A 283,534-nucleotide genomic window follows, 5' to 3' on the forward strand; every position below is an offset into this window, starting at 1 on the left:
GGTGATGAGAGAAACCCATCTTTAGTTGCACAGGGTTGGTCTTGACCTCAGTTCTCCCAGGTGTTTCATGACATCATTGACTGAAAATCACTGAAAGATGCATGTTGATGAGCTAATGACTCTGCTATATTATCAATGTGTCTTCAGACTCATATTTACATGCAGCTTTACTACATGTAGGGAGTTGTTTCTTCATGAGCAAACTGTAGATATGTCTCTCCCAGTGGGCTGTGGTGGGGGACACATTCCCAGTGGGCTGCAGGTTCCAGAGCTCCATCGTCTTCAGAGACACCACATTTGTGGACAACCCTGATGACAAGAACCCGTGCTACAAGTACGGTCAAACTCCGCTACAATTATACATTTGTCTAATAGAAGAAAATCTGCCGGGTGCCAGTGAAAGGTGCAAAGAAAATGAAGTTCGCTTGTTTGTGAGGACTCACCCAATGAAATTGTCCTGTTTGATGAAGCGAGTTTTGTGGATTTAAAAAAAAAAAAAAAAAAAATTATATCTCAGTTTGCTCATTGGGGCATCTTCTAAAATTGATACTATTCTATAGACACCATACACACACACACACACACACACACACACACAAACTGCTTGTCCCAAGTTGCGACAAACTGGAGCCTAACCTGGCAACAGAGGGGGTGAGGGGACATGCCCCAGACGGGGCACCAGTCCACTGCAAGGGACCCCAGGGCAGGACTTGAACCCCAGATCCACCAGAGAGCAGGACCTGGCTAAACCCACTGCGCCACCACACTGTCTTTCTATACACTATTCATTATTTAAATAAACAAAGTCCCCTAATCTTAAATGCTGACAATTATGTCCATCAAGAATGTTTTTTGAGAGGAAACTCAAATCATGTTTTAAATGAAGACAGACTTACTTATATTCAGACACATGTATATAAAAATGGGAATATCGCACCTCCATATCTACATTGAACAGGTTAACCGGTAAACTCATTTTTCTGCCTTCTTCCAGCACAAAATATGGAATATACAAGGCCAAGTGTGGCCTGGACAACGTCTTCATGTCATGGGGCCATGACGGTAAGTCCCCCCCAACAGCAGAAGCCGACAGCTGAGAATTGGAGTGGTGGTGGATTCCATCCAAAAGCTTAATCGCACAAAAGCACTGCAGGTTTAGGTACTAAAAAAAGTTCAAGCTTCAACCCTTGATGAACACAGCTGGCAGAATCTAAGGTTCCAGGTTTTACTACTTCTCAACTTCCCTCCTAGAATACATGTACAGAGTGATGAAGTTCAATAACTGCCCCATTCCAGAGGAGGTGAGTAAAGTTTTCACCTATAGGTGCCCAGGATGGCCTTGCAGGGCACAGAGGCACTCAAACCGGTGCTCCTCTCCCATCCTCCCCATCACAGGGGCTTTACATGCTACGCTTCCACTCCTTCTACCCCTGGCACTGCCATGGAGACTACATGCACCTCTGCAATGACAAGGACTTGCAAATGCTGCCCTGGGTCAAGGAGTTCAAGTGCGTATCAAGTCCAAGCTGCCAAATGATCAGAACCCAGTATTTTATACCCAAAGCCCCACCGTAAGATTGACCTAGAGGTGTACTTGTGTGTTTACTTGAGCCCTAAATGCTCCTTTTTCTGACTTCTTTACAGCAAGTTTGACCTTTACACCAAAACCACACACCTCCCTGATGTGGAGGAACTGAAGCCCTACTACCAGTCTCTCATCGACAAATACTGTCCAGGGGAACTGTGCTGGTGACGAGCAGGGTGTCGAAAGAAATTTTTCAAGAATTCTTTCCCAAGCATCACCTCTTCATATCCATTTTGCACTAAAAGAAATAACATGGTCTAAATTTCAACATAATATAATCATTTGTAATGGTTGCTCAAGTGCAATCGCTTGTATGTACCAAGGATACATTATATCATCATACCTAAAGCCATTTTACTCAGCAAATCCACTGCCCACAGTACCTTCAGTCAGTTTGCTATGATGTTCTCTGAAGGAATTCTCTCAGGTATAATGGTATATTTGTATTTTTGTACATGTCTAAACATATTGTGAGAAAATAGTCAACTTTATTCCAATACCATTACCGTTTCATTTCAGAGAAAAGGGTATTGCTAGTATAAATTAAAAACAAAATTAAAATAACATCCTTGGTACAAAAGTAAAATGTCAGCATTAAGATTACCCAACAGGTTTCCTCCCCCGCAGTAATGAAAAGGTCATAGAATAGTATCAATGGTAATAGAAAAGGAAAAAAAAAAAAAAAAAAAAAAAAAAGTGACCTGTTGGACATGATATAGATTTACCATAAAACTCACCATCAGCAAAACAGAAGAGTTCCAGGGGTTAGACTTCAAGAAAAAGCAGACTATTTTTGCCATATCCCTCATTGGAACCCTCCTGAAAGGGTGATGAAGTGTGGTGCAGATTTGCTATAAACTGCTGCGCTCACCACTGCATAAAATCAGTGACAAAGAAGATCACAGGTGGCACATTCACAAATGTAACTTCTGTAAGCTCATGAATGTTTAACATTACTGGAGAAATGGATGTTACTATAACACAATGTGAAAAATACTTGAAAATCTTTATTATAATTTGAAAGCAAACATTAAAAAAAGCATTGTTATTTTGTTTTCTTTGATGTAAGGAGAATCTTTGGGTCAGACAAGCAGAAGACATTCCTTCTTTGCAAAAAGAGAATTGGAAAGCTTAAAAGAATCATTACCAAGCCACGAGATGTCAGGATAAAAATAACCTGGGCAGAAACTACACCACAGAAATCAATGACGGGACCACGATTAACCAGGCTACATTCTCTGTGAGTTTGTAACATGCCTTAAGACTCCACAAAACACATAAAACATTACAAGAAAAATCAGATGGTTTTTCGTTTGGGGACGTTCAACGTGTCTGTGGATGTGTGGTTGAATCCATCTGCAGTTACGCTTTCTACAGGTGAGTGAGCGAATAACCGAGAGGCACTCATACTATGATGGCCTGGAAAGAGGTCAGCTAAATCAAAGTGGTTAAACAAGCATTTCTAGGACATCCTGATAACCATTAAACACTGACCTGTTAAGGAACTCAGCAATATTTCAATATGCCACCTCCTAAAAGGAACATAATCATCAGGCAGCTTATGTTGAACAGGCATAGATCACAAAACAAGAAAGGCAGAAATAAGCTGCCCATCATAATTAAGACTGATGCTAATGGAAATGTCATTACATCATAAGAAATCCCAACCTGACATTTACAGTATTTTGTGGTGATTTCATAATATATATATATGCAATAGATATTAAACAGGCAAAGGAAAAAAAGGCATCAGTTCCCCAAAGCAGCATTAATACATTTCTCCCACTTAAGGAAAAACCACAGAGATTATACCTTTTAACCATTTTAAAATGGAACTACTGCAAAAAGCCTTCATACTTTCAGCAAATACATTCCCACTCTTTCAGTAGCTGCTTGTTTAGGTGCAGATATTGGTTATTGGTCAACAGCATATTTAACAGTTAGGACCATTTCTGGTTTCAAGTTTTAAATCTTTAGTTGCAGAGGATTTAAATAAACTTCAGACCTGCATTGCATCCTACGCAACTAAAACGTTGTTCAAGCCTTCACTCTGTTTTCCATTGACAATACACACAAAGCATGATACCAGTACTATTTTCTAGAGAAATCAAAACAACTACACCAAGTATGGTTGCTTCAATAGCAGTCACTTCCATTTTACCACAGTACAGTGCAACTAGGAACTGTTGTGTTTGGTGTACCCTGGTACCATTCTGTTACTAGTGTTGAAAAGGTACTGCAAGAGCTATAGGTACTTCTCCCAAAAAAAAAAAAAAAAAAAAAAAACACACACCACTTCCAGCTGAAAATCTTTTTCAAATACAAGGGGGTAAATTCTACTATTGTTCTGTGTCAGCACAAATTAAAATTATATTCACGTCATGCCTGATGGTATCCTGCTTGTCAGCCAACACATAAAACACACTCGACCTAAACAGTCAACGAATGATATCACTTCAGCACAGAAAGCCTGAAGCTTCCAAAAATCAGATGCACACGTTTACAGAAAGTTACATACTTCAAACGAATACAAAGATGAGAAAAGCTATTGAAGAGAAACTAGTTTGCTGTAAAAGCAAGGCAGTGATAGTTTATGTTGTGAATGTGTGAATTACCGCATGAGGTGACACTGCAAGCTGGATGTCACCGATAGTTTAAACCCCCCCCCCACACACCTTTAAGCCAAATCAAACGGCAAATGTCCAAAACTTTTTTAAAAGTATTAAAAAAAAAAAAAAAAAAAAAAAAAAAGTGTGACAGACTTCAACATGCACCACCACAAATATATACGAAACAGGCAGGATTTGCATGGACTGAACTTTCACACCAGGAAATGAGCCATGAAGGGAAAAACTACAAAAACTGGATGGAGGGCTGTTTTCATCTTTGAAAACTGAATTTAACCATGAGGCTTATCCCCTTTTCCCTGAATATAAAGTATACCACCAAATAAATAAGTGACTTAAATACAACTCAGCCACCAATTCACTTTAAGTGCTTTGGTTGCATTAACCTCACAAAAAATATAACCCAAGCATAGAATAGCAAAGGTTGCATGGTGCTTTCAGGAATGTTTAGCTGAGCTAACAAGAAGAACAGAAACAAAGGCAGGCACATTTCTGAGAAGGCAGAATTAGGCAGAGCGTAATGGCACTTGGGAACAGCGTATCTTCTGCTGTCAGGTGAAGGAGGGTGGGGATCAAATCACTTTCTTTTCCAGACTCTCCTGTCAGCATCAGTAGATCTCTCCTCAGAGACCTTGGACCCCCCTTGGATGGATGCAGGCTCTTCCCTCTTCTTCCCCTGGTCCTTCTTCTCCAAGCCAGTCCCTGGGGAGTCTTTGGCCTTCCTCTTGGTCTCAGCAGGGGCAGCCCTGGGCTTGCTGGCCCTAGGGGCCCTGGAGCAGAATGTTTTTAGCAGACAAATGGCAGCCCCTGTGCAGAAGAGGGTCCAAAGCACCAGGGGCCCAGAGAGAGGCTGGATGTAGGCACGCAGCAGCCTCAAGGCATCAGGGATTGGACCATCTGGACTTCGTTCTACTGGACTGTTGTCCTTTACAACCCAGGACAAACAGCACAACTCAATCCAATTGTTACCTTTCACATTTGACCCAACAACCCAAAGCCAAAAATCACACTGTCTTAAGAAAATAAAACATAAGAGCCTTGAGGCCCATTACCTTGATGCCATGTTGCCAGAGCAGACTTTCCAGGGTGGAGTCTCCCAGACTAACGGTGGGGAAGAACTCCTCAACATACTGCCTCCGCCACCATCGCTTGGGGTGGGACCTGCAACCAGTGCATTGTATCGCAAGTATAGAACAGCAGCATGACACCCTACTTTTTACATTTCAGTTCCTGGCTTTCACAATCATAAGGAATTTGTTAACACACATTTAACTTTGGTTCAGTGAAAGATTCAAGTTTGTCCAGGGAAGCTGCAACTTGACCCCTTAAAGTTGCCCGCCTTTACATGAAACATGGCGTGGTCCTCACCCATCTTTGTTGGCCTTAGTGAACCAGTACTTGTACAGGTGAGCCCTGATATATGCTGGAGGCTGCTGGCTGAAAGGATATTTAGATTTGTCCACCTGGATCAGGTCGATCACTGCGAGAAGGGAAGCCAGGCATCAGTATCCACAGGACACCCACATTCCCTGCTACACAAGCCCCAACCTCCCTCACTCTCCACCCCACTCACCATCCTTGCTGCCCTGCAACAGCCGATGCACCAGAGTAGAGAACCAGGGGCTTTGGGAGTGCGAGCCCAGGGCAGCAAACCACATCTGCCAGTCCAGCCTTGGCTGGTGGGGGACTACGACAGGTGGAGGGCCACTAACGTTGCCTGGTTTGTACATGAATTCAATCTCCTGCGAGAGGGACACCAAAGATGATCAAATCTTACTGTGGATTTTAGTCAAAAGGTAGCAAAGTATGCAGTGATCCATTCTGTGTCTGTCTCTCTCTCTCTCTCTCTCTCACACACACACACACACACACACACACACACACACCATGCTGGATAAAGCCTAACTATCCAGTGCTTCCCAAAACAAAATTAAGATCACTGTGCCCTGTGCTGTACAAGCAACTGTGTTTTACAAACCCTTATGAAAAGCTGCTCTCACCATCCAGTTGACCTTGTCCATGCTGCCCTCAATCACCACCTCTGGACGACCGCCCACCCCGGTCATCCGCCTGAAGAGACCGTAGGAGTTTACCACCTGGTAGCGGTCCACCATTTCGTATGCCTTCCGCACGCCAGGCCAGATGTTGCTGTGAGTATCATACTCAATGAAGGTGTAGGGAACCTAAAGATGAACATTTACATTTAATTTAGATTTACCACAATAAAAGAAAACTGTTGTAAACCTAAATTAAGAAATATAGTTTAATGCTAACACACAAGAGGAACAGTGTAAAGGATTTAGTACTACATGGGAAGTCAAAAATGCATAGTAATTGTGAGTGTGATGCAAATTTATGATGCTCTAGGATCATTTATTTAGCAGACTTTATTGAAAGTGACTTCCAATGGACTATTTAGTGTTATCAGTCCACACACATTCACCAAAGTAACTTACCCTGCTAAATATACTACTTACAATGGGTCGCTAATCCATACATCAGAGTAACGCACTCTGTCACTCAGAGTATGGGTGAACATGAACACCATGTCTTTGAAATATGGGAAGAAACCAGAGCACCCGGAGGAAACCGACACAGACATGGGGAGAACATGCAAACTCCACACAGACTTGAGTGGGGATCAAACCCATGTCCTCTTGCACCACCCAGATGCTGTGAGACAGCAGCGCTACTCACTGAGCCACCCATCATGAGGGAAGAAGATCAAAAAGAAATACATTTTGAGATTAATCTTGAAAAGGTTTTAGTTGTGTCGTGAGACAGGAGGAGTTCATTCCTCCACAGTGGACCTGAAAAAGGGCCTACAGACTTGTTGTTTTAGACCTCTTGTGTGTGGAGCCACCAAGAGGCCATGAGTCTAAGTGCATAGCAGTCTTGCTCAGGTATAAACTGATCAGGTCTTGAAGATATCAGGATGCAGATCCTTTAACCACCTTGTAGGCTGTAACCAGCCTACTATACGCATTACTATATGTAACCGCAGTAAGGGGAGAGGACTCACCAGGCTGATGGCAAAGATACCAGTGGCAGCTGTGACAAATACAGCCAACTGGACAATGGCCCAGAGTTTCCAGAAGAATCCACGCACACAAGCACACCTGAGAAAAACAAGGAGCAAGGACAATGACGTGTAATTACTAAAAGACGGTATACCACAAATAACACATTGATAGGGTATATGGCGTTACGACTTGCAATGAGAATTGTATGAGATTTTGGTGTAAACTAAGATTGATGCGGAGAAACTTGACCCAGATAAGACCGTACATACTTGAACATGGCTATGACGACCTCCCAGGTAAGAGAGAGAACTCCAATCCAAATGCTGGGCAATGTGACCATCTTCAGAAAGTGATTAAACTGATGGTAGGTGAATGCTTAAAAAAAAATAAAAAAAAAATTTTACCATTTTAAAAATCAGTAAAATACAAAGTGAATAAAAACAGGTTCTTTATGGTCAAAAAGGTCAGATGCTTCAAAAAGTCTAATGGAAAAAGAGTACTTCTCACTGCCCTGTACAAACCTGTTTTAGATGACATACTCTTTGTCTCCCAGTCAACTTCAAGTTCAAAATACAACCTGGTCCCATAGATAATGAGCACATACACTCCCAACTCAATTAGCAAGGCTGCCCACGAGATAATGGCTTGAGGCCAACCTGTTGAAAACAAGAAAACTAAGCACAAATTACAGAACAAGTCACAGAACAAAACCCTGGTGCAATTTAAAACATGTATACACCAAAACCACCAGAGACAATAACATTTTTATGAGACAATTCATATTTTATCAACGAGAGTAAATTTTCCTTCTGAACAGAACGATGAAATTATAAACTAACGCACTACCAACAATAACAACGTAATGACAAACACTTGTCTTACTTCCATGTGATGTGTTTGTTCATATTAAAAACATGCCCCCCTGAAAATAGCTGTGGGCCATATCTAACTCTCCTGATGCTGAAGTTTGTTGAGGGAGATGCGAGAGTTCATACTTTTGCCCTTTTTCTTCTTGCCGTGTCCAAACCAAGAGCCAACCTGGTCGTCATCCAACAAGGAGAAGCACAAGATGATCGTGATGAGGTTGAAGAAATTGTAGTTCCCCGTCAGTATAATAAGAACCTGCAGCAGAACCTATGGACATGGTGGCAAGTGTGCAGGTGAGTCAAACACTCCTGTCCAAGTGACACATTTACAACAAAGATCAGAAAGTTAAGCAGTTTTCTCACACCTGCAAGTAGAAGGCAGTGAGCCTCAAGCACCTGATGGGTGCGAAGAAGAGGAAGGGCACGGCTATCTCGATGACGAAGGTGCCTACGACACTAAGTTTCTGGAACCACTGGGGCAGCTGGTGAGCATACCAGGCCAAAGGTGTGGGGATGCACTGGGTCTCGTAGTGATAGGTCAGAGCTGCAGAGGCATGGGGGTTTTAGTCATATCAGTCAAAGTGTAATCACAGTAGCCAAAGCACTAGTGCCATAATGACAAGTAACCAGTCTCTGACTGTGAAACAGTGGAGGCACAGAGATGATTAATCCACCAATCTTTCCTTCACTATGGGACCTAAGACTACAGTGAGAACAACAGAAAAACTGGTGATGTAAAAGTAATTCCTTTACAGAAAATAAATGCATCATATTTAATGAAACATGAAGGTCACATTGGTAATTCCCACAGGAACCAAACTACAGAACCAAAAAAGGATTTGAAATTCTCACCAGTAAACACTGGCCAAAAGCACTGGCAAATAACCAGCGGCTTTGCAATCACTGCTGAAAAGCTTACATAGCTGATTCATGGCTAGCTCGTACCCGTGAGTCCCCACCAGGTGGGGCAGCGGCTCGTGAGCTTGACCACACCAGAGGCGAACATGAGGCGGAAGAGTAGCCAACGGACAAGCCAGAAGGTGATGTTATCGTGGTACTTGAAAGACGACTTCCACCGGAACAGGTTTAAAGGAGCAATCAGGATAGTCAGGAAGCCGGTTTCTAGCAGAAGGTTGTCCCTAAATATATAGCAAAGTAACTCACATCAAGCAATGTTTCAGAATGCAACAAACAAAAGAAAAAGAATATTTTCAACACGGTAAAGATCTGTCACTTACAAACATAAATAAGGCTCTGTCTTTTAAAGACCTTTAAAAGAGGGGAAAAAAAAATTCAGCTGGTCCAATCCCTGATGCCTTGAGGCTGCTGCGTGGCTACATCTAGCCCCTCTATAAAAATGGTGGTGCAGCAGGTTTGACCGGTGTCTGCTGTGTGGCAGGTTCAAGGTTCGAGTCCTGCTTGAGGTGCCTTGTAATGGATTGGTGTCCCGTCCAGGGTATATCCCCTTCGGCCTTGCACCCTGTGTTTCCGGGATAGGCTCCAGCTCACCGCGACCCCACTCGGGACGAGCGGCTGTTGACATTGGTTGTTTTGTTTGACACACTACTGACTACCCAAAAAAAAAAAAAAAAAAAAAAAAAAGATCCTCAGGCATCACATGCTACCCTACAGTGACACTACATGTCACCCGTGGACACGGCAGCTACACGCCAAAGTACTGACTATTGTGAACGTCGCAATATTTGACTTGCAGATATACCTGACCACAAACTCACTTGCAGACAGTTAAACTAAAGCAGCATCAACTGCGTCTCTGCCTGCAGCAAAACGCTTTTAATAGGATGGGACACTGCTCGATGCGCTCCAATGTGACCTGCTACAATATTCTGGAATTTTCCACAAAGGTCCTGCAGCTTACAGTTCACCGAATTCATCATTTCAGTTAAGTACTTACCACTGAAAGTAAAGAAAGACCTTTCCAACCTGAAAAAAAGAAATCATTTGAAAAACATAACAGAAATAAACAAAATGCTCATGAGCAGCTATGCAGTGATAGTAACAACATGTTACAGTGGACCCTGTTGAAGTTGAGGACAGCAGGCGGCGCAGTTGTTAGAGCCGCTGCCTTACAGGACCCAGTTTCGAATCCCCTGCTACAGCACCCTTGAGCAAGGTACATTTCAGCAGTAAATTACCCAGCTTTATAAATGGAAAAATCACTGTAAGCAGTTTAACAGCAAAAGCTACTTTAGAGGCAAGTCAGTTGAACACGATGTTACTGTTTGCTATCATTACTGACAAACCTGCTATTTATCCTCCTCTGAACAGGAACAGAGAGACTGGATTTCTCTGGAGTTTCAAATAAACGGAGTACCTGGTAGAGGGAAAGGTAGAGAACCCAGAGGCACAAGAACACCATGCTGTCTCGCAGTGGCTGCAGGACCATGGCCCCAAAGGACAGCAATATCCCCAGAAGGCAGATGAGCTCCAAGCCTTGCTGGATGTCCAGGCCCAGCTGTGGGCACAGCCACAGAAGCGTGGGGGTGTCCTGCAGCAGCTCTGCCAGGGGCTTCTCCGTAGGGGTTATGAGCCAGCGCGCCGGCAGGATCCCCTCATTTCCATAGAGACCTGGCGGACACACAGGGGCACAGCCAGAGAATCTCAACGGGGGACAAACAGGCTGGACTTAAAAATAACCCTTAATGAGACCAGTGCACACTTCAGTTTTTTAAAATGCATCAAAACGTACTAGATCACCTGAAGAAAACAATGAAGAAATAAGATAGCAAAGACATTTTGTAGAGATCAACTTCCTGCCATCAAGGTGGAATGAAAGCACGATCTTTTTCAGTTATCTGGCAACGCTTTGGGTCCCATGTGGCTGGGCATTGCTCTCGGTGCGTTTCCCAAAAGCAGTGGCGCCGCGCCCAGCTTCCCACCTTCAGCGGGCACTGATAACGTACCACTGGACAACAGAGACAGGAACACACACACACACACACACACACACACACACACACTGCCAGTTCCTGTCACAGAAACCATAGGTCAACTCAAAAGTGCTTCCTGACGGGGTTCTGCACTCGACAGCCCACTTTCACCAGCTGCCCCTCTCACACAAAAGTGATTTTTGGAGCCCACTTCACTGAAGAGACACAGCACTGTTGGGGTCATGGGAAACAGGCATCCAGTTCCACAAACTGAGGAAACTCAGTGAGATACAGAATATTAATACTCTGGGGAAAAAATAAAAATCGATCTTGACTTGAAACCTGAAGGTTGCTGGATCGATTCCCACTCCTGCTACTAACCTTGCCTTGAGGGACTCACACCAACGGATACAATAAGAATCATGTATACACGCGCGCGTTAATCACTGCAAAGCTAACTATCCGCTACTGTAAGTCCCTTCGGAAGAAGGCTACATAAAAAAAAATATGTTGTATAATATAAACGATGTTTCGGTTGTACACGTGACACTGTGTTCAGACACGACACAGAACAGTGGTACTGTCCTCTTCAGGTCTTGAAGCAGTTGCACACGTTATTTCCGAATAATTCTCTAACGTACATAAAATTCCCATGGATAAAAAAACTAATTAAAAAAAACAATAAGAAGAGAATTTTCACAAGCTCGAACCGAGGGCCATAACGAACGGCGCGCGTCGTCGGCAGGTCTCGCGCCGCCGATGGCCTCGGGCACCGCAGCGCGCGCTTCCCGCCACACGATCCACTGCAGGGCAAAGCTGAGAGCGCTTACTGAACTCTCGTGCCACAGTTACACCCATTTTCACGGGGAAACGGAAGAAGCGAGTTTTTCCCTCAAAGGACACGTTAGCTACACGTTCGCGTTAGCCGAGCGAGCGAGGAGGAACGGGGCGAAACGAGGGAGCCGAGTCAGTGCCACACGCAGACCACCTCAACCTAAGCGGTGCGCACCCTACAACGAAAGGGGATCCCTTACGCTAGCTTTGCTTTTTAAAATTCCAAACAGGAAGTGAAAACGCTGTTGACACAGCCACGACGGGTGGACAAGCATCGGTGGGGAAACGCACGCTTAGTCTAGACACACGGCGCTGCACCCTCCTACCTACCTGGAATCTGAACGTAGAGAGAGACGAAGGCAAACAAGTAAACGACAGACATGCTCCACAGAAACATGTGTCTGGGAAGCCTGATTTCGCCCATTTTTCCGTCAGTTGTAGTCTGTAGAGGTCCGAGACAGGCCGCTTTTGTGCGGGAACAGATGGGACACGTCGCTGGAAAAGGACGCTTCCCTGCATAAGAGACGGCGAGGAGGGAGGGGTGGGGGGCGTGGCTATTTTTAGCCGCTCTACGCATGCGCACACTGTCGTTTTGGCGCGCCGATGAGTTGCGGCGTGGATGGCGCTGCTGCGGCGACGGGGTTGGCGCAAGGCTTGTGTTTATGTTCAGCTGGCGTAAGAAAAAACCAGATGTATAAAAAACGCGGTCTCATGAGTTTTAACAGAAAACTTTGCAGTCATGAGTGCCCCCGTTTTATGTCAGTAAAGATGAACTTTGTTTCAGTTTGTGTGTGTCCCCCCCCCAGGGAAGGAAATTGAAAAACAGGAACACAGCATCAACTCTCTCGGCATCATGTTGCGTTTTTTGAACATCCACACATACACCGAATGGGCCGCTCAGTGTATCTCTATGATAAACGTTTAAACAGTCAATTTTCCTGAGTTTTGAACGGGCACATTTTACAAATACGGTTAATGAGTTTACAATCTTTTCTGCATCTTCTTCCTTGCTTGGGATTTAATTTTCTGTGCTGTCCTTGCGCAAAGAAAAAAGATAGATATTCTTTCTGCGCTCTCCAAACTAAGGGTTAATGATGCAATTATATTTTAACAATAGCGACTTAGAATATTCACGAAATTTGAAAAACTGAGCTCAGACCGCTTTGTGTTCATGTCAGTGTAATCACATTATAGCCACTAGATGGCGCGCAAGACTAATCTTTGTTTCACTAGGTGTCTTTGGGTCGTAACGTTTACTTCTTCAGCAGGCGCTTTTCTCCAAAGCGACTTCCAATGAACTCTATGTAGTGTAATCAGCCCACACACCTTATTTACCAAGGTGACTTACACTGCCACACTGGGTCACTCACCCATACATCAGTGGAACACACTCTCTCTGCCACTCACACACTATCGGGGAACCTGAACAGCATGTGTTTGGACTGTGAGAGGAAACCAGAGCACCCGAAGGAAACCCATGCAGACACGGGGAGAGCATGCGAACTTCACACAGACTGAGCGGGGATCGAACCCACATCCTCTCGCACCACCCAAGCGCTGTGCCACCGTGCCACCTGTATTACAGAGACAGATGAATACAGGAAAAAAGAAACTCTTTTGATGCTAATAACTTTCACAAAGTGCCCGAATACCAGGAGCTGCACTTTAGCAGTGTCAGATAGTTGGAACTTGCTTAATCATATCTTGGAACCGAGATGTAGGAATGGTTTAGAAGCAGAGCTCAACTTCAGCGCAATTCAGTTCAATTTATTTTTATAGAGCTGTTCTCACACAGTGTCACAGAGCAAAGGATTAAACACACACACACACACATTTTCTGAACCGCTTGTCCCATACGGGGTCGCGGGGAACCGGAGCCTACCCGGTAACACAGGGCGTAAGGCCAGAGGGGGAGGGGACACACCCAGGACGGGACGCCAGTCCATCGCAAGGCACCCCAAGCGGGACTCGAACCCCAGACCCACTGGAGAGCAGGACCCGGTCCAACCCACTGCGCCACCGCGCCCCCTAAGGATTAAACATTACACATTAAATTACTACAAAAACCATGTAATTATTTAAGCTGTTAGTGAGTCAACTGGCCATGGAGGAAAGGAAAAAAAAACACTTCCAACCAAAAGGCAAGAGAGAAAAAAAAAACTCTGGGGGGGTCCAAGTGCCACGAGCCCCCCCCCCCCCTTCTGGGAATTCTACACAAAAAGTTTTAAGTGAACTTAGCAATTAACATGGCAAGCTTAAAAAGGTGGGGAGGGGCTGCAAAAGTTTTCCTGTCATTCACACGTATCCACTGCCATTAGCTCTGCTGTGTTGCCTGTCAAAGTCTATTAGATTCACAGTCCTTGTGCATCCTGTGAGGGACACATCATGAAATCTGAATTCCTTCCCTGTCACTGATGAATCAACACCCACGGACCCCCCTCACACCACCCACAGTCCCTCCTGTCACCCTGCAGATTTATAGTAGACACCACTCTGAGATTTTCACAGTCACATGGCACTCGCCCACTTCCTGAAATGCTCACATTCCTGTCTAATGAACATTAGATGGGACTTAATATCAGAATGGACTTAAGAGCCCTTAATGTGTTTCATCCTTTCAAAGATGTGCATACTAAAGGCTTAATTGACCCCAAACTATGTCACTGGAAGCATTCCCAGGAGGGCCGGACAACAGGATGTCCTTGGATCGCTCATCATTTCCTCCATGCTTGCTTACCGAATGTCACTTTGTACTTTGCGCGGTGTCCTTTCTCACGTTTTCCTGGGCAACACATCATGGCAGACGAATAAATCTCACAACTGAATTCCTTCAATCGCTTTGTCAGTCATGCGGAAGCAAGACTGAATGAATCATAACGTTGAATGAGCTCACCATCGCAGATGGACCACTATATAGACGCTTCTGGGTGAGAATGTGGTGCTATACACACCCAGCAGGTGATGCAGAGTAGTTGTCAAAAAGACGTGAGTGTGTGTCATCCTCCTCGCGGTTCAAAAAGTGTTCATCACTCGATAGAATAGCAGCACTATCCCTGTGTTGTACTACAGCGCTATGGGTGGGTGGTGAACTGCCATGCAATCAGAATATGGGGGATACAGTGGTACATGAAATATTTGTGTGTGCATAACATATTGTTTGAGTAAATTACCTTCACTGTGTGTATGTGTAAGTGAACGAGTGTATGTTTCATTGGCCTGTGATGGACTGGAGTCATTTACCGCATTATGGAAAATATATGGGAGATTTACCCCCATCATAGAGAGAGAGGACAACGGCACCGAGTGTGTCTATATCATTGTGTATATACTGTATATCATTTCCAGTTATAGCAATAAATAAGAGCTGTTTATGGAGTCCGCCCTATGATGGAGCGGTGTCCCGTCCAGGGTGTATCCCCAAAGCCTTCCGCGCAGCCATTTCGGGATGGCTCCGGACCTCGGTGACCCTGAAAAGCTGTTAACGGAAGCGAGCGAGTGGGTAAAAGTGTTCGCAGATTTCTGATAAATGAAAACACAGCCTCTTTCTTAAGAGCCGATTAGAGGTAATGCTGTAAACATGAAATACCGAAGCTGAAAGAGTATGATGAGCGTTATGAGTTTGTTAACTTTGAGTGTTTTGCGTAAGCTCAAGGCATTTCGTTATGGAAGAGAAGACACCAGAGTGAACGCTCACACACTCTTTGACATGTGATCAGTGAGTGACGTCACATGTACAGAGCATGCCTTCCCAAACAGGTTTGAGCGAACAGCTCTCCAGATACATACAGCCTCTCCCCTACTTACGACCTATGCAACTTACAACCATCTGTACATATGCCTGAAAACAAAATACTGTAGAAATTTTTAAAAATTTAAAAAAAAATATATGTAAATATAAAAATTACGCTTGTTCGTATGTCTGCAAGTGCTAACGGCTGCGTGCATACGATAGTGACCATCAGACGATATCCTGGCATTCTGTAAATCACAGCATCTCTCTCAGTTGTCATTCAGTAAAATAGAAACTGAAGAATGAAAAATATACTGCTGTTGTGTGTTTGGTGAAATCATAAAAATACTAAGACAAGAAGGTAAAAAATAAACAAAAGAATTTTTTTTTTTTTAAATAAAACTTAGAGTGATTTAAAAAAAAAAGTCAATTAATAAAACTGGTTAAACAAAAATGAGATAATCCTGTGTGGCACAAACACGCAGGATGCGTTCGGCGGGTGAGGATTTGTCTTTATTTACACGTGCGGCACGTCCAGTGAAGGGGAAACTGTGCATGGGATAGGAGTTCTCTCTTGCGCTTCTGCCGTTCTGTACTCTTGGTGAGGGGCGTCGAGACTTCAGGGTCTGGGATTGTGTTTCCTCAGGCTCTCGAGTCCGGTGTCCGTCTGGAACTCCCGAGTCAGTCTCCCCTACTGTTTGGGAAGATGGGGTTAAATAGGGCTGATTATTACCGACACCTGGGGTAAAATCACTACTCTTCACCACCCCCCTCTCCCCTAGCCTGGGTGTACCAGATCATGATAGAACTTGCATAACGTGAAAAATACAAACGATGAAATATAAACTAAAGAATATTAAATAAAAGGTAAAAAAAAAACTACAGAATCCTTTAACATGTGAATTAATAAAGCTGGTTAATAAAAATGAGATAACCATGATAGAAACTAGGATGAAAGAATGTTCTACAGGGATATGACTTCTACATGCCATGCTGACATACTGTACATCTGACTCACGTCCGTTTCAAGCTCCGACCACTCGGTCAGAACGGAACCCGGACGTACGGTATGTCAGTGGAATGGCTGCACAACAAATCCTGATGGAACACGTGTGAAAAAACGAAAGAGAGAACATCGCAGTCGACGCCACACTGCCAGCACTCGACCAAAAAGGAACAAAGAGCAAAGCTTTGTGGTTTATGAAACGCAGTGATTCAACATCTTTCCTTTCGTCGTGGGCCACTGAATGTCATGACACATGACTCTCATGACGCCATGTCTCATCCGATCAAAGTGAGGCAGAGAATGGGCTTTGAACAAGCAATCAACCACTGGATTCCCCGGTGCTTTAAAAAGCGAATTCTACATTAATCTGACACTTTTCTCCAAAGCATTTACATTTATTCACTTAGCAGACCTTTTCTCCAAAGCCACTTCCAAAGAACTCTATGTAGAGTTATCAGCCCACACACCTTATTCACCGTGGTGACTTACACTGCTGGATACACTGCTTACAATGGGTCACTCATACATACATCAGTGGAACACACTCTCTCTGTCACTCACACACTATGGGTGAACACTGAACAGCATTTCTTTGGAGTGTGGGAGGAAACCAGAGCACCTGGAGGAAACTCATGCAGACACAGGGAAAACATGTAAACTCCACACAGACTGAGCCAGGATCGAACCCACGTTCTCTGGCACCACCCAGGCGCTGTGAGACTGAGCAACTTACAATTATTTACTCACTTATACAACTGGGTAATTTAAGGTAAGTACTTTGCTCAGGGGTACTGCAGCTGGGATTGGAACCCGCAGCCTTCGAGTGCAAAGGCAGTAGCTTGAAGTGCTACACTAGAGGTGCTTATGGTCATATCTGCTCATGTTTGCTTCTCACATGAACAGAAGTGAGAACAAATTGTCAAGTGTTTAGAAAACTAAGAAAGAGAGACTGATACTGCGGTGAAAACCAGTGCAGTAAACTTTTCGGACGTGAGGTTCGTATTTGAAATGTTGGTTACAGTTGTGGTGACATTGTGTAAACGGTGTAGAAAAGGCGTGAACACAGTGCGGTAACGGCAGAGAGCGAGGGGCATTTCGGGAATGGTCCAGCACCCAGAATCACACAACACACACACAGCACACACACATCACTCACGTGTTTGGAATGGAAAGGAACACACAGCTCATCGCACCTTGTTTTTCGATTCTCCTCGATCCTTCAAGCTCCACTCCTGCCGTTGACGAAACCCAAGTGTGGTAAAAGTGGACCATAGAACAGAGACCTCGGATTCGCAATGGTAGAGAAGATTGGTGGTGGTCATAGCTCAGGTTGTTGACTCAGATGTTCAGGTGTTCGCCGAGCTTGGCGTTCGGACCGCAAACGTTTCATCACCAGTCGAGGTGACATCGTCAGTGCATCAGATCTTCACAGCAGCTGCGTCCCTGCAGCTCCCTTCCAACAGTGACTTGAGATGACGACTGTTGAGCTCTTCACAAGGTCTCGCGAAGGTCCCCAACCCCAAGTTTCGATTCTTCCGCACAGCAAAGTCTTCCGAAGAAACGTTCTGCGGTTGTGGTCAGGCGCTGGGCCGTGATGCTCTTAACGTCAGTCTTACTTCTGCAGACAACTCAGTACAGGTGGTCCAGGACTTAGGAGACGCCACTGATGACGATCGGACTTATGACAGCTGTCCCATCAACCTTGATGTTATTTCCGAGGTCCGACTTTTGGCTGTAACATCTAAGGACAAGCGCTCCGTCTGCTGTGCGATAACATCTGGTGGCTGTGCTGCTGGGAGACGCCCAGTTTCTTATTATTTGGGTCTCAGTCAGCAGTGCCTGCGCTTTCTTTGCCAAACTTCTCATTCCCGTCCAGCTACTTTTTACCTAAAATGACTCGCGAGCGAAAACGTGAGCGTTCAGCTGGTGCTGAAAAGAAAAGGCAACAGACGGTAGGTTTAGAAAAGAAAATGAAATGAAGACAATAGTGCGGGAGGAGAATATGCTTTGCACTGCACTTATATTATCGTTATTCTATGTTATTATTTTAACATGAATGATGCATGAAATTTGTAAAAAAAAAAAAAAAACATGACTGAGCCTTATTATAGAGCGTAGCAGTCATGGATGTTAATTGTGTTCATGTCCTTATGATTTCAAACCCCTTATACTCCATTATAGAAATCATAAGGACATGAACAAAATTAACATGGATGTGTGCATGCATGTGTGTTTAAATGCATGTGCACGTGCATTTATTTTCCTGAGTGTGTGTGTGTGTGTGTGTGTGTGTGTGTGTGTGTCACTCTAAATCCTGGGCACAGTCCAGGTTTCCTCTGCACTGCAGTGTTTCTGCAGGGAAAGACCAAGTTGCTGACTGGCTGCAACCCCCCCCACCCACCCCCAGCACGGGTCCCTTCTATTGCTTTGCTGGCCAATCCACCAGACCCCCCTCCCCACCTCCTCTCTCCAGATCACAACAGCTTGTTGTCGCAGTGGAGCGCAAGGGCAAAGACAAGGAGGATTTCTACTGAGGTCAGTCATCTGAGTTGGTGTGAGCACTGCGGGGAGAAGTGACAGCGTGTCATGAGACAATCTGGGGGGATTTTCAGGGATATTTTGAGAGACGGAGAAGCAGGCATCCGGCATCAGCAGTCGGTCTGCAAGCCCCTCCCATTTCCTCACTGACCTGGAGAATAAGGGGCTCTTTCAGGTGTTTGCCCTCTGCCTACTGGGGTGGGGGGGAGGCAGATAATCAGGACAGCCTCACCATTGTTCAGGTGCATTTGTTCCACCTGAAATATTCAGCAAGTCCTTCGCCGTGGTAAACGGTAGTCCAAGGAGAGCGGAATCCTCAGTCGCAGTGAGCCTTGCTGTACGACTGATGGCTCGTCCTCCTCCCGACACGGCCGAGGGTTTCGTGGCTAAATTATCAGCTGGGTTCCAATGACGTTAGGAGCAAAAACTGAGGATAAATACAAAGGTGTAAATGTGATTGAAACAAAGCTGTTTTAGAGCCCCACCACCGTGGGAGCGGAGGAACGACACGCACGGCGCCTTCGCAAACCCACAGATTACGGGCAATGGACCGGAGTGCTGAGGACCGCTCCGGATTTGGTACCACCTGAGATGGGATGCTTAACTTGGCTTGTCACCAGAGACAAGGTGGGGTTGGGGGGGCAGGAAGGGCGATGAGAGGAGGGAGACCGTGCTGTAGTCTTGCTCTTTTGCTTTTAATTTATTGTGCACTTTGCTGAGATTGTTCGTTTGCTTTCCTTTCTCAGGTTCAACATGAGCTGTGACTGCTGCTCTCCATGGGGGGGGGTGGCGACGCCATTAATACACAATGAAAGCTCAGCTTTTTGTGTGGAAAACACCTTCCAGCTACGTTTGTCGTCTGGATTTCTCACTTCCATCTTCCCAAAAAGGACTTTGATTCGTTCACGTTTGCTGTCACTTTTCTCCAAAGCAACTTACAGTTATTTACCTGTTTACACAGCTGGGGAATTTCACTGGAGCAATTTAGGTCATTTAAGCACCTTGCTCAAGGGCACTATAGCTAGTGGTGGGATTCAAACCTGCAACCTTTTGGTCCACAGTAGCTGTTGCCCCCACTGTGACGTTCAAGCTGCCACACCCACAAGCCAAGTAGCCGCACCTGATGTTAATCAAGACCAGGGATAAAGGCAGCGCCGTTCCAGCACAAGGTTGTGGAGTCCTGCAACGCCCCGGCTTGCCGATTCAGCGATTCTTCCCTTACGTCCAGTCCTAGTTCTTATGTTCACCTGGCTTTCGACCTCTGCTTGTTTTGTCGTGTACTGAGTATTGTCTTGCCCCAGAAATGACATTTGCACCCCGGAAGACCCACGCCTGTCCCTGACCATCTATTTTGCCTGCCTCTGTGTTTTTGGATCCAGAATAAACACACCCGCACCTGGGTCCAAACACCTACCTCCTGTCTCCTGTCCCTATCCGTGACACTAGCTCTCCTGTTGTCATGTCATGTCATGTGCCATCGACTCGGGTCCGAGTCTTGATGACTTGATGAGATCCTCGAGCGTCCGTCCTGTCATCATTTTAATTGCATCGATCCATCTCATTGGTGGTCTTCCTCCAGCTCTCCTGTTACTGTCCAATAAAGCCTTCTGTAAAAGTGTTATATTATTTCTCCATTCCTTTTTTCTGCTGTCAGGTGAATTTAAAGGATTGAAGGATTTGCTCATTTTGCCCTGGGCTCATAACACTTTTTAGAAATAGTTCTACTTCTTCTAGAACTATCTGCTGTTTATTAGAACGTGTAAAAGCGCGAAGATTCTGCTTAGCATGGCTCACGGTAGAGACATGGGGACTGCAGTCCAACGTCAAAGTGCGAAAGTATTTCCCCGAGTCAAAAACCCGTATTCATGCGGTAAAAATATCCTGTCCAAAGGAGCCAAAGCAAAACTGCCGCTTACAAGAGTTGCTTCGGATAAAAGCGTTTGCCAGGCAGTAATAATAAAGGGAGGAAGGACAAAAGACAACGTTCATGTGATGCAAATGGCCAAGGTGCTCCAGTCCAAATGTGTTCCTCGGGGAGACCCGACTCATTTGTGTTCTCCTTTGATCGCCAAGCCGCCATTCTTTTCTCTCTTCCTGTTTTTCCACCATGAGACGTCATTTAAGTCATTGTTCAGCCCATACCTGCAGGTCTTATGGGAGGATTCCTTCATTATCTGCTCTAGTCGCCGTTCCCTGAGTTTATTTTCCGGGTACATCCTCGTTCAAGGTAAAACACTTTGAGATAAAATAGAGAAAAGGAAAAAAAAAAAATCACGTTCGGCTGGTAGCGTTTGGGTTGTTCGGACGCTACTGTGTCAGAATTATTTGCTTGATTACTATAAATCTTGTATTTTATCGCTTTCCTAGAATAAATGTATCAAAGATACAAGTTTACTGGACCGGGGTTCACATAAGAGAGACCTTTAATAAAAAATTTAATTTCTCCCCAACTATTCTCTTGTTAAATCACAACCCCGGACTCCTGTCTTGATGATGTTACGGTGCACACACTGTCCGCTGTTCAATATTTGGCCGACAAATGTATTTCAACGTTGTGGTCGATGCCTGAAGTTGTTTCTGCAAACGTGGGGATTATGGAAGTGTTGAAATTTCTCCCACGTGATAAACTGACATTTGATCTACATGATAATCCTCATGAATTCTGGAATATGTAGACGCCCTTCCGGAAGTTACTAGAAAGTGCTGCACGATCACACCTGCGAAAAACTGTAACCTCTGACCCTGAGCCCTCGCTCTGTGTATGTGGACTTATTTGCTTTTTCTCAGCGTTCTGTCGACTTGTATGCTGTTTTCACACTGTGCTGTGCATAAAACCAATTTCTATTAAAAAAAATAAATAAATAGCTATAAATGTTTACCAACCACAGGGGGTGCGGTGGCGCAATGGGTTTGGCCTGTGCCTGCTCTCGGTTGGGTCTGGGGTTCGAGTCCCGCTTGGGGTGCCCTGCGATGGACTGGCATCCCGTCTTGGGTGTGTCCCCTCCTCCTCCAGCCCTACGCTGTTACCGGGTTAGGCTCCAGTTCGCCGTGACCCTGCTCGGGACAAGCGGTTTCAGACAATGTATGTGGGTGTGTGGGTGTGTTTGCCAACCCTGTGGTTTAAACCTGTTCCATTGGTCAGAATCCACAGAGCTGCTAAGTATAAGTTGAGCTGCCACACTGGGTCCAAGTATGAAGAAGGGCTGAGTGTGACTCTAGTGTACCACAGTGTACCGCAGCACCCCCTATAGTCATGGCCCAAGACTTGGAGGGCAGAGCACCTGCTCTCTGTCCATGTTCCTTCCGTCAGGTGTTTCCTGTAACGATGAGGGGTGGTGCAGTGCCCTCAGGCAGCCGCTGCAGGTTCTGCACCCAAAATCAGACTCAACGTGGACCGGACGCCAGGGCTCCTCTCTCTGCCCTTCAGAACCGGCTTCCAGGAAGAGCCCACGTGCTCTGCTGTTTCTCTCCATCTTCTACTGATGATCAAAGCTGAAACTGCGATTAATACTTCTCATAAACAGAGTTTTTACGTACACCTGGAAATAATCTGTAGTCAGGAATCTGGGTCATTCTAATGACATGCGGAGAAAAAAAATGATATAAAATATGTATAATATATTTATCAAATATAATGTGTTTATGAAGAGTGCTGGGCTGAAAAGCAGTTGCCGTATCGTTTGCCGAATCCGTGAATAGGAGTGAGGTTTTGAAGTACGTTTAGGACATTGTTTATGGGTTGGCTGTCAGACAGTTAATGCAGGAATGACTCCAGCCCACGAGTTTTCAGAATTCTAACATTAAATCTCTGTTTGTTATATTTGACGTGACAGACAGCGTTAAACTACATTCAAATATTCACACATTTGTACAGCTGGATAATTTTTACTGGGGCAATTCGAGGTAAGTGCTTCACTCGAGAGGGGTGCGGTGACGCAGAGGGTTTGGCCGGGTCCTGCTCTTTGGCGGGTCTGGGATTTGAATCCTGCTTGGGGTGCCTTGTGATGGACTGACGTCCCGTTCTGGGTGTATCCCCTCCCCCTCCAGCCTTGCACCCTGTGTTGCCAGGTTAGGCTCCGGTTCACCACGACCCCTGCTCAGGACAAGCAGCTTTGGCCTCTGTGTGTGTGTGTGTGTGTGTGTGCGCGCGCACTCAAAGGCACTAAAGCAGAAGGAAGTGGCATTCGAACCCAGCTCCTTATAGAGCAGCATCTGACCAGTGACAGCCCCTGTTCCTACCATTACCTGGAGTAACTCTTCATTACATACACACATATTGCAGGCCAGAAATAGGGATTTGGCTCATGAGAAATGCAATATGTGGAAATATCTGAAGCAGTTTTTACTTTATAATAAACATATATATTTACGGGGGGACACGGTGGCGCACCAGGTTGGAATGGGTCCTGCCCTCCGGTGGGTCTGGGGTTCGAGTCCCGCTAGGGGTGCATTGTGACGGACTGGCATTCCGTCCTGAGTGTGTCCCCTCCCCCTCTAGCCCCTTGCCCTGTGTTGCCCAGTTAGGATCCGGCTCTCCACGACCCCGTATGGGACAAGCAGTTCAGACAATGTGTGTGTGCGTATATATTTATATAGTAAAATAACTAACATCATGTTTAGACCAGCAATAGTGACACTGGAGCTACGCTGTGTGTGTTTGCTGGTACTAACCAGCACCTGGGGGGCACTCAGTGGGTAACGCAGGCAGACCAGGTGTGTTTGTTAGTGGCTCACCTGCACTCAGCGCAGAATTATTAGAATGTTGTTGCAGCCGCAAGGCGGAGGGACCCTTCCCGTCATCCCTTGCTGCGGACCCCGTTGTGTGCTGCTGGGTTTGTGCCAATGCTGCACTTTGCAGCACATTAATAAACAAGAATTGAATTAAATCTTATTTTCCTCAGCTGCCCATTGTCACAGTATTATGGGACACATATGTAAATATAATAGCAGAACAAAATCATGAACTGCATCTTAACCTTCTTTTATGTTCCCTGTTGAATATGAATATAAATAAGAATGACAAAGTGCTTCCTATTAATGCTCGGCCCAAATATCTGTCAGTCCCACAAAGCGCTGCTCCCCCATCCTCCGTTGGCTTTTCCCAGACAAGCTGTGCCCCAGCTGTCACACATCTCCTGTCTCTGTGTGTTTAGAGAAGTTACAAGGCTGAAACCTCCCAACGCTGCCTGGTGGAACCATCTCCAGACGCTACACAAGAGGCCTTCATAGCGGAGCTCTGCAATCCACGTTTGTGCCCGTAGTGGCGCATCAGGCCTGAGAAATTGATCATCACTCATTTTATGTATTTAATTACACAAACACACACACACAGACTGAAACCACTTCTCCCAAGTGGGATCGTGGCGAACCAGAGCCTAACCCAGCAATACAGGGCGTAGGGCTGGAGGGGGAGGGGACACACTCAGGGTGGGACGCCAGTTCGTCACTGGGCACCCCAAGCGGGACTCGAACCCCAGACCCACCGGAGAGCAGGAGCCGGCCAAACCAGCTGCGCCACTGCACCCCCCCACATTTAATTATTCACCTATTATTATGTGTTACTAATTATTATGCAGGAGCACAGGGGCTATTTATAATCCTTTCAATGCACCGAACTCCGGAGCCGGAAAAGGACTCGTGACTTTGAAGAATGCAGGTTCAAGCCTCAGCCTCGCAAGGTGCCCGTCCTGAACGAGTTCAGCAAAGTACATCCGTTCGCGCTTCCCGATGAGAGTGTTTGGTGTCAGAATGAATACTGCAGCTCTAATGCCAGAGCATAGAGTTTCCGGAGCCGTGTGACGAGACAGAGGTTCTGCTCGACTGCCTGTTCGCCCCTTCAGCACAGAGAGAGAGGCTGAGGCTGGTCGCCTTCGGTGAATCTCTTCGGATAAGGATGTCGCGTCATTACGACCGCTACCTCCCTGCTTCCGCCCCTTGGACCGCAGAACTGCAGCGGTGGCTCAGCGAGCTCAGCGGAGGGGCCAACCGAAGATGCCGGTGCTGCTGCTCAATCTGCCATATTGCAAGATTCCCTTCTGATCGCCTAAGGGCTTTTCTATTGTTGCTTTGGTAAACACACACACACACACACACACACACACACACACACACACTGCACTGCTGTGCCTGCTCCCAGCCTCTCCAGCTCAGTCTTTTGTTGCGATCAATTGGATGGGGGTTGGCGGAGGGGGGGCTCCACTCACTCAAAGCCCTTTTCGTGGGCCCACTCACCCACCCAGACTGTTCTCTAAAGAGTCTCACAGCAGGGTAATTCAGTGGCGCTCCAGCTGAGAGCGTATTTTCCCCCTCCTCTCTTTTCTTCTCCATCGCCGTCTCTGAGAAGATGGGGGTCTTTGTCGGGGTTTCCCGGGTAACGGAAAACGAGGCGACCCGAGCGGCTCCCGTTGCCACATCTTTGCCGACTGCCAAGCCGAGCGTGATTGAAACACGTGCCGACCGGCGTGACATTCTGGTGGCAGGAAGGATTGACGACGGGCACTTGTTCTTATTTCAATTAAACGGGATGGACAGGACTGGATCCGTTTGCTCCGAAAAATATGAGCAGCGCTGTGCTGGAAAAGGCAAGGCGGGGGGAAACAAATCGGACATGCGGCACACAGACACATCTTTCCCAGGCCGTTGCCATGACGTTAATGTCGACTGCGCGGCTGAAACGCAGGCCGCTGTTTGAAAACATCATGTGGAAAATTTGCCCCAATATTTAAGATAAAATTCAGATTGTTTTTTTTTACTGAAATTGATTGCTTTTTTTTTTTAGAAAAACACTTCTATATGGAACACGTGGAATTTAAAACGCAGTTTTTCGGCAATGGTGCACAAAGCATCGGTGGTATAGGTGCGTGCAGCTACTCCGTGCCCCAGCTAAGGGCACCTAACACATCTCCCACGTTACTCTCATGACTGCCGACGAAGAGCGAGGGAGAACGACCGGAGGGTGGTCAACGTTGCCTGAATGATAAGGACAAGTCCCTTGATCCTCTGCCACTCGAAGAGCTACTTCGGACAAAAGATGGCAGTGAGACATTTGTTGCAGAGAAAGCTTAAAACAAATTTAGCCTTATACCTTCTTCGTGTGAGCTTCAATGTGTCAGGGGAGGACACACCCACCACGGCTTGGCAGTGGAAATATATGTGATTTTACCGTGTTCTGCGCTGAGCACGGCAGTGCACACATTTCCACCTTAACCGCTCAGCAAACCCCCATTAGAATATGATTTTTCTATAATTATGATACACGTAGCAGCAGCAGCAGCAGCTTCCTCCCTCAGACGTGGTAATGAGACACATTTATTAATTTTCTCCAAAGCAACTCACAGTGTTAAGGTACTTGCAATTACTCACCCATTTTATAGAGCTGGGTAATTTTACTGAAGTAATTTAAGGTAGAGTACCTTGCTCAAGGGAACTGCAGCTGGGATTTGAACCTGCGACTTAGGGGCCCAAAGGACGCGACTGTCCCCTATAGTAGACAGTTGGTGGAAGGCAATTCTCAAAACTGCTCTTCTTAAAAAAAAAAAATTGGAAAGGTCAATGTGCTCTTGAAGATCCGGGAAAGGACGATCTCCGAGATGTTCGCTCTGGACATCCCCCGCCCCAACAACCCCCCTGTTTTTGATCGAATGCTGAAAATGACATTTGTAACTGACTTGTCTTTGAAGCTTGACCCGAACGTACCGGCAGCCAAACACGCCTTCGTTCATTTTTCATGCAGGAATCCAGACCCAGAAATTGCGTCCGGTGACCGACTGGTCACACTGGGGATGCGAAGCCTTTGCAGAGTTTTAAAAAAAAGCCTCACTAAAAACATGGATCTCATGTCGAAGCGTTGGCACCGCGTCCCCCTCAAAAGGCGCTGTCAGTCAGGTGTGCATGCACGGTTCATAGCGTGTGTCTGTCAAACAGACACCTCTACGGCCTGTCTACAGGAATGCTGTGTGTGCGCGGTGCTGCTTCCAGGAAGCGAGGAGGAAAACGCAGCAGCCTCCGCTCCAGTGAAAAGACATCCCTTAAACACGGTCTCCCGAGCGTCCCCTCATTTACATCTGAATCAGCGTTTCCATCGCTGGCTGGCGCGCACAATGTGCGCTAAGGCAGGTGCGCGCCACCGTCGTGTCCTCGAATGAGAACGCTGCTCGGACAACGGGGCGCTCTGGACGGCGGCCAGGGGGACGGTTCACGTTGAATTGTGGCCTTCTCTCGACGGCGAAAAAATTCAAACCGGCTGGGCGCAGAAGGCAAACACACACTGCACGTTTAATACACTCACACACGTCTATTTTCCACGAGGAAACGTGAGGAAAGGAGCATTGTGGGGGGGAAGGAGGGACGGCTTTCTTTTTTAGACCACTTCCACGTTACTGTCTGCGCGTTACGTTTATTGTTTGCTCAGATGCATTTCCCCAAAGTGTTGCAGAACTCGCCGAGAACAAAAGAGCATTTCGCCGACAGGCGACGAGTTGTAGATGGAAACGAGCGATTCACGAATCTACCTGTGACCAATCTATCATAAACGTGTTGAAGCCGCTCCCTTCCTGAGTCTCGAGACGTGCGGGAGCTCTAAAATCCCAAATTCTCGGTAGGAGCCAAAGGGACTGGGGGGTGAGACAGGAGACAGTCACCATGGAGTGCGTGAGCTCAGGTCCAGCACTGTCACACAGTCCAGCTCATTGCCATGTGAGCTGAAACAGCCCCCCTCTCGTAGCACGATGCGCAGTGACAACATTTATGTTCCTGCTCATTTTTAGGCTGTCGGACAAATATTTCCCTTCCCTCCCTGCACGAGTGATGCAGCCCACGGCGGAAGTTCGGCCTGGTGCACAGTGACGTTCCCCCTACATCGGAAGCTATTTAAAAGGACGTCCTCCGTGTGACTTGTGAACCGATGCTGTGTGCATTTCCAGCGCTTGCAGCGTTCATCATTCCCTTCCTCTGGAAGACCCCCCGCCCCGCCCCCGGAGCTGCAGTCCACCCTGGATGAAAGCGCTGCTTCAAATTCCCTTTTCTCTCCCACCTCCTTGCAATATTGCACTACTTTCTTCCCATGTCCTTGAACCCCTGCACCGCTTTGTAATGAAGTGCCCGCCCACCGTCCCTCGGCCGCCAAGTGCAGCTATTACTCCTGTGCCGTTTGTGTGCTTCCCACTTGACCGCAAATGCCAAAAATATGTCCCATGCTGTTTTCTGCTGAGCTTGGCAGCATCTGGAAACACAGCAGCAAGAGCTCTGGTTTCTCCATCGGTGTCCCCTCCCCTCCCCCACCCCTTCCCTCCCTTCCCTCCCCTCCCTCCCCCCACCCCCTTTCATTTCCACTACCCAGCCTGCTCTGAACCTTTGACCTCCCTCTCCCCTGCCAGTCCCTCAGCTGTCACCACAGATCAATTAAAGGAGAGAAAGGGAATCTGTTTGGTACTCATTCCCTACCCCTCTTTTCCCTCCCCCACAGATAGACACTCTTGCTTTCCCTTAAATTGTGCTCCTCTAATGGATTTTCGAGGCATAAATATGTCAGGCGCCATAGTCTGACAAAGTGTCCTTGGGCTTTACGGCCGCGTTGCTGTACGTTCGACGCGCGGTATTTCTCACGGGAACGAGGTCCATCATGGAGATCAGCAGGTGGAGCAGAGCCTGGCATCCATAAAATTTCCTTCTTGCTCATGTGCCAAAAGGGACCAGGATCCAGTTCATCTCTCAGGCCTTCGGGGAGGATGAAAAAAGGAGGGAGGCTGCAGATTAAAGCTCTTCTTCAATAAATGGCTGCGGATGGGAAGCCGGTCGGCATGGGATTGCGGCGGTCGGCTGTAGTGAGCCTCTTCTTCTGTGTTATATAACAGATCCCTCTATGCATCACATGATATTTAACAGAGCAGGTTGCGCTTATTCTACGAGAAATACTAGTAATGACATGTATCCGCAGCTGAACTTCACCTTCTGCGCTCCGGTCAAGCTCCACCTGACCGCCTGCTTCTTCATATTCTGTCCTTCTGCACATACCGATTCTCTGCATTCACATCCTATCTTGTCCTGGTGCCACAATTCCGTTCCAGATGGTGGCGGATTTAGTCTTCCGAGAAGCGAATGAGTTCTTTTTGCGTATTGTGGAGCGTGCATAAAATCAGTGTTTCGTACCGAACGTGTCAAAACAGCGTCACCCTGGACCGTAACTTTTGCATCGTCGCCATCACAGGCCACACGTTTGCGTGCCTTCGGTGCAGATTTCTAGGCATCTGCAGGCGTTAAATAATGAATAAGCAACATAAGTGTCGTGGATCATCCCCTGGGCTCTTTCTGACGTCATCAGCAGGCAGTTTTTTTTCCAGCGTCTTTTTAAAGGGTCACCGCCACAACCGTCACGCAGATGTTTTATTTCCATTTTTCCGCTTCTAAGCTGCTTTAGTAGCGTGTGAATAAACAACGTATTTATCTGTGGTCACTGATTTTAGGCTGTGGGTTCGACAGAGAAAAAAATTTCACAGATCTCCCTTTTTCAACCATGTAAAATGTTGTAAACTTAAAATGTGCATAGGTAAATTTTAGATTTAGAACAGCATATGCCAATAGAGTACAGGCGGTCCCCAAGTTACGATGGTTCAACTTACGATTTTTCGAATTCACGATGGTGAGATAGCGATACGCATTCAGTAGGAACCGAATCGAATTTTGAATTTTGATTTCTTCCCGAGCAAGTGATATGTGGTACAATACTCTCTCGTGATGCTGGGCAGCAGCAGTGATCTGCATCTCCCAGTCTGCCATGCGGTCGCTATCGTATACAACCGATACTCTACAGTGTTCTGTGCTGCCGACATTTTTTTGGATACCTCCTCCTGTATGTACGTTGTGTTTTGTGCATCCATCTTGTCTACGAAACCCCCATCTGTGTCCCCTGCTACTTGGCGAGAAGAAGAAGAGGAGGGCAATTACTCTTGAGGAGAAACTCAAGATGAAAATATGAAATATGAAAAAAAGGCCATCGCACGTAAACTCGGACTTTCGCAATCCACGATCTCGACCATCTTAAAGGATAAGAAGTGACGATGTTCGGTAGGTGTACACACACACACACACACACACAGTTTCTGACCCGCTTGTCCCATACAGGCTCGCAGGGAACCGGAGCCCACCCGGCAACACAGGGCGTAAGGCTGGAGACACACCAAGGACAGGACGCCAGTCCGTCGCAAGGCACCCCCAATGGGACTCGAGCCCCAGACCCACTGGAGAGCAGGACCTGGTCCAACCCACTGCGCCACTGCGCCCCCTTGGTAGGTGTATTAAATGCATTTTCAACTTACGATATTTTCGACACTATCTCTTTATGCCACGGTTGTGCCTTGCCCCCACTCCTGTTCGTGGTTTTCATGGACAAGATATCAAGACGGAGCCGAGGTCAGGATAGCATTCTATGTGGAAGTCGGAAGGTGATGTCTCTGCTATTTGTGGATGATGATGTCCTTTTGGCACCGTCACATGGATGCCTCCAGCATGCACTGGAACGGTTTGCAGCCGAGTGTGAAGTGGTTGGTATGAGGATCAGCACCTCCGAGTCTGAGGTTCTCTCACGGAAAAGAATGGCATGCCCCTTTCAGGTAAGGGGAGAAAATTTGCCCCAGGTGGAGAAGTTTAAGTATCTTGAGGTCTTATTCACGAGTGAGAGGAGAAGGGAGGCTGAGATCTGTTGCAGACTGGGAGGAGCAGCAGCAGTAACGCAGTCGCTGTACCGGACTGTAGTAGTGAAAGGGGAGCTGAGCCATAGGGCAAAGCTCTCTATTTTCCAGTCGCTCTACGTCCCTACCCTCACCTATGGTAATGAACTCTGGGTAATGACCAAAAGAATAAGATTTTGGATACAAGCGACTGAAATGAGTTTTCTCCACAGGACAGTGGGACTCACTCTCTGTGACAAGGTGAGGAGTTTGGACATCCGGGAGGAACTCGGAGTAGAGCCGCTACTCCTCCACATTGAGAGGAGCCAGTTGAGGTGGTTTGGGCATCTGGTAAGAACGTCCCCTTGGTGCTTCCCTTTGGAGGTATACCGGGCATGGATGAGGCCCCAAGGTTGACCCAGGACCCGTTGGAGAGATTATATTTCCCAGTTGGCCTGGGAGCGACTGGGGATCCCCTGGTTCAGCTGGAGGAAGTTGCGAGGGACAGGGACGTCTGGGCTTCTCTCTGCCCTCCCCATTGCCATCGCTACCCTAGAGGAGAAGCAGTCAGGAAAATGGATGGATGGATGGATGAATGGATATTATCGACCTATTAGAGTAGGTTTACTGGAACGTAACCTCGTCGTAAGTTGGTGGCCACCTATATACAGGTATATAGGTAAATATTAGATTTCAAACAGCATACGCTAATATATATGCTGTGGTAAACTTAATATAGTCAATAACTACGGAGAAATGCTAACCCTAAGTGGGGCTCATAGTGATTTGGAGCCCATCCCGGAAGCGTATGGCCCTACGCTAGGCAAGGTACATCATGAACTGGATGCCAGTCCATTGCAGGGAAGCCACAGACACACACACACACACACACACACACACAGATACACACACACACACAGACACATCCTGCTGCTGGTCTCCTCATTACTTGTAGCCTTGACAGTGATAGGTTAACTGTGACCAGGTGAGTCGGTTTCTGGGCCGGGCCTCTGGTGGGCACATCCAGGTGTAATGGCTTAATTTTTAGGACATGAACAGACACAAATTTACCAACAGCTGATGAGCATACATGTGAAAATGTACCCCGCGTGACCCTGTCCCACACCAGGGGCATCTCTTGGTAAGCCTCTACTCACACACCTCCAGTGACACACACACACATCTGCTCCAGTATGGCACACCTTCCGATGCATGTTGCAGGACAACAGGAGTAACGCAGTGCTGAGCAGAGGAGAAAAGACTCTTTCCCCTGTCTCCATCTCTTTACTTTGGCTGAACCTCTTCAGCCAGACAAGCAAGTGACTGCAGGATGATAAAAATACATTTGGAAGCTGCTCACAAGATTCTTTTTTTGCCCCTCCAACAACATATTAAATTTACATGCTGGTGGAAAAGGGACAAACTGAGGATGTTAATTTACGCCTGAAGCAAACCACTAGGGTTTAATTATTAATGAGTGACAAAAATGCTCTTTTTAAGGGTCAGATCTCATCCCATCCCATCTTTTGAAAGGTTCCATCACATCCCATCTCATCCCATTCCCATCCCAGCTTCTAAAAGGTCCCATCACATCCCATCTCACTGCATCCCATTGCATTGTATCCCATCCCATCTTCTGAAGGGACACATCCCATCCCACCCCATTTTATGAAGAAAGTCAAAATGTCACATTACACGCCATAAATTACACACACACACACACACACACACAGTGTCTACAACCACTTGCCCCAAGCGAGGTTGCGGCAAACCGGAGTCTAACCTGGCAACACAGGGCGCAAGGATAGAGGGGGAGGGGACACACCCCGGATGGGACGCTAGTCAGCCGTAAGGCACCCCAAGCAGGACTCGAATCCCAGGCCCACCACAGAGCAGGCCCCAGGGAAACCCACTGCCCCCCAATGCCATAAATGACACCCACAAATAAACAACAATTATTTTATTGTTTTTCTTTCCTAGACATTCACATTAAGAATTCCCAACAGGGCATGTAAAATTCACTACACATTTCTAGTCATGGGCAAAATACTATAGGGGAGTCTTGAACCAATGCACAGTTAGTGTAATTCTCCACTGGAAATGGAGGCCCCCTTATGAAAGCATGAAGATCTGGGGTTCTGGCCAAGCCTGACTGGGAGATTTATCTCACAGGCAAAAGAACATCTTGGAGATTACAGGGGGAAATGAGTTTCAAATCCAAGAGGCCCACCAACCCATAACAGGTATTGTGGCTTAATACATGAACAAATAATAATACATGAACGATAAATACAGTGCCATCTGGTTGTTAAGTGTTTCATCATTTCATCTGAAGTATGTGCAATATGGAGATGGGAATTAACAAAAAAATTAAAAATAAAAACCTGTCTTTTACCACTCACATTTTCCTTTCCCTTTCAAGAATTTAGGGTCACATAAATAATTTCTGCCATTCTGCTCTACACATGAATAAATACCGATGTTCTTTGTATAGCTTTCTTTGATGCTTCTAAATTGAACGCTTTAAGAGTCTGCAGGTGATCCTTGGAAGTTAGTAACGCCGCCTCGCAATTATTACCTGGAAAAACTGGTGTGAATTCCAATTTAGGTATTAGGTGAGGCACAGTGTAGCAGAAGACTAGAGGATGAACGAAAGCCCTGGCAGAACAACGCGAGAGTCGAGCGGTTAATAAAAATCATATTCCAATAATCAAATAGTTGTTGGTACACAAAAGCAGTTTTTCGTAAAAACTCAATGAGGTAGCTTAACTCTAGATGAAAATACTTTGACGTACCTATTTTGTTACGAAGCATAGGCAGAAACGAAAATTCTTAAAGGGAAATTTAAATAATTTACATTTTTCAGCCTATATACATGTACACACATACCCTTCATAAAAAAATGTTTCCAGTGAACATAGTAAAAATACGCCATAAAAAATAAAAATGATCACTATAATAAAAATGCAGTCGATATATTCTACATGCTAGACCATGCTCTTTTCCCAAAAAAAGCACCAGTTGTGTCTTCAATAAGTCAGTAAGTAGAAGTATTACAAAAGACATTCTACAGTCCTGCAGTAAAACAAAACAAAAAAACACTAAATGTTAAAATTAAGAACTTATAGCACAGTATATGGATGGAAAACTATGAATGCAGTACGGTGATGATAAATCTTTAACCTTTTGCCCTCTAAGGAAGGAAAAGAAACAAGCGCATGGTGATAAAAGCCGAGTGAGACGGCCCGTTTTCCCACAATTCCGAGTTGATAGCCCAACGAGTCAAAGAAAAGCGGTGACCTTTGTAACCTTGACAACCAAACATTATAACAGTCAGTCACCCATTCAAGGCATACATTTGTAAGCCTGGGGGTCGGGGGGGGGACTGCTCAGCCAGGTTGCTGAGTCCGCAGCATCGCCCAGGACCCAAAGTGCAGCTGGGAGACATCAAAGCACAGCTGGGGCACTGGTACGATGCATACCATCATTTTTCCTCTCTTTTCATCTATCACCACCTCAAGACGTTCTTGGCTTCTGGAGTAAAACATACTGCAACACTTTACAAGAACAATGAAACTATGTAGATACAGTATAGTAGCACAAATCGATGACCAAAACCCAGTGACAACTACTGGGACTGGGACACTAATATTGACAGCAATAAGTCCGATCAGCTTTTCTAGTCTCGTTTTGGGCCAACGAGGTCAGGTAGCTTGGACTGCCATCCCCTGAGGGGCAAACGAGGTAAATCCATAACAGTGCCATCACAACCCTGAAGGTTTTCTCGAGTCTGTGTTAAGCATCAAGTCAACACAGTTCATGTCACATTTTTAACACAACTCAGCAGCATGTCTCTAACACACTACACTTCATATTAACAGCAGTTCAGACTTTCAGCTGAGAATTTTGATTAACTTTGGAAATGAATTACTAATAATTAAGAAGAAATATTTATCCCGAAAGCCCCATTGCTATACAAGTACAATACGAAAATGTCCGTTATTAAGACTGAACACAGTTAAACATTCTCCACCGTAACTGTGTGCTGTTTTGGTACTGTCAATGTATAAATGCAGCTGTTATTGTTACTGCTGCCTTCACCAAATAAAATCATCCTCTATTATAATATGGATGAATTGCATAAAGTGTACGTACTTCATAACAATTGAATGTAAGAGATGTAAAGCCTTGGTCCTATAACAACCAGCTCAGGTTATAAAACCACCCCTTCAATCACAGACCAGTTCCCACTGCATCCTTCAATAGTTCAAAGGTCATGTTCCCTGATACTTCAATAATAAAAATGTTATCATGACACCAAAAATGTTATTTGCAGTGACAATATTTTCTGACACAACTGTCATAGTATTGGTTCATGTGAAAAGAACAAGGCACTGTAAACCTTCAGAAACAGCTGAAATGAACAGGTAAAGGGACAGCATGACACCACAGGTAGGAGAGAAACCATTAAAAAGAAATAAAAAAAAAAAGAGAAATGAATCAGTGCATTACAGAGGATTGATAGGAGTCAAGTGCAGGTACACATTCGACAATCACGTTGAACAAAACAAAGTACACAAGCTTCATGTCTTCTCCACCATTCGTGGTGACAATGGGGAAACAAGAGTGCCATTCTGTGACTTTGACTTCCTCGTCAGAAGACACTTTGGTCCCTTGAGGTTCATTCAACCGAGACGTGGATGTTGGTTTCCCGCCCAGCGGGGTATTCCAGTACCCTGGCAGCAGAGATGAAAGGAACGGGAGGGCTGGCAACCAACGCGGTCACCAGCAATCATGGAAGTATTGAGAGGTCGCAGGCCAGTGAACAGCCCAAAACAAACCGCGCTGTCGTTGACGAAGAATCAAACACCCACTGGCATTCAACCTCAGCACAATCACAGACATTTGACTTGAGCCATCAGTAGTGCGTCGTTGGCAAAATATTTCAGAAGAGAACCCCACGGAGAATCCAAGGGTGAGAGAAGGCCTGAAGGCCTTATTTTAGAATACATGGAGAGATCCACAACTGTGGAGAAAAGCTCACCAAACCAACCATTTCCATTAACTAATTATTGTGGACTGATGTGGTCTTGAGACTGGAAAGTTCGAAATTTCCCAAGCAGCGTATATAGAAATTGTACATCTGGTCAAAAATTGGGTGCAGGACCTACTGAAGACTCATCAAACCAAAATTTTCCCACTTTGCAAAGTCTGCTGATTTTTTTTTAAACACATTTGAACTTTCTGGCGGTGTGGTAAAACGAAGACACCATCTCATGGCATTGCATTTTTTGTCATTCCCTTGTGTTTACCGAGAAAGAAATAAAGAGAGATGGAACAGGTGGTCCTTACAGATAAAGGTCAACTTGGGTCTCATTTCGACAGCTGCAGGGACATAACTGTTCACAGGCCCACAGGTGTCACGTACCTGAGCAATAAATGTCATTTTGTATGCTTACGGACGATCCAGGGCTCCAAAATGTCTATTGAAAAGTTTTTATTTCTTCATTTTGTTTCCCAGATTCTAGTTGGCACAAGATATGAGATTTCTCTTAGCAGTAGTACAGGGTCATCCTCGCCATTTCTTCTTTCGGAAACCTCCACGCTGGACGTTGTGCTTGCTGGAATGGGTAATATTGTTGTACCGTAACATTTTTCTGGATGAGCAGAAATATCGCGGCTGAAGTCATACTACTCTGGGAGGTACGATACTGTATTAATGGGCAGACGAGAAGAGATCCACTGATGTTCGGCCGTAAATCTTCTTCAGTAATTTCAGAATTTTCTGATCTTCAGTTTAAGTTTTCTCCAGAAGAAAAACTGTGGGGAACTGCAATGAGTAACATTGAACTGCAGCTTCTGTACTTTCAAGTTTGACCAGACTGACGGAGGAGAGCCTCTTTACGAGCCCCTCCTGGTACCAAATCCCATTAAAAACTTCTTTTTGTGTTATTCCACTTCCTGTATTTTCCTGTTCTTACAGGATGAGTTATTCCTGTGTCCCACATTAACCCTGTCAAAGTTCATGACATTTAGAGTATTCAGAGTCATGAACCCAAGAGTGGCCAGCAGTGCCAAAAAAGGGAGGGAAAAAGTCCATGCAGACGTCAAAAACCACTTCCCCTGGACGACAGGAAACGACACCGAGGGTCAGCAGGCATTCTCATGCTGGTGATGCACAGACTGGGGACATACTGGTCTAGCCCACTTGTGCTGGGCAACTGCCGATGCGCATGTGCAGCACGCCCTCCTTGTGCAGCTGCCACAGCCGCCGGAACTCCTCAGACATGGTGTGGAAGCCGGAGAAGGGCAGCACATTGTCGTAGTAGTGGTGCTTGACAGTGGACTCGCCCAGGCTGCTGTTGAATGGCCAGAAGCCATAGATGGTGACCTCTTCACACAGCCCCAGTGCCAGGCTCACCATAAAGAGGCCCGTGGACAGGCGTTTAGCACGGATGCCACGACGCTTCCAGAACTTGTCCACATTCTTTAGAAAGTCTGGGTTGGCAAAGAGCACCATCTGATCGGAATCGACATCGTTGAGGGCATAGTAGGCCCGCAGGGAGGGCTCCGTTCCAGGTTTCATGGAGAAGGCCGGCATGTAGATGTAGCTTTTCCCGTACACCTTCATGCTTTCCACAAATGGCTTCCTTGACCATTGGAGGTTGTTAAACCTGGGTCACAGAAGCAGAAATGGCGGTGAGATTGGGCATTTAGTCTGTTTATATATTATGTTTATATATAAATACACACACGTACAGTGTGTGTGTGTAATATATACATGCAAATGTGGAGTGGGAGGCAACAGTGGGAGTTCTTTTGTTTAGTTCACATTTTTGGGGAAGAGAGCAGTGCAATGGACTGTTTCACTCAACCCTATTTAGCAGAATGTGGATGCTCAGGAGGCAGACAGCCCCTTCTTCAGCTGAGTTGGGACATCTCGTGCGCTCGTCAAGCTGTTTCGAGTCCCCTGGCAGGAGTATTTACGACACACTGCAAGAAAGCCCAATATGAGCCCTAGTCTGGAGGCAAACCAGGGTGTTGGTCCTCACTTGGAGCGTAACATCGCATGAAATTCACTAATAACCAACACAAGCATAGCAATAAGGAATAAAAGCATACTTGTAATAATTATAAGAATTTAAAAAAAAAAAACAGAATAGGTAGTATGGCATTTACCTTAAAGTTTTTTCACCCATTACCTATCCATCTATCTTTGTGACTTTCTGCTGATTATCTGCAGATAACGTAAATTTACTAATTTAAGAACTTCTCAATACAAGCACACACACACACATTTTCAGAACCGCTTGTCCCATACGGGGTCGCGGGGAACCGGAGCCTACCCGGTGACACAGGGCGTAAGGCCGGAGGGGGAGGGGACATACCCAGGACGGGACGCCAGTCCATCGCAAGGCACCCCAAGCGGGACTCGAACCCCAGACCCACCGGAAAGCAGGACTGTGGTCCAACCCACTGCACCACTGCACCACTGCACGCCCCCTCACTACAAGCAGGTAACAAAATAACCACTTGTAAATGGAATTAATCTCCGAAACTAAAGTGCAGCCGACATAACGTTGCCCGTCTCAGGTCAATGCCTTCTGGTTTAAAGTACAGCGCGACTGATGTATGAAGCATATGAATGCAGATTCTACCGTACCCTTTAAATTTTCAGTAATGTTCCCGACTAAGTAATGCAGCAACAGTTTACGCCATTACTCAAAAGCATTCTCATGTATTTTTATGTTTTACAGGTTGTAAAAACCAGAACTGAAAAATTTAAACAAAAACGGCAATTAAAGTATCAGGAGAACTCCTTAAGATCTTAAGGCTGTTTTAATAATCGGGGCCCAAAGCCAACCTATTAATGCGTGTCGGTCTTTCCGATTATGGATTTTGCAATCTAACAATTTAAGATGTCTGGTTTATGCAGCCACTCTAACTGGCCAAATGGGGATCCAAAGAGACACTGCCGACAGAAGAATGGTGAAAAAGAAGATAGCAGAGACATTTAATATTTAATATCTCTCAGGGGGTGTTTCATGGACTGGCACCCAGGGCTGGCTGAACCCTGCTTCACGCCCAGTACTCCTGGGATGAGCGGTTACTGACAATGAATGAATGATGAACATCTTTCAGGGTCTTTCACTGACAATGGAGGAGGTGGTGTGGCGTGGTCCATGGGATGATGAGCCGGACCTGTGAACTATTAACTTACATTCACATTTATTCATTTAGCAGACGCCTGCAGTCTCTTTCCATCTAGCCATCCTAAAAGAGGAGCTTCCATAACTGTTCTGACTTCATGCATAATTAAAACTGCCAGAATCCATAACACATTGTTCCAGAAATACTTTTCTACTGAATCAGCCGCCATGCATTCCCTTGAAAAGGCAGTGCCCGAATGGGCCGACCTGATTTTTTGATCCTTTTATCATTGAAAACGGCACACGGGTTCAAAAAAAGCAAATTAAGGTGTTCATGACTGCATATTTTCACACACACACACATTTTCAGAACCGCTCGTCCCATATGGGGTCGCGGGGAACCGGAGCCTACCCGGCAACTCAGGGCGTAAGGCTGGAGGGGGAGGGGACACACCCAGGACGGGACGCCAGTCCGTCACAAGGCACCCCAAGTGGGACTCGAACCCCAGACCCACTGGAGAGCAGGACCCGGTCCAACCCACTGCGCCACTGCGCCACCGCGCCCCCCCTAGCTGAAAACACTTTTTAAAAATAAATATTTGGCAGCGACCTGAAATGAGTGTATCCTCCCAGTAACATTATGAGTGCGTTAAGGTCGGCTGTGTCTTCCTTGGTGTACAGTGTCTCATTTTAAATGGTTATTCATGTCACCGGTTCCAGTGCAGTGAAGCTGGTGATCAGCGTGGGGCCAGGAGCCTGGCCAGCATATCCTCAGTTTCCAGGTCCAACTAGGATCCAAACGATGACTCCGTTCTCCCCTCCATCATGTCGTCCAACCACAATAAATATGACATTCTCAAAAGCTTCATCACATTCCCAACGAAAACTCTCATTTCACAACAATCCACATCTCAGATCCAAACCTTCCAGTCTCGCATAAGTGTAATGAGGAAAAGTCTTTTAGTGAACACATCTAAAAAAAAAAAAAAAAAAAAAAGCCAATCGATTGCAGCGTTCAGCACAGTTACATTTACATGTACGTGTATTAATTTAGCACATGCTTTTCTCCAAAGCGACACACATCACATAGAAGATACAACGTGTTCATTACATTAGCAGGAAGAGACAGTTAGATACAGATGTGTGATTCTTAAGTGCAGTTTGTTTTTTCCACCATATGAACCGATGTTCATCACACGAGCAGTTGCATAAAACTGTCAGAATTTCGACGATTCCAAATCAACTTCCTAGAAATATTCTTTTAATATATATAAACATCTACGTTACATTACAAGAGTAGCTGTGCAAAGGTGTATCCGGAAATGATCTTAAAATAATAGAGCATGAACATTTACCCCTTACATGAACTTAATAGATCATGGGCAAAGTGAGTCTGGAAGAGGTGAGTTTTCAGACCCTTTTTAAATGTGGACAGAGATTCAACAGTTCTGAGCGAGAGGGGGAGGTCGTTCCACCACGACGGAGCCAGAACCGAGAACCTCCGTGCTTTGAAGTTATCGACTTCAAAAATGTTACACAGCCATTTCAGATCTTCCAAATTTCACGAGTCTTGCAGCAAACGAACCTCACGTTCCTGTCTCTCCTCTCTTTATCCCATCAGACGACGTGACACCAGTGATGGATTCCCGATGGTTCCTGTTTACACTGATTCAACATTTCTTGCATCGGTACATACTGATCGATACAGGGTCTTAACTGCCCGTCGCCCTTTGTTACGTGGCAGCGATCTGCCCACACTATCCCTGTGGTTTGCTATTTTTTATCTCATTTGCACTGCGTCAAGTGTGACGCAACCCACAGGTATGCAGCATGGCCTCCCACTCACTTCATTTCCCAGGGCTTCTGCTCAGCAAGCGGTAAAGGCCTGCGAGATTAAAAATGATACCTTTTCTCGATGATGCTGGGGTTCGCCGTCACCAAGTGCGTTCTGGTCCCGATGTCGTTCGTATACTCCTTAGACAGCGGAGGCAGATTGCATCTGCAGAGGTGCAAAGGGAACACAAGTCACAAATCGAGCGCGTCAAATTTTTAAAAGCGCCTGCTGCAGCACAAAGATAAACAACGAAAAGCACAAACAATCACATTAACATGACTCCAGTTCATTTCTGCGTTTGCTTCCTGTAACAATCAGCCTCACATGCAGAGAAAATCAGGATTAGACAAAATTCATCGCCCTGAAATTTTCACTAAAAACGTTCGATTTGCTACACACAAAAAAATTGCGCACAGCTTCACGAAGGGTTTGAAAAACAGTCTCCATTATAGTACAGGGACTCTTTTTACAGGTGCAGTTTCTTAATGATGAAATCACCCAAATTAGAATAACAATGACATTTATCAATTTATCGGACACTTTTCTCCAAAGCAACGTACACTGTTAAGCTACTTACAATTATTTACTCATTTACTATGCAGCTGGGTCACTTTACTGGACCAATTCTAGGGAAAGTACCTTGCTCAAGGGGTACTACAACTGGAGGGGAGATTTGAACCTGGAACCTTTGGGTCCAAGACATAAAACATCAACAACAATAATAATAATAATAATAATAATAATAATAATGCATAAAACAGTTTTGGTGTGTAAGCCAGTTACGTAACAGCACGCAAAGCGATTTCTCACCGCATGATGAAGTCGGAGAGGTCGATCTCCCGGCCGCAGCCGCTCTGTTTCAGGATGCCTCCATTACCGACTACGGAGCACTTTTTCAGGGGAAGGCGCAGCGGCGGCTCCTAGCAACACACAGCGCATGCAAGGTAATGGATTGGCCACAAAGTCGTCTATAACCACATACAAGGACAGACACAGAGACAGAGACAGACAGACTCACTCACACTCACATGTACGCACACTTGAACGCCGCACAGGGTGAGCGCACACAGGCCGTTAGACACCTTCTATGAAAACAATACATGAAGCAATGATGACAGTTAAAAAAAAAAAAAAAAAAATCAGCTTAAGGCTTTTTTCATGCGAGAAGCCCGGAAGTTTTTTTAACGCTTTGCCTTTGCGAACTATTAACGTTACGGATTTTGGGTTTTTTGTACACTCACACTGGCTACAATAATGAAGGAGGTCACTTGGAAAAGGAAATGTTTGAAATCTCTTGCCATCAAAAATCCATCTCCTGTCTCTGCCCAGCAGATCTCATGGATGCCAGAACACCCTTCCAACAGCTGGACTCTGCTCCTTGCGGTAAAATGTCCCAGGAAGTCCTGGTGATGTCTGGCACAGCTGCAGGGCTCAGTAGGGATTGACCTTCCCTGGAAGCTAGGTGGTCCAGACTCTTTCCCAGTTTGATTATTCCTTTTGGTACTACACAGCTTCCTGGCCATAGGTACAGATGTGATTATCTCATAGGAAGAACCTCAGGAGGGGCCAACTCCTCAATGTTACTTTCTCCTGGACCCAGATTGCAAACATGTTAAAAATGATATAAACACCGCCATGAAGAACACCCACCACTCTGCCAAATGGAAGAAACTTATTATTCTGAATCTGGCCTTATTTAAGTTACTTAGACAGCTGAAAGAGGTTCATGTAGGGAGAAGAAATGAACAAGATGAGAGTGAATAATCATAAAAAAAGATATTACTCAGCAGCTGTCAGTGATATTCTGGAAAAACTGCACCGCTGGCTAAGCTCAAATGTTCCAACGAAGCAACATTTGAGAAAAGCATACAAATATCACAGCTGCCACTGCGGTGGAGAAATTCACACATGGGAAAAGACGTGGGAGACCCTGGGAGCATCGTGATTCCCTGCTGAGAAGGAAAGGACAGTTACCTTCACAAAGAGCTGGTAGGTGTCCTTGTTGACAGTGTGAGAGTAGTAAAACTCCCCATCATACCACAGCACTTTGCCCATGGGGGAGTTCTCCTTTGTCAGAGCAAACATCTTTCTGGGCTCACAGCAGTCTTCCAGCAGCTTCCTGGACAATTTAAGAAAACAATTTAACAGCAACAACAACAATAATAATTGTTGGCATAGCGGGCTTGGCTGGACCCTGCTCTCTGGCGGGTCTGGGGTTCGAGTCCTGCTCGGGGTGCCTTGTGATAGACTGGTGTCCCATCCGGGGTGTGTCCTTTGATCTCTCCCTGTCCCGGTCCCCCGCTACTCCCAAAACAGGCAATTGCCTTGACCTTGTCTTCTCCCGTAACTGTGGCTGTCCTGTCCTCTCTCTTACCCCGCTGCATCTCTCCGATCATTTCTTCATCTCCTTCTTCTGCACCCATTGTCACCTTCCGCCACAACTTAAAATCTCTCACCTTCCTGCTTTGCCTCTGCCACGCTGCCCGCTCTCCCTTCTGCTGCACAATGCTCAGATCTATCAACAGACAACGCCGCTAACACTTTCTGCCCTATCTTCCTCCCTTGACTCTCTCTGTCCACTATCTTCTACACCAGCATGCCCCCGTACCACCCCATGGCTGACCGATACGTTATGTGCTAACAGGACCAAACTGCAGGCTGCACATGGCGAAAATCCAAGTCTCGCACGGAGCTGGATGTCTAAAAACAACTCTCAGCTACTTTTCACTCTGCTGTCTCTTCAGCTAAAACCTCCTTCTGCAACTAAAAACCACAGACTCTTTGCCACCTTCTCATCCCTACTGTGTCCTCCACCGCTCCCTCTTCCTCCTCTCACTGCTGATGACTCTGCACTGACTTTCACTGAAAAACAAAGCAACCACAGACAAGTTCTCAGCATCACCCTGCCTGGTTCGCGCTGGACCTCCCTGTGAAGCTATGCTCTCTGAATCCAAAATCTCTGACGACCTGATATCACACGGAGCCACCACCTGCTCGCTACATCCGATCCCATCCTCACTCCTACAGACCATCTCCCCACAACTCTCCACCTCCATTGCTAAGATCATCAACTCCTCGCTCTCCTCTGGCTGTTTCCCATCTGCCTTCAAAACTGCTCTCATTTCACCTCTGGTAAAGAAACTCTTTGTAGATCCAAAACTACAGACCAGTCTCCCTCCTCTCCTTCCTGTCTAAATCTCTAGAGCAGGTGGCCTCTCTGAATTCAGCTCTCTGAATTCCTCATCCGGAACCATCTCCTCGATGGTTATCAGTCTGCTTTCAAAGTTGGTCACTCCATGGAGACAGCGCTTCTGGTAGTGTCTGATGCTCTCCAGTTGGATAGTCATCTCCCTCTCCTCGGTCCTCATCCTCCTAGATCTGTTGCAGCATTCGACACTGTCAACCACCAGATTCTACTCTCCTCTTTTAGTCAGCTTGGGATCAAAGGTGCGGCACTAAGATGGTCTGAGTCTTACCTATACCTATCTGACAGATCCTACTAAGTGGTCTGGCGGGGCTCTTGTTCTTCTCCTCTGCCTCTCTCAACCGGTGTCCTGCAGGGCTCAGTACTGGGTCCTCTTCTCAATCTACACCTCCTCCCTTGGCCCTGTCATCGCCTTCCATGGATTCAAATGCCATTGCTATGCTGATGATACCCAGCTCTTCATCTCTGCTTGGATGTCTGATCATCACCTCCAACTCAACCTCTCCAAAACAAAGATTCTTCACCTCCCAGCTGGCCTGTTCTCCTGTCATGATCTATTGATCAAAGCGGATAACACACTCATTTTGCCTACCTCCTTGGCTAAGAGTCTGGGAGTGACGATTCGCTCAAGTCTATCTTTCTCTCACGACATCGAAGCCACAATCCAGACCTGCAGATACATCCTGCATAACATCCACAGGATTCGTCCTTACCTCACAACTGACTCTGCCCAACTACTTGTCCAGGCCATGGTGGCATCCCGTCTGGACTACTGCAACTTTCTCTTGTCTGGCCTTCCTGCTACTGCAATAAATCTCTGGAGCTGATACAGAATGCTGCTGCACAAGTTGTGTTTCACTTGCCAAAGCGTTCCCATGTATCTCCTCTACTCGTTTCTCTGCACTGGCTTCCTGTAGCTGCCCGGAACAAATTCAAGACCCTGCTTATTGTCTACAAATGCATCAGTAGAACTGCTTCTAGTTATTTACAAGACTTGATCAACCGCCACACCCTAACCAAACCTCTTTGCTCGTCTACTTCTGCTTGCTTGGTGGTCCCATGCACAAAAGGCAAAGTGCGGAGGTTCTCAGTTCTGGCTCCGTTGTGGTGGAATGACCTCCACCTCTCACTCAGAACTGCAGAAACTCTGTCTACATTCAAGAAGGGTCTGAAAACTCACCTTTTCCAGACTCACTTTGCCCATCATCTCTCAAGCTCATGTAATAGTGTAAATTTTCATGCACCTTGACTTTATGATCATACCCAGATAAGCATTCACATAGCTGCTACTCCTGTACTGTATGCAAACGTTTGTGTACCTTTAAAAAAAAAATAAAAATTGTAGGAAGATGATCAGCATTAGTCTATCCTGAGTTTTGTGCCCCTACTCGTGCAATGAACATCGGTGTATAAAGTGGAAAGAAACAAACTGGGTTTACTTAAGAATCACATGTCTGCAGCTATGCCTCTCTTTCTCCTAATGTAATGCACAAATTGTATTTTCTCTGAGATGTACATCACTTTGGAGAAAAACATCTGCTAAATGTCAGTGTGAGCCCTCCCCCCCCAGCCTTGCGCCCTGTGTTGCTGGGTTAGGCTCCGGCTTGGTGCGACCCCACTCGGGACAAGCGGTTTTAGACAGTGTGTGTGTGTGTGTGTGTGTGATAATAATAATAATAAGAATAATAATAAGAAGAAAAAGCATCAAAGGCAAGCAGTTTACCAGGAGTCAGGTTTAAAAAGCCTGAAAAATGTCAGATTAAAAAAAATCAGACTATATATTTTAAGGTCATAGAAAACCTTAAATATCCACTGTATATTTCATTCTGTTATGCATTATTGAGTGAAAATAAGTTTCGTAATTAAATAACAAGTTTATTTTCCTCCAGAATGGCTATTCTCCTTTGGTCCAGAGGGTTTTTTCATACAGCTGTATTTTGTGATGTTGAAAAAACATTAATTCACTGCAAATAAAATATGTGGATTTGAATTAGAAAGAGAAATGCCCAATTAATATTAACATTCAATATCAGCTTCACACACACACACACACTTTCTGAACCGCTTGTCCCATATGGGGTCATGGGGAACCAGAGCCTACCCAGCAACACAGGGCGTAAGGCCAGAGGGGGAGGGGACACACCCAGGACGGGACACCAGTCCGTCGCAAGGCACCCCCAGCGGGACTCGAACCCCAGACCCACTAGAGAGCAGGACCCGGTCCAACCCACTGCGCCACTGCGCCACCGCACCCCCCCAATATCACACACACACACACACATTTTCAGAACCGCTTGTCCCTTACGGGGTCACGGGGAACCGGAGCCTACCCGGCAACACAGGGCGTAAGGCCGGAGGGGGAGGGGACACACCCAGGACGGGACGCCAGTCCGTCGCAAGGCACCCCAAGTGGGACTCGAACCCCAGACCCACCGGACAGCAGGACTGCGGTCCAACCCACTGCGCCACCGCACCTCCCCAATATCAGCTTCAAAGAATTCAAAAAGTGATCCAGTGCTCAGTGGTGACAACTGGTTAAGACTGGGAGTTGCTTCAAACCCCATGAGCTGTCAGCATTAATACGTATTTCAATATGTGTTTAAAGGGCTGCAGACAGAGTCCCTAAATATAGTCCAATGTGCTACATTAATGTATTTGATTTTGAAATTTAAGATTTTAGCCTAAATTCAGCATGGTTCGTCATCAAAAAAGGAGATCCTTTCCTCAACATTGTTACCCTACAAGTGCTTCATGGGGAAAGGTGGTGGAAGTATAATGTGGTGAGGCTGCTTTGCTGCCTCAGAACCTGGATGGCTTGCAATCACTGAGGGATTAATCAATTCCAAGTTATCTCAGGAAATTCCACAGCAAAAAGTCAGGGTGTCCATGAGTGATCAAGAGCTCAAAGGATGTTTGGTCGTGCAATGTGACAATGATCCAAAACACCGGAGCAAATCAAAAGCGGAGTGGCTCAAGCAGAAAAAAATCCCGTATTGTGGAAGGGGCAAGTCAGAGGCATGACCTCAGTCTCATTGACATGTCTGGCATGATTTGAAGCAGGCTATAAGAGCAAGACATCCCAAAAAACACATGAACTGAAATGGTTTTGTTTGGAAGAAAGGATGGAAATACCTCCTCTCCCCTCCATGGGTCTGATCAACAGCTACAGAAATCATCTGGCCGAAGTCATAAAAGAGGCTCCACTAGCTGCTAAACAGAGGGGCTCACTTCATTTTTCCAACAATGACCTTGTCTGTTTAAATAGTTATGCAGTAAAGATATGCTGGTATGTGTTTTCTTTGTCACACAAACACATCACACATTCTTCAGACTTCTTCTCACAACTGTGTACATTTTATGGTGAATAAGTCTATAGAATATAGGCCATCTGCACACAGTGTGAAACCTAGAGCACAATAAAGGTGTACAATATCGCCGCTTTGGCCGTGGGTCACTCATTTTAACCCTGGAAATGCTGATAAATGCCGACAAATACGGTGTCCAGTGAACGTGACCTGGTGCAGTGGTCAGTTAAACCATTACGATGTCCGCGGCCAATGAAGAGTGACCAGTAAAGGACTTTCAGAGGACTGACATGTCCCCATCATAATCGAATGGACAAAATGAACGAGACTTTCGAAAAGTCTCCACTGGAACCCTTGAAAGCGCTAAACGTGGGAACCTTAATCGCTGTTCAATACCGGGATATTTCAGTCATCCATAAATCAAAGCCAATATTAAACATGCAGAAATGAATGCAAAGGAATTCCAAGAAAAGGAACAATTCAATTGTAGGAAGTATTATATTAATAACTGAAAAAAAAAACACACAGACGTCGAAGAAAAAATATAGCACTAGGCAGACAGGTCATAATTACATTTTAATTATGATGGGATTATCAATGGTGGTGATAAAACACTGATCCTATTATTAATTATTAGCTCTCTTGGTTCAGGATTGTGTCTACCTTAATCACTGTTATCAGTAATAATAATAATAATAATAATAATAATAATAATAATAATAGTAATAGAGCGAGTACATACCTCAGCATTCTGATCGCGGTTTTGTTTTGCTTCCACGCCTGCGCGTGTCGCAGCACTTCTTGCACGATCTCCGTGTCCGTGGGCAGCCTGCACACGGGGTAGTTGTACACCCAGTAGAGCACGACGACACACAGCGCTGCCCAGCCGAGCCACCTGCTCCTGGGGTACCTGGACATCATCATCATCATCGTGGGTATATATATAGGCGCCTGTTGGGAAGGGGGAGGAGGGTACCAGGTTCGGACCAGGGTTCCGCGAAGTGCAGTGTTGCTCTCCAGCACCACCCAGCAGCCCCACACGGAGCGCGTGCCCTCGCTGTGACCCGGGCGGGAAACCGATTGAATTCTCCGTTCGCTTCTTTAATTATCCGCGCGCTGCATGATGATTCCGTCAGCGCGTGGGCTCAGCTCGCGCCACACAAGCGCCGGACCGCCAGTGCGACCGGAGCCGTCGCGGCCACATTCCCGCGTCCCGCATCGCGCTGCCACTCCGTCCCGAGCTGCAGATTGCCCACGCTTGCCTCGTGCCCGCCGTCTCCCGCAAATCCGGGTCCCGCACTCGCCTGGCTCGCTCCGGTTACGCAATCTCCCGTACCCGCACTGCGCCGCTCCGCTCCGCTCCGCGTCCTCTACTACCGCATCCCGCGTAAGTGGCCCTGCAGCGCGCGATGCTCCCGCGCTCGCCCTTCGCTTCTTCAGCTACGGAGCACCGGGCCACTGGCGGCCGTAACAAAGCGCGTGGCCAGGGGCGGGGCGTCGGGGAGGTAGCAGGCTGCTGATAGCAGGGAGAACATATGGCGCGAGCGCTGCTAATGCGACCGAAATGTCTGCCGCTTCAAACCGCGATCGCTCCGCAGAGCGCTGTGAGGATGACAGGGACTGCACGGTGAGCGGGGCAGTACGGTACAGTACTGAGCGATGCTCCTATTGACCACTGGAGACCAGAAACACCTCAGGTTTCCCAAAACGCACATTCCATTGGGGTATCAACGTTTAAGCAAGCGTAATTTGTCTAATTTGTACCCCCCCCCCCATTTGTGTCTAACTAAATTAAATTCTACTATAATACGTTTGTTCCCCCCCATACGACACGTTCACGTTGTTATGTTACACCACTGACTACATACATCGGACTATAATATATTGGACTATTTATACTATGAGCCTCTTGCGACACTTCACATTCATATAATACCCTCGTATTTACAGGATATATGTCTACGATTGAAATATATTGTAACCTGCGTTAGTGCGCGTTTGGGCGGGAAGATTTGTTTATTGTAAATAGTTGCATTATGGGGAATGTGAATGAAGTGTGCAACCACGAGGGGGACTTACAGCCAAAATAAAGGGGTATCCGTGTTTGCCAATGGGGAGGAAAGGAAAGCTTGGGGGCACTAAAGAAGTTCTGAAGGCTGGGGTGGTGTGCTGTGCTGGCTTTTGAGAAAACGGGGCTCTGGACCGGGAGCATTATTTCTTTATGTGCTGGCATTCTAATAAAACTTTTTAATTTATTATTATTGAACAAATCATTCGATACAAGAACGTTAATTCAGAACACTCAATCTAGCCTGGGGGAGTAAACAAAAAAACCTAAAAACTACAAAACACTCCAATAAACAGGCATTACAGCAAAATCTTAAAAATATTACAATAATAAACAGTCTTAATGGGCTTCTTATAATCACACACTTTGATAGTGTTTATGTACTGCTTAACTTCTTTAAGAAAAACAGAAAATATAGGTTTTTTTATTAGCAAATTTTGACCTGTGTATATATTTAGCCAAGACAATTAATAAATATATGCTTGTTTCTCTGTACATCTATCAAAATGAAAGAACCCCATAGTACATACTCATAGTACAAAGCAAAATCCTTACAGTTTATCAATACTAAATGTAGAGACATCTCTCCATACCTTTTTGGTATAACGCAGTGCCAAAAGAGGTGAGGCACCGTTTCTGGGTGCAGGGTACAAAAAGAACAACTTACATCAATCCCATCCTTGAATATTCTAAGAAAATGCTTGACAGGGTAGAATTTGTGTATAATCTTGAAAGTGATTTCCTTAACCTTGTTTGTTAAAAAGTATTTGTGAGTCAGCAGCCAAACTCTCTCCCATGGGACATTGTCTACAAAGGTATTCCAATAAGCAGTGACACAAGGTAAGGTGGCAATTTCATTCTGAAACAAAGACCGAACAGCTCTGTTATTATTTCTGAGAGACTGCGAGAAACATTTCCTTCCACACGGAGTATCAACTGGATTCGCCATAGAAACAACAGCAGGGTAAGAGACCTCTCCAAGTAGAGTCAAATAACCATTAGGAATAACCTTCATTACAAGGCCGAACTCTTCCTTGGTGACATGAAACCCAACACATGACACAAATTCAGTGTAACTCATACGAATTCCTCGTGAGGTCAGCAACTGGCCCACCAGAAGGATATTTCTGTCGAACCAACTCCTTAGAAAGATACTCCTACCCTTATACAGGACCCTCACTATTGTTCCAAATTTAACATCGGTATGAAAAAAAATTGTGCTTGTAAATTAATTTCCATGCCAACAGCGCCTTTTTGTGAAAGGCTGACAATTTAACAGGTAACTTCTTTATATTATAATTGCACATCAGAAGGAATGAGAGACCTCCAGTTTGGTCAAAAACAAATTTTGGAATGAAATTCCAGATGGTGGCATCATTTCTCAGTAATTGCTTCATCCAGTTAATTTTAAGAGTCATATTCAAGGTAGTAAAGTCCAAGAAATCAAGCCCACCATTCCTATATGAGTTGACAACCACAGACTTCCGGATATAGCGGACACGGTTTTTCCATAAAAAATTGAAGAGCATCTGGTCTGTTACTTTAGCAGTTTTGCTGTCTAAATGTACTGAAGAGGCAACATAAGTGAGCCTGGAAATACCTTCTGCTTTGGACAGAATGACCTGCCCTTTTAAAGACAAGTCCCTCTGTAACCAAAGATTGAATTTGTTATTTGTCTTATCAATGGGGTCAAAGTTTAGAGCGATTCTGTCCAGTGGATCCTTAGTCATCTGAATTCCTAAATAATTTACTTTTTCTTTAACAGAGATGCCACTAACTGATGCTACAGGACAATCCTTCAAAGCAGGCAGCTTACATTTTTTAAGGTTAAGGCACAAACCTGAAGCCTTAGAAAACACTTCAGTTAACTCAACAGCAGGTTGTACCTGCGAAACATCTCAACTTCACAGAGCTCTTACCATTCGTATAGAGGGTCTTCATCTTGCTACAGAAGTAATTCCCGAATCCAAAACTATGTAAACAGTAAAAAATAAAGTGGTGCTCAACAGTATCAAAAGCCTTGTAGAAATCCAAAAACAATATAAAGCTATCATCTGCAACAACGTCTGAATAATCAGTGAGATCTAGGACCAATCTTATATTATTGAAAATATGCCTGTTACTAATAAACCCAGATTAATTTTCCCTGATTACCGAATCTAACGCTTCTTTAAATCTTCTGGCAAATACAGTGTCAATAAAGAGCAAGTCTTTTTTGTGTCATAGCGGGAAGAGTAGTTCGAGCGATGTTCTAATAAAATGTTCATTAGCGTTGCCTGTGTGTCCTTCTTCGCCCCATCCAAACCCAGAGCGCCATGCGCCACAATATTAAAATCATTGTTGAAGGATTCAACTGTTAAGTATGCAAAAGCAGAGATACCGTGTTTTACCTCTATAGGAACTGTACTGTAAACAAATCCGCACGCACTAAAGCTGAAAGACTGATCTCTGTGCTTCAGGGTCAAAGGCTGCTTTTATGGTGGCAATTTTAGTTACACCTGTCCAGGATATAATACAGGCACACAGCGTTGTTGTTGTGGAACTAAAGCTCAAAAAGAAGGAACAAATAAAGAGATCTTCGAAAAAAACACCTGGGACCTTATTTAAGAAATTTATATATATGTTAAGAAATTTATATATATGTTACTTCTTACTGGCACCATCATCTTAGAATTATTTGGTTTCCTTTGGCATATTTTTTTGTATTAAACATTCTAAAAAAAAAAGTTAAGTTCGCTTTGAGAAGAATAATGGATATGTGACAGAGAAAGAATTTGACACTTTTTAGTTGTGACCATTGGCGGTAAACACTTTTTTCCCCTGAGAAAGGAAATGGAATGCTTCCTTGACATGAAACCCAAGGACCCCATGTCCTCCTAATCAAGATATCCTTCCTTTCTTTTACTCTGTGAACTCCACTCCGCTCTGCAGGCTGGGACTGTTAATCTAATCAGCTAAATTTTGTGAATTAACTTTCTGAAAACTTCCTGCATAGATTGGGAAGCCTTCCTTTTGGAGCACGTTCCATCTGCTTGAGTCTCTACAGGCATCCAGGGCTCAGCAGTGCTCTACTGGCTTCAAAGTAGTCTTCCAATCTTATAATATTCAGCCACGTGATTCTATACGTTTTTAACTTCAAATAAAACTGTCATGCATTCCATATGGGGGGTGCGGTGGGTTGGACCGGGTCCTGCTCTCTGGTGGGTCTGGGGTTTGAGTCCCGCTTGGGGTGCCTTGCGACAGACTGGCATCCTGTCCTGGGTGTGTCCCCTCCCCCTCCAGCCTTACGCCTTGTGTTGCCAGGTTAGGCTCTGGCTCCATGCACCCCCAAATGGGATAAGTGGTTCAAAACATGTATGCATTCCATATGGTTCAGGACTGAGTATCTAGCTAAAACCAGGCCATGATATGCATTGTCCTTGATCCCAGCTACTGGGACTTTTCCTGTCTGTACCTATAAAATGACCAATACAGCAAATAAGGTAAGTGAAGTATGTGTGGTATTTACTCAGTGAATTAAACTTAATTTCTTTTGCAATTACAAAAAAAAAAACTGTACTGTAATTTCCGTACTGTGTAATTCATGCTGCTGTGCAAATTCGGAGGAAGCATTTAAGTCGCATACATGTGACGTGTGGGTCTCACCTGCAGTGTTCCTGCCATCTGCTCCTTTCATCACGAGAGCCTGGAAAGCCAACGTCTCCAAGCAATTAACGGCCCGTCTTGAGAGCACGTCTGCATTTGTCGAGAAGCGGCAGATGTACACTTCTGTTGAGTGCTTTTCTGTTTCTGCACTTTGCGTTCAAAGGAACTGAGAAATGTTTACGGCCTCACTAGTCAGAGGAGGGGGAAACGCAATTCGCTGCAGTCAACCTCTTGTTGTTGAGTGTCTTAGGCAGGGCTGATGTGACCAAAGTGTTTGTCAGACCAGAGCTACACCAATCTGGGCCCCATTGTTGAGCTATCAGCACCACACCAGTTGACTGAAGTGAAGATGATGCACCTCAGAAATAATAAAAAATTATAATTGGAACATTTAAACACAACATCTTAACTGAAGTTTTGTTCCTCAGCTATCATGACTTAAATTTATTTTACAAAATTTAATTTTTAAAATAATTTATTAAACTTGATATTTTAGGACTGGAAAAGTTCTCGTTATATCTGGTAAGATTTCCATATTTGTTGTGCTGGAGGAGAGGGTGAAATGAATGGAGACTTGGGTCAACAGCTTGGCCTTTGAGTTAAAAGTTCAGTGTTTTTGCCATATTGGCTGCTTGTGAGATACCATTAGATTTACCTGTATGCAGGTGTAGTGAGGAACCCATATGGGGTTACTGTACAGCACATCAATGGTAAATGCCTTGACCATTATCGGCACATAGTAATGTTATTTATTATTTATTAATGTTATTTATTCATTCAGCTGACACTTTTTGCAAGATATACAATATTAAGCTACATACGCCAAATCACAAATTTATAGCACTACTTAATTTTTACCAGAACAATGCAAGTAGGTAGGTACATTGCTCTGGGACAAAACGCTGGAGGTGGGGTTCAAACATCTACCCTCTGAGTCCAAGCCAATGAATCAAACCAATATGCTAGCTGCAGCCCTACATACACCTGCATTTTCATTCTTTGACTACTTGGTAGAAATGCACCAACAGACCCCTTGGCATAAAAGGTAGCTGGATAGCATGCAAATAACTCAACTGGGAAGGCATGCTAGCAAAGGAGACTGTCCCCCTGTTCCTCCATTATGGGGAAAAAAAAAAAATCACATTTTGTTGTGCTGCAAAGAATTAATGAAGACGAGACACCCTCTGGGCACAGTGATCTTGGCAGTGGTACTTTACTGCACCAGTTGACACACGTACTGGCCAATGTGTATGTGTACATTCAAATCTCACATAGACTAAGAAAGCCTCTTACTGGTTAATAAAAATGTAATAAAAGACATGTCTTCATTTATTAGCTGTGTACATTCTGTAAAAGTCTTGGAAACAGCTATAGTAAATAAAAAATACTTTAAGAAATATTTAAAAAATTTTTTATTCACTTTGAGCTACATTAAATCTATTTTAAAGTGACTGAAAATAAAAATTTCATCCCCACGGACAACTATTCAATGTCGTTTGCTGATTGATTTATCCCACAAACATGTGCGACGTTTATCGTCTTACTGTTACTGATCACCATCCCTTGGGAGCACCAGACACAAATTCAAATTTTGCAGGGTGAAAATGTTTCACCAAGTTAGCCAGTACATGATTTCTTAAGGGGTTAGCCTCCAAGGACTAATGATGGAAGTGCCTGCCCAGATGTGGTCTTCATGGTGCTGAGGTGGTCTGGACAAAGCAAGAGTGATTTGTTAAGTGCAGATGTGGTGCGGATGACCAGCAGCTTTCCATCCCGGCAAGCTCCTCCAGATCCTGGCATAGAGAAGCCCCCTTTGGCACTCTAGCTGGGCCTAGGGATCAGGCTCTGTGTGCCTGACCAAGATGACAGCATCACCACTCACGTTGATAAGACACTGGGCCTGGATCATGGAGGGAAATATTGGTATCACAAGGCTCTCCCAAGCAAGAACAGGAAAGGATGGAGGGAAAGTAGCGCATGTGAATGCTAACCTGGTTCTTGTTGGGGTTCTCCATGAAAACACACTCCTTCATTTGGTAGGAGAGCACAGCATTGCCTCCCAGAGCTGCTACATGAGCCCGGACCATGGCGAAGACCTCAGTGATAAACCCGTGAAGGAAGCCACTCACACCCCCCTCCTACAAAGCAAACACACAATCAACAGCACAAATCATAGAATAAAATCAAGAAAAAAAACATCATATATTACTGAATTTAAAATATTAATTTTCATTACCCCTAAAAGGCCAATAACTGTGCAGCACTGCTTCAGACTTTCATTATGGGAGACACATCAAAAAATATGAACAAATTCACGTTCCAGAGTAGAATTTATTGCTGAGAGAAGACAAAGTCCTGATCGCTGGCGGTGATGCGTGGGCTCCTGTCTGGTGCTCACCTCCCGCAGTGATGAAGTCTCCCGGATGAAGAACATGTTTATGATACCCAGGTACTTAATGATTCTGGTGTTGGGGATGAACGAGAGCGGAGTCATTTTGACCACTGTGACCGCGTTACTGCTGTAAGAGTGCGTGGACCGCACGGAGCGCGAACGATCTCTGAGCAGGGGACTGCCTGTTTCTAGGGATGAGACTGAGACAGGACAGAGAGACATTAATTCAGTATTTAGTATCCATTTAAAGCCCACTTCAGGTTATCATTGAGCTTAGGCAACAAGGAGTACAAGGAACTGTAGCCGGAACTGTCCTCATATCATCCAGATGGAAAATGTGCCACCCAAAACTAACGAGAAAACCAAAACGACGGTATTTTTACGCACAACAATGACACCAACATGTTTTATAATATGTGTAAAACAAAAAAGGTACAAACACACTAATGTGGGGTTGAGTGGATGAACTGCCCGTCACCAGAAACACATTCATGGCGACAGAATGACCGTGTAACGGACAAAAATGTCACCGCACTAAATTCAGAAGCCTGCTGTAGGGAAAAAAGTTTAAATCCTATTTCCACAAATGGTTACAGTGATTGTTCAGTAGGCAGGACCCTGTTAGCCAAGAGACAGGAAGAACTATGACTGAGTGACATGTGGTTGTGGTGAATGTCAGTGGGGCAGTTTAAGAGTCCAGCTCAGTACTTTTTGACCGAGTGTGTCGAAACACTCCCCTACTTGTCTTAATGGATCCACGTCTCATGGTCTGGGCCTTCACTTTAATGAGTTCTACCAGGGTGCTGCATCGGTCCGCAAATGAGCCGTAATCAACGGATGAGGCTGGGAACACAGACAGCGCGGGAGAGAGAGGCTGAAACCAGGTAAATACTTTAAGTGATAAAAAATAAACAAACATTCCTATTTGAGCAGCTGGTAGTGTAGTGGTCAGAGCTGCTACCTTTAGACCCCAATGCTACAGGTTCAAATCCTATCTCCAGCTGTAGTACCCTTAAGCAAGGCACTCACCTAAATTGCTGCAGTAAAATTACCCAACTGTATAAGCTAGTAAAAAAAATGGTAGGTACCTTAATACTGTAAGTTGCTTGGGAGAAAAGTGTCAGATAAATTAAGAAAACATTTTAAAAATCCATTGTAAATCAAAAGATCTTAGCCCTTTAAGTCACCATTTCTCGAGAAAAGTATCAGCTAAATGAATGAATGAACGAATAAATAAACAAACAGAGCAGAAATAAATGACACACGGAAATATCGGTTAAGTTTGTTTAAATGCTTTGCTGATGAGCCCATTTTTTTGTTTAACAAAAAAGGGAACTGGCTGAGAGGATGACCTGCGAGGAGTAACACACTGGGACAAACTGACCTCTGGCACCAACATGTGTCTCGCTTCCTCCTGGAAGTCCTGGCAGGACAAAGACAGAGGCAAAGGCAGTGTGTGTAAGTATCTGTCACGTTGCACTCTTCAGGTTCAGTGCACATCCCTGAGCTCTTACATAGCACACTTCGCTCCTCGCAACTCCTTGGGTTTCCCCCCAGCTCTAATTTCACACCACTTGGCTTAAGATTTCGAGGGCAAGCGCCAGTTTATTAAGTCATTATATAATAATGCAACAAGGTGAGATGCACAAAGCCAAGAGGGCGGAATTTGAAGCGGCGGTTACATAACCTGATTTCGGGGGAAACCCTTCACCGAGACACTTGGGATTAATTTGGCGCAGAGCATGGCGCCACTATGACCCCGACGCCACCGCGGTGTTCGCTGTGAGCCTGGGATTGACAGCGCTGGAGCAAATGAGCGACACCTGCTGGTGAAGCACTGCCAAAACACCGCAAGCAAATCTCGCTGTACAGCTCCGGTGCCCACTGTGTTCAGCAGTCGCACCGCTGTATGTCACTGGTGGCCCTCGTACCTTTCCTAGAGGAGAACGTGGGGGGCGAGGCAGGCTCGGTGCTCAGCTCCAGGGCGAACTGGAGCTGCTCGTCGTTCTCTGTTTTCATTTCGAACCCAGGGATCCGACAGTGAGACACAACAGGAAAACACCCAGAGAAATGTGCCACTTAGGTATTTGTACACAACACCGTTTATAAAACCATATCAACAAAAGAGCCTGGAAATGCTTCATGACCCTGAGAGGGACTCGTGAAAGGAGGCAGTGCGCTCACCCCTGGGGGTCGTCCTGTTTGGCTCCTGGCTGCCGTCCTTGTCAAACGTCATGGCTGCAGCTGTGACAGTCACCTGCGGGGGGGGGGGTGTTGATTCACCTCAAGTGCAATCTCTCCAAATGTCCACAGACAGATCCCTATGCAGCACCACATCCCCTTGACCCCCCCCCCCCCCCCCAGACTTCCTTCCAATGCTATGAAGACCGGCAATGAAAAGAATGCTGAAGGTATCTGTTGGACTTGGAAAAGGTGTAATGCTACGCTGCAGATGCACCTGAACAAGCTCCTCCTCTGGCACGGCCACAGAGAAATTCAGATGGCAGAGACAGCAGGGAACCATGGAGCGCACCTTGAAATACAGACTCTGGAAGCCAGAGAGACCCGCAGCGTTACACTGATACTCCTTTAATCGACACTTGATACGGAGATTTTTTTTTTTTTTAGTGCACAAAGTTCATGGAGCAGGTAAGATGTTTCAAATGTTCGAGAGCATGAAACCAGGCATGATCTAGCGGAGGGGGGGTACCTTGAGCAGATCCTCACAAAGGTCATTAAAAGCCTTGTTGACCCCTTGGTTGGTGAGGTTGGCATTGCCCAGTCGGAACATCCTCACTGACGTAAACATCTGGGAATTAAAGAAGAAAAAAAAACACCAGACGAGGAAATTCCAGCAAGGAGTCAGAATAGACGCCAAGGACACGCTGACCTACCTGTACAGCTGAGGTCCAGCTGTAAATCCCGGGCATAACCTCAGTATTGCAGCTATAAAACCCTGGGAAAGGAGAGTAAAGCAGTGAGTGGGGCTTCAGCAACACAGCGATGGCTCGTCACATTAACACATCAGAGAGATAAACTGCCCTCGGTGAGGCAGTGAAATGAGCTTGGGTCTGCCAAAGTCTTGAACCTGACCAGAACTGCTCTTGCTCTCATTGGAAAGCTGTGATTTAATGAGGATAAGGAGCACGGTGCAGGATCCTAGCCTTTTGGAATGGAGGCCTTTCTATTGTTTGAAAACATCCTCACAGCAGGCTGCCGAAACCCCCCGCATCCCCATGCAACACGCTGCATACCTGATGGGGCCGGGGCATCTGTGAGGAGGGAATGCATGTCCTCCAGTGCATCCGTGTCATCTATCTGCAAAACGGAGGCTGCGTTTTGGCGGAAGGGAAAGACACGTACAAGGACGCAACCACCAACTGACCACCTTCAAGGACAAGGTACCTTAAAACAGCGAGTGTGTGTTTCAAGTTTCAAGAGTTTATTGTCATATGTACAGTAAACAGTTTGTTACACCATACAATGAAATTCTTACTCTGTGAATCCTCTCAGCAGCCTATGACATAAATTATAAGGACATAAGGAAAGAAAACACAAAGCGTAAATCACAAATTTACAAAATTACTATTAGTGCAAAATCCAGAAACGAAGTTATATACATATATGTATATACATATATAAAGTGTACAGCGCGCAATGTAAACATAGAAGTCGAACATGTGCAAAGTCCTGCAGAGGTAGATTGGGTCTATTCGCAGTTGAAAGGGGCTGTGTATTTGTGTACGCAATGTATGCGGAGGTAGTCTGTGGTCTCTGATGTTATTGGCGTTGTGTATGTTTGACACCTCTCAGGCTCAGAGGGTGAACCGTGTCTGCCGTGATGGGTGGAGAGGCAGTGGATGGGTGTTGTTCACAAGCCTGATGGCCTGTGGGTGAAAACTGTTTTTCAACCGTGAGGTTCTGGCTTTAACACTCCTGTAGCGTCTGCCTAATGGTAAGGGTGCGAAAAGGCTGTGCTCGGGGTGACTGTTGTCCTTGATGATGTTAATGGCTCTCCTGATGGTTCTGGCCTGGTATAGGCTCTCCAGGGATGGTAATGACGTTCCAGAGATGGTTTGAGCTGCTTTTACCACTCGCTGTAGCTCCTTACGATCCTGTACTGTACAGCTTCCAAACCACACTGTGATAGAGCTGGTGAGGACGCTCTCGATTGCACACCTATAGAAGCTTCCGAGGATTCGGCTTGGCATGCCAAATTTCCTCAGCCTTCTCAAGAAGTGCAGACGCTGACATGATTTCTTGACCGGATGTGTAGTGTTGTGAGACCAGGTGAGATCTTCAGTAATGTGAACACCCAGAAATCTGAAGCTGCTCACTCTCTCCACCACTGTCTCACCAATAAGCAGTGATGAGTTGCTCCCTCCTTCTCCGTGGATCGACTATCAACACCTTTGTTTTGTTGACATTCAGGGAGAGATTGTTGTTGTGGCACCGCTTCACTAGGTCAGCCGCTTCCCTCCTGTATGCCGACTCATTGCCTCCCATTATCAGTCCAATGACTGTCATGTCATCAGCAAATTTGATGATGTTGGTGTTGTCCTGGGAGGCTACACAATCATGAGTGAAGAGTGCGTAGAGCATGGGGCTCAGCATGCAGCCCTGCGAAGTTCCTGTGTTTATGATGATTGACCTGGATGTGAGGTGCGGTGGCGCAGTGGGTTGGACGGAGTCCTGCTCTCCGGTGGGTCTGGGGTTTAAGTCCTGCTTGGGGTGCCTTGCGACAGACTGGTGTCCTGTCCTGGGTGTGTCCCCTCCCCCTCCAGCCTTATGCCCTGTGTTGCCAGGTTAGGCTCTGGCTCCCTGTGACCCCAAATGGGACAAGTGGTTCTGAAAATGTGTGTGTGTGTGACCTGGATGTATGGTTCCCCATTCTAACGGACTGGGGTCTGCCCGTTAGAAAGTCCAGAACCCAGTTGCAGAGGGTGGGTGGCACACCAAGATTGTGAAGCTTGTTGATGAGCTTCGAAGGTATTTGTGTGTTGAATGCTGAGCTGTAGTCAATAAACAGCATTCGAACATAGCTGTCCTTGTTTTCCAGGTGGGTGAGGGCAGTGTGTATTGTTGTGCTGATGGCATCCTCTGTGGATCTGTTCCGTCTGTATACGAACTGGAGAGGGTCCAGAGTGTCCGGAGCGATGGTCTGGATGTAGCTCATGACGATTCTTTCGAAGCACTTCATCACTACTGGAGTCAGTGCAAAGGGTCGGTAGTCATTGAGGCAGGATGCTTTGTTGTTTTTTTGGCAGCGGCAGGATAGTGGTCCTCTTTTAGCAGGTGGGAATTGAGGCTTGTGGGATGGACAAATTGAATATATCCATAAAGACATCAGCTAGCACTGATAAGCAGGTTTTAAGTACCCATCCAGGGATGTTGTCTGGGCTGGTTGATTTCTGTGGGTTTGTTTTCCCAAAAGTCTTTGCCACAACTGCAGATGTGACCGTGAATGGTGGGTTCTGTGTGCTCCCACCAGTCAGTTTAATACCCAGTGGTTTGTTGTTGAGAACCTTGAAACAGGCAAAGAATTCGTTGAGTTCATCAGGGGTGATGCAGCTGTCAGTGATCTCACACCTGCTTCTGCTCCGATAGTCTGTGATATTCTGTAATCCCTGCCACGTGCGCTGGGTGTCAGCAGTAGTGTAATGACACTCCAATCTCAGTCTGTATTCCCTCTTGGCAGCCCTAATGGTTCTTCAAAGATCGCACCTGGCCTTCTTGTAGTCACTGGCATTACCCGAGACGAATGCAGTAGAGCGGGTACGCGGCATGGATCGAACTTCACAGTTTATCCACGGCTTTTGGTTGGGGAATGTCCGGATCTGTTTGGTGGGCACAGTGTTATCGATGCAGGTGCTAATGTAGCTGGTTACTGCTGACGTGTAGTCATCGAGGTCAACAGTTCAGTCCTCGCGCATAGCAGCACTCATAAACACCTCCCAATCGGTGCAGTCAAAGCAGTCCTGAAGCACCTCATCAGATTCTTCAGACCACACTTTTATAGTTTTACTCACTGGGGGGCTTGCTTGAGGAGCTGTCTGTACGCAGGGTAGAGGAACACTGAGATGTGATCAGACTGTCCGAAGTGGGGGCGGGGTGCAGCCTTGAATGCGCCCTTCACATTACTGTACACCTGGTCCAATTTGTTTTTCTCCCTCGTAGGGAAATTAACGTTGGTTATATGTAGGGAGTACATTTTGTAAATTACAGTGGTTAAAGTCACCTGCGACGATAAACACAGTGTCCGGAAGCGTGCTTTGTTGTGTGTTTACGGTGTCATGCAGAATCCCGAGCGCTGCCTGGAGTTTGCGTGTGGCGGGATGTAAACAGCCAAGAGAAATACTGCGGAAAACTCCCTCGGCAGATAAACAGGCCTGCATTTCACTAGTAAAAGTTCCAAATCACTCGAACAGTGTTTACTGACCGTCTGCACATCCGAGCACCACCGGTTATTAATGTGAACACGCGTTCCTCCACCTTTATGTTTTCTGGATGCCGCTGTACGGTCCCCGCGGTGTGCGTGTGTGTGAGAGAGAAATCTCTTCACACAGTTTGGGTAAGTTTGGGTCCAACTGGGTGAGACGGAAAATATCCATAACCCATAATGCAGCTGTATGTGTAGTGGCTGCAGATGAACGGCCACATAGAGCCTCCTAACCCTAACGTATCCCTAACCCCTCTTCGTATCCCCTGTTGCTCACGTGTGTCACCCACCTCCAGGACGAAGGCGTCCTTCCTCCCGTAAGCCAGGTCCAGCTCTGGTACCTCGGTCGAACTCTCAGACACGGACCTGAAGAGTCTGGGCCGACGCTGGGGCTCTGGGATAGGGGATCCGGACACGTCCTCGGCGACCTCCTACGAGACACGTGAGAATGGGCTGAGGGTCATCAAACTCAACTAGGTCCATCGAGATCTTCAGATATACAATATACACAGATATACACAGTGGGGTAGGAAACACTGCCATCATGCGGTGGGGAGGAGATGTACCACAGAAAATGTGTCAAATTAACTTCTGAAGTCGATTTGACTCCTAAGGGTCGGTCTCGTGAACTTTAAAGCAAATCAGGTGAGAAAAGTATGTTTGGGTAAAGTTCTCTGCTTTTTGACTCACAGTGGTGGTGCTAACATCATCTTGGGCCCTCTGAAGTCTTTCTAAATGATGATTAATCAATTTATTTCAATTTACAACAAGTAAAGCGAACTCATGGTGCTACAGGACTTACAGAGAAAACAATGACCCTCTATAAGTTATAAAAAACAGAAGATCAAACTCATCTCGTCTTCTTCAGGACATGCTGCCACCACGATATTAAACTTACCAGGGGGTTGATCTCATACAGCTCCTTGTTTCCTGCAATGGTGTCATTGATCTTCCTCTGCATGTTGGAGATGTGCTGCTCCTGGGCTGTGTCCCCAGGGGTCTTCCCAGCGATCTGGACCCCTCCTGGGGAGGGGAGTGCATTAAGGTACACTCCCGTGGCAGACTGTGAGGACACACACAAAATCCAGCATCACTTCTGCTATCTGTGGACCCATCGGTTCTGGACATCATTACAGTTTCCTCCATGTGGAGTGAGCTAAGATGTCTTTGGTCACTTCGTATACAAACCTAACATTGAACGTCACCTTAGACAAAGGTGCCAGTTAAAAAAATTAATTTAAATGCACGCTGGAGGAACCCAGTGCTTATTATTCCATGCAGTTACATCTTGTAATGATGTAGGCGTCCACAACGTTCAGAATATGCTGATATTTTGCTTTCTGAAATTTTTAGCAAATTGTTGTCATTTTAAATGAATCTCTGTAAGTTTCCCTAGATCGGATCGTCACAAAGAAAGTTTTCCTCAGGAATATTCCGGATATATTTATGCAATTAAAGAAAAAAAAATGTACATCAGTCTCAATTAGAAAGGACAGGGGAAAGTAATGTGTGTCCCACCCGAGACAAAAAAAAAAAAACCCATGACCCGGCTCACCGCCAGCCCCACCACCATGTTCTCCCCTAGGCTGATCTGGACACGCAGGCCGAAAAGCGCGTTCATGGCCCTCAGTTTGAGCTTGTTCATCAGCTGGGTGTGCAGCTCATACTCCATAAAGGGCAGCAGGTTGCTGACAGCCGTGGCACTGGCCTCCCCCTGGGCCTTCTTCTTCAGTCGGCACAGCCTGGCAATGAGGAAGATGGTGGGGTGATTACACATCTAGCTCCTGTCCTCACGGCATTCCCACAAAAGTGAACCACAGTTTTTATTATTAGCGTTATCATTATTATTATTATTATTACTATTATTAAGAGCTCCTTTATACAGCTGGATATTAAGCTTGCAGTTTTGGTTCAATATTCTCGAGGATGTAGTACTGCACCTGGCCTGGATGAGGCAACCTTTCCCAGACACTTTTGCCTCCCGGGGCAGCTCAATTGTGGTAAAGAGCACATCCGGGACCTTGTGCCGGCCGCAGGTGCAACACTGTGCGAGATGCGCTGGGAAAGGCGAATTGAAGTCGTCGTACGGGACGTGGCAGAAAACACAGCTCAAAAATGAATGCTCATCCAGCCTGCAGACAGACAAAAGAAGCACCGCGGCACTCACCCTTATCAAAGCCTCCTACACAGCTGTGCCGTGGTATTACACTGAGAGCTCAAGTAGTCAAGTCACTACGAAGGAGATACAGTTTAGGGGCTACAGGGTTCCTCGTTCATAACTGGGACCAAAAACAGTGAGATGAGCCAAAACCTGGGATTTTAACTTATTTTTAAGGAAGGTACTTTGAAAAGAGAAGAGTCTCCAACCCAGAGGACTCTTCAGACACGGAATAGCAGCTAACATCTCGACACGTAATGAAAGTCATTCCGAAGTCAATGGAAATTTTGAGAGTAAAAACATACTTAAAAATAGCCTCAAAACACAGATGAAAAACAAAGTTGTACAAGATGACTCACAAACAGTCAACACAACCAGGAGAGCTGAACTCCCAGCAATCCCACAGAAGAAGCAGTGTAAAATACCCACAGGATGGAGGTCTAGCACTGCTTGGGAGGAGAACATCAAACTTGCCCTTCTTTGACCCTGTCGATAAGGTGGCCGGGTGCCATGACTACCTGTGTTCACCACCGTCATCCAAACAGCCCTCCTGCATCAAGGTGGGGTCGAGGACTGCTGCGGTGCCCGCTGCGGAGAGGATGCACACCTCATCGCTGCAGGATAGAGAGGAGATGGAGAGATCAATCAACTATTATGGATACATAGATGAAATTACTATGAGCAAATATAACAGGCATGATTTACACTTTAGCTGTACCACATTTTGCCCTCGGCTAGAAATCACTGCAAGGGGTCAGAAGGTGTGCAAATGATGTTCCAAACTCTGGAGGACCTGCTCTAGGCCACCATGGTGTGTGTGTCTTTGTGTGTGTGAGATATACCAGATGCTGGTAGACTCGCTGTATCCCACCACAGCATGGCAGCCCAAGGCTTTAGCATGGGACTTGATCTCCTGGCGGATCTCCTCCCACCAGGCGTCGCGTGTTTCTGGCTCATCTGGGAGATACGGACGGGACTGGTGAGCCAGGATGCTGGCAGGACGGAAGAAAAAGCACCTCTGTGGACTTGAGTGTTAAAGGTATCAAGTGTGTATGGATTCCTTCGTTACGCGCCATGGTATAAATCACGTCTTGTGGTTCAAACCATCTGCCATCATGAATCTGAAGCAAATCAGAGAAATTACAGGACATACAGTGTCTGGATTTACGGTTCATTTGACGGTTTTCCACCGGCATTTAGATCTAGGGAGGACGAATCCTACCTACTGTGTTCACAAAAATGTACCAGTTTCCTTTGTTTCTCTCCATTCCTCATACTGACCTTCAAGACAAAAGTGGGCGGAGCAGCATGAAAGGGAATGTTTACATTTCGTCATTGATGTCACATTGTCCCCCAAAGTGACCCACAGTGCTATACTATCGATCTACAATTTCTTACCCATTTATACAGTTGGGTAATTTTTACTGGAGAAATTTAAGGTTAAGTACTACGGTGTATCACAATAGCAGGTGGGATTTGAACCTGCAGACTAGACAGGATGTGCTCTTGGCAATGGCATCATACCGGAAATGTAAACTGATTTGGAATTTGGATTTCGGGTTCTGCAAAACGAACGTTTTCTTGCCCTTTTGGATACATAGGCTCAAACTGTCAGCTTGGAGGAGACACTGAAACTAATCTGCTTCCTGTCGACTGAACAGTGACCGGTGTTAATCCACTTAGGGCGGAAGGGTACTTCTCATGTCAAGATGCGCGCTAAGCCACACAGATTTAGGTCCTCTATTTTAGGGTTGCAGGGGGAGGCTGAGAAAACAGCCCGTGAACACTAACCTTGAAGGAAAAATGGTGGTGTTCACTTTGCGGTCAGCAGGAATGTGCGGTCAGTGGGAAGTTGAGACGCCTCAGCACCGCCTTTGCCTTTTCACCAAAAAGTAGCGTTTCCTCTCAAATTTTCTCCATTACCACACACGTGTGTAAACCCACTGTTTCACTGGGTGCAGGTGGTCCTCAGCATACGGTGGGGTTCTATTCATACAACCTCAACATAACTTGACCTCCCCAACCCCCCCTTACATTGCACTATATGAACCATAAGGATATATAAACAATTAACATGTTGGAATTATAAGCTGTATAATGAGGCTTTGTTGCACGTCTCCTCTAACTTCACACATGATTCATGTTACAATTATGAAAATAATATTGAAAATTAACTAGTGCAGTAGAGTATCACAATAAAACTTTCATGCTGCATTATTATTTTCACTCTTTTCTAAATCTGTTTACTTTCCCTTTTCCACACCACCAGAACCCTCACATTTGTGCTTTTTGGCCACTATGAATAAACTTGAGGGGAATCACAAATGAAATGCTTTGTAAACACAGTTGCTAACAGACACATGAACAGAGTCAATAAGAAATGTGGTGTCTTGGGACAGTGTGACCCGTCCGTGTTATCGTAGTGCAGATGGAGCATTACACACTACGACCAAATGTCGGTCGCAATGATAATATAATAAGGTTAATAGGACGAACATCAAAAGTCCAGCTTCTTCAAAGTCTCATGTGTTGTAAGTGGAAGAGCACCAAATACAAAACAAATGGTAGTGTAGGACACAAAGGTCTTCCTGAAGGATATGGTCACGGTCACAGTAATGGTCTCTCTCAGGAACATGACCATATCCTTCAGGAAGACCTTTGGGTCCTACACTACCAGTTGTTTTGGGTCTCCTTGAAGAACACGGTCATTGTCAGAGCACATGGGTACTGGAGACATACCAGGATTGTAGATGCGGTCCAGAAGCTTGACTGAGCGTGCGCTGACCACACCTCCCACATGGAGCAGAAAGCCAGGTGGGAAGCGAGTGAAGGTGAAGAATGGGAACTCCTAGAGGACAAAGGTGGCAGTCAGGAGTTTGAAGAGGTGGTGGACTGACATTTACCATAGGAAAACACAGCTGCACACCAATAGACCACATGTCAGAATACACACACAGTGAAGCAAAGCCTGTTTATCCAACACACGCACAAATTACACACTGCTGTAAAGTTTGTGCTTTGGGAAGCGTGGCAGCACAGCGGGTAGCACTGGAGCTTCGCAGCTCTTCGGATGTGGGTGCAGGTGTGGATTCCAATCCTGTTGAGTCTGTGTGGAGTTTGCATGTTCTCCCAGTGTTTGTGTGGGGTTCCCGTAGGTGCTCTGGTTTCCTTCCACCATACAAAGACACATTATGGATGAACTGGTGACTAACTAAATTGCTCTTAGTGTATGTGTATATGTGCGTGAAAGAGCGTGTGTGTGATAGCCCTGCAACACCGTATGTTTCCAGAATAGGCTCTGCACCACCGTGACCCTGCACTGGATAATTATTTACAGATAATGATGGTTTGTGTTTTTTAATCAGTTCTGCATGGAAGGAAGGGATTCTGCTTTTGTCAACAGTTTTGGATGGATGAAACGTGAAAAATGCTGTAACACATATCAGGGCTAGGATTAGACCAGCTGAAGCTATATGGGCCATTGGGGCCCCATGCCCAGTAATTTGCAATAATCCCAAAAAGCCCCACCAAAACAGTCCAAAGCAGACCTTGCACCTGCCGAGGTCGATCCTGGGAATGGCATTGACTGCAATACTGTAAGTCAGCGGACTACATGGACCACAGGCTTTCCAAATCCACAGGCTTTCGTACCCTCTGCTCCAGAGCTGACGGGGTCACCTGCTTCTGGGGCATTTTAAATGAACACCCCTCCTTCCCGCTGCTTCCGCTGCTGCCGATTCCTGCAAGTGACCACAGAACACTTCACACACACACGCATACACATACACACACACACACACACAAGGGCTGTGAATACACACACCACAATAGCCCTGGTACAGTCTGGCATTAGATTCGATTCAAAGACATACAGGCACATTGTTTTAATAGAGTTAAGTGAAATACAGCTTTTAAAAAAAGAGCAGCATTTTTGCAGTATGCTGATGCAGCCATTAAAAAAACCTTTAACAAAAAGTTTCATTTGTCCCCCTCTCATTTCTAGCTATTCCAAAACTCAGATTTTGATTTTGATGAGGTTAAGGAACACAGGGTGAGTGATCTTACATGTACAAAAAGTAAAGGTATTTTATTGCTACGGTTCAAAGCAGAAGCTCAGCCTACAGATATGTGACTCAAGTGTATAACAGTCCTTCATTAGAAAAATTTGAACTGCATACTAACTAAAATGAAATTTTGGACCATGTGGCCACACCTACTGAAACTTGTGCCCCTGTACTGTATGATGCATATGTGTGTATCTGCAGTCTCTCCATTTCCTGTTCGTGTTGTGTTGCTGTGACCCAGTGCAGTCCTGTGCTGTTGTTAATCAATAAAAAACAGGAAAAGAAACAAAGAGCACCACGGCAAGTCTTCCCCCTATATGCAGTTATCAATGATGTTGTGATGCAAGACACTGGTACTCCATGCTTGCAGGGGGGCCACACAATACATAGTAAACACAGTCGTCGGATGGGCTGAGCCTACCAGAGGCCTCCAGGGGCAGGTTTTCACTGAAAGACATAGTCTTCCTCAGCATGGCCAAGCACGTGGGCGTGGCAAACCCCCGGGCCCTCTTGGCCCCCCAGTGGAGGCGCGAGGGAGCTGAGCTGGACAGGGGTTCAGAGGAGAAGGCAGGGGAGCTAGGGTATGGGTGAAACCTGTGGGATGGGAGGGGTGGGGCTGTGGGGCAAAACGGAGGAACACACCGGAGGTCAGGGATCTGTCAGAATGAGCTCAATTGCTCAGTTTATGACATATGTGACCTGTGACGACCTGGACTTGGACCTGGCCATCGCATTAACCGTATCGTATTATTTATGAACCCCCAACGTTTGGTCATGACATCTAACGCTGACCCCTCCATCTGCTGTACCATAACAGATAACCGAGCTGCCATAACACACCATATTTCTTATTGACTCAATCAGTGTGTCTATCAGCCACTGCGTTTTATATACTGTATAAAAAACGTTTTGTTTAAGGAATGTTTTGTTCGTGATTCCATAAAGTTGCTTTTTTTAACTATGGAATTCAAGCAAAAAACCTGAGTGTTTTGGTGGCAAAAAAAAGAAAAAGGATAGACAACAGATTTAGAAATGAAAGTGAAAATAATATTGCAGCATGACAACATAACGCTGTACAGTATGTATATTATTAGTCTATATTAGTATTATTTTATGGGGGTGCGGTGGCGCAGTGGCGCAGTGGGTTGGGCCACAGTCCTGCTCTCCGGTGGGTCTGGGGTTCGAGTCCCACTTGGGGTGCCTTGAGACGGACTGGCGTCCCGTCCTGGGTGTGTCCCCTCCCCCTCCGGCCCTACGCCCTGTGTTGCCGGGTAGGCTCCGGTTCCCCGCGACCCCGTATGGGACAAGCAGTTTCGAGTATGTATGTAATATTATTTTAACATGAATAATGTGTGAAATTAGTGCAACAATACCACAAAGCCCTATTACACACCATGCAGCTTAATTCTTTATATATCTTTAGGGCTTCTAAAATACATTGAAGTGGATTTCTGACAAATCACCCCCAGTTAAGCCACCAACCACCTAGATCAGGCGACTGGGGAGAAGAGCAGGACGGAGGGTCAAAGAAAAAGTCTAGTGGGGTTAATTTTTCAAGCACCTTTCATCAATTTTGTAAGATTACAAATTAGGGAAGACGTACCAATCTTTGGCACGAAGCTCAAATCTGTGTCTGAGCAGGAGGACTGATGCCTGCAGGACTTGGGGGATGAGGAGGAGAAAGGCTGGTATTTCAGGGGAGCAGAGGGTCCAGGTGAAGGAACAGTAACAGGGTATGAGGGCCTGCCAGAAAGGTGGGAACAAACATTAACACATCAATCTGGAGGCCCAGCTGTGGGCGACAGGACAGGGACAGGAGGGGATCCACAAAGACAATGGAAAGAGGGGGTGGATGCTTGCTGCTTGAGCCGGGGTGGACGAAAGAGACAGTTTGATGGTGCCAAACTAATGAGAGAAAGTGTGGGAAACAGACTGGAGGACACGATGATGGTGACGCGCCACCTAGTTGGACCAGATGATAGATAGGGCAGGATGGGGGGGGGCTGCAGGAGGACGGGAAAGATTGCACTGCACCACCCTGGAGCTGCAGTGTCATACCAGAGAAGGAGAGTGCAGGTACAGATAAGGAGAAGCCCTGAGACAGCTGTGAGCTGCCCACGCTGAGGACAGGACTGGCCAGGGTTGAGCGGCGGCCTGGACTGGGCACCTGGCTGTCCGGGAACCTTCGAGGGCCGTTGGAGGCCCAGGACAAGAAAGAAGCAAGAGAGGACAACATGGTGTGTATTTAGATTGATTCGTGTAGTTACATTTCGCTACTTACAATCATTTAACCATTTACAGGGCTGGGTCATTTTTACCGGAGCGATTCTGGGTAAGCACCTTGATAAAAAGTTCAAGAGCAGGAAGTGAGATCTGAACATGGGTTCTTTAAGCGGAGAACAGGAGCTCGAACCAATGCGCCACCTGCTGGCTTCTTTGAGTGACTAGGGCCAGATGGAAGAGGCAGATGATACCAAAGAGCTGACACCAAATTCATGAGTGAATCTGCAACTCTGTCACTCTGTGAAATGCACTTTTGTTTTCTCTTGTATGTCGTTTTGGAAAAAAGCTAAATGAATAAGCGTAGACATAATGTGAATATAAATGCAATACGGGAAAGCGAGCTGTGCTCGGTGAGTCCCCTTCACCGGTGCACGCTGTCTGAAACATTTGTTGAGCTACTGTACACTAGATGAGATTCTTATTTACTGAACCTCAACTGCTGGTTGATAATAAGATATAGAAGTATTAAACTGTCCTCAAAGCACATGTGGCAAATCCCAGTATTTGACCTGATAACATGTGCTTTGCCTGCAGTTACTGTTCACTGAAGGTGTAACTAGAAGATAGAATACATACACACACACACAGTCTGAAACCGCTTGTCCCAAGTGGGATCGCGGTGAACCGGAGCCTAACCCGGCAACACAGGGCGCAAGGCTGGAGAGGGAGGGGACACACCTAGAACGGGACGCCAGTCCGTTGCACGGCACCCCAAGTGGGACTCGAACCCCAGACCCACCGGAGAGCAGGACCCCGTCAAACCCGCTGCACCACTGTGCCACCGCACTCCCCAGAAGATAGAATAATGCCCAGTTTATGACAGTACAAATTATAAATGGTTAGGGATACCCAAAGAACTGCACATGGCTACCGAGGACTACTTACGGTAATGTCGATGAGTTGTTTGAGAGTAACAGCCTAAAAAAAAGGGAAATGAAATTAGCATAAAACCTCGATTTAAAGGATATCAAGTTTTATCAAACATAATTCTACGGTCCTGATGTCAATACTTCCCTGCGTTTTTCCAGTTACCATGTTGGTACCTCCCCCAGTTGTCTGTTTCACATATTGGTATGTAACTAATTATTTCTTGTTAAAACAAGATGGGTTATTTATTGTTATTTCTCTATATATAGTGAAATATGTCATTTTTCATGCAAATATAGGTGGTGCTGGGCTTCAAAATATATCATTTGTGATTTTACAGACTTTTGATTTCATATATAGACACTACTTTACAGATGCTGAGTCACGCCTGCTTACGCACTCTTTTGTCTCCATGGATGGGGAAGCAGAAGGTGCTGATGGTGGCAGGCTGCCCGGTTTTTCCAGTGTGCAGGCAGTGCCAATGGCGCGCACCACCAGTCCCGATTCACCCTCAAGGTCGAAGCACTGCAGATAGCCCACGACGGCGTTGCCCCCCATCTCCAGCACTTTCAAACCGATCTTCCTCTGGAGCTCACCTGGAATGAAGCCATTTGAAAGCGGGTACCCATCAAATAAAATAGGATAGGATGGGATGGGATGAGACTTTATCACATAAACAACAGCTTAACACATGGCGGAAAAAAAAAAAAAAAACCCTTACCAAAAAGGTGCAGCTACACCCAATAAAATAATAAATAACATATAAAACATTTACAAATTACCATTACACTACAATAAAACAAAGAAATGCAACACTACAGGGTCCTGATTAGCATTACGGAGGCAAATGGCTGTTGATAAAGTCTCAAAAGCGCCCTTTTCTTTACTGTAAGTGAACAATCTGGTGGCTGAAGGAGCTCAGAGCCATCATTTAGTCAAGGGGATAAGAACGGTTATCCATAACGGTTATGAACTTTATACATTTCAATATACTGTAAGGTGTCACCTAATATAACATTATAAGCAGCCACAAACAATGCCTTGAGCAGTGCTATGGGGACAGAACCTAGTGGAATGAAGGGCCACTGGAGCATGTATGAGGCACTCGACATTCGATTAGTCATTTTGCATTAAATTTTAAGGTTTCAAGTGAATTAAACAAACTAAAATTCCTAAAATAGAAGGCATCCCATCCTTGGCATTTCCTGACTCACAGCTTATTTTTCCAGGAGAGGATATGGAACACAGTTACCCTGGTTAAGACAAGCATGTGAAGAAAAGTGATTAAATAAAGTTTTACCACAATTTAAAAAAAAAAAAAAATTTCTCTTGATCTGAGATTTTTCAACCAGCCTAACAAAATTGAGGGATGTCTGTATTTTAAAGTACAGGCGGTCCCTGAATTATGAACGAGTTCTGTCCGTAAGTCTGTCTTTAAGTTGAATTTGTATGCAAGTCAGAAGTTAGGTACAGTTCGTATCTTAACGTCTGTTAGTCAAATGTTTGTCTTAGTATATCGTATATAGTGAACCTTTCTCTGCATAAAAACATTACAGCAACACTTCCGGATACACTAAACATCTTTAAAATAATAATACAGTAATTACAATACAATGTAATAATAATTATAAAAATAATAATAATAATAATAGATGTTACTACAGTAGGGGGCGTGGTGGAGCAGCAGGCTTGGCTGCATCCCACTCTCTGGCAGGTCTGGGATTCAAGTCTCACTTGGGGTGCCTTGTGACGGACTTGCATCCTGTTCTGGGTGTGTCCCCTCCCCCTCCAGCCTTACGTCCTGTGTTGCCGGGTTAGGCTCCAGTTTGCTGCGACCCCGCTCGGGATAAGTGGTTTCAGACAGTGTGTGTTACTACAGTATTTATAATAGAGCTCGAGAGAGAGGAGGAGGAGAGAGAGAATGTGTGTGTAAATATAAAAAATATTCAAGAAACTTTAATGTTCAATTTTTCGATGTTCGTTGGTGTTCCACCTTTTTCATCCTTACCAGATGCCTAAACCACCTCAACTGACTCCTCTCAATGTGGAGGAATAGTGGCTCTACTCTTGAGTTCCTCCCGAATGGTCGAACTCCTTACCCTGTCACAGAGAGTGAGTCCCACCACCCTGTGGAGAAAACTCATTTCAGCCACTTGTATCCGAAATCTTATTCTTTTGGTCATTACCCAGAGTTCATGACCATAGGTGAGGGTAGGGATGTAGACCGACTGGAAAATAGAGAGCTTGCCTTATGGCTCAGCTCCCCTTTCACCACTACAGTCCAGTACAGCGACCACATTACTGCTGCCGCTGCTCTCAGTCTGCAGCCGATCTCATGCTCCCTTCTCCCCTCACTCGTGAATAAGACCTCAAGATGCTTAAACTTCTCCACCTGGGGCAAATTTTCTCCCCTTACCTGAAGGGTGCATGCCATCCTTTTTCGTGAGAGAACCATGGACTCAGACTTGGAGGTGCCGATTCTCATACCAACCACTTCACAGTCGGCCGCAAACCATTTCAATACGTGCTGGAGGCATCCATGTGACGGTGCCAAAAGGACAACACCATCCGCAAAAAGCAGAGACATCGCCTTCCGGCCCCCACATAGAATGCCCTCCTGACCTTGGCTGCGCTTTGATATCCTGTCCATGAAAACCACAAACAGGAGCGGGGACAAGGCACAACCTTGGCGGAGTCCCACACCCACACTGAATGGACTTGACTTAATGCCGAGTATGCAGACATGCTCTCACTCCGTGTACAGAGATCGAATGGCCAGCAGTAGTGGCCCCGGCACCCCACACTCCTGAAGCACCTTCCACAGAATTTCTCAGGGAACACGGTCGTACGCCTTCTCCAAGTCCACAAAACACATGTAGACTGGATTAGTGAACTCCCATGCCCCTACAATTATCTGTGATGGGGTAAAAAGCTGGTCCAATGTTCCACGGCCAGGCCGGAATCCACATTGTTCCTCTTCAATCCGAGGTTCAACTATTGGCTGGAGTCTCCTTTCTAGCACCCTGGCATAGACTTTACCAGGGAGGCTGAGAAGTGTGAGTAGTAGTTGGCACACTCTCCGGTCCCCTTTCTTAAATATAACCTCCTGTAAACATAGGGACCACCATCCCAGTTTTCCAATCCAAAGGCACTGTCCTTGAGGTCCATGCAACATTGCAGAGGCGTGTCAGTCATGACAGCCCCACAACATCCAGGGCCTTAAGCAGCACCGGTAGAATCTTATTCACCCCTCATGCTTTGCCACTGTGGAGCTTTCCACCTACCTCAGTTACTTCCACTAGGGAAATGGACTCTGATACCCCGGAAGCCTCTGGCCCTGACTCCTGTAAGGGAGGCATATCCCTTGGGTTTAGGAATTCCTCAAAGTGCTCCTTCCACCTCCTGACAATGTCCTCATTTGAAGTCAGAGTTTCTCCACCTTTGCTGTGCACACATTGAGCAAAGCTCCTCCGACCCATCCTGAGCTGGCTGATGGTTCTCCAGAAACTCTTTGAGGTCGACCAAAAGTCATTTCCCATAGCCTCTCCAAACTCCTCCCATGCTCTGGATTTTGTTTCTGCAACTGCAGCCAGTGCCCCCTTTTTTCTGCTGAGTCAGGAGTTTCCAGAGCCAATCAAGCCCTAAAGGCCTCCTTCTTCAGCTTGACGGCTTCCCTCGTCACCAGTGTCCACCAGTGGGTTCTTGGGTTGTCGCCATGACTGGCTCCAACAAGGTTTTGGCCACAACTGTGTCTGGCTGCTTCTACAATGGAGGTTTTAAACAGGGTCCATTCGGACTCCATGTCCCCTTCCTCTTCCGGGACATGGGAGAAGTTCTCACGGAGGTGGGAGTTAATATCATTCTGGACAGGGTCCTCTGACAGTCGTTCCCTGCACACCCTCACTATATGCTTGGGTCTACCGGGTCTGTCCGTCAGTTTTCCCTGCCATCTGATGCAGCTCACCGCCAGAGGGTGATCGGTTGACAGCTCAGCACCTCTCTTCATCCGAGTGTCCAGAACAAGTGGTCTCAAGTCAGATGAAATGACTACAAAGTCAATCATTGACCTTTGGTCCAAGGAGCTCTGGTACCAAGTACATTTATGAGCATCTTTGTGTTCGAACATGGTGTTTGTTATAGATGAACCATGGCTAGCACAGAAGTCCAATAACATTTCACCATTCGCTGTTCTTCCCAATCACCCCACTCCAGATTTCCCCGTCATTGCCAACGTGAGCGATGAAGTCCCTCAGCAGGACTATAGAGTCTGTAGGTGGGGCCCTGTCCAGAATCCCAGCCATTCTCTCCTTGAAAGTTGAATACTCTGAACTGCTGTTTGGTGCATAAGCACATACAACAGTCAAAGTTTTCCTCTCTGCGACCCTAAGTCGCATTGAGGCGACCCTTTCGTCCACCGGGACAATCTCCAACTGTATGGCAGCCAGCCGGGGCCTTCTGAGTATCCCCACACCCACTCGATGCCGCTCATCCTGTGCAACTCCTAAGTAGAAGAGACCACCCCCTACTGTGGAGTGTGGAGCCAACCCCGTGAGTAGAGGTAAACCCAACTATGTCTAGTTGGTATCTCCCAACCTCCTGCACCAGTTCTGGCTTCTTTCCCCCTAATGAGGTTATATTCCATGTGCCAAGAGCCAGTTTCTGCCGCAAAGAGTCTGAGACATCACGTGCCACCCTGCCCCCTCCATGCTGGACCTTGTGTGTGGTGGGCCCACATGGCCCCCCCATGTTGCCTTCGGGCTGAGCTCGGCTGGGTTATGTGGGGTGCCCGGACACCAGGCGCTCACCTAGGAACACTACCCCTAGGCCTGGCTCCATGGGTAGATTCTGGTGACCCTATTCCAGGCAGGGTAAACGTTGGCTTGTTCACGGTTACCATAGGGGTTTTTCGGATCGTGTTAGTCTGGATCTTCACTCCAGACTTGGTCGCCACGGGAGACCCTACCAGGAATATACTGCTCCCAACGATATAGCTCTGGAGATCCCTAGATCACGTAAGCCCTTCTGCCACGGCAAGGCTGTGATCCAGGAAGGAACTGTATGTACAGTAACTCGAATTTTTAACATAATAGGCTTTAGGGGGGTGGTTTGTAGCTATGGTATATACACAAGTCAGACATTCGTAACCCAGGGACTGCCTGTATTGATTGTCACATAGTGGTTGGATTTACTAACAAATCGAGTCACAATCAGACTTCATACATGTCTCTGGTTTCATACCAGACATCAGCGAGATGAGTCTCTGCCTAGCCTCGTTGGACGCCCGCGGTGTGCGGATTCGGTCGATCCACTGGTGCTCCGGATCCTCATTCACAACAAGCTCCTCCACAAAGCCGTGTACCGCAGCCAGTCGGTAACACCTAGGGATGGACGGAGCTGGGCAAGACAAGTGGAGAGCATCTCTGGTATTGCAAAACACAGCTCACATCCACATTGGGAACCAGATCTTGCAAGAAGAGTGAAGACCTACTGCAAAAGAACTTGACCCCACATGACGATTGTCTGAAACGATTTGAGTCACTGAAGAGCTCCACTTTCACCAGAACACTGATTTCCCCACGGATGCCTAGAAAGAATTTAGAAAACATCCAATGACTGAGTCACAACACACTCAAAAACATGTTCAATATAATAATAGCACACATCTAAATAAAGTTAAAACTATTTTGGGAACAGAAGAGAAACCTGAACGTTACTGGTTCAGTTCCCATGAGATGTGCTGTTTCAATGTTAAGAGAAGTCCAACCCAAGTTGCTCCAGTAATATGTATTAATCTATCAACAGGCAGAATTTTACAGTCGTTAAAGACTGAAGTATTGAGTAAATACGAAGATGAGTAAAAAAAGTGTCCCCAACACAATTTCGGAAAAGTTTAAAATGTTACTGTGGATACTTTTTAACTTACCCTTGTGATAAAACAGCAATAAAAAACACGAGAGGGTGGGTTTGTACAGCTTACCATGTATTGTGTCATAAATAGGAAACCAGCCAGATATAACAGTAGCGGCTTCAGTGGACAGAAGAGGGTCGATGTCTATGTAAACTTTGCCTATGGCATCGTTGGCACTGTAGGTGTCATGATCCAGCACTGTGATCTGCAACGGCTCGTCTTGGAGGTCCTCGTCGTCCACCTGTGGACAGCTCTGAATGACCCTAATGCTGCTGACCCGCTAATTACCCAAGAAGTTACTGTGTGACATGAAAAATACTGGAACAGGGAGCTGCATTTTGATATTTGTATGTTGCTTGAGTTGCCTTTGAAAGTTACACATTTACATTTATTCACTTAGCTGATGTTTTTCTACAAAGCAACTTACATTGCAGAGAACTACACAAAGAATGCATCACACCAAGAGAGAGAACTGGATGCAGACAAGGTGATTTGTGAGTACAGTCAATTTGCCACATACCATGGTATAGTTGTATATAGCCTTTCCATTATTGAACAAATTATTAAAAATTTTTGCATATAGCAAACATGTACACGTTTTTTGAGCACTTATGAGATCAGTGGAGAAGTGAGCCCAAAAGAGGAAAATTAAAACACAACGAGGACGCACCTCAAACTTAAACCATTCCGAGTTCCACTGCGGGTTCAGAGATTTGGGAAACACGTCTGTTTTAAAGGTGGTGTTTCCAAACTTAACCTGCAAGAAAAAAAGAATCCACATCGACCCTATGAGAGCACTTTAAACACAACGGGCAGTATCGATGGTCCTTGAGGGCGTACCTCCACAAAGGCGTCGGTCAGGTCACTGGCCCGGTCCATGACAGGCAGGTGGCGTCCAGCTAAAATCTTGGCCTTCAGCTTCCCCGGCATGATCCCTGGAGCCTCCTGGACACCTCACCGTAAAATCGAGCTCTGTGAGCTGACATAAAACTTCACATGTTAGGAGTCCAGGAGACGAGCTCAGGACGTATCACCAGTCCAATACAGTACAAATTCATATAAGAGGGTTTGCAAAGGCAATTAGGGTGAAACTGGACAGCCCATGTGACACACGGTCAGGATTAACTAGATACTGTACACATGGCCCTCACTTTACAGTGTTTTACTGATACTGCTTCCTTATAGCAATACACTCTTACCACACAGATACATCGGGAGGGGGCATAAAGTTACAGAAACAGACTGTACCTGTTTATCTGTATATATTTACATTTATTCATTTAGCAGATGCTTTTCTCCAAAGCAACGTACATCTCAGAGGAAACACAATTTGTGCATTACACTGGGAGAAAGAGAGACATAGTTGCAGACATGTGATTCTTAAGTAAAGTTTTTCTTTCCACTATATGCACCAATGCTCATCACATGAGTAGCTGCATAAAACTCAGAATAGATGAATCCTGATCACCTTCCTACAATTTTTTTTTTGAGATACACAAACATTTACGTACAATACAGGAGTGGCTGTGTGAAGATTTATCCGGGCATAATCTTAAGGTTATGGTGCACTTACACCTTACAGGATCTTAAGAGATCATGGGCGAAGTGAGTCTGGAAGAGGTGAATTTTCAGACCCTTTTTAAATGTGGAAAGAGTTTCTGCAGTTCTGAGTGAGAGAGGGAGGTTGTTCCACCTTAACGGAGCCAGAACCGAGAACCTCTGTGCTTTACCTTTTGTGTGTGGGACCACCAAGCGGGCAGAAGTAGAAGAGTAAAGCAGTCTGGTTGGAGTGTAGCGGTTGATCAAGTACTATAGATAGTTGGGAGCAGTTCTACTGATGCATTTGTAGGCCATAACCAGGGTCTTAAATTTAATCCGGGCAGCTACAGGAAGCCAGTACAGAGAAATGAGTAGAGGAAATACATGGGAACGCTTCAGCAAGTGAAACATCTCCGGCAGCAGCGCTCTGTATCAACTGCAGAGGTTTATTGCAGAAGCGGGAAGGCCAGACAAGAGTGAGTTGCAGTAGTCCAAATGGGAAGCCACCATGGCCTGGACAAGTAGTTGGGCAGAGTCTGCTGTGACGAAAGGACGAATCCTGCAAATGTTATGCAGGATGTATCTGGAGGTCCGGGTTATGGCTTTGATGTTCACAGAGAAAGACAGACTTGAGTCAATCATCACTCCCACACTCTTAGCCAAGGAGGCAGACAAAATGAATGAGCTGTTCAGTTTGAGAGATCATAACAGGAAGACAGGGCAACTGGGAGGTGAAGGATCTCTGTTTTGGAGAGGATGAGTTGTAGTGGTATAAGACATCCATGCAGAGATGTCCAACAGGCAGGCAGCATTGTGAGCGAAAATGTCTGATGCTCCAGGTGGAAAGGAAAGGAAGAGCTGGGTATCATCAGCCTAGCAGTGGTATTTGAATCCATGGGAGGCAATGACACAACCAAGGGAGGAGGTGAAGATCAAGAAAAGCAGAGGACCCAGTACCGAGCCCTGTGGAACACTGGATATACACACACATTGACTGAAACCGCGTTCCATACGGCGTTGCAGGGACCCGGAGCCTAACTCCGCAACACAGGCCACAAGGCTGGAAGGGGAGGGGGCACACCCAGGACGGGACGCCAGTCCGCTGCAAGGCACCCCAAGCAGGACTCAAACCCCAGGCCCATCAGAGAGCAGGCACAGGCCAAACCCGCTGCACCACCGCACCCCCCCACACTGGCTATATTTTAACTTAAATTACCTTAAGTTAAAGCAGTATTTTCACTTAATTTGTTTTTGGGTGCATAAAGATAAGTGGAAATGAGTGAGGCTCATTTCACATGAATGGATCTTCCGTTATTTCTTCGGATGGGAAACGGCCTCACTTATGAGTACTTTTATTATAATGAGCCATAAAGATAACAACTATGAGCACTTTTTACTATAATGAGCCATAATTATAATAATAACTATGAGTACTTTATAATAATGAGCTATCTTATAACACTAACGAGCACTTTATTATAAGACATTTGATTTTTTCGAGACCGGGATCGTCCCTAATACTGTACAACGGACTGTTTCCACGGACATTCTCGAATAAATCATTTCCATGAGGTTCTGCTCAGAACCAAGTCGGTACCGTTACACGCCGTGTCGTGTCACTCACTGTCACTGGGTTCCGTTCATCATGACACGACGTCCACAGGCAGGTGGACACAGAACTGCCGAGTTCCGCACTTATTTGATAAAAGACCGTGATATAATTGTGTTTCTACAGCTTAGGACTCACTGCTCTCGGCTCTCAGCGACTGCGAGGCGCGACCCCCCTTTCCTGCCGCCCGACAGGTGCAACAGGTCCGCGTTCAGCCCAACACTGCGCTCGCGCTGCTACTGCAACGCAAACTGCGCACTTTACGCTCGATTTCACACACACACACACACACACACACACACACACACACACACACACACACACACACACACACACACGCGCGCGCGCGCCCACGTTCCAGCCGACCAATCCGCTGTAACCGTGCGCGCGACCACAGCTTCCGGGAAGACGGACGAAAGCGTCCTCGTCCCTGAGCTCGTCCCGCCGTTCCAGAATTAGCGCAAGTGTTTTAATCAAATCAAACGAGACATAAATAGTGTCGAGTACAACACTCCATACTCCCCCCCCCCCCCCCTTCAGCTGAAACACTTGCTCGAGATGCCAAGTCGCCGAAAAAATAGTTAATTTGTCATGATTAAATACAGGAACATTAGGTCAACGTGTCCAAGGTGACAGCAGCACCAAGGTTTCACTACAAAGCTGCACTTTTTCCACCCTCACTTCTGCAGCAGGGCAAGAATGAATCTCCTTCCTCTGAAAGGACAGGCTTGTTATCGCCAATAAATCATTCCCCACCTCAGCCTTGCATAAATACACACAGCATATGACAGTTTTCTGTGCACAGGGTTCTTAAAATATATTTTCAAATAGACATCATGAGAGATCTTCCAGCTTTGGTAGAGATCCCCCCCCCCCCCCCCAAGTATATGTTGCTAGAGGTAATGTAAAAATAGCAATGTGAGGGCTCAGCCTTCTGTTGTACGATTTCCTTAAATTAAATGTCAGCGCCTTGTGTTTGCCAGTCTGCCTTAGGAGGAAATGTGTTCATATAGGCAGATATATTTAGCTTGCAAGGCTGAGCACCCCAGATATTCATGTCATCTTGGGAACCCGGTTTTACCCCCGGAGCCAAGGCCCCGACAGCCCGCGCCAAGGTTACGTGTCTCGAGGAGAGAGCAGGACCACGTCAGCTGTTTTGCGTCCAAAATCCTAAAGCACGGAGGTTCTCGGTTCTGGCTCCGTTGTGGTGGAACGACCTCCCCTTCTCACTCAGAACTGCTGAATCTCTGTCCACATATCAAAAGGGTATTAAAACTCACCTCTTCCAGACTCACTTTGCCCATGATCTAAGTTCATGTAAGGTGTAAATGTTCATGCACCATAACTTTAAGATCATCTCTGGATAAACCTTTACACAGCTACTCCTGTAATGTAACAAATGCTTATATATATATAGATATATACACACATACACAGTATATATACAGTATATATATATATATATATATATATATATAAAAAGAAAAATTATTACTAGGAACGTGATTAAGAATTGTCGATATTCAGATAAAGTTTTATACAGCTGTTCATGTGATGAACATTGGTTCATATGGTGGAAAGAAACAAACTGCACTTAAGAATCACACATCTGCAACTAATTGTCTCTTTCTCCTAATTTGATGGACACATTGTATTTTCTATGAGATGTACGTTGCTTTGGAGAAATGTGTCTGCTAAATGTAAATACATGTAAAGTCAGTCAAATTGCCTCACCGTTCTAGAGGCTTTGTGGAGCAGCTCTCAGCAAAGACCGATGATGACATACACCTTACACAGTCTGGGGAATGATTATTTTGTTGCCTATCCACATTTATTCATTCAGCTGATGCTTTCCTCCAAAGCAACAGGCAAGGTTAAGGTTACAATTATTAACCTGTTTATACAGCTGGGTAATTTTACTGGAGCAATTTAGGGTAAGTACCTTTCTCAAGGGTACTATAGCCATAGGGGGAAATCAAACCTCCAGCCTTTTGGTCCAAAGGCAGTAGCTCTAACCACTACACTACAAGAGGTCCCTAGCTGATTACTGGACTTAGTCCACATATTTCGGTCCATAAATTTACATTTTTCTTGCTTTAGATACCTAAGGTTATTATAGTAGTTATTATGACTGTAGATGTTTCCTAGTGCAAGACTGGCATGTGTGAAGTTCATGAGAGGGACTGTTTTTCCAGTGCTCCAAAAAGGCAGGTGTCAAGGCATTATTAAGTTTCCCTCGCAGTCACAATGACACGGGAGGCAGTATTTCATCCTTGGCAGCAGACCAGGCCCTTTGTGGGACAGTGCACTATATTTACTGCCCAGTAGCAGCAAGGGCATAAAAGCACCCATTGTTCCAGCCAGCAAGGTGTCAGAAGCAATTTTCTTCTCCCTAACAATCAAAGGTATTGTGTATTATAAAGTGACATTATTTGAATGCTAGTTTAAAATTGGAAATTCACTAAGTTGCTGTTTTGGGAAAATGTGAATTATTTTTCATTTGGATTCGACTATGGACCATTTCTGAATATTTTTACTGAAAAAGATAGATTGAAAAAGCGTTTAGGGTGGTTTACAGCATTCAGATTCAGCATTTAAAATACAGCACGTGTTTAGTGTCCAAGAAAGCAGAAGTGCCTATAAATAAGAAAACTTTTTTTTTTTTCTCTCAAAGGTTTTCAAAATGGATGAGTAAGTATGCATTGCAGAGACTGTAAATTTCAGATAATTCTCTGTTATTAAATTGCATTAAACTGGGTTATATTTTGTTGCTCTACTTAATGTTGTTTTATGATAATAAACCAAGGGACATTTAAGAACATTTGCTAGAATTTTAACTTAAGTGTACAGAGTTGCTTTCTGCTTTGCTAATTCTGCTAATTCTGTTCAGGCTTTTGTGAAACACACAACCCCAAAAAATACAGAAACAGAATATCAGTATTATTTTAATAATACCAAGAACATTTATATTGCCATTTGTCACTTGTTTGTTCTTCTTTCTACTTGTGTCTCTGTTCCACTACTTTACAGTAAGGTAAGCATTTATTCCATATACATTGAAAGAATGTTACAACTATTGAAACACAATTATATAACAGTTTCTTTATCAAATAAAAATAATAACTGGATTGTTCAAGCTGTAATGGCAAGCCATCCCCCAAATGTTGATTTCTTAGTGGAGGAAAGTAATCATACCCTTTTAAAAGGGGAAAAAGTAACACTCACTGTCTGAAATGTATTTCCAACAGATGCGCAGCCTTCCCAGGCCCATTCACCCCAAGGCTGAGGCAAAGGTTAGTTTGATCGAAATGTCGCTCTTTATACAGTTGCCAGGACCATGGAAATATATTTTTACATGGTAATGCAGAGTACAGTAGCTGAAACCAGCATTAGGTTACTCGTGAAATTCACTATAAGAGCCAAAATTCCCTTTTGTCCTGTAAACCTAAGGAACAACTCATGTAAACATGGTGGCAAAGTTTATCTTGCATTACTGTAAGAATCAATAGTATTCAAGGTCATCTATGCAGCTCTGTAATCCAACAGAAGACCTTGATTCTTACTTGATGCTTAAACATGTCACAGTTGCAAATATAGCATTTAGAATGACCTAATCAGTGATGAAGACGATGGTAAAAATGTCAGAGCTAAGATAAAACCCATATCTGTCTTCTACAGCCGAAATCAAAGATATCGGCCTCCCGTAAGCTTTCTCTGAAGGTGAGTAGGTCTGGTTCTGGATGTCCTCACTTCTTTTACTGGGTTTCTCTCTAGCTGCATTGAAGATGTTCACACATTTTTTTCAAATTTAACCTGCTTAGGACTGACCATTCCTATTAACTATAGCCTGGCACCCCTTGCCTTGGGAATGACTCTTTTCCTTCTCAGATCCTGCTCCTGACCAGGGCCAAGGAGGATCTGGAGAAGGAGAAGATGGAGAGGGATGAGGAGAAGGTGCGGTACCTGAGCGAGAAACTGCCCCCACTCCAGATGTCAGGCATGTCACTGGAGGAGCTACAGGTAAGAGGAAGGGTGTCCTTCCTGCCAGAGAGCAGCTCGATGAGTCACAACCCAAGCACAGGTGATCACCTATGGTACATCCCTCACCTGTAACTGTAACAGTTATTGACATATGTGTTTGTGACTTCTTTGTTTCTTCTCATGTTAATATCTAGTTTCTTTGGGCAGAAACTCTGCAGGCAGCTTCATGAAAAAATTGACGTTGTGGATGAAGAGCGTTACGACTGCGAGGCAAAAGTGATCAAGAACAATCAAGACGTATGTATTTGGATCACCCGCTTCATCTTCTGCTGTCTGTTGTCTAAGAACTCAATGAAACTGTCAATGCAGGATTACAAAATTTTGGTTGAGCACACATTACAATAGCGTTTAACCTAAAACACATACCCTTTCAGGAGTCAAAGCCCAAATCCCCAGGTGTTTTGTACTTTATACCTACCCCCTATTTCGCATCTGTTTGATGATTTAGCTGAATGCCTTTGATTCTAATGTGGCCTAGATCCACGAGCTGAAGCTGAAGGTTCAGGACCTGGGTGGAAAGTTCAAGAAACCAGCTCTTCGCAAAGTTCGTGTCTCAGCTGATGAGATGATGCGTGCCCTGCTGGGCTCCAAGCACAAGGGTTCCATGGACCTGCGAGCCAATCTCAAGTCTGTCAAGAAGGAAGATATTAAGCAGGAGAAGGTACCAGCTTAGAGAACTCTTTGAACCAAGACCTCTCATAGCAAAATGCAGTCTATATTTCTATTAACTTAGTTACATTATTTACATAAACCTTATGCTTGGGTGATTATTTTTGCACTTCAGTAAGCCTTCGCTGAGCTATGTTCTCATTCCAAGTACTTTTTTGATGCACTTAACCTATCAAGGGAGTTGTAAGTAACTGCATGTTACTTTGTTTCTGAAGAACTTTGTTGTCTAACGCAATTTTTTTTTTTTTTTTTACACTGACCGTATGTCGCTTTGGAGAACATCATCTGTGAAATAAATAAATGTACATGTATACATAAATGGACAAGTACCCCTTCTATTTAAGGGATACATTGCAACTACAGACAGATTATAGCCATAGACGCAACACTCAAGAGCGGACCTTTAGTAGTATAGGAACCTGACACCACTGTCTAACGCACCTGTTGCTCATCAGTCAGAAGTACAGTAAGTGTTTCCTGAATGTGTTGCGTGATATGATGACTCACCAACCTGATGGATCACTCCCCACATTCCCCTGACAGGTGCTCACCACCGAGGTTGGCGATTGGCGTAAAAACGTGGAGGCCATGTCTGGCATGGAGGGCAGGAAGAAGATGTTTGATGCTGCTGGTGGAGCCCAGTGAGCAGCCTTGTGTCTGAGGAAGAAGACGGTCTGAGGGCGGGGGTAGGTGTAGACAGCATGAGGCAACAGAGCTGAAACCACATGAATCTGAGGACCTGCAGAAATTTATTCCTCACTGAGAAGAAGTTCAAATCATGAGATGCATGTGAGAGGAGCTAAAGTGGACTGTGTCATATCTTCTCAAATGTGCCTCATTGTCTTAAAACAAGAACTATAGTTGGTGAAGGTCTCTCACTGGCTGATCTCCCCCCAGCACCTAATTTAAGCTCTGTTGTCACGTAAACGTCAGTGGATTCTGCTGGCCCTCTATTTCAGAATTACATCATGTAGGTTCAGTACATACAAAGCATAATACACAAAATCAGGAGCAAACCATCCTAAATCATCATTATATATCACTGCACTACCCACATGTGATGAGAATGTTTATTGTGAGAGTATTCATGTGTTTGTTTCTTATTAATTTAATAAATTTTCAATTATACTGTATGTAATAAATTTAATATTATAAAAGTTTCGAATATATGAAAAAATAAACTGCAAATTTATTATATGCATATTTGTAGACGTGTATTGGTAAATTAGCCTGAGGGTCCTTTGCTTTATTTTGGTGTCTTCCTGCATTGCACAAAAAACATCAGCCAGCTGCAGCAGTGGACCAGCAGTTCTGAACATGGATTGTAAACGACAGTTTGTCAGAGACAAATCTATGGCTTTGTTTTTGTGTTTGGTGGAGGGGCTGCTTGGGGAGTTTGTCATGCTGTACGCTGAAAATAAGATTCGTGTGCAGTACATGCGCTGATGTTGAGTTGCTCACGATTCATTTCTCACGTGCAATAAATGACTACTCTGAATTTTTTATTTTGTTTTTCCTTTTCTTAAATGAATATACATAACATTTAAGTCTGAAACTATAACCTGTTTAACAGTATGAAATGACTGATTCAGCATCAAGCGTACTATAATGACAGCTGATTCCAGCACATAAAGTCCTCCATTCGAAGGCCTGCTGGAGAGGCACCACACATCTACAGAGCCTCTATTGCAACTGAAAATCGAAACCCAGACAGACCGACTCGGGCGTCTTGTGTAAGCCTCCCTGTTGGAGGTGTGAAGAGAGAAGCACTGTGAAAACAACAGAGGTCCCCCCAGGCATGCATAGAGCAAGAGCCAGCAATAGCATACTGAATGCACGCTTTCGATTGTGTCACCAGCAAATGTCAGCTGTCTTCCTTCACCTGTTTTTACAACTGGTACCACGCAATCAACAATAGGTTTACTGCTGAAGTATAGCATTACCTTTCCTGGTAAACTATGCCTGACCCAACAGTGACTATTTAGACAACTCATAACGTATCCCATTACACTGAAGTGGCTACTGGGGAATGCCTAGAACCATGCAAGCAAAATGCAAATGTCCACGCTAGGACACCAAATTTCCTCCGCTTGCCTGTCTTCCTTTGCTCCGTAAAAAGATATTTCTGTTTAATCATTAGTAGTTTCCAAGCTTAAAATACAGAACATAGGAAACTGTTCATCCTTTATGGTTACATACATTACAATTCCTTATCTGACACTTTTCTCCAAAAAGACTCACAATGTTAAGCTGCTTATAGTTATTTACCCATTTATACAGTTGGGTAATTTTACTAGAGTAATTTAAGATAAGTACCTTGGTCAAGGGTACTGCAGCTGGAGGTGGGATTTAAACCTGTAACCTTTGGGTCCAAAGGCAGCGGCTCTGACCAGATTCACAGCTTTATCAATACTCTTTTGTTGAATCAAATTTCACTGTAACTTCCATTTCTCTTTCGATTTACATGTAAGAAGACTAATTTCAAAATGAATTTTCCTTAAGTGTTCTAACAATTATTTCCTTTTTATTCAATATGGAAAACCCACCCTCAACCTCTAACTCATACATGATGCACAATCCTTTTGATAACGGGGCTGACTGCTTTTTTCTGTTTTTAAAAGTGTGGATTAAGTCTCAAGATGTGCCATTGTTAGAAAGTGTTGGTTTGAAATGAAAAGCTGAAGAGGTCCAGCGTTGGGCTTCACCATCTCTCTTTTTTATATTGGATGTGTACATGTTGCAGAACTGTTCACAAAATAGAAAGATTGCCCGAAACACCAAGAAAAAACACACTAACATCAACAAGTGTTTAAAATAATGACTAACATGAATCATGAGGCTCTAATGGTAAACTAAGGAGTACTGGTTGACCTACTACCATGTTCCAAGGTCACAAGGGATTGAGAGGAGAAAATTCCAACAATAATCGCTTCTACCAACCCTTCCTGCTGGGTCAGCTGTTCAGCAGCAGCAAGCAACAAGGTCCTGTATTAGTTTGTAGGTTTCTTACAGGCCCTTATATGGTCACTCGGATGATGAAAAGCATGTTATGGGTGAATGACTTCAAAAAAATAAGAGCAAAGCAGTGCTGAGGGTTACTTTTGCATTCTAGTTGTGGCACCTTCCTGTTTGTGCAGTGGCACGGATGATTTCAGCTCTACAGAGGGAGCGGCAGCGAGGCATGCTCAAGGGTGAGCAAGGGCACCTCTCCTTCACTTCATATGGGCTTCGGGGAAAAGACACCTCTCAACGAGCTAACCTACACTTGTACTCCACACTTCAGTTTAAAAAGGTAAATATTGTTTGCTTTTTGAGAGTACTAGAACTTCAGCATAACTCCATGTGGATGAAAGATTAACTTGTGCAATGCATCAGCAGCTTGTGATGATACCTGTTTGTGTAACTTTGAGTGTGCTGTAGGGAATGGCAACTAGGATAAGGGTGTTGAGCACTTTAGGGTCATGGTCAGGGTCAAAGAGGTGGGTCATGGAATTGGGATAGGATGCCATGGACAGATGACACTGGGGGAAAAGAAAAGATTTGTGGGCATCTGTCTTAAATTTAGTCTTGACAAATTTTTGTGCAGCTGTCATCAATGCTTCCTTCCTAAATTCCTCTTTGAAAATCTCTTTTGATAACATTTTTGCAACAGAGGTTAAGATGGGAAACAAAATTAAGCACAGAAAACAGTACTGAAGTAGTATCAAACCAGCCATCTGTCATGGCACAGGAAATGTATTCTTAGAAGAATTTAAAAAAAAAAAAAAGATTCAATTTTGGGGCATGCATAAGTTTGCATCTGTGGTGTTATTTCCTGGTGATCAGTTCTAAAAGCAGGCTCTTTAAAGGCTATTTTAGCAAACAAGGTCTTAAAATTTGGGACACAAAAATCCATCCTTCTAATTTAGTATCAACAGGGGGTCTCAGGTTTTACAGTGAACATTGTTTCCTTATCAAACAGTGCAAAACAGGAATAGTGCTTGGAGAGAAATATGACAGTCTTCCTGAAGTTTAAAAATCACAGTTTTTTGTAAACATTAAAACCAAAAGCACCAGACCAAAAATATAAACAAGAGAAAGACAAGATGCATTCAGCATTTATTCAGTGATCAGGAACAAAAACAATCATGTATTTGTTTTAATGCACACTATCCGTTTCAGGATGAACCCATCGACCCACCTGATTCCTTTCCTCTGCTTGCTTGTACTGACAGCAGGTGGAGAGAGCGCAAACCAAAAAGACATGGGACCAATCACTTGTGTTGTTCAGACAAACTTACAGTTGGATCTGTCTAAACATGGCCTTGTCAAAGTACCATCTGACCTACCATGGGATACCCAGTACCTAGATCTTTCATACAACAACATCACTTACTTGTACAAAGGAAACTTTGGAATTCTGTCTGAATTGTGTGTCCTGAAGATCTCTCATAATAGCCTGAAGGACATTTCCCCCTCAGCTTTTCAGGATTGTCCCAGACTGCAGCTTCTTGACATTTCCTTCAATGCCCTTAAGACCATCCCTGACTTGCCTCTAACTAGTCTTAGGTTCCTCGATCTCTCAGAGAACCTCTACAACTCCTACAGACTGGGAGAGTCCTACAGGAGCCTTGTGAATATCAACTCACTGGCCCTCGGAAGCCCCTGGGCAAGATCCGTGAAGGTGACAGACTTTTCTCCACTCAGTGCTGCCCCACTGAGGAGCATGCAGTTGGGTGCTGGGCATGAAATTGATGGGTATGAACTCAGTTCATTCACTTGTCTGCTGGCATTAAGAGAGCTAACACTTAAAATGTCCTTTTGTCAAAAACCAGAGGTACTGAAAGACATTCTTCAGGACCTGGACAAAATTGATGTTAATACTTTGACACTGATAAAATTTGTTCCTAACCAGTGCAATGTGTCCAGGGATATTGGTAAAGGCTTCAAAGGCATGAATGGCCTACTCAATCTCACCTTCAAAGACACCTGGTTCAGCAGTTCAGTTTTGACAAAGGTTGTCTTCAACATTATCCAGTCCTCGGTTCAAACTCTCTCCTTTCTGAACATAACCTTTGCCCAAGACACCTCCGAGGGTGTTCAAATTCATTCCATTCCAGGATACAACAACACAGTACACCTCAAAGTGCTCAGCTTTGACACCATCCACCATCACCAATACAATTTTCCTCTGATCAGTATCAATGCAACATTATTTCCTCACCTAACCCACCTGAAGTTCTCGGTCACTGGGATTAGCATAATTCCGTGCAATCTGATTTCAGCTCTGCCATTGCTCAAGGTACTAGATCTGTCTGACAACCTTCTGCATGACCATGGGCTATGGTGGCCTGCCTGCTCCTTTGCCCATGTGTTCCCCTCCCTGAAGGAGTTATACCTCAGAAACAACAAGTTCAAAAACCTCCAGTTCATTTCCAACCACACTTACGAAATGCCGAGCCTGGACACACTCGATCTAGGTAGCAATGTCATAACACTAAGGAAAAACAGTTGGCCTCCACATCTCACCAACCTTGCTCTTAGCAGCAATGTCCTGGGAGATGCTGTTTTTGATCATCTATCACCATTCATCCAAACCCTCAATCTGACGCAAACAGGCATCATGCAGTTGACCCAAAATAACATGTCACAGTTAACCGCCTTAAGGCAGCTCTTTTTGAGCTTCAACAACATCAAGAGCCTGCCTGATGACCTCTCCACGCCTCAACTGGTTGAGCTTCATGTGGACCAAAACAGCATCAGTACTTTTCATCAAAGAGCCTTTGAAGGACTGACTGGACTGAGAAGGCTCAAAGCAGGTAACAACCCATTTGCCTGCAACTGTGACTTATACTGGTTTGTGACCAGTTTCAACAAAACGCTGCTAATAGACTGGCCTTTGGATTATGCTTGCTACTCCCCACCTGATCTTGCAGGAATGGCATTAGAAAAGTATCTTCCAAGCAGACTGTCCTGCGATCCATGGGCTCAAGCAGCTGTGGCAGTGATGACAATTCTTGTGGTACTTACAGCTGCTGGGGCTGTATTCTATGCTTTTGATGGGGCCTGGTATCTTCAGATGCTGTGGGTGTGGATTAGGGTGAAGAGAAGAAGCCACCAGAGAGCTCAGAGGTTAGGGGAGGCCTTTGAGTACCATGTTTTCATTTCCTACAGCCAGAAGGACAGCCAATGGGTTGACACCCAGCTGGTGCCCTACCTGGAAGGGGAGCAGCTTAAACTCTGTGTCCATGAGCGTGACTTCACCCCTGGCCACTGGATCATTGACAACATCATCAGATGTGTGGAACAAAGCTACAAGACTCTCTTTGTGCTCTCCAATAATTTTGTCCAGAGCGAGTGGTGCAACTATGAGCTCTTCTTCGCCCAGCATTGGGCTATGGGCATCCAGCAAGACTCACTAGTCTTTATCCTGTTGGAACCCATTCCTGCTGACTCCCTTCCCAAAAAGTTTCTAAAGTTAAGGAAACTGCTATGGCAGCAGACTTACTTGGAGTGGCCTGGAGAAAACTCACACAGGCAGACATTGTTTTGGACCAGAGTGAAAGCCTTGCTGAAAGTGTCCCATCAGAGCACGACACTAGAGCGAGTAGCTAAGGAGGTAGCCAGTCTGTGTCCCCTACTGAATGACACTGACTAATCCAACAGTGGTGCTTGAGGCTAAAGCTAACAGGTGATGGACAGTTAAGCCCTCCTAAGCTGTAGGTGGAGATAGAAACCTTGCAGATATCTATTACAGACTGCTCCAGTAAAACCCCTGTGTAAAAATACATATGCAAAACCTTTGTGTCATCTAGCCTAACACAAGTATCACCACATTACCAAAATCTGTTCAATGCATTTCACATCATTTATTTGGATCAAAGACTAATCTGCCAGGTTTGCATTGGGCCCAGGTACTAAAGTGAGGTTAAGGCTGGTGAAGTGGAAAGTATTGCAGATAATCTGGATTTGCCCTTCTAATTGCAACATGACCAGCACTGGAGGTGCTTTTGCCAGGAAACATTTCAAATCCTTCTATTGCCAATAGATGTATATGTAGTGACTTGCTAAATACACAAATAGTCACACACACCATTTATTTTCCCCATACACTTTATGGAACGCTTCTGCTGTACTGCAGAAGACAAAAATGAAAGTGCTATGAAACAAAGTGCATACGGTACACTGCTGTTTGACATCTCTCCAGGAATCAGGCTGTAGCTGCTGGGTGACTCAGTCTTACTTAAACAGTGTTAAGTGTTACAGCCATGCTTCTGTTCATTTTCTTGAACATCTTAAAGATGTTCAACTGTCAACATTTGGCAAGAGATGTCAGTATTGTCTCTTCGGTGGGCTCACCACCTGCCGGAGAAACCATAAGGGGCCGGTGCGTTGTGATTTGGGCGGTGGTCGGGGCCGAGTGCCCGGCCGACCCAAACCTCGGGCGCCAACTCTGGTTTTTGGGACTTGGAATGTCACCTCACTGGCGGGGAAGGAGCCTGAGCTGGTGCGGGAAGTTGAGAGATACCGTCTAGATATAGTCGGGCTCACTTCCACTCACAGCGTGGGTTCTGGAACCACTCTACTCGATCGAGGGTGGACTCTCCACTATTCTGGCGTTGCCCAAGGTGAGAGGCGGCGGGCTGGTGTGGGCTTATTAATAGCCCCCCAGTTCAGCCGCCATGTGTTGGAGTCTACCCCGGTGAATGAGAGGGTCATCTCCCTACGCCTTCGGGTCAGGGAACGGTCTCTCACTGTCGTTTGTGCTTATGCGCCTAGCGGCAGTGTAGAGTACCCGGCCTTTTTAGAGTCCCTGGGGGGCGTGCTGGAAAGCGCTCCCACTGGGGACTCTGTCGTTCTACTGGGGGACTTTAACGCCCACGTGGGCAGCGACAGTGATACCTGGAGGGGCGTGATTGGGAGGAACGGCCTCCCTGATCTGAACCCGAGCGGTGAGTTGTTATTGGATTTCTGTGCTAGTCGCGGTTTATCCATAACGAACACCATGTTCATGCATAAGGGTGTCCACCAGTGCACTTGGCACCAGGACACCCTAGGTCGGAGGTCGATGATCGACTTTGTAGTCGTTTCTTCTGACCTTCGGCCATATGTCTTGGACACTCGGGTGAAGAGAGGGGCTGAGCTGTCAACTGATCACCACCTGGTGGTGAGTTGGATTCGATGGCGGGGGAAAAAGCTGGACAGACCTGGCAGGCCCAAACGCATAGTGAGGGTCTGTTGGGAACGTTTGGCGGAGGCCCCTGTCAGAGAGGTCTTCAACTCCCACCTCCGACAGAGCTTCAACCAGGTCCCGAGGGAGGTGGGGGACATTGAGTCTGAATGGACTATGTTCCGCTCCTCCATTGTCGGTGCGGCTGTTCGGAGCTGCGGCCATAAGGTCTCCGGTGCCTGTCGCGGCGGCAATCCCCGAACACGGTGGTGGACACCGGAAGTAAGGGATGCCGTCAAGCTGAAGAAGGAGTTCTATCGGGCCTGGCTGGCTCATGGGACTCCTGAAGCAGCTGACGGGTACCGACGGGCCAAACGGAGCGCGGCTCTGGCAGTCGCCGCGGCAAAAACTCGGGCTTGGGAGGAGTTCGGTGAGGCCATGGAGGAAGACTTTCGGTCGGCCTCAAAGAGATTCTGGCAAACCGTCCGGCGACTCAGAGGGGGGAAGCGGTGTTCCACGAACACTGTTTACAGTGGAAGTGGTGCGCTGCTGACCTCAGCTGAGGATGTTCTCGGGCGGTGGAAGGAGTACTTTGAGGATCTCCTCAATCCCTCCGACACGCCTTCCGTAGAGGAAGCTGAGGCTGGGGACTCGGAGGGGGACTCGTCCATTACCCTGGCTGAAGTTGCTGAGGTAGTCAAAAAACTCCTCGGTGGCAAGGCTCCGGGGGTGGATGAGATCCGCCCCGAGTTTCTCAAGTCTCTGGATGTTGTGGGGCTGTCTTGGCTGACACGCCTCTGCAGCATCGCGTGGAGTTCGGGAACGGTGCCTCTGGACTGGCAGACCGGGGTGGTGGTCCCTCTTTTTAAGAAGGGGGACCGGAGATTGTGTTCCAACTACAGGGGGATCACACTCCTTAGCCTCCCTGGGAAAGTCTATGCCAGGGTACTGGAAAGGAGAATCCGACCGATAGTCGAACCTCGGATTCAGGAGGAGCAATGCGGTTTTCGCCCTGGCCGTGGAACACTGGACCAGCTCTATACCCTCACTAGGGTGTTGGAGGGTTCGTGGGAGTTTGCCCAACCAGTCCATATGTGTTTTGTGGACCTGGAGAAGGCATTCGACCGTGTCCCTCGTGGCATCCTGTGGGGGGTGCTTCGGGATTATGGGGTTCGGGGCTCGTTGCTACGGGCTGTTCGTTCCCTGTATGACCGGAGCAGGAGCTTGGTTCGCATTGCCGGCAGTAAGTCAGACCTGTTCCCGGTGCATGTTGGACTCCGCCAGGGCTGCCCTTTGTCACCGATTCTGTTCATTATTTTTATGGACAGAATTTCTAGGCGCAGTCAGGGAACGGAGGGTGTCTGTTTTTGGTGGCCGCGAGATCTCGTCTCTGCTTTTTGCGGACGATGTGGTCCTGTTGGCTTCATCAAGTCAAGACTTGCAGCGTGCACTGGGGAGGTTTGCAGCCGAGTGCGAAGCGGCGGGGATGAGAATCAGCACCTCCAAATCCGAGGCCATGGTTCTCAGTCGGAAAAAGGTGGATTGCTCCCTCCGGGTTAGGGGGGAGTTGCTCCCTCAAGTGGAGGAGTTTAAGTATCTTGGGGTCTTGTTCACGAGTGAGGGAAAAATGGAGCGGCAGGTCGACAGACGGATCGGTGCGGCGTCTGCAGTAATGCGGTCATTGTACCGGTCTGTTGTGGTGAAGAGGGAGCTGAGTCGTAAGGCGAAGCTCTCAATTTACCGGTCGATCTACGTTCCTACCCTCACCTATGGTCATGAACTCTGGATCATGACCGAAAGAATGAGATCGCGGATACAAGCGGCAGAAATGAGTTTCCTCCGCAGAGTGGCTGGGCGCACCCTTAGGGATAGGGTGAGGAGCTCAGTCACCCGGGAGGAGCTCGGAGTAGAGCCGCTGCTCCTCCGCATCGAGAGGAGCCAGTTGAGGTGGCTCGGGCATCTGTTCCGGATGCCTCCTGGACGCCTCCCTGGGGAGGTGCTCCGGGCTTGTCCCACTGGGAGGAGGCCTCGGGGCAGACCCAGGACACGTTGGAGAGACTATGTCTCCCGGCTGGCCTGGGAACGCCTTGGGGTTCCCCCAGAGGAACTGGAGGAGGTGTGCGGGGAGAGGGAGGTCTGGAGTACTCTGCTCGGACTGCTGCCCCCGCGACCCGGCCCCGGATAAAAGCGGAGGAAGATGGATGGATGGATGTCAGTATTGTATATTTTTTACATGTTGGCTCAGCATTTGACAAGTCAAAGGAACACACACACACACACACACACACACACACACACATTTTCAGAACCGCTTGTCCCTTACGGGGTCACGGGGAACCGGAGCCTACCCGGCAACACAGGGCGTAAGGCCGGAGGGGGAGGGGACACACCCAGGACGGGACGCCAGTCCGTCGCAAGGCACCCCAAGTGGAACTCGAACCCCAGACCCACCGGACAGCAGGACTGCGGTCCAACCCACTGCGCCACCGCACCCCCTCCAAAGGAACACACAATACTGGAAATTCCAAGTTTATCAGCATCATTTCAAAGACAAATGTCAGATATGCAAAAAAACTGACAGTATTAAAAACAGATATCTTCACTGGTAGACGCACTTGTACAAAACATGGCTTCCAGAACCTTGCATACATTCTACCTTCAAGATAATGGCCAAAATGGCTTAACTGTGCCATTACAAGCTTGAAACAGGATGAAGTGTACATCACAAAACTTTGATTTTACTTCACTAAGAAAACAAAATGAAGTACTAAAAAAAAAAAAAACCCACACACAATATTACAGCAATACTTTGTCTTGACCCAGATGAAGAAATTGAGACCTCCTGGGTCACCGTTTCAGGGCACTCTTTTGGTCATAATGGGGAGATCACCATACTCAACACGGACATGAACACGCACGATTTCATGCTGGCATGCAACATGTCACTTCATAGTTATACACACGTGCCATTGTCACTATAGTTAGTTTTGTTATAGTTATGCGTTTTGCATGGTAACATTCCTTCGAATCTGCAATATCCTAATTTGGGGGGAAATCAATGAGCTTCAAGCAAAGAGCTAGAAGACACTTCAGCCAACACCCAAGAGTTAAAAGTGAGGGTGTACAGTTGAACTGTTTTCCACTGTAAAATATTTGACAAGTGTACATCTGACTTTCAAATTACCCACATCATTCAAACTGAAATATTGCCATGTGTGTTTGTGCGTTTCCTGCATTTAATAAACTGATGTGTCTCAGTAGAAATGACTGCAGACTTTGTGCAAGACTGAAGCAACAGTATGGGTAAATACACCTACAAAATGAAAAGTTTCTGTTGTTGAAAAAGTAAACATTTGAATTTCAAGTTTTAAATCCTAAATGCGCATTTAAAGCACAAAAAAAAATCTGGCATGAGATGTGACACCGGGCCTGTTTTTCAACCCAATTCATGTAGCACGTTTATAAAAAATTGGTTCCACCCAATGTTAACAGCAGCACAATGAAATTAAGTTCTCTCTGCAAAGTATGTCTTCAGCTACAGGTATTATCCCAGAGAAAGGTACACTGGTAAACTGGACAATTTAACGTACAAAACAGCAAACTATGGCAATACCGTAGCTCACTAACAGCTGGGGTCCTTCACTTCATCCAGCCATCTACATGAACAGCTGATACGTAAAAGGGAGTCCAAACCACTTCCTCTAAATTTTAATCCAAAACATGCAACACTGATTTTAAAAGTAGACTAAAAATAAAACAGTAAAGGAACACAGTATGAAGGTATGAAGACCACAGGGAGTCAAACTCATTTGAGTTCTTCATCTGTGCCCCTCATACCAGTCAGAGCAGACAGCTGATCCTGACAAAAGTTCTCTAATATGATCGGATAAACATTTAGCAGACACCTTTCTCCAAAGCGACTTACAATGGATACTACGTAGTGTTACTAGCCCACACACCTTATTCACCAAGGTGACTTACACTGCTGGATACACCCTTTACACTGGGTCACTCATCCATACATCAGTGGAACACACTTTCTGTCACTCACACACTACGGGTGAACCTGAACAAAATGTCTTTGGACTGTGGGAGGAAACCAGAGCAACTAGAGGAAACTCACACAGCCACGGGGAGAGCATGCAAATAGACTGAGCGGGGAATCAAACCCACATCCTCTTGCACCACCCAAGGGTGGTGAGACAGCAGTACTACTTGCTGTGCCACCATGATAAACCAGTTATTGCACATTGCAGAAGTACCAACCACTCCCCTCAACATTCTGCATCTTGACTGCAGACTACCAGCTTTTCAAATGTCATTTACATTTATTCATTCAGCTGACACTTTACTCCGAAGCAATTTAGTGTTAAGGTTACAATTATTCACCCATTTATACAGCTAGGTAATTTTACTGAAGCAATTTAGGGCAAGTACCTTGCTCAAGGGTACTACAGCCAGACGGGGGGGATCAAACCTGCAACCTTTGGAGCCAAAGGCAGTAATGCTAACCACTACCAGTGGTCTTGACATCTCTCAGACCCCTGGGAAGAACCATGATAAACATGACTATTTGTGGATCAAATTCACTCCATACACACACACACACACTATTTACATAAATACCATTAATATATTAATAGTTGCTTAATGCCAAGTATTTGCTTTTACAAGTGTAATGTAAAGGGGAGCATGGCAGTGCAGCGGGTTTGGACGGGTCCTGCTCTCCAGTAGGTCTGGCGTTCGAGTCCCGCTTGGGGTGCCTTGTGACGGACTGGCGTCCCGTCCTGGGTGTGTCCCCTCCCCCCCAGCCTTACACCCTGTGTTGTCAGGTTGGGACAAGCAGCTTCAGCCAGCGTGTGTGTGTGTATAATGTAATGTATATTTGGATATTAAACAGTGGTATTGGACTAAGTGACCATACACAGCTGATCATGCAGATACAGCTGGTATCATAGTTAGAGCCACTGCCTTTGGACCCAAAGGACACAAGTTTGAGTCCCACCTCCAGCTATAGTACCCTTGAGAAGATACTTACCCTAAATTGTTCCAGGAAGATCACCCAGCTGTATAAACGGGTAAATAACACATAGCTTAACATTGTAAAACACCTTGGAGATAAGAGTCAGCTAAATGAGTAAATAAAATCACAGCTGAACATGCTGGTTTAAAGAAAAAAAAAAAAAAACTTGGACCTGGTTAATTATATATACAGTTAAGTGTAGTACAGCATCAGATGCACAGCATAAGCTTAACAAAAACAGGTGTGCTGGTCCAATGTGGCTGCACAGTGAGGAGGATGACAGGAGACTCATAGGTGTCCTTCCACATAGCCCTCATGGCCATGAGCTCCAAATACGCAAGCAGGAACGCGAGGACAGGGAGGGCGACGAGCAGCAGGAACCTCAGCCTGCGGACTCAAGCAATGCGCTCGGGTGCCTTCAGCAGCAACCCCAGTGGGCTCACCATCAGTACCTCGAGCATCTTCAGCAGTATCAGCTGCGTTAACATCTTCCCCAGCCTCAACATGTTCTCCACGTGTTCCAGCAGCACCTAGCAGGAGGCTCTTTGCGTCCTGTTTCACGTGGCCTTTTGAGATCAACCTTAACCTTCTCCACGTCCCACTGGGACCCAGAGATGAGCAAAGCAGGAGGAAGTGAGAACACCTGAGCGACCAAAACAAGTACACCTTTCCCAAACCCAGGTGTGGTGCCACGTGGGCAGGCCATTTAAGGGCTCCGCCTCCAATTGAGGCATGGTCACGGACACTCACAGGTAGAGTGTTTCAAAGCTCATTCATGGTCATCAAGGTGGGTGAAGCTCACGAGATCCTGGGGCTGGTCCTGGTCCTACACCTACGAGGAAAGGTGCGCCCCTCCGCTCAGCTGGAAGAAGCTGTATTTTAGAGGCTGTTACTTCATTATTACTCAGTTTAATAGTTCACCAGTGCTGACACTTCATTTTCACACTACACTATGGATCCAGGAAAAGTGAGACATCGATGAGCTTCGTGGTGAACAGCAATAAGGCACCAAACACCCTCCATAATGATCTCACTTGACAGTCACACAAAGAATTATAGGTAAACAGGAAGAAAGACTGAAATAAAATAAGAATGAAAGAGAATAATGAGTTCAAGTGGATTCCTGTTATGTATATGGGGCAGCTGGTAGTGTACTAGTTTGATCTGCTGTATCTGGACCCAAGAGTCATAGGTTTGATTCCCACCTCCAGCTGTAGTACCCTTGAGCAAGGTACTTACCCTAAATTACTCCAGTATTTACTACCCAGCTGTATAAATGAGTAAATAATTGTAGGTAGCTTTGGAGAAAACTGTCAGAGAAATGTAAATACATCTAATACAGGTAACTAAGAACAATTTTATGAATTCTGACTTGACACAGCAATTTTATTGGCTAAAATCTCAGTTAGTTGAAAAATGTCCATTATTAGTTGATTTTGGTCTTCTAAATGCCATTTATATACACACTGGAAGTTCTTCTGGACAAGAAAAGTTTTATGGTGTGTCAACACTTGAGGTACCAGAGGTAATAAGGTGTAGCAGCAGGTGAGTAAGTGTGTGCGCATTACTGTTTGGCACCAGAAACTGAAAGAGAGGAGACAATTGGACTGGCGGATAAGAATGAATCATCATGTTTTTCAAGGTGTCAGTTCAAGTTTCATTGATGGACTAGCAAATTCCACCTGCCATGGAAAGATAGGGCTTTACGTAAACAGCTTTCGAAAATCCCTGTGACTCCAAACTGCAGCCGAACGAATACGAAGGAATATGGAAGCCGTCTAGGTTGTGCTGGTGGACGTTAACAGGGAAGGCATCTTTTCTTCTGCAGCTCTTTCCCTACTGGAATCAAAACGGAAATGAAGGTCAACGCAACCAGAACAAGACCCACAGTTTCTGTTCTTCCTATGGACATAGCGGATAGTGGATTTCTCCTGAAATCTCAACAATCTGAGAGACTTGTATTACCAGCAAGGACCAATAAGCTGGCGATAAAGTGGTCTGAGTAACATCACGATACAATGCCATGGCTGGCATCACAGCAGCGCAGATCTTTATGGCCACTTAATGTATAGAAGAGTAGCTAAATTCACACCTTTCCCCTACTTTCTGTTCGCTCCCTTCTTATTTTCAGCTTGTGATGTTGACACCATTTGGTGGGACTGCAGTAAACATCTGGACCACCATCAGGGAAACAGGGCTGCTGTTTTTCTTTTCTTTTTTCTTTTTTTTTTTGCCTCCAGCTGCTGGTCACAAATGATGGAAATGCAGTAAGAAAAAGAAGAAAATGAATAATCACAACCATAAGTTGAGGAGTGTGATTTATTTCCTTTGGTGGATCCACAGCGTCCCCTTGTATCACAACAAAGACATCCACAGGGAACCAGTCAGCCATGCTGCTGAAGCCCGGCCAAAATCACAGCAACACGATAAAAGAAACAAGTGAGCTGAAGCACAGCGCCTGTCGCTGAGTATCCAAGGGCCCCCAACGCTGAGTCACAAATGGCCTTCTAGTTGAAACATTTACCATAAAAAATGTTACATTGTTTAGTCTCAGTTAGTAGTAAGATAGGAATTACTCAAATACTGCATTTTTTACAAACCTTACATTCTGTAAGAGAAGTTTTTTATAGTCAAGGTTATAGCTGCATGTATTGTTGCATAAATACATAAAGTGCTAAAACATCTGTGGTAAAAGTGAGATTACGTTCACACCTGCCTCTCAAGTCTGCAGCGCTACAATCAAGCTCCTCTTTGGTTTCCTGCTTTCTGAAGAAGGTGCTGAGAACTTGGGACAGATCCCCGGTCTGGGATCCCCTCCGCGGTGTCACGAGAGGTCATCATTTTGAATATTTGGTCCAGTCTGCAGTAACTGAGAACGATGGAATAGCCCTTGTGTCATGTCACCTCTGCGTTTTCTTCACTCCCATGCTTTGGAACGAGAACACCCCCCCCACCCCGGGTAGCAACGGCACATTTCGGACACTAAGGCAGAAGCCACTAAAGCTCAATGGTGAGAAAAGCTGTAGAGCAGTAACACTATCTAACCAATGACAGGTTTGGATGCACGAATGGTAGATGAGTTCCAGGGGGGGTGCATGCACCCGCACTCTGGCACGTGTTCAACACACTGTTAGCAGGAAAGTGTTCAGCAAGACAGCGCAACAAAGCAACGAGACAACAAGAAGAAAGGGAAACAGTGGTCTTAAGCTGCCTTTTGGTCCCGGCCTCCATTCTCCACATCCGTTGCGCGGCTCGCCTCCTCTTCCTCCTTCTCATCCTTCAGACCCTCCTTCTGTCATAAATCACAAATAGAGTGAACAGCACCTGTCCGCACACTGTGCAGGTTGTTCCACTGTTTCAACTTTCAGCATCAATTAACTGCTTACAATGGAGAGCTGGAGCTCGGCTGCCCCCTTGTGGACAGTGTGAAAACTTACACAAGGGTCACACCAGGTCAAGGTGCTGTAAACTACTGCTTGACAGTGTAATTATATGCAACTGTCACACAAAAATCTAACCTTGTGAGGAAGATTAGTAGTTAAAAAAAGAATCCAATTGTGACAAGGAGTGATGACCATGAATTTCCATGGCAATTTTCCATGGACGTGATGTGTTAGGTCAAGATTTTCTGAAGCACAAAGGCACATTATTAGGGCTAAAGTACTGGGGGCGTGAGGGCAGGGGGCACACGCTCACCTTGATGTCCCTGTCTGAACATTTTCGGAACAAGCTGGCATAGAGCCTCTTGTCCTTCTCGTGCTGCTCTTTGACTCTCCTCTGGCACAGCGCCACTTGCGCCCTGGCCGCCCTGTTCTCGGGGTACAGCTGGAGGAGCCGCTGGAAGTCGTTCAGCGCTCGCTCAAACTCCCCCATGGCGAAGCAAGCCTGTGCACGCCGGAAGAGCGCCTTCTCATTGCAGTCGTCCAGTTCCAACGCCTATGGCAGAAATAATGCTAATTCCATATTACACTGACACTCATTCATTCAGCGGACACCGATTATTATTGTTATTATTATTATTACTACTACTACTACAACAACTATTTATATATAACTATATTTATAAATATATATAACTGATGCCTTTTGTACAGGGCAATGAACACTGTCAGATGTACTATAATCATTAACTTTATTATATACTGTAATAAATACTGTACATTGACCTATTTATACAGCACAGCAGTGTAACACAGCTGCCCACACACACACACACACACACACACACACACACACACACACACACACACACACACACACACACACACAAACGAAATAAGGGCAGTTCAGAGATGCCGGTTCACCTGAAATTCCTGTCTTTGGAGAATTGGAGGAAACCAGAGCACCTATAGGAAACCCATGCAGAGGATAAGAGGAGAAAGTGCAAATTCCTCGCAGACTAAGCCGGATTCAGCGAGGCACTAGCACTACCTGCTGTGCTGCTGTACCATCTACGATTGCAGAGAATTTCACCCAGGTTTTTGTCCCAGCTTCACAGTAAAACACCACACTGAACCTTCTGCTTTAACTGAACTCATTTAGTAGTCAGCTTTGGCCCTTAGTTGTCAGCTTTGGTAGTGCATTTAATAACCCTGTGCTGTATATATTGAGTATGGGGGTGGGGAGGGGGTGCCATGGGGGAACACACTCTGGTCCTACCGTGTTACAGTTCTCTGCAGCCTGCGCCGGCTCCTGCATCTTCAAGTAGCAGACGGCCAAGTTGAGGCGGACCGCCAGCCGCAGGGCGCGGACCTCCTTGCCGTGCGGCTCCGATCGGTCCGACTCGTGTGCCAACCACGCCAGGATCCTCTTGTACTGCACAACTGCCAGCCTGTACTTGCCTTCCTGCGGAGGCGCCACGGCACGACCGGTCAGTTTGGGCCCGTTGGCCGCAGGGGCCGCCAGGGGCCTCGCTGAGGGCCCCAAAGGTGAACCCGCCTGACTCTCGCTGCCTTTTAAATCCCTTTCTTAACACTGTCCAGAAGAAAGGAGATTCTGGGAAACATTTATAACGCAAACGAGGACAGTAGGTGAGCCGAAGCAAATCTCTTTCATTTATGGCAGCGAGAAGTAAACCAGGCGCTAATAGCAGAGCCTTCACCACAAAGTAAAGTATAGGAGCGAAGCGCAGACTCACTTTAAAGAACCGAGCTCCTTTCTCCTTGGCAGCGCTGCTCTCTTCCAGCTTCTCAGCCATGTTCATTTGCCAGGACTCTCGGGCCTGGAATGCAGGATCACTGGTTTTTAATACACTGGGACACTGCCGTTGAACCCTTAGTCGCTACCCTTCACCTTCATAGAATCGAGAGGGTTAGTTACTATAATGACGTGGGCATTGGAAGTCAAGGCACAACACAAGATGGGAGTACAACATCGAAAACTGCTCCTCCTCCAAGACCACACCGGTTCCACCAACATCAGAGCACAGTGTAAACTATGGTACAAAGAGGACGCAGCACAGCCCTTCACTGCTGCAGCCCACGTCACACATGGCTAAACCCACCTTCTCGAATTCCGACAGCTTGATTCTGTACTGCAGAGCTGCGTCGGGAGGAACGTGGAACTCGGCATTTCCCGCTTTTCCAAACCCGTACCTGGAGGGGAAGGGTAAAGACAGTGAGGAATAAGCACAGTAAACACACCCAGCCTGTACTTCCCCGGTGTGGTTCGCACCAGTTCACCAGCAGTTCAGACGCATACAAGACAGAGGAGAACGTAGCTTCGCTACGAGTAATAAAGCTTGAGAAAATTCAGAAAAACATGATAAATACAAGTGCAACGTTAAACAAGGAGCTGCTACGAAGTCATTGTAACGGTAAACATACCACATCAATTCTAGGAGCACTTTCGATGCACTTTTATTATTTAGGGGGGTATCTTTAATGATTTAAAATAATCAACTAAAACAACATTTTCTAAAGCATAAATTTAAAATCAAATTTCAACTATAAAAGTAAAAAAAAAAAAAAAAAAAAAAAAAAAAAAAAAAAAAAAAAAAAAACATGTGGGGCGCTCCTGTTGCCCACTGTAAGGCTGGTCTTCAGCAGCCCTTTCAAAGTAACAGCTGGCATTGATGTGGCGCCTAACTCGTGATCTGGAGACATGGAACCTTCCAGATACGACCACACGCTGCAACGAGACTCTGTTATCGTCACCCTAATAGCGGTAAATTGCATGTTCATGAAAAATACATGCAAGCACATCTACTGAGATATACGTTATGTGTCCCACGGTGCCTCTGTGATGGTGAAAAACACTCCTTTCACGGCAGTTCTCTGCTTTTCCTCCAGGTGACGGAAGGAAACGGATTCAAGAAGCAGTTTGTTGCCTTGTTTTTATAACCTAACCCTCAGTAATTACAATTTTCAGTGGCAGTTTCAAGAAATCTTCCTGGACGCCCATCGTTTAGCAGTGCGCAAGTTGTGCTTCTGCAGAGGTGCTCACACTTCCCGATGATCAACCCATCAGGTGCATTTCTGCATCGCTGTCTTTGGCATAAATAAATAGCGAAATACACACACACACACACACACACACACACACACACACACACATTTTCAGAACCGCTTGTCCCATACGGGGTCGCGGGGAACCGGAGCCTACCCGGCAGCACAGGGCGTAAGGCTGGAGGGGGAGGGGACACACCCAGGACGGGACGCCAGTCCCAGTGAAATCTTATTTGTTTTCTGTTACCTGAGGCTAGATTTGTCCATTTATAGAAGTTAGTGACGACCAGACGATTGTTATTTATACCCTGATGTATTAAAACACTGAACTGAAAGAGGGTTTACGTTCTTTTTCACATGACTATATATACTGAGCGTAAATAAAGCTCATTTCCAATTTATTTATAAATGCTTTTTTGTTCGTAGTGTGCTACTAATTTTACAGTTTCTGCAAGTTATGGAATCATGAGGCAAAATAAAAAATGCTATTTTGGTCTCCAAAAATCTTGTACCAATAATTTAATCTGTGCATAACTGAAGGACAGAAGAAATCCAGAGGTTATGTTGAAAATCCCAAAAAAGCATTTTGCTCCTTTCCTGGTTTCCTTTATTATTGCACACTTTTGTCACTTTGTTTTCCAGCTGGATAACTTTGCTCATTAAATAAACAAGTTTTTTTTTTTTTTTAAAAAAGAGAAATAAATATATATTCACTCGGGTGCCCTTTATTTAATACAAATTTTGGTCAAAGACCTATTGTATCCAAAAAAAAAGTGGAAACCAGGATGGGGGCAAATAATTTTTCATGGCACCCCAAAATTTATAAAAGGAACTAAAAAGGACAAAAAAAAATTGCTTATTAACAATGTTCAGATGTCTGAGGTTCTGTGATGGGGATCATTTATTTTATTAGGGTGAGTTAGGGCAAAGTCTCTGCAATGACAAAGTCTGTGTGTGTGTGTGTGTGTGTGTGTGTGTGTGTGTGTGTGTGTGTGTGTGTGTGTGCGCGCACTCACTTTGGCGTGAGCGTGAAGACGGACTCCTCTCCCTCCTCCATGGACATGATGGCTGTCTCCACCCCCGCAGGAAGCCCGAGGCTCTCTCCGTATCCAATGACGAAGCTGAGCTCTCTGCGGTCGAAGGCGCCGCCGCCAAACATTCCCTCCACCGTCACTGTGGGGCAGAGAGCGCCGTGACTGCAGTTCAAGAACGGCATTGCAGTTGAGCCGTGACCCCGTCATCCGCTGCCCTTCCAGCTGTCACTCTGCAGTCCATTGGCCTTGGACAAGGCACCATGCAGACATGAAAGCGCTCAGATATGATGTGGAATGCAGTTCTGCGTGACGCTCAGAGCCGGGCTGCTCGGCTCCACACACCCCACTCACGGTGATTTCCTGGATCTGCACATGTCTTTCCCTCTGGTACAGCGAAGAACATACTTTACCGTATTAAAAGTGTTACAAGTGGTTCTCTCCTCCTATTACAACAGAGTTCTAATGTTATTATTGAGTAGGCGTACCTGGTGCCTCTCTCTCCTGGGCAGTGCATTCACATGGGGGTTCAAATCCGACTCGGCCTCTGCAAAGACTGAATCTTCTCCCTATGTTTGCGGGGGGGGGGTTTCATACAGGTGCTCTGGTTTCCACGCTCAGTTTAAAGACAGGGGAACTGGAGACTGAATTGCCCTTTGTGTATGTGTGTGTGTTACTTTGTTCTGTTGCACAAAAAGGTGAATGATTTCAGGCGGTTTACTGTAGTGTATCTCACAATGTAAGTCACTCTGAACAAAAGCTCCACCAAAATACTGGTTATTATTATCATCATCATTCTTCTAGAACCCTCCAGGACCATCATAAGTGCATACTAAAGGAAGCACAGTAAGTCAGGCGTAACTAAGCTACTTTCAAACACACCTTGTACAGTTGTTCCTTCGGTGGGCTTGCAGTGTCCACCGCCCTTGGTGACTATCCTGCGGATGACGCCGCCGTCCTTGTCTTCGGTGACGTCCTCCCCATGGAACTTAAAGAGTTCCACCTGCAAGAGAGAAGTCTGTATCAAGTGCTGGCAGAAAGCAGTGGACTAATACACAGTGCTGCTTGAAAGTGTGTAAACTCTTTGTGTCCCTCAGATTTACCACAAAATGGTTATTGAATGAGAATCGGTGTTTCTCATGTGACATAATAGGTGTGTAATGACCAGTTTCATATGTTGCTTTGGAGGAAATCGTGCATGTAGCAGAAACAGGCAAGAAGAGCTGGTGTATAAATAACTAAAGCCCAAGTTTCATTGTAATTTGTTTAATGTGAAAATGTGTGTGTGTGTAATTTATACGTTTGCTTTAAGAATTAACATTTAGATTCTATGAGTTTATTTTAATATTTCATACAAGAATAATGATGACCCTTGTAGGGTTTACATAGTTTCAAGCAGTGCTGTAGAAAGCTCTCAGGAACAGCTTTGCTTCCTACAGTCTTTATGAGGTTTAGGGCATCAGGATGTTAAGGGTTGCAGCTCCTCTTAGAAAAAGTCCATTTGACTCTCATGGTCACAACAAACACAACCGATCTGATCATCCATCCATTCATCCATCCATCTTCCTGACTGCTTGTTCTCTAGGGTTGTGGTGGAAATAGGGAGAGCAGAGTCCCTTGCAACGTCTTCGAGCTCAACCCGGGGGATCCCCAGGCCAGTTAGGAAATATACTCTCTCCAGTGGGTCCTGGGCTGACCTTGGGGCCTCATCCCAGTTGGCCATGCCTGGTATACCTCCAAAGGGAAGCGCCCAGGGGGCATTCTTACCAGATGCCCGAAGCACCTCAACTGGCTCCCCTCAGTGTGGAGGAATAGTGGCTCTACTCTGAGTTCCTCCCAGATGGTCAAACTCCTCACCCTGTCACGGAGAGTGAGTCCCACCATCCTGCAGAGAAAACTCATTTCAGCCACTTGTATCTGCGATCTTATTCTTTTGGTCATTACCCAGAGTTCATGACCATAGGTGAGGGTAGGGATGTAGACCGACTGGAAAATAGAGAGCTTTGCCTTATGGTTCAGCTTCCCTTTCACCATTACAGTCCAGTGCAGTGACCACATTGCTGCTGCTGCTGCTGCTGCTCCTGCTCCCAGTCTGCAACTGATCTCATGCTCCCTTCTCCCCTCCCTCATGAATGAAACCCCAAGATACTTAAACTCCTCCATTTGGGGCAATTTTCTCCCCTTACCTGAAGGGGGCATGCCATCCTTTTCTGTGAGAGAACCATGGACTCAGACTTGGAGGTGCTGATCCTCATACCAACTGCTTCACACTTGGCTGCAAACTGTCCCAGTGCATGCTGGAGGCATCCACGTGACGGTGCCAAAAGTACAACAACATCCCCAAATAGCAGAGATATCACCTTCTGGCCCCCACATAGAATGCCCTCCTGACCTCGGCTGCGCCTTGATATCCTGTCCATGAAAACCACAAACAGGAGTGGGGACAAGGCACAACCTTGGCGGAGTCCAATTCCCACACTGAACATGCGTGACTTAATGCAGAGAATACTGATGCAGCACTCGCTCTGTGTGTACAGAGGCTGAATGGCCTACAGTAGTGGCCCCGGCACCCCATACTCCTGAAGCACCTCCCACAGAATTTCTCAGGGAACACGGTCGTAGGCCTTCTCCAAGTCCACAAAACACATGTAGACTGGATTAACGAACTCCCATGACCCCTCAATTATTTGTGAGAGGGTGAAAAGCTGGTTCACTATTCCACGGCCAGGATGGAATCTGCATTGTTCCTCTTCAATCCGAGGTTCAACTATCGGCTGGAGCCTCCTTTCCAGCACCCTGGCATAGACTTTCCTGGGGAAGTTGAGAAGTGTGATACCCGGATAGTTGGCACACACTCTCCGGTCCCCTTTCTTAAAGTAAGGGACCACCATCCCAGTTTGTCAATCTAAAGGCACTGTCCCCGAGGTCGATGCAACATTGCAGAGGCGTGCCAGCCATGACAGTCCCACAACATCCAAGGCCTTAAGCAGTTCTGTACTTTGCCACTGTGAAGCTTTCCAACTACCTCAGTGACTTCCACCAGGGAAATGGACTCTGATACCCCGGAAGCCTCTGGCCCTGACTCCTGTAAGGGAGGCATATCTCTCGGGTTTAGGAGTTTCTCAAAGTGCTCCTTCCACCTCCCGACAATGTCCACATTTGAGGTCAGAGTTTCTCTGCCTTTGCTGTGCACAGCTTGAGCGAAGCTCCTCCGACCCCTCCTAAGCCGCCGGATGGTTCTCCAGAACCTCTTTGAGGCCAACTTAAAGTTATTTTCCATAGCCTCTCCAAACTCCTCCCATGCCCGGGATTTTGCTTCTGCAACCGCTGCTGCCTTTTTTGCCAGCTGGAACCTATCTGCTGAGTCAGGAGTTCCCAGAGCCAACCAGGCCCTAAAGGCCTCCTTCTTCAGCTTGACAGCTTCCCTCGCCAGCAGTGTCCACCAGCAGGTTCTTGGGTTGCCGCTGTGACTGGCATCCAAAAGCTTTTGGCCACAGCTGCGCCTGGCTGCTTCCACAATGGAGATTTTGAACAGGGTCCATTCAGACTCCATGTCCCATACCTCCTCTGGGACCTGGGAGAAGTTCTCATGGAGGTGGGAGTTAATATCATTCCGGACAGGGTCCTCTGACAGTTGTTCCCAGCACATCGTGACTATGCGCTTGGGTCTACCGGGTCTGTCCATCAGTTTTCCCCACCATCTGACCCATCTCACCACCAGATGGTGATTGGTTGACAGCTCAGCAGCTTTCTTCACCCAGGTGTCCAGAATATGTGGCCTCAAGTCAGATGAAATGACTACAAAGTCAATCATTGATCTTTGGCCTAAGGAGCTCTGGTACCAAGTACACTTATGAGCATCATTGTATTTGAACATGGTGTTTGTTATGGACTAACAATAGCTAGCACAGAAGTCCAATAACATTTCACCATTCGGGTTTAGATAGGGTAAGTCATTCTTCCCAATCACCCCCCTCCAGAGTTTCGAGTCATTGCCAACGTGAGTGTTGAAGTCCCCCAGCTGTCCAGAACCCCACCCACTCTCTCCAAGAAGGTTGAATACTCTGAACTGCTGTTTGGTGCATAAGTACACACAACCGTCAAAGTTTTCCTCCCTGCGACCTTAAGTCACATTGAGGCGACCCTCTCATCCACCAAGACAAACTCCAACCGTATGGCAGCCAGCCGGGGCCTTGTGAGTATCCCCACACCCGCCCGGCACCTCTCACCGTGTGCACCTCCTGAGTAGGAGAGAGACCACCCCCTATCGAGAAGTTTGGTTCCAGAGCTGACACTATGAGTGTAAGTGAACCAAACTATGTCAAGTTGGTATCTTTTGACCTCCAACACCAGTTCCAGCTCCTTCCCTCCCAGTGAGGTGACATTCCATGTGCCAAGAGCCAGTTTCTGCCACGAAGGTCTGTGACACTATGTGCCACCCTGCCCCTCCTGCTGCCTGAAAGGCAATGCACCCGACCCCCATGCTGGACCTTGCAAGTGGTGGGCCCACATGGCCCCCCACATTGCCTTTTCGGGCTGAGCCTGGCCGGGTTACGTGGGCTGCCTGGCCACCAGGCGCTCGACCTGGAACACTACCCTCAGGCCTGGCTCCAGGGGTAGGTCCCAGTGACCCTATTCTGGGCAGGGTACATGTTTTACTCTTTATCTCTTTCATGGAAATTTTTGGATGGTGTTAGTCTGGATCTTTACTCTAGACCTGTTTGCCTTGGGAACCTTGAGACCCCACCAGAAGCATACTCCTTTCAATGATATAGCTCTGGAGATCCCTAGATCACGCAAACCCTTCTGCCACAACAAGGCTCCAATCCAGGAAGGGCGATCTGATCATACATGTTAAAAGTATGACTCCTGCAACAGCATAGTGCACCGATTAAGTTTTTCTATGTGTCATAACGTTTCAACTGGCAAGTGACCAAAATGTAAACATCAAAAAAATCTGAGACCCGTCTAGATGGACGAATGAGGCCATACCTCAAACACCAGGGTAGCGCTGGGTGGGACTTTGGGTGGGCTGCCGGACTGTCCGTACGCGTACTCAGGCTTACAGATGAACCGGCTCACCTCTTCAGCTTTCATGGTGGCAACTCCCAAATCCCAGGCCTTGATGACCTCACCTGTAAGGGAGAACCTGTGTTGTTTTCTCCCAGCTTCCTTTGGTAGGAGTATCTGCGGCACCCGCTTAACCCCAGAAGGCCGCGTTTCTCCGACAGCTCAGGAAAGTTGAGCTGCTCAGGGTCTGCAAAGCTTCACAAGCGGCGACATGGTGTAGAGCGGAAACGCACGTACCTTTCCCGAGCTCGAAACAGAACTTCATCTCCCGACCGCGGCTGGACTCAAACTCGGTGCCGTCTAATAAGGTGCCAGTATAGTGTATGTAGACCTTGTCTCCAGTCATGGGCAGCTCTGTTCCGGAACCCTCCTTCTTTATGAGCTGCAGAGGATGTGTAAGGACAGATGACATCGGCGGTGACATCCGCTTTAAAGAAAATTGGAGCATTTCTCAGTCAGGATGATACCGCGGTGAGCTACCTATGTGGATGCAACACCCAATTAATGGCAGTTCAGCTTGTTAATCTGGTAAAGCTGCTGTAAATCTGTGGCGTATCGATTTTCCCAGTGACTGCGCACTTGGCTGGAGGGGAACACCCTGTCACTGTGCGGTGCAATTTTCCCTTCATGTTTCCCTTATGCTGAGGTGAGAAAGCAAGGTAATGGGTTATTACCAAGGTAAATCAGAGCAGGTAACAAGGTGCTTGAGATGCCCTGTACTTCATGTACCATCTGTATGTGGTTATTTAGAGAGATAGAAAATATGAAAGGTAATTAGATACTATAAGATGAGACTTTGAGTCCAAGTAAGTGACTTAAGGAGCAAGTGTACCGTGGTAATTGACACACTGGGTAAAAACATTAATACAAATCCCATAAAAGAAAGAATTAACTCAAATCCTGTGTTCTGTCAACTATACAACACAAACCAGGCTGATGCAGGACAGCAGTTAATGTGACCCTACATTAAAATCTCTGCTAAATACCATGCTGGACCAGTGTAAATGTTGTATAGTTGTTCAAACAATGGAACAGTCAACACAGGGTCTCGGTACATTGGAGGATTGCTGGATTGCACAAGGTACACAAATCCTGTTCACTGCGTGTTTCGGACCTGATGAACACCCTGCACATACACAAACGTTTCACTGTAATACCATGTTATAATAATAATAATAATAATAATAATAATAATAATAATAATAATAATGATAGTTTATTATTAAAATGAAATTCTGTGGGATTTTTTCATAACAAACTATTATTATTACTACTATTATTAATTTTATTAAATCTTGCAGTCACATTTGTTTGCCGAAGTAAAAGACAAACCATAAAAAACAGAGTACTTTCCAGGAGGGTGTTGTATGTAAAACTACATGGGAGGGTCCAAGTAGCGTTTTAACCAGCAGTATGGTGAGAAATACCTTCAAAACCCCCCCATCCTGCTTCGGGGTGATGTCCTCTCCATCCATCTCTGCGATGTACCGGATGACTTTCACTTCTTCTGCCTTCATGAGTGACCTGCCCAAGTACACTTCTCTGTGGTTACCACTGCATTTGTACCCTAGTACCAATAACCTGTCAACACATCTACTGCTTGACTTTGCGGGACACAGGCGGGACGGTGGTTGGTGGTGGTGTGGTCAGCTGAAGGTCGCTGGTCTGAATCCCATTCCTGCAGGTCTTCCCTTGATTAAGGTACTTACCCCGAACTGATACGGTAAGAATCACCTGCTGTATAAATAGGCAAATGACCGTGAAGTTGCTCACTTAACATTGTAATTTAGCTCAAAAAGGTTTCAGCTAAATAAAAGGTAATAATAACCGAAGCTTTAGAAAACAAAGTCCAGGAAGTTTTAAGTAAAACTCCAGTTTTTAAGGCCAGAAAAAACACATACCTGCCAAATCCGTACAATCATTACTTTTCCCTCAGTGAGACAGGAAAGTGATGGAAGTTTCCAGAACAGCAATAAAGTGCAGGAGGGGTACCTCCTCCACATCTGTGAGGACGTACCGTGATCATCTGTCCCCGCTCAAGTCTGCAAACACACCTCCAAACAGACATGCGTGGATACACACAGTGGCTAGTGTCTCTAGGTCACTCAGCCCGATGGGTTTGGGAAAAATTTAATGGCAAAACTAAACAAAACAGCCATCCAGTGCTGGAGTCACGTGAGATTCCACAGCCACCTTTGAACACTTACAAACTTCATGCATTTTACTCATGGTCACACAGTGAAACCCCTTGTCGGGGGGAATGGTACCGGAACACTGGCAGGTGGAAGAGGAAGGAACGCAATACATGACAGTTCAAGTGCTCCAGCTGAGTAGTGCATGGAGAGGATTGCTTCTCTCATGCACACATACGACCTTGTTCGGGTTTATCATTTGTCCCATCTTCTGAAGCTCCAGAGCCAAGAACACCGCCCTTCCCACACCCAGAGACACAGTCCCATACACACTATACTAAACCATGTGACTAAGAACGCTGGAATGTGTGTGTGTGTGAGCGCACTGCGACAAAACACCGTCTCGCAGGAGCCGTGCTCTTCCTTCGCCCCTGATATTTGTCAGGCTGTACGCTGGATCACGGGACTCCTGAGAGGAGCGCCAGTTATTGACACCACCCTGAAACAGCAGTCTGCTCAGTACTCCCTATCCAGCCGAAAAAGTGAGAAGTGCTGCTGCCTTTGGACCCAAAGGTTGCAGGTTCAAATAACACTTCCTGCTGCTGCACCCTTGAGAAAGGTACTTACCCTTAAACGATAGTGTAAAGTAAAAAAAAAAATAAAAAAATAATGACCTGGCTGTAAAAATATGCAAATCATTATAAACAGTTTAATATACAAACCTAAAAGTGTGAAAAGTGTCAGCTGATTGAATGAAGAATCAAATACCACGTGGACGAAGACTGTGTGGACTTTGAGATGCACAGCATTTACCTGGGAATCCCTTTGTGTTGTGTAAACCACACAAACACACACACATACGCAGGGTCTGTGTGTTGTTCTTCATCCATCCACTCCCAGCTCTATGGACGTAGTATGAGTGGTTTCCAAATTCAGTCTTCATCTATGATGAATAACTGCTTCTTTGCCTTGAGTAGTTAATCTTCAACTACCTGGACACCCTGGCCAGTGAATTTCACGCTGCACTCGTGAGACGTGAGCCCAAAGTTCTTGCCAGGCTCACGGATTTTGAAACATGGGAGTTTAACCAAGAAACGCCCTCCTTGTACTCCTCCTCATCTTAGCCCACTTACAACAGCACAGGGAGACGGAAACATTCAAAACTAGTTGAAAAATACCGCAGGGGATTTAAAATACTGGACATGCATAACAAACACAGTGAGATCCAGCAGCACATGCAGCAGAACTTGGGACAGGACATGTCGTGAGTAATGGTTCCAGCTGATGGTAAAGGACAAGATAAACAGCTCCAAAACAGAAAGAAATGGAACTCGACAAGCTGCCCTTTTCAGGTGCACAACATAGGCATCGTGCATCGCTTTCTGTCCACTGAGCGAGATGATCAGCCGATGTGTTTACCTTGCAGGAAGAGTCCAGGCTCCCGCGTCGGGATGTGTCGTCCTCTGGGCGCTGTGAGGGCTCACGCCGAGGTCTGCAGCAGCCTTCCCGCCGACGCTGCCACGCCCCTTCTTTGTACTCCCCTGCAAGGCCCTGCGTGGGAGTCACACGGTGGCAGCAGAACCCTGCGTTTGTGAGATGTGCAGTAAAAGAAGCACATGGAAGTACAGACGTGCGTTTTAGTACACTCCTTGGTCATCTGACGAAGCCTGAGCTGATAACGGTACCCAGTGAAAAGAAATAAAATAAGAACAAATAACTGCTTCTCAAGACACTTTAAAATTGCAATTATATACATAGGGTAAGCGGTTTCAGACAGTATATATATAATATATATATATTACACAAAAAAAAGACAGTATACAAACATGACAGTATATACATATATATTATTACACAAAAGAAAAAAACAAAAACAAACTATTTTATTTTAAACCTTTTCATCAACTTTATTCCAGTACAGAGCTGGTATAATAAAAAAATCACACCTGTCCATGGGGATAATGCAAATATTTAATGTACATCACTTTGAGACTGAAAAATACAGTACTGTACAAAAGTCTTAGGCACTTAGATGTTTCACAAAAATATCTGTTTGAGACAGTTATGTAATGTCTTCTGCATTAGTGTCAATGGGAAAGAGCATATTTTAAATTTCCAAGCATTCCTTTTGCAAAAAGTTACGGTATTACAGTAAGGGTTTTGTATGTCGTTAAAGAAAGAAAGTACGTACACACACACACACACACAGAGTCTGAAACCACTTATCCCTAGTGGGGTCGCGACGAACCGGAGTCTAACCCGGCAACACAGGGCGCAAGGCTGGAGGGGGAGGGGACACACTCAGGACGGGACGCCAGTCCATTGCAAGGCACCCCAAGGAGGACTCGAACCCCAGACCTGGCAAACAGTGGGACCCAACCAAGCTTGCCGTGACCCCGCTTGGGACAAGTGGTTGTTGATGATGATTGGTTACTAAGCTTTGTAGGAAGTTCATTAGTTAAGAGCATTATTTTTGAAAGCATTTTCACTTTACAGCTTTTTCCACCCAACCAAGTGCCTAAAACTTTTGCACACTACTGTATATATATTTTTTCTTTTACTCAAATGTTCTACCAAAAACAGTGCATCAGGCATCCTACAATTAGTGGAGACTGTGTTTCTCTGTACTTACTAACTTAAAAATTAAAAAAAATACAATAAAACAAACCACTGGGCAACTTTGCTCTAGGTTTTTTCTTAAATTTTATTTTTCACATTTGCATATAAGAATTTGGAATATTGATGTGTTAATTTGCCTTTAATTAGACAGGGGTGCAACTAAAATATAAACCATTGGACTTATCATTAGGGCAGCTTCTTTTAGGTAGTAGCTCAGGGTGGCCTGGAAGTCATTTATCGGAGCAATGCTCAGGACTGATACCAGTTTCCATTATATAATAGTAGTCAGAAATTATGTACACAATTATGTACACTTTGCTCTTGCTTAATCATCACATAAAACATTCTGACACTAGCTATAATACATTTTTTAAACCCCCCAAAGCACACGTTTATTATTATAACTTTTTAGGTTTTTGGAACTTTAGTCCATAAAGCTGCAAAAATCCTTTCGCATTGCGAGCTGTATTATCAGTTCAACTTCCTGACCTCTGTTGAATCCCTAAAACCTTTTGCTGGACAGTGACAAAGTACAAGTGCGGGTTCTCCTGTCAGCAGGACACATGTTCCCAAACACACCCAGATGTTCTCACGACCCCATGTGTGTTTGCCCACCAAGGCATCGGCGGTGCTGATTTCACCGCACACCACCAGCTGTGCTCCGCTTGTCCTTTATCAGTCTGTCCGGCGCTGCCGAATGAACGACCACAGCACAATGTGTGCTTCTCACACAGATAAGCATTCTGTACATCTGGGCAATCATACGGGACTTGTAGTAGTGCATTGGGTTCAAAAAGGCCTAAAAATGGATGCAAACAAAACTCCAGCTGAGAGCACTGCTCATATGGTATATTAATGTATATGTACAACACATACTATACTCAGTTGGACTCTGACCAGATTCCAACTTCCTCTGCAAAGTCATATGTAACTAAGTGCCAATCAATGTGCTGAAACCCCCGCTTAGCACCTGGAGCGTACAACAGATTCCACATGGCCCTGTGCTGTGCTGTCCACTGACCCTGAGTCTCCCTGCAGCCTTCCTCCTTCCACACAGCAGAAGAGGTTGAGGAAGAGACAAAACAGGATGAATTTTCTATGCTGAAAAACATGTTAAACATCAAGATGCCACCAAAGATGGTGTGACTTGAAAGGTCATTATGTTACCTTCTTGGCACACAGAAAAAAAAAAAAAAAAAAAAAAAAGAGAGAAGCAAAAAAAGACATGTTTTAGTAAAATGGTTAGTTAGAAAATGTTACTGAGCATTTTTACACAAAGAAAAGTTCAGACTGATTTTGTTCATAGATGAAGCTGTAGTGGAAAAACAAATTTAATGTGGACATTATTTTATGAAGCAATCATAAATTTGTGATTCAGACAACTTCCACAGAGGAAGAACAAATTGAGTGTTGAGCAATTTCCTTCCCAACATCCCTTGCTTTCAATTTTTCTGCCCGCAGCAGACCTTAAAGTGCTCACATGGAGATGCCAGAACTAGTAAGATATTCTTGAGTCCAAATTCCTCCCCCATCTGTGCCAGTCCAACTGAAGGACAGATCTCTTGCATTATGCCTCCCAGTCGTCATCATCATCTGCAGTTGGTTGTTGGGGTGCGGGAAGCGGAGGGATGACATCAGACATCCTGGCGAAGGCACCAGTGGAGCTGGCTGGGCCGTCGGTGCCATCTCCTCCACCTGGGCCCTTGCCCGAGATGCCTGCAGGGCAGCAAACTGCATGTCAAAAATAATAATCTCAACAAACTCCTGTCTTAAACATCTCACTGACACCTTCTTATACTACATTTTACTTACCTGTGACCAGACCCGGTACATTACATGGTTCCAGTAACTTTCCACCTAGCTTTATGTGGTTTTGATCAGACTCTGATGTTCATGCTGGGCTCATATATTAAGTGACCCATTTGGAAGGTTCTTGGACAAGCTCTGTCCCTGGTTGGGGGTCCTAGCATGACCTTACCTTTCCTGCGCATGGCCAACTTGTTGAAGAGGTCAGACATGAAGTCTCCTCCACTGGCCACAGCTGCCACTGCTGAAACAGAGAGGGGATCAAATAGAGGACCAGGGCTGGTGGTCTGTGGCAGGAGAGCTTGCCAACAGTAGGTGAACTGACCCACTCCGGAGCTCTCACCTTGTTCCTGTTCTTTCTGCTTCTTCTTCTCCATCTTTCGCTCCTTGACGTTGCGCAGCTTGGCCTTACCAATGCCGCCTGCCATGCGGATGGACTCTAGCAAGCTGGCTCTGCCATCCGAGGGCTGCACCACCTCTGAGGGAGCTCCCTTCACTGTGCCTGGGGATGGATGATGCATGATGGGAGGACTGGGTTTAAACATTCACCCTCTGTAGCTATTAACTGGAGACAACTGTGGTGCCAGGGAGCAGCTTGTACCTGTGGACTGAGACCTGGCGTCCGACTCGCCGCCACCAGCACTGGGTGTGTCAGGCAGAGGTGGTGGGGGTGGAGGAGGAACGGGTGGAGCACCTGGAGGTGGGGGTGAGTTGAGGAGTGGGGCTTCAGGAGGGGGTGGAGGAGGTGGAGGTGGTGGTGGTGGGGGTGGTGCTTCAGTTCGCGATAGGAAGCCTAAACCAAAAAAAAAAAAAAAAAAATTGTTTGTGAAAACTAATCATACAGTGGAATCTGAACTCAGACTGACTGTACTGCTAGAAAGTCGAGTGAAAAAAACTAAATTTGACACCTAAAAAGCCTCATTATGAGCTGCCAACTGTGGAGTATAAGCAGCTGTCAAGGTCTGATCACATGACCTCCCGCAGATCTACAGAAAACATCTACAACTGTTTCAAGGCTTGACTGTAACTGTCGCCCACTGCTGCACTCACCTGGCCCATTGGGCTCTTCCGGCTCTGTGCCAAAGGAGGGCAGTTCTGGCATGGTGGCGCTGGAGGGCACCGATGGCGCAAATCCCGGGCCCAGGTCGGCGCTGTACATGAGGTCATCAGCGATGCCCGGCAGGTCGGGCAGGTAGGAAGGCACGTCAATCTCGGGAACCTGGCCCAGGTCAGGCACGTAGAAGTAGCTCTCTGCTGTCTGAAGGCGGAGCACAGCAGACAAGTTAACCAGGTCACCCAGCTTTACCAGGTATTGGTTACACATCAAGATTTTGATGAAAAGGTTGCTGGCCCTCCTTTGAGGAAGGTTCCTAACTTGAGTTACTTAAAAAAAAAAAAAAAAAAAAAAAAAAGTAGCATAGTGGTTAATGCTGCTGCTTCTACACTCAGAGGTTGCAGATTTGAATCCCCAATCTTACTATAGCACCCCTGAGCAAGGTACTTAACCCGAATTGTTCCAGTTAATAAATATAAAGATTTTTTTTTTTTTTTTTAAATGGGTAATCATCATATTCAGTGTAACACTGAAAGTCACTTTGGAGAAACTCAGCAGCTAAATAAACACATCGAATAAAACGCCTGGTTACAAATGTTATACATCTCGCCTTGCATAATGGCAATAAAAATGTTGAGTTTCTGTTCCAGGTGACGCAGTTAAATGCCAGTTTTGGGGGTTTTGAAATCCTGGGATTAAAAATGGTAAAAATGCAAGCTATTATAATTAAAAACGTTGCACAAAAGAACAGGTGGTTTTCCTGAATAATTCAAACGCAGGGCCTTTGTATGCCACTGGCACTGAAATAAGATAGGCGTGTCTCACGTTCCTCTTAAAAGCTATTTTTATTTTGAGCCAGAAAAAAGAATTTTAATTCCAAAAGCACTTTCAGTATAAAATGGGGCTTCAGACAGATGGATATCATATAATGGAAAAAGAGAAAGGCACTGTACACAAGACGTATAAGGAAAAACGGAGACAAACCGCGGACACTGACGATATTTGCTTTGGAGCGAATAGGCTTTGGGGCACTTTCAATTTGTTTGGCACTGACTAGAAATGAAACATCACCTCAGGACCTCTGGCAATTAAGTCTTTGGATAGAGTCGTTTCAAAGGCTGTGTGTTATGCAATTGCCTTTATCTCTCCCAGTGGACAAGACAGAGGGAAACAGAACAATTTCAGACATTCTTCATTAGTATTACTCTTTTATCAGGGGGCCGGGTGGCTCAAATCGCATACTAATAAGCACCGGTTGGCAGAAAGCTGCTCAGAGCATAGTTCCTACCAGACAGTGGCATCCCCCTGCTGATTTTATCCAAGTATTTAAATATTTTTCTACATTACATGATTGATTGACTTAAATTATCTTACTGGCAGATACATATTATCAAAAGTGACTACCAGCAATCTCGCTATAACCATTTTCTCAGCAAGTCAGACTTCTGCCTGGTACGTGACTCAGGTCATCTGAAACAGCTGGGATGCTGATCTCCCGTACCTGTCTCTCCAGCTGCTCCCTCTTGGTGATGGACAGAGGAGCATCAAAGGGCTTCTCCTCCTTCTCTGTTTCCAGCGTGTTGTGGGTCTTTGTTACAGCACCCGCCAGCGGGTCCAGGAACACATATTTTTTATAGCTGGAGGGAGAAGGGTCTGTTACAGCACAGCAATCATAATGTGGACCCCAACAAGACACAGCCGACGAAGGTTATTCAAGAGGCAATGACGAAGAAAGGAGGAAATATGAAACAGTAGAGCATGAAAAGTCAGTATTAACTGCGAGATAACTGCTGCTATTGTGGAATGGTTATGAGGGTGTAGTGGACATATTTGCCTACTGCCAACTCAAGAGAAACAAGAATTCCAGTTGGATGCCCTTGGGGCTTCTAATGCTGTCCCGTGGCATCTCAACAAACACTTCCTGCCTTCAGGCTACTGCTGCTGCCTAGAGCATTCACATGGAACTGCCCATGTATTGCGAGAGTCTTACATTACTTCATTTATCTGACGCTTTTCTCCAAAGTGACTTACAGTGTTGAGCTACTTAGAATTATTTACCCATTTATACAGCTGGGTATTTTTTTTACTGGAGCAACTTTTGGGTAAGTAACTTGCTCAAGGATACCCCAGCTAGAGGTGAGACCCAAACCTACGACCTCTTGAGTCCAAAAGCAGCAGCTCTAACCACTATGCTAGCAGCTGCCCCCGGTTCTCTGTTTGCAGGTTTCCATTTGGCTGTATGTTGACATACACAAGTATCACTGGGTTAAGCAAATGTGTCTGTATCTGCACAGGTGAGCTCACAGGTTCTCAGTGGTGTTGAAGAGCAGCAAGGAGCTGACTGAGTTGACATTTCTAGGTAGGCTCCCTAGCCCCTCCTCCGCCTCATCATCCAGAGATTTCTTGGCGTTGACGCACACGGGGAAGTACAACAGCTTCTCCTGCAGGAAGGGTGGAGGGCAGGGGGGGACAAGGGGCGTTAAGCATGTACAATATCTTTGAAACCCCACAGGAAGGGGCAAACAGGAAGGATGAGTTGAGGGATTAAGAACATTCCCTGCTGAATACTGGAAGAGGAGAAGTAAGGGTATAAAGGGTACTTCTTACAATGACTCTGTGTCCTATAACCCTTCTATATACAGGTAAATCACATACATCCCTAGGAAAGTTTTATTATAAGGCAAATCAGCCCTAGAGCTGTGAATGATTAACAACCTGCTCATTTTCATATCATTTGTACCACCCCACTTGATCATTTCTGCTACTTTTATCAAAACGTGTTTGATATAAAAAAACCTCTTGTGCAGCAGGCACATCTGTTCTTACAGTATGAGGAAAGCTTTTGTGCTGTTTATAACACTTACGAATTTATTGCTCATTTCAGTCATGCAATTAGAAGGAAACTGAAAGAGTCTGATCACAGCTACAGAAGGGGCGCAAAAAGGCCCGTTTAGACATTTGCAGCGATCACACATTACATTACTACATTTTGCTGATTTATCTAGGCAATGACACCGTTAAACTGTCAACGTGAGCAAACACAAGGATGCTCATCTAGCATGTTCTAACCCACAATGAAAGAGTGCTGATTTCACCACAGTCCACTGATGTTTCCGGAACATTAGCGTGGCTCAGCCTGCCAAAGGGGTGTGCAAAAATGACAGAGTAACCATGTGTAATTGTGTGTTGTAAGGTGAGGAGCTAGTGCTTAGAGGGTTGCATGATGGCACAGTGGGTAGCACTGGTACCTCACAGCTCCGGCACTGTACATTTGGACGTGTGTTAGAACCCGGCTCGGTGTGGTGTTTGCATTCTCCCAGTGCTCAGATTTACTTTCATACTCCAGAGTACATCCATACACCTATTTTAGCTCAATCTTTGAGTTTGACTAAACTGACACTCCATTCCAGGAGGTACCTCCCTCACTCTTCCCAGGAGGAAAGTGGAAGAAATATTTAGTTGATGTTCATAAACACAACTATGAAGACACCCCCCCCCACATATTGCTGATGCTCGCAGATGCAGAACACCCAATATGCTACGTGTTCCAAAGTTCCATAGGAGTTATTAGCAATCATAACACCAAATATCTTCTGGAAAATGGTTTGCCATCCACTAAAAAGAGACAATAATAATTAGAATAATGAAAATATCCAGTAAAACTAAGGAATCTTAACCCGGTTCATGAGTCCACATTTAGAGCACCAAGCCAGGTCCTGTCATTTGCAACACATTTCTGCAGAAAGGCCCACGGTGAATAACTGAGGATTACCCAGCAGTCTTAGAAAATTTTCAACAAGCCTGCTTATGGCCTTTGTGCCTGGCCAGTAGGCGAGTTATTTATTAATAGTCGCTGTATTAATTGCTACTGATTGTGCATGAAAATCAGTTAAATCCCTTTCGGGAACTTTTCACCGTAACTCGCTGCCTAAAAACAGGATTCTCCAATCCCAGTTGTGTTAAATATGGACAATTTACCATTAACATGCTCCAGAGTTTGCCATGTCCACTAGACTCCGTTTTTTTTTTTTTTTGCTTATGTTGCTACTTTGTTTATCAGTGGACTTTTCTTCTGTGCTCAACAGAAAGAAGCAGACTAGTCTACATTAATGCAACGGCAAAGTGAACAAACGCACAATTACACCTGAATTAGGGACCCGTGCTATTAACAACTTCAGTGAGGCAACTGTGTGTGACATTTGGAACTGTGCGGACTTCCGCAAAAACAAGACAGCAAGCAAAACATTAAGGACCAAAGCCGAAATGAAATGACTTTGTTATGGTGCGGAAATGTGGACATTAATTTAAATGCATTTCGAAACGATGCTCATCCAGATAGCACTTAAAAGATGTGCAAGTTTAAAGCTAAAGTATGGACGGCAGTTCTAATTATCTCAGCGATCCCATCCCTACGCTGCACATTTAGCACATTCTGCGAGCCCGTTCACAAGCAACACTTGAAGATACTCTTTTAAAAAAAAAAAAAAAAAAAAAAAAAAAAAAAAACTCTTAATTGCTGCCTTAGACAGTCTGATCATTGCTCCCTCCCTCCCACGCTCTCCCACACACAAGTACTAAGAATGGGGATTTGTCTGACAGCCTCTGCACATTCGATGGATTCCACCTTCAAACCATGTTGTTTTTCCCCCTTATTTCCATCTTTTACCAGTTATGCAACTGCATCTGGTGAAGATGTGACTTTTTCATTACGTGAGGGGATGTAGGTGGCCACAAATCTTTGTAGGAAGCCTGTGTGAACGTGTTGTGTGTGTGTGTGTCTCATTTCCCCATGGTGTATAGTTTCCCGGTGAACGCTGGGGCACCGACACTTTCACAGACTGAATATTGGCAGATTATTAAAGACAAAATAAAGGCAACTCAAGGAAGAATGTTGACGATTTCCATTACTTACATTACTAGCATAACATGTAAACCAAGGTTGATAAGACACAAGTGTCACATAAATATCTGCAATAAATCCACCTAAACCTACTGTTGATTTAGAAAACCAAATACTAGTCAGAGATTAAATAACCACATCCACAAGGACTGAAGTGAAGCTGCTATTAGCTACATTTCAACAAATAATAAAATGTGGGAACATTATTTGATTTCCTTATATAATTAATTGTATTTAAAATGCCAATTTAATAAACTACCAGCAGTTGATCACAACAGATCATACTGTTTGTTTATATGTATTGCTCTGATTTAAAAAGCAGCAGTAACAGTCACAGGGTTTGTGACATGATGGCAGCAGCATGTGGGTAACACTGCCTGTCGCACTCGGCACATATGTTAGGCAAGGTGTGTTTTCGAGAACACAAAACAAGCTGGTGCGCAGGCACTTGTGAAAGGCCTCAACATACACTTGTTACAGCTGCACTTGGTTTCCCTGGCAACCAACAGGCTCCAACTCCATTGTGTTCTTGTTAACCGTTTCATCATTGAAACAGTACATACTTAAAGCTATTCAGAGTTTCAATTAACATATAATGCTGCAATACAAAAACCGGAAACCCTGCTATCACATGGTCATACTGTAATTATTTCTGGAATTTACATTAGTTAAGAGCGCTTAAATGCTAAACCTGCATTTATGGGGTAATGCGTGAGGTATATTATTAAATAACGGAGTTGATCACAACACAAGGGACAGACACGTGTCGACACAGAGGCAGAAGCTTGTGTAGTGATTAGAGCTGTTTCCTTACACTGAAAGGATCTGGGTTCAAGTCACTGACTTCAAGGCTGAAGGAGCCTTGAGCAAAGTACTTTACACAGAACTGCTTCAGTAAAAATCACCTAACTGTATACACTGGTAAATAAATGCAAGCAACTTTGCACTCAGTCCTAACACTTCAAGGTGCTCTGAAGAAAAGCATCTAAATGAATAAATAATAAAGTATGGAACTTGTGCCAATGGCTTACTTTAGGACAATACTTGCAATATCCAGCAGGTGGCAGAAAACAGCTGCAGGGACACCTGCATCTCTAAATCTGTGAATACCCTTAACCGTGGGGGGTAAATGGGCCGGCTTGCCTCTATGGCACCCCAAGCACTCTCCTTCTCCAATGGCCTGCAGTAACACCAGGTCTCCTCTTTCCATGATGCCTCATAATGCACATAAAGTAGAGTTTGCCCTTCTTTGCTCCAGCAATGGGCTTTTAGCATCCCATCAAACATTTAACTCTCTCAAATGCCCCAAAAACTTTCACGCCATCGCCATTTTCCACAACAATGTACACGCATGGATGAATAGAACATTGTGACAACACTTAAAAGTTGTGAAACTATCTACCGCAATTCACTACCTGGAGAAGGCAGGGAACAAAAAAAAAAAAAAAAAAAAACAAGGCTTTCTTCCACCCTCTCTGTATGAAGAAAGTTGTGTGCATGGTTGGCACAGTTGGGGGAGGGAAACTGCTGTGATGGGTAAGGGTAATGAAAACAGGAAATTGATGTTTGGGCCCACAGCTGTTACTTCTCTGCTGTACTGGCTGGTTTTCTCACCCCTGAAACACCAGCCTACTGGTACCCATATTGAGTATCTCAACTAGAAGGTCATCAAATCATGAAACAGCTAAATATGGTACAAACTGAGCTGATGGATACTGGGATTTATACGTTTCTGAAAAGGGACTGGATGTTATACTAACCTATTGGCGGTTAGGTAGTATTAGAGTGGAGAGAAGAAAAGAAAAGAGAAAAAAAAAAAAACCCATGTGCAGAGTTAAGAACTCCATCCTGCCCCACTCAGTTACCTGAAGGGCCTTGTCATCCAGTACACGATGTTTGCTCTGCACCTTGTAGCGTGGCCGCTTCTGGGAGGCAGGATCTGATGCACCGGCAAAGATTGAGGAGTAGTCCTGCAGCTTGTCCGGAGCGGGGTACTTGGCACTGGAAAACACCTGTCACAAAATAGGAGAGCAGAGGAAACACTGGTGTATACCGCGCACATGCACACACACCACATGCAGGTTGCTCTGTGGCACAACAGTGACTAACAAACATGTCCAGTGGAGGGTTATTCTAACTGCTAGCAGTAACAATAAGGAGCTAGTGCTGTCAATTCAAGGCAGGTTTGGAGACCTAATGTCCACAGAGAAAAAGGGAAAAAAAAAAAAAAAAAGAGAACCATGACATGCTGTCCTGCTGCTTCCTAGCATCAGCGTAATGAGGCCCATCTCTGACTTCCTGCCTGTATGAGTGCAAGCCAGGTAGTCGGATTGCTTACTTCCGTTTTCAATTTTTGCAGCAGAGAGTCTATTTACGTGCAAAAATGTGCAATTATAAGAGATGAAGGGCATTAAGAGCGTGCCCAATTTTGGATTTCTCACCAGTTACTGGAGGTGTGGTTCTCACCTTAGTGGCCTTTTTACTGCCCTTGATCTTGTCCACACGGGCTTGTGCGAGCTTAATGCGGTCCGTGACCTCCTGGAGGTGGGAACGGTTCTTCTCCACATGCTGAGACACCCTGGAGGAAGAAGAGGCCAGAGCTGAAGAAATAACTGCATAACACATGGAGCATACTTACGATACAATAAATACACAGCCCCATGTTTTAAAAAAAAGCTTTTATCACTGAAGTGAGGTACACCTATGCTCCTCAGAATAAAAACCTGCACACTAAACTTTTACACTGCCTTGTGATTTACTAAGACTATATTAACTAGCATATAAGTTAACGTTTCCCATAGGTGCAAGGCAGGTGATCAACTTTTAAAGATCATCAGAAAAAAGTAGTTTGGGGCAATATTAAGACTAACCTTTAAAGTTCTGCATTAAGTTCTACTAAAGGGACACATGGTGAAGACTAACTGTGATAGCAAAATCTTTATGAACCACCATGCACAGAAGGTATGGAACACGAATAAAGAAAAGAACAGAGGGGGATGAGTTAAGAACACTTCCCCACAGCACAGATGTAGCTCTCTGCAGGCAGATGTGGAAGGTGGCTGGAGTGTGCAAGGACTCTGCAGGCTTTGCCATAGCCTTTCAGTGGGCCGGGAGCACAGGGGATTCAATCACATACCTTGCTTCCTGCTAATACACAATAAACAGGTCTTCACAGGTCACTGTGACAGGCAGGTGACACCTGTGCTCTTGCTCTTCACACACATATGGACCTATTTCCATGGCCTGAGGAAACTCCTGCTGCCTATTATTTCACATATCATCACACAAAAAAAACTGTCTAGTGGACCATCACAAATTTATATTGACAGCTTCCTAAATTACTTGCTGTTTATTTCAAGTAAGACCCCTACATGCACTGCATGACTTTTCACCTACACCTCCTGTCTTACAGGTGCAACAAGAATCTGGTGTCCAGATGCTCCGCCCATGTCAGTCCTCAACCCATCTCTCTGATTTCCTCCCTTCCGATTTCACTTTCCGTCTGAGCATCACGGTTGACCACTCCATTGTTAACGCGCCCTTGGATTAGTTCCATCTTCCACAATAGTGATAATGGAGACTGGAAACATCTCTCCTCGATTTGCTCTCCTTCATTCAGCCCATGCTTGTGTTCCTATGTCCCTCTCCAAGCTGAGTGGCAGGTAAAGTTGTCTGCAATTCCCCTTGCTGTTGCCATGGAAACCAACCAGCCAGGTTTAAAAGCTCAGTCACTGAAACAGGGATTAGCATCTCTGCACATTTCTTCAGTCATTCTTTCTTTTTTGAGAAGATGAGAGGACAGTGAGGCCACTGATCCTCCCCTGCACTGAGAGATCAACCTTGAGGGCTCTGGTCAGTCGAGTGAATCCAAAGCCCACCTCTACCAAGTTGTCCGTGACAACATTTAAAGGATGATTTTCAGCCTTTCGGGGTATAAGCTCAGATCATGTTAATCCTATAAGAAAGCATTTATCCCTCAGCAATTCAAACCACCAAAACCCATTCTGGATATTCTGGGTTTAGTCAGTAACTAGCAAAATGCCTCTGAAAGATAAAGTTGAAGCAACCGTAAAGTTGAACATTCCATGGATGGGCCTATTGGACAAGGTATCAAAGTGTAGATGTCCAATGCAAAAGTTTTAAAACAGTACCAAAGTCTAAAATTTGCTGCAGGACCCATGGTGAGGAGTTAGTTGTAGTGTGTTCCAGAGCAAATTGTTAACTTACTACCACAGTTGCCTTGCCCATCAGTTTAGATAAAACAGAATCCATTGAGTGAAAATATCTGCTTTGCTATGATAAACGTGTCATTGAGCAATCCACATCATACTGTGTGCCATACAGCAGTAATATTTGCAATAATATTTGCTGTTAATCACACCACGGACCTCTTGCACCACCTTTCTGTGTGATGTACAGTGGTAATATTTGGAGTAATTTCATAGGTACCTCCTGCAGACATGTAACCTTTGGGTGGTGGGATTAGGTGTGTCTCCCACTGCACTTTGACTACTAATCTACTCCCATCAATGAGTCCAACCAGGGAGTGTGGAAGGAGCTCCAACAACAGAAATCAATATATCCCTAGTGTTAAAACTTCTTTACTCCTCCAGAAGAAATATAAAAGTGATATTTTAAAAAAATAAAAAAATAAAAAAAGGCTTGAAGAGAGCCTAAAACCTGTTTTGTGGGTTGCATCAAAGGAAAAGTATATTATTTCCAACACAACCAACCTACCATTACAAAACGGACTAAATAACGAACAAGGCAGCCCAGGAGGGATTTCCTCTCACAAAATTAAGACCCAAAGTTAAGCCATTAATTGGATTCTAAAACAAAAGGAGCCTTTTCCACCTTGTGTGCAGATAAAGTATTAACCTGATTTTAACGCAACAGAAAAAAGATGCATATCTGAGTGGAGTAATTAGATTTCAGTCTCAGTGAAGCCAACTGCACTGACCTATACTTGGAACAGTTAAATATTTCAATTATTATTTGGCGAAAGATCTGTCTGCCAAGCTCATCTGCTGCAATGTCTCACAGAGAAGCTATATTCAGACCCCGATTCAGCTCTACGAGGCACACAGCCCTGGTTTAACACACTGAGCTTTAAAAAAGGATGAATCCTTCAGACACAGATTTTTTTTTTTTTTTTGGCGAGTGCTACACTTCACAAATTACCTCCGCACAGCACCCGTACACGTTTTTCACCTCAATTTCCAAAATTTTCAAGTCTACAAAGCTGCCAAGAAACAATCAATACCTGAACGCACAAGTGGATGACAGCAGCAAGGAATCTCACAGGCGGCAGGTGACTCCTACGGAGTGATCATTCGCCAAACATAAGCTAACTGCACGTCCAAGAAAAGTTGAGCTTGATGCTATGGGAAAATCTGCATACCAGACGATGCAGCCAGCTGCCAAAATGTTTCTCACCTACTGGGCACTAATTCCACAGAGATACTGCAGATCAATCAACAGTCATTAATTAGGTGATGGGAAAACTTATTACAAATTATACACATTTCTTTTACCCCTTATTTCTTTACAAATTCAAGAAGAATGGAAACTAACTTGTCCTTCATCCTCACCACTGTTTTTACCAGGACCACCATCCATTACATGCTGTTGCAAGCTGGGACCTTTGAGGGCAAGTGTGCAGGCTTTTCATGGACTGGGATCACACCTGCTGAAGATGTCAGTGGAAATTTTCTCCAGGTACTGTAGGGCATCTGCGATTTGGTGGATGGCCTCCTCACGCCGCAGGTCTGGCTGAATGAGGGGCACAGAATACACCTGGCCCTCCAGGTAATGCTTGTGGGTCATCCTACAGGGGAAGGGTGTGGGGAGCAGGGATGGAGAAGTGGCACATGGGTTATACACATATAACAGTGGCCTGAAAACACACAAAGGTGGAACACAAGGGAAATCCAATAACTGGGGCCCTGAGCAAAACAGGAAAAACAATACAATATAACCACATAAAGTCAAGGCTTTGCAGAACCAAGTGCAGCTAAAATTCACCATTTAGGTAGAAAACCAGTAGCTCTGAGAAAATTCACTTTGAAGCTGTAGTATTTCTGATTTCATTCTGGGCCAGAACAGGCCAACCAACAGGCAAATATGGAGATTTCCATGTCATTGTTATATAATTTTTTCAAGAGGTTTAGTCCTGCCCATTTTTGTGTCTGACGCATTTGCTTTTTACCCCAGCTGAAGACCCATTACATTCAGGTGCATTTAAAAATTGTACCCATTTGGAACTACAGTACTTGGTTTCCTGCCAGCTTTGTATTGATCACAAGCAGAAAATTCACTAGAAGGTGAGTGTGTGGTGAACACAGATGACACTGGATACTACTGGTCTACAGATGAACAATTCAGAATTGGTTTTCAACATTATTCCCAAGTATGTATTCAAAATTATCACAAATTGGAGGCTTGAACAATGCTGCAGTAAAAAAACAATTTACTTGGATCGCGATTCTGATGCTTCTTTTAAATAACATTTTTAGGATTTTTCTCAAAGCAGTCCAGTTCTGAATCATTAACAGGAAATTGCTCACCATATACACTCATGTGAACACACCTCTAATAATACAGGTTGGGAGACAATGCCAAAGCAAACTGCAATTTCCTGACCTGGCCAGAGTGTCAGGCAGTCCATAAATACTATCTGCGAAACACAGTGGCAAGCTACTCGTTTTGTGGGTCACCCACAGTTGCCATGGGAATGCCAAGGAATGCAACACTGTTTTGACATGGCCTTAAAGAGGCGCTGAAACTAGGCAGATGGCCCTGGATTCAGGAGGTTCTGTGGCTGGTATCTATGCTTTGGGGAGACAGACCACCATTGCAGGTCGGTAAAAGCCACCCACTGGTAAACAAAGGGGTGATGTGGCATGGCAAGTTTACCTTTCATATGAAACTAATATTAAATGCTCTTGTAAACACATCCCCCTAACTGAGACATAAAACCTTGTAGTTAGTAGACGGTAAATATTTCCATAATATTTCTGTATATCTCCTTTGAGAACTTTAGCTAATGTCTCTTTAGCTAGAAAATATGAACGGATGTGAATGGATGTCGTATTTATACGTGTAGATGAAAACCCCCCTCCACATGTGCTTTGCCATCCTGTGGGGAAAATTAAAAGACATTATGACGCATTATGCTCCATCTTTCAGGAGGGGTGAGTGTGACGAAAGAGTTGATGGTGTGGGCACTTTAGTGCAGCGCAATCTCCTGTTTGCTGGCTTCTAATGTATCATTCGGCACCATCCCAGCAGAACTGATGACACACGAGGACCAGGTAGTGGGTGAAAGCATCCAATAGCAGCAAAATTGGGGGGGAGGGGGGAACAAGATTAAAATTGTGCAACATAACAGAACAAAGGCACATGTCAGTCCTGAAAAGGAAAGCCATGCTTATTTGTGCGTCACATGCATGGCAACTGAAGATAACACATGGTCCTTCTGTACTTTGTGCTGGAATGCTCTCTTCTACATCATGGTTTATACACTCCACAATCCCACCCAAAAAAAGTTCACTTGTCTTTCATATAATGCTATTGCAGAAACCATATCTTTTCTGAGTATACTTAAGAAATGTTAAATTACTTACATTTGAATGCTAGCCTAGGAATTGGGCTGTAAGTCGATTAATCTGAATATTGATTTACTGAAATGATGTCATGCCAAGACCAAACCATTATTCATACACTGTAAGAAAGTACATAAAATATTTGCTTGAATATTCATCCTGCACCTGGCATCCCCTGACCTCCTGATATTCAGATTAACCCCTAATATAATCCAGGGATTAAACTGTGCCTCAAGGCACAAATAAGAAATTATTTAAAAAAAAATTAATGCTTACAGAGTACATAAACGGGTCAAAATAAATAGGTGACTTACTTATATACAGTGACATACGGTTTGCTACTCTCTGCTATGAACTCAGGTAGTGGTTTTAATTGTCCCTGGAAACATTCTGGAGTAAAGGGAGAGGAGGAAATGCTCACTAATTTGTTATAACAAGATTCTGGGTACCAATGAGAGCATCCCCTGGCTTCAGAAAAATAACACAGAATAAAGTCAATTTTCCAGGGAATTCTATTCTTAACCATGTTAATTATTATTTATTATTATTACCTAATGCAGGTGATGCTTTTCTCCAAGGTGACTTTGAACGTTACGTTAGTACACAGAACTATTTAAAATTATTTACCCATTTATATAGCTGGGTATTTTTTTACTGTATAAATACATTGCAGGAACTTTGCTTAAGGGGACTACAGCAAGAGGTGGGATTTGAACCTTGGGCATTCAAGTGGAAGGCAATTGCTCTAAACACTACTCTGGCTGTTGATTCTCACTGTTCATTGTTTTGGAATCATCTGATATATCAATAAAAATCTTAAAATGCTCACTTGTTTAGAGATTTAAATAAATTCATTATATGTGTGGAAGGAAGAGATATAGCTTAATTTTACTCCAGAACACCTCTGTAAAAGCACGTTTCTCCTCCACTTATATTGAGTGAGATCTCCTGAGTACACAGCATTTATCTTACTCAACACTTCATTTTTCATACAAAACCTCAAGTCCTTCTACACCGGTTAATAATGGCATTGTGTTTTCCTTCTCTCCTCCTGACAAAGTCATCAAGAACAATGAATTTTTTTCTTTGCATAAGAGCACTCAAGTTAAAGGTCAGCAACCCAAGAGCCGTTCTCAAACACTTTTGTCAGTTTTCTTTTGATTTTTGCTACAGAACTTGTCACCCAAAGGTGTTAGGTCATGGTGAAGGTCAGATGATTTATTTTTCAGTGAAGCACTCAACTTCTACTGAATTTAAAAAAAGTCACTAAGTGTAATATATACACAATTCATGGGAAGCACCTGCTAAAAAAACATTTGGATGCAGGCAGTTCAGAAGAGGATCAAACCACTAAAAGAAGTTTCTCATCAGCTCTTTTGAGCAGAGAAACCAAATAAAATTTATTCAGAGAATGGATTTTTTTTTTTCTTTTACACCACCACAAAGACCTCATTAGACAGCGAAAAAACAAACCATCAATAAAAACTGAGAAATTACAACAACATACCAATTTGTGGTTTAGAGCTACTGAACCTGGAGGTTACAGGATCAAATCCCACCCCCACTGCAGTACCCTTGAACAAGGTGTTTACCTTAAATTGCTCCAGCAAAAATGATCCTACAGTATAATGAATAAATCACTGTATGTATTTTAGCACTAAGTTATGTTGGACAAAAGTGTCAGCTAAATGCATAAAGTTGAGTATTCTATTAATTTATTAACCCAGTGTAATAATTCACAGCATTAACCAGACCTGAGAAACTTTATAGTGCAGAGGAGAGATACCTTCACATGCTGACTGCAAGAATTCAGTGAGCAGTGGTTAGAAGCTGGGGGTGAATGGTAGTGCAGAGGGGGGCACAGGGGCCTGCAACGTGGCTTCAGTGGTATGCTGTTAATAACACCACGGACCTCTTGCACCACTAAACAAACACTGTTTAATCTGCGTTGGTGGCAGCACCAACATTCCCTCTCTGAATTATTCATGGCTGCAGATTAATTATGCATCTTGCAGCACTGCAAAAAAACCGCAAGGGTGCATGGGGAGCAGCGTCACCTGCAAGCAGACACTTGAACCTTTGAGTGAGCTGCGGAGGTGTGCCCAACACCAGCTGCTTCAGTACACCGTAGACGGAACAGGTAAACCGCAGGCTCACTGCTGTGCACCTGTTTAAGCGACTCCACTTCCGATCGGCATGCAACGTTTACAGAAGTACCACACGCCAAAATGCTGCCTTGTGGAATGTGGCAGTGAAGGCTAAGGTAAATTCTTTAACATAACCTCCAAGAACGTGCAGGGTCACCATGAGCACATTTTGTTCTGCTGACGCCATAACAGATAATCTATTTAATAGTTAGACCTAAAATTCTTTTTGTCCCAGTAAGACTCATCCATTCTGACAAACAGAGCAATTAAGCCATTGTCCTCCATAAAAATCTGTACAAATGTTCCAAGCACGTCATTAGCATTCCATTCCACAGTATGAATGTTATTCAGAATTTTCTGACATCCTAATGCCTTGATTCAGATCAACTTACTGCAACACTCATGTCAACCCAGGAAACCCTTAGCAGCACAACTGCGTGGACTTCAAAAAAAAATCACGTTAGTTGTAAATTACTGGGAGTACCTTTTTTCCTTGTTCAGAGGTTAAATCCGTTCCCTCCGTGTTGAATTTAAAGGTGAGGGAAACAACTGAAACCTACTGCTGAGTGAGATGGTGACCCTGGTAGCATCTGCAACCGGTGTAACAAGTGTAAAAGCAATGGTGGATGGCCCGTCAGTGAGACTGTGACACAGGGACACCTCGGTACCAGTTACAAGGGGAGAAACATACAGGGAGAACCTCTTTTCCAGTGTAAAGGAAAATAGGATGGATGGACGAAACTCAGCTTTATCCTGGCTGCAGTTTAGGTGATTTTAAAGCACTCCAGCTGTAACACGCTAGGAGGGGAACATCTTTTATGCTACATTTATTGATTTATCTGATGCTTTTCTCAAAAGTGACTTAGTTACAGTTATTCACCCATTTATACATCTAGGTAATTTCACTGGAGAGGGGATTCGAACTTGTTTGTTACCGGGGTCCAACAGCACTGCTCTAACCACTAAACTACAACTGTCTCCTTTTTTCCATTTTCTAAATTCTGACTGCAGAGTGAGTGTTTAAAATTACCTGAGCTTGATGGGTACATGCCATGCCATGCCATGGCATGGACTAAGAATAAGATGAACATCAACTCACTACTTACAGTAGTAAAATGACCATAAACATTTGACTCGAATAAGAGGGTAAAATACCATGCTAATAATGTCATAACCGTTACGCCAGTTTAGCTTCTTCTTGATTCACTCACGTCACGTCACACAAAACAAGCTCAGCCAGCCCAGGTGTCAGTCGATAAATAAATAACTTAACCAGTTTACTTTTTTTGTAGGACTGAAAGCGATTAAGCTAATGTAATGCCTCTGGAATTTCTTTAATAATACGTTTTCACTCGTTAAAACCAGTAACAGTGCCCACTCCGAGGACACCGACGCGCCGCTGCTCTTCGATCCGCCAATGACCCTCACTACTCCCACAAGGCAGCTAGGAAAGACCCCGGCTTATGCCCTCGAGTCCAGGCCCCTTCGGTTTAAAACGCTACTTGCACACCTCGTTCCGGCTAGATACCGAACAACGATGTGGGTCGTCCCTAACTGAGTATTATCGGATTATAAGACACGTTTAATTTTTTTTTTTTTTTTTTTAAATCTTACCTGACCATTTGCGTGTTTCTGCAAGCAGTCTCTTTTCCAATCTTTCCTTCTTGTATGTAAATAATGAGAGCGACGTCACTTGACTTCCGCGTGAGTGCCAAGGCGGAAGTTCCCCCGCGCGGGTCCCACCGCGTGACAGATAATCGTCAGTGCGCTTGTGCGCCGCTGTCCGGCGGTGGTATGAGAGTAAGCGCGAAGTAACGGGTGGCAGTTTATCGGTGACCGTGTGCGTCTATTTGCGCCGACCCTCAAGAAATATACCTCCACTTCTTGGCTCTTTTGTGCATTTAAGTGACCATTCGAATCATGAGAATGCTTGGATCATTACTGAAAGCTTAATCCTTTTTTTAATTTCTCTCTGTTTCCATTATATTCTGGTAAATTTTGTTATTTTTTTACTTAATGCCTAAAATATAATATAAATTTTGTAATTTTGAAATTTAATGCATATTTATAAAACCGACAACAGTACTTCGGTTGGATATTAATGTTGGTTAAATTTTAGGCTGTGGTTATAAATAAGATCATAATATATACCTGGGTAAATGCTAGTTCTTTCTTTCTTTCTTTCTTTCTTAACACACACCGCTGAACTTCAGTTGTCATCTTATACATTATTTAAAATGCATAAAATTGTTAGTTATTCATTTTTTTTGGGGGGGGGGGGGGGGGGGGGGGTGTTAATGGTGTATTGGTTGGGACTCTTGGCTCACAGTCTGGAGGTTCTCATTTTGAGCTCCATTCTTGCTGACCATACCCTGATCAAGGTACTTACCCTGAATTGATACAGTAAGAATACCTTGCTGTATACAGTGCTGTGAAAAAGTATTTGCCCCCTCCCTGATTTTTTATTTTTTTGCATATTTGTCACAGTTAAATGATTGAGATCATCAAACAAATTTTAATATTACACAAAGATAACCCGAGTAAATACAAAATGCAGTTTTTAAATGATGATTTCATTTATTAAGGGAAAAAAGCTGCCCAAACCTACCTGACCCTATGTGAAAAAGTATTTGCACCCCCCTTGTTAAATCATGAATGAACTGTGATTAACCACATTTTTTGGAAAGCTGAGTTAAATTTCACTTGCCACACCCAGGCTTGATTACTACCAGACCTGTTGAATCAAGAAATCACTTAAACAGAACCTGTCTGACAAAGTGAACCATGCTAAAAGATCTCAAAAAACAACACATCATGCCATGATCTGAAGAAATTCAAGAACAGATGAGAAACAAAGTAATTGACATGCATCAGTCTAGAAAGGGTTACAAAGCCATTTCTAAGGCTTTGGGATTCCAGAAAACCATGGTGAGAGCAATTATCCACAAATGGAAAAAACTTGGAACAGTGGTGAACTTTCCCAGGAGTGGCCAGCCTGCCAAAATTACTCTAAGAGCACAACGATGACTTGTCCAGGAGCTCATAAAAGAACCCAGAACAACATCTGAAGAACTGCAGGCCTCAGTTAAGGTCAGTGTTCATGATTCAACGATAAGAAAGAGACTGGGGGAAAAAATGTTCCAAGGTGAAAGTCACTGCTGACCAAAAAGAACACAAAGGCTTGTCTCATATTTGCCAAAAAACATCTTGATTATCTCCAAGACTTTTGGGCAAATATTCTGTGGGCTGATGAGACAAAAGTTGAACTTTTTGGAAGGTGTGCGTCCTGTTACATCTGGCATAAAACTAACACAGCATTTCATCAAAAGAACATTATACCAACAGTCAAACATGGTGGTGGTAGTGTGATGGTCTGGGGCAGCTTTGCGGCTTCAGGACCTGGATGACTTGCCATAATTGATGGAACCATGAATTCTGCGCTCTACCAGAAAATCCTGAAGGAGAATGTCCGGCCATCAGTTTGTGAGCTCAAGTGCACTTGGGTTATGCAGCAGGACAATGATCTGAAACACACCAGCAAGTCCACCTCTGAATGGCTCAAAAAAAAAAAAAAAAAGGGGGGGGGGGGTTTTGGAGTGGCCTAGTCAAAGCCTGGACTTAAATCCAATTGAGATGCTGTGGCATGACCTTAAACAGGCCGTTCATGCTCAGAAAACCCTCCAATGTGGCTGAATTAGAACAACTCTGCAAAGAAGAATGGGCCAGAATTCCTCCACAGCGATGTGAAAGACTCAGTGCCAGTTATCGTAAACGCTTGATTGCAGTTGTTGCCGCCAAGGGTGGCACAACCAGTTATTAGGTTTAGGGGGCAATTACTTTTCTTACATAGGGCCAGGTAGGTTTGGACAGCTTTTTTTCCCCTTAATAAATGAAATCATCATTTAAAAACTCCATTTTGTATTTGCTCAGGTTATCTTTGTAATAAAATTTGTTTGATTTCAATCATTTAACTGTGACAAATATGTTTAAAAAAAAAAAAATCAGTGTGGGGGCAAATACAGTGCTGTGAAAAAGTAAATGGCCAAGTTATGTATCTGTTTATTGAAAATTGTCTAATGTTGCGTGTTGCCTTGGACAGAGGTGTCAGCAGAATACAAGTTAATAATCATACACAAATAAAATAGTGTTTCCAGTAAACACTGTCCCAGATTTTACACTCTTTTACACTTCTTATGGGCAATGCTGATGAAAACAGTTGCGATGCCACCTTTCCGTCCCTACCATCAAATGCGAGAAAGATGCTTGGGGTAGAATTGTGCCCCACATTTTCAACCTTCATTGCATTCATTTCACACTCATGTCAAAAAAGTTGTGAATTCAGCACCCTGTGACACAAGCCTCTCAGCACTGTGTGAGACACTAGCTGACAGCACGGCCTGTAGAGGGAAAATAAAACTCAAAAACATCATCTCCTATGTGTGTCACACTTGTCTTGAGGGCTTTAGGGATGGGGAGTTAACAAAGTCTGTGTCTAGTGCAGAGAACACAGGTCATTGAGGGCTGCAGGGGGCAATTTGGATGCATTCAGCTGAAGGAAAATGGAAATTTCATGTTTACTCCTCATACTGTATTTACTCTTCAGTAGAGTCAGTGCACCTTTTTTTTGCATAGGCATTTAGCTGTTAGAGCCCAGTTTCCTAATAAGGTATCTATCCAATCTAAATTGTCAGCATATGTTCAATTTAATTCATAAGGGGAATATTTTGGCATAATTTTATAATTCAGTGAAAATGTAATTTGCTTGTGAAGGTGAATAGTACCTTACAAGTTATATACAATTCCCATATAGGTTTAAAATCAGAATTATAGATGTCAAATGAACAAGATATGGATTTTTTGTGGACTTTATAAAATGTAGCAAATGTATGCCTCAAAGCTGATGTAAGAGTGCACATATTATAATTGTAATTAAATTTGGAGATTTATTGCACAAATATATATTTTGTATTTTCTTTCAATAGGACCTCTTTAAACACTGATAAATTACTACTACTATGCAAAACAACATAAAATTCATAATCTCAAACTGATTCTTCAGTTTAGATTGTTTTCTTTTATGGAATTCATTGATAAACATTTTTATGAAGATCTCCATGGTGATGTCAGTGCTGGCACCTTGACATCTCAACAAATTTTAACAGAAATTCCATCGAAAGGGTAAAGTTCTGTTAATTCCCACAATGAAAAGTGATAGTAACCTTTTTGAAAATTTTGACAATGGATATGTATCATTATAATTGATTAGGTTTTTTTTTTTTTCTTTTTTTGCAATAATCCACCTTCCTTGCGGTTGTGTGGGTCAAGCTGCAAGGTTGTTAACCTGAATTGCTTCAGTGCATTCCCAGCAATTTAAATGGGTTGTGAAGAAATAAGTTCAGTAAGTCCCTTTGGGAATTAATTACTATGTTGATGTGCCGTAAATCTATGTAAAAATAAATGGAAATGACTAAAATAAAACCACTGTTATCCTTTTTTGTACACAAGCAAGAAAACCGTGAAAGCATGAGGTCAAGTCCACTTTCAGCTTGCGGGACTGTTGGCAGCAACTTGGCACACAGCACCCTGACAGCGGGGGACAGCAGTAAGCCTCTTCCTGTGCATTTTTAATGATTCCTAGGCAATTACAAAAGACCAACAAAGCAGCTGGCCCGTTAAATTGGGTATGTGCTTGCTTTAACTAAAAGATCGATATGCGATTATGCGGCTGAGTGGTCTGCATGCGGGGAATGTTAAAGATGGCAGGGTGATCTGCATCAGATGGACCCCAAGAAATGATGTCAGTGGTGTCAGGAAGAACTTGTGATTGAGAAATGGTACAGCTTATTACCCAAAACTTGTCACTGCATGGCTCCCACAAAACATTTCGGTAGGATTTACCTGTTAGTTCATTTTTTTTTTTTAATATAAAATACCTATCCTACCCTATCCTAATTCATGTCTGTTATAGAAAAATTTGGCTGTTTTCAACTTATTAACCATGCACAGTGGACAGACATGATGACCTCATTGATCAACATAGTCTCTTCCTACACTTAGTTCTATCCTTACTATCTATCCTCTGTGTAATTTATATGATGGCTGAATAAAATTGTACTCATTGCTTAAGGCAACCGTAGGAACATCAGAGAACGAAATGTGCAGGTGCTCATTTTTTTCTTTTCTAGACAATGGCTCTAAGTGCTAGGCAGATGAGAACGGTAGTTTAATGACCTTAAAAGTTGTTATAGATGACAGCAGCCTGAGCCAATCAGAGCATAAAGGGCCGAACGAGCAAAGTAGAGGAGATAGTACTCTAATGGAAGATGTTACGTTTAATGTGAAGAAGATCCAGACCTTTATTAATGCTTAAAACTGAAAGGTAACCTTCATAATTTTCAGGCAGCTGTCCTCTGGAGCACTGCTGTCAAATATTCTATGTGGAACTATAAAAGGAAGCAGGCATACAGAAAGACATGCTCAAGTAATTAAAATATGGTGCACAATAACTTGCTTTCTAAACATCATATCTTGTTCGAGGAAAAGGGTAGCAATTGATTTTAATTCAAATTTAATCAAATTAAATCTTCTGAAAGAGTGTAAAATGGACAAATGAATTAATCTACCTATGGTGAATGTGTTTTTTTTACTGCATATAACAATTTTACCATGTTATTATTCACTCTTAGTTTTTGTCTCAGGAAATATAGAAAAAAACTATTAATATAGGCTGAAGCCATCATATTTTTAATGTGTCAGACTATTTTTTCCTGTTATGCCAAGCAACATGTAAAATTATTAGAGAAAATGCACAATTATGCATTTAGGTACATAAAAAGAGACATACAGTATCTTGGAACCTGAGATTATACTGTTAAAATATAATGGCATTTCAGTTAACTAAGTGTATTTAGCAAAGAAATAATGAAATATGAAAAAATGTATAGGTTTACAGTATGTTTTTCCATAGTCTTTGGCATATACCAGGTGGACTTGAAAATGAAAATATAATTTAAATGCCTAACGTAGTTTACAAACTTTTTACAGGGAGCTTCCAAACGCCATCTGGTGTTACTGTGGTTTAGCTGCCACCAGAATTAAGGTTTCAAGACACTTTTCTTGAACAGCACAATAGGAGGTAGTCTTTTCAGCTGGGGGGTGTGGTGGTGCAGTGGGTTGGACCGGCTCCTGCTCTCTCGTGGGCCTGGGGTTCGAGTCCTGCCCTGGGGTGCCTTGCGATGGTCTGGCGTCCCGTCCTGGATGTGTCCCCTTCCCCTCCAGCCTTATGCCCTCTGTTGCGGGGTTAGGCTCTGGCTCCCCGCGACCCTGTACGGGAGAAGTAGTTCAGATGGTGTGCGTATTTTCAGCTGATGTAAGCCCACCTGCTGATGGCCTTACTATCATCCATCTCCACTGGGATCAGGGAAAAACTGAGAAATGGACCCCTTCTGTACAATAGAGGCAGAAAACTTGCAGTGACAAGGAATAGAGGATTGGTGTGAACAGTGTTACAGGTCAGAAAAAGAGAAGCAATAAGAGAAAGTATATGTCACACTTTGAATGAGGAATTTTGGAGACAATCATATATTTGATACAAACAAAAGGTTTAATCCACAGTAAATGTCCTCCACAAACACAGATGCAAATCAAGGATTGACACCTGGCTGCAGAGACCTCTGAGGTGTCAGTCTGCTACCTACAGGCCTACAAAGACAAGGGTTTGAACCTATTACCCTGCTGCATATCCCATTTGATTTCCCCGTAGTCTGTATTCCCATGAGAAACCAACACCAGCAGTGCAAAAATGTGAAAAACAATCCACCATCTCCTGGGAACAGCATGTTATAAATGTTTCAGTCAAATAGAAATGTGTACCATTCAGGGTGGGGATGGTACCTATTGTCTTTGGAAGAGCTGTCACTTTATAATCTCAAGGTTCTGAGTTCAAATCCTCCTCCTGTGATAGTTCCCTTGATCAAGGCATTTGCCTCGAACCAACAGTCAAAAATGAACTTGCTTTTAACAGGAAGTATTTAGTCATCACATCAGGTGTCATTCATGACAGTATATACAGTAAGGACACATAACTGATACTGTTTTGGTTGTTGAAAAGTGTGTAAGGTATGTTCATCCTCATATTAAATACTATGTATTTAGCAGTTCAACAGTGTTTTCAAATGAAATCAAACGTCTTCCAAAAACACGAAAAAAAAAAAAATATTTTGAGACATATATCGCACATTTGGAGGTATCATCAGTGATATAACCTGGGGTCACTGGGTGTTTGTAAACAGTGTAAATGACAAAATATCACTTTACATGTTGGCTGCGTTCTGTTAAATCGCTGTTTCGTTTGATAAGTGCTGTAATAATGATTTTGCGTGATTAAAAAGAAGGAAGGAACAAACGCTCGTTTCGTTCAGTTGGCGACAATGGGGATTTTTTTTAACAGGAAATTTTAGGAAACGATTCAGTGGAAGGATGGAAGGGGTTAACAGCCTTTTTATGCAAAGAGCCTTCGCCGTTGTGCGTTGATATGAGCCCTGGACTCGGACTCCTCCTCCCATCTCCTCTCCAGCATCAGCATCAGTATCTTGCATCGTTACAGGGGGAGCAGTGTGGAAGGACAGGGGTACAGGACAGCACAGAACAGGACAGCGCAGGACAGGGCTGGAGAGCATCTCCGATCCCTCCCGAGAGCCTCGAACTCGGATCGCGCCAAATCAAGAAAAAACAACAGGTATGGAGAGCCTGTTAGATAACCCCATGAAAGCGGTCCTCTATCTGAAGGAACTGACCACGATCGTGCAGAACCAGCAGAGCCTGATCCAGACCCAAAGGCAGCGCATCGACGAACTGGAGAGGAGGATGGAGGAGCTGGTGCGAGAGAACCGGCAGCTGAAGGAGATGCCGCACCACCACCAACAGCAGCACCATCGGCAGCACCAGCAGCAGCAGCACCATCAGCCGCACCATCAGCACCAGCAGCAGCATCACCCTCCCCCCCAGCCGCCGGTCCTCCCGCATCGTCATCCCGCCGACAGAGCCGGGACCCTTCCCGGACACGGCCAGCCTCCCCCGCCCCCTCCATCACATCCACGGCAGCTCCAGCTGGTCCCCGCGGAGGAGGAGGAGGAGGAGGAAGAGGACAAGAAGAAGAGCCCCTGCTGCACATCGCTGCTTCCGCAGACCCCCGCGACTCTGTGCAGGTCCGTGGGACTCGCCAGGAAGGCAGAGTAAGTGAGAAAGAACACCAAATTTTACTGCGAAAGACTTCAACTGCAGCAGCGCCCCGGAAACTAAGTCCGCGCGGCGCCGCGCGCGCACATCTAGCCTCTTCCTCGGCTGTTGCCGAACAAAAGAAAATGTGAGCGATTATATAACGAGAACAAGTATTAACGGGCCAATAAGGCGCACAAAGCAAGGCACGTGGAGTTATGTGTCCGGGGAAGAAGTACAGTACAGTAGTGGAAAATACGGCGCAGTACAGACTGCGGTGGGAAAGCGGCGTCCAGCGCGCGATGCGATGATGCTGGGTTGAGTGGCACGAGCGCAGAAACGAACGCGTTAAACTAGTTAAAAAAAGTTGTCCTCTTTTCATGGGCTGCCGTGTGTGTGTGTGTGTGTGTAGAACTGCACGTCTTAAACGAGCATCGGTCAAAGTTGTCTTCTTCTCGGGCTGCGGTCTGTGTGTGTGTGTGTGTGTGTGTGTGTGTGTGTTGAGGGATCGGTTTCCTTGGAAGCGATCTCAACTTTGCTCTCTAGCTCAAAATGAGTTGCGGTATTCCAGGGAGACACCGATTACGACGAAACATTTTTATGGGATGGATATGATGTAAGCACGTCTCATTTTTTCTTTATTTTTTTTTTTACCAGGGTGCGAATCATTTGTACGCAGTTGTACGTTTGGTTATTTTAACATCACATCACGCGGAGTCGAAATTCTAGTTTCAGTCACCAGCAGGAGCAGGAATGACTAATGCACGGATGACAAGAAAGATTTATGAAAGAGCGCTGCACGTTTAAGGCCATTTAATTAATAATTAATAGTCCGTTACATTTCAAGGATTGTCTTTGTAACTTCTTCTATAACAGCTGGAAAGACTTGATAAAACGGGGATCTCAAGGGGTAATATCTATAGATTACACGGAATAAGGCGGTTTCAGAGGGGAAACTGCAATGCATGTGGTGCTTTTTACTGTAATATAGTATTTTTCTGTATTAATCAAACAAGCCCCATAAGGGCAATCAATAATTTCATGCCATTTTTGAACATTTATAGCTGTTTCTATCACCAAACACAATTCTCCACATTCACGTGCCTTAATTCCAGAGATAATATTTTATCTAAGAAAAGTGTGTAAAAGCATTCTGTGACAAGAAAATAGATCCTCCTTTGATAATATTCATATTATACATCAGTTGTGGGTTAGATGTTCATGCTGCGCTGTGGAACAAGCCTACACACTCTTTAAAGCATCATTCTGCTTCTAAAATTACAGAAGTGTTTGAAAATGCTTTCATTTCAGACCAGTTTCTCTACTGGTGTCCTAAAAGCCTCAATTTTAACATTTGTGGCACCATTTGTCACAATCACCTTCATACAATCGGCCTTGTTTACTCGGACTTGTACGCGGCTTTGGAAATAAGCGTCCGCTAAATCTATAAATGTAAATACAAGTTTAGATCAAATGAGCAACATCTTACATAAATCAGAAGCACATGGTTTTTTTTATTCGCCTTCCATCTGTCACCGGTAGACATGATCAGTGTTTGGAATATTTTTAGGTATCATATCAGCAGATGTAGAAATGACCTGGTTTACGAGAGAATGTTTGAGCTGGTGAGCATGGAGTTAAGTTGTGAATATGGACTGATGTGGCTGGTCTGAGTGTCATATGGAATGTGTGTGTGAATGGCAGCATGGACACTCTCTTATTTGTTACGAGGGTCCATATCCACATGAAACCAGCTGTTCTGTTTTTTCCAGCAGTTATTTTTCCGTCTTCTCTGAAGACTGCAGAGAATCGCCTAATGAAGTGTGGAAATATTTCTCATTAGAGGGTTTCTTTGAACTTTGTTTCAACCGGAGGTGGGCTACAGTTGAGTCCTTTGGGGGTGGATCTGCAGGATCATCAACCCCTGGGACTTCTGATTAGTCTCCATGGGGCTCTTCTCCTTCAAACACAGCCACCTGCTGAGAAGGGCCATATAGATATCAGATTCAGTATGCTACCAAAACATGGTTATGAAGCTTCATCGATTTCAGCAGAATCCTTCACCCGCCCCTGCACACCCTCACGATCATAAGTTTTGTTGTTTATTTTATGGCATGCTGAAATATTTATCAAAGATTACCGGTCTGGTTGCTGGAAAACCTTTAAAGTTTAAAGACAAAATTTGCCAAAACAAATGTATGTCTGTGTGGGTAAAGGCAATGCTGAGGCAAGTTGTGCACAGTGCAGGATGTACTTATCCCTGCAGTGCCTTGAATCTCACTGATTCCAGACTGTATGATATAGTGCAGGTTTAATGGCTGAATAAAGGTGTTACTGCTGGCGAATGAAATTTACTATTGATCAACAGATTACTGCATGGCTTGCAGACTAATTGGGGTGGTTTGGGGTGGTGCTGTGATTTGTTTTGAAACACAACATGAGGTGGGCAGCAGTAGTGTAGTGATTAGTCTTGCCATCTGAAGGTCCCTAATTTGAAACCCACTTGTAAATACTTGTAAGTCACTTTAGATAAAGGTTAATGCAAATGATGTGCTGGTCCTCTGTGCCATTTCAAATAACAAGCATCACCATTTCTAATATTTGCAAGTGGTAAAGTGGAGAGATTAGTAAGGAGAACTTCAAGCAGTTAATAATCTAGTTGACCAGATGCATGTTCTGACATAGCAGCACCCTGGCCCAGTTCTTTGGGGTGTTTGCAAAGATAGGTTTGACAATTCATTTAGAATTGGTTTTGAGCTCTGCCTTTAAATCCTCACAAGCGTTTCTTGGAAATGCTCAGCTGTGGAATTTGAGGCCACAGGGAATGTCCTTGCATTTGTAAATCTCCCTATTAAAAAGCAGAAGCGGGTGCAAAAGTTTTAGGGCTACCCAGCATGCCTCAGTGCCTGAGCGCCAATGGGCTGGGAGCTCTCCAGAGTGCTGAATAAGTCCTTCTGCAGTTCTGCATTCCCCAACACAGCACTGATCCAGGGCCTGAGTATGAAAAATAACCCAAATGAGGAACAGCCCCACAGATAAATATATAAATGCCGCATTGTATTTCTCGTTTAGCGTATCGATCGTGAAAAATGGGACACCGTGTTTGACATTAGCGAGAGGAGCTGAGATTGCACGTCTATTAGTTGATGAGACATTGCAAACCGCTGCTCCGGCCTCTGGGGTCTTTGAGCAAGTGATAGTGCAGCTCAGATATGCAGATGTCTTAAAGAGGAGGGATAATAAAGCCTTGAACATGAAGGAGCAGAAGCACTGGAAACGTCCACAGTGAGCTAAATGAACAAGGCATGGGCCCACATGGCAGAGAAGAATGATTCGTTTTGAGTGGATGCCAAGAGTGACTGTGAGGCTGATGCATTTAACATTGTTCACTACTGGGTTGCAGCTGGGGCAATTAGTTACAGAAATAAAGAAATATAACACTTTGTCATCGCCTTTTGCGCAGTTAAAATGACACATTGAATAAAGTAATAATATATTAGTGATAGATGAAATATATTACTGATAGGAGAATTCTTTCTGCTTCTGTACTTTGAATGGGGGGGGCGCGGTGGCGCAGTGGCGCAGTGGGTTGGACCGGGTCCTGCTCTCCGGTGGGTCTGGGGTTCGAGTCCCGCTTGGGGTGCCTTGCGGTGGACTGGCGTCCCGTCCTGGGTGTGTCCCCCTCCCCTTCCGGCCTTACGCCCTGTGTTACCGGGTAGGCTCCGGTTCCCTGTGACCCCGTATGGGACAAGCGGTTCCGAAAATGTGTGTGTGTGTGTGTGTGTACTTTGAATGGTATATTGTTAGAGCTTTCTCTACAATATTTGATGCTATTTTAATGTGAGTTCAATAAAAAAAACAGTCCTTTTGAATTCATATTTCTCCTGATGTGCACGTGAATGTATGTGAATGGACCTCAGGTTAATATTTTCATTTCTTGATTCATCAGATGCCCCTTATCCAATGCAACAAACCTTGAGTGCTGCAGTAAATAGACAGCTAAATGTGCTGCAGTGAGTGTAGTGCAAAATCAGGGTTATTGCACATTACCTCTTTGCACAGTCACGTGTCTCTCCTGTGGTTATGCATGAGCTCGCACCGTGGACTACGCCACAGGGCTGTGCTTCTGCAGGGAGAATCCCACCGCAGGAGCCCCTACCATCCTGCTCTCTATTCTCTGATTAAAGTTTCAATTACCCCCTTGGAAAGATGGGACAGCTTCATAGGACCACACTATACAAGCTGACAAAGTGCTCCGGTGATCATTTTCCAGCTGAAAAGTCGTCCACAGTTTTTATGATTGGTAGGACATTTTGTTCCGGGGGTTTCACATGAAACTACTTGTGACAGCCGAGGCAGTGATTCATGCTCTCCTACTGCTCTTGCATGAAGAGCTGCCGACTCGCACCCTCTTCCCTTGGCTTTCTCGCTGCGGTGGGTCACCGGTGGCCAGGGTGCGACGTTTAGCCACGTGCAACTTTTCCGTGGCGACTTGACTGCTTGGCCACTGGAATATCAGATACATAATATGACACTCCATTTGGAGTTAGTAATTTTTTTTAAACTGCTGTCTTCTGTGTTCATTTAGAACTCATTCATTGTACTCTAGCGGGCCATCAGAAGCTGGGTGCTCAATATTTAATGTTAGAAACATAAAGCACTGATATTTTTGGAGGCAGCAACCCACTGTTGTCAGCGTGACTGACAGTTTGCTGTGAGAACAAAGTCGGTGAGGTCCTGCAAGCTGACAACTAAGAGGATTCATCTTTTTCCCTGACATTCTCCTGGTCCTTGAGTTACGTTGTTATGTGTTTTTAGCTCTTGAAGATCCCGACGGATTTAGGGCCTAATTTAATACATCATCCTTTTCCTTTTCCCCACTTTGATGTTCGGAGCTCAGCCGAGATGGAGAAGGTTCGATGGCACTTCTATTTCTGCAAAATCACTCAATTAAAACAAACGGCTGCTGTCAGCGTGACCCTCAGTGTATTTAACCGTGAAGCTCAATATAGAAGACAATGTTATAACATGAAAAACATTTTTAATGTGGTATTTTTCCTCTGCAGTCAAAGATTAGCTGAGTGTCATTAGTGTACAATTTCCTTGTAGTCAGTGCTTAATGTAATGTGAGTTACAGTAATTGAGTTCTATGATAATATGTATATTTTCTCTCGCCTCTTGACCCTGAAACGGAGAGTCTACAGCCATCTATGCAAGCTGAGACACTTTGGGGCTGATCTTTTCTCAGTTCTCGACATGCCTACCAGGAAATGTCAGAGGATAAGGAATTTCTGAGCAAGACAAATGGCAACATTATCAGGCGAACTTTACTGGGCAGAACTAAGTGATCGGTGGAGACAGATTCCTCGCATCCAGTCCAGGTCTTCTCCAGAACATTTACAATCCAGTGAAGTAATTTAGTTGACTGACTCATTCGCGAGACATTGACACGCATCCTGGGCGCCCATCAAAGCCCAGGAAGAGGACTAATCAGGCCAATTTGGGAAGAGTGCATTGTCACCAGGGCTCACAAAACTGTCAGTGATTTGAGGCATGAGAAAAATTCATACTGGCAGCAGGGTGACCATTTAGGGTTTCCAGCTCAGTAAGCGTGGTACTTTTTTGCTGAAATCCACGTCCACATGAATATGGGGACCAGGGATCCTGGAAGCAGTGCTTCTGATTCTGCAGAGCTGTTCTTCTCTTTCGCTAACCTTTCCGATGTCCGGCCTGGCCCTCCGAAAAACCACTTACTTCGTTGGCTATCTGAACACACATTGAACTTAATATAATGAAGCTGATGGTGATGAAGCAAGGCCGCACATTGCAGGGATCCTTAATTCCCACCCACCCATCCGGACACCGAAGAGTTCCACTGGTTCTCTCGAGCCTGACGTGGTAGCTGGTGCTGAGGTCTGTTTGAGTGTTTGTCTCCCAGTGACTCACCAACTGGTGTTTACAGTCTATATTCTAGTAAATTAAACAATAGTGTCATAGAAAATAGGTGGGAAAAAATAGTCAAGGTGTTTGCCAGCAATTCGTTCACAACAACCACTCAGAGTTCACCCAGAAGACTTGGCTCTGCACACTTAGGCCTCAAGGATAAATTATATGCTAAATACCAAATGTTCATTGCATGTTTTTTCTCTTTTTTGCGGGTGTCATGAAAGAAAGGCCGCCCTGAACGTGTTGACCTGAGGAGGGCTCAACACCCACTCCGAAGCAAAAATATCGCATGTGTGATGTTTCCTGCCGTCTCCTGTGAGTCACCTCAACACGAAGAATCAGCGCCGTAACCGTGGGTTACGCAAATGTCAAAATGCTTTTAATTTCATCTTTAAAATGAAACAGGAGAAAGAGTTGTCAAAAGCGTTCGTGAGCTACAAGGCCATTCGTGTCTGTTCTACTTCATTTCTTTGGCAATAGCATCTGAGAAGTATTCCCCCCTGCAGGATCGGCTTTGATGATGACCCCAACAGTCCGCAGTCAAGGTTAAAGGCTAGCCGGGGGGGCAAGGAAAGTCATCGGTCTCTCTCAAACCAGCTGTGTCTGAGTGAATTCCACTGCATTGGTCCCACTTTTGTCAGTTGATAAATTAAATCAGAGGCAAAACCTTGTAAAATTCCTTTAATGCTTTACCCACAACCCCTCCTCCCACACCGCCTCCCCCCACACACCTCGGGTACTGATTAGGCTTGCTCTCCTGGATCTCTGCCTCACGCAGAACAGCTGCTCCGGAGCTGAAGGCGGGAGGGTAGGGGCCGGGGTCAGGCGGCAGCCTCTGTAGGAAGCCAGGCGTTGCCATAGGGTGAGGGCGAAAGGGTGATGGCGTGGCTGCAATGGACTGAAACCCCATGGATGTCTGATTGTTGATTCGCTGCTGAGGACCCAAGAACTCAACTCAGACTGGTGTGTTGCTCATCCTCCCCTCTGCCAAAAATAGGTACAGTATGTGTTTTTGGGAGGGAGCCCCTTCTAGCCTGTCTGTGCACTTCTCTCGCTGCGGCAGGGCTGATTTGTGACATTCCCCGGAGATGTAGCGCTGCTGTAAATTTCCGAGAACAAGAGGACGCAGCGACGACAACAGTGAGCCACTTCTGCGTTTGTTCCCTTTGTCTCAATCCAGAGGACGGTCACTGGACTGTTTCAGGTTGGAGGCCGGGCTTCCACCGAGTTAATAGATTTAAATGCCTGAAATACCATATTGACCTTGAATCTTAACATTTTTTTCTGCCCACTTTGAAATATCACTGGAAACGGAGGGCAGTTATATATTTAATGGTTGCCCAGCATTCCGTCCGTCTCCTCTCCACGTATCAGTCTGATTGTTTGTCAATTATGCTTCTGTCCTTATCCTATACTTGAAAGCCCAGGAATGGCAGCAATTCATCCCGAATGACTTCTGCCTGTAATCCAAATTCAGGCTTTCTTTGCAAATGCTCTTGACATTTTCTTTGCAAAATATAAAGCTGAATGAAATGCAAATATCACAATAAACTGGTCTAAAGAAAATGGGCTGGAAACTCATAATGGGGCTATTTCATTTTTCACATTTAGAGTTGAGATAGAAAGGAATCAACTGGAAAGCAGCTCACGACTCTCCATTAAGTCCTATATTTGCATCTCTTTATTTAGCTGATGCTTTTTTGCAATGCCAAGCTGCTTGCGGTTATTCATTTAAACAGGTGGGCAATTTTTTGGATAGGTACTTTCCTCAGGGGTACTACAGCAGCAGTTGGGATTGAAACCTCAAACTTTTAAATCCAAAGAGATAAGTTCTAACCCTGACCCCACCTGCTGCTCCCCCAGGTCCTTTGCACTTCTCTTGAATATCATGAAGCCTTTAATGTTTATGCTGCTTTGCCCTACCTCCCAGGAACTCCAAAAAGAACAATATTCATATCTTTTTATATTCATAAATACATTTTTCAACAGTAATTCATGGTTAACGTGTGAAGCACTGGACACGGAGTACGATCATGGGCTAGTGAGCAGTGTATCAGAACAGTGATGCCGAAGGAACATCTGGGTGTGGAACCCTGTGGTCTACATGTTTTGGGTGGGCGGGTTTAATTGTGTCACGGGTTGGGAAATAGTGCGACACGATGCACGAAGTGCTGTGCTGCCAGCGTTCCTCATTTAAATTCCCTTTGGTTTTCGTTGCTCCTGCTGTAGTCATAACTCCTGTGTTACATAAGTCTTGCAGTAACTGAGGAGGGGGGTGAGCAAGGCAAGGGGTGGGGGAGGAGGTGGCAGCAGGCTCGTGGGCCCCGGGGTGTGGGGGAAGAGAACGAGGGAAAGAATAAGGGCTTGGCAGCCTTACTGGATGATGCGGGCTGAAAACAGACGGTTCCCTGCCACGGCTCCAGATAAGCCGGGCCTGCTGCTCTATTTTTAACAGTCCAAGAGAAAGCATCCAGATCCATCTCTTCAGTGAATGGGGAAAAAAGAGAAAAAAAAAAAAAAAATCATCTCCAGCAAGGATGATTTCCACTCAGTCGCTGCTCACGAGCGAGTGGTCTGATTTGTGTGCGTCACCACGTACAGTAAGCATGCAGATTCTCTGGTCCACTGGCCAAGTCTAATCCTGTGTAAGCAGTGCCTACAAAGATATTATGGGTCTGTCATACACACTATATGTCCTTGAGTGTGTGTGAAGCAGCAGTTCAAAGACAATCCTTACAATTTGCCAGGGCCCTGGGTGAGTGTCAGGGGGCAGATAACTGGATGCTGCTGGGGGAGAAGTGTAGTGAGTGTGACTGAATGGCTAAGACTATAACCAATATCCCCATGGGCTGACATGACTGGAGTAGCTACATGAAGGTTTATGCATTGTTTAACAGGTAAGATCTCAAAGTTATAGTGCATGAACATTTACACATTACATGAACTTAGATCACGGGTGAAGTTAGTCTGGAAAAGGTGAGTTTTAAGACCCTTTTTAAACGTGGACAGAGATTCAGCAGTTCTGAGTGAGAAGGGGAGGTCGTTCCACCACAGTGGAACCAGAACCGAGAACCTTTGTGCTTTACCTTTTGTGCGTGGGCAGATGTGGAAGAGTGTAGCAGTCTGGTTGGGGTATAGCAGATGATCCAGTCTTGTAGATAGTTGGGAGCAGTTCTGCTGATGCATTTGTAGGGCATAATCAGGGTCTTAAATTTGATCCGGGCAGCTATAGGAGTTAAGAGGCCTCCTTGTCACCACGTAGAGGGTTGACTGGAACTCAGGGTCGAGTCACTCGAAAGCATGAGCATGTCTGTAGCCAGTTCACCATTCCATGTCCCTTTGCGTGGAAGGCCATAAGCTGTCAGGTGAACCATGATGTCGGCTTGCAGATACTCTGTGAGCGTGTGACTCTGTGCACGGTGGTCCCCATCTTCTTTAAAGTGCATGATGAATAGCCTCATTTTATCAAATTTGCAGTTCATTTTAGGTTGGCAAAATGTTGCAATAGACTATCCAAGCCTAATGCAGCCCTCTTGAATGCATTCATTAAACGTGTGCCACCCTGCATTATTTAATATTTCTGCTCCACCGAGTAATGGGATCCTTAGTGGAAGCTAAATAACCGCTTATGTTATGGTACGACATAGTATAATGCTGCACGCTCTGAAGACTTCCTCTTTCGGTGCCACATGGGACAAGTCACATCTGTCTACAGTGATACTACACAGGCAGGTCCAAATCCCAAGCACAGCCAGAAATGGAGTGGATGTTTTCCCCCAATGAGCAAGCAACTTCAACAGATTCTGTGGCATTAAGGGGTTGTTAAGGACACACAGAAGCCCCAAATAGAAAAGCAGAGGATGAACTAGAGACTAATGTGCATTTACCTCGGGGCCGACAAAGGAGTCGTCCCGCCAGGGTGCTGAAGAGCCGCTCCTTGCAGTGCAGTGACACCCCGACCCAGGTTTAATGGAACCCACTCGCCTCGCCTGCGAGTAATGAAATAAGCGCTGCCAGCTGTACTTAATTCATTCCACCCAGAACAGGGGGCCTTTGCTGATGAGCAAGCAGTGGATTATTCATTGGTCTGGCAGGTGACCTCATCAAGGACAGCATGGTGAGCAAGTGGGGAGTAGCTGTCAACCCTAGTCCTGCTATGCCTGTTTTATTATCAGTAGTCTCTGATCTTCTTTGTCATATTAACACCATCTGCTTAGAGAAACCTTCAAGGGTGACGCAGACAGTTTTCACATTACACCTACCTGATGCAGGTCTTCAAAGTTACTTACAGCGTTAAGCAACTTACAATGAGATATCCATTCGTACAGCTGGCTAGTTTTTACTATAACACATTTTAGGCTACGCACCTTGCTCAGCACTACGACAGCAGCAGGCAGGATTCAAACCCGCCCCCTTTAAATTCAAAGGAAGCAGTTGTAATCACTGTGCTACCTGTTCTCCTTCAGACAACTGAACATGTTAAGATACTTACAATGGTTTACATATGTGAACACCTGGATAACCTTTACTAGATCTATTCGATGTAAGCAGGAGGTAGGATTCAAACCTGGGCTCTTAAAGTACAAGGCAGTGACTCCAACCACAACCCCACTTATTTTACATAAATTTATAACCTAAACACAGTGCTGGTGTAATGGGTAGTGCTGGTGTCCTGCAGCTTCTTGGCTTGGGATTATAAATTTAGGTCCAAATCCAGCTCAGCCCGAGTGTAGTTTACACATTCTTCCTGTCACAATGACGAAGAGGTGTGAATGTTGGTGGAGTCAAGTGCAGAGTTTATGTTGTGGTGCTATACTCAACTGCAAAGTGCAAGGTTATCAGGGCAATTCTTTGTGCTTGAGCAACTTGAAAACTTCAGAAGAAAGACATGCTGGGACTTGGGGACATGGCGATGGGGATACTTGGGGATTCTGGAAACACGGGGATTCAGGCGACACAGAGAATGGAGAACTTGGAGGTGGCGACAAGATTGGCAGCGAGAAATTCATCAAGAGAATGTGGTGGTGTGGCAGGTTTGGCCGGTGCCCGCTGCGTGGTGGATCTGGGGTTTGAGCCCTGCTTCGGGTGCTTTGCAACGGACCGGTGTTCCGTCCTGGGTGTGTCCCCTCCCCTTTCAGCCTTGCGCCCTGTGTTGTCGGGTTAGGCTCTGGCTCACCGCGACCCCGCTCGGGACAAGTGGTTATTGATGATGGACGGAAATCCATCAAGGTGAGGTACAAAAGAACACAACAGGTATTTAGAACAATAGGCATGAAAACAGGAGCAGTGAATGCCTTTGTCTCTCTTTTAAAGTTCTGTATGGTTTTTTGATTGTCTGATTTCCTTACTGAATCATTAGAATCAGGGCTGCTGAATTACTGTGTATCCTCTGGTGGTCACTGGGGTATTTCCTCTTACCCTTACTTCCCTTTACTCCCTGTGTTGGTGGGGGTTTTCTCTGGGCGTTCTGATTCCCTCATACAATCGAAACACGTGTTTCAGGTGAACTGGCATCTTTAAAATGCCCGTAGTGCTTATATGTGTCGTGAATGAGTATGTGAGATTACCCTGCAATAGACTGGCATTCCATCCATAGTTCCTCGCACCATATGCCTCCAGGATAAACTCTGATAAACACAAGTAGTTAGTGAAAGTGAATTATAGCGAGTGAGTGTTTTGTAATAAATTTATGATGAAGAAGACAGTCTGAATGACAACAAAACCATCAAAAATTAGCATGCTTTTATTTAACAATAACTGAAAATTTGCCTGGCTATATGTAGAATACACACACACACACACACACATTTTCGGAACCGCTCGTCCCTTATGGGGTTGCGGGGAACCAGAGCCTACCCGGTAACACAGGGCGTAAGGCCAGAGGGGGAGGGGACACACCCAGGACGGGACGCCAGTCCGTTGCAAGGCACCTCAAGCGGGACTCGAACCCCAGACCCACTGAAGAGCAGGACCCGGTCCAACCGACTGCACCACCGCACCCCCCTATATGTAGAATATTCAGTCTAAAATCACAGATGAGATTTTATGCCATTAGTGTAGCCTAACAGCATGATTGATTTGTGTAATTTGTTGTTTAACTAACATTTAATTTGAATAACTGCTACATATATAAATGAATACATAACAAATGATGGATGGGTATCCTGCTACATTTGTGCCATATGGAGTTCATTTCAGGGAATGAGAAAATGAACTAATCAGGGGTTCAGAACATTTGTTGCATCTTAGATGACTGATTCATTCTTCATTCGTTCTTGACACATGAGCTCATTGTTCTTTGTCCATACATAGACTGGCATATGATCACTCAACATGTATTGAATCCTTCCACACAATATGTGGGTTGTCATGACAAACTCCTCCACTGCATCATTGTGGCACAGTCTTTCGGGCTGGGAACCTCTGATAAGAGCCAGAGGAAAAAAATGACGAAGGGGAGAAATAGGAGCTCAAAAAGTGGAGACATGTAGCCGAATGGCAATGTCTCAAGTGAAATGTCAAAAAATGTGTGCAAATGAAAAAATGTGCCTTGTGCGTGTTCTCTAACATGATTTGAGAGCACTTCAGCAAATGATGCTGAATTTTTTATGGAAGACATTGTATGTAAATACAATATTCTATATTCACGGTCTGTTCACAAACTGCACTTCACTTCAGAAGCTGGAAATGTAAGGGATAAGGATAAATGATGAAGTTCAGCTGTAAAAAAAGGTATTAAATCCAACAGCACAAAATGCATTTGCTGTCCTAACATTACTTAAATTCTATAAAATTATTTTTGGCTCAGGGGGTGCGGTGGTGCAGTGGGTAGGGCCACAATCCTGCTCTCCGGTGGGTCTGGGGTTCGAGTCCCACTTGGAGTGCCTTGTGGCGGACTGGCGTCCCGTCCTGGGTGTGTCCCCTCCCCCTCTGGCCTTATGCCCTGTGTTACCGGGTAGGCTCCGGTTCCCTGCGACCCCGTATGGGACGAGCGGTTCTGAAAATGTGTGTGTATTTTTGGCTCATCAGCATTTATGTCAAAGAATAACACTATGTGACTTCTAGCTATGCAACAAAAAGGCAAGTTCATCACAACAGGGTGTGTGATGCATCAACTTCCATCCATAATCCTGAGCCCTTTTAGGGCTCTAAGTCAAATATTTGGAAGCTTGTGGCTCTACTCTGAGAGGATGACAGAAAACAAACTTAGGGAGATGGAGTGTCATCCCAGTCATGCACTAATGGCCGTGTCTCCCCTCAAGCGTCTCCCCGTTTGGTCTGTCGTTGTCGAGCCTGATGTTGAACGATGCATAAAGAGATGATCAGAAATACACAGTAACAAGTTGAACTAACGTGGTGGAACTATGGAATTGAGGAAAGACTACAAACATTGTAAATATGGAGTTTGAGCCCATGGACGATATGCCAAGCATGTCAGGTCATTGTAGCCCCTGAGTTGGAGTGATCCCGGGTTTGTCTTCTTAAAGGCATTCGCAGAGGGCTCCTTGTGCTGTTTCGTAAATGTCACATCTTTGGTGGCCTTTTCACGGTGGTCTCCAGCAGTGAGGACATTGGTCTGCCATGGGGTGACCCCAGCAGAAATGCAGCAAGACATTTTTGATAATTGCTAAAACATGTCAAGGGCTTAGTAATTTCCTGACACTTTGATGGGGGTTGCGGGTTGGGGGGTGGGGGGGGGGTGCAGTGATGTCATAGAGCACTTTATTTTTTTTCTGCTTTTAAAAGCCAAAATGCAATGCATGTAAGCCATAGTGAGGTGTCCTACATGACAGCTTTGGCTTTTGTTTTAATACAGAGGCTTCAATCTGGTTTCTCAGTCACAGTAACCCTGGCTGGAATACCACTTTACAGTAATATTAACATGGACAGAGGAACTGAATGAGTGACTTTTCAACAGTACCCTTGACAAATGTTTTATTAAAGTAAATGAACATTTTATTAGTCCCAGTAAGTCACCTGGCTCGCTCCTCTCCCCAGGAACCAGACGGTCCTCCACCAATTCTGCTGCCCGGCTCCTGATGCTCCCGAAGGGGAAGGCTGCACAAGGTAGGTCTGGGATTAATAGCACCAAAGCTGGCCACTATTTCTACAAGCTTTTCATTTCTATATTGCTGTGGTTATAAGTCATCGGCCTTCCAGTGATCTCAGTCACCCCTCTATCCTGACAGGTGCCAAAAGAATAAAGGGATACAAGCTTCTTGCTTCTAAGGGCATGTTGCAATCATTTACAGAAGAAGACCTAGTGTTGCCCCTAGGGATCCATGACTTCTGACCAAGGGGTTGAAGGTTCAGGACTTACTTGAGTCCTTAAGTGAGCTGTACAAGTAGCTTTGTGTGAAAGTTCTCATTGAATTAATACTAGTAACGAAAGAGATAACAGAAACGACAAAGGTACAAGTGATCCCCAAATTTGCTGTTTATTTTTATTTCTTCAGAGTCGACCTAGAATCACGTGCTGTGTCTCCGACAAAAGGAACAACCACTGCTTTACAAAAGAAAAGCACTGTGTCGCTGTAAACAATAAACCACTGGAACCAATTGATTGAATTAATTTTGAAGCAAATAATTATTTAAGTTGTTTTCTGATCCAGGATCCAAGTTACTCTCATTGTAGGGAGGACTGTCTATCCCGAAGGACACGAGTTTGTTCACATACTGAATTTCAATTGCTGGTGTTCCAGTGGCAGCTGTGCATTTTTATGACTGTTTGGCTCTTTTTACTTTCGCTGCTCTACGTCTGGAAGGGACTTTTTTGTGTTGCTGCATCAGCAGGAGTCTTTGGTCCACCTGTCATCCACGTCATTTTCCCTAAACAGCTAACTGCACTAACCAAGGGCACACAGTAAACCATACAGTACTATACAGTAAAACTGGCAAGCATTAACTCTTAGGGTTAATTAGGGGCAGCTAGAAGTGTGGTGGGTAGAGCTGCTGATTTTGGACCTCAAGGTTACAGGTTTAAATCCCACCTTCAGCTGTAGTACCCCTGAGCATGGTACTTACCCTATTTTCCTCCAGTAAAAATGACCCAGCTGTAAAAATGGGTAAATAATCATAGTTAGCTTAGTATTCTAAGTCACTTTGGAGAAAAGCATCAGCTAAGTGAATTAATGTAATTAGAATGCAGCTTAAAGAAACTCAGCATTAATTTGTCTGCAACTTTTATTACATATTTAAAAGTTAGATTAAAGTAATGTACTCAGGAATCTTTGTGAATTAATTATTCTCCTTTCCCAGCTGACGGCTCTTTATATGTTTTTCATGTGTACTTAGTCGTTCTAATGGTATCTTGTGGCAGCCTTAAATCTCACTTCTGCAGTAACAGAACGCGTGGCATAAATAAACAAATGAGCCCATAAGCTCTCTACCCCGATTTGGCAACTGGCCCAAATAACTTGTTTTTATTGTTCTGGGCGTGCAGAGAATCCCTCTCTTATGGATTACTGAAAGCTGCAAATACACATACTTTTAATTTATTATATCGGTATGCTGCATCGATGATGGGGCGGTTATATTTATTCTAGAGTATTTGTGATGCTCCCTTTCATGAATTAGTCGAGCAAATGTAACCTCTCAGACCCAAATGTTTATTGATGCTAAGCATTTCGGAACAGCGAAGATGTGCAGCTATCTGGTTTGGTGTGAAATGCTGCTTTTTTCATGCTCTGTATCTATGTGTTTGTGCGCTGTAATGACAGCCTTGCTTAAACCTGCAATCAATGCCTCTGCAATAGCCCCCAGTTTTTGTGGCCATAGCAACACTTGGCTGCTCTCCTATTCCCATTCCACTCGCAGACTAACTCAATCAAATAGCGCTGTGATTTCGAGAGGCCGCTCTAAATGCTGCAATTTGTTTACCTTTACCAGGGCAAGAACCGTGAGCTTCGCCGCTGCTCAAGGAACAACATTTACTGTTGCTTAAATCACACAAAGTTTCGTTTAAAAAATTCGAATCAGTCGTATTGTGTTCGTTTTCCCAGGGGAGTAAAGCAAGCAAATTTAGACTGTGTTTTTTAATATGCACTTTGGAAGCAGCCCAGGTGGTTTACAAAGCGGCCCAATTAACTTGTGCTTGTTTATATAACAAATCCGTCTGTCGCCTGTTTGGCTCAGCAGCCCAGGTCAAGGCAAGGTAATGTGAACAGGCATGTGTGCTCGCTAATGACAGCTGCCCTGGGCCATCAGCAGAGCCCTTTTTCGAAATTTCCATGTGAGGCTGCTATGGAATGTGCTCCTTATTCCCTCAGTCCGCTGGATGGAGAGCTTCCACCTGTAGGGAGGCAGCATGGCGAAGGCACGTAAGGCACGTCTGTTTTACCCCTCCTCGAATGACTTTCCTTCTTCGCCGCCAAGCGGCCGCGATGACGTCTCTGGTCCCGACACCGCAACGATGCTTGATTTTCGCATTTGTGCCGATGTCGGAAGCTTTGGAAAACATGGGCGCCATCTGCGAGACCACTCGTTCGCTAGCGCTTTGGGCGGGAGGTGGGAGCATGTCACTCGGAAAGCAGCTTGTGTGCATCGGCGCAGGCCTCCATTCGGGTACCACATATGGCGGTTAAGGCACTGAACTTGTAATGCAAAAGCAAGTCACAGGAGACTCCCTGCGGTGCTACCATATGAAAAGTACTTACCATCTCCTGTACAGCATCCCTCCGTAGGCTCTTACAGCTACAAGTGTCTTCTCATAAAAGCAACATTAAACCAATAGAATAGCACCAAGAATGCATTTCTCATGGTCCAGTTGTGCCCATAGGAAAAGGCTCCTCATCTATCCTGTGGGTAGCAAACATGCAGCATTTTCATATTACGTTTATTTACTTAGCAGACACTTTTCTCCAACGACCTCTATGTAGTGTTCTCAGCCCACACACCTTATTCACCAAGGTCACTTACACTGCTTGCACTGGGTCACTCATCCATACATCAGTGAAACACACTCTCTCTGTCACTCGCACACTATGGGGAAGCTGAGCAGCATGTCTAGACTGTGGGAGGAAACCAGAGCACCCGGAGGAAACCCACACAGACACGGGGAGAACATGCAAACTCCACACAGACTAAAAGGGGATCAAACCCATATCCTCTCGTACCACCCACTCGCTGTACCACCATGCCGCCCAAGAGCAGCGGTCCTGCAAACAGCCCTGTGCTCTGGCTGCTGTTCTGTTGCAGCACTGCTACTGATCGGTGGCAAGGCAGGGAATTTCACACATGACACTTTCGTACATCAAGCAGACTTGCACAACCCTCCCTCATTACAACGTTCCTGTGATCAAGGCCGACTTCAGCAAAGCTTGTGATTAATGTGTGTGGTGTGACACTAGTGTGCTTTTACTCGGTATCAAAAACCCCATGGACTCCAGAGCCTCCAGGATTTTTAGATTTAGGCTTTAACATTTTCCGTAGGTCTGCTCGTCTAGAGCTTGCACAAACAAAACATACGCAGCAGCACCGGTGTGTTGGAACTATGGTGTCTGACATGTAGACGGAAATGTAGAAACACTTTGACTTGAATTGAGGTGTTAAGCCCAGCAAGGCTGCAAATTCAGATAAGGTTTTGAATATTTATTGCACTGTTTAGTCTGCCAGCTCTCCTATTCACCCTCGTACTTCTGGCCTATATATCTGTGTTTAATAATATTTCATGTGACATATGGTAGAGCTGCACTGCTATGAAGAAATTCATCATGTTGCATGTAAGTGTGAAATATACAGTATAGCCCGAATGCTGTCTAGCCCCTTGGCTTTGAAAGGTTTGGCTTCCTGATCATCTGCTTTACCTTTGATACAGCCAATAAACGTCCTCAGAGAATGCTGAAATGTTGTTTTCTGCTGTAAAATCCACCTGCTTTTCATCACTTTGCAATGGGACAAGACACGAGTCCACGAGACACATCTCAGTTACCATGGTAAACCTCTCCCCACCCTGCTTTTTGCGGTTTCGCTCCTGTTTTTTTGCAGCAAAGCACCTCTGGCAGCCCGAATATATTCACTAAATCTCGCTGCTATTCTTCCCAGGACCAGAAACACACACACACACACACACACACTCAACGTTCAAAACCAAAGATGCTGTCGTCTCACAGGAACTTGCATACCGACACGGATATGGGCTTCTACCCAAATCCTGGACTCACCAAGTGCTCCATCACTGTAAAAAGCTGCTGAAAAAGATCAGATGAAAATTTAAAGTAGTCTAGAAGAGCAGATAAAAGGCTGTTTTGTTCTCCACGTGAAACATAATCGTACGTCAGCGAGTTTTTGGATTGAGATACTGGAGAAAATGCAGACGTGGAGAAAGATGCGGTCGGTGGTAACAGAAAGCGGCGTTCCGAGTGCCTGCTGACACAGCAATGCCAGCCACATGACGTCTAGGGTATTTACTGACAAATCAAACGGGTGCCAGGAAGGAATCGTCCACATGGTGAAGCACCAATCATCCGAGCTCATAAAGATGCTGCTGTGAATGAGATCCCGGCTAAGGAGCTCCGAGAGCCTTGCTGTGCCACCGTGCCGCACAGGGGCAGAGCAAAACAACAAAATAAAAAAGTAAGATAAATGATGAGGGAAAAGGGGAATAGAAAGTATGAGCCCGTTGTGTTCTAGTGATTTTGTACACGTGCGTCTTCTGGATTTAACGGTGAGCGGAGCAGTTATAATATTCCACACCTGGTTTTGAGTGACATTTTTTGCGTGATTAAAAATGATTATTCCTCCCCCGTTTAAATGAAGGGTAATGAAGAGTTCTTTTGTATGAGAATTCTCTTTACGAGCAGACCTTCAAGAACAAATGGTGGTTTTTGTTCAAGGGAGGCCTGGAATGTACCGACTTTCATTGCCAAAACAAACCTCACGGAGGAAATTCATATACGGACACTCCTCGACATACGCAAATAGACCGTTCTTCAACCCCTTGAGTAAATTGAAATGTACGTATGTTGGATTGCCCCTTATCCCTCACCATTCAGCATAATAGCATTAATAATTCTTCCATCTCAGTTATTGCACCTTGATATTTCTTCATTGTTATTAGTGTTCTTTTCATGCTAACTGTTCTTTTCACGTGCTCCTTATATGTGCAGCATCCTTCACCATCGTATTTACCGTCCATACGACTAATCCTGGTTCCCGTGCTATAGGCAATAATCTTTGTCCACCTTCATACTTCCCTATTATTTTCAATTTCATCTCCAAATCGATTGCTGTACGCTTGCAAGACAGTTTTCATTTTGCTTCAAGCATATGTTTACCACAGGCGTTGTGAATAAGGAAATGGGTCAAAAATTTGCGAAAAAAGCACTACGCTAACGAGAGGAGATGCGTTCACGGCTCAAAACTTGCGAGAACTGGAAAGATGGAGCTTCCTGCCTTGTCTGGCTTCGCCGAGTTGCACTTAATGTGCTTCAGATGTTTTGCGTAAAATAAAAGCCATTTCCGTAAGTAATGTGTACGCCGGGAATTTTTTCCATAAATCCAGATTTTACGTAAGTCGAATTTACATAAATAGAGGAGTGTCTTTATCTGTATTTTAAATAACTTCAAGTCATTAAATTGACCCAGTTAACCTATTTGTGTTATACGATTTACAATTAGCTCAACACCCGTTGTTTGAACGTAATGACCTTAGCTAGATAACAACACATCCCTGCAAAATTTTTGAAATATGCTAAATATTAGCACAATACCTGGGAAAACAGCAGAAAGATATTTTTTAACCCTCTGTATGCAAATGTTTCCATGGGCTGTCAGAAATGGAGGTGAAACACTTCAGGGCAGTTTTTCACATTAGTAGAGCAACATGCGCATTTTTGCTGTCCTTATAGACGAGCATAACAAATTCTCCCCATCTCCTCCCCATGTGGAAGGTAATCAGTTCACCCCAGAAGCTTCCTTCACCATCTCAGATGTGCGATGGTTTTAATTTACACACAACTGGATCTGAACTCTCAGACCCATCAGGCTGTAAAATAAATAAGGGAGTCATGCCCTTATGTTCCATGGCATCCAGGAGACAAATAAAGGCAGAAAAGTTATTGGAAACAGTGAAATGAGACTGAAACTGGGACACTGGAAAAAGAAGAAAGGTCGTAATGGAATTCAGATGAGTTCAGTGATGTCACTAGGGAGGTGCGGGGAGATGCGGGGCGATGCGGACACCATCAGAAGGGGTGACACCAAAATGACTGTCTATAAAATTTTTGTGCAGTCTTTCACTAGAAATGTATTATTTTTTTTAAATAAAAATATTCCTGTATTTAATTATAACAAGAGAAACATTTTTCATAATAAAATGCAGCTTACATGTATCAATATATGTACAAGGGTAAACCTCTGTGCTCATTTACTTTTTGAACCTTCCAATGCACTCTGCTCAGAGCTCTCTCACACACACACACATATTCTGAACCGCTTGTCCACATTCGGAGTCACGGTGAGCCGAGCCTAACCTGACAACACAGGGCGCAAGGCTGGAAGGGGAGGAGACACACCCGGGACAGGACGCCAGTCTGTCGCAAGGCACCCCAAGCAGGACTTGAACCCCCGACCCCCTGGAGAGCAGGACCCAGGCCAACCCACTGCGCCACTGCACCCCCCCCCCCCCCAGAGCTCTCATTATTACCCAATTACAGTGATGCTTCGAATCACGTGGTTTCGTCTCCACGCACTACAAGAGCACGCGCTCTGGTTTCCGTCGCTGCCTCTCTTTTAAAAGCGACTGAATTTTCTTTGTGAGCTTTAGTGGAAACTTTCAGCAGAAGCGTTCAATAATTCTCAAATAAGCAGCGCAAGAATATGAGGTCTGACAGCTGAGTCAGTCATGCAGAGTTTTGTGAGTCCCTAATGAGTCGTGCATTGTGAGCCCCATCTGGCTAAGTGGCAGGGAAGCCATCCTGTTTAACAGGCCTGAATTGAAGCAGCCCTAGAACGGAGGCTCTGGCTCGGACCTGGTAATGTGAGCTTTGCCTCGATATGCAGAAATGGAAATTGGGGTTTGGTGAGGGGGCATGATGATGGTACAGGGCTTAGAATAAGCTCTGCAAATATTCCTATCAGGACCATGACTGCTGGCAGCTAGATGACAGCCTGGGAAGTTTGACCCTTGGATCTCTCCATCGAATTGGTTCAGCCTTCATCCAAAAATGGTCATCTGTATGGGCTTCCATCCCAGAGTTATACATGACATGGTACCGTGACTGATACTAATGTTCTTATGTGTTCTATTTTATTAATGGCCACTCAGCATCCGTCTGACGGAAATTCTCTTAAACAGACCATGCACTTCAGGATGGGAAATATAATTTGACAATGTACTTGTCCAGCAAGTGGCAACTATTGCGGGTGAATGCACACATGTAACAGCTGAACCAAAGTCCTGGGCAAATTGTCTCAGAGTCGGATGAAGAAGCTCAAGATGATGCAAACGCAATAAAATGCAAGTCCAGCTCATCATCTATGCTGTCACATAAAATCTAAACTTCTCCGGGCCCCCAACTCTTGCTACTTCATTTAAAAGTATCTGCCTTCTTTTTTCAGTGCTTAAAGTTTTTTTAACAGTATATCATGCTGCATATTTAAAAGGCAAAAACATTTTTACATTTATAATTAAATTGATAACAGCCATCTTCATCATCATTATTACACAACAGCTTGTATATCTGTATAACACATACCTTTCCCATCAGGGAGAACATGTTGAGTCTTGATAGAGATGTTTCACAGTCTGTTGTTCCTGGTTGAATCCCACTCCTGCTGTAGTACCCTTATTCAGAGCATTTACACTGAAATACTCCAGTATGAATAGCCTACTTTATAAATAGGTATCGCACGGTCTACTTGGACATGATTGCCACTATTAGTAAGACAAGCCTGAAGTCAGTTTTTTCATGCCAGATTATTTTTACTTAATTCTTTTAAGTTCTCTTGCAATTTATGCATAAATAATTATAATTAACCTTTTACTAACACTAACCTACAGTGGCTGAGTAAAACTTCTGAATAAACAACAGATGACATTTGTATCAGGGTTCAAACCATAGCATAAAATAAACTAGGGGAAATAAATCACAAGGAAATTTGCTGTCATCATCATTCAGCACACAGGTAAACACCGGTCACATTTGTGCTCATGGACCACTGTCCTCTTCGACTTTTAAAAGTTTTTCTGCGGTACAGCATACAGGAAACACTAGACTGTCATGTTTCTGACCGGAAAGTGAGACATCAGGCCCAAGTGCGGCGCAGAGGCGCACAGGCTAGGGGATGATCCGAAAGTCGTCGTCAGGAAACTAGCGAAGGTCACCGAGGAGCAGATGTCGTTACGAGGAGGATCCGAAAACCGTGAGCTGAAGATCAGGCAATGTGTCAAGGGAGACGAAGAGGGTGAGGAGAGTCAGGATGAGGAGGGTCAGGAAACAGGAGCAAGGACGAGGAGGTCAGGAAAAAAAGTAAGCAACACTATCCACGAAAGGTGAGCAAAGAGTAAGGCTGAAGGTGGTTCCGCATCTTCCTGTGTTCCGGGCTGTCCTTTTATGCGCCCGGACCCTGATCGGCCGCAGACGTTCCTCGTTGCCGAAGTGGAGGGCGTGACATAGATCTTCTCAAGAACAAGAGCAGTGACTCTTCCTCTGCGCTCATTAATTTCACTCTGAGGGATCACTCAACATTTTGCGTTATTTCTTTCTCCAGGTTATCTGCACAACTTGGTCCACTTGATGAACTTTACTCTGTGGCATATTTTAAAAGTATATATTCTATAAATCTCAAAAACGCTTGATGTTCTGTTACCCCATGGCAACAGTTTTCCCACTTAAAGTACTTTACCTTTATTTATTTAGCAGACGCTTTTCTCTAAAGCGACTTCCAATGAACTCTATGTAGTGTTATGAGCCCACACACCTTATTCACCAAGGTGATTTACACTGCTAGATACACTACTTACACTGGGTCACTCATCCATACATCAGTGGAACACACTCTCTCTGTCACTCACACACTATGGATGAACCTGAACAGCATGACTGTGGGAGGAAACCAGAGCACCTGGAAGAAACCCACACAGACACAGGGAGAACATGTGAACGCCACACAGACTGAGTGGTGATTGAACCCATGTCCGCTCGCATCACCCAAGTGCTGTGCCATCATGCTGCCCCAATTTAGACTTCAGGAAGAAAAAACTCAGCTGTGGATAGATGTAAAATTCTTAGTCTTATGGCTTCAAGTCTGACCTTTACATTGAACTAAAGTACAATTGAATTCCCCTCTTATTTCAGTGGATAACATCTGAGGCTTTCTGGAACCCTCTGTGTGTGGCCTTAAGAAAACTGTTTATGAACCTTAAGCTGTCTTTTGGGCTAGAGAAAACAAATCCAACATACGTGAAGGAAATCTCACCAACGCATTTAAGATGAGTGGTGGGTTTAACGTAGTGATGAATGATGGCTAGAATGCCAGTGAGGAGACACCTGTAGTGGTCTGGATGGGGCAAAGGGGGCCCTTCTGTCCTGTGGCTGTATCTGTTGAACTTTTCTATTCTAACGTGTCTACATGCGGAATGGAATGGAGCCATGGAGTGCATGAGTGGGGGCAGGGGGGAGTGAGGAAAGAGGTCATGGCGCAGTGCAGTATCACTGTGGTTCTGTGGACTGGTGAAGGATTGAATGGCAGGAATCCAGCAAGAGGCAGGTCCTCCTCACAGTTTGGATTGAGCTACGATCATCAGCAGTTCTGAAAGCACGTGCCGTCCATTATCTCATTCACACCAAGGGATGCGATCGCGGACAGCCTAGGTGTTGAGCTGCAGCTGAGCGTGTGGAGAGCTCTCATTAGACCAGGGGAGAGAGAGACACGTCTCCAGAGTTGTTGTTGCAGGGTGTCTGGAACATCTTCATGATTTCTACCCATGTTTTCTGAGTTACTTTCTGAGTGTGGGTTTAACAGAAGCTTAATGTGGCATTCTCTCAATTTGACATCTCTGGGATTTAATCATTCTTTCCTGAACAACATGTCCCAAAATTAATTTGTTAATATAGTCACTCAGGGTATCACGTTCCCATATGTGATATCGTGTTATATTTTACGCTGGGATGTTGCTGTAAGAAAATGTCAATGGGTAGTTGGATGAGGACGGCAAAGATGATCTCATACACACACACCCTCCTTGCTCTCAGGCTATGGAAGAGTTTTTTAAATTTAATATTTGAGCTATTCGATGAAATACTTGGTTTGACTTTCATGCCAGCCACGATGCATCTAATTTGTATGCCTTTTACAAGCAATTTTTGAGGGACGACAAAGAGTGCCTTCCTGATACAGCTGCGCAAGCTGGTGTGAGCACCTCTGAAGGTGAATGGAAACATCTCAGCAGAGGGTAAACAGATAATTGGCAACATGGAAAAGTGTGTGGGTTGAATGTGAGAGCAGAGACCAGAATTAGCCTCCCTGAAAATGGACAGCCTGCAGTATTTTCTAAATCATTACTTGGGGAAACCTTTGCTTTGGAGCCTCATTAATCACAGCTTCCAGAATGTGCTGCTTCTTACTCATGTCCCACGCAAGGAACCCCTCTCTGATCATGAAAGATCATTAATCGCCTCTTTCCAACTCCAGCAAGTGTTTCGGAAGCCAATCAAAAGACGGGTCAGATTACAGGTCATGTCGGAATTAGTTCCCCCAGGTAGGGGGACAAAAAAAGAATAAAGCTGTTTCACTATGGATTTATTCCAACAGAAAGTAAGCCTTGCTTTATAATCATTAGGTATAAAGAAATGAAATGAGGCAGAAGTAACTCCAACACCCACTTTGATAATGGTGAGAGTTAAGTGCACTCAGATGTATCCCTTCAGATTTATCCCGTCGCTCTAAAAATCAGATGTGCAAACTAACAGAAGGAAGCTGCCGCTGTCTGTTGACCTTTTCGGGAATGAATCACCAACAGGTGGGAGAGATGGAGAGACGGTGGAGCCACGGTATGCCAGACAAGCTTTTTTTAATCAGAAAATGAACAAGAAAAAATCATGTGATCACTTGTGTTTTTCCTCTCTGTGGAATATGTCTGGCTCACTTACAGCCATTTACCGTGGTTCATGTGCAGCGTCGCTCACTAAGAATCCTTTCATTCATTGTGCAAGTAGACCCTGGAGTGGTTCTACCCTTTTGAAATACTGTTTAACCCTCAGCATTTCTGTCCTAACTGAGAAGAAAAAAACTAGGTCTTTTTTTTTTAGACTGTAAACTTTCCTGCTTGCATTACAATAATGCGTTAAACAGGGTCAAAACTGAACCTTAGTAGTAGAGGCTCACAGCTCCTGGGTGCTTCAATCTGTGTGGAGTTTCCATGTTCTTCCTGTGTTTGTGTTAGTTTCCACACTGGGAATCATTTCCAGGTGCTCTGGTTTCCACCTGGAGTCCAAAGAGATAGTGTGTGTTACTGCCCTCCTACGGACTAGTGTCCCGTCTAGGATGTACCCTGCCCGAAACCCTATGCTTCTAGAAAAGTCTCTTGACCAGCATACTCTGTACTGGACAAACGGTTGATAATGGAAGACAGACTATATGGACAAATTGATGAAATGTTTCACTGTGTACAGGGTCCTCATCCTTTGCAAAACTTTTAGGAACACTCCGCGAAATTCGGCCTGCTTTGACTTACGAAGCTTTTGGTTTAATTATTTACCACGTTCTGATTTGAGTGTATTTTTTTCCAGGCACTTTAGCTGGGCAACTCTTCCTTTTGGACACTTACCCTGCTCTTCGGCTACAATCGCGAGCCAAGGACACTCATATCCCAAATGTTCCTTCATCACAAGGTCTGTTGAGAGAAGTAGAAACAAAGCCCAGCATGGCTGTTGTTTACGGGAAGCTCTTTTCCTGCTAACAGCAGGTTCTGTAGACATTATACACAACTTGTCAGCAACAGCAGAGATGTCAGATTCCCACTATAGCCTTGGTTGTTTACAATGAAATACAAATATGCCCCGTCAGGACTATTCAACAAATGTGCGAAGTCAGGGCTGTTTCCAGCAGGATTTCCAGCTCTCTTTGGAGCACTGAGGCTTAGAAAAGGATTTAAATGAGGTCAAACAACAGAGCGAGTTGAATCAGGTGGGTCACTGCTTGGCTGGACCAAAAAAAAACCCAGACTTGGCCATGCGGGGTTTAATTAAATAGCCTGTGCTAAGCCACTGTTTGCCCGAAGAGACGCTCGCTAACTACTAAATGTCGTACTTAGCCCAGTTTAGCACTGCTGTGTCGAAGGTCGGCTTCAACCAACTGTGTCAAGATGTGTAGTGAAAAGCCTAAGGAGTCATCTCTTTCGTAAGTCTTAATCATAAGATGTTCTCTAGAATTATTCACAATTATTAGGAGACAAAGCAAATTTGAATGGGCTCATCGTGGCAAGAACCTGCCGACACAACTGACCCTTAACTGAAAACATTCGATGAGTTTGATTTAGTCCAATCTTTCATTCATCACATATTACAAAAATAATATTTATGGTGACAAGAATCTCTTTTGTGCAATGACCTCCGTTGTCTCTTTCTAATTGTGTTTCTCTTCCACTTCTGAACCAGAGTAGTCCCCTGTCACATTGTATTTCATCACGTAGAACATTAGTTTTCACATCAAGTGGGTGAATAATAGGCAGTGAATCTTCTCCTCTTGCCTTCTGCTGAGAACATGTATTTATTGGATATTTACATGGCTCATTGGCCATATTTTTTGCTGGCAAAAATGCGTCGAAATCCCGTTACCTTCTCCTGCAGAGCTGCTGTACGGACAGCGGTGATGTCTCCTATGATAGCGGTCATGCTATAAATAATCTGTCCCCTGTGTCTGAACTCTCACCTCATATCAAACCATCTGCAGGCGCGAGGCTCGGAGGAGCGATGCTGCAGTGAATCCGAACGCACCATGTTTCTGGACAACATGCACCGTGCAGTGCCTTCGTCGGCCACACGTGTGTCAGGACTTCGTTCTGCTGTGCAGGGAACTTCCCCCAGCGGCCAGGCAACAAACCTAAAGTGGCAAACAATTTGATCTCACCTGCCTGACACAGTAACGGAGGTTGTTCTCTTTTCAATGAAAAAAAAGAAAAACATTAGCGCTGATAAAGCAGCTTCGGATGCAGAGGCTTTTGCTGAAGGGATTTCACATGTTGGTTTCAGCCACAGAATTCAATCCCTATGTGGTTCTATAGGGTAACATTTATAAATGGGTTCACTGCCATGAACCCCTGACACTTTGAGTCTAGCACCAGGCTGTCATAAAATAAAGCGTCTTAGTTAAAACACCTCCGGCGTGACCAAAGCGCCCTTCCTCCTGCAAGAGCCCCCAGCCCCCCCTCCTCTCCACCCAATGCTGCTCACGTCTCAGAGCGCTGCGTGAAGTCAAGTTAATTATTCGCTTCTCCAATCTGGCAGCCAGATCTGATTACGGCTGATTGGCAGATGAAAGGCAATCTCTAAGATGTGTGGGATCTGACAACACGGCGACGGCTGTGGTCGCGGAGTTGCCCGCCTGCAGAGCGGTTGGCACGCAAACCAAACGATCCCGATCATCCATTTGTGACCCAGCGCCAGCCCTGTCGCCCCAGATCGGCACATTCTGAGTCCTGCCCGACATCAGCTGCCGTGATGGACAGCTGCAGGACAGATCTTGGAAGCGAAGCGAAGTCCGGGCCGCCGTCTCACTCCAAAACAAGCCCACGCCCACTATGTCACCACTGTGGGACTTTCCGCTGCTCTCACTGTATCATATGGACCTCCTTAGAGCCTGGGCAGTTTAGACAAACTGCAAAGACATATCCCAAAACTGGGAACTTTCATTTTGCACACTTGTTTTTCGCATTATTGAACAGTTTTATTCTCTGCGGGACACTTTTATGTGTTTTTAGAGCCGTAACCGTGTTTTTTAGCAGGATATTTGCTGTAGCAAATCGGAAAAAATATCTCCTCAACATCTTTACTGTCAACCCTTTCTGTCGTACTGTATGTTTAACACATCTTTCAAATTTCTTATTGAAAGAACACAATCGGGACTCTATACCTACTGCAGAACCTGTTCTGGAATATTCCAACAAGCAGCCTCAGCAGATCTGGCTGCTGTATTTGCGGTCAGAGCCAATTTCCAATAACAAAATGTTTGTTCTATCCTGGGACATGTTTAATGAAAGGATATTCCCCTTGTTGGCCACTCCCTCCCACTCAGCAAAAAAGCACTGTATAAGTTTGGGTTGCACCCTTATTATCAGTTTAAGTTCCTGAAACGGTGTAGATGCAGGAATTAACTCTTGTCTACATTTATTTTAAAAGTATTCTCCTACTCACTGTCTGAGTTGTGAATCCCCAGCCAGAAAACGTGGGAAGAAAAACACCTACAAAAGCATCGTCTTCAATGGCTGTACACAAATTGAAAATCACCCTGCAGCAGAGACAGCTGGAAGTGATCCTCATGAAGCTCACCCTAGTACCATACTACAAGAATGACTTCTCACACAGAGAGTTTGCTGCTCTCCTCGAGTCCTCCTTTTTGTCAATTTGCTTTTCACCGAATTGATCTGGTATGTTTAGCAACTTGCAGTGATTTACCAATTTATATAGCTGGATGGTTTTTACTGCCATCATTCAGGGTAAGTACCTTGCTCAATGGTATTGCAGCAGGAGGTGGGATCTGAATCTGGGTCCCTAAGGTACAAGGTAGCATCTGGTACCACCATGCAACCTTCCACCCCATGTGTTTTGTAGATCACCGTATTTAATGTTATTTACTCATTAATACAGCTGCCTTTTTTTCACTGGAGTAGTTTAGGGTAAACACTTCATCGGGGATGTGAACCCTCTATGCTGTAAGTACTATACCACTTGCTGCCTCCAAGAAGGGCTTTTTGCTTAGGAGAGCTACACAGTAGGGTGCCTTTCAGGACTTGAACCAGCAGTTTTCTAGTTACCTGTGCTTGACCCACAATACCTGTTCCCTGAGGTCACTTATGACTTAAAACCACTTAAACTACCCTTTTCTAAAACAGGGTAACTTTTGTCACAGAATTCAAAGTAAATACCTTGTTCAAGTGTACTTGGGATTTGAACCCGCATCTTTTGAGTTGAAGGCAGCACTGCTATCCACTACACCACCATACACATGGTGCATCTGTAGATACTGTGCCTTACTACTTACCTCTTCTTCTCCTAAGCAGCCCCCTCCCCTCGCCCCCATGGATGGCATGATGCTGAGTAGGTAAGCAGCTGTTTAACCTCCCAAAGGTGTTGGAGAAAAGTCGCTGACCATGGTTCTGATCTCCTTCCTGACCTTCATAACTCGAATGGTACTGGACAGACATGTCCATGCTGATTCCATTCGTGGCCCACCAAGTTCCCAGTGGATTCTGCAGATAAAAATGTCAAGGGTTCGAGCCGCTTTCTCAAAACCTTGAATACTTGCCATGCCTGATTAAACCTCTCTGCTCTGATTCATGAAATATGTAAAGCAACTGAGCCCTCGGTGTTCCAGTGGCAGACAACTCACAAAAGACACAAACGATGTGTGTGGGTGAGAGTGGTAGTTGCTATGGATGCAGAATGAAGAGGGACGGGCAGGGAGTGAACATGGCAGCTGCTGCCAACTATGGGAAATGAAAGAAATGAAAATTTAGCTTCATTTCTGGAGGGACTTGAGTCATCTCTCTAAAACAATCCCCTTGTATTCCTCCTTCGTTTTGAAAGCTGTGCAGTCTGTAGAGACCCACGTGGTGTTGCGGCCTGAGCTGCCAGTGAAGCCTCGCCAAGGGGGAATCCACTCAAGAGGTCCTTCTCTAGCAACCCCCTCCAGCGTGTTGGACAAGCAGTCCAGAGTCCATGAGTTGCTATAGTCTGCATAGCTGTGCATGTCTATAGTCTGCACAAAGTGTGTGTGTAGCCTGAATACAGTGCGTGAAAAGGTAACCACATCATCCTGCTGCCGGCAGCAGTGGTCAAAACTCTTATATCAAAAATCATACTGTTTGAAAGAAAAATTGTGGGAGACAGATGTTGTCTGTTCTATGCCTCTAGGCAACAGGTATCTCGTAAGTCAGAATGGCCCCCATCAGAAGAAAGGAGGACTATTAGGAGCCTCTTAGAGAACAGGCAGCTGGAATAGAGTTTAAGGGATGGACCCTCTCTCTCTGAATGCCCAGTGCAATGAATGGGTCAAGGCGTTAAATTCCATTCAATATATGGGGCTTTATAGGGGTATATGAACATCTACAGTGCAGTTTGCCCCTGATGGTGGGCAGTGCAGCAGAAGGTCCACAGATTCCTGACAGCAACAAAAATTTGTATTTCATAGCTCGAGTTTAAATTGTTAGCCTGTCAGAATGAAAACAATTTTTGTACTGATTCATTTAAAACTTTTCTAGTTGAGTAACTAGAGATGATAAAGCTATGGGAATTAGGTATTCTATTGAACACTGCAGCAATTTGCTCATTTCCCTCCAGGCATATTGATATGTTTGTTGTTTGCATCGGACTAAAACAACAGTGAGGTTAATGGAACTAGAGTTTATCTGGCAAAAAAAATTGAAATCTTTTATTATTTTTCTTTTATGAGTAACAACTTTCATGAGTAGCAATTAGTAGGAGATGTGGGTTCCTCAAATGCTATGAATTATTCTAAATTTACACATAACAACAGCAAAAAAACTGCCTCTTCAACATGATATTATGGTTTGCTAATTGTCCCTTGGGTGGTATATGATCATAAAAATTGAAGTAATAGTCAACCAATTCTGTGATTCCCATTAATTCGTTACAGGAAAGAATGCAAATAAGATTTTTGTGTCACGTCCTGAAGCAGCGGATATGAAAGATCATGAAGGAAATTTATTACACTGTAAAGCAATCCCACCATTTCCTCTAACTTCTACTCTTTAATTATATTAAGAGGTTTAAGGGGTTGCATGGGCATTTAGTCTATAATCACTAAAGTTTTTCGCAAACTTTTTGAGAAAGGGACATCATTAAAGCATTCTCCTAATTAGCATGGAGGCTTTCCTGTCCGAATGCCACAAAAGATAACCCGAAGGTGAGAACAAATTAGCTGGAGCAGTAAATAAATGTGCTGCTCTTGGTCTGTCCCAGCACAACACAGCTGTGCGGCTTTCTGGAATCAGCGCTCTGTGACTAACAACTAATGCAGCTGTGAACGTGTTTCATATTCCTTCCAATAAATTTCTATTCTGCTCTCAATAGAGTCCTTCTCTTGTCATGCAGGCAAGGATTAAAGATTAGTGCCTGGTGCTGATGGTGTCTACATGCTGAGAACCCTTGCACTGCAGCTGGTTAAATGGCAATGAGGCTGGAAGGAGAACTGATCTCCAGCGTAGCATCGGCTCTTCTCGGGGAGCATGACCAGATCCTGGACTGGAAGAGAATTCTAAGCATGCAATCAAACTGTCATGAGGCATCGAGCCACAACACACTATCTTACATAGAAAAAAACTGCAAAAACAAACCATTAGGCCTGAGCGTCTGGATGGATTTTTGAGACGTTCCAGAAGCTGCAATGGGGGCCTGCAAATTTCTTTTTTCAGTTGCATTCAATGAAGACAAAAAAAATCCTTCTTCTGTGAAATGAATGCAAGTCTTCAATTGCATCCTTGTGTAGTGCACAAAGAGCAGCTTGACAATCCATTAACAAGCTGCATTGTGGAGGTAGAGGTAATAATAGTGGCTTCATTCACATTATAAATAAGGCTCTATAATAAGCTAGCCATTGTTGCTCAGCAGGCAGGCTTCAAGTAAACAGGAAGATTGTTTCACATGAAGCACCAGCTTACTGGAAACTCCGATGGCTGGGCATTGTCCAGCAGCAGCTCCCTAAAAGGCACCGGCACTGAAAGCCAAGTGGAGCAGGCCCACAGAGGCTCCACCAGGCTTAGATGATCTATGTAGCAAAAAAGATGAAGGGGAATACCGGAGTGCTGTACACAAATAAACATCAGGAGGCTGAGAGAAGGAGTTTGGGGATCCTCAGATGGACACTGCCTCCATTGCCAAAACACAGACACACACAAAATGCACAGGACTCATGGTAACTGGATCGGGCAGCACTTTCTACTACTGCAACAGTCCCTACATCTCTTCCATGGGAACAAGGGACTGTTTCCCACCATGCACCCCCTCATCAGTTCCAAAAGCTTCATAGAAATGCAAATTCTGATATTCATTCATTAATAATCATTACTCTCTTTTGAAGCTTGTCACGAGCCATGACACAAAAGTTCATTAATGCTCTGGGTAATCAGGGTAGAATTGAGGGTCATTAAAACAGGATCTTACTCCAGCCCTTCAACTGCTCCTCATACGCCGGTGCCACATCGCACTATCGTCAACCAAAGACCAAAGCATTATGAGACATGACAGAACTGTGTGATACAAGAGTAGGTTTCCCACCTCATATAGTGGCACTCCAAAGCAAAGAGTGCTCTGTGTTTGTGGTCCATTCAGAAGTTCTGGGCCAATTTAAGCTAGGTTTGTATTGGCAATGATACAAAAAATCTGTTGTGGTGAAGAAACTGATATTCAATCTTTGACAACAAATCAGTAGAGTTCAGCCTATGTTTTAACTGGGTAGCATGGGAAATATCGAATCCATTCTATGAGAAGCTGACAACTCATAGCACCTGCGAGACGGTAATGTAGGAAGAGAGAGAGAATACTAGGTCCAGAGTCACTTCAGTGTCTAATCAAATTCTCCTTAACACTGTAAATAATTAGACGAAATAACTCAAAAGCTCTATTTTTCCTCCCCCGTCAGGACACTATCTTGTGAAAGTAAACGTTATTGACAGCCACCGATCTGTCCTTTTCCCCCACTCTTTGTCTCACTATCAGACAAGGTCTGTGGGTTGACTGTTTGTTGGCATTTTACCTTGTGGTCCCATGGTTGTTGAAGCTGTTGCTCCATTCGCTGGTGCTGTCCCACCTGCTGCTGTTCATTTCTCCTCATAACAGCATTTACTGGCTTCTGTTAAAGAAGCAAATGAGCGAGTGCTCAGGGTGCGAATATGGCTCACCAACTGACTTGCTTCTCCATCTGTAGCATGCTTTATGCTTCGGGGGATGACCGGATGGGCTGCAGATGTGTAGGCATGGGACAGCTTCAAGTGCTCCTCGGGCTAACATTGAGGAGCTGTCCAGGGTCCTGATCTCTCTCTCTCTCTCTCTCTCTCTCTCTCTCTCTCTCTCTCTCTCTCTCCTCACATCACACCCGCTCGCATCGCTTGATTTGAAAATTATACCATTCGTGGCCCTTTCAGGGATCGGTAATTTGGGAATGGCTTTGATTGCCAGCTACTATTTTTTACACCCCAAAACACAGAAAGACAATTTGTTTTTAGGGTTCCATGTGAACACACATGTGTGATGTTTTCCTGCTGGTTTTACATACAGTTGCCAAACAAGCTCAGTTAAATCCAGTAGCTGTGGTCTTGATTCCTCATGGATCACAATCACATAATCATTACAGCTAACGGCTCCAGCCATTACAGCACCTGCTGCCTCCAACCAGCTCCTCACTACTAGTTGCCTATTGAATTGCTTGGGAATATAAAGATGTTCATGGCAGAAAATATGATGCAAGTTCATCTAGCAGACAGCAGATCAGAAGAGGAGAGAGGTTTTAAAAAGAGACCCCTTTGAGACCCTTTTTGAGTTTTTAGCAGGATTTGGCAGCTTTGAAGGAAAGAGAGACCTCTTTCCACCAAATTGGAGCCAAAACCAAGAACCTTTGGGGCTTTTGATTTTGTACCTCTTGTGTGTGGAACTTCCAGAGTAAGAGCAAATAATCTGGCCCGGATATTTAGTACCACTATTTTAGTTAATTTTTTTTGAAAAAAGCTGAAAAAGCTCAATTCCACTTGGCATTGGGTTCTGTTGCAAAAAGCAGCCCATGTCAGCTGATGTCTGTGACCCGTGAAATGCTGTTTGCAAACCAGTCTGTGGACACGCCTTCATGGGAGAAGCTCTACTGAGTTGCTTCCTCAAAGAAGTCTTTAGATTTTAAACTTTGCAAGTGGTTGTTTCGACTAATGAAGAGGCAAGATGTAACAAGTAAGCCTTAGTTTTCACAGAATTATTTGCTTAGACGCCCAAACTTGCCTTCCTAGGGTTGCCACCAGAGACGTTATTCATTAGCAACCATTAGTGGGTGGAATGATTCTGTCAAAACACTCGAAATCAGTCTCTGTGTTTTGGCAAAGACTGCATTTTTTTTTTTTTTAGTAAAGTTCAGTTTCTCATGGGTGAGCTGATTATGCATAAAAATAAACTCAAAAGAAATAACAATAAAAAGTAGGTCCAGGAAACTGTACAGTTGCAGAGGGAATACATGAGGTTCTTTTTCGATATCCTCTGCAGCACACACACACACACACACACACACACACACACACACACACACACACAAGAAAGGAAACACCCGCCCACACATAAAAGGAGACAATGCAGCCAACCCATTAGGGAACAAACAAACACACAATGTGATGGATCGAGAAGGAAGGCTCATGCATCCTTAGACACTGCACATGTATGGGGTCCTTTGTGCTGCAGTGGCACTTGAAAATGTGTTTCCAAAGGTTTCTTCAGGCTCTCTAGGAGGTCCTTATTGCCATCTGCTCCTGTGTTTCTGGCCTCCCCCCAATTACATCCCAAAATGCATTTCCACAAAGGAAAAAAGCAAGACACCTGTATTCCTAGCATCCTGTGGGGTGGTGATGTGCGCGTAGGTGGTGCTGTGTTATGCGCTTATGGGGAACAAATGACAGCCAAATTTTCTTGGTGTAGAAAAAACAGCTGACAATTGAAAACTCCTTTGTAGAGAAAGGAAGATGTTGTCACTACATAATGTCTCTTCTCCGTGGATTTTGGCCAGAGTAAATCAAACTCATAGTTCCTTAGTGCCCATGATACCAAGTTTGCAGGCCCACAAACTGAACACATAGCTGGGGGGTGGTAGGCACTCCCCTAGAGAATTTCCGCACTTTGGCTGAAAAGTTGCACCAGAGAGAATAATATATGGAATTCTCAACAAACCTAACTCAACAGGTCTCATATTGCCTTCTTTCCTGCTTATTTTATCATGGTGGTCACATGACCAAGAGAATAGGACCAAAAGGGTTTCTTATTGGTCAGCAGACTTACGGAACGCTTCATGGTCCATTTGAACTGGTTGTATTACATTTGCTAGGAGTCCATTAATAATTAATTAACATATTAATAATTATTGGACTCCCCGCAAATGCGTCAGATAAATTAATAAATAGAATTATTATATTTATTCTTTTATCTGACACTTTCGTCCAGAACAACTTACAGTTTTAAGCTAGTTACAGTAATTTGCCCATTTGTACAGCTAAGGAGTTTTAGTGGAGCAATTTCAGGTAAGTTACCTTGCTCAAGGGTACTACAGCTGAAGGTGGGATTCAAATCTGTGACCTGTAGGTCCAAAGGCAGCAGCTCTTCCCATTACACTACAGTTGTCCTATAATTTAAATTAATAAATTAATGAAGTATCAAATTTTTTAAATAACACATTAGACATTAAAAAATAAGCACCAAAATTACAAAATGAGTTTAAAAAGACTAAAAAATTTCATATAATACTCAGAGTTGGTTCCTGAGAATTAATGAATAACTTAAATTAAATTAAATTAGAATTAAATTAATAACTTAGAGTGTGGTCCCTAGAGTGAGATTCATGAACACAGAACAGAAATGGTATGGTCTTTGTTGACCACATGTGACATTAACACTGCAATGACTGTACTCATTGCCCCATGACACTGGCTAAAGATCTGTGTTCCCATGACAACAGAGGAGGAAAAGCCTTCCCAGGTCACAGCTCATTCCAGCATCGTGAAATCTGTGCCTGTGAGAAGGACCTCTGGCGTATGGACTTGTGATGGTCTTATTTGCAGCGGTATCAGGCAACTCACTGCCTCCATGCTGTTCTGCATCCATCTCTGTGTGCTCTGACCGTGGTTGGCCTCTCCGTCTTTGTTGCTATCACAGTGCAAATCCTGGAGTCCAGTCCTCTGCCCCCTCTCCACTAGCCACTCTGCAGCTGAAGTGCTCTCCCCTACTTCCAGCTACCTGCCAAGAGGGATTGCAGTTGGGTGGAAGGTGCTGGAATGAGAATGCGGGCTCATACTGAGTTTTTTCCTTTCCACAGCGACTCCCATCCACCGAGCTGTGCCATGGAGGCTGCACCTGTCAGAACAGAGCAGGACATGGAGCAGGAGAAGGAGAAGGAGGAGGACGAGAGCACTGGCTCCCAGGGAAGTGTGGGGCAGAAAGCCAGTCTGCACCAACCCGAAGCTCCAATAGGGAAGAGGAGTACGGGGCCTGGCACCTGCACACACCCCCCTGCTGCTGACTATGAACTGTCGCTTGACCTCAAAAACAAGCAGGTAGGGGGTGATGTGCAGATAGGCACAGCTGTGGTGGTGGAGAGCTCAACGGTTTGGTGGAGAACTGTCATCTCTAAGTAAGGCATATGACAAGTGAAAGTAATGACAGCGGTGATCTTGAGTTACTTTCCTGTTCATCCCTGGCACAGCAATACAGAGACAACTGAGGAAAGAGGATTATTTTCAATTATCTTCCATTACTTTTCTCTTGATCTCCACTACAGAACAGATGAGGTAACTCATCACGAATGACTCTTTTTAAGTTTCTTTTCTTGGGTTCCTGTTTATCCTTCTGAGCGAGACCCAAACACTTTCATTTCATCACACACTCACTGGTCCTTTGCAAGTCTGATGTCTCTCATCCATAATGCATTTTTTCACCTCTTACTTTTGCCTATCTGCATCCTAGCTAGTGTGTTTCATTCACATGAAGATAGAATAATGAGGTTGAGTTCCCTTCTTGTATATAAAAACTGGAATTTTGTAAAATTGAAGTTTTGGGAGGGAAATGTTATATCAAACCTCTGGAAACATTTTGTTGTCAGTCTTGCACAGTGGATGTAAAAAACCCATTAGTCCACATGCTCCACATACAGTGTTTTCTGCAAACCAGCCCCCACCCGCCCTCCACCTCTAGTTTTGTCCAAAGGCGTCCCACTTGGGGGGCTAAGCAACCTTGCAGTAGACTAATCCGAAATGGAAAGTACACAAATCATCTGCTCAAAAGTACAGCCAGTCTAACATTTCAGACACCTGAAAAGAACATTCTAGGGGTTTCAGCAGTGCCAGGGCATGTTGCATGGATGATTTAAATACACCAAAAGGTGGAACGGTCCTCTGTTGGTCTGCTGTGTGTTCGACCTGAATTTGTGCTAAAGGCTTGACTGAAGCAGCTGATCTGGCTCCCAGAAACGGACACTGGCATGTGGGGAAACGTCAAGCTTTCAGTGTGTGGTCTTACCCAGCTTGAGGGGCATTTGTTGATGGAGGGGAAGGCTGCAGGAAGGCTTCTCAGCACTAAAAGAGCCGCACCGTTCAGGGCTGACATAATGCATTGGGACACCTTGGCACAGAGCAGCCGATGGACATTGCTGATGAGGTTTAACTCTCCATGACGGTCATCTCCAATGCAGCAGGAATTGCTCATCCCATCAATTACCCGAGCCAGAGGAGCAGCTGATTTTCATATGAAAGGCCTGTGTGTTCACCCATGGGTGAGTGTATGGTTTAAGCTTTCATCTGCTCCAATCTCGTTTTGTTAACATTTTTTTCCGTCACGTCGGCAGAGTTCTTTTACTAACAGCGTTCGCCATGACAGGTAATTTTACAGTTCCTGCACTCCATGGCTGATGCACGGGATGCCGTCACTCTGCGCCGAGGACTTCGGTGTGTCATGCGGGAGCTGGTTGTCAGATGTAACGCATCGATCTTCTTTCTAGCATTGCGTGCAGAGGATTAGATTTCATTAAAGCGAAGTGGCGAGCACTTCGGCTCTGTCGGATTGCCAGATTACTGCCGGGACAATCGAGTCAAAATGTGACCTTGAATTTGTAGAGTTTAAGACAGTTCCCAGTCACGATCGGTGATACACTTTGAACAAGTGGGGAGTACATCTTCGCACAAAATGATTTGCTTGCCAGAGCATAATTCTGGAAAGTTTTCTCCTAAATTGGTGCGCTACTCAGAGGTGGGTTACTGGCAGGACTCCTCTGGCTGGATTTCGTTCGTTCGTTCATTCATTCATTCATTCATTTTTTGCTTTATGCAAACTAATTATTTTAAGATCTTCAGCCCTTGCTGAAGAACATCCCAAGCTTACTAATAAAGTTAGCGTAGAACCTCTCTAATTCCATTTTCATAAGGCAAAAGTTTGACTTTGCCCAATTGTAATGATAAACAAGATAAAGAGCAACATTTATGCAAAAAAGCAATAAATATGCAGTGGAAATTAAATACACCATTGGAACGTATTCAGATATATCTGAGGCAGAAAATCACGGAACACCATTGAATCAGTTTGCTCATCCATCACCAACTCACTGATGCCTGGAAAGGTGAATTACAGCATGGCAATGACAATGTTCATTTACTTTGCTGAGAGCAGCGAAAAACTCATCTAAATTGTCACTCAACTTCTAGCATATTGTAGTCTGAAGGTCTCTTTCATAACGACAGTGGCCTGCTTGTCCGAATTTATTTGGTTCAGCGGAGGCTCAAAGGAATAAATTTATTTATTTCTTCATTACTATTTATTACTTCCACTTTTTTACGTCTACTCATTTACTTACGCATGCATATCAGCTATTTTTTCACCTCATTAAAGAGCTTTGATTAGCTTGTGTGCAGCCCAGACTCATAAATATACATGCATCAGCCAGACATAAATCAATGCAGAATGTGGGCTACATTTCCCAGCCATCCTCCTCACATTTTTGTTTGGAAAAAAATGGAATACAGCACAGAATTACATTTGAAAATCACACTATTAACAGGATTATAGAGCTTAATTTGTGTCTGAACACCAATATTTGTAATATTTGTCATGCAGTACTATAATATTTTCTGTAATGTGTGATGATAAAATATGTAGATGCCCTGATTATTAATATCCTCTATTTGGTTGAAACAGTTGTCGAGGATAACTTATAACATGCAGTACTGTACATTATAAAGGCATTTTTAAAAATTTTGACAGGTGTAACGGAATTTTAATTAAAATTCAAAGTTTTTCGTTTGCATGTTTGTGAAGAACAAAAACTTGTCACAAACTGATGAGGAAATAAGTTATAATGATTTACCAGTTCATACAGCTGAGTAATTTTTATTACATCATGGTAAATACCTCGCTCAAAGGCACTGCAGAAGGGGCTGGGATTCAAGCCCGGGTCTTTAAAGAACAAGGGCTCAAACCACTACATCACCTGATGCCTGTGATTGTCTAGCTATTCACACTAAGCAGTTAGTGTTTTGCTCTTTATTGTAGTCTTGCATCTGCAGTTTTGTTCGTTTCTCTAATTTGTTATTCAGAGACATTAATTTTAATGGAGGAAACTGCACACGTCCAGTATGCAAATAGCGTACTGTTACTTGCGTCTCAATTCATTGTACAGTATAAGGAGCTCCACACATAGATCAGTCCATTCATCCACACAGCAAGGCAGTAATAAACATATTGAGGTGAATTAACACCCTGCATTAAAAAAAACAAACAAACAAGCAGAAGAAACACCTTTTACTCATTATATGTACATCCAGATATTGACATTCATACCATACTGCACCTGCATATGCTTCTTATGTGGAATGACTGGCACTCAATGTATAGATGGAAGAAAGTGCAATGAAAGGCAAACATGGCTCATCTACAGATTCTTCGAAAAGAAAATGACAAGCCTTGTCTCCCAGCTGTGGGAAGATGAGATCTATCAACTTTTAATGGCACTCTGACGTCAACATTTCTCCATGTGCCAACTCTAAACATTAGCACATGTTCAGCAAATTAATATTTGATGGAAATAAAAAGAACAAGCGAAAAATTTGTTTTGTTGTCCATGTGGAGCTACTGGTTCGTTGTAACATTGGAAAGCGTGCGGCAGCTCAGAAACACTTGCAGGGGACGTCATGCCGCGTGACCGTGTGGCCGTGCTGTGAAACATCCCTTTTCTAGCCTGTCTAGACGTTGAGGGCAGATCTGCCCCTTCTATGTGAACTCTATGTGAACCCCCCCAGAACCCCGTCTGAACTCTCCGAACTTCAGTCTGTTCTCTTAAACTAGCTGCCAATTTTCCATTCAGTGAGACAAGTCAAGTATAAATACAGCTGACTTTTGCAAATGAAAAGTGTCCCTACATGCAAGTGAACACCAGTAAGGTAGCTGAAACTCAGGATGGCTGTGTGGCAGAGTGTCACTGAGCTTTCTCAGCCTGAAAGCACTATTACTCAACTTTACCTTTCTTTTTTCTCTTTTGAAAGGAGCATCACTTTGTCTCGCAGAGAATAACTCAAGAGTACCACTCAGCAAGAAATTGGCTCAATGGCGATAAAATACTACATTCACATATTTAACAGACAGTTTTTCTACAAAGCAACTGACAATTATTTACCCCTTTACACAGCTGAGTAATTTTACTGGAGCAGTGTAGGGTAAATACCTTGCTCAAGAGGACTACAGCTGGAGAGGGGATTCAAATCTGCAACATTCAGGTTCAAAGACAGCAAATGTAACCACTATGCTACCAGGTGCCCAGTATAATTCATGCTATTCCTAAACAGAAGTTATGTCTATATTTCTTATGCTTCTGAAAACTGTCAGATTTCAGGTCACTTGTTCACTGTGTTCTAGGTGGAATGCAGATTTAAATTATACACACACACACTGGTTGAAACCGCTTGCCCCAAGCGGGGTTCCGGAGCTAAACCCACCAACACAGGGTGCAAAGGGACGCACCCAGGATGAGATGCCAGTCTACCACAGAGCACACCAAGCAGGACTTGAACCCCAGACCCACCAGAGAGCAGGCAGAGGCCAAACCCACTGCACCACTGCACCTCTCTACCCACCCCACCCCACTCCACTCCACTCCACTCAATTAGGCCAAATGTAAATGCAAAACACACAGATAGTAAAAGATACCTGGAAAGATATCAATATAAAAAAAATGTGTTCAATTATGAACTACTGAATAAATAATTAAAGCAATAATAAAAAAAACGAGGTCTAAATGTTTTTGTTGCAGTGTAGTGCCTTGCAATTCTCAAATGCATATGGAAGAATAATGGCCTGTTAACTATTTCCCTTTGGTACAATAATAGTAAGTACATTCAACGTCAGCGTTGTGTTCTATGCAGCTGGGATCTCGGTGGATTTATTTACAGTAATTAAAAAACCCAACAAGAGGAATTTACGAAATGCATTTCTCTAGTGATGGAGGTAAAGTGTTTTTGAATAGAACTCCCTGCATTGCCACATGAACCACTTGAGTATCAGTTTCAAAAGCTATTGCTCAGTATTGAGATCACCTTTTTAATAGGATTTTCTGGAGATTTTTAAATTTTTAGTCATTTTCAGCTATTGCCTAAATTAGAACAGAAAATGTCTGCACTGTATTTTGAAGCCACATTTATGACCTGCCAAATGTTTGACTACTTCAAAAACTATACATTTTTCAGTGATGTGACGCCTTTACAAAATGCCTTGGGTTGTGCTCTGAGCCATCAGCAAACTTTCTGTGCTCTATTTGCATCTTTTACGTAGCTGAGAGCTGTGGTTTGATGCTGGATAGTCGCAAGTGAAGGGTTAACAGATCGGGGGGGGGCAAAGAGAGCATAGGCCAGAAAATCCCTCTATAGCACTCTCAGGAGGTCAGTACTTTGTGAAACATTTGTAAGGTTCAGAAAGCTCTCTGATTCAGGTCCGAAGACCGTCAGATGGGCAGGTGAGAAGGACGACTGTGATGTTGATGTTCTGGATACCAGCCAGGGGATAGAGCTGGGTTATTGTGGAGAGAAATGTCTCCTTTCCCAAACTTGCTGTGTTCCCTGAACCAAGGCCCAGCGAGGTGTTATCTGTTAATATTCCCTTCTCAGACACTCTTTCTTTAAATACATTTTGCAAGCTGCTAGGCGGCCGATTATCCCAGCACTCCTGGTATTCGTCTTTCCAGCTCCCAGAGGCTAGCAGAAGCAAAGATTGAAACCATAAAGTTTTCACAATGAACCGGCCAACAGAGCTTAGATTAAGTTTTCTTCTGGTGAACCAAAGGGTTTATTGATCTCTGGAGCTCTCCGTTCAGACTCCTGCAGGAGGTCAGCGATGAGCTTTGTGCTCATTACCACTCCATCCAACCCTCTGTGTTGGCCACTGGAGGTCTTGCATTACTTTTATTCATTTAGTAGATGCTTTTCTACAAAGCGACATACAACTCAGACAGAACAAAAGTGCATTTCACCAGCAGATGGAGAGACACAGATGCTGACACTGGATTCTTGAAGTACAATCAATTAATTATGGAGTTAGGGCTGCTGCCTCTGGACTCAGCGGTTAGATGTTTGAATCTCATCTCTTGTTGTAATAGTCTTGAGCAAAGTATTTACCCTGATTGCTCCTGTAAAAATGACCCAACCGTTTAAATGAGTGAATCGGTGTAAGTAGCGAAACACTTTGGAGAAACCTATCAATTAAATGAATGAATCTAGTCCAGTATGACTCATCTTGCCAGTATGCAGTACATACAGTACACAAGTGGATGCATACAGAACTGACACACACATTTTCAGAACCGCTCGTCCCATACGGGGTCACGGAGCCTACCCAGTAACACAGGGCGTAAGGCCGGAGGGGACACACCCAGGACTGGACGCCAGTCCGTCGCAAGGCACCCCAAGCAGGACTCGAACCCCAGACCCACTGGAAAGCAGGACTGCGGTCCAACCCACTGCGCCACCGCACCCCAGAACTGACACAGAATACAATTTTTTTAAGAAACAGATAAGGTAGTGAACGTTCATGGAACTGAAGAGGGTCCAAAAAACGTGTTTTGAGACCTGCTTGAATGTCTCCTCAGCAGGTTTCATTGAGAAAGGGAGGTCATTACACCACACTGGAAACCCAAAATGAGATCTTTTGGGCTTTTGAATTTGGACCTGTTGTGCATGGGACCTCCAAGCGGTCAGAGGTGGAGGATCTTAGCAGTCTGGCAGGGGTGCAGCAAGTGGTGAGGTCCAGTAACTTTTGGAGTTAAGCTCATTTGACCTGTGGAAGCCGTGACCAGAGTGTTGAACTTGATGAGGGCAGCTGCAGGAAACCAGGGGAGACGAGGAAGGGAAATACATGGGAACGCTTTGGTGGGGCAAACACAACTTGTACAGTAGCATTGTGTATCAACTGGATAGGTTTGAGAGCAGAGGCCAGAAGAGCAAACAGATGGCAGTTGCAATCATCCATGCGGGATACCACCATGGCTTGGACCACAAGTGTGTTGTGACATATTGGTGCATCCTGTGTACAGCTTCACTATCATACCGTATCCATCACCATTACAGACCATCTATACTCTCTCTGTATTCCCAGTTTTTACCAGTAACCAACATCAAATGATTTACTTCTATTCTGTGGGCTGAGTGTGGAATTTATGGAAAGCCTCATATTGCTGACTACACAGGGTATTGTTGTGAAGATGAAAAGACCAAGCAGTTTTTTACAACCAAAACATTAATCTTGCTTGGTAGAAGAAACTACATGGACTCTGAATTAAGCACACCGTTGTAATCGGTGTAAGATGGAATAGTGTTTGTTATATATAGGAATCGAGCCTTACTGCAGGGCATGTTTATTTGGTGGAAACATTCTTTTTTCCTGCCTGGTCAGCAGATGACCTCCTGTCTGTATCATTTTCTTCTACTAGACATTGATTTCCATCTTTTTTCCCTTTCTCATCCATTGTCTCCCCTACAGATTGAAATGTTAGAGCACAAATATGGAGGCCACATGATCTCCCGCCGTGCAGCCTGCAAAATCCAGACTGCCTTTCGTCAGTACCAGCTCAGCAAGAACTTTGAGAAGATCCGAAACTCGTTGCTGGAGAGCCGTCTGCCGCGGCGGATCTCCATGCGCAAGGTGCGTGTGCAGAACACCGAGAACTTCTCTGCTGAAAAGGCCCTGGTGGAGGGTTACAACTTTGTGGGAATACCCTTGGTGCGCTCACCCTCACTGCCCACCACAGTCGGTGGCACCCTAACTGACCTGGAGGATTCCTTCAATGAACAGGTCCAGTCCCTGGCTAAATCCATAGATGAGGCCCTCAGCACCTGGAGCCAGAAGACCATGTGCTCTCTACAGGATGGTGGTGCCTACCAATTTACTGAAACTTTTAGTCAAAGGTCCTCTGGGGCTGCTGATGGAGATTCTGTAGTACATGAAGGGAACCAGGAGGACAACACGGGGAGCCTACCTCGCAGTGCCAGCAAGCTGATGATGGCATTCCGTGATGTGACGGTGCAGATCGACAACCAGAACTTCCATGTGTCCTCCTCTGTCATGGAATCCACCTCTGTCTCCCTGGGTAATTGTGTACAACAGGAAGGACCTGAGGAAACCAAAGAGCCCCCAGTGGGAGAGCATGAGGTTACCAAGGACCTCTCAAACACAGAGCAGAGCAACACTGAATTCCCAGAACCACCGCTGAGCGGTAAGGAGGAGCCTGGTAAAGAGCAACCAATAGCTGTGCAGAATCCGAACACCACGCAGACTGGGGTTGGTGTGGAGGCGGAGGCAGAAACAATGACCGAGCCCCACCAGGAAGTGCTGGAGATCAAGCGCACTGAGTCTGAGACGGCAGACAACAGCTCCGAACAGATGAGCAGCAGCAGCACCTCAACTTCTGCCAAGTCAGCCTCCGAGGTCTCCTCCAAGGAGGCGCTACAGGCCATGATCCTCAGCCTACCACGATACCACTGCGAAAATCCGGCCAGCTGCAAGTCACCCACCCTCTCCACTGATGTCATGCGCAAGCGTCTCTACAGGATTGGCCTCAACCTCTTCAACATGTGAGTAGTTGAGTGTAGAGCCGTCTGCTCTGTGTCAACTCTTTTATGACTAAAGGTGTGCATCCGCTTTTGAAGTCACTTTTCAACTGGCGTTTTGAATGTGGGACCTTCTTAGGAGGCTGAATTTTAGGTGTCAATGAAAGAGTGCCAAAATTATCTCTTTCTGGAGTAGTCCACAATTCTGCAACTAGTAAAGTCAATTTTCATTGTGGAATTCAAGAGATGTTCTTCAAGGGTCAACATCCTCTAAGCCCCGTGAGCTGCAGGCAGTACAGGCCCAGTGGTGTCCCATGTGAGCACCCCAGCAACACTGTGTGCTAAGCACCCTGCTGCTAACTCAGCTGTAGCTCTGCAGGGTGCTCCAACGCACACGTTGGGGATTAGCCAGATTTAGCGAAACCCTCGGAGCGGAAAAGCCAGACAAGCACTTACAGCCGCTCATCTGGAGCAGATGTCGGGGGAAATAATGTCCCGGGAGGCTTTGAAGGCCACAGAGTCTCTCAATCGCTGCAAACACAATGAGTGACCAGCTCATTTAGCTCATTGCCATACAATTCTCAGACGATACTTCTCACACATAGCACCATCTTTTTTATTTACTGATACTATGATTTGTGTTTTACTTAATGTGTGCACTGGGAGGCACAAAAACATGGATTTGGTGGACCTATGTGTTTCATACGAGTATGTGTTTGTACAAGGAGTGTCCGAACACTTCAGTTGCTCTTTCTGGCCACACTTTCAGTGATTAGATATTATGCTCTAATTCACACAGTAGAAGAAGCAAGCAGGATTTTCAATGATAATTACCTTTTATTTGACTCAGGCCTTTGTCCAAGGCTGCTTCAATGCTGGATGATCAAACAGGTATCATTTTCATCTGTCTTAATTTCATCAAGTGTCTATGACACAGGTGCACCTGCATATGTGAGCAAAGCATGTTGATCTCACAGTGTTCTGAACACTAACTTCAATGTAACCGTGACGTGGCCATCGCTGCAGTAAGGACACACTACTGATTTTTTTGTCGTCCTGTTGCTGGAGGGAAAAAAAATATTACACTTGGCTGTATTTATGCACACACAGATGAGAGATACCCTCAAGTTGGACCAACACACACACACACACACACACACACACACACACACACACACAGTCTAAAACTGCTTGTCCCGACCAGGGTTGCATCAAGCCAGAGCCTAACCCGGCAACACAGGGCACAAGGCTGGAGGGGGAGGGGACACACCCAAGACAAGATGCCAGTCCGTCGCAAGGAACCCAAGCAGGATTCGAACCTCAGACCTACCAGAAAGCAGGCACAGGCCAAACCCGCTACGCAATCGCGCCCCTGTGCCCCTGCGCCCCCTGCCTCAAGTTGGACCCTTCTAGTGTAAAGAAGGAAACTGCTATTTACAGTTCCTGTTCTCGGTTCTGGCTCCACTGTGGTGGAACAACCTCTCCCTCTCACTCAGAACTGCAGAAACTCTTTCTACATTTAAAAAGGGTCTTAAAACTCACCTCTTCCAGACTCACTTCGCCCATGATCTCTGAAGTTCATGTAAGGTGTAAATGTTCATGCGGTATAACTTTAAGATCATGCCCGGATAAACCTTTACACAGCTACTTCTATAATGTAATGTAAATGTTTAAATGTATTTTAAAAAAAATTACTAGGAAAGTGATCAGGTATTGTTGATAAAGTTTTCTACAGCTACTTTTGTGATGAACATTGGTTCATATGGTGAAAAAAAATTAACTGTACTTTAGAGTCACACATCTACATCTATGACTCTCTTCCTGCTAATGTAATGCACACGTTTTATTTTCTATGAGATGCATGTCGCTTTGGAGAACAGCGTCAGATAAATGAATAAATGTAAATGTAAAAAAGAAAAAAAATCAACACAGACAGATGCCCAGACTACAATAAAGGAAACCAGCAACACAAAGCACCTGCAGAACCATAAACAATAATAATAAAGAACATCCATGCCATTTTTTCAATATTCTGTAAACTAGTTAAATATAAAATAGGGTTTGCTTTCATGTCTCTCATGGAAACATCACAGAATATGCAGAAAAATAGATTTTTTTTAATAAAGTAGCATTTTCTTTAAACCATACTCTTGATCAGTTGTACAGAGCCCTCCAAAATTACTAGCACCATTGATAAAGATTGAACAAATAGGTGGCATAAATCAAGCAGTGCAGAGAGCAAAATGTCAGTACCAGTAATATCAGGAAAACCTCAGGCTCATACGTTTCTTTCAAAATGAACATTCGTAACTAAGCAGATCAGTGCTTCCTTCAGAAATATTAGAAACATTATAGGAACCCCTGTGTTATTTCTCTTTTTAATACCACTTAGTACAGTTATGCTGATTATAAAGAGGCAAAAAATCACAGAAACAGTGTTTAACTAACTGGGAAAGAGACAGAAGTGTCCAGACACATTTATGAAAATGGAGAGAAGAGAAATGTCCAAGAATTACGGCTGCAGTCCTGTTTTGTGTAATCTTGAGCTCCCCAAGTCTACGCTGACATGCTGTTTGAAAGAATTGCCAGAAGAAATTCCTTCCTGGCAACAAGGAACAAACTGAAGCAGCTAGAAAGTGCCACCACTGGGACTTGTAACCAATGACTTTTTTTAAAATATTTTTTATTTGCATGCAAACTTACATTTTTCTATTAATTTAGCTGACGTTTTTCTCCAAAGCAACTTACAATGTTAACGTACTCACAATTATTTACTCATTTTTACAGCTGGGTAATTTTACTGGAGCACACACACACACACACACACACACATTTTCAGAACCGCTTGTCCCATATGGGGTCACGGGGAACTGGAGCCTACCCGGTAACCTACCCGGGGGAGGGGACACACCCAGAACGGGACGCCAGTCCGTCGCAAAGCACCCCAAGCGGGACTCAAACCCTAGACCCAACGAGAGCAGGACCAGGTCCAACCCACTGTGCCACCACGCCCCCTACACACACACTTTCTGAACCGCTTGTCCCATCCAGGGTCACGGGGAACCAGAGCCTACCCAGTAACACAGGGCATAAGGTTGGAGGGGGAGGGGACACACCAAGGACAGGACACCAGTCCGTTGCAAGGTACCCCAAGCAGGACTCGAACCTCAGACCCACTGGGTAGCAGGACCCGGTCCAATCCACTGCGCCACCGCACCCCCTTTTACTGGAGCAACTTAGGGTAAATACCTTGTTTATGGGTACTACAACCGAGGTGAGATTTGAAGCTGCAGCTTTTGGGTAGCAGCTCTAACCGCTGTGCTACTAGCTGTCCTAATTGGACTTTGGATAAATGTGAACAAAATGACATTTTTTGGCCACTAACATGGTGTGTGTTTCATTTCAGTAGAGTGGTGCATAAAAAGAAAACACACCATATCAGCAGTGAGATATAGTGATGGACTGTTGATGCTATAGGGCTGTTTCGCTGCAGGAGGTCCTATGATCCTTGTTAAAGGCAATAGGAGAATAATCTTCATGAAGGATCAGCATATACCGGTAAAAAACCCGGTTGATAATGGCAGGAAGATTGACATGGATGCAGATGGACCTTCCAGCTTAAAATTTACCCCAAATACATCTCAGAACGGATTGAATAAAGGTTGGCAGAAAACATAGTCAACATTTGTCCATTGCAGACACCAGACTTAAACCTGTGGTCTGAATTGAGAAGCACGTGCACCTGCAGTCTGAAACCCCTTGTCTCAAGCGAGGTTATGGTGAACCGGAGCCTAACCCACCGACGCAGGGCACAGGGGTTGAGGGGGAGGGGACACACCCGGGACAGCACACCAGTCCATCGCAAGACACCCCAAGCCGGACTCAAACCCCAGACCCTCCCGAGAACAGGCCCTGGCCAAACCCGCTGCGCTACCACACCCCGCTTGAAGTGACTAGCGTATCTCATAAATGTGCTCCTAAAGACATGCAGGACCAGGAAGAGTTCTGCATGAAGAAATGGTCCCAAGGTCACATCCAACCTGGCTGAAAATGAAAGGAAAAAGCTTTGTGCTGTTATCTGTGCCAGAGGTGGTTGCACTAAGAATCTGAAACAGGGCATCCAATCATTTCAAAATCGATAGTTCTAATATTTCTTTTGAAAAGTGTATTTGATTAAAAGCCTGTTGTTTTCCTTTTTTGCTAATGATATAGCTGTTCATCTATCAGTAACTGGGGAGGCCGCTGTAAGCACGCATGGAAGAGCTGCAGTTCATTCTAGCTCTTGAGAGCGTTATGCGTTGGCTCACTAGGTGTCGGGTAGAACGCACAGCCTGTACTTTTAAAACATAGCCGTAGGCAAAGGCGGCTAGCGTGCAGCCTGCGAGACTCCTCGATCAAATGATATCAATGGCAGGAGGTAATGTAGTCCTGAAGACCTCTCTTTGTTTGGTGTCTGTCCTGTGGGAGGGTCTGTTTAAGGAAATCAGCCGGGGAATGTATTTTCTTTCTGATGGCCCCAGCACTCCTCTCAGTATGAACAATGTCTCCCTGGCAGCGTGGACATGAGACACGCGTTACAACTTGTGAGCAAGAAAGCGGTTGACCGGCCACGTGGCCAGCTTTCATTTTTTACGTGGCAGTCGGCATTGCGGCCCCAGTGAAGTGTAACCTGATTTATTTATGTGGTGCAGAAGCCTTTTAATAACAGTTTCCAGTGAAATGCTTCCGTGATCTGCGTTGCTTTCCTGCCAAGTGCTGGGAAGTTGTTTCACCCAGTCTGAACCCTCACTTGTGACTTTTTGTACTTTAAATATTGAAGGAACTGGCTGGCTTTATGAATCTGCCACTACCGGTTCACTTTAGAAGGATCTGACTGAAGACCAAATCTACCCCCTTTCGGTTCTACACGCAGACACACAGACCAAAAGTGACACTTTGGAAGGGTAAGGATGCTGACCCGGTTGAACCCAGCCTCTCACAGGAGACTCAGGGTGATAAGCGGAGCTTGTCTTGTCTTTTCCCCTGATGCTCACATACACTCCTCGTGCTCCGTCAGTCAAGCCACGGGTGATGCTTCTCCTCCCAGGATGCTGTTCTGACACAGGCAAGAGGAGAAATGAGTCCCAGGAGGACATTCCTGGAAAAGTGTCCGGAATGGGGCAGTACTGTCTCTTTAGGGGAGGTCATGGACACTGACAGACAGACTCAGTGGGGCCATAGGGGGTGAGGAGGGGAGGAGGCTGTCCAGGGTCAGCACCTCCTGAAGTGAGACTGAAGGATTTAGATATTAAATGTATTTTATGATGGACGCACTCAAAAAAGTGCTCTTAGAATTAAACTTGAGGGACATATTATTATTATTATTATTATTGCTGCTGTTATTTTTCACCTAAAGGAATTTAAAACTTTTAAGTATCTCTGCTAATACTAACCTTCCTTGAAGAATAGCACAGCAGGAAAGTTGTGCAAAACTACAACCTTCAGGTCACACGTGTACACCTTTAATCGGTGTCCTGCATGAAAAGAACACATCCAGGGTACTTACATTGACTTTACATGACACTGCAGAGTGATCTGGGACACTGCAACTGGGACAACCGGCCCTCGCTCGCTCACATATTAGCTCCACATCACTGAGAAGTGTGGGACAGTGGCACATGGGTCGGCCGCGATCTTCTGCGCACGGAAACGGACGTGTCCTGACACTGGACGGCTGAAACCCGACCTTAGGGTGGGGAAGAAAAATGAGAGCCACTGCGGCTGACCACAGCACTTTCATGGCTCAGTGTCGCTCCCCGCCCAAGCTCTGGAATCAGTCTTCCAAGTGCTGACCCCAGCCCAAGCCTTCAGAGTGCAAACATGCCAAATCCCATGTAGGGGATGGGCTTTGGCCATCGTGCCCTGGATGGTGCTGAGCGGACCGTTCAGCACCACTGTTAGAACAGCGCCGCCCTGCCTTTCCTTTCGGTGAGCCCATCGAACGTGATGGGCATGTCTCCCTTACGTAAGGCTTGTGGTAATGGGCTGAAGACAGGGAATATGCATTATGCTGTCAGGCCCGGTACAGCACTGTGCTGCATGTTTGATGTGCCTATAAATAGTCTGTACGGAAAAACTTCACTTCTGCAAAGCAGGTTATTTGTTAGAATAATTTTGCAGCATTTCTGCAGAATGAAATCTACTGTGGGAAGAAAATATTATCCCTAAAACACAGCTGAATGATATAAAATTTGTCATAATTTGAAAGCGGTCAGCGGTTGGTTTTTTAATTAGTGATTTAGTGACATTAATTTTTTTAATTGTTTTGGTGGTACAAAGGCGTAAACCACTAGGGGTCAACTTTTAACTTCTAAACATTGCTACATACAGTCGTCGCCCTGTTAATGTGAAGGTTTGGGACCAAAGTGCTGCAAATAACTGCACTTGTTTGCTCAATACATGACCAGGGGACACACCCTGTCCTGTGTGCTCATGTGAATGGTAATTGTATGTACTATACCTTTATACGACTGGCAGGGCAGTAGGGTTGTTTACATCAGCACCACCACAAACATGTGAGTAACACGTTGCGTTACGATGGCTACGACGTCGCAAGTCGATAGGAATTTTTCAGCTCCATTATAATATTCTGGGACCACCGTTGTATATGTGGTCAATGGTTAAGCGAAACGCTGTTAAGCAGCACGTGAGTGTAGTTGCTGATGTTCACAGTTAACGTCGCTAAATGATGACCAGGCATTTTATTTCTACCTGTCTTCCTTGCAGCAACCCTGACAAGGGTATTCAGTTCCTCATCTCTCGGGGCTTCATCCCAGACACGCCAATAGGCGTGGCTCACTTCCTGCTGCAGAGGAAAGGCTTGAGCCGGCAAATGATCGGCGAGTTCCTGGGAAACAGCAAGAAACAGTTCAACAGGGATGTGCTGGAGTGAGTATCGGGTCACCTGCCCAGGGAGCACGACAGGTCCCTCCCTAATTCCCCTCATGCTCAGTCCAGGGACACCTTTACACCTTTACCCTGTCGGTACGGGTGCAGCGTGAGGATTGTAGGAGAACCTTGTTCCGAAATGCAGCCAATAAATTCGAAAAGCTGTTTTCAAAGGGCTGGATGATGAGCTTCTTTCCTCTCTTAAAACCTCATTATTTAATCGCAAGGAAGTACAAGGCGAGGACAGAAAAAGTAGACCCACATTTGAAGTGCTTTCTTAAGCTTCCTTTGTTGTGATCTTTAATTTTATGAATTCATTCTTTTTTAATCCAAGTTAAATCCCATTGAGATTGCAGTGCTTTTTGAAATATCCCGCAAAAACATTAAAAAAGAGGCGTAGACAAACGAGTAAATCATCTTCATGTAATTTTCAGTTTTTAGAGTCTGGATGAGTACTTCAAAATGCACAAGCGCGCAGTATAGTTTAATATGTTGGGGGGTCTTGGGTGTCAGGGGAGGGGCTGCATATCAACACACAATTTACATGTACTGTCACTGGTGGTGATCTGTCTAAATGTGTTTAGTAGGAATCAATGCACCTCACTCACTACATTCTACCGCCCCCACACGCAAGTGGCGGGTCTCCGTGTTATCGGGAATCCACGTCCTCCGTGTTGCTGCTGTTCCTCATAAGTGGCGCATTAAGCAGGGATTGTACCACAGCACACACAGGTTTCAGTGAAATAGGATGTGAAATTAATAGCCGAGGTCTGATCCCGCATTCGGCAACATCTCTCATTCGCAGCCCATTTTCAAGGGGAATATCTCCAAGGACTGTTACAAGCGAGACTGACATTTACTTCTGGAGCTGCTATCTGATGCTTAGAAGAGCCCATTCAGGGGCTTTGAGCAGCCTCTGGATCTAAGCCTAAATAACCCACAACTCCATTACAAGAGCATCTTTCCTGATGCAGCGCTTCTGCTAAATCCTCACGGTGCAGCAGTATTCCCGTGTTTACTTTTTCCTCTAATGCTTCGAGGGAACAGAACCGTGGTAAAACAAGCAACGGTGGACTTCATGCTCCTTGGGTTCTGCGTATGCATGACTGACGCCGTCGAGTCGTCGCCCTTCTTCGAAAAGGCGTATGAGAGTTCACGCTACATTTGCCCAGCTCTCCATCTGAGCAGGGGAGCCCCACCTGGGACTCATGTTCTGGGTCGCCGCTGACCTCGCACACCTGGACTCTTTGGCTCGGAGCTCTGAGCGAAACGAGGCCTTCTGGGTAAAGTGCTGCTGAGTAATTCTCTTAGGGACCATTTCTTATTTACCGTGTTGGAACTTGGCCGCCTTTTTCCTCTGTAAATGTTTTCAGCTCTTAACATGTGGAACGGTGATAAACAGTGGGAGATGTTCAGGCATTGTTTATCTTGCAGAGGACGGAAAACATCGAGTCGTGTTAAGAAATGCCTGAGCAAAGCCTGGCTGAGCCGCTGACAGTGTTGGGAACATCTGCATGATCAGCTGAATCCTGCCGCTCAAATCATTATTACACAAATGACCCGTGGGAGCAGACAAGCGCTTCACATTATCACTTAGAGGAACTGATGCAAAATGATCCTTCAGTGTATTAAATAAGTATGGTATCTGACGTTCACAGTTGGCTCAAGGATTTACAAGTCCTTATTTCTAAGAGACCTGGACGTATTGACGTCTAAACGACATTAAACCATATTAAATGTTAAACAAGATCACAGGATCATTTGAAATCCAGGGATTTGGTCACAGCTTTAGTGGATGATGCTTTTAAACACAACAGATGGATTTTTCCCCAGCGGAATACACAGCAGATATTTAATCGTGCATGGAAATTACTTTGAGATACAGGCTTATGTGATCACGCTGAGTTAAAACAGTAGATGTTCCTTACATTGTGTATCTATAAGTGTGACATCACTGGGGAAGGATGTAAAGTGTGATGAACAATTTCCTCATGTCTCTGAAGCCCAAATGGACTTCTCCTATGTTCTCCTAGCTGTGTGGTGGACGAGATGGACTTCTCTGGAATGGAACTGGACGAGGCCCTGCGCAAGTTCCAGGCCCACATCCGGGTACAGGGGGAAGCGCAGAAGGTGGAGCGACTCATCGAGGCTTTCAGGTGGGAAACCCTTGGAGATCAGATCCCCACAAGGATCTTTGATAAATCTGAGGAAACCTTCTGGACTCTTTCTTGCCTGACTTTTCTGATCACTCTTGTATGGGACTTTAAAGCTCTGGAGTTACTGATGCTGGCTCTGGACTTGAAACATTTATTCTATTAGGGATTGAAGACAAAGCTTTTGGGGTGCGGATGAGTATTCAGACTGCGAGAAACCTTGCTGCTCAGTTGCTGTTCAAGTGATGTAACAACGAGGCTGTACGTCATGAATTATTCATCACCCTCCAAAAAGAATCAGCTCCTGGAAGTAAAAATATAATTGTATCCTCAAATGACAGGCTTGGTGTGCAATAACACCGAAAGTTGCCTCTTCTGGAGTTATGCATCACCGTAATGGTTGGTCTTGCATGAACAAAGGCACTCCATCCACTGCACTGTGGGAAAGATTTTTTGCATATCGGGGTGCTGTTTGATCCTATCCTCTTATAATGGCACATTCTTAGCCTTTGTAAAACTTCTTATAGCAAAAGAAGGGGGAATGACTAGCAGTCCAAATTGCAATAATAATAATAATAATAATAATAATAATAATAATAATAATAAACTGGTGCCCTGTTCAATGTGTACCATGCCTTATGCCCTAAGTTTCCAGGATAGGCTCCAGAGCACCAGACCTGCACTAGGCAAAGGGTAGTTGATAATTCATGGATGAATGCATGGATGGATGGAAGAATGAATGACACAATATGTTCTTCTGTTCACAGCCAGCGTTACTGTATGTGCAATCCGGACATAGTGCAACAGTTCCACAATCCTGACACCATTTTCATCCTGGCTTTTGCCATCATCCTTCTCAACACTGACATGTACAGTCCCAACATCAAGCCGGACCGCAAGATGATGCTGGAGGACTTTATCAGGAATCTCAGAGGTATCCTCAGTGGAGGGTGGGAGCCTTCAAACACTGACAACTTGTAATCCATTTAAAGGCGCTGTTTATGGGATCTATAAAATAAACTACAATATACCTTAATTAACTGGCATCCCTTTGAATAAATTTCTGCTTTTGCAGGGTAACTTTTAAATATTTAACATCACTGCCAAATTTTTAAAGTCAAGGTATATTACATGACATCATAAAACAGCCCTTTCACTGGATAACATCTAACAGCTGGCAGCCACAAGTGGAAAAAAGATACAGAGCACAACAATTCTCAGCTGCAGGTACACTTCTGCTTGGGATTTTAGACGTTTACCGTTACAATTATATTAAAACCAAACATTCTGCTGCATCATGGATTCCCTAATGCTTTATAACATATCTTTGGATAGACTGTCGATAGAACTAATATTGCGCACATGTATCTCAGTGCACCTGTCCTATCTGGGTATGGTTTAAAAACGTCTGACCCGTACAGAATTCTTAAGGTGCGCTCTCTTTATTTTTCTATTCAAACCCTTCTCTTCAGATGGGACATCACATTCATTTCATTAAGTGCACAATGTAACAGAAGCAGACGCTAACAAATATTAGCTGAGCGCTTTCAGACAGCACATAAATGTCAAGTGTGTTTGAATCCCAGATGCCAAGAGCACCTGATTTATCCTCTCTGAAGTTTGAATATGTGCTTCCCCGATGATTCCCCTGGTGCTCCGGACAGGTTTATAGGAAAGCTCTTTATAAGGTGTGTCGGGGGACAAAGCCCTGGACTGGCTTTGATGCACACGCAGCAGCTTTGAATTGTTCAGCTCCAAGTCTTGGAGATGCCCTTCATACCTGGAGAAGGTCTTTATAGCAAAAGCAGAAGAGTGTGGCATGTTGAGAGCTGCTATGCTAACGCTCAAAAGACCACAGAGAGGGGAAAAACTTTTGTAAGCACAGAGCAAGCCCCGGGGGCCGACTCTTTTATTTCCCACTGACCTCAAGCCTTTGACTCTTTGAAATCATTGTATTTTGCACCCTGTGCTGAGTGTTACTAATGCATTTGGGAGGTAAATGAACTTGAGTTTAATGGGCAGAATGTCTGGATATAAACAAGAAACCTACATCTCATCTTGCCCAAGAACATTCAAGTCACGGAGTGCTGTGCTTTGATTAATTTCATGTACTGCACTGCATTTTGGAGCAATGGGACTTAATTTAGTATCAGCTCAAAGTGAATTAAACAAGACCTACCAAAAATCTATGCAAGAGAAACAATTGTTTTCACTGCAACATAAATCATGAACAGACAGAATGTTTTCCAAGGCTTTGGAACGGCTTTGGTGACATGATCGTTAACCTTACCTGAGAAAACCACAATAGCAGCATCAGTGCTGAGAGAGGGCTGGAAAAAGTCTGTCGGTAACTCCTTCGCCGTGACCATCTGCATATCTTCAGAACAATTTCGGCTCCTTTTTTAACAATTATGAGCATAAACCAACCTGTATGCATTGCCATCAACTCATTTGGCCTGGAATTTTTAACCAATGGAGATGGGTTTTTATTATGCCCAAAATAATTTCCTCCCACAGCTGAATGATGGCACCAAGCCATCTCGCTTAGCAGTCAGCCGGCGAGCAGATCCCTCCCACGGGTTTACCACATGTTGTGTGACCCTTTGTCAGACACGAATCGATGGGAATCCAGCACTTGGCAGGTGCACAGCTTCAGCCACGTCGTCTCTCTTGATCAGCGACTGACTGAAAAAAATGCACAGAGAACAGTTAGAGGTGTTGTAATGAGGTGCCTCATTATAGACTGCTTAGGACTACAGGATGTGCAAGGCTTGATGCTCATGGCTTTAAGCGAGTCCTTGTTTATGTAGGCTGTGACTCCATAGAGAGAGCGCAGGGGTCCGTAACCGCAGCACAGACTTGACAATGTCAGCTGGACTCTTGTCGTGCCATGTCCATAAGCAGAAGCAGCCAGCTGGTCCTTGCTGTTGCAGTGTGTCTGAAATGTGCCCCTCTCCCCACGAAAAGGTGTTGACGACGGTGCCGATATCCCCCGGGACATGGTGGCAGGTATCTACGAACGCATTCAACAGCGGGAGCTCCGCTCCAATGAGGACCACGTCACCTACGTCACCAAGGTGGAGCAGTCCATCGTGGGCATGAAGACTGTGAGTGCTTCCTCCGCGTAATGCTACAGGAGCCATCTAAATGTTGGCATACATCAGATCTCAGCACAAACCTTCCATTGTACCCTTCAGTATAATTTGTAGTGCTCCAGTAGTTGCCAAACTGTAGAGGCACGTTTACTTTTTCTGCAGACACTTTTTTTACTAAGCATTACATGTACATTTATTTTATGTGTATTCATTTAGCAGATGCTTTTCTCCAAAGCGACGTACATCTCATAGAAAATCCTATGCGTGCATTACATCAGCAGGAAGAGAGACTTAGATGCAGATGTGTGATTCTCAAGTGCAGTTAGTTTCTTTCCACCATTTGAAACAATGTTCATCAGATGAGTAGCTACATAAAACTTTATCAGAATATCAATGATACCTGATCATCTTCCAAGTAATTTTTTTTTGGAGATACATATAAACACATACACAGACACACACACATACACACATTTTCTGAACCACTTGTCCCATACGGGGTCGCGGGGAACCGGAGCCTAACCCAGCAACTCAGGGCGTAAGGCTAGAGGGGGAGGGGACACACCCAGGAGGGGACGCCAGTCCATCACAAGGCACCCCAAGCAGGACTCAAACTCCAGACCCACCGGAGAGCAGGACCCAGTCCGACCCACCGCGCCACTGCGCCACCACGCCCCCCTTTTATTCATATAAACATTTACGTTAAATTATAGGAGTAGGTGCGTAAAGGATTGATCCGGTCATAATCTTAAAGTCAAGAGTCAAGAGACGCTTTATTGTCATTTCAACCATATACAACAGTACACAGTAAAACGAAACAATGATTTTCAGGACCATGGTGCTACACAGAACAAGTTTGCACCATAGACTACACAGACTACATAAAGTGCACGTGTGCAAGGCTTATGCAAACAGTGCTAAACATTACAACAGTTACTAAAACAAGACAATAATTAGTAAGACATGACAATAGTTCCCTTGTCAGTCATAGGTATTGAGGAGTCTAATGGCTTGGGGGAAGAAATTGTTGCACAGTCTGGCTGCGAGGACCCGAATGCTTCAGTACCTTTTGCCAGACGGCAAGTTACAGTGCATGAACATTTATACCTTACATGAACTTAAGCGATAATGGGTGAAGTGAGTCTGGAAGAGGTGAGTTTTGCCACTCTTTTTAAATGTGAACAGGGATTCAGCAGTTCTGACTGGGGGGGGGGGGGGGGGGAGGTCGTTCCACCATAACGGAGCCAGAACCGAGAACCTTCGTGCGTGGGACCACCGAGTGGACAGATGTGGAAGAGCATAGTAGTCTCATTGGGGTGTAGCGGTTGATCAAGTACTGTAGATAGTTGGGAGCAGTTCTACTGATGCATCTGTAGGCCATAACCCACACACACACACACACACACACACACACACACACACACATTGTCTGAACTGCTTGTCCCATATGGGGTCGCGGGGAGCCGGAACCTAACTCGACAACACAGGGCGTAAGGCTGGATGGGGAGGGGACACACCCAGGACGGGACGCCAGATCATCGCAAGGCACCCCAAGCAGAATTCAAATCCTAGACCCACCGGAGAGCAGAACCTGGTCCAACCCACTGCGGCACCGCGCCCTCCGTAGGCCATAACCAGGGTCTTAAATTTGATCCGGGCAGCTACAGGAAGCCAATGCAGAGAAACGAGTAGAGGAGATACATGGGAAAGCTTTGGCAAGTCAAACACAATTAGGGCAGCAGCACTCTGTATCAGCTGCAGAGGTTTGATGGCAGTAGCAGGAACGCCAGACAAGAGAGAGTCGCAGTAGTCCAGACGGGATGGCACCATGGCCTGGACAATTAGTTGCACAGAGTCTCTACATAGAGTGATTCGCCCATTAGTACAGCTAGGCAAAGTTAACAGGAGCAAATCAGTGTAAGCAGTGTTGGGTTCCCCTTGTTCTCACAGAACACAGTTTCACTTTCAGTTACTAACAAACTTGAGCTCTTTTTAAATTCCACAGAGTATTTCAAATTAAACTGAGCTCAATATTTAACTTTCTGACAGAAAAATTCTACTCAGTTTGGTTTAACCAATATACATGTGATGTAATTAAATTGTTTTTCACTTATTATTCTCTCTGCTGCAACTTCTCAAAGTCAAAGTTGCTTCATTGTCATTTCCATGCTATACAGCTGGTACAGTATACAGTGAAACGAAACAACGTTCCTCCAGGACCATGGTGCTACATGAAAAACAATATATTGCAATATATAATATTACAATAATATCCATCCATCCATCTTCCTCCGCTTTCATCCGGGGCCGGGTCGCAGGGGAAGCAGTCCGAGCAGAGTCCTCCAGACTTCCCTCTCCCCGCACACCTCCTCCAGTTCCTCTGGGGAAACCCCAAGGCGTTCCCAGGCCAGCCGGGAGACATAGTCTCTCCAACGTGTCCTGGGTCTGCCCCGAGGCCTCCTCCCAGTGGGACAAGCCCGGAACACCTCCCCAGGGAGGCGTCCAGGAGGCATCCGGAACAGATGCCCGAGCCACCTCAACTGGCTCCTCTCGATGCGGAGGAGCAGCGGCTCTACTCCGAGCTCCTCCCGGGTGACTGAGCTCCTCACCCTATCCTTAAGGGTGTGCCCAGCCACTCTGCGGAGGAAACTCATTTCTGCCGCTTGTATCCGCGATCTCATTCTTTTGGTCATGATCCAGAGTTCATGACCATAGGTGAGGGTAGGAACGTAGATCGACCGGTAAATTGAGAGCTTCGCCTTACGACTCAGCTCCCTCTTCACCACAACAGACCGGTACAATGACCGCATTACTGCGGACGCCGCACCGATCCGTCTGTCAACCTGCTGCTCCATTTTTCCCTCACTCGTGAACAAGACCCCAAGATACTTAAACTCTTCCACTTGAGGGAGCAACTCCCCCCTAACCTGGAGGGGGCAATCCACCTTTTTCCGACTGAGAACCATGGCCTCGGATTTGGAGGTGCTGATTCTCATCCCCGCCGCTTCGCACTCGGCTGCAAACCTCCCCAGTCCACGCTGCAAGTCTTGACTTGATGAAGCCAACAGGACCACATCGTCCGCAAAAAGCAGAGACGAGATCTCGCAGCCACCAAAACAGACACCCGCCGTTCCCTGGCTGTGCCTAGAAATTCTGTCCATGAAGATAATGAACAGAATCGGTGACAAAGGGCAGCCCTGGCGGAGTCCAACATGCACCGGGAACAGGTCTGACTTACTGCCGGCAATGCAAACCAAGCTCCTGCTCCGGTCATACAGGGAACGAACAGCCCGTAGCAGCGAGTCCCAAACCTCATAATCCCGAAGTACCTCCCATAGGATGCCACGAGGGACACGGTCGAATGCCTTCTCCAGGTCCACAAAACACATATGGACTGGTTGGGCAAACTCCCACGAACCCTCCAGCACCCTAGTGAGGGTATAGAGCTGGTCCAGTGTTCCACGGCCAGGGCGAAAACCGCATTGCTCCTCCTGAATCCGAGGTTCGACTATCGGTCGGATTCTTCTTTCCAGTACCCTGGCATAGACTTTCCCAGGGAGGCTAAGGAGTGTGATCCCCCTGTAGTTGGAACACAATCTCCGGTCCCCCTTCTTAAAAAGAGGGACCACCACCCCGGTCTGCCAGTCCAGAGTCACCGTTCCCGAACTCCACGCGATGCTGCAGAGGCGTGTCAGCCAAGACAGCCCCACAACATCCAGAGACTTGAGAAACTCGGGGCGGATCTCATCCACCCCCGGAGCCTTGCCACCAAGGAGTTTTTTGACTACCTCAGCAACTTCAGCCAGGGTAATGGACGAGTCCCCCTCCAAGTCCCCAGCCTCAGCTTCCTCTACGGAAGGCGTGTCGGAGGGATTGAGGAGATCCTCAAAGTACTCCTTCCACCGCCCGAGGACATCCTCAGCTGAGGTCAGCAGCGCACCACTTCCACTGTAAACAGTGTTTGTGGAACACCGCTTCCCCCCTCTGAGTCACCGGATGGTTTGCCAGAATCTCTTTGAGGCCGACCGAAAGTCTTCCTCCATGGCCTCACCGAACTCCTCCCAAGCCCGAGTTTTTGCCGCGGCGACTGTCAGAGCTGCGCTCTGTTTGGCCTGTCGGTACCTGTCAGCTGCTTCAGGAGTCCCATGAGCCAGCCAGGCCCGATAGAACTCCTTCTTCAGCTTGACGGCATCCCTTACTTCCGGTGTCCACCACCGTGTTCGGGGATTGCCGCCGCGACAGGCGCCGGAGATCTTATGGCCGCAGCTCCGAACCGCCGCCCCAACAATGGAGGCGCGGAACATAGTCCATTCAGACTCGATGTCCCCCACCTCCCTCGGGACCTGGTTGAAGCTCTGTCGGAGGTGGGAGTTGAAGACCTCTCTGACAGGGGATTACAATAATATATTATAATATATTACAATTTATATAATAAAAACAACAACAACAGCAACAATAATAATAATAATAATATGTTTACCAAAGCAACTAACAATTCAGGGTTTGGATTCTAAGCGACATACACTTATGAACCCATTTACTCTGCTGGGTAATTTCAGATAGTTCCAATTAGAGTAAGTACCTCACTCAGGGCTACTACGGGAGCAGATGGGATTCAGACCTGCGGCATTCAGTTACAAAGGTGATACTCTAACACTATCGACCTTAATAATTTTTTTAATGGCATTATTGTCCCTCAAGGGGAATATTTTACAGCTTCCATATGAATTTCACTTTATGGACCTTTATTGCACATATGTATCTTGCAAAGCACCAAAAATAAATGTTAAATTTGACAACATGGCCATCTCAGTGGACTAGTTATGGTGAGCACCTATGATGTAGTGGGACAGCAGCTGTCGTGTGAAGGTACGACTGCTGAGTCTGCCTTCAGGAAATTGAGACGAATTAAGTTATATAACTCTTTCATTTAGATAAACTTTCTCAGCCTCCCTACTGCACTTTGTAATTTGTTTTTTTTATTTATAGTTAGTTCATATTGTGGTCTGGAGAGGCCCTTTTCCAATATCTTGCCTTGGGCTCCCATAAAGATAGATCCTCAGAGTGAAGCTATTTTCTCCTTCTGTTGATGTTTGGTTTTTGTGTGATCATTTACGACAGTCATAGACAGTCACAGACAGTCACCCAGTTCCATCAGTCACACACCTGTCATTCAGCTCCAATGACATGATACAGAGTTTGCTGGATCAGATATGTCATGACACACACTGCTTTTGATTGTTCCATTAATTTCAGCTCTCTGCAAAGGCCTAATCTTAAATTCTTGCTTCCATTTCCCAGCCAGAAATGTTCAGCGTGAAACATCAGCCCAAATATGAGAACACTGCACCTTAAAGAAAGATAAAGAGGTCCCAGTAGGCATTTAAATTCAACAAAAATACTTCTGCTATCAGTATAAAGTAATGCGCACACACACACACACACACAATGTCTACAGTTGCTTCAGTGCTGATTTAGTTCTTACAGTTTGTGCTGTTTTTTTACATTAAAAACTTGAGTTTTTTTTTTTTTTTGATTTTCATGTTTTGTTTGCTTTCGTCTGGGAATCCATTATCATATTAATTGTGCTACAGAAGATCCACAAAAACTTCATCAGTTAGGTTATTATCATTTCTGTGTCATTCTGCCCCTCACATCCTAACCGACTTCAGCTATTTATACAGTTGCATGTTTTTCCAAAACTGTTTAAAGGCACCTCACAACTAGCAGGAAACAGGGCTTGAACCAACAACCTTGAGGTTACCAATCCATGTCCTTCAATATTGCGTTTCAGTGCTGTGAAACAGTGTTGTTTCTATCACGGTCCATTGAAATAATACTAGAACTGGCAAAATGTCTGACTGAAAAGCTGTAAAAAAATTGGAAATTGCAAAAGGGGGGAACAATACTTTTTCACAGCACAGCATGCAGAACACAGTTCCGATCCTTCCTTTCAGTCCTTGCATTTAATGTGCTTTTTACATGTAAGCAGTGTCATTTGGCCATTAATTGAGGAGTAAACTCCTGCCTTGGTAGCGTGCCTGCAGTTCCTGAGTGTAACTGAAAAAATCAATGTGATCGAGCCGGACATCTGCTCCCTCAGAACACGAGAGCATCTGAGTGCTTCTCGCCTTAATAAAGAGGAGATGTTTGGAGAATAGAAACCTGGCTTATGCGTGTCTCACTGGGGAGATCGATGAGCCAATATGGAAGTGGTCAGAATGAAGCGAAAAAGTCATGCATTAGTGACTTACCAACGGCGCTCATAGACTGTTGAGGAGACAAAGAAAATGAAAGAAAGTTGAGTCCTTGAAGGAGAAGTGACCTGCTGCCAATGATTAGGTGACTTCAACCAGTAAAAATGGTTTCCCATCCAAAGTAGAACACCACAGCCAGAAGTCGACTGAATAATATATTCACTAATTTGTGGTCGACCTCCCGTCCACCCTGTGGTTCTAGGACTACATGAAGAACACAAGTGGTTGAGTGTAAAGGCTCTCTCCTTACCATGTTCAAGGTCCTCTCTGTCCCGCACCGGAGGCTTGTGTGCTGCAGTCGACTCTTTGAAGTATCTGACATCAACAAAGCCCAGAAGCAGGCTGCACACCAAAGGGAGGTGTTCCTCTTCAACGACCTTATCGTGGTAAGCTTCTATGGTCAAGTACGGTTTGTACAACTCTCAGTGACCACTTTCAGTAGGCAGTGGACAATGTTCAGTCCTTTGCTTGTGTCTAAACTTTCTATAACAGTCAGAATTGTTGAAAAGTGGAAAAAATGTTTCTGCTTGCTTTCAAACAACAAGTGTATTTGCTGTGCTGTAAAAAGCATGTGAGTATAATTATGCGTTTAATGGGTCCACTCATGCAAGAGTATCCATAAAAATCGACACCCCTGAAAATTAACGTTTTTGCTAGAGGCTCCTGTGCTCTCGTGTGCTATGGACTATTATAAGCATTCATAATTGGCAAACGTTTTTCAGCCTTGACTTTCAATCTCCCTATTTAAAATTTAGTTAATACCTGGTGTTCTACACTCTGGATGCAAAATTTATTCACCTCTCTAACCCATTGATGGTGATAAAGCTCTATGAAATTCCTATCCTCTCCTCAGATACTGAAGCTGAGTCCGAAAAAGCGGAGTTCTGCAACCTACACCTTCTGTCGAGCCATGGGTCTCTTGGGGATGCAGTTCCACTTGTTTGAAAATGAGTGTAAGTTCCGTACAGACCTGCTGGTTCTGCAGCTTCACTTGTTTGAGAAAGAATATAAGGTCTAAATGGACCTCACTAGATGGTAGCCATGTGTTTTTGGGAAAGTTTACAAGTCCTATGTGAACCTTGTGGAGCTGTAGCTCCACCTGCTATACAATGAGTTCAAACTTCACATGGAACATCTAGAGCTACAGAAAGCTGAACAGGTGGGGCAGTTGGTAGCAAAGTATTTCAAGCTGTTTCCTTGGGTCCCAAAGGTTGCTGGTTCAAGTCTTACCTTGGGTTGCAGTTTTCTCGTGCAAGGTATTTACCCTAAATTGCTCCAGACATATTACCCAGTTGTCCAAATGAATAAATAATGGTAGGTACCTTAACATTCTAAGTTGCTTTAGAGAAAAGCATCAGCTAAATTAATAAATGTAGATGTGAGTGGAAGTTCTACATGGTCCTCCTGATGGGGTACCCTGCATGGATCACCTCCTTAATGGTGTCACCTGCCTGGATGGGTACCTCCACAGTCTGTTTTGCACAAACAGTGCTACGTCCAGTGTGGCGATTCGAAAATTGCTGTTTGGAGGTGTTGGCTGATGTCTGGTGTGCCGCTCAGCTGAATGATGTTGTTTACTGTTGCTGCCTCGCAGGAGCATAATTAAGAATGCTGTTTATGCATCAAACTCTGATTTTCATTTGCGTGGCCCTTTGATGGATTGTGACGTTAAGGGGAGAGGAGGAAAACAACACAAACACGACAGCGATCCAGGGAGTGTGTTTGTGTGTCGCTGGGCCCACATACTGAACACTGTCACGGTTCGCTGCTCAACCACTGATATACTTTCCCTACCGACATAATGGAGCCAAACACTGTTGTGAAGCCATCTGAGAGAAAAGGGCTGCATTAAGGAGCACAAAAAATGATGGGCTACGGCTGGCAATAATTTATTTCCTGTCTCGGCGGAACCTGCAGGCCTCGTCTGTATTCATTGTTTTATCGTTATCACACTTCGACACGTTATTACTATTCGTTAACCATTTTTTTAAAGAAGATTATTGGAAAATCATTCAACATAGAAAGTGCTTCCCACAGAGGGCATAAACTGCTCCCAGTCTAACTACATATTTGGTCAACCTTTCGAACATTTATTTTTAGAAAAATTTTGACTGCCTTCATTACAGTTGGCACGTAGCAGTTAGAAAGGTCCTTTTCAATATACCCTGGTAAATATGTCTCCAGCTGCGTTGTCCAGCTGGAAACGCTGCTTGCCGGTTATGTTTAACAACAGTAAAACCCAGAAGAGGCAAACACATTGTACAACGCTTTTCCATTTCAGAAATCTTCCCGTTTTTTAAATGTTTGATGATCTTTTGTTTGCTGTGTTTTTTTTTCTTTTCTAACATGACTTGACATGTAACTAGTGCTCTCCCTAAGTGCTGCACTACTTACTGCGTCATCCCCTTAACACACTCTCCTCCAGACTATCCGCACGGCATCACCATCGTGTCGCCTTGCCCTGGCTCCGAGAAGAGGCAGGTGTTGAATTTCTGCGGCCAAAGCGCCGAAGAGCTGCTCAAGTTCGTCGAGGACCTGAAGGAGTCCATCGCTGAGGTGTCTGAGATGGAGCAGATACTCATCGAATGTGAGTGCTCCCCATTTCATTTTCACTCCTTTGTATGAACAGGCAGTACGTTTCCAAATCACTGCCTTTTTTTACATGGATTCCATTCAATATAACCGTTGACCAGTTAAAGCAACAATCAAATTGTTAGAATCCTATGGAAAATACGTTTAACTTACGTTTTTCTCCAATGGTCAATCTGCATATCAAGCTACTTGCAAAGATTTGTCCATTTATGCAACTGGGTAATTTTTACTGGAGCAGTTCAGGGTAAGGATCTTACTGCAGGGTACTGCAGCATATGCAAGGATTACATTCATTTATTTAGCCGATACTTTTCTCCAAAACAACTTACAGCTATTTACCCATTTATACAGCTGGGTAATTTTACTGTAGAAATTTAGGGTAAGTATCTTTCTCAAGGGTACTATAGCTAGAAGTGGGGATCAAACCTGCAACCTTTGGATCCAAAGGCAGTAGCTCTACTACACTACCAGCTGTCCCTAGAATCCAAACACTGGTCTTCTTTATATAAAAAAAAAAAAAAAAAAAAAATTCTAAGGGATGTCGCAGCAGCTCTAACCACTACATTGCTTGCTGCCGCTCACAAATATAAATGCCCCTTATAAATTATCCCTCGCCTCTTTAGGAGATCAAACATAGGCCCGGTTTCTCATATGCAGAGATCCACCAAATAGGCCATCTTTTAAAAATAGCCGTAAATTAAATAAGCTGCTGACTTTGGAGAAAGAAAGCAGGTGGGTGGGCAGCATTTCTTTGAGTGCATTAAGTTATTATAGGCAGGACTAATCCTGTTTCAGATTTGAGAGAAAGGAAGGGAAAGGGGAGCAACTGTAGAAGCTCCAGCCGTCCCACGGCTGTCCCTATGGAAACACCGGAGAAAGAGAAGAAGAAAAAACTTAATTTCCTGCTCGCCTCCCGTGTGGAGGCAGGGAAAGCAGAAGCAGCTGAAAATGAGCCACAAGTTAGCGAGACCAAACGGTGCGGTGCTCTCTGGGGACAGAGCAGTGTTCATTACTGCTCCTTGCAGAGAGCAAAGAGCAGAGGACTGAGGGGATAAAAAAAGTACAGCAAAAGATTTCATTGGGCACTTCTAACATAGCGACATCATTTTTCATTGTTGGTAAACTCCCCAAAAGGTGCCATGTTATCAAAGTCTCTGCAAATTATTACATTGTTTTTCTTGGTAATGAGATTACCATGACTTTGCACTACGATATAAACAGTGAGTCATCATCGTTGTGATTGTTTCAATTTTGAGTTTTGATATTTGCACCCTTCACCGTCACAGATAAGGTTTTTTTACGCAGCTGTTGGTCGAGGGCAAATAACAGACTGCTTTGGAGAGGTTCTTTTACCAGGCCATCTGATAGTACTACCCTGTCCTCGCTCTTTCAGTAGAATGTACTAGAATTCTGTTTAGGCGACAGAGGATTGTAATGAAAGCTTTAGGCAGCATGCGGTATAGTCAGGCGTAGTTAAGGGCTTGTTTCAGACCCCCCACTATAGGTACTTAACCTAAATTGCTCTACTGAATTATCAAGCTGTAGAAAAATGGATGTAATTTTAAAGTGCTTTGCATAATAGCATTGGCTCTGCCACAACTTATAGAACTGTTGTTGGGTGTGTGTCATATGTGTTGAGGTTGTGGACATTACAGTGATCCCCCTCCTCATGTCCTATAGGGGAACTGGAAAGACAACAGGGAGCCAAGACCCATTCTGCCAAAAATGGAACACAGCTGGAAATCCGAGCCCACCAGGGCTCCCCACTCGGTAGGGTACTGTTCATCCTCTGATGGTGGACACAGGACAGGACACCTTCTGCTTCAGGGTCCAACCTCACACACCTCCATACACCAGCCCTTCGGGCTCTCGTTGCTTTTATATGAACCCGATTCATGTACTGAAACTCATCTAAAAGTCATAATTCTGCAAACCTTGAAGTACCATCCTTACATAATTGTTTATACAGTCCCTGTATGAGGTAATAAAAAAGATCCCTGGAAAATATGGTGTTGTTCAGATACTTGTGCTGGGTTCAGCCTGGAGCTCTATCTCGACTTGGCAGTCATGCTCGGCATAACTAATACCTAATGAGCGACACATTTTATGACCTTATCCACTGGTGTTGTGTTGTGCGCACAGCTAATGCAGTGTTTCATGTGCCGCTGCCGGTTTGGGCTTTAGCACGGCTGCAGGCTCAAGGTCTGCTATAGCTCATTTAAAAATATGTGCTCCGAATGTTCTTTCCCTGGAAGTTGTCCTGCTGTGAGCTCTCTCAAAGTTTTGCTGTTGGTCACAAGCCATTTTTCCTCTGGCTAGCAGGCAAGCAGGACCTCGATGGGAGGAACGGGAACAATTCAGTGGAGGTAAGTCCTTATTTATGATGGAAAGCCAGGCAGGTAAGTCCTTCTGCACCAGTTCCCATTGGAGAGGGCGTCGCATGTATATGACACACCTGGAACTCAGCTGAGTGGGGTGCGCCTTCAGCTGGCCATAACCCCTACAGCCTTTTGATAGTTTGTTTCAGTGCTTTCTGAATACACTTCCCTCTTCCAGCACCTGCATTAAAGTCTGCAGGGCCCATGAAATATTGAATACTGGTTGTTGCTTTTATTACCAAGGTCATTTACATCTCTTTGGGTAGAAAGACGACCTGTTTTTCGGCTTTAATAACAAGCCACCGAGTCACATTTACAGCAGTAGTATAAATAACTGTTTTCAAGAAGAAGTGTGTATTTAAGAAAAATTTTTGCTGAGTGTGTGAGGGAGAAGCCTGCGTATGAAACGGGAGGTAACAGCAGGGGCGCTCACGGGTTTCCATAGACAGGGTTTGATACAGGAATGAAAATCAGGACATTGAGATTGCAGATGGCCTGATCCCTACCAGATACACAAGACGAAACAGAGCGGAGCATCATCATCAACAATCCATATTAACAGGTGACTGTGTTTATAAATGTCCCAAGCCTTGTAAACACACTAATATAGATGTAATAAGCAGTCATTACTGTTGCCTCTACTGGAAGAATGGAACTCAAGCACCTTTTGCCCAACAATATATTATGCCAGATAAAAACATTAATGTTCTAATCCCCTTCTGCTAATGGGAAATATTTCAGGAACTCCGCCCGCATTAATGCCACATTAATTTGACGAGTCAATTATACCTCTTTCTCGGTGTGGACAAATGAAGCGGCTGATATAAAGGAATGATTTAAACCACCCAGAGAACCTGTCAGCGTGCAATTATCGCCGTGATGGTGTTGCGTGACCTCTCACAGCCTTGGTGTGTTAGCAGCTGGGGAGTTGGGCACTGTTCGTAGCACTGGGACAGTGTGACATTTGGGGAATGTTAATAGGGCAGATCCCATCTGGCTGCCAGTCAGTGAGATTTCTTCGTTCAGATATTTCAGGAAACTAATTTCTTCTCAGTAATGGCTTATTGCTAACAAGGGGGCCATCATGGAGCTGGGAAGGAATAAGTCAGCTGCTCCATTTTTTGGGTTTTCACCAGAATCCGACTGTGCGGGTGCTCCATTCTTCTGTACGGTGACTGTTAGTGCTACACAACACAACAGCCGTGCCTTTCTGCCGCCTCCAAGTAGCCCCACACTACTTTACTTGACCCGAAGGAGTTGTTAGGAACAGTTAAGGGAGGAAAAGTCTCCCGAAAAGCTCATGGTCTTTTCTTGACATTGGAGAAGGTGCTCTCAGCTATCTGCACCCTGTTCTCACATGGAGACACGTATAACTTCAGCCTGGACATAGATCAGTAGGGGGCTCATGTAGGGTAAGAGTTATACTTGCCTCCTTCAACTCAAGGTGTGGAACTTAGCTCTGCGGAGCCCAATCTTAGCATGGAGAAAGTTTGCAAAAGGCATCACATCCCTTCTCAGACACGTGCCTGGGCTTCTCCTTCACATCCAAAAGTAATAGATGATTTTCACACCTTCTGCAAATAGGGTCCCTGATCCTTTCAGAATACGAAAAGTTTTCATTTCCAGTGATTGATGGACATACTTTCTCCCATGGTCTTTGTGGCCTTAAGCACCTATGAACGATGTAGGGCCCCTGGGGCACCGATCCACTATTACATCTCTGTCTGTGAGTCTTAAGAGCAAATTCAGGCTGTGCCTCCCAGGAGCTGCACTGCAGGTAACAACGGTCTTCTGGGAGCAGGATAATGACCACTCTACTCCTCTAACACACTTTGCTTTCCCCATTTGCTTCCAAGAGCCTTTTCTTCCTTCAGTTAAATTGCTTGGACCTTCCAAAGTGATATATTTCCAGTCATGTTCTATTCAAGCCATCTTCACTCATCTTGAGACATTTTAAAGCTTTTCAGATGTAATACTTTTTTTTGAGACAAAACCCTTGGGCTTACTAGTTATGGAGTATAATACAACTCATGGTATGGGTCAAGGTAGAGGTTCCTTTAGTATTGGAGTTGCTAACCTTAACTTTCGCCTTAACTATAACCATAACGCTAATCCTAACCCTAACCCTAACCCTAATCCTAATCCTAATCCTAACCCTAAACCTAACCTAATCCTAACCCCTAACCCTGGTAATTTAAAATCACAGCAATGCATAACCTGCACCACTTAGCCATTGCTTCAAATGGATACCCTATATAAGGATTGGAGGGGCGTGGTGGTGCAGCGGCACAGTGGGTTTGGCTGGGTCCTGTTTTCTGGTGGGTCTGGGGTTCAAATCACACTTGGGGTGTCCTGTGATGGACTGGTGTGTCCCCTCCCCCTCCAGCCTTGTGCCCTGTGTTGCTGGGTTAGGCTCCATCTTGCCACGACCCTGCTTGGGACAAACGGCTTCAGCCAATGTGTGTGTGTGTGTGTGTGTGTGTGTATAAGGGTTACCATCCTAAGGGTACAGGTATATCCCAGAGCTGTGTAAGTTCAGAGAGAAGCTCTCTGACACTTGTTCCAAGCCACCTGCCAACCACCTTTTAACTTGATGAGTCTCTGTGCTGACGGTACTCTGGTCTAGACCTCAGTAACACAGTACCGCCGGGGGGAGATTGTTTTTGGGCTCCTCTTACAAGAGCTCAGTAAAACAATTAAATGGACCCAGTCACGAGAGTACTCAGCACTTTTGGCCCTGGGGTAGATAATGCATTTTTTTACCGAGGGAAATGTCATATTCTGAGATTCCACTGCACTATTGCTGCCTTTCATTCAAGGCTGGATTCAGATTTATATCTTGTCAGTCTTTTATGTTGACTTACACCAAGTAATTTTAACAATTCTTGTTTGGTGCCTGTCTGTTATGCTAGCCATAAAAATATACATTTATCTTCTTGCGCAGTGCTCCAAAATTTGCATGCAAGAAGTGTAACGTAAAACATCCCGTGTAAGGTAAAACATAGAGCCGCCATATGTTTCTCTGTTAATTTCCTTTTTAATCTTTCAATTATGAGCAACTTAGTTGAAAACATCCCTGGGGTTTCCATTTGGAAAGTTTTTAATATACATATTTTATTTTGAGTAAGACATTTTTATCCATTGATTCAGAGAGGTGCATTCCACAAAAGTGACACTAACTGGGGACAGGAAATAAAGAGGCTGTCGGTGCGAGACTTGAGGGCGCCACTCTGGAATTGCTGGAAAGTGCTACTCCTGGACTGGTGGCAGGTCTTGAATGAAATTAGGAGGCCTCCAAAACACGGGTTCGAGAGAACGGGTTACCATTTCTCAGTGTCATGTTCACTATGGACTGTGGACTCAATGACAAGTGAAGGCATGTTTCTGATGAGTGTCACCTGTGGTGTCTGTGGTGTTCCTTCTTGTCCAGAGTGTGCCCCCAAAGCTGCCCTCCAACTGCCTTGTGGAACATAACACCACTGTCTCCTTAGTGCTAAATTAATGTGTCCGTGTGATACAAAATCCTGATTGTTTTTCTTTTCCTTCCCAACTCCAGATATCCAGCTGACACCCAGACACACATACAAAATGCACACACACACACACACACACACACACATACATCCAAACTACATGAGATCCCCTCCGGCAACCAGTATCTCCTTTACCTGTTCTAGAATGGTCTTGAATCGTGTCGCACGACCCCTGCCACGCATGCCTGTTGTGTTGTTGACACCAGAGGGCTGTTGTCTTAGAGGAGGAAGGTCTTATAACATTTAATGCTGTCTCTGGCTGTTTCTAAACTAGGTGTCAATTCACAACAGGCTTCAAACGTACCAGCTCAGTGCGTCCCGGAGCCCCGAGAGTGGATCCCTCCCGGGCGCCCTTCTTAACCACCAGGGGGAGCTCTACTACCCACAGCTGCACATGGGAGGGGCAACGCCCGTCCACATGCCCGCCGTTGCCGACCTGCACCCAGAGACGCTCATTCAGTGCCAGCACATCGTCAAGGTGATCGTCGTGGACAAGGGCGGCCGTGGCCGTGTGGAGGCCTTTCTCAGCCAGACGCCATCCCCGCAGTTTGTCAGCTCAGCCACCTCCACGCCGGTGAGGTCACCGGAGGGCGGGAACCGGGCGGCAGCTTCCAAGAATGCCCCCCAGCCTCCGCTGCCCCCACCACCACCTCCCTACAACCACCCCCACCAATTCTGCCCGCCTGAGCTGCCCCTCATCCGGCGGAGGAACTCGAGCGGCACTCGTAGCCTCATGTAAACAAACTCCAGTTTCCTCTTCTCCAGAGAAGATCCATATATGAAATAGAAAACAATTGTACATACGCAGGGAAAAAAGAAACTGGTATATCGAAGACACTATAAACTAAAAGCAGAAAAACAAATGTGAAACCTCTTTGAGAGCTCTACTTAAATCACAAGTATTTTTAAAATTAAGTAGTTTTAACAAATTTCTATTAATTGTCTCTTTACACGTCACTATGAATTCAATCAGTTTTTTCTGCCTGGATTTGACCTTTAAAGTAAAAAAAAAAAAGAAAAAGAAGTGACAGTTCAGAAACTTTGTAAGTAGTTCTGAGTAATTCTGTAGCTTCACCTTCCTGTGTCTCTATCCCTTCATGTGTGTTTCAAAAATAGTTCTGATCCAAAAAAGGAGGTTTTTGAACAAAAACTGAGATTATTTACTGAATGAGAAGGTTCTGCGAGTGTGTTTATGCTACCAGGAACATGGGATGAAATTACATATTTGTTTGAGGTCTCCCGAAACAAAAGAGAAGTTGAAATAAAAATAAAAAATATGTAACCAGCACACCGCTGCTTTCACAGAAACATTTGCCAAGACATATCACTTTTTGCTCTTTTGAGAATTAGTCCTTTTGTAGTAAATACGAAGAAGGCCATCTGAACCTAAGGGACCTGCAGGGAACAGTTAACAGCAAACAATAACTCACTGCCAAAGCAAAAAAGATCACACTGCATCAGAACATTATTATACTGGAGTAAATATCTGGGTGTGTCCTAATTTTAAAATTTGTTTACTTGCTTTGAGATTGAAAGTAAGTTTGGCAAAGTGATCTGAGATTTAGAAAAAAGCACTGAACACCGGGCCTCAATTTGGGAACCCACATACTAAAATTAATATGTTTTCTTTACACTATTTTCTAGCAAATTAGATGGTCTCAGATGTATATAGAATATATGATGGAATATTTTTGATCATTTTGGCCTGTTTTTCTCCCTGGTGGTCTTTGGATTATGGTTCTTGTACCTGGGATATTGATACATCTCCAATGGTTTGAAAAGCAATTTAATACTTTGACTATATAAAAATTCCCCAGTGTTCTAAAAAAGAGCTCATACTTAAGGGTCTTTTGTGTTTATGTCACGCCCCCGGACCTAACGATTGCACTTGCATCCCATCCCTGCAACCGGACCAAAAGACCACACCAGCGCCTCCTGGGGTAGTGGGACATAAAAGGAGCTACGCGGACTCACTGGGTCATAGAACCTTCTAGTTTATCACTGCTCTTGCCTGAGATCCTGTACGCACGTAGCAGACTGCCTTTTTCCCGGCCTTCCTCATCCCTTTGCCCTTGTTGTTCCTAGTTCTCAAGATTTCTGGGTCCCGACCTCTGGTCTAGTTCAGCAGATTCTGACTCTTGTCTCATCCCCTGAACAACGTAAGCACCTCGGAAGATCCCCGCCTGTCCCTGACCTCGATTTTGGATTGTCCCCTTGTTTTTCTAGAAAATAAACATCCCTGTGATTGGGTCTCCAATTTGCCTTAACGAAAGGTTCCGCTTACTGATGGACCCAGTGGCAATTGAACACCAGTGAGTTACGGCCTGTTCGCAGGGGAAGAGGCTCGTTTTACAGGCCCAGACGCTGCGCTATAGTTCGGAGACCGTCCAGGGACTGGTGCAGGTACTCCAGCCGCGATGAGTTGTTGAGTCAGCTGAAACCACCGCTGCGCCCACTGAGAGCACTGCAAGTCCTGCCCTACCCCGGATGTCATCAGCAGGTGCCGCATATGCAACCGCGACAGACCCCCAACTGGCTACCCCTGAGAGGTATGATAGATTGCCCGACAAATGCCGGGGTTTCTGCTCCAATGTGAATTTGTTTTCTCCAGCTTGCCTCACATTTACCGAACTGATGACAATAAAATCACCTATTTAAATGCATTACTGACAGGACCTGTGCTTACGTGAGCCACTGCTGTATGGAGAAAGCAAGTGCCCACCGTGTGAGAGCTTCCATAAACAGTTCGAAATGGTGTTTGACCACTCGCTCTCGGCCTGCACTGCCAGCAACCACCTCCTGATGATTTGCAGAGCAATTGTACGGTGGCAGCATACTCTGGAGTTCTGGAGTCTGGCAGAGCAGAGTGGCTGGAACTCTGCCACCCTATTGGCCAGTTTCCAGCATGGCCTGCACCCTTGGGTTCAGGCAAAGCTGGCCAACTCGGGGGGGACTGGACTTTGAACCGCTTCATTGAGGTCACGGTCACGATCAACAACTTGGCCTGGGAATGGATGCCTCGTCCTCGGTTGCCCTCGTTCCAGAAGCTCCAGACTCCCTGCCCCTAGGACAGGGGCTTCTGACTCTGGACAAGGGACAGTGACGGCTGGAGGAACAGAGGGACTTCACTAGTAGGGGTTCTGGTTTCGGCCAAGCAGACAGAGCTACAAGATCGCCCTCTCAAGACCTCCACTTGGGACTGCAGGTGAGCCACATTCACCCTGAGAAACAGCTGACTGTGCCAATCCGGGTGTCCGGGAGAGGGAATCTAGTGAATTCATGCATGCTGGTTGACTCCGGGGTCACCAATAGTTTCATGGACTCGGTCTTTGCCCGCGAGCATCATTTCCCTATACGGGACTGTGACTTACCTTACAGGTAAGCGCACTCGATGGACAGCCACTAGGCACGGGAATTGTGGATTCACAAACGGAACCACTACAGGTACAATTTGGGGTGTGTTACAAGGAGGAACTTGTCTTTTACCTGATTAAAGCACCCAATACTCCCATAATCCCGGGGTTTACTTGGCTGGTCAAACACGATCCAGTTTTCTCATGGAGTACCAGTGACCTTACATTGGGGCCGTGCTGTGCGGAGACATGTCTGTCCCTTCTATGTCGAGCTACCTCTGTCGAAAGCCCCGACACCATGCCTAGAGGTTCAAAAAGAATATCACGACCTTGCCAAGGTTTCAATAAGAGCAAGTCTTCTGCTCTTTCCCCACATTGGCCCTGGGATTGTGCCGTTGATCTCCTGCTGGGCACCACTCCGCCTCAGGGATGTGTGTACCCATTATCAATCCCCGAACAGAAGACCATGCAAGAGTACGTGAAAGCGGTATTGTCAAGGGCCTAATAATCCCAGACGCCATCCCCAGCCTCCACAGGGTTTTTTTTGTGGTGAAGAAAGACAGAGGGCTCCATCCTTGTATAGACTACCGAGGCCTCAACACACGTGATCACTATAAAATATCCGCACCCCTTGACCCTCATCACGGCCGGCCTAGAGCAGATAAATGGAGCCTAAGTATTTACCAAGTTGGATCTGCATAGTGCCTATAATCTTATCCAAATTTGTGAGGACGACGAGTGAAAGACCTCATTCAGCACCTCCCTGGGTCATTATGAATACACAGTGATGCCGTTTGGTTTGTCCAATGCACCATCTGTATTCCAGGCCTTCGTCAACTATATGCTGGTGGACATGGTGAACCAAGGGGTCCTGGTGTACCTAGATGATGTATTGATCTATTCTCGCGCTATGGAGCAGCATGTTCGGACAGTACAACAGGTCTTGCAAAGGTTGCTTTCTAATGACCTTTTCGACAAGAGAGAAAAGTGCCTATTCTGTCAATCCCAGGTTGCTATTCTTGGTTTCATATTGAGCGCACACGAGGAAGCTATGAATCCGAAAAAGGTGCATGTCATGTTAGAGAGGACCCGACCCACCTTAGTGAAGGCTTTATAGTGCATCCTGGGTTTTGCTAATTTTTACTGGCAGTTCATCTGGGGCTTCAGCACGGTGGTAGCACCTCTGACAGCCCTTCTACAGGGAACAGGGACCCACCTCGGGTGGACCACGAAGGCGCTGGAGGCCTTAAAAACCCCGAAGGAAAGATTTACATCAGCACCAATCCTCTGCCACCTGGGTCTTACACTCCTGTTTGTGGTGGAAGTGGATGTCTCGGAGGTATGAGATGGAACGGTTCTTTCCCAACGACCGGGTGACCCCCCCCCCGAAATTGTACCCTTGTGCGTTTTTTTCACAGAAGCTATCCCCCACCGAACGTAACTATGACATTTGGAATTGGAAACTGTTGGCTCTCAAAATTGTACTAGCGAAATGGATGCACTGGCTAGAGGGGGCCATGCATCTGTTCCTGGTCCTCACAGATCATTGCAACCTTGAGTACTCGCAGATGGCCCGATGCCTGAATACCTGTCAAGCGTAATGGTCATTGTTCTTTACACAGTTCCGGTTCACCATGTCCTACAAATACGGTACAAAAAACACTCAGGCTGATGTCCTTTCCCGCGTGTATAGGAAGGACCCTGGTCGAGAAACCCCAAAGCCTATCTTACTTGAACAATGTGCGGTCATTCCGGTGCGGTAGCAGTTCTTGGAGGAGCTCCGGGCAGCACAGGAACACAAGGCCGGACCCGCAGAAAAACTGGAAGTTAAGGAATACAGGTCAGGACCTTGTCAACATGGTGCCTACCCTCCAAGTGGGCACATGACTCCCTGGGTCACCGCCGAATGCTCATCCTTCTGCAAGGGCAGTTCTGGTGGCCTTCCATCCGTAACAATGTCCAGGAGTAGGTAGAGGCCTGCGACACCTGCGCACAGTCTCGAACCCCAAATCAGAAGCCCTCAGGGCTGCTAGAGCCATTGCCAGTCCCCGCACACCCCTCGTCCCACGTGGCAATTGACTTTCTGGTCGACCTTCCCCTGTCAAATGGCAACACCGTGGTCCTGACCATCGTAGATCAGTTCTCCAAGGAGTGCCACCTGATTCCCCTTCCTTAGCCTCCCATAGCCCCAGAAACTGCAGAAGCCCTCTTCCAGCCCGTCTTCCTCCTCCATGGTCTCCCTAAAGACATAGTGTCAGACAGAGGTCAGCAGTTCACGTTGAGTGTGGAAGGCGTTCTGGTGCAGGCTAGGGATCTCAGTGAGCCTAACACTTGGGTACCACCTGCAGGCAAATGGTCAAGTGGAGAGAGTTCACCAAGATATCCGCAGGTTTTCATGTAGCTACTGTGGCTGGAAGCGGCAGCAGTGGGCCCAGTTTTTGCCGTGGGCAGAATATGTCCACAACTCCCTATCCCACTCCTCCACCGGCATCTCTCCCTTTCAGTGTATGTATGTATGGTTACCAACCCCCCTTTTTTCCATGGCATCCAGGATCTGATGACATGTCCACGGTCGACGCCTGGTACCAGAACAGTAAGGAGACATGGCGTGCAGTTAAGGACCATCTCCTATGAACCTCCCACAGGTATATGCAACAGGCATAGGCAACAGGCAGATCATCACTGCCAACACCTCTCCTTCTGTCCAGAGCAGTGGGTCTGGCTCTCCACCAGGGACCTTTGGTTGCGACTTCCTTTGAAGAAGCCCAGCCAACATGATGTAAGGCCCTACCAGATCCTTTGCCAGATTAATCTGGTAACGTACCACCTCCAGCTGCCCCCTCACCTGCCAGTGTACCCCTTGTTCCATGTGTCTGTATTCAATTCATACAAGACTTCCTGGTTCCAGGGACTTTGGGAGCCCATGCCTCCCCCGCCAGTCCAGGTAGATGGAACCCCGGCCTACTCAGTCCGGGCACTCATGGACTCCAGATGCCGCCCGGGGGGCATACAGTACCTGCTGGATTGGGAGGTGTACAACCTGGAGGAGAGGTGCTGGGTACCAGCCCAAGACATCCTGGACCCAACGCTGATTTCTGATTTCCACAGGGAACACTCAGATTGGCAGGCAACCCGGGCCAGGGGCCGTCTGTCCAGGTCCGGTGGGGTGGCTGGGGCCACCCGCAGGGGTGGGGAAGGGGTACTGTCATGCCCCCGGACCTAACGACCACACCCAGGCCTCATCAGAGTAGCAGGACATAAAAGGAGCCACGTCGACTCACTGGGTCATGGAACCTTGTAGTTTCTCACCATTCTTGCCTGAGATCCTGCACGCACGCGTTGTACCTCCTTCTTCCTGGCTTTCCTTGTCCCTTTGCCATTGTTGTTCCTAGTTCTCGAGGTTCCCAACTTCCTGCCTAGTTCAATGGATTCTGATTCTTGTCTCATTGCTTAGACAACGTAAACACCTCGGAAGATCCCTGCTGTCCCTGAGCTTGATTTTGGATTGTCCCCCACAACCTCATCCTCAGTCTTCTTTCTGAGTTCCTTGACAGTTTATATGTTTGATATACATTAGTTGCTAGCTGGTTCAAGATCCCGTTTTCTGACTTCACTCCAAGAGAACATGGTTAAGGGTTTAAAGACCATAACATTAAGACATTAGGCTCTTTGCTTCAATCCCTGGAGATGTTTACTCATAATTATACCTCCTGGCCTGGCTGGCGGTGTAATCCTCCCTCTGTGTTGGTTTATATTTCCAAATGAGATGAAAACAGAATTTATTCGGCCATGGGGCTGAGACACCTTCCATTTATCTTTACATGTTACTCTAAATGAAGGCAAGTTGCTCTGCTGGAGTGACTTACTTCCATGGATGCAGCTGTCGAGTTCCAAACCACTGGGTTCTGAGGAGGAATATCGAATCATTTTGGATGTGTTACGGGACAGTCCAGCTCCTTTGTGACAAGTCATTATTTCTCTGGGGAGAGTACACCCTAAGTACATTTCCTGCATGGTAAATGTCCGACAGCCACAGGGGTACAGAACTCTGTATGTTTTAATAATAGCAATGTAAACATTATGTCCCTGTGGTACTACTCATCTCGCTCGGCTTTACACTTCTCCATTTGCAACCTGGGTATTTTCTGTACTTTTTCTCCTTTTTGTTATGCTGAAAGTTTGGGAGACCAGCAGCCAGTTTTGCTTGTCTGAAAAGTTCTTATACAGTCGATAGAGGACCTGTTCTATTAGTCTTAAATTAAACAGTAATTCAGTGACTCCCAATCCATAATGGATCCCAAGGCAGTAATTAATTCCAAAAAGCTCTTTTTTCATGACATCATCAAAGTACTGATATATAATACATGTTTTAAATGAAATTTAGCAAAGTAAGTTATTTGGTTGACCACGGCAACAAAACACAGTGAAATTCTATTTTTTATTTATTTGTTCTGTTATGTTTTCACACCATATAATGTTTGGTTAAAACCTGTTATTTGCCTTGTGATGCTGAAACAGGCGATACTTAACACACCTTTTGCTTTCAATACAATCTGCCACTAAAAATTTAGCAGCTTGGATCTGAATTGTTAATGTGTTATAATATACATCTAAATTCCTCATTAGTCAGTGTTGATTTTATCCATTTACATAAATTAAAAACAAAGTAAATGCAAGAATTTTAAGTGAAGAAATACATATTTGTTTATAGATTTTCTTTTTTTAATCCAGTTTTAAAAATATTTATATTAGTATGTAATTTCCTGAACTAAAACCTCCTGTTCCTTGAAGCTTTTTGGATCAAATGAATTGACATGGGGATAAATTTTTGTGAGAATATTGTTTAAAAAATCCTTTGGTTGTTTGTATGTTTCTTTTTTGGTATTTACACTGTTTTTGAGAATATGCAAATTTAAGATCAGTTCTTTGAGTGTAAAGAAGCTGCTGTACTGTTAAACCAGCTGTTTAGAGGAAATGTGCTGCAGGGAATGCAGGGTATGAATTCTCCAAGGTCTGGCAGAGATGTTCATATGAAGGAAGGATGAAACTTAAAGACATGTCAAGTCCTGCAAAGGTCTGAACATCATGGACAGAAACTGCAGACTGAATCTCTCAGTAGCCTTTTTACTTGAGTGTATTTGTGTGTGTGTGTATGTGTGTGTGTGTGTGTGTGTGTGTGTGTGTCCGCCGAAGGGCGCAACTTGCTGTGACAATGCAATTGCACAGAACATCTAGAAAGGAATGTTGGCAGCTGACTGAAAGCAGAGTGTGTACCCCAGAGTGTGTACCACATGTGGCCATGCAGACAGTAGGTTGTGACCAGTTCAGTGTCACTCACTTACTGCAGATTTTTTTTTTTTTTTAAAAAAGCAAATAAGAGTGATGTACAAAACCAAAATACCTTTTAAAATCAAAGCAAAATGTGAGTGGCTGAGAAAACCAAGAATGAAAGGAGGCAATAGAATAGAGCTTTAATATAGAATTTTCATAGGTATTATTTGTTCATTTGTATGTAGGCAAAAGAGCCTACAGAATATGGAGCGTGACAATGTATAATATGTGTAAATATGCTATGTACAGAAAAGAGCCAAATGTATTTTGGTTTAAAAATCCAAGGATAATATATATTGTGTGAAAGGTAATTTCTGACTCTCAGATGTGTATGATGTCATTGTTGTCCATTTTATTTCACTGTATGGGCTGCTGCTGTTGGCACCTTTGACGTTGGCCATTTTCCCACAGGGCCTCATCACCATGTGTTACATTAGTACAAACTCATGTAAACCCACCTAGCTTCTCCAAAACAAAGCCCATCTCTGTGTTTCTGGAAGCAAATACATGAGTCGTTCACCCCCCCCCCCCCCACTCCCCTCACTGAACCCTCTATTGACGAGAGGTTTTTGACATGAAAAACAAACAAAAATAAAAATTCACAAAGAACGACCAATGCAGAAAAGAAGGGAAACGAGATAAAACATGTATTTTTTTCGAATATGAATAAAAGCTGATTCTGTATGCATTAGGTTATTGCTTATCTTGGACATAATAAATGATTTGTAAATATTGTTGGTAACTGAAAATAAAACCCAGAGGGCTTGCTTTATTAAAGAAGTGTCAAGTGCCTCAAGGTATTCTCTTGTTATTAAATACTCCCTTTCAATATATTCCACTGACGGCTCATTTCATGGTAGGTCTTGTGTGTATTTTAACCTTTCAGTTATCCAGCACATCGATGGATCAATAGGAAAGAGGGGCCTGGACTCTTTTCACAACTCGTCTCTTGTCTCGTCATGCTGATCACATCATCTCCTACCAGAAACTCACAAAACACTCCTCTCATGAGTAGTGAGAGCTGGAGACCCATCACACACTACTGTGTGTTATAAACTGATTGTTAATAAAAATTACTGCACTATTTACAAACATCATATCCATTAGCAGAGAATTAATCATGTTCCATTGGTAGCACTTAATTCAGGAGAGGTTGTAATAGAAAGAGAATAACTAACAATTTCATGCAAATTGCAACGATCACACCAGAGCAGAACTGGAGCACAGTGTATTCTCTGCATTTTAAATAATTTTTATTAGTATTATAAATTATTATTTTTTGCACTGGAAAATGAGTCATATTTAATACGTGTTCAAATCCCTTTATAATAGAATATTCTTGAACTGGAACATAGTTTTATTAAAAATAATCTCAAAATGAGTTATTTTTTATTACCTTCTCTGCTATATAGTCTGAAAGCACTTTATACATATATATTTAAAACAATTTAATCATATTTGAACACACTAAAATATATACAGCAAAAACAATTGTATCTCCACTTAAGAACCAGTTACAAATTTTTGCCATTGATCTATTTACAAATTCCATTTAAAATACGAAATGAAAAAATCTTCAGACGGCAAAACAGCGATTAATGAAAATTCTTTTTATATTACATAAACTACAAGAAATGCTTTCAGAAATTAAATCTTGTGGCATTTCACGTGCCATTTAAAGGCAGCAGAATGAAAAATCTTTTTTAATTGGGACTATCTAAAAATTCTTTGGAGGTCCTGAATCACTTCTGAGCATTGCTCACAAAGACAGGGTGAAGTAGGCTGGTGGAGAATGGACTGGAGCAAAGCAAGTGATGGAACGTGTAAAATTGTACCTCTGGTTTAACCTGCATTAGAAAGGGGCACAAAAGCACGTAAAAGCCGGAGGCTGTGTGCACTAATCCAGTCTTATTAATAAAAGCGAAAATGGTTTTACAGAAAAAGGGCCAAGGGATGCAACTCCTACCATGCTGGTGTGGGAGGTGATTTCAAGGGAAAGTTTTGATTAAATTCTGCAATCCTAGTTAACTCATGATCTCCTTGGGAAAAAGTATCGGGCTTCACTTTATGCTACCATGCCAACCCCCCCACCAAACCTTGTTAGCTTCTTGGCTTGCTGAATTTGAGGTTGCTTTGAAGGACACTTCTAGACGGAAGAGTCCCCAACAATCCCAGCTAGTGTGGTTTTGTGTGTGAATTCGTTACTTTCCTGAGCATCAGTGTCTTCAACGGGTGTTACCATGGTATGCCAGCGCTGTGAAAACACAAGACAGTGAATGAAAAATGTGCTAATTTTATAATGTTAAAAATTAAATTGTTCAGTGACGCTCTGTACGTCCATTAGGCCCTAGAGCTTTTCCTGCTCACTTTTCGCCACTAAGAGAGAACAGCAGCTAAAAAAACAACAACATGGAACAGGTCAGACCAGGAGGCAGTTTTTCTGATCATGAGATGAACAACATACAGTTGTGCATACTGATACTGTTTATACAGTGTCCATATCCTTCAAATTGGACTGTAGGCCACCTGCACTAATGATCTTGACCTGATAAATAACTTACGTTTACCTTACTTCATTTAGCAGATGCTTTTCACCGAAGTGACTTCCAATGAATCATATACAGATGGTCCCCGATTTACAATGGTTCAATGGTATCATAGAATGGTTCGACTTACAATTTTTTCGACTTTGCCATGGTGAGCTGGTGACAGACATTTAGTAGAAACCGTACTTCGAATTTTGATTATTTTTGCTGGCAAGCGATATGCGGTGCAATACTCTCTCACAATGCTGGGCAGCAGCAGTGATCCGCATCTCCCAGTCTGCCACGCGGTCGCTATAGCGATACCCCCTGCATCTACATTGTGTTTCGTGCATCCATCATGTCTTCAAAACACCCATCTGTGTCTCCTGCTATTGGTGGGAAGAAAAAGAGGAAGGCAAATACTTTTGAGGAGAAACTGAAAAAAATTGTCCAGCGTGAAGGCGGCAAGCCCGTAATGGCCATTGCATGTATGCTAGACTATGATGTTTGGTAGGTTATGTGTATTAAATGGATTTTTGAGTTATGATGGGTTTCACGGAATGTAACCCCATTGTAAATGGGGGACCACCTGTACAGTGTTATCAGTCGAACTTAGACCCAAAGCTGTGGTAAATAAACTGTGTAGAGGAACCAAAAGTTTAACTCAATCCATAGCATCCTTGTCACCCCATGCATCACATGACTGTATGGGGGCAGCTGGCAGCATAGTGGTTAGAATGACTGCCTTTGGACCCACAGGTTCAAGCCTCACCTATGCCTGTGGTACCCTTGAGCAAGGTACTTACCCTGAATTGCTTTCCAGTGAAAATTACCCAGCTGTACAAATGGGGTAAGAAACTGTAATCTTAACATTGTAAGTTGCTTTAGAGAAAAGTGTCAGCTAAATGAGTAAATGTATGATCACCACCTAAACCTCCCAGCTGGCCTGTCCTTCTGTCATGACCTCTCAATCAAAGTGGACAAGAGTCTGGGAGTTATGATTGATGTGAGTCTGTCATTCTCTCAACATATTGAAGCCACAACCCAGTCCTGCAGATACATCTTGCATAATATTCATAGGATCTGTCCCTCCCTCACTAATGACTCTGCCCAACTACTTGTCCAGGCCATGGTGACTTCCCATCTGGACTACTGCAACTCTCTTCTATGTGGCCTTCCTGCTAATGTCATCAAACCAAATGCTGCTGCACAAGTTGTGTTTGATTTGCCAAAGCGTTTGCATGTATCTCCTCTACTCATCTCTCTGCTCTGGCTTCCTATAACTGCCCATATTAAATTCAACACCCTGGTTACTGTGTACAAATGCATCAATAAAACTGGCCATTTACAGGACTTGATCAACTGGTACACCCCAGCCAGGCCCCTTTGCTCATCTACTTCTGCTTACTTGGTGGTCCCGCGCATGAAAGGCAAAGCTCGGCGGTTCTCGGGTCTGGGTCCGTTGTGGTAGAATGACCTTCCGCTGTCACTCAGAACTGCAGAAACTCTGTCTGTTTTCAAGAAGTGTCTGAAAACCCTCCTTTTCCAGATCCACTTTGCCCAAGATCTCTTCAGATCATCTATGGTGTAACTGTTTGTAACTCCAGAAGCATCCCCAGATACAACCTTTATTCAGCCATTACTCTGATATTGTACTGCTCATTTGTGTATCTTATAATATTTCATTTAAAAAAACTGAAAAAAAAATTGGTGTGGATATTGGGATTTGTCTGTGTCTTATGCACCTACTTGAACAATGAACCTCGGTGTAGCAAGTGGTAGGGAACAAACTAGGTTTGCTTGAGACTTTCATGTCTGCAGCTATGTCTCCTTCTCTCAATGTAATGCATAAATTGTACTTTCGCTGAGATGTACGTCGCTTTGGACAAAAGCGTCTGCTAAATGAATAAATGTAAATGTAAATGTAAATATGGAAAGCTATGGATGGCTTTGGGGAAAGTATTTGTGGTTGAGGGGATGGTCCACTTGCCTGTCGGAAGCTCCCTTTGGTGATGAAGAACTTGTAGATTATATAGCCAGGCACAAGTACCATGGAAGAGAGAGACATGAGCCAACCGATTCCTTGACCCCAGGCTGGGTACACATACTTGCCCATTGTGATAGGGGTCATCTCAATGGCACTGAAGGTGAAAACTCCCTAGAATGGGACCACAGATGGGAAAGGTTCCGGAATGATTTGTCTAACTGGGCCATTTATGACACTTATATACCTGAGGAGGTTCACTGATACATGGATAAAAAGACCCCATGAAAGTTCTACGTTGAGACTTACCAGACAGATAAGAGGAGTGAAGAAGATCCAACAGACCTTCCAAAATCTACAGGGCTTGTACCCGATCATCTCCTCAATGTTCCTATAGAACTTCTCTGCTCCTGGAAGGACAGATTGGCATGGGTAAAACATCACTGCAGCCCATCAGAATAAACCACATGTTCTCTGCAGCTAAAGCTAAATGGAGACGCACCATAAAACCAGGATATGGAGATGGTTTCAAAGAAGACGAGGAATAGGAGGCACATCCCGCTGGCAGAGTAGTAGTCAAACAGCTTGAAGACGTACAGACCCCCCTGAGAAGAGGTGGAGGCACTGAGGCAGGACGAACCTAAGAGTGAAACCACTCTTTGCAGAGCAGACATCGTCTAAGGGTGTTCCAGGTACCGGAACTTTCTGCTATTTTATCCGGAATCCGTAAAGCAAAAAGCCATTTTTCCAAGTAATTGTAGAATATCTCTGTTGTCAAGGAGACCACATCTAGGTGTATGTTGCATAAAAAGCCACCTCTAAGACATATGAAGTGCTCTCCCCCTTTCAGTAATTCATTCGACATCCACCTCATTAATGTAACATTCTACTGCATCCAGCCTTACCTGTGTGATGTTTGAGAAGCCAATGATGAAAGACACCAAACACACAACCAGGATGAAGCTCTTCTTCCACTTCCTCAGCACCAAGGGGTACTCATCCACCAGAGCCGTTATAAAGCCTTCCACTGTGCAGAACTGGGGTGCAGAGAGGCCCTGGTAAGCCCTTGCACTCCCCCACACCATTACTTCCCATACAATATAGTTCAACCCACATAGCATCTCACCTTGTAACGTGTAATAAAATATGGGTATTATGTGCTAAAACAGCTGAATATGCCAGGGATCCAAAGAGATCCAGTCAGCTGTTAATATCTACTGTGAAAAATTCAGTCACATACCTGACTGTCGAGCCCCAACATCATGAGCATGGAGAAGAACAGGACGGCCCACAGGGAGGACATGGGCAGCTGTGTAACAGCCTGGGGGTAAGCTAGGAATGCCAGCCCAGGTCCTGCAATTCATATAATAATAATAATAATAATAATAATATTAATAATAATTGTTGTTGTTGTTTTCATCAAAGAATTTTTTCTGGAGCCCTTTTGCAGTTTTTTCAGTTATATAACTACAAACTTAATGAAGCAATTCATCTTGTTACTACATAACACATTAGAACAAAATGAGTCCTGATGCTGCTCCAGCCATACGTCAGTCCAGAGCTCCTCCCCTAAGCTGCCCTCATGTGCTGCAGCAGACAGTTCTAAGAAATTTGTGCCACTGTAATTCTGTAGTCCTTCATAAGGGACTCTTTCGCAAAAATTCTCTTTAACAAATTCTGTTTAACAGCATCCGTCCGAACATAAGCAACTGAAAAAACATGACCCGCTGTGTGCACAATTATTTTTCCTCCAAATCGCACACTTCCCTGCAAGGCATGTGCATTCTGTGCTCATGCGAGGCTCTGTCGGTGATTATTAGGGTGGCTTCTCATGGAGCTGCTAGTGCTGGAGAGCATAACAACAGGCACACAGAATCATGAAGCTCTGAACCAGGTCACATGTTGCTCTTCTACAACTGAGCAAAGCAATGAAAATGAAGACACCTGGGACCCCAGATCCACACTTAAAATCCTATCATAAGTATTAAGCTGCCATGGTTTGATTCAAAAGCTGTTTAGTGCCCAGGATGGACTTTGTTAAGAAGGAAGCTCCATCTTACCTGATGCAGCAAGCTCCTGGATGGGCTTCTTGGTGATGTAGGACATGAATCCCACGATGGAAAAGATGACAAAGCCGGCAAACATGCTGGTGCAGGAGTTGATGCAGCACACGATGATAGAGTCTCTGCAGTACAGCATGGTGCATGGTTGACAATTACTGTACTGTGATGGAAAGAGGCCTGTTAGGGGCGTGTGAAAGCTTACCTGTACACGTTGTTGTGGAAGGGATTGTAGCTGCCCAGGGCCACCAGAGATCCCAGGCCTAGGCCATATGAGAAGAAGATCTGAGTTGCAGCATCCAGCCAGACCTGAAGACCAAGACAAGGTGAGCAATGACAAATGAATGGTTAGACCAGCATGGAGCCAAGTAGTGCTCCTCATCCTGGCTTGGAGACAGTTTGCTAGACCATGAACTTAACAGCGCTGAACCTCAGAGTTCAGTAAGGCAGTAATCCAGCACACCTCTGATCTGGTCAGCTTCTTGAAGTCGGGTGTGATGTAGAAGAGGATTCCTTCCCTGGCCCCGGGCAGGGTGACTCCACGGAAGAACAAGATGATGAGCATGAAGTAGGGGTAGGTAGCAGAGAAGTACACCACCTGTGTCAGCGAAAACAAGCCTGTGATGTAAGACATATGTTCTGAAGAGACTCCGAGGACACTCAGCCCTCTTATAATGAGGTCTCATACAATGAGAAACTGCTGCAAAGGCTTATGAAAATATGTGCCCTTTTTCATACAATGGGCTTATTTTTCAGTACATTGTGCTTTTACCTGGTTATGCAGCCATTTTACTACCTCAGCAGGTATTTTGTTCATTTATGGCTAAATATACAGTATATATAAAAATATATATACTTAATATATAAAAATATATTATGGCTTTGCAAAGCACATCAACATCTTCCATACCATCAACTATATTCTTATTTCCTACCACAGGTAAAGCCTCATCAAATCACAACCCTTGATAACGGTAAATATACACACACACAAACATTGTCTGAAACCGCTTGTGCCAAACAGGCTCACGGCGAGCCGGAGCCTAACTCGGCAACACAGGGCACAAGGCTGGAGCGGGAGGAGACACACCCAGGACAGGATGTCAGTCCACAGTAAATGTAATGTAGCACACACACACACACACACACACACACACACACACACACTTTCAGAACCACTTGTCCCATACAGGGTCACGGGGGACCGGAGCCTACCCGGTAACACAGGGCGTAAGGCCGGAGGGGGAGGGGACACACCCAGGACGGGACGCCAGTGCGTCACAAGGCACCCCAAGCGGGACTCGAACCCCAGACCCACCGGACAGCAGGACTGTGGTCCAACCCACTGCGCCACCGCACCCCCCCGTAATGTAGCATTATTATTCAAATCCTATACGATGATGATGATGATGATGATGATGATTACAGCATTGAGCTACATTTAAACAACTGGGTAATTTTTACTATATCAGGGTAAGTACCTTACCCTAAGCGTGGGGTGCAGTGGCGCAGTGTGTTTGTCCGGGGCCTGGTCTGTGGTGGGTCTGGGGTTTAAGTCCTGCTTGGGGTGCCTTGCGGCGGACTGACGTCTCGTCTGGGCTGTGTTCCCTCCCCCTTCAGCCCTGTGCCCTGTGTTTCCGGTGTGTGTGTGTGTGTGTGTGTGTGTGTGTGTGTGTGTGTGTGTGTGTGTGTGTGTGTGCGTGCACCCTGCCCTAGGGTGCTACAGCAGGAGGTGGGATCAAATATTTCTTGGTGACGCTACACAGAGAATCTAATGTCTGGCATGATGACACATTGAGTACTGCTGCTGTCTCACAGGATCTGGTTAGTGTGAGAGGAGATGGGCTCAAGTCCTGCTTAGCCTGTGTGGAGTTTGCATGTTCTCCAGGTGTGATGTCATTTTATGAAATATATTTGTTTATGTCATAAATGACTGTGGGTCAATTAACGACAATGTCTCAGTCCAGTGTTTACTCCGTCTCATGCCATACACTTCCAGGACACACTTCAGACCTCCATAGCCCTGCACCGGATATGCAGTTACTGACAATGAAGGAATAATTGAAAATATGATAATAAAAGTAAGGGTATGAACAATTAAACATTACAAAATATGTCATTGTTATAAAAATACCTTTAGTTTTGATGTTTCACTCAATTTTAAGCAAATTTTTTTCATCCTCTAAACAGTTATATATTTTTCCCCATAATAAATAAAAGTAATGTGACACCCCCACACCATTGTGTCCAAGCTGATGCAGTGATTTCACAGTATGAGTTTGCCCCATTATGCGAGGAACGAGTTTAATACCCTCATCATCACTAGGAGCTGACATTTTTATTTCATTTTACCATAAAATCCAGAAAATTAATATCTGGTTGAAGCCAGTCTCAGTAGGAGGTCGGTTCTTGTTTCAGGCATTAATTAAGAGCAAATGTAGAACCCAAAATTGGCGGTAACTTTAAATAATCATGCTGGATAGACAGTGGGTAGAAACTGTGCTTCGGCTCTGCAAGGAGCTGTGAGAAGTGCTGTAATGCGGCTCCCACTCGGTACGGTAATGAACACATTTAACAGGAGCCGTCCTTTGGGCTCCCAGCTTTGGGGAAATCATTTTCCACAGGGTGATGTCCACACATTAAAAGCACAGTCCAGTTATCACAGTGGGGGAACCTAGAAGTGGGAGCAATTTTAATATTTTATGCATCTACTAAAAAAATGAACTGAATGCTTTCTCATCCAGCATGAATGAAATATTCATTTATGTGCATTCATATTTTAGGCCTGTATGTCTATCCAACAGTAAAAGACAACTGTTAGTCATGAGAAATTGCTAATTATATTACAAACTCTGTTGAAGAAGACCATTTTGCAATTTTGCACTTAGTTTTCTTCCCGAAAATGTAAGAAGGCAACAGGAGGACTTGTTAAAAGGCCATTGTAAATGATTTTAGCAGCGATGAAGCACTGTGTCTGCAGTGTGCCCCGAAGAGAGAGATAACTTACCTTGCCTGTCCATTCCACTCCCTTCCAGATGGAGAAGTAGACCAGGACCCAGGCCAGAGCCAGAGTTCCCACGAGGGGCCAACGCAGCTCCCCGGGCTCCTCCAAGCCACTGGTCAGCTGGTGCATGTTCCGCCTTGGGAAAAGGGATCATAAGTGTAAAAAATCTAATAGTAATATAATATTATAATATAAAAAAGTAAATTTACAGATAAAAATACACACACACACACACATTTTCAGAACCACTTGTCCCATATGGGGTCACGGAGCCTATCCGGCAACACAGGGCGTAAGGCCGGAGGGGGAGGGGACACACCCAGGACGGGACGCCAGTCCATTGCAAGGCACCCCAAGCGGGACTCAAACCCCAGACCCACCGGAGAGCAGGACTGTGGTCCAACCCACTGCGCCACCACACCCCTTATCACAGATAAAAATATTCCTTTATTATTATTATTATTATTATTATTATTATTATTATTATTATTATTATGGGGGGTGTGGTGTCGCAGCAGGTTTGGCTGAGTCCTTCTCTCTGGTGGGTCTGGGGTTCAAGCCCCGCTTGGGGTGCCTTGTGATGCACTGGCGTCCCGTCCTGGATGTGTCCCCTCCCCCTCCAGCCTTTCACCCTGTGTTGCTGGGTTAGGCTCCGGCTCGCCGCGACCCCGCTTGGGACAAGCAATTGCAGACATTGTGTGTAGTATTATTATTATTATTATTTACATTTATATATTTAGCCGACGCTTTTCTCCAAAGCGACTTCCAGTGAACACTCTCCATTCCTTGTATTGTTAGTTACTGATGTTTTGTCATGATATTAAATCCTGCTGCAGTCTCTCTGCTCAGGACCTGCCATCGAATCTATAGAAGAGTTATGTGAATAACTGTGTTTATATGTTCTTTGTTCCATATTATGACGAATAAAGCGAATGGTTGCCATGGCCGGGCAGGAGGCTCTCTTACTCCCAGAATTCTGTGACGGCGCTGGTCAGATTGGTGGTGTCGCTGAGGCTGTAGTTGGAGAAGCAGCGCTCCGTGTTCCAGGGGTTCCCACAGCTCTGCCACGGAACCTCCTGTGTGGTGTGAGAGCAGGAAGGAGACAGTCAACGTGTGGTAGAATATACGACTCTCTTCCAGGGTGCACTGTGGGGGAGTACTTTACTTTCAAAGGTATTTTCCCATGGTACCTTATAGGGGTATACCTGATAGAGCTGAGTCATAGATCTGGCTAAGTCTGGAGGGTCTGCCTCTCTCTCTTTGTCCTTATTTGACCTCTAGAGCTTACCGATCTGAATGAGCTGAACAGGTAGTACAGTGCCCAGGCAATGATGATGATGTAGTAGATGTTGAGCCAAAAAGCCAGCACGAGCGCAGCCAGACCGACACCTGACAGATGGATGGATGGAGCCACGATGGGTATTTTGCACTGGCGCTCATGTAATGGCTACAGAAATCACTTCCGTCACACAGTGCAAACGGTGTCAATGACTTCACCACTCGATATTGCTATATTGCAGCTTTGTACTATGGACCAGTAGCAACGCACCTTTCATCATGGGCAGTAGTTTCCACACTCCCAGTCCACCGATGGAGGTGTACTGTCCGAGAGACGTCTCCAGAAGGAAGAGCGGAATCCCGGCGAACACCAGGGTCAGGAAATAGGGTATTAGGAAGGCTCCTGGTGAAGCGGGAGAGCTCTGTTACACTTATCTGTCCGCAATAGCTAGACTCTGTCTCACTTGTCCTGTCCTGTCCCCGAATGGCATAATGACAGTTGATTTTTGCAGAAGTCCTATTAAGAGACCAAATGTTATTTCATAAGGCAGAGTTGTGCTGCTGTTTTTGCTTTCCTTTCTATGAGGATTAAAACCTTAGACTTCCCTTGTTGTCCGAAGAGCTATGGCACAGGTAAAAATTAGGTGCCTGGAGCCTTTGCCAAGTGCACACTGGTGATCTATGCCCAGGGAGAGATCCATGGAGTGAATAGAGATGAGTGGTCAGTCCTCACTTCACAGAACCCTTTTTCTCCAGTGTTTTACTAGCCCTGCAGTAGTTTGCAAAGCAGCCAAAGTCCATGGACTACAGAAGCACGACGGTAACCAAGTGAAACACACAAGTCAGATATCTAATTCCTTTAGAGCAGGGGACTATGGGAGAGCATGCAGTGCAGTGATAAGGGCTACTGCCTCTCGAAATGTAGGTTGTGGGTTCAAATCCTGCTTTCTGCTACAATACCCTTGAACAAGGTACCTACCCTAAACTGTTCCACTAAAAGTTACCTAGCTGTACAGGTTAACCTTGTATGTTGCTTGAGGGGAAAGCATCATTTGAATGAGCAAATGTGGATTTATTGGTGTTGCTGTACTCAAAGGTGAGTAAAAAAAAAGATGTGTTCTAAAGAATGCGCATTTATGAAGTATTAATATTACTCGTAAATCTCTTCCATAAGTGGATTCTAAAATATTCATGTAACACCCTTCTGACTTGTATAAGTGATAAATGATTACAGGACATTGCAAGTACACTAGCTTAGAGTTCAGAAAATTCTGAAAACATTTTACACACACACATTTGCTGAAACCGTTTGTCCCAAGAGGGGTCACGGTGACCCAGAGCGTAACCTGGCAACACAGGGCATAAGGCTGGAGGGGGAGGGGACACACCCAGGATGGGACGCCAGTCCATCACAAGGCACCCCAAGTGGGACCCCAAAGCCAGACCCGCCAGAGAGCTGGACCGGGCCAAACCCACTGCACCACCGCGCCCCCTGAAAATATCATAAATGTGCATTTTACTGCACTTCACCTATGTTAACATACAGGACAAAGAGGAACATGTGAGCTTGGATGAAAGGATCAAGACAAGGTCAGTGTTAAGGTGGCCGGGAGCACCGGCAAAGCACAACACTTAAGACGTTGGGCAAATTGTCCTGGCTGTGGTGTCTCACCTCCTCCGTTCTTCCCACACAGGTAGGGAAACCTCCAGACGTTGCCGAGGCCGATGGCATACCCAACACAGGAGAGCAGGAAGTCGAACTTGCCCTTCCAGGTGCCCCTGTCGGGAACGTCCTGCTTGTCCTGCTCAGGGACTGTGGGGTCCGGAGTCTCAAAGGGGGCTGCCTGCTTGACCTCCGAGGGGGAGTTGAGATCCACGGTGCTCTGACCCGTCTTCCCCATGTTGGCAGAGGGGGGCGGCCAAGCCGGCGTCGGCCTACCTGCGCTCAGTTGTTTTGGTCCCTCCTTTTTGTGACCGTTCCTCAGAGAGCCCTCAGAACATTGGGGGTGGGGGAGGCTGCAGACACATCAGCTGAATGTTTAGTATTGTGCACCCACTCCAAATTAACATTTCATATACTGTACATGACTTATTGCTGTGGGGGAGGTGTGGGTGACATTTGTATCAGTGTTCTACTTAGACAACATTTATTTATTTTCTGTAACTCTATTCGTTGGATTCTCCAAGCAAATTTATGAACAGTTATTTTTTTTAAAACTCACTAAGATCACTTTTGGTCAAAGTTCAGATTTTTATTGTGGCCTAGAATTGTGAGTTCCCCCAGAACAATTTCTTAAAATAAGTTATACAAGGATGTGACAGGTAGTAATTCATATTTTCCTCCACCAAAAATGCGGGAAAAAATTGTAACATCAGAAGAAAACATCATACATGGCAGCGCAGAAGAGTTTTGGAGCAGTTTTGTTGCATGACAGAAAGATGAGAGAATCACCCACTTCCTCAAATGAAATATTTTTAAAGTTTAAAATATTAATCTCCATGCAAAGTATTACACTGTATTGCTGACTGTATAACAAACATAAATGCTTGAAAAAGAGTGGCGCAACATTGAATTAGAGAAGAAACTATGAGCACAGCCTGAGGGCACCAAGTCTGCTATGTTCTCCAGAGATATGATATCCATGAAGCACTAAAAAGGAATTAAATTTAATGGCATGAACTGTATCTGGCCTGTTTTAATGACATGCACTCTTGTTACTTACAATACTGTACTTAAATATAAAGAAGATCTTGAGAAAGACTACAGTGACTGCAGAACATTTCTCCCTTGGAGACTATTGTGATGTTTCATTATTAAGGGTTATTATTATTAAGATTTATTCGTTTATGTCTCAACAGCCTTTAAAAATAACTTGTTTCTTTCATTCAAAGAGTACATTGTCAGGCATGTAATCATACATATTTTATTACTAATACTTAAAAAATACTTTGCGAAACAATGAATTTTCCTTCTTTAGCTATATTACTTGCATTATTAGCTTGTGATCCAGTTGTTACTTTGTTTTCTTAAAAGCATTTTTTGAAACCTTAAAGAAAAATCACAATCTCTTATTAAACGATGATGCATTTGACTACTTTTTGCAGTCCTGAGAAAGAAAAGGTATAAAAGTCAGAAAGAGTCTTTTGTCTGAGTTTCTGTGGTGCCTCAAGCTTTATATTGAAGCCACAAGAACAAGCTTCGGTTTAGTGAATAACCTGTTTCATCCAATATGTGAACCGGTTGAGATAAAGCACCTTAACCGCGGTAATCTGGGCATCCCGGTAAATGGACAAAGATGATGGAATTGATTGATGGTGCAGCAACGTGCTGAAAATACTTGCTTTTAAAAGCCATCCCTGAGTGCATGGAGAATGAAGCACAGAGGCGAAGGAGCCACATACCTGAGAGGACACACCTGTCCTCGGAGGCGTCCTGCTCCTGATTCACTACAGTCAGGACTGAAGTTCCAGTGTGAGACCAGCGCAGCTTCCAGCACTGTCCATTCAGAGGGATTCAGGCAAACCAAATGAGAACAGTGACAGTGAAGCGGTTGAGATTTTTTTTCTTTTATTACCCAGCAGCCCCTCTCTTCATTGAGGACACGGGGATATCGAACGAGTCTTAATGAGCTTCGAACTGTCGTCTCATCGCGCTCCCGCCTGATCCCTGCAAAACTCAACGTATGTACCAACTGCTTTCTCTGGGACGGAGGGGGCGCCGGATCTTTAAAGGCAACCCATCCAGCTACCAGAGGCCTTCGCACCAACGAGACCATCCAGGCGTGTCCAACAGGTGGGAAGAGAGAAACACGCAAGACTGAGAGGATCCCCTCACCAGCCCCAGCCCCTGTGAGCCCTGTGGGACACAATGAAGCACTCATTGATTTCTGATGACTCTTTTGCCATGGAGTATCCCCATAGAGAATGGCTTAATCCAGGCATGAACGGTTCCGCCAGGTTCTGAGTAACACTGATGCTAAAAAGGCCTTGCTTTGGAAAATAGCCTTGGTCTTGGAGCAAGCAAGACATTAGGTGGCGAGTGACAGAACTGTAGCGTTGGGTGGGAGAGGGGCAGGAAGTGATACCTTACTTTCACTCCACACAACTGGGACATGTAAACAGGAGCTGAATCTGACATATGAATAGATGACCATGTGGGACACAGCTGCACCTGGGTTTCTGTGGGTGGTGCTTTGTACGTTTCCATGGTGACGGCATTGCAATGCCCATCTCCAAGGCCATGGAGAGTTCAGCATTCCTCTTGGCATCTGTACCCCATGTACTCCTTGATGAAAAGGAACGGACTTCACAGACCTGTGAGCCTCTTGGGAAATGAACATTGCAGTGAGTCCTGCTAAAAAAAATTCATAATCTGCAGCAGTTCTTTTTTTGACAGGTACCACATGTGAAAGTTCATGTATTATGTGTTAAATATGTATTGTATATATGTATTATATGTAAATATGTATTAATCCTGTACTAAAATCACTAAGCTCACGTGATTTGAACTACACTATTAACTGTTTTTCCATAATGCTTTAAAAGCGCAGTAATTTTAGTACCCATTCTTTTATGGCTTTATTCATGTACATACAGAGACAATGCAGCATATTCCGAAATCTCAGGTCGATCTGAAGCAGAGTGTTTCTGCATTTGTGCTTTTTAGCTGCGGTTGAAAAAGCAGAGATTAAAATCCCTGCAGCGACTGCCTGCCTGCAGCGACTCTCACTGTCAGCAGGACATATCAGCCACCATGTGCAACTTGTTTATTTAGCTCTGCAGTCCTTAGGCAAGAAATCGTTAATTTGAAATGTCAGATTTCATTTTTGTCACCCTATTTACCCGGCTTGTTAATCAATAGGCTAATTAATGTAAAAATAGACTACTGTTCCTGGCTCTCAACATTTTTGCAAGAAAAAAGTGGAGTTTTCTGTACTGTCACAGAGAACAGGTCACAAATTGTGTCATGAATATTTGCAGTCGAGGGTTATTGTAGGAAAAGGAGGAGATCAAACTTCAGCTGAGGTTTTGACATCATCTGTACCTGGTGTTAAACGCAGCTTTTACAATAGGTTGTAGAAATCAGATCATAATGTGATGAGCATCCAGCATGTCTATAAATAATATACTGTATCTACACTGTGATGGGAGTTGAGTTCCCTTTGCTTCATACTCCTGCAAAACATGGCTTTGTGGAGCATGTAGCTTTGACACCTCAGATGTAATTTACTTTATTATTCACTTAACTCATACAGCAATGGTGACCAAATCCATATTTTTTGCAAGATTTTATTGTTGGTGGGTCTGCTGTGGATGATGCTTTTTATTTAGGGTTCATCTGAGTAACTCACAAAAAAGACAAAATGTGTCTTTGACCAGCTCTAAAGGCAGACATCAAAAATACTGGATTACTGTTTTTTTTTTTTTTTGCACATATCTATAGCCGGGTGACCTTGTGAAATCTGTACAAAAAAACCAAACCCCGGTCTTGCTTGACAGAAACCTGCAGGAATACCGTAATGGAAGCCATGAGGGCATGCACACTGTTATTATTCTGTCAAAAATGCAATCCTTTATAGAAAATGAGGAGCAGAAAGCCCAAAGGCGGTGAAGCTGCTGTCTGAGCATCCTTCCTGGGCATTCATTCAATAGTACATTACTGCTGCCAAATCAATGCAAAAGTTATTGCTGAACTTTAGAATATTGTTTGGTACCTTCTCACTCCACAAACTGTGGACCAACAAAGTTGATTTAAAGGAAACAGATAACAGATAGTATTTTTCAGGCTTTTATTCCTAAGTAGGAAGATGAGGACATGGATTCTGCACTCCAACGAGCTCAGTTGTTATGACATGTTATTAGACCTGGGATATCTGGCCTTTAACCTTTTCGCTTCAAGCATGGCCTTGTCTGCAAGTTGTCATCTGCAAGTCTTCGTCTGCAAGTCTTCATCTGCAAGTCTTCGTCTGAAAGTTTTCATCTGAAATTCTGCATAGGGGCACTAGTCAGCTGCTACAAATTCATTGAAAGCAGGAATTTCCACCTTTTAACTCTATCCATGCATATGTATAGATGTGTTTTTATAACCTGTTCAGGTGTGATGGGCTCTTACCCCAACTGAATACAGTAAAAATCTGGATGATATGGAGTTGAAAATCACATTTTAGCTATTGGGTTTAAATTAAATTGTTGCTGAGGCTTGCAGCAGCTGGAATATCCATCAGATGTGTATATAAACCAAATGGTTCTATAAAGAGAAACCTGGAAAGCAACATCTGAGCTCCTGTAGACAATTCCAAGAGTTTATAAACATCGAAATAAAATAAATCCCTGGATGTGGAATCGCAATATAGCTGGCTGTCACCTTTCAGTGGTATAAGGACACTAAATCCATACTGGCACATAAAACCCAACCATATTCCAGCCAGCGTTAACGCTTCCAGTGTATTAATGTATTGACAACAGGAACTGCATCCCTCTGTAGTTTTATTCACTTTGCATGTGACTTGTTTTATGATGTAGAATGTAACACACCGCATCGCAAAGCCTGAGTGTTCTGTTCAGGATTTTCAGTTTATTTATTTAGTCAGCAATCACCGTAGAGAAATGTAAACCGCAGTGTTTCCGTTCTGCTCATTTCACTGCAGATAGCTACTCCCCTCCAGCTTGAGGAACATGATGAGGTCTGTGAGTAGAACATTGGGAAAACAACATGAACAGAATGCTAGGACAAATGTTTGAGGGTGGGGGTGACGGTTGCTTCTTTGATGCCCCTCTCTGGACCCTAGACTTGGATTTCAGGACTGGATTCAATCAGATTGGGGGGAGAAAAGCTATGCTCCCCATGTCATCATCTCAGTGCTAATGAGGTAATCTGTCGTCCCCGAGCCAGAATTACTCCATTATAGCTACTGCCCCACTCTATGGTAATTTAATGAACGGTTTCACTCTATAGTTAAAATTGTTCACTTATGGCCCGGCCTCACTCTGCTTTCATGACCCAGGTTTACATAACAAGTACAAGCTGTCCAATGCTAAATTCATGAAACCTTTAAGGTAATGAAGGGCAGCTAGTGAGGAGGGGGTGGGCGAGTAGTAAAACACAGTAAGAGGTTTTCTCAGTTCAGTACTGTACTTATATATTCATTGATTTATTTATAAATAAAATTGGTCATGTGCAAAGTGGAATAACTCAAAGTGATTTCATTTTGTCACCAGGAGGGATAATTCTAATTACAACAGCAAGACTAGAGGCTTCCTGTCCCTAGTATCTGGCCAGATGTCAATAATGATCTCATCAGTGTACAGTTATTTACCAAACTCCACTGGGGTCGATGCCCTTTGACACTTGTAACGCACTGTATTGTGCAGCAAAACTGTCAATGGGAGCTAATTCCTTCCTGCATTGACAGCAAAAGAACGTAACATTTGCGTGTTCAGAACTTCATTGCTAACAAATCAGGGTCTTGCACCCAATTTGTTTCGATATCGTGCTTGGCAGAGATTAAATGAAGAATACTCCAGTGGGAAATGTGAATATTTTTCAGATTCTATTTATAAGTGAAGAACTCTGTTTCTTTCTCAATCTGAAAAAATATATAAATGGGGTTAAAAAAAAGGTGGCAGAGATGAACCAGCAAGCTTGGCAAGAAAAATGTAAATGTACGCTGGAAACAGGCGCAGCATTAGTGTAACATGTAATGATAGTAGTCGAAAGGAAGCATTAACATCTTTGATATCTTTGGACAGCTGATCTTGACACATTTGTATTATAGGTTCTCCACAAGTCATGTCATTCTGTATCAGTTGATATACACTTGAACCTCATGTTAAGGACATCCAACTTACAAATATTCAAATGTGCAAATATTTCAGTTTATTTATTTATTTTTATTTGCACCTTCTGTGCCAGGCAGGCTTTCACGCAACTTGCCGTCCATCTATCAGCTATCGATATAACTGCTTGTGCAGTGTGTGGTCCACAGACCCCTGTCCCAGTAGCACATGGAGTGAAGGAAGGAACATTTGTGATGGGACACCAGTCTATCACAGGGTGATAATATGGTCAAGACTAAAAATTCTTTATTTATAGAATTAAAAGAGCAAAGTTCAATGAATACACTGATTAAGAATTTGACAACTTATAAACAAGTTTGGTAAAAGCTTCAATATGAGATTAACTGTAAAGTACAATAGATGCGACTATTAAACACATTCAGTATAAAAACTGTAAACTTGAACATATGAGATATGAATTGGCAGCTTTAGACTAACAAGCAACAATTTCTCATCACAATGATGAGCAACAGATGGCTAACAAGTCTCAGCAAAAGCAACCCAAAAAGTAAAAAAAAAAAAAACACCAAAAAAAACCCCAAACACCGGGTAAAAAATTAAACAATCGACAGAGAAATAACAAGCTAATTTAATATGGTGAGAAACTTGATTTACTTGGTTTTAACAAAACTAGCTTTTGATAGGTACCAGAAAACATCTCAGGAAGGAGGGTAACAAGAACTCATTCAAGCAGCAGTGTCATAAAAGCAGATCAAGTAACAAAATCCCAGTAAGTACCCAGTAAGAATTAGTGTACCTCTGACCGATTACTGTGTGAATATGATGCTACTGTAATTTTAACATCTCAGTTTACGATCCATATACATGCTTCTCAGGTCACTTTTTGTATTATAACTGCATTGTAATTTGTATAATTGTATTATAAATCTTTGTCAGGACACCTGTAATCTTCGGATGTTTGTGAACCTCAGTGGTTCCTTCTGGGAATCACAGCATCCATGGTGAGCTTCTCATCCTCTCCAGACCTGGGTGTGGGTCTCTGTGCTGGAAGGATAATGGACTTGCACAGGGTCAACCTGGGCTTGAGGGGAAACACCTGGCGCAGGTCACTGGAGGGCACAATCATGCTCCTGGGACCCTGAGGGAGAGGAAAGGATCAATACATGGCCCACAAGGTCAAAAATATCCTTTGTGGAACCTCCTTTGGGCCAGATTTGTACATGATTTAGTTAAGGTTATGCACTTGTAACTGATTTCAAGCTGGTCTCATCACTGCAAAGACAAGAGAAGTAACATCACAAGCAAAATTTTCCAACGTGACATGGGAGCGAGTTGAACGCTCACAGCTCCGCTCATGACCCAGACAATAAAACAAATAAAACACAGCACCTCTGACGAGCGAGACAGGACCCATGAATGCAAGGAAAGAGGAACCTACTTTACAAAGTCCCACCAAGATGAAGAGGGGAATGCAGATCATGGGCGTGAGCATCAGCAGGACAGCAAAGACAAGACCCCCTGACGAAATGTGTTTCCCGATGGGCTCGCTGACAGCCACGTTGTAAATTATAGTGGCCTGTGAGGGGGGACAAGGGGGTCGGGTGAGTAGGGTAATGACAGCTGGGAGTGCAGTGGTTCGAGCTGCTGCCTTTGGACCCAAAGGCCCTTTAGAAAAAAACATCAGAAAAATGAATAAGAGTAAATAAATCCAAACAAGGTATTTTTGGGAGTATCTGAATGAGCACTGACACCAGTGTGGGCCAATGACACCAAGGACACAGAATGGACAGTTAATGGGGCGACACTGAGTGCATCTTGCAGTAAAATTAGCGCCGCTGCTAATGGAAAAAAGAAGGAGAGCTGCACATCCAAAGGTTACGAGGGCATCTTTAGCCTTACGTACAAGAGGCACACATTTCGAAGGGAAACACTCCGAAAATTAGCGTCAGCTGAATTTACACTCAATTTAGCTTTCATTTTCATGGTGCTGTCAGCAGAAACGCGAGTGTGCGGGGCAGTTCCTCCGACTGAGTGTCGCCACACCTTTTTTACCATGTTGTCAAGTCATCAGCGATAAAGTGTAGATAAAACTGATGTCTTAGTGCAGAGCGATGGCTAAAAACGCACTTACAGCGCAGATAATGGGCGTCACAAACAGCCAGCAGTACTTCATCACTGGGAAGGGATAGTAGCCGATCATATCCTTGATGTTGTCATAGAAACGGTCAGCACCTGAAAACAGTCAAGCTCAAAACTGTTTCACTGATGCGACGCAAGGCTGATGTGAGAAACATGTAGAGCTCAACAGATTCTGGGGAACATCGAGCAGTTTTACGTTTATATCTTTTGGTATGAGGTCAGTACTTATTAACTGCAATGCCCAAAACTTCCTAGCACCTCCAGTCATTTTAGTGACACAGCAATCATTCAATTCAATTCAATTATATTTATTTTTTTCAAGCTCTTCCCACACAGTGACACAGAGCACTGAACAAATGATCAGAGGCATAATACAAATAAAAGGTTGGCTATACATTAAAGTACTACTGTATAATAACCATGCAATTATTAAAGCTGTAAGTAAGAACAAAAAAAACTCCATACTGAAAGGCAAGGGAGGAAGAAAAACCTGTGGGGTCCAAGTACCAGTGACTCCCCACCCCCCACCTGGCCATTCTAGATTAAAAAAGACTTTTAAGTCAATTTACAGGTATTGATACCATGGTTGTGAAATGCTTATAAGTAGCCCATCACTCCTTGGTGGACTTTGTCTATTACTACATATGAGTAGCAGAGCAGAACAATACAAGACTTACCGTAGGCCCATGCGATCGAAGTGGTTTCAAAGCAGGCGATAAACAACAAGCTGGTTCCACTTGGGCCATAAGTATCAATGAGCTGGAAGAGATGAACGCCTCCCTGATGGACACAGAAAGTGGACATTGTGGATTTTTCATTGTTTTGATAAGACACTATAGCTTGAAATCAGAACAGTTACGTTATTATTTCAAAAAGCATATATTAAGCTGTCGAGCCTGTCGTTGTTAGGGGTTGGAAGTTAGGTACGTGTATGCATGGGATAGCCGATAGCATAGTGATTACAGCTGCTGCTTTTAGACCCACAGGTTGCAGGTTTGAATCCTAGCAAGAATACCCTTGTGGAAGGTACTTATTCTAAATTACTCCAGTAAAATCACCCAGCTGTATAAATAGGTAAATAATTGTCAGTTGCTTTGGAAGAAAATGTCAGATAACTGTAAACCCACTTTGTGGCCTCATTTTAACTCCAGTCATTTTAGCCACAAGTTTATGTTCCCATCCCTTGGTTCTCCCTAAAAGACCAGTGGCAAGAAGGCCCTTCACCATGGGGACATACCTCAGTGACCAGTGACAGGCCCAGCAGGAAGCAGATGACAGCGATGAGCAGCACGAGGATCTCACGGCGGCCTCGCCTCCTCAGCACGTGGGGGAACATGTCTGTGATCGTGGTGGCCAAGCTCTCGACACACACAAACTGACCCAAAGCAGTCATTAGCACAGCATACTGCATGTACACACACTAAATATAGTATATTCATACCAGCATGTAAGATCTTAGTTAAAGTTGAGCAAAAACTACTACGGTATGTCAGTTTGCCTACGTTATCACCACAGCATCGCACCTGGCTGTCCAGACCCAAGAACACCACCATGAGGAAGAAAAGCACAGCCCACAACTGAGCTACGGGCAAAAGGGACAATGCTTTGGGATAGGCTATGAAAGCCAGACCTGGACCTGGGAGAAAAAGGCTTATTACAATGATGATCATCAGAATCAGCATCAGCATCAGCACAACGACCATCCTCATCATGCTTTTCGTGATTACCATACATTCAGACCTGCTCTCAGACTATTCACACACAGTGCAGTTGAATAGTGGAATTGAATGGTGTGAAGTGCCCCCCTGTGGCAATGAGCAGTCCATTCCCAGTCCCAGGACATTTAATTCATGAAACACTAAATATCTAAGAGTTTTCTGTCAAGCACACGAACTCGCAGCTTACCAGACTGGACAATCTCATCCATTGGCACATTCAGCTCGTAGCACATGAACCCCAGAACAGAGAACACAGCGAAGCCAGCAAATATACTGGTGCCACTGTTGAGAAGGCAGAGAGCAACACAGTCCCTGCAAGAGAGCAAAGCGATTTCATTTGGCTTTGGTTCCCAAAATGCACAATATTTACCATTATCTGTGAGCCCAACCCACGGTACTGACTTGAAGCAGTCGTTGTTGTATCGGCTGTAGCTCCCGAGTGCGGTGAGCACCCCTTGGCATACGGCATAGGAGAAAAACACCTGGGTCCCAGCATCACGCCACACCTGGACAGAACCAATCGACATGAGCTCAGGAACTGCATCCTGACTGAGATGCACTGTTAATGACAACAACTTGTAATTTTATTCTAATAAGACATCAGATTCCCTCCCAGGAAACCAGCTCCTGTCCTAGGGCACCGGTGCGCTATGGTACCAGCTCCACCACACTATACATGGTGGTGTGAGGAATATAAAAGCTCATTTACCCCAAAATAACACATTATATATGCCATTAGCCTCTACAGCATCTGATTTTGTCTACATAAAGTCATTCATATGGCATACAGTATGTATTCGGAACATTAATTCTGTTCTGGTATTCAATACTTTTTCACATTTCTGACGCCCTCTTTTGAATTTTTCACATTTAGTGTTTTAACTTTTCCATTTTAAAAGAAACCAGCTCAGTATTACTGGGACTGTAATGTCTTCTCTGGTTTTCATTGGCCATTGTCGGCTGACAGTTGATTTCATTGGCCATAGTTTATTAGCAGAGACACCAATCATAGTTGAGTGTTGACCAATCAGAGTTTGTTGTTGACCTGTCAGATTTCAGTGATGAGTTTCGTCCCACCTTGACTTACAATTGAAATGTACGTAGTGCTATGAAAACATAGCCAATTCTCTGTATGTTTGCAGCTTTTTGACATTAAATTCAATCAGATCTTTCTGAAAATGGTAAAATGCACTATACACCGTAGTATAATGTAATATTTTGGGGAAAACTCTAACTCTTCTTGAGAAGAAGTGTCAGCTAAATATATAAATTTGAGTGTCGATACACGTGAACCGCTTCGGGGATCTGCACCAGGCCACTGGCAAGACTCCCGTCTTCTCAATAAAAATGAGGACACAATAAACAAGACAGTCAAGGCCCTGACAAAGCAGAGCAGATGTAGAGCAGAGGAATGTGCCCCTAAGTGAAGTGTGACTCCTTCAGTTCCCCAGCCCTACCAGCGCAGCAGTTGAAAGAAAACCAGGCGTCCCAAAGTGAACTGCAGCACAGTCTGGGCCTTGAAAAAGCCCCTTTGTTGGGAAGATTCACTTTCTCCACATACACACTCAACCCTAAACGCCTAGAGGCTATGAGCAAATCAGTTACTATCCACACTGCAGGCAAAGGGGGTTCTACATCAGTAGGGTGGGAATCTCTTCCAGTAACAAAAATTGAGAAGAAATTGATCATTTGAAAAGGAAGGACATGAAAATTCAATAAACACGACAATCCACTTGCGGCATCACTGCTTTCCCTCCTCTAAGAGCTTATCCATGAGACGAAGATTTTTAAGCTTTACCATCTCAGCAAGAAGGAGCTGCATCAACATACAAAAGTTGGAGATGGTTTACAGGCGTGGTGCAGAAGCAGGGGTTCCAGTGGGATCTTACATCAGGGCTGGAGAGCTTACTGATGTCAGGGAAGAGGTAGTACTTGATCCCCTCCCAGGCACCAGGAAGTGACACACCACGGCCAAACAGAATGACGAGCATGAGGTACGGGAAGGTGGCAGTGAAGTACACCACCTGTAAGAGAACAACCCAGGTTCTGAGTTCCAGAGCTGAGGATGAGACACCTTGCATTCAACAGTCACAAGAGCAACTGAAAAATCTGCTAAATACCAGAAAAAAGGTTATTCATTTTTACAATTGACAGTATTCTACTGTTGCAACAACGGAGTCTGTCTCTTATGCAGGATCATTTAACCGTAACACTGAAAATACAAAAGCACTCTAACAAAATACATAAACTTAAGGTTTACATTTTCATTATGCAAGCATCCCCCATACGCAGTAACAAGGGCTCCTTTTACATGAATTCCAGGTTACAAGTAAGCGTAATTAAAATCCCAAAATTTGCATAAGGGGGTGTCAACTCTCAAAAGAAAAGGCCAGAAAAGAACAGATATTTCAAAAACCAAGGATGTGTTATGGCTAAGCGATTTAGAACATGTGGATCTTAAGTCTGGACTTAAAGGTGTAAGAGGAGTTCTGATATTCTAGGCTTAGTTTTGAAATAGATTGACTGGATGACCCACATATGCCTCAGGAACATATTCCCAATTTTTCTCATTTAAATGATTGATAACCAACAATTTTTTTCCGAGAATTCTCCTTATGAGCAAGTCTGCAGGAAAGTATTACAGTCATTTTGACTGGAAAGTCTGTATTGTCTTCATAAGAACTTCTTTATGAGTGGCCATGTTTGTACTTCTGAAAGGATACCATGATGGGCACCTCATGTGTGAACATGAGAGATGTTTCTCGTTACAATGGTAAGGATGGTTTCCCTTTGTTCATTTGGCTGTACTCACCTTTCCAGTCGTCTTGATCCCTTTCCAGATGCAAAAATAGCAGGCCACCCAGGCCAGGAGCAGGCACAGTGCCAGGTCCCAGCGCACATTGCCCAGCGGTTCCAACAGACTGAGAGTCCGACCCAGCACCCTGTTACTGGAAGAGAGCAAACACACATGCAAGCGCACACACACACACACACACACACACACAGTCACACAAACACCGCATGCATTGACATGCAAAGACAAGTGCACAAAAAAAATGCAGATGCATCGAATGTATTTACACGCACACGCAGACAGACACATAAACACACACCCACACAGACAGACACACACACACACACACACAGACACACAGACACAGATGTCAGCACAGGATTTATTCTACTCCTGCTTCTCAAAGCAAAAGCATCACACTCTGCTAGGCTTTTCCCAGCTCTCCAGCTCAGTGAGATCTTGGGATTCCACTGACTTCAGAGGCCTGTTCTGTGTTTGGCGAAAGGCTGAATGGAGACACTGTGGTCTTCTCCACCCACGCCATGTCAAAGGCACATTTCAGCTGTGGATCAGAGCAGGCCACTTTGATAATGACTTTCTAGCAATGAGCAGCCACTGGAGAGGACTGTAAGAACACCCTCAGATACCATGGGAATGAAACCCCCCAAGCAGCTGTCCGTCACGCCACCAGTGCGGCTGAGATGGTTTCACGGAGTATGGCTGAAGAAAACAGGGCAGAGCCAGATGTCTCACTTCCAGCCCTTGTTTAGACTTTGCTGCAGACACTGGAGGTCTGACTCCTTCTGATGAACACTGTTTTATATCCACATCAGAAGTAGCAGCACGGGGCGGAGATACACCACAGCATAATCTGTTCCAGCAAACTCTGCTCAACTTTACAACAGTTCTGTGAATATACAGTATATGACTTGGTGTGTTTGATTGAGTTTGCATGCCCAAGTCTTACGAAGTTACTTAGACTCCCAATGCTCTTATATCACAAAGAGAAACATGGAGTGGAGGAACACACAACTTTGTACCTCTGATTGCTCAATGATGGGTAGCAGTCAAACAAAATTTCCTCAGAACTTACTCCCAGAACTCCTCTTCTGGGGATTTCAGGAACGGTATTTTGCCGTTTTCGCTGCAAGAAGAACATTGTGTAATTTGGTCACAAATTTATTCCCTTGGCATCACTCAGACATGCATGTGTGACCCATGTAAGGAATAACTTTGAGGTCAAAGAAGAGCAGTTATATGCACGGCAGGGATCTATAATACAGCACATTGAAAAAATGCACATTAAGTGTGTTGGGGCTGTAAAATATATAGCAACAATGATTCTACCTTCATATATTATTTATGTTAACATCAAAATATGAGCAGCTGCACAGCAAAGGTAGAGCAAGAGTGGCATGAATTTGAAAATTTACCTGTAGTTATAGTCTATTATAGAAATGTTGTTGAGGAAGCTCCAGTCACCATGAAGGCTGCTCTGGTTCTGACAGCTGACTGGAAAGAGCCAAGAAAGAGGTGCGCAATTAATCCAAAGAAATGGCAAATCAATTAGTCATTCTGGAAATCTAAAGAGGAGCACTTGACCAGCTTTGTATTGGCGCTGAAAGGCTTCATGACAGCAGCTGATAGACGTCAGTCCCTCATGTGAATTTTCATGCACTTGGGATCATAAGACAGGAAAACACAGCAAGTCTTTCAGTGCGAGTCATCGGTTCGATATCCCCAGCTGAGACGGTTCGGACCAAGACAAGAACCTCTTCCACTTTGACTTACACTGCGGTCAGTCTGAAATGCTGCACTTTGCTAGCTTAACACTGTCAGCCAAATGTTAGCATCAGCAGGATGGTTTCCAACATCAATCTGGCTCAACCCATGTTGTTTCTTCTGGAGATGTCAGCTTTTGATATACAAGCGTAAGTAACATCCATAACCAGCAGACCCAGATGACACAAAGGGCTATTTAAAAATTTCAAAATCAGCTGACACAAGTTTTTTTTTTGTAGTCACACTGTAATATTGTATCACACCACAGCATTCTCTGATTGTACTGCAGTACTGTTCATGTACTACTTTAAACATAAAGTGTTCTTTTACTGGAAAACAGTGGCAAGTGTTACATTTTTCAGCATTACTGGGTCTTTAACAGGTCATTTATTCAACACCTTTCTCCAAAGTAACCGACAATGTTAAGCTACTTACAATTATTTACTCATTTATATAGCTGAGTAACTTTACTGGAGTAATTTAGGGTAAGTACCTTGCTCAAGGGTATTACAGTTATAAGTGGGATTCAAACCTGTAACCCTTCGGTCCAAAAGGAGCAGCTCTAACCACTATGCTAGCAGCTGTGCCTACATTGAAAGTATAGTTATAGTATCCCCAGATTATAGTTAACAGTCCAGTTAGCTGTCCAGTCTGCAGCTCCTCTGTAAGTTGATTGAATTTATTCTTGATAATAAAAACTAATTATTTGGTTTTTAATGAATAATAATACGGGGTGCGGTGGCGCAGTGGGTTGGACCAGTCCTGCTCTCCGGTGGGTCTGGGGTTCGAGTCCCGCTTGGGGTGCCTTGCGACGGACTGGCGTCCCGTCCTGGGTGTGTCCCCTCCCCCTCCGGCCTTACGCCCTGTGTTGCCGGGTTAGGCTCCGGTTCCCTGCGACCCTGTATGGGACAAGCGGTTCTGGAAGTGTGTGTGTGTGTGTGTGTGTGTGTGTGTGAATAATAATAATAATAATGTTTAAATTATAGGGGGCATGGTGGGTTTGGCCAAGTCCTGCTCTCTGGTGGGTCTGGGATTTGGGTGCCTTGGGATGAATTGGTGTCCCATCCTGGGTGTGTCCCTTCCCTCTCCAGGCTTGTGCCCTGTGTTGCCGGGTTAGGTTCCGGCTCGCTGTGTCCCCTCCCGGGACAAGCGGTTTCAGCCTGTGTGTGTGTTTAAATATCTATTTTAATTATTGAAAGTTTAAAAATAAATAGTAAAATTAATTAATATAAATATTTTTAAATACATGTATAATATTTCAGGGGGCACGGTGGCGCAGTGGGTTGGACCAGGTCCTGCTTTCCAGTGGGTCTGGGGTTCGAGTCCCGCTTGGGGTGCCTTGCAACGGACTGGTGTCCTGTCCTTGGTGTGTCCCCTCCCCCTCCGGCATTATGCTGTGTTCCTGGGTAGGCTCCGGTTCCCAGCAACCCTGGATGGGACAAGCGGCTCAGAAAGTGTGTGTGTGTATAATATTTATAAAATATAAATTAATAAATAATGATGATAATAATTCACACACACATGCAATGTCTTCAACCTCTTGTCCCGAGCAGGGCTGCGGCAAGCCGGACCCTAACCCGGCAACACAGGGCATGAGGCTAAAGGGGGAGGGCAGTTAGAATCTGACCTGTACGTGGTTGCTGCCACAATTATATACATGTTGCTTCTTCTACTAGTTCTAGGCCTCAGCAACATTTCGTGTCATGTGGCACCCTGAATCTCTTTTTCAGCAGCTTCACTTTTAGTCGTTAAGGTCTGAAGTAGTTCTAAATTCATTTGGACAGGACGGCAACACCTGGTACCAATCAACCCAGCCAGGTATAAAGGCAGTATAGTCCTGGTGTCAGGTGCAGAATCTTGCAAATGCCTCCCTATGTGGTTTAATGACATTCAGCGGTCTTCTCCCTGTCCCAAGTTCCCGTTTCGTGTTTTTGACTCTCCTGGTTTCTGACCCCTGCTTGCTCTCCTGGTTACCGAGTTTTGCTTCGTCCCGGAAGTGACGTCCGCGCCTCAAAGACCCACGCCTGTCCACGACCTCTGTCTTTGCCTCTCCCTACGAACGCACCTGCGCTTGGGTCCAATCCCTTACCTCTCCTGGTCCCGATAGCAACTTACAACGATTTACCCATTTACACAGCTGGGTAATTTTACTGGGGCAATTTAGAGTAAGTACCTTGCAATACCCTAAAGGGTACTACAGCTGGAGATGGAGCTTAAACGTGTGACCTTTGGGTCTGAAGACAACAGCTCTACCCACTACACTATGAGTTTCCCCTCCTTGTTTACCTCTCTCAAACTCTATAAATAAACTGCCAGAAGTGACAAAAAGCTCTGATTAAATTTAATGTCATAAGACTAAAAATATACTTTTTCACAGCACTTTGTATATTGCTGAAATTGAGAAGTCTGTGGTGTAAGTGTTTTATGAATAAATTAAATACCAGTATTGATACTGCCGTTTACGAAACGACGGTGTGTAGATTTGTTTATGTGGACAGAACATGTGTGGTACCAACGGTGTGGTACGATACCTGTATTCCAGGGGTTGCTGCAGGTAGACCACGGCAGCGGATTCCTAAAGGAGTTGAACAGGTAGAAGAGTGCCCACGCCAGGACCACGATGTAGTACACGTTCAAGTATAAGAGGATGATCTGAGATGCAAATCCAATTCCTGCAGAGCACATCAATGCCGCATAATGAAAAGAAACACAATGAGTAATTATGAGTTTAGTGGGGGGGATAAAAATCTTTCAGAGGCCTGATTTATTCTGGCAGGGTTTGCTCAAGAGGTACATTGTTTTACCCTCAAACATAGGGCAAATCTTCCTCCAGGCGGTGACACCGCCTTCGCTGGTGTACTGTCCCAGAGCCGTCTCCAGGAAGAACACCGGGATGCCGCAGAAGAAGAGGAAGACAAAGTAGGGGATGAAGAAGACACCTGCGGAGGTGGAAGCGCAGTAATCTCACACACATATCGGGGTATAATGTGGATTATTTTTATTCACTGCACGGCTATGCACTCAATGGAAGCCACAGGAAATACATCAGTGATTCTGGAAACAAGCCATCTCAGGCATGTTTACAACATGTCTGCGTCTATTGTGAGGAACTAAAGTACCAGGAAGGAGTTTAGTAGAATAAAGGTCCCTGCATAGCGACTGTGTTCAGCACCCAGTTCCGACGTGACGGACTGAATGCGGTAGAAGCAATAAAACACAGGGTGTTTTCGATTTTGGTGATTAGCACAGATTTTCATTCAAACTGTGGAGAACAAGTAAGAGCAGGTGAGAACAGAAAGGAATATGAACTTGCCAGGCTGAGACCCCCTGGGCTAAAATCTTTTGAACTCAATGAACTGTCTCCGTTTATGGAAACTAATGTATTTACATTTATTTTTTTAGCAGATGCTTTTCTCCAAAGCCACTTCCAAAGAACTCTATGTAGAGTTATCAGCCCACACACCTTATTCACCAAGGTGACTTACATTGCTAGATACACTATTTACACTGGGTCACTCATCCATACATCAGTGGAATACACTCCCTCTGTCACTCACACACTATGGGTAAACCTGAACAGCATGTCTTTGGATTGTGGGAGGAAACCAGAGCACCAAGAGGAAACCCACACAGAGAAAACATGCAAACTCCACACAGACTGAGCGGGGCTCGAACCCCCATCCTCTCGCACCGCCCAGGTGCTGTGACACAGCAGCGCTACTTGCTGTACCACCCAAAACAAACAAATCTCTGATGAGTGTTGAAATATGGCAGTAAAGTCACTGTAACAGACTGTGCATATAGCTTTGATTGAGATCAGTTGAGCTCATGAACAGCCTCCTCCCCCCCAACCCATACATACCCCGACCCATGAGCCCACCTTGCCCTCAGCCAGGCCCTGTCTACCCTGCTCACCTCCACCATTCTTGTAGCAGAGATAGGGGAAGCGCCAAACGTTGCCCAGCCCAATGATCTCCCCCGCCATGGAGAGCAGGAATTCTGTTTTGTTGGCCCACTTTCCTCTCTCTTTGACCCCTCCAGGCTCCCCAGCCTGACCCTGTGGGCTGCCCACAGAGGCACCGACGGGGATTCCATCGGCGGAGCTCATGGTGTGTGTCTGTTAGCCCTGCGGACACCAGGACAGCCAGTTTACAGCTGGATCATGACCTGGCAAGGAGCCTTCAATAAATCACTGCATCTGTTAAAAGCTTCATTCCTGAAAGGAAAATAACTTCATAATGGAAGAAAGAAATCCACATCCAGGAAGCGACCAGATAATGACACAAAACACAAGTTACAGCTGAGGTATACTTGCATTTCACATCACATGTACAAACCTCAGATTTGTTTTATAACTGGGATCCAAACTGTGGTTAAGGTTTCTTCTGCTTGTTGCTCTTCTTTTCACTGGAAATTTTCACCTGGCTCTCCGTTTACTCATGAAGAAAAAGAAAAAAAAAATGCTATATTATGCAAACAATTATTTGTGATTAATTAATGCAATGCATGTCTCCAGACCTTTCTTTGGCCCCGGCCAGTGGGACCCATAAATCGCACACACGCTGGTGACAGTCAGCGCACAACAGGGTCGGAATTTGCGCGCGCACACACACACAATATACTACACACTTCCGAAGCATCCGAGCGCCACAAAAGCAACCGTGAGAAGAGTTCAGAACAAAATATGTTCGCACTTCTCGAATGTATTTCAAATGCATTACCACGGTTTTACAGCAAAATACCGCATAAAGTCGCACATTCTGCGCATTTACCACGTTGTGCCGTTAACACTTCACTTCACTTGTCCTTCTTGCATGTTTTCAATCAATGTATTCATAACATGGTAAAGTACAGTTCCTGCAACTTGTGAGCACTGGGGGAGTGTTTCCTTACCAATACAATAGTTGGTGGGAAAGTCCTCTTGCGACAGTAACAGAGTCCAAGCGCTCCGTGGAGCTCTTCCACTTCACGGGATGGGCTTCGATCCAACGGCACACACCCGGGGCAGGCACACACTCATACACTCACATACACTGTTCTTCTCTCCTTACTTCCCCTTGGGAGCGCGATCCTGCTAAGCGCTGTCCGTTTAAGACGCTCTTTCTTGGCCCTCATAAGCCATTGGGCGGGGGGAGGCGGTGGAATGCGATCTAACAACCTCCAGGGGGACTGCGCGCTCCCTGTTGTCCGCCACGCCCCTTTTACAATTAATTACAGGTAGTACTACCGTTCCGGGGTGCGGTGGCGCAGTGGGTTGGACCGCAGTCCTGCTCTCCGGTGGGTCTGGGGTTCAAGTCCCGCTTGGGGTGCCTTGCGACGGACTGGCGTCCCGTCCTGGGTGTGTCCCCTTCCCCCTCTGGCCTTACGCCCTGTGTTGCCGGGTAGGCTCCGGTTCCCCGTGACCCTGTAAGGGACAAGCGGTTCTGGAAATGTGTGTGTGTGTGTACTACCGTTCCGTTGTGGTGTCGGGTCTCGTGAGTGTGTGTCTGAGGGGTGGGAAAGTAATCCTGTGACAGAGGAGTGTCAGTGTGGGAAAACACGGAACTGTACACTGAAAAAAATGTAAAGTAGCTCTAAAACAATACATTTACAATCAACTTATACGTATGTCTGAGATGAGAACATAATTATATTGCATAAAGTCCAAGTGAAATTCAACACAGAGTCATCAGTGATATGATCACATGCAATAAATAAAATGCTCCAGTCTATTTAGACTAACACGGTGTTCACTCAACATGATTTTACTGCTTGATCGATTTGCTTAATTAAAATTAGTTAATGCAACACAATTCTTTTGCATTTTCTCTCAATTTCATTGTGTACAATCCATCTACGTTTACTTAATCCAGTTGTGTTGGGACTAGTCCTATAGTCGCGGTCGTCGCGGGAGTGCGAGTGGCCCCTCGCTATCTGCCGGTGTTCCAACGACTGTTTACGGTGGAGTGGTGCGTGCAGTGGTGCGCAGCACTCGTGGCGCATATCATGTCCATTTTTTGCTAAGGCATAAAAAAATAGAAAAAATAATAATAATGTAGTTTAAAAAAGTCCCAATTTGAACGTAATTTGAAATTAATTAAACTCTAAAACAGATGTACGTCGCTTTGAAAGCGTCTGCTAAATGAATAAAAATGTAAATGTAAAAGGAACTGTCCTGTAAAGATTTCTATTTCCTGTACCTTTAGCTAAGATAGTAACAGAAGATGACGCACAAAGAAATCGAGGCACATTGTTTTTTTTCGCAGCCCCGCCAATAAACTCCCTGCCAATGTCTTAGGGCGGCACGTTCTCACAGCGCCTGGGTGGTGCGAGAGAACATGGGTTCGTCCCCGCTGTCTGCGTGGGTTTCCACCGGGTGCTCCGGTTTCCTCACACAGACCAAAGACATGCTGTTCAGGTTCCCCCATAGCGTGTGAGTGACAGAGAGAGTGCGTTCCACTGTTGTATGGACGAGTGACCCGTTCTAAGTAGTGTAAATAAATAAATGTAAACGGTTTCTTTGATGGACGTTTACGCGTTTCTAGCGCCACCACGTGGCAAGTCCAGAGTATAACAGACAACAGGGCTTACACGGTTCGAGGTGTGTGCGCTTCGCATCGCGTTTCCACGCGGTTCGTTATAAAAAGTATGATCATATCAGATTTTCAAGTGCCAGAGGAGGGAATGCACATTAAAATCAAAATAAAATAGATATAAAATATGTACATATTGGAAATATTATAATAATGGTTAACTTTTTCAGCAAAGTTCATAGTTTGTTTCCCCACCCACACTTACACGAATAGGGATCAAAACTGGAGGCAAATGAACAGGAAACTGTCAAAAAATTTTGAATCTATACCGGAAACGTCTTGTTTGTGCTGTGGAAGTTTCTGTCACCAAGACAAATTCCTTGTGTGAACATACTTGGCAATAAAGCTCGCACTGATTCTCTCTCTGGTTCTGATTTTACATCTATAGAAATATAAAAATCCTACAGGTGAACAAGTTTATTTACACGTAAAGAACAGATTTTTAAAATGTCATCTTTTCTTGATCTCACATTTTTAATGCCAGAACTAAAACCAAAACAGCAGCCTCAACCAGCTGTTGCTTCACCGCATTAGACTAGTCATAACTGAGACCAGAACCATAATAAGGCCCAAAATGATCTTCCTCACGAGCTCCTTCAAGGTGGATGTGTTGCACTGTGTCACTAATAGCTGGGGTCGACTTAACGGAATATGATGCCACGTTCAAACACAGCTTTCCTCGTAAAGCACCTCAGCGTATCACTAATAACGAAGCGTCGCGGGAGGAAACGCGCATGCGCGGGGGCGACCCCTCAAGCGGAAGTGAACGCGCATGCGCAGTGACGTCTGCCCCATCCGTTCCTCCTTGCGCTAAAGCGAAAGCGAAGCACCGTGGAAAGGTGCAGTTCTCAGAAATGGAGACTGAATCTTTAGCAGAAGTGCCCTTGTTTCGGATTCCTTTGTCGGTACGCAGCGTCGTTACAAGGCGGCGTAGACTTTAGGACAACGCTGCCTCAAGTGGAATTGTTTTTAGGCGAGGTAAAGACAGAGCAGAATGCAAAACACGGCTTCATGTAAATCTAAATGTAAACAGATTCGTTCAGGTACTGTACTGTACTGTACCGGCGGCTCGCTTTTAAACTAGTCAGTGTACTTACAAATGTCGTGTAGCTACTGTGTGCTATCTGTCTGCTCCATGGCTGATATCTGCAGAATTTGTGTGTCCATTTTCCTGACCTGTCCAAACATCTGTAAATCTTCAGTCCATCTGTTTGTCCATCTTCCTTGACATCTTCTCCACCTGTCCAACCACCAATGTGTAAGCATCACACACCTGTCCACCTTCCCTCTATCTCTTTGTCTTCTTTCCCGTCATCTTCTTCCACCTGGCTCTGTCTGTCTCTGTTCCATCGCTCTGCCTATCTTCTTTTACATCTTTTCCACCTGTCCAGCCATCGTTCTCTCCATCTTTGTCTCAGTCCTCCATCTCCACATCCATCATTGTCAGTTTTCCATCTCCATGTCCATCTTCTTGTCTGTCCTCTATGTCCATCTTCCTGACCATCTGCACATTTTTCTTTTCCTCTCTCTGTCCAGCCTCCTTTCCACCCACCCATTTGTTTATCCCCTAAATCTCCCTATCCTTTTTCATCTTCCTGTCCATATCCAGTAATAGGTGTCTCCCACATTGACGAGGGTAAGCGACATCATGCTTTGCACAAGGGGAGTGGAACCCGAGTCCTCCGAGCCGGAGGAAATGGACACTTCAGAGGCCCGCTGGTGCTGGTTTTACCTGGCTGAGTGCGGAGTGTGGCACATGTTCGAGGTACACGCTGCTGCCCGTCCGAACATACGTCTTCGTCCACGCTTTTTTGGACTTGGAGGTGTGTTCACTAATGCGAATTTCAAACGCTGCTGTAGATGGATGAAAGCACAGCCTGTTCTGTCACCAGTGAGCAAATTGAACAGAATTACTGCAGAAACCAGCAGGGCGTTATGGAGTTCTACACTGCAAAGTACACCTACAGACTAGATTTCTCAGGTACTGCTCATATACAGTGGCTGTTCCTTTGTGGGGGCGGGTGGTACTTTCTTCTTAATAAACTCCAGTTTGTGCTGAATTGGTTTCATGGTTAGAGGCAGTAGTCTCTGTGACCGTTGTAACTGATGCATTTTTAATTTCTCTGTAATGCGTGTCTCTTGTGGTGTGCTTGTGTTTCCTTCACGGGTCGCACTCAGTGATGAAGCAGGTCAACGTCACCACTGGGAAGCAGCGGCCAATCAAACGGGCTCTGCATTCGGTAACCGGCTTCAGGTCAGTCTGTCATCTTGGTGCCTCCAGTGCTTTTGTTTAGAATTAGTTTTACCCAGGACCCTTGGTTGAGGTGAAGGCGAGGCCATGAATGACGGATTTCATCTCCTCAAAGAAAAACATTTGTTTAGGGCTGTGTTTACATAGGTTTTTAGTTTTACCTTATATGTACATTCGTGTCTTTGGCAAATGTTTTTCTCCAAAGCGGCGCACAACTCAACGTACAAAAGTGTATTCCGGAAGAGAAGAGGGGCTTTAATGCATACACACAGCTATCAAAGCGCTGCCTGTTTGTTTGACATCACTTATTTTCCTAGAAGACATTACTCAAGTAGGTACCTACAGAATGGACATGCAAATAGTTTCATATATTTTATGTATTTTACTAAGAGATGAAAGACTTTCTTATAAAGCTGTCAGGATCTTGGAAGGGAAATGGGTCTGAAAGAAATGATGTTTGAGACCCTTTATGAGCATTTGAAGGGATTCAGCAGTTAAGAAGGGCAAAGGGAGTTTATTCCACCACATCTGGGGGAAGTTTCATTTTGAACCCCTTTTCCCAAGCCTTTGGTGCCATTAGATTTCTTCGTGGTCATAAAATAGTTACTTATCTCCATCTGCAGCCCCACCTTCATTTAGCGGTATATCAGATGTCTGTCATCCTTAAATATAAAGCAGTGATGTTGTGTAAGTCACGAGTGTGTTAATAATGGTAATGATGACATGTTGTCCTTGACAGGTTTATCTGTGACAATCTTGCACTTCCTGTTCCTGCTCATTGGGAAAGAATAAACACAGAGGAACCTTATCAGGTAAAAGAAAGTGTGTGTTTTTTTTTTTTTTTAATTTTTTTTTATTTTTAAAGTTTTTATTATTTTCTTTTTTTGACGACTCAAGACAAGAGTAATGAGCTTACAAATTGAGCACCAGATGAATTACGGGCATCCTTATTTTACAGCTGGTCGCTTTGGGCAGGGATACGTTTGAATATAAAGAGGTAGCAAGACTCTTTGAGATGACCATGGGTGCCCCTATAAAGTCAATACAGAGAATCCAGAACTTGGACCTCTGGGAGTTTTTCTGCCGGTACATTTGTTGTTACTTTGTTCTTGGTGTGGTCGTGATGATGAACATCATGCGTTTTTGGGACCTCATTAACATTAATAATGGTTTCTGTTGCGTAGCTCTTGGTGTAGACATTTTTGAAAATGATGCTCTCATCTTTTGAAGGAAAAAGGCGCAGTTGATAAAGATTAAACGCATTACGGACATTGAGGAGAAGATGCTGTTTCACGGGACAGGCTACAGCAATGTACAGGCCATATGCACTTATAATTTTGACTGGAGGTTGACTGGGAGCCATGGTGACGTCTATGGTAAAGGTAGGTTCTGGTCATGTTGCGAGCTGAGTGACCCGGTGGGTACCTTGCATACCTGACACTAGTGTTTGACAGCTGACGACGGCTCTGTTTTCTCCATTCAGGTAGCTATTTTGCAAGAGATGCAAAGTACTCAAGTAAGTTCTGCCACACAACTGGGAGGCACAACTTTGCTCTGCAGAAGCATGGCCTGGCGCCACCCATTTTCCAAAGCGACCCTTCGTACAAGTCCATGTTTCTTGCCCGGGTGCTCGTTGGGGAGTACACACTGGGGCACCCGCTGTTTTGCAGGCCGCCCTCCAAAGATACGAGCATCACAAACTTCTACGACAGCTGCGTGGACGATGTTGCGAATCCAAAGATATTTGTGATCTTTGACTGCAACCAGATATACCCTGAATATCTAATAGAGTTTTTTTAACGGTAATTTTCCCAAGCTGCCTATATGTTGAAGCCTTTCACCTCTCTCTGGAACTTCGAGGAGACGTGTAGAAAAGGTTTGATTCGGAAAAACTCCTGCAAAATACTTTTCTTCTCAGACTACAGAAAAGTGGCAGCGTGGATTGTGCAGTGCACAGGAAAAGCACTTTATTTCAACTGGTACAGGAAAGCAACCCTTTGTACCTTTGAACTCTGTCTGCATATGTCCTATCATACATCTCATTGTGTTTATGAACTAGTTGTTTTCCAGGACCACCACATGTATCACTCACGTGATCTGTATTCACTATATTATTTGTACAGAAATAGGTGTTGATCTGTGATTGTTGAAGCTCAGCCCTAACACGCTGCTCGATGTATGTGGTAAACTGGAGACTGCACATAGGAAGAAAGATGTGGGATTTGCATGACCAAATTGACATGTTTAATGTTAATATTTGTTAGTCTTAGGGAAATCTGCACCAGTGTTACATTGTAATTCTATTTTTGCCTTAGCATGGTTTGTGCAAGAAAACTGATCACTTTATTTAACTACCTCATAAATAAAATGGTTTCAAACTCACACCCATTTTTTGCAAGGAACAAGTGGAATCTGACCTTTCTTGTTTTTTTTTTTCCTTCTACAACCTTTTGAAGGGTGAAGGGATGTGTTATATTAACACATTAATACACTCTGATGCGTGATCAGTCTGGCAGCTGTCAGTGAAACAGATTTGCATGTCTGAGGACCTCTGAGGTAATCTTCTTTCACTGAATGAAAAGTGTTTTTAAATTGTTTGCTTTTTAGGGGATACAGACTGAAAGAGTACATTTCTTCTGTACCCAACTGGGTGTCTCTTTCTTGGGTTCTGTCTGTCTTTGCCTTTTCGGTGTCCCACAAGGGACTTCTTTTGTGCTTGCTTGGTTTGGCTGTTTTTACATATGCACTTGCTGCGCCAGTTTTCTGTAGATGGCATTTCCTGTTTCAGGGTCACATACCTTGGAGGGAATCTTAAAAAAAACTGGAACTGGAAAGTCTGCATACAACTTATGTGGATCAGACATCATAGCTCCACACACATTTTGTGTGGCATACAACGTTGCCCATGACAAAGGGACTGGCCTGGACTGTGGTTTCCTCCTGTACAGGGTTGTTCATGAGAAGGGGGCGAGCCTGGAGCGTGGTTTCCTCCTAGTAACGCCTTTGACACTCACTTATGACGTTCATCTTTTTACAAGGCAAAGCCAAAAAGGAAAGTATGTAAATAGATCCCAGGTAGGAAGGGTGTGCTGTAGGGTTCACGTTGCTGACCACATTCCTGAGTGGTAGGCATAAGTCATACTTTCTCCATCAGAGGACTTGAGGAAAAAGTACAGAAGGTAAAATCTTTTTTTCTTTCTTTTTTTTTGTGAAAATTACCTTTATTGTCATTTTTTTTTAACATTTATTTTCTGTATAAGCAGTGTATTGAAACTAACTTCTAACATACACTGTTGGAAATTATGGTTCTAAGAACTTGGTTCAACATGGGAACATCTTGTAGTCTGACAGTGAGATATATTGACTGTATGAGAGGAGAGTAATAAATCCGTGCAATTAATAAAAAAAAGGCTCCTTGTGGTTTCTCTTCTAGGTTTAATTTCTCCTGTGTTACATAGGGAACAGCAAATTTGAGAACATGAGCATCCACTGTAACAAAGTGGGCAGCAGTGATCACATCTCTGATGTGGAGGCTATGGATACGTCAGACAGTCCATGGTGTTGGTTTTACCTGGCTGAGTGTGGCACGTGGCATATGTTCAAGGTATACTGCTATCATATATATTAATGTTACTATTATATACTGCCAGATTATAAAATACAGGACAGTTTTAAGGTGCAACTTCACAAAACACAAATGTTTCTGATCAAAACAACCAGTTTTCAGTGCCGTGTGTGTGTGTTTAATACTAAGAACTAATGTCCATCTTCTGACATTTCTCTTTTTTTTTTTTGTCCAAGAATGATGCAGCGTGCTCTTTGAGCAGCGAGGAGGTAGAATGGGCTTACGGCAGAAATCCGAGAGGCTGTATGGAATTTTCTACAGCCACGTGCTGCTTCAAATTAGATTTCTCAGGTATTACAGCACTGAAAGTAGCTTGCCCCTGATAAAGGGGTGTGAGGTATGTTGGTGTTACTGGTTCTTACACAAGTCAAGCATTTTCAAATAATTTTCTGCTGTCATGTAACAGCAACTGTGGGGAAAAATACTCAGTGTATCCTGTTTTTCTGCTAAAAACATGAATGAATACAGATTGTTCGCTTATTTTCCCCACAACATTTTTTGACCTTAATCCCGAATTTATATAAAAGTGCTTTTTCACTTTTAATGCTGAATAAAAATGTCCAGTTTGCTTTTTTTTTTTATTTGTATCAAGCAATGGTTCAGATAAACTGTATCACTGGAAAGCAGCAACCAATCAGACGATCCTTTCAAACATCGAAAGGCTTCTGGTAAGTTTGTGTCTTTCGTCAGTGTGCTTTTTTCAAGAATACAGTACCTTTCGGTTTGTGGTTTCATTTTCGTTTCTGACAAAAAAGTGTTGTTTGATTAGTCTGTGACTTGTCAGGGTGTGTCAGGTCTATGTAGAAACTAGACCTGAAGTATGAACATTTACACTACATTACATTCATTTATCTCACACTTTTCTCCAAAGCGACTTAAAATGTTTTTTTTCCTTTACAATTATTTACCCATTTATACAGCTGGGTAATTTTACTGGAGCAATTTTAGGGTTAGTGCCTTGCTCAAGGGTACTACAGCTGGAGGTGGAGATCAAACCTGCACCCTTTCGGTCAAAAGGCAGCAACTCTAGTAGAGATTGAAGGATTTATGGTGTGTATTTAATTCCCATTACATTTAAAGAACTACAATTATACTCTGACTGAAGGAAAACTACCAACAAAAATACCAAGGAAAATGTGAAGTAAACAACAATTACTTAAGCTTTTCTTGATCATGACTTATTGTCATGGTAAAAGTGACTTTGGAGGCAGGAACAATAAAAGATCAAAGTTTTGGTGTCATCTGTGCTTTAAAAAAATCTTTTTTAATCTCTACAATTCAAAAGCAGCAACTTCAAAATCCTCAGCTCTGTAACTCCCGTTTCCTCCTGTCTCTCTTCCAATTTCTTCAAATTGGTATAAATTACCGCATCTGGTACAGCTTTCTGCATGAGATTATCACCTCTGATTGAGTCTTGTAATAGATGTGTGGCCTGGGATGCTGCTTGCTTCTTAATAATTTTAGTAATTATTGTAATCTTTCTGTATACAGGTATAAGTGTAATGATTCAACAACAAATATTCCACCGTACTGGGAAACAATGAATGCTGACGAAGTTTTTCAGGCAAGACATTCCTACTTAATATTCATTTATACATACACATACAGCTCTACATCATTTTTTTACACTAGTATGAAATGTGGTTTAATTTTTTTTCAACTCTTCCAGGCAGTCCCTTTGTACAGGGACACGTTTGAATATCAAGAGATAAGACGACTCTTTGAGAGGACCATGGATGCCCCTATAAAAACAATACACAGAATCCAGAACTTGGACCTCTGGGAGTTTTTCTGCCGGTAAATTGTTGTTAGTTTGTTACTGGTGTAGATGTGACAATGAATGCATTATTTAAAATAATTCCTACCTGCTACAGTGTTAACATATTTTGTTATTTATTGGTCTTCCGAAGGAAAAAGGCACAGCTGAAGAAGCTGAACCGAGCTTTGAACATTGAGGAGAAGAAGCTGTTTCACGGCACGGACCATGAAAATGTACATCCGATATGCAAATATAATTTTGACTTGAGGTTGTCTGGAATGCATGGGCGTGTCTACGGTAAAGGTAAGTTACAGTCATGTCCTGGAAAGCAGTTACAGTTCATACCACAGGCAGGTGCTGTTCACAAATGACAACATTACCTCTGTTTTTTAGGGATATACTTTGCGAGAGATGCCAAGTACTCAAGTAAATACTGCCAAACAACATGGAACACCAGTTTGACAACATCCTCTGTAGGAAGCAGCACGTCATGGAAGACCGTGTTTCTAGCTCGGGTGCTGGTTGGCGAGTACACGCTCGGGGAGCGTGACATATGCAGGCCGCCCTCCAAAGACTCCACTAGCTTCTACGACAGTTGTGTGGACGATGTTGCAAACCCCAAGATTTTTGTGATCTTCGACAGCAGCCAGATATACCCTGAATATGTGATAGAGTTTTGATGTGTTGTTTAGTGGGACCTAATGGACATATTGACCCCATCAAAGCACATGAGCTACACCATTCTTTGTTATTTAATGTCAAAATGTTACATTGTGTTACACATTTTGAGAATTTTTTTTTCCTTACTAATTTCCTTGCACTTTCTTTCTAGCCCACATGATGGCAGGCTACTTCAAAACAAAATCACAACAGTCATAATACCACCTTCAGAAACTCACCGGTGTTGTGTCTACAAAGACCATCGGCTACACAACGGTTCAACAGAAGGAAAGGGCGAGGCTTCAATTTTCCATATACCTGCACCAAGTTTGCCAGTTTTTCATCTGTATTTTAATTTTTCCCCCAAGTGATGTAGAAGCACGTGAAGACAGGCCTTCAAAGTACAACCGTTTGTAGAGTGAAGAGAAGACTTTTTCGCTGAGATGTACATCACTTTGGAGAAAAGCGTCTGCTAAATGAATAAATGTAAATGTAAGACAAGCATCTCAGCTGTCTGACCTGCCATCCTGCAAAGATAGTCAAAAAAATTATATACAGTATATTTTATTAAAGTCCATCCACCTTGCAGGGACTCAAGAGGATCCTGTAGAAAGTCAGAAAAGCTCTAACTTTGCTCCTGAAAGTAAAAATAAAGATTTCACCTTATTATTTGATAAACAGCTGTGTCACTTCTGTTTTTCTTGTCTTCTTGACTCAGAACAGTAGCAGTTTTGGCAGCTTTTGTGTGTGTCTCTGTGCTGTCCTTATTCCAGAAAGATGTTGGAGGGCAGCTAGAGGCACAGATAGAGTGTAACCGAAGGCATACGAGGTGCACAGCAGTGTCAGCAGGAGAGCAAGTAGCATATTGATTGGCAACATAGATCAATAGGTCTTGATGTTACTGATGTGCTGCAGTAAAATGCTGAGCTGTATAAATGGGTCAAAAATCACAGTGGAGAAATGCAATATCTAAGAAAGAAAAGGAGTTCTGATTCACAACGTAACCACTGTATCATTTAAAGTTCCATTGTGTGACGTGACACTTTGATCCACTTTTTACACCAAGTTCATTGGCACTAAGCTGCCATTGGTTGAGAAGAAGCTAGAGATGATTCTACAGCAACAGCATAGCTGTGATGGGTTTGTATCTCTCCAGGACTCAAGAACTTAAACGTTTGCATGCAGAATTGTTCTACGTGCCAGTAAGGTGAGTCAAGGTCATCGCAAAGTTGTACGAGAAGTCCAGTGCTTTTCATGGTTACGTTCAGACGGTCATATTCTCATCTCTCCAGCAGTTCAAAGGCGTTTCAACACACCTACAATGTCAGCTGCATTTCTAAATATTTTTCATAGCTGTAAAGTTTGTCTGAAACAGTGATAAACAGACCTCTCTTGTTCTAGGCCTTCTGCATTAGAATCATGTGTTTGGCGTAGCTCGCTAAACACCAGGAGACAGCAGAGGTCATGGGAAAGCGGCCTGATCCGCAGCATGAAGGGGAAAGTGCTAACAGTTTTCCGATGGAATGAAAACCAGTGAAAATGCTGCTTTTCAGAGGTCTGAGCAATGCCTATATAGTCACGTTTCTCAACTAATTTGACACTCGTACTGACTTTGAGAAGGGTTTTCAGCTACCGCTAGCAGAATGCCACCCCGAGAGCCCTTAGCAGCTGAAAGTCAAAGATGTGGGCTCCTTTTCAAGGCGAAGTGTTGCCTTTTCATGTGCATCTGGTTTTCCTTATTAAAATCCCCCCGTCTTGGGGAAAGCATCTCCGTAAGCTAGGGGTAGCCAGAGGCCTTCATCAAATCAACAGATGTTTCCCATATAAAAGCAATGTGTTAAACATCTTGGGCCTTTGGTGAGATAAGTGTGTGTGGAATGACATGGCATAACGGAGCGTAATAACAGGAGCATACACAATGATTACATTATAATACATAAAATGCTTTCACCACTGAGAAGTGCTGCTTTCCTCAAACCTCAGTCTACTGTAGTTATGAACGAGCTGGATCAACATTGCCATCCTTCAGGCAAAAACTTGTCCAAGAAATACATTTTTGGTTTACTGGATACGGGACAAGACATATAGAACCTGCTACAGAAATCAGTGCTATCAATCTATGCCATTAACATAAGTCATCATGATGAAGGATTTATAATGGTCAAATGAAGAAATTGTTATAGAAACTAGGTGCTGTAGACCAGGAAGTCACAAGCAAACAAGACGTTAAATTTTACACCTTTACCTTGTCTGAAAGTATTGAAAAAAATTTGGTGTTCAATAACAGACATGCACACAACAAATGAAATGCAACAACTAATTGTATTGAAAATTTCATATTTCTGGAATTAATAATTGCATTGCATTTACAAATACACAAATTTTTTATGCCTAAATTCTGCTTATTCAAGTGATCCTTTACTGAGATTAAAGATTAAGTCTGATATGCAGAGTTCAAATTTGTGTCAGCTGTTTGAGCAATATTAACATACAGCACATGTTCATGGCTTTGGTCCTCTCCTTCTTTATAAAGTTATTACAAAGATAAAGTCAAAGATCCCAAAGGCGCTTCTTGGAAACTTTGCTTTCAGTGCCTTATGGGCCTAAATCTGAGAGCAGTGGAATTTTTTTTTTTTGCATTTATATCATCTTGAGTAAAATAAATCTTTATACAACAGTCATTGAGATATCAATACAGCCATGAGAGAGAGAGTTCACTGAATTCATGAAATTGCCTCAGTTTTGATGGGATCAATTAAATTATTTCTTATATTGCTATTTTAATATTTGAAATATGTCACCTAAAATCCTTTGGAATACCAAAATAAACGGCATTTTTAATGCAACAGAATCATAGCATACTTTCATGTTCAGTCACTCACTTTCCTTAACTGCTTGTCCAAGTCTAGGACACGGCACTCCGGAGCATGTCCCACAAGTACTATTGCTGGGTAGACAATGACAACACCAACATATCTAGTGAAAATTGGAACAAAAACTATTATTTTCATTTATTTCAAACTCATTTACACTTTTTGGGATTGAGACGATGAAGTGTGCTGTGTTCCAAAATGATAGAAGCGCGATGGTGCTGTACTGAATGAAGAACCAGTGTGAAGTACATAGCAGCAACAATTCCACTACACACAATATGCTGTATGAAAAATGGTATATAATTTCATAAGCTAGTTTTATCGTTGTACGACACCCCACCGCACCACAGCACTTAATAAGACAACATGCACCCCCAAGGCCTTGAAAATTTCTTTTACAGGTTGGGTGTAAAGTACTTTATTCATTTTTATCCAAGCTTCCATTGATTCCAGTCATTTTATATTATGTTACAACATGATTTACATTTGGTGGTCTTTAAAATAAATACTGTATCTTTTTCTCTCAGAGTGTTATTTTAAAAAGGAAAGGCCTAAGATGAATGGATATGGGTTTGGAAATGGGTTCCCACACGGGAGGCGTTATTTTATAGCAATTGGAGGTGGCTGATTGCTGAAAATGATTTTTAGATTTTAGCAGACAGAAAATACTATTTAATTTCTCTCTAACTCACAAATAAGTGAGTAGAAGAATGTTTCACTTGGAATCTGTCAGCTTTTAATGGTGGTTCTGGCTTATATGTGCTCACACGTTCAGTCCCAAAGTGATGACCAATCAGGTAGAGCTTCCAGGACACAGAACATGAGCAAATATTTCTCATAATATTTATACAGTTCGGATTGCGCAGTGCACCACCAAAGGCACTATTTCAGATAGTCTTGCAGAAGGTGTCACCTCTCACTGGCTCTAAGGTGACCTCAGCGATGACTTACATGTGTCGTGCTTCAACAGACATACAATCAGCTTTTTTTTTTTTTTTTTTTAAATTTAAAAATTACGGTGAATAATATGACAAATCCAAAAGTTACATGACGTGCCAACATTTTTTGCAACCTTTCGTTTCAGCTTGAAGGAAATCAAATGTTATTGCATTCAGAGTCCTCTGGAGAGTTAAAACAGCAAGATGTTATGTTTTTAATGTTAAATTCTTCAAAGACAATTTGATTTTCAATTATTGCTATGCTCTGTTTGAGTTTTCCATATTCCCTTCCTGTGCTAGATAGCATAACATAAATCCTAGCTGAAAGGTCAGCTGAGGGCCTTTCTTACACCTGAAAATCAACTACATGCTTTGCAAGACAAGACGCACAGCACATAGCACAGGAAAACAGCATAAAGAGTAACAATATTCAATATTGAACATTCAGAATTATTCAAATAATAAAAATGCACAAAGGGCTTAAAACGTTGGCTAAAACATTACATCATTGTAATAAGGATACAAAATAAAAAATCTCACACCTCTTTATTGTATGTATATTAGAGATTTGTTTGTTTCAGGGTGGCAGGGGATGCAGCGGCCCAGCAGGTTTGACTGGGTCCTACTCTCTGGTGGGTCTGGGGTTTGAGTCCTGGTTGGGGTGCCTTGCAATGGACTGGTGCCCTGCCCTGGGTGTGTCCCCTCCCCCTCTGGCCCTGCACCCTATCTTGCTGGGTTAGGCTCTGGCTTGCCACAACCTCATTTGGGACAAGCAGTTTCTGGGTTTGTGTTTGTTTTTTAGGGGGTACAGCAAGTAATGCTGCTGTCTTACAGCACGTGGGTGGTGCAAGAGAACATGGGCTTGATCCCCACTCAGTCTGTGTGGAGTTTGCATTTTTTCCCCATGTCTGCATGGGTTTCCTCCGGGTGCTATGGTTTCCTCCCACACTCCAAAGGCATGCTGTTCAGATTCACCCATAGTGTGTGAGTGACAGAGAGAGCGTGTTCCACTGATGTATGGATGAGTGACCCAGTGTAAGTAGTGTATCTAGCAGTGTAAGTCACCTTGGTGAATAAGGTGTGTGGGCTCATAACACTACATAGAGTTCATTGGAAGTCGCTTTGGAGAAAAGCGTCTGCTATATAAATAAATGTGAAGGCTCACTTTTGTGACAACTTGCTTGTTTGGTGGCACAAGGGTTAATAGTTTGGAGGATGGATTTTCACGGTATTTTTTGTTGCCCAGATCGCTGTAGGTGCCCCACAGCCTCCATGCTTGAATGCACATGTGCAGAGCAGGCGCTCCTGCAGTGCAGAGGACTCGAGCGCCAAGGCGATGCTCAGACCTCGCTGACAGCCTGTCTGGACCACAGTCCTGTCTGCTGTGCTCCTCTGGCAGCCTGTGGATGTCTTGGCGTGCCCTTAACGTGTAGCTCGCCTCGCCAGATCTGCAAAGAGAATAAGCCTGTTATTTGGCTGCATGGTTAGCGATGGCGCTCATAAATTATACATCAGAATGTTTCTGTCTGTCTGATAACTTCTGGAAACTGCAAAACTGGACGTCCTCTGGGGATATTCTTAACAAACTGTGAAGGTTGTTAAAAAAAATGAATCGGTCTGAGATGTGGATTTAAAATGAAGTGTTCAGCCAATGGAACAGAAAGCTCAGGGGAACCGACGCAGCAAACCAACCCCTTATTTAAATTTTTTATTTTTTTTTTCACCATGAACAAAAGAAAATGGGTTTGGAATGAAATAATCGTAAGATTTGACGCTATAAAGATTTTGAAGTGAGTTGGTTTTCTGCACTAATTTTGATTACAAGCATCACTCTCCAAGTCATTTGTGCAACACATCAAAGTATATACAGTATGTAGTAATCGCAACTGAAAGGGTATTATTTCTTTTTTCTTTCGAATGAAAAGTAGTATAATCACAAAATTAACAGAAATTCTTTGAGTGTTAGTTTGAATCCCAAGTCCTAATACTGGAGAACTTGCAATTTCTCCAGCCCAGTCCCAGTACTAATTTGGTCGCAACCCAATGAACTTCCCACCGAAATGCCAAACTCATCTAACTACTTATGGAAGAACCACTTCCTTTTATTTTTTATTACACATATCTTGTGATGCACCTGGGTGCATCATCACTGATGTAACCTGAGTGTTTTGTGGCACTCACCATCCTCTCTATTATGTTTTGGCAAAGCCGAGAACTGAAGAAGAAAACAATAGTAATATGTGAGATGTTTATAACCTCACTCCTTTTTTCAGGATCATTCCAGATGTGAATATGTCAGTAAACCATATACATTTCAGCTACACCTTTTAGTTCTAAAATTTTTTCCCAGTGTCTAACAACAGAAGAAACCATTCTCTCAGGCTGAGTTCCAAAGCCATTCATTTTTACTGCATAATTAGCCATTTTTATTAATGATTCAGTTCCAATTAAATGAATGACACTGTAGATTTCCATCAGCAAACTGTGCTGGACAGAACATCATAAGCACTGATTTCAGTTGTGTTGACTTTAGAGATGTGAAGTATCACTCATCACTTCAAGGTGGTCCCTGCAATTGGAATCCAAGGAAGCAAAGGTGTGTGAAGGCCAAAAACCGTAGGCACTTTCACAGTTTCATACAGCCGTAGGATTTTTGGGCAGGTTAAATAGCACACAGACAAATAAATCTGGCATTTTCTGATGATTGTTCTTAAATTAGTTCCAGCTTGTGCTAAAGGTGCAATTTTGGGGGTGGGATTATCCTATGTAACAGAAAATAAGTCATGTATTTCTTATAGTGCTTTTTAATAAATACCTAGTTTAGGAAACTGTTGACTGATGTTCAACATGAACAGGTTAAGATCACAAAGTAATGAATCTTTACCATTTGCCTACTTTGACATTTTATACTTTGGCTGAATTGCAGATGAGCAATAAAACATCTAAAACTTTGAACAATAAACATTGCTTTAATATATTATACATCCTAGAAATTATGTATGTGATGCTCCATAATCAGTTTCAGCTCATAATGTAATATTTCGTAAACAGTTTTAGGTGATCTGCTTTTTTTTGGGTGGAGGGGGGGGATATTGTGAAAAAAAATTAAGTTATTGACAGTCACATTGTTACTCACGCTTTTTTCACCAGGTATGCTACTAGTCCAAGCTCAGTGAAGGCATTTCTCAGAGCAGTGTTGTTCCTTCATATAATCGTAAATTTTGAATTCTGTCCTGAAGATGACATTTTTTAATAGGTCAGGATTCATAACTCTTTACATGACATTAATACTTTTGGGGGCCTAAGCTTTCAAAGCCCATTAAGCCCCATTTAATGTGTGACATGAAGATATGATTCACACACATACTGGAAAAGGTTAATCATATGCAAAGCAAAGCTTTTCTTGAAATAAATCTTTTACTTTTAATTCTGCTTTCACACTAACTTTTTTTATTACCTTTTGAAGTCTTGCAGATATTTATCAACGTATTTTGATGATTTCCGTAAAGAAGCCCCATGGAAAATGCGTCTTATGGGCTTTACCTGCAGTTATTTCTAAAGAGCTCACTTGAACAGTTCCTTTAGAAACAGCAATATTTAATGAAGTGGCCCGAAGATAGAATATGCAGCATTGCTATTGCCAAAGCAAAAATAGATGTTGACACACTGGGGAATTTGGGGTTCGAAGAGTGATCATCCGGGGTGAGAAGTGGCGGCACTTCTAATGCGTTTTATGTATTGACTAACACAAGCAGAAGTCCAACATCTCGTAAAAACATCAGCTTGGATGTAATCTTCTCTTTCTTACTAGAGAAGAATAAAAACTGTCCTAAAGTCGGAAAAAGAAACAATCTCCAAACAAACAATCTGGTGTAATCTCCAACTGCAACTCAACGCACGGTCTCCACTAACTCCTTCGTTTCATTCTTTCATTAGTCTGTTGGCCGCACCTTGTGCTCGCTGCTCTTTTACCAAGCTGTCTGCTGATGTGTCTGGGACATTTGGTGCATCAAGGAAGGATCTTGTCACATAATTTGATACTGCACATAAAATAGCTTCTCATTCATCTGGCAAATTTTGATTCTGTGTTTAGAGATTAAGTGCTATGAAGAATATTCTATATCTTTTAAATGGTGTAATTCCTTCCACTGGTGAAGTGATAAACGCTTGTAGACAGAAATTTGATGTGCATCTGTATATGCTTTCTGGCCAATATTATCTTGGTGGTGATCTGAAGGGTAACATCAGAGAGTAAAAAATGAAAAACCATACACTTCTAAGTGCTCCACACAGAATAAAGAATCCCATTAAAACTAAATGTCCAGAAACCTTTATTAGGCTGGACATAAACCAGAGTAGTGCTGTGTAAAACCAAACGTGGAGTATACTTTTGTGTGTCCTTCACAGGCATAATATTACACACGATACATTCTCATGTGCCCTGCGACATAGGCTGTATGTTGTTCATATGCCACACAGAGTATAGTATATTTTCCATATGAAAATATTAATATGTACCTGGTAGTACTATATATATAAAAATGGAACCCATTCAAGACAAATCATAATGGAAAAAAGGGAAAAAACAGAGCTGAATGGAGCCTTTTGAAACTCTTTCTCAGCCTCCAGACAATAACTTCCTTGGAAATGTTGTTCTTGGGATGAAATAAAGCAAACAGACGCAAGACCCTGTGATACCTTGAGATGGAGTTAAGATTTCACCGGGTACGTGCACAAGGACCGTCTGCTTTTTGCATCTTGAAGGTCATAAATTACACATCAGCACGCTTCAAAATGTTATTTCGTTTTCATTTTCTTGCTCATATTGTTCCACATCATCCATCTACAAATCTATTTGAATTAATTCCCTACAACATCACTAATCTCCATCTTTTTGACACTTGTTTCTACTATTTTTATCATAAAAGTCCTTAATCCAAATCGAGGGGAATGGAAAGATTATTTTAAACAATATTATTCCTTAAAGTCCATATGTGGGGAATGAAATATTCTCCAAAAAACTGAATGCATTTGTAAAAGTTCTACATTATTATTTTAGCTGACAACCCTGGTAATAAGTGTGCTGTCGATGACTTGTTGAAGAGTAGCTGGACACTGCCTCTCCCACCTCCTCACACACTTGGTCAGGTATGTGGGAGTGTGTTGGAATTACACCAAGGAGCTGCTCTCAATCAGTCTTGCTCTCCTGCACCACAGCTCCTGTGTCCAGCAACATGGTCCTCCAAGTGCCTTTCTTGAGCCATGTTTCTCTTTTTTTCTGTTCAATTCCCCACAAAGAAACTGGAGAGTCACAAAGGATCACGCCAAAGATGTTCTCCCTCGCCTGGTTTCACACAGATGGCCCCTTTCTTCATCCACTCTGTATCCCACCCTGCCCTCCTGCAGCCTCCTCCAACAGCTCCTTAGCGCCCGAGGATCAAAATCACCCACCTTGTTCTGCACAGTCACAGATTCTGCAAGTCTCCTGGGATCCATGACGCATGATTGCCTTCAAATGACTGCTCACAATTCGGGAATCACCTCTGCCTTTTGGTGAAACTTTTGAACATCACAAAGAATGAACTTGAATCTGAATCCGGATCATTCACATGAAATTGAAATAAGCGTGTGGGTAATCTATGAAAACATTGAGCCTTCAGTAATTTTTCATAGCACTTCAGCATCAGCCTAACACATCATTACCACATTACTAGGCAGCTGCTAATTGCTTCCTTGAAGTCATGCCAGGCTATTTAGGGTTAAATCTTGGACACAATGAAGCCACAGGAGTGCCCTGCCGTGTACGGTTCTCCACAGCTGGCATAGTGCTGGCAAGCAGAGAAATATGTGTAACCTAAGTACCTGTAGAGGAGAAAAGCCAGGGCAGCACATCACAGGCATCTGTCAGCAATAAAAGCCAAACCACTACCAGTGGCAGAATGTTCTGGAACATGTCATAGTGAAGACGCTATGGTATTATTAGCATATTTATGTGAAGTGATTCTTAGTAATATTGGTTCTGTTAAAATAATGAACCTGGGCACTACCTTCAGCAGATCTTCTTGGAAAAATTCCTTCATTTCTCTGTTGACAGGCCATGCAATGCAGTTTATTGACTGTTTACAAGTTGGGCTTAATGCAAGATCCATATTTCGTTCAGACTTCCTGTTAACAGGCCAAGGAAAACAGGGACTCTGTGCTCTTTGTGTTTGAATTGAAACCTTCAGCAAGCCACCCACATCCTGGGCATCTCAGCTCCTTCACTACATCTTCACCACGCTAAAGGGATCATTTTTCTATGGGCAGTTTTAAGTGCTACAGTCTAGTGGTCTCAAAGAAGGCAATATAAGTTTCTCATATAAAAGCATAAAAACAGCCCATAAATCAGAGGTACATTGCCGAGGACCCCTCTGTCCCCAGTTCTCTGTAGGTCAGTTCAACTACGTTATTAATGCTTTTTGATTGCACACTTTGTTTTCAGAAATATTGCTTCTGTGACATAAACTTCTTCCTTATGTAGTTGCACAGAGTACTTTTGATTTATGACACTTCTGAAGCCATAGTTCATGCCAGATAAGGGCACTTCGAAAGCAGGAGAATATAAAGCATTTCCCCTCTGAGCTGAAGCCATGGGGGATAATGGACAACCGAGGGCTTTCACTGACTAGTAGGTTTCATGGGAGGAGACTACAAATAATTGCATTACTCTGCAGGATCATGACTGTTGAAATTTGAACCTATGTTTAGTATTTCTATAAAAAATCTTCAGCTTCTTCAAAAGTACCCTGGTATACTTCACCTATTGTTTGCTCTTGAAAGTGTGTGACAAGTAATTTATAACGTAAAGGTTGTCCTTGGAAGGGCCCTACTGTAGTACCTTTTAGAAAGAAACATGATTAATTATAAGCAAGTAAGTATAAATGGGCAAAAATGAGCTGACAAAGTGGGGCAATAATAGAAATTTCATGTAAAAACTTCATACAGAAGGTCTGGGGCAGGAATCCTGGAATGAAAATAAACACTGTACATTTCCTTTTGAATAAAATGAGTCCCACTTCATATGCCATGTATTGGAATATATATATACACATATATAAAAAACACACACACACACACACACACACACACACACACACACACACACAGAACCGGAGCCTATCCTGTAACACAGGGCGTAAGGCCAGAGGGAGAGGGGACACACCCAAGACAGGATGCCAGTCCATTGCAAGGCACCCCAAGCGGGACTCAAACCCCAGACCCACCAGAAAGCAGGACCATGGTCCAACCCACTGCACCACCACACCCCCTTATATAAAACACATCTTACACATCTCTCTTGATTTAAAACTGTGTGTTTTGCATTTCTTAATTGGCATCCTTGCCAATATATATTTTTATTCTCCTGGCAAGCCACATACTATATGTATTTTCTGTCTTTTTTCCTTTAATTTCTTTTTTAGCGCTGCTGGTTACATCCACTGTGATACTATTAGCATATATATATATATATATATATATATATATATATATATATATATATATATATATATATAAATACATTCCAATACATGGCATATGAAGTATATATTCTCCTGGCAAGCCACATACTAGCATATGTATATATGTATTTATATGTATGTAAAATATATATTGGTAAGGATGTCACTGAATGAGGTCTCAACAAGACTCAGTTACTTCTAACCTGACATAAAAAGGCACAAAGGAAGTGGGGAGATTTTGGGCCAAAGGATAATAATTTACAGCTAGCACACAGAATGTAGCAGAAGTAGAAATGAGATGAATAATTGAACCCTGCAAAGATTTTAATTACATTGTATACTTCTTATATGAACAGTATGTATACATGGATTTAAAAAAGTCTTGTAGAGTTTTAAACAAGAAGTGTTTTACCTTTGCCGTGACTCCATTCAAGAGCCATGAGCGATGGAAGCGAACCCATGAGGGTATGGTACATGCTGGTACAGTACTTCGCTGGAGCTTTTAAGCTGCACCTACAGCAGTTGAAATTCACTTCGAAAGGCTCAGTGCACTCTGTCTCATTGCACCGCTTGGTTCATTTATTTGGCTCCTCCCTTCTAGAAGGTCAACCAGCGTGTGTTTTGGATGACCCCCTGCAGCTTTACAGTACGCCCTCCTTCTAAAACATACATTGGAAAACACTGCTTCCACAGTCTTTGGAGACTAAATCTGAACCACGGCATCTGGAAGGCACATGACGCAGGACCACAGCATGCATGTGGCCCATCGGGTCTCCATGGACTGGCACTGCTACTTTCTGTTAAATGTACCGATGGCTTTAACGGTGCATTTCCCCTCATAAACGTGGTCACATATATTTCGGCATCAACCACATACCCCAATATCCTTGAACAAGGATACATTTCTCTGCAGGAATTTTGGTCCTTCGCTATGGTCCTGAAGGGCTTATTTCTGTTCTTCATGCAAAGGCCACAGAAGTTCACCAATGTCCTACATGCTTTATGCCTCTGCAGAAGTCAATGTGAACAGGAAGCATCAGCAGTGAGAATAACACAGGACAGCACTGGTCATTATATACCCTGATAAAGAGAGCATCCAAGAAAAGGTTTCCATTCTAGAGCTATTCTTTCAGACTTAAAGAGTCGATTCAACAACAGACAAAGAGCTTTAGATACAAACAAACCACTTCGGAAGGGCGGCTTGTTTGTTTGAAACTCATTTCTCTGGGATTCATTCCTCATGTGGTCAACCACAGAAGTGTGAGTCAGATAGAAAACACACGGATCACAGCAGATGGTGGGGCGCAAACGTACAGTGTATAGGTGTTGGGAGATCAGGAGAGTTTGGAGAGGAAAATGCCTTTGAAAGAGGTGGGCTTTGAGACCCAAGATTTTAATCGTGATGAATTATGTAACAGCTGAGAAGTAATGGTAATCAAACAGCATGCCTTCAACTTAGAGGTAATATAACATAATGCCATGCCAGGCTTGAGGGACATATTTTAGTGCTGAATACCACATGGCTGTCATGTGTGGTGAGCATGAAGTCCAGCAGACTTTGAATGGACAGTGACAAGCCCATCAATTAAGAAATGCAAAACACACAGTTTTAAATCAAGAGAGATGTGTAAGACAGGCCTCCAGAATGGCGAATTTGAAGGAAAACAGATCTCTTCTTCTCACTGCATTCTGTGGAGGGCAACTTGCACTGACTGTCACACCCACTATTATTCACTGTGACGTCATGAAAATTCCAGCTTACATCATCCAGGGGGACCTACAGGGTGGCATGGTGACACAGTGAGTAGTGCTACTGTCTCATAGCACCTGGGGGGTGTTAGAGGACATGGGTTCAATCCGTGCTCAGTCTGTGTGGACTTTGCATGTTCTCTCTGTGTGGGTTTCCTCTTGGTGCTCTGGTTTCCTCCCACAATCCAAAGACATGCTGTTCAGGTTCCCCCATAGTGTATGAATGACAGAGAGTGTGTGTGTATGTGGAGGGGTGCGGTGGCGCAGTGGGTTGGACCGCAGTCCTGCTGTCCGGTGGGTCTGGGGTTCAAGTCCCGCTTGGGGTACCTTGTGACGGACTGGCGTCCCGTCCTGGGTGTGTCCCCTTCCCCCTCAGGCCTTACGCCCTGTGTTGCCGGGTAGGCTCCGGTTCCCCGTGACCCTGTACGGGACGAGTGGTTCTGAATGTGTGTGTGTGTGTGTGTGTGTATGTTTCACTGATGTATGGATGAGTGACCCAGTGTAAGTAGTGTATCTAGCAGTGTAAGTCACCTTGGTGAATAAGGTGTGTGGGCTGATAACACTACATAGAGTTTATTGGAAGTCTCTTTGGAGAAAAGCATCTGCTAAATGTACATCACAGGCACTGATTATGCAGATTTACCAGCTGTTATTGACTGTATACTGAATTATTATTGATTACTTTGTCTCTCTCCATGACAGTATAGTAGTGTACACAGCACAAACTAAGGTTTATAGTTATACGCTGTACACAGGTTCGTATACTAAATTATTCTAATGTTTTAATGATTTTCCCATTCATACAGCTGAGTAAATTTTACTTTATGAATATAGGGTAAGTACCTTGTTCTGGGGAATTGCAGTAGGAGCAGGGATTTGCACCTGGGCTTTTCAGAAGTAAGGGAAACCCTGCACTACCTGCTGCCCCATAAAACTAACTAACTGAAACAGACTTGCGCATTAAAGTCATAACCCAGAGCTAGAATTACCCTCAACCACAATGGAGCATTCTGTAGAGCTTCCCCTGAAGTCTTTGCTTATAAAAGTATGCTTTAAGGATGAAAGGCTTTTCCCCAAATGCAGCCCCCAGTCGACACGATGGAAATGTGACCCAGGCTCATGTGGGCCACAGTAAAAAAAAAAAAAAAAAATTAAAGAAGAAAACCTTGCCACTGTTTGAGAAATACAACTGAGAGCTCCACCTGTGGCAGAGTGGTTACAGCTGTAGCTGTTGAACCTGAAGGTTGCAGGTTTGAATCCCACCACCTTGATTAATGTACTTTGAGCATTTACAGTAAAAATTTCCCAGCTGTACATAGAAGCAAACAGTACAGCTCTTATTAGCCAGCTGGTAGCATAGTTAGAGCAACTGCCTTTGGACCCAAAAGTTGTAGGTTTGATCCCCACCCCTGGCTGTAATACCCTGGAGCAAAATACTCTAAATTGCTCCAGTAAAATTACCCAGTTGTATGAATGGGTAAATAATAGTAAGCTTGTAATAATTACAACCTTAATATTGTAAGTTGCTCAGGAGAAAAGCATCAGCTAGATGAATAAATGCAATTAGTGTTAAAATGAAAAAAAGGATCGATTTCATTTTTTAAAAACATGTTTAATTAGGACCAATGCAGTCTGCAGTCACGACACCGCTACATGAAGATACACAATCCACATTAAATTGGCCACTGGCAAAATATCACTTTTTAGCTTTATTATTCATTTCATTTCCTTAAACATATAATTAAACTACTATGTCAATGTAATATTGCAACACTGACTGAAGGGATGCAATAATTAGCACTGCAGACAAAAAAATTGTAAAGTGCATTTTAGAAAAAGCACATACCACATTCTTTTGCAGTGAAACCATGGGGAGAAAGTTTTTAAAAAAGGAAGAAAATCTCTTTCTTGTTGCAAATTATGGCAATTTTTTATATTCCATTTATCTTTAAAATCTACAGAGGGAATTTCTGTGTTTCATTTCATGTCATGAATACATTCTCATGTCTGTTGCTGTTAGACTGTAAATAATACACTTTACAAAGTGGTGCACTTCTGGAAATACATTGAAGGGTCCCGAGGAACCAGTGATGGACATCTTCCTGGTGAAAAAATATGTTTTTATACACAAATACAGTGTAAAGTTGTTACTTATTTGGTGCCACTTAGAGTTCAATTTAAAGGAGAGTCTCACGTAAAACCAAGTAGAATCAGGGGTGCAAATCATGTCATTTATTCATTTTATACATTTATGTGAAGATTTAACATTTTGATTCTATCAGTTTATTAGTGTGTAGAACCTCATTCAAGCAGTTCTGTTGGTAAGTCTTCCTTCACAATTTGACTCAAATTAATAGAAAAACTTAAGATGTCACGTTTACAGTTTATGATGGTGTAACACCTTGTTTTACACCAGTTGTGTTTGCAGCTTCTGCGCAAAATCACTCTAGCCCATTGGGGTTTGACATCCAGTCCACTTTGTTCATCCAGCCCATCTCTTGGTCTCTTTGTTACCCTGGAATAGAGATCTGTATTTCTAACATAAAGTTACAACTGTAAATGTTTGCATTCTTAACACAAATATTTTTGTCAAATAAATGTGACATCCAAGATATCATGAAAGAAGTAAGAATTATATTTTCATTCTCATAATTTGGTAAAAAATGCTGCAGTTGATGGCTGAGCTACAGAATAATTTCATATTTGAAGGGTTCACTATCTAATCCTAATATAAAATGCCTAATATAATTATATAATATATATATATCAATAATTATTAATATTTTCTTCTGTTTAAAGATCATACATTGTACATGTGCTATTTTACCCCACACGATTTAATGGCATAAACCTGATACACATATCTTACATATATTTGCCCCTTTTATCATTTTTAATTCAGTTTCTTTTTCTCAATGTGTTTTGCAAGAAACTTGTTCTCCACGTGCATTTGTCCTAAATGAGATTATGCCCCATATGTTGCATGAAGCAGTAGTGTACATTGATTTAAATTATCCAGATGGTCAGTGGATTTTTACTTGCTGCTCAAAGCAATCTGATCATTTCTTAGGGCAGCCAGGAAATAAGGGGAACAGTTTAAATGAAAGGATCACTGTATATGTTTTCTTTTTTCCACATAATGTACTTAAACCTTTGTACTTTAAGTGCTTACAGCCATTATAGTACTTTGTATAGAATTTCAACTGTGCAGCTGTATATAAGGAAAATGCATGTGTGCAATGGGAGAGCGGACACAGGGTGGATCCAGGTGCAGTTTATTCACTCATCATGAAGCTGTGGAAAAGTGCAGAAACCAAACCCTCCTGGATAAACAGATACCACAAGAACATGGTAACTTGCAAGGTAAGACTCTAAACTGAAGGCATGTAAGACGGTTGATGAGAATTTTTCTCACAAACGGACTTTTCTAGACACCGTCTGCATATACAAATATAATTTCTTGATTCTGAGAGATAATTCATTGCATAAATAAAGCTTTAATCTCAGGATTAAATGAAGATCCTCCAGCATCCAGCATTTGTTTGTAACACTATACACCGCCTCAAAAAGCAGTGTCCACGTGCTTTGCAGACTAATGTGGAAAGTGTTCTGAAGAGCTTTCATCTTTCCAGCATACCGTGTACTGTGTTTCACACCCGGGGCTCGCGTGGTGGCCTCTGGACCACCGTAATCCTGCACCTGATTAGGCATCAGTTAGTTAATGAATGAATGGAAGTCTAATATTAAAAGACAAACTAAAAATGATACCTTTTGTAACAATTAACATACACTCACCGGCCACTTTATTAGGGACACCTTGCTAGTACTGGGTTGGACCCCGTTTTGCCTTCAATACTCCCTTAATTCTTTGTAGCACAGATTCAACAAGGTGCTGGAAACATTCCTCTGAGATTTTGGTCCATATTGACATGATAGCATCACGCAGTTGGCGCAGATTTGTCGGCCGCACATCCATGATGCGAATCTCCCGTTCCAACACATCCCAAAAGTGCTCTATTGGATTGAGATCGGGTGACTGTGGAGGCCATTTGAGTATAGTGAACTCATTGTCATGTTCAAGAAACCAGTTTGAGATGATTTGAGCTTTGTGACATGGCTACTTCCAGCAGGATAACGTGCCATCAGAAGATGGGTACACTGTGGTCATAAAAAGATGGACATGGTCAGCAACAATACTCAGGTAGGCTGTGGTGTTTATTGTTCTACTAAAATTACCCAGCTATATAAAAGGGTAAATAAATGTAAACACCTTAACATTGTACGTTAATTTGAAGAAAAGTGTCAACTAGATGAATAAATGTCATTTTTCATCAAGGTACCTATCATTCCTTGTTTTTCATAAGAAATAATGATATTTTGATCCCCTCACAACAAAATTTGCCAAACAGGCTGATTTCACTGATGAACCCCATTAATCAAGAAGTGACTGGATTAAATTTGCACACAGCCTGGACATAAAGCTCTAACTTTATACTAAAAACAGTATAACTGGGAAAGCCCTGTGAGACATGAACTGCAAATAACTGCTTTTATTTTATAAAAAAAGGAACAATACAATAACACAGCTCTTAAATTTAAAACCTTGAGCAGAGATGAGTAAGAAAACCTTTGCACCTGTTATAATCTGTTATTTTTTGAAAACTTCACTAGGAGACAGCACCGGTTTGAACAGGTTTTTCACTCATTTTTCACCAACTCCACTCATTAAACTGTGTTTGGAACAAAGAGCCAATTTATTTCTTTAATTATAAATAATTTATGAATTCTACAAAAACGCATTCACAGTTTACAGTACCGTGGCAAGAAATAAATTAAGCCACTTAAAAGAAAACCGAGAATGTCAACAATTTACTCCTTTACACGCTTTTGTGTAAAAGTATCCAACTCAGTTACTCATTAGGCAGTAATACAGCCCAGCATTCATTTTGGCAAACTGAACTTTTAAGGAAAATGTTAGGAGAAACAACAACACACATTGCAGTTATGGATGTTGCAATGCCACATTTCAAAAGCCCCTGTGATGACCCTGGGGGGGAGGGGGAGGGGAGCACCGAGATCCACCGGAGGCACCACCTGAGAGCCAGGAAATTAAGCCAACACACCTGCTTTCAATGGACCTGATCAGTTCCCAGCCCTATAAAGGGGTTGAAATCACACTACTAGGTTGTGGGTTCTTGATCAGCCCCCTGCCCTGCCCTGCCCCGCCCTGCCCCGCCCCGCCCCGCCCTGCCCTGCCCCGCCCCGCCCCGCCCCGCCCCGCCCCCCATGCAGGTCAACACTGTGAAGATTTTCACGATACATGTATGTGGTACTTGTATCTATGACAATAAACTTGAAACTTGTATTTACACGCTGATGTTGAGATCATTGCTCTTTAGGTCCATGTTCGGACGGCACAGGAAAACACGTCCATGTTTGTTTTACGCCTGGATGTTAGACTCCTTCATCTCCTTCAAATTTTTAAGTTTAATAAATGTGAGGTTTAAGTGCTTCCGAATGCTTTCCATACAAATATTAATTCCTTTTAAGCCCCAGAACACCCTACTCATAATGAAAGTTGGTACATTAGGAACATTTCCACATTTTCCCTTTTTCTATATTTACTTGGATAAATAACTTTATCTGAAGTGATAGTTAAACTGAAGCTTATGTTCTGTGTACCAAAACTTACATGTTGAAAATGTGTTCTGTCTTGAAATGATACATGGCAACATAATATACAACTATGAAATTACCTTCTATCAACATGTATGTTACACACACATTTTCCAAACCGCTTGTCCCATTTGGGGTCGCAGGGAGCCAGAGCCTAACCT

General features: G+C 44.4%; 13 protein-coding genes across 31 annotated transcripts in view; 6 read left to right on the top strand and 7 right to left on the bottom strand.

The window, feature by feature from the left end:
• The window catches only part of miox (myo-inositol oxygenase), a 4,997-nt gene extending 1,126 nt beyond the window's left edge, over positions 1-3,871 (top strand). The window contains exons 6-10 of the mRNA XM_018765768.2: positions 225-334; positions 995-1,062; positions 1,252-1,301; positions 1,396-1,508; positions 1,645-3,871. Of these exons, the coding sequence (XP_018621284.1) occupies positions 225-334; positions 995-1,062; positions 1,252-1,301; positions 1,396-1,508; positions 1,645-1,753 (450 nt within the window). The 3' untranslated portion in view covers positions 1,754-3,871. The remainder of the gene's footprint in view (positions 1-224; positions 335-994; positions 1,063-1,251; positions 1,302-1,395; positions 1,509-1,644) is intronic.
• Positions 3,872-4,312: 441 nt separating this feature from the next.
• On the bottom strand, positions 4,313-12,329 carry lmf2a (lipase maturation factor 2a). Its single transcript, XM_018765767.1, has 14 exons — positions 12,157-12,329; positions 10,437-10,690; positions 10,017-10,045; positions 9,047-9,240; positions 8,467-8,645; positions 8,231-8,369; positions 7,757-7,891; positions 7,505-7,610; positions 7,235-7,331; positions 6,213-6,395; positions 5,786-5,954; positions 5,581-5,692; positions 5,265-5,373; positions 4,313-5,137 (listed from the first exon to the last, which is right to left on the bottom strand). The coding sequence occupies exons 1-14, from the start codon at positions 12,248-12,250 to the stop codon at positions 4,790-4,792; spliced, it is 2,148 nt and encodes a 715-aa protein (XP_018621283.1). The 5' UTR covers positions 12,251-12,329; the 3' UTR covers positions 4,313-4,789.
• A 20,451-nt stretch (positions 12,330-32,780) lies between these two features.
• On the bottom strand, positions 32,781-48,920 carry LOC108942102 (alpha-N-acetylneuraminide alpha-2,8-sialyltransferase-like). Of its 2 annotated transcripts, XM_018765197.2 has the most exons (6): positions 48,000-48,920; positions 42,722-42,866; positions 41,776-41,832; positions 41,558-41,667; positions 40,820-40,912; positions 32,781-37,437 (listed from the first exon to the last, which is right to left on the bottom strand). In XM_018765197.2, exons 1-6 carry the CDS (start codon positions 48,185-48,187, stop codon positions 36,963-36,965), a joined length of 1,068 nt encoding a protein of 355 aa, XP_018620713.1. In that variant the 5' UTR covers positions 48,188-48,920; the 3' UTR covers positions 32,781-36,962. The 2 variants fall into 2 exon arrangements, with proteins under 2 accessions (XP_018620713.1, XP_018620714.1); XM_018765198.2 differs by lacking the exon at positions 41,776-41,832 and having other exon boundaries at positions 48,000-48,753.
• Positions 48,921-54,381: 5,461 nt separating this feature from the next.
• LOC108942447 (C2 domain-containing protein 5-like) lies at positions 54,382-80,497 on the bottom strand. 2 transcript variants are annotated; one of them, XM_029252471.1, is made up of 29 exons: positions 80,368-80,497; positions 77,922-78,060; positions 77,752-77,838; positions 77,151-77,322; positions 76,662-76,757; positions 76,412-76,567; positions 71,574-71,769; positions 71,192-71,224; positions 69,627-69,766; positions 68,445-68,639; positions 67,611-67,699; positions 66,699-66,807; positions 64,802-64,916; positions 64,478-64,573; positions 63,742-63,933; positions 63,357-63,543; positions 62,700-62,864; positions 62,092-62,232; positions 58,617-58,680; positions 58,257-58,318; positions 58,073-58,171; positions 57,821-57,910; positions 57,547-57,619; positions 57,294-57,371; positions 56,747-56,785; positions 56,104-56,205; positions 55,369-55,562; positions 54,962-55,108; positions 54,382-54,870 (listed from the first exon to the last, which is right to left on the bottom strand). In XM_029252471.1, exons 2-29 carry the CDS (start codon positions 78,009-78,011, stop codon positions 54,802-54,804), a joined length of 3,276 nt encoding a protein of 1,091 aa, XP_029108304.1. In that variant the 5' UTR covers positions 78,012-78,060; positions 80,368-80,497; the 3' UTR covers positions 54,382-54,801. The 2 variants fall into 2 exon arrangements, with proteins under 2 accessions (XP_029108304.1, XP_029108305.1); XM_029252472.1 differs by having other exon boundaries at positions 80,245-80,497.
• A 2,980-nt stretch (positions 80,498-83,477) lies between these two features.
• On the top strand, positions 83,478-85,584 carry LOC108942198 (troponin I, slow skeletal muscle-like). The gene is made up of 6 exons (XM_018765345.1): positions 83,478-83,522; positions 83,908-83,949; positions 84,118-84,249; positions 84,418-84,507; positions 84,749-84,931; positions 85,483-85,584. Exons 1-6 carry the CDS (start codon positions 83,478-83,480, stop codon positions 85,582-85,584), a joined length of 594 nt encoding a protein of 197 aa, XP_018620861.1.
• Positions 85,585-90,705: 5,121 nt separating this feature from the next.
• LOC114910597 (toll-like receptor 6) lies at positions 90,706-91,576 on the top strand (the record flags this gene model as incomplete). Its single annotated transcript, XM_029252434.1, has 2 exons — positions 90,706-90,737; positions 91,093-91,576. Coding segments are annotated over 2 exons (516 nt in total), but the record flags the coding sequence as incomplete, so codon positions are not given.
• An 8,823-nt stretch (positions 91,577-100,399) lies between these two features.
• Positions 100,400-114,445, bottom strand: LOC108942448 (peptidyl-prolyl cis-trans isomerase FKBP4-like). 7 transcript variants are annotated; one of them, XM_029252462.1, is made up of 13 exons: positions 114,210-114,445; positions 112,086-112,182; positions 110,896-111,085; positions 110,581-110,723; positions 106,471-106,591; positions 106,077-106,157; positions 105,574-105,730; positions 103,615-103,705; positions 103,249-103,332; positions 102,771-102,956; positions 102,416-102,457; positions 101,808-102,047; positions 100,400-101,403 (listed from the first exon to the last, which is right to left on the bottom strand). In XM_029252462.1, exons 2-13 carry the CDS (start codon positions 112,173-112,175, stop codon positions 101,314-101,316), a joined length of 1,515 nt encoding a protein of 504 aa, XP_029108295.1. In that variant the 5' UTR covers positions 112,176-112,182; positions 114,210-114,445; the 3' UTR covers positions 100,400-101,313. The 7 variants fall into 7 exon arrangements, with proteins under 7 accessions (XP_029108295.1, XP_029108298.1, XP_029108296.1 ...); XM_029252465.1 differs by lacking the exon at positions 114,210-114,445 and having other exon boundaries at positions 110,896-111,040; positions 112,086-112,413; XM_029252463.1 differs by lacking the exon at positions 114,210-114,445 and having other exon boundaries at positions 100,400-101,400; positions 112,086-112,413.
• An 851-nt stretch (positions 114,446-115,296) lies between these two features.
• Positions 115,297-134,611, bottom strand: wash1 (WAS protein family homolog 1). Of its 2 annotated transcripts, none has more exons than XM_018765228.2 (11): positions 134,535-134,611; positions 128,856-128,996; positions 125,636-125,747; positions 125,035-125,181; positions 120,574-120,710; positions 119,771-119,906; positions 118,266-118,473; positions 117,817-118,008; positions 117,559-117,717; positions 117,388-117,456; positions 115,297-117,125 (listed from the first exon to the last, which is right to left on the bottom strand). In XM_018765228.2, the coding sequence occupies exons 1-11, from the start codon at positions 134,540-134,542 to the stop codon at positions 116,977-116,979; spliced, it is 1,458 nt and encodes a 485-aa protein (XP_018620744.1). In that variant the 5' UTR covers positions 134,543-134,611; the 3' UTR covers positions 115,297-116,976. The 2 variants fall into 2 exon arrangements, with proteins under 2 accessions (XP_018620744.1, XP_018620743.1); XM_018765227.2 differs by having other exon boundaries at positions 117,388-117,459.
• A 6,918-nt stretch (positions 134,612-141,529) lies between these two features.
• On the top strand, positions 141,530-214,951 carry LOC108942122 (IQ motif and SEC7 domain-containing protein 3-like). 7 transcript variants are annotated; one of them, XM_029251611.1, is made up of 15 exons: positions 141,530-142,153; positions 156,081-156,149; positions 178,314-178,551; positions 186,005-186,166; positions 186,317-187,095; positions 193,837-193,998; positions 196,032-196,154; positions 196,919-197,085; positions 199,119-199,258; positions 205,764-205,889; positions 206,357-206,456; positions 207,929-208,090; positions 209,776-209,865; positions 210,415-210,461; positions 214,281-214,951. In XM_029251611.1, exons 1-15 carry the CDS (start codon positions 141,660-141,662, stop codon positions 214,743-214,745), a joined length of 3,324 nt encoding a protein of 1,107 aa, XP_029107444.1. In that variant the 5' UTR covers positions 141,530-141,659; the 3' UTR covers positions 214,746-214,951. The 7 variants fall into 7 exon arrangements, with proteins under 7 accessions (XP_029107444.1, XP_018620768.2, XP_018620769.2 ...); XM_018765252.2 differs by having other exon boundaries at positions 186,005-187,095; XM_018765253.2 differs by having other exon boundaries at positions 186,005-187,095; positions 210,418-210,461.
• Positions 214,952-224,836: 9,885 nt separating this feature from the next.
• slc6a1l (solute carrier family 6 member 1, like) lies at positions 224,837-235,442 on the bottom strand. Its single transcript, XM_018765344.1, has 14 exons — positions 235,214-235,442; positions 233,813-233,944; positions 233,552-233,652; positions 233,230-233,339; positions 232,267-232,399; positions 229,723-229,857; positions 229,465-229,568; positions 229,260-229,384; positions 228,440-228,552; positions 228,105-228,236; positions 227,702-227,804; positions 227,509-227,609; positions 227,206-227,373; positions 224,837-224,944 (listed from the first exon to the last, which is right to left on the bottom strand). The coding sequence occupies exons 1-14, from the start codon at positions 235,440-235,442 to the stop codon at positions 224,837-224,839; spliced, it is 1,794 nt and encodes a 597-aa protein (XP_018620860.1).
• A 6,486-nt stretch (positions 235,443-241,928) lies between these two features.
• On the bottom strand, positions 241,929-255,025 carry LOC108942323 (sodium- and chloride-dependent GABA transporter 2-like). The gene is made up of 17 exons (XM_029251745.1): positions 254,665-255,025; positions 254,109-254,207; positions 253,687-253,897; positions 252,576-252,710; positions 252,303-252,443; positions 249,423-249,501; positions 249,083-249,133; positions 248,008-248,143; positions 247,085-247,219; positions 245,598-245,701; positions 245,383-245,507; positions 245,001-245,113; positions 244,715-244,852; positions 244,155-244,257; positions 243,470-243,570; positions 242,777-242,914; positions 241,929-242,476 (listed from the first exon to the last, which is right to left on the bottom strand). The coding sequence occupies exons 3-17, from the start codon at positions 253,877-253,879 to the stop codon at positions 242,306-242,308; spliced, it is 1,863 nt and encodes a 620-aa protein (XP_029107578.1). The 5' UTR covers positions 253,880-253,897; positions 254,109-254,207; positions 254,665-255,025; the 3' UTR covers positions 241,929-242,305.
• Positions 255,026-257,142: 2,117 nt separating this feature from the next.
• LOC108942128 (protein mono-ADP-ribosyltransferase PARP11-like) lies at positions 257,143-260,409 on the top strand. 4 transcript variants are annotated; one of them, XM_029251624.1, is made up of 8 exons: positions 257,143-257,321; positions 257,880-258,108; positions 258,204-258,324; positions 258,522-258,597; positions 259,334-259,406; positions 259,553-259,680; positions 259,825-259,976; positions 260,078-260,409. In XM_029251624.1, the coding sequence occupies exons 2-8, from the start codon at positions 257,992-257,994 to the stop codon at positions 260,392-260,394; spliced, it is 984 nt and encodes a 327-aa protein (XP_029107457.1). In that variant the 5' UTR covers positions 257,143-257,321; positions 257,880-257,991; the 3' UTR covers positions 260,395-260,409. The 4 variants fall into 4 exon arrangements, with proteins under 4 accessions (XP_029107457.1, XP_018620777.1, XP_029107458.1 ...); XM_018765261.1 differs by having other exon boundaries at positions 257,953-258,108; XM_029251625.1 differs by having other exon boundaries at positions 257,143-257,248; positions 257,953-258,108.
• A 1,655-nt stretch (positions 260,410-262,064) lies between these two features.
• On the top strand, positions 262,065-265,210 carry LOC108942129 (protein mono-ADP-ribosyltransferase PARP11-like). The gene is made up of 7 exons (XM_029251627.1): positions 262,065-262,198; positions 262,396-262,510; positions 262,812-262,887; positions 263,711-263,783; positions 263,889-264,016; positions 264,130-264,281; positions 264,372-265,210. Exons 1-7 carry the CDS (start codon positions 262,073-262,075, stop codon positions 264,656-264,658), a joined length of 957 nt encoding a protein of 318 aa, XP_029107460.1. The 5' UTR covers positions 262,065-262,072; the 3' UTR covers positions 264,659-265,210.
• The last annotated feature ends 18,324 nt before the right edge of the window (positions 265,211-283,534 follow it).

The sequence above is a fragment of the Scleropages formosus genome, chromosome 5, assembly GCF_900964775.1.
Source record: "Scleropages formosus chromosome 5, fSclFor1.1, whole genome shotgun sequence".
Classification (NCBI taxonomy): Eukaryota; Metazoa; Chordata; class Actinopteri; order Osteoglossiformes; family Osteoglossidae; genus Scleropages; species Scleropages formosus.

Excerpts from the sequence above, each read along its gene's own strand:
- lmf2a (XM_018765767.1), bottom strand. The coding sequence starts at position 12,250 with ATGGGCGAAATCAGGCTTCCCAGACACATGTTTCTGTGGAGCATGTCT. Across the intron at positions 9,241-10,016 it reads GTCTTTCTTTACTTTCAGTG|GGACAACCTTCTGCTAGAAA; the intron begins GTAAGTACTTAA and ends CTATATATTTAG. Across the intron at positions 7,611-7,756 it reads GAGTATGTCATCTAAAACAG|CATTCACCTACCATCAGTTT; the intron begins GTTTGTACAGGG and ends TTTTTTTTTAAG.
- LOC108942102 (XM_018765197.2), bottom strand. The coding sequence starts at position 48,187 with ATGATGATGATGATGTCCAGGTACCCCAGGAGCAGGTGGCTCGGCTGG. Across the intron at positions 41,833-42,721 it reads CCTACCAGCTCTTTGTGAAG|AAGGTGTCTAACGGCCTGTG; the intron begins GTAACTGTCCTT and ends TTGTTTTCATAG. Across the intron at positions 41,668-41,775 it reads GCGTTCAAGTGTGCGTACAT|GAGCCGCCGCTGCGCCTTCC; the intron begins GTGAGTGTGAGT and ends GTGTGTTGCTAG.
- LOC108942447 (XM_029252471.1), bottom strand. The coding sequence starts at position 78,011 with ATGCCGGGGAAGCTGAAGGCCAAGATTTTAGCTGGACGCCACCTGCCT. Across the intron at positions 58,681-62,091 it reads AGGACGCCTTCGTCCTGGAG|ATAGATGACACGGATGCACT; the intron begins GTGGGTGACACA and ends TCCGTTTTGCAG. Across the intron at positions 56,206-56,746 it reads GACACATGTTGGTGCCAGAG|CCTCATCCGTTGATTACGGC; the intron begins GTCAGTTTGTCC and ends CTGTGTTCCCAG.
- LOC108942198 (XM_018765345.1), top strand. The coding sequence starts at position 83,478 with ATGCGCAGCCTTCCCAGGCCCATTCACCCCAAGGCTGAGGCAAAG. Across the intron at positions 83,523-83,907 it reads ACCCCAAGGCTGAGGCAAAG|CCGAAATCAAAGATATCGGC; the intron begins GTTAGTTTGATC and ends TGTCTTCTACAG. Across the intron at positions 84,932-85,482 it reads AAGATATTAAGCAGGAGAAG|GTGCTCACCACCGAGGTTGG; the intron begins GTACCAGCTTAG and ends TTCCCCTGACAG.
- LOC108942448 (XM_029252462.1), bottom strand. The coding sequence starts at position 112,175 with ATGAAGGCAGAAGAAGTGAAAGTCATCCGGTACATCGCAGAGATGGAT. Across the intron at positions 111,086-112,085 it reads AGGATGGGGGGGTTTTGAAG|CGGATGTCACCGCCGATGTC; the intron begins GTATTTCTCACC and ends TTTTCTTTAAAG. Across the intron at positions 102,957-103,248 it reads AAGGAGCTCGGTTCTTTAAA|GAAGGCAAGTACAGGCTGGC; the intron begins GTGAGTCTGCGC and ends GCGCCTCCGCAG.
- wash1 (XM_018765227.2), bottom strand. Across the intron at positions 125,182-125,635 it reads GCAGTAAAAAGGCCACTAAG|GTGTTTTCCAGTGCCAAGTA; the intron begins GTGAGAACCACA and ends ATTTTGTGACAG. Across the intron at positions 118,009-118,265 it reads GGAAGAGCCCAATGGGCCAG|GCTTCCTATCGCGAACTGAA; the intron begins GTGAGTGCAGCA and ends TTTTTGGTTTAG.
- LOC108942122 (XM_018765252.2), top strand. The coding sequence starts at position 141,660 with ATGGAGAGCCTGTTAGATAACCCCATGAAAGCGGTCCTCTATCTGAAG. Across the intron at positions 142,154-156,080 it reads GGACTCGCCAGGAAGGCAGA|GAACCAGACGGTCCTCCACC; the intron begins GTAAGTGAGAAA and ends TCCTCTCCCCAG. Across the intron at positions 210,462-214,280 it reads ACGGGAACAATTCAGTGGAG|GTGTCAATTCACAACAGGCT; the intron begins GTAAGTCCTTAT and ends TTTCTAAACTAG.
- slc6a1l (XM_018765344.1), bottom strand. The coding sequence starts at position 235,442 with ATGGGGAAGACGGGTCAGAGCACCGTGGATCTCAACTCCCCCTCGGAG. Across the intron at positions 227,374-227,508 it reads TCACTCCTCTTATCTGTCTG|GGAGTTTTCACCTTCAGTGC; the intron begins GTAAGTCTCAAC and ends GTCCCATTCTAG. Across the intron at positions 224,945-227,205 it reads CCAAAGGGAGCTTCCGACAG|CGCTGGCATACCATGGTAAC; the intron begins GCAAGTGGACCA and ends GTGTTTTCACAG.
- LOC108942323 (XM_029251745.1), bottom strand. The coding sequence starts at position 253,879 with ATGAGCTCCGCCGATGGAATCCCCGTCGGTGCCTCTGTGGGCAGCCCA. Across the intron at positions 252,711-253,686 it reads CTGCTACAAGAATGGTGGAG|GTGTCTTCTTCATCCCCTAC; the intron begins GTGAGCAGGGTA and ends CCACCTCCGCAG. Across the intron at positions 245,508-245,597 it reads TACAACAACGACTGCTTCAA|GGACTGTGTTGCTCTCTGCC; the intron begins GTCAGTACCGTG and ends GCTCTCTTGCAG.
- LOC108942128 (XM_029251624.1), top strand. The coding sequence starts at position 257,992 with ATGCTTTGCACAAGGGGAGTGGAACCCGAGTCCTCCGAGCCGGAGGAA. Across the intron at positions 258,109-258,203 it reads GAGTGTGGCACATGTTCGAG|ATGGATGAAAGCACAGCCTG; the intron begins GTACACGCTGCT and ends ACGCTGCTGTAG. Across the intron at positions 259,681-259,824 it reads CTCTGGGAGTTTTTCTGCCG|GAAAAAGGCGCAGTTGATAA; the intron begins GTACATTTGTTG and ends CATCTTTTGAAG.
- LOC108942129 (XM_029251627.1), top strand. The coding sequence starts at position 262,073 with ATGAGCATCCACTGTAACAAAGTGGGCAGCAGTGATCACATCTCTGAT. Across the intron at positions 262,888-263,710 it reads CAAACATCGAAAGGCTTCTG|GTATAAGTGTAATGATTCAA; the intron begins GTAAGTTTGTGT and ends TTCTGTATACAG. Across the intron at positions 263,784-263,888 it reads ATGCTGACGAAGTTTTTCAG|GCAGTCCCTTTGTACAGGGA; the intron begins GCAAGACATTCC and ends CAACTCTTCCAG.